The 281,531-nt window shown below is 46.1% G+C and overlaps 2 protein-coding genes across 4 annotated transcripts; one reads left to right on the forward strand and one right to left on the reverse strand.

Moving 5' to 3' along the window:
- The first annotated feature begins 217 nt into the window (after positions 1 to 217).
- Positions 218 to 241,722, forward strand: LOC134394089 (keratin, type II cytoskeletal 8-like). Of its 2 annotated transcripts, XR_010025162.1 has the most exons (10): positions 218 to 653; positions 7,502 to 7,710; positions 16,595 to 16,655; positions 17,001 to 17,096; positions 18,765 to 18,929; positions 21,878 to 22,003; positions 23,582 to 23,802; positions 24,428 to 24,483; positions 25,259 to 27,486; positions 241,694 to 241,722. XR_010025162.1 is itself a non-coding variant. In XM_063119254.1 (9 exons), exons 1-9 carry the CDS (start codon positions 333 to 335, stop codon positions 25,441 to 25,443), a joined length of 1,440 nt encoding a protein of 479 aa, XP_062975324.1. In that variant the 5' UTR covers positions 218 to 332; the 3' UTR covers positions 25,444 to 29,096. The 2 variants fall into 2 exon arrangements, 1 of the variants encoding a protein (XP_062975324.1); XM_063119254.1 differs by lacking the exon at positions 241,694 to 241,722 and having other exon boundaries at positions 25,259 to 29,096.
- Positions 33,372 to 129,641, reverse strand: ITGA5 (integrin subunit alpha 5). 2 transcript variants are annotated; one of them, XM_063119252.1, is made up of 30 exons: positions 129,345 to 129,641; positions 102,651 to 102,781; positions 94,735 to 94,826; positions 91,750 to 91,873; positions 88,404 to 88,465; positions 86,769 to 86,814; positions 85,540 to 85,668; positions 83,843 to 83,887; positions 83,348 to 83,391; positions 81,262 to 81,318; positions 79,554 to 79,606; positions 78,708 to 78,916; positions 74,988 to 75,179; positions 73,772 to 73,817; positions 72,589 to 72,696; positions 70,261 to 70,316; positions 68,060 to 68,214; positions 66,386 to 66,523; positions 64,907 to 64,974; positions 58,269 to 58,419; positions 55,438 to 55,530; positions 53,238 to 53,317; positions 51,539 to 51,619; positions 46,649 to 46,754; positions 45,334 to 45,486; positions 42,546 to 42,632; positions 40,420 to 40,533; positions 36,390 to 36,491; positions 35,877 to 35,999; positions 33,372 to 34,334 (listed from the first exon to the last, which is right to left on the reverse strand). In XM_063119252.1, exons 1-30 carry the CDS (start codon positions 129,488 to 129,490, stop codon positions 34,251 to 34,253), a joined length of 3,075 nt encoding a protein of 1,024 aa, XP_062975322.1. In that variant the 5' UTR covers positions 129,491 to 129,641; the 3' UTR covers positions 33,372 to 34,250. The 2 variants fall into 2 exon arrangements, with proteins under 2 accessions (XP_062975322.1, XP_062975323.1); XM_063119253.1 differs by lacking the exon at positions 129,345 to 129,641 and adding an exon at positions 113,969 to 113,992.
- Positions 241,723 to 281,531: the final 39,809 nt, after the last annotated feature.

Raw genomic sequence — 281,531 nt, forward strand, 5'->3', positions numbered from 1 at the left:
TGTTTGGTATGTGTGTATGTTTCTCTTCCTGGCTTTTGATCAGTGTTCAGCTAGGAAAGAGTTAAATAGGTGCGGCATACCTGGGAAGGCAGGTATGGGCCTTTGGGGACCCATAGCTCCACCCTTTTGCTGCTGAAAAGCCACTCAGGTGTTTCAGCCCACTGAGCTGCAACGCCAGTCCCCTCCCCGCTGGCTCGGGTATATAACTCCGCACCCTCCCAGCCTAGCCTTCAGCCCTCTGCCTCCTTCCAGTGCCTGGCCAGCTCCTCTCTCTCATTCTCTCCCCCTCTCCTTTGACTGACAGCCTGCTGTAGGAAAGAAGCAATAAAGTCATGATGAAGCCCTACCGAAGCAGCTCCTCCGTCCGCAGCTTCAGCAGCCGCTCCTACACTCCAGGCCCCGTCAGCAGCTCCCGTATCAGCACCTCCTACGCCGCCTCCAGCTACGGGGGCAGCAGGCACGGAGCAGGTCTCGGGAGCAGCTTCCGAGGGTCATCCGGCGGCGGCATGGCTGGCATCACGGCCGTCACGGTGAACAAGAGCCTGCTGGCTCCGCTCAACTTGGAGATCGACCCCAACATCCAACAAGTGAGGACCAAGGAGAAGGAGGAGATCAAGAGCCTCAACAACAAATTTGCCAGCTTGATTGACAAGGTGAGTGGCTGACCTGTATTTTTGGGGGTGGTTGGAGAGCAGTGTCGGGGAGGCAAAGGAATGGGCAGTAGGTGTCAATGCGTCGTTGTTGTTATTTGTACAGCATCATCAGAGTATGACATAGGCAAAGTGGGCCAGGTCCCTGCCCTCAAGGGGCTTCCAAGTTATGATAATTAGGGAGGATTAGTGCAGGTGGAATGGAGGCAAGGCCAGAATGGGCCAGGCGAAATTGCGTGTGCTTAAGGCTTGGTTACACTTGGGAGTGATAAACTGGGGGTTGGCTGTCTGGCACCTTCCAGATGTTTGGGACTGCAATCCCCATCAGCCCCAGCCAGCATGGCTTTATGGGAGTTGTGGTCTGAAACGTCTGAAGAGCACCAAGCCATTGAATGGAAGGCCGACTCTCTGGAGGGGAAGCAAGTGACCCGGAGAATCTTCCTGTGACGATAAAGCGCCTGTACGTTTCGTGCCTCCTTTTACTGAGCTTCCGCCAGCTCAACTGTTCTGGATGGAGGAGCGGGTGGAGGTGGAGGCAAAGGAGTTTGCCAATCCAATGGGAGTGTTTGGTAGTGAAGGGGAGTTCACCTGGGAGGCCTTCTGCGTGCGCATGTGATCCAGGCAGAGGGAGAGAAATCCGAGTTCTGCTTGTAGGCACACACACACACCCTGCAACTAGTGGGGCGATCTGGGTTAGGAACCAGAGCAAGTGGAGGTGGTGTAAAAAGTCCCGGGCCTCCCCCCCCCTCCCCGTGAAAAGGGGAAAGCCAAGAAACTTGCTCTTGAGTGAGTGTGATCAGACCAGTCTGGTGAGCCGAAAGCTCCTCCTACAGGAGTGAGAGTTAAGGGCGAAATGAAAAGGCCCATCTAGTTTCCTGGTTAAGAGAGTGAGTGAGCGAGAGAGAGAGACCTTCCTGTCATGCTGAACGTTGCACCCCCATGCCCCTGGTTCCCCTTTCTGCAGAGATCGTGAGTCAAAGCACATGATCAGTTTGGTTTGCCAACATATGAGGCTTTTACACACACAAATGGGTGGAGGCGTTACGCTTCCAGCAGGTAGTAAGTGCTTGGATGTGGAGGGGGGAGAATGGGGAGGAGAAGACGCCACCCCCACCCCCACGCCCATGCCCCTAGAGCCCAGCCACTCCCGGCTTCCACTCTCCCTAATTGTAGCCAAGAGGTCAGGAAGGGGGTTGCAGGACTGTACGCCTTATCTCTGTACCTCTGGCCCCTTGGTTCCCAAGTTCCTCTGCACCTGTCATTTTGGCGAAGGGCGTTGCCTGCACTGCACTGAACCATGGTTGACACTGAACAAGATTCCCCTTGTAACCAGGCTGGCTTGCAAACCTGAGTGCACCTGGAACACGAGCCCTTTTCAGACATCCGTGTGGCTAGTGGTTCTCCTCTAGCTGTCTGGAATTTTGTGGGGGCTCCTATCTACCAACATTCTCAGTGGGGAAAGAGTGGGTTACTTGTGTACTTGTTGGTGGTTGTGGGGGAACAAAGAAGCATGCCCCGAACTTCTGTTCCCCACCCCACCCCTGGCTCCTAGCAGAACTCATCTAGTCCTCAGCAGGTGTGCAGGTGTCTTTGTAAAGAAGCCATTCTCTGCAATTGATGAGGACTGGATGGACTGATGTGGGTGTGATAGCACAGTGGCAGCTTCTCCTCCTTTGCCCTCACTTTCCCCTCTTTTGCCCTCACTGACCGGAGATGGGAGATGATGGAAAGCAAGCTTTTTATCAGTATTGCAGTGCGCTCTTAGGGCCCATTACCCTTTCCGTATCTTGCTTTTCGTGGGTTATTCCCAGCTTTCTATTCTGTATTATCCAAAAGCCCGCAACAGGTGTTGTTGCGTGTGCTCCAAGGCACACATGTGCAAGAGGGATGTAGTGTCACCGTCACGTCAATAGGATCCGAGGGCTGGGTCTGGCCTTACTCCCCAGAAAAGCCCTGTTGGAGGGAGCGCAGCAGACTTCCAGGGAATGTCAGTGGGAAGGCGTTCCCTAAAGTTTGGAGGACGGCGAATATTTGAAGAGGCTTCTGGTTAGCATTAACTATGGTTAACGTCACGGCAGACTTAACAATTAGCCACAGCCAAGGCCATTGGAGGCGTGTGTGTGAGTGTGTGTGTGTATGAGAGGGGGAGGGGGTTGGGGCTGGTGAGAAGCAGCTCAGGATCCTGTTCTCTTCACCATCATGAGGAATAGAAGGCCTCGGTCTGCACTGGATCGCTGCTGTCGATGCAGAGGGATAGAAGAGCCCATGAGGACGGGATGTGTGTCTTGCTGGCAGTGCAAGATCTGCATTCGAATTCCATGGATGGGCAGTGCCAGAATGGGGAGAGCCTCACTTCTGGCCCAATTTTTTGTGCAGCCCCTCTGTGTAGCCCAGCGATGGGCAAATTGTGGCCCTCCAAATGTTGTTGGGCTGCAGCTCCCTCCCTCCCCACCCCACAGGCTAGGCTGGCTAATGGGTGTTGTTGCAGTCCAACAACTTCTGTGGGGGACGCGCCTGATAGAGATAGCAAGATGGTTTTGTCTGCAGGGCCTTTGCCCCTTGCCCACTTCTGACATTCAAAAGGAACACCTGCGTTGCCTAGAACCCGCTTTTACACACGTGCTCCCCAATTCCCAGCAATGAGATGTGCCTGGGTTTCCAGCACTTATTTAGAGTTCACTTTCCTTGGAATAGGGGTGGGGGAACTGGCTTGGGAGCCAAATCCAGCCCTCTGGGGTTCCACAGATGGCCACACCCCCTTCCTCTGCCCCCCCCCCAACCACGGATCCTTTAGGGGGTTTCCTAGCTTTCGTGCAATCCCCCCCCCCATTCTAAAAGGTAGAAATGCCTCTACCAAGGCTTGCTTCTGGCAGGAACAGCTTTAAGCTAGCCTATGCTTGTGTGGTTTGTGTTTTCGGCCCTGTTCCCTTATGCTTTTTGGCCTTGCCCCTTCAGCCACTGGAGGCTCTTATTTCAGTGGGGCTGTGAATCCACTCTGGGTTTTAGTCAGAATCAGCCAGACCTCTAAAGAAGCTATCCAAGGTGTTAAACCTATTTTGGGGTTTGGGTTCAGCACCTTGGATAGTTCTTTTGAGAGTTCTGACTGAAACCTGGAGCGGATTCTTCGCCCTGCTGACATCAAAGCCTCCAGCCTCCACTGCCTTCAGCCCTGCCCACCCCCTGGAATGTGGGTCCTGAGTTTTTCTCCAAAATTGAATTCCAGAAAGAGGTCCCGCCCTCATACCTTAGAAGGCGACCACTGGAGACTTCTGGCATTTCTGTGATAAAAGGTTTATTTACGCATTTATTCAGGCTGAGCAAGTGATGAGGGTCCACAGCGTTAACACATCAACAGATTCCTGTTCCTCATCCTATTTTTAGGGGAACCCATATTAATCTCATAGGATTCCTTTCAGAGAACAAAGTCATTTCTCTGCCTCCTTTTTAGTTCCAGCAAAGACTGATTTCCTGCTACACTACCTATTTTGCTGGCTTCTATTGTCCTTACAGACCCCTGAATTAACACATTCCTTAAGGAGGGGGTGTGGAGAGAGGAAGTTTAGTCTCCTTTGACTATCTCTGAGGACAGCAACTTGTCAGCTGATCTCCATAACAGTAGGGAATCTGCCGGGCTAAACTTGCCCTGACAATCCTACGCATGTTTAGCCATCTCTCAGCATTCCCCAGCCAGAAAAAAGTCCTACATCTCTCAGCATTCCCCAGCCAGAAAAAAGTCCTACATCTCCCAGCATTCCCCAGCCAGAAAAAAACTCCTACATCTCCCAGCATTCCCCAGCCAGAAAAAAACTCCTACATCTCCCAGCATTCCCCAGCCAGGAAAAGGTCCTACATCTCCCAGCATTCCCCAGCCAGAAAAAGGTCCTACATCTCCCAGCATTCCCCAGCCAGAAAAAGGTCCTACATCTCCCAGCATTCCCCAGCCAGAAAAAGGTCCTACATTTCCCAGCATTCCCCAGCCAGAAAAAGGTCCTACATCTCCTAGCATTCCCCAGCCAGAAAAAAAGTCCTACATCTCCCAGCATTCCCCAGCCAGAAAAAAGTCCTACATCTCCCAGCATTCCCCAGCCAGAAAAAAGTCCTACATCTCCCAGCATTCCCCAGCCAGAAAAAAAGTCCTACATCTCCCAGCATTCCCCAGCCAGAAAAAAAGTCCTACATCTCCCAGCATTCCCCAGCCAGAAAAAAGTCCTGCATCTCCCAGTAATGCTGGGAGATGTAGGACTTTTTTCCAATCTAAACATACATAGTTTTGTGCGCACTTATTCTCTTTTCACAACCACAGACTCGCAGGGTTGAGGGACTACTTGTAAGATCATTTAGAATACTCCTCTCCCATCTCTACAATACTTTCAGTTCAATATTATATATTTGATATATTTATAACCCTCTTTTTCCTCCAAGAACCCCAAATCAGTTTACATGATCTTCCTTCTCTCCATTTTATTCTCCCAACAACCCTGTGAAGTAGGTTAAGCTGAGTGTCTGTTCATGGCTGAGCGGGTCTCCCCAGTCCAACACACTGCCTCACCATCCATACTGGAGCTTAGTCTCTTTAGTAATAGAGGCCCAGTGCAAACCAGACCAGAGTGAGAAAATGGGGAGCATGAAGAGGTCAGGTGTGGTGCTTACCTGTGCGCCATGTGGCAGCTCTGTGGAGCCAGAAGCGATTTCTGTAATTATTATGATTAATTATGATTAATAGTAGGAGTCTCTAATAGGTCCACGTCCAATTAGTTTACACAATGCTACAGCTTCAGGTGATTCTTGATCTAACCCTATGGCTTACAGATACATGGTGAGTGACTAATACTGCATCCACTGCTTTTGGATATTTTTTGCAGTTGCTGGAGTGTGATAAATTGCCTCACCCTAAAAAGAACAAGTCCTCCATGTGATTAGAGACAATCCACTCAGTGGTGTACATGTGTATGAGTGTTTTTTTAAAAAACAGCATCTTAAATGAATAGGGAGCTGGGCTGGTTGTCCTTCGGAAGTGCGCTCTGCACATCCTCAAAGGCACTCTCCCCATTGCTCTTGCTTACCCATCTTGCAAGGCTGTTGCGGTCTGCCATTAAAAACCGGTTCCAGCTTTAAGTTTTGGTTAGCCATACCTGCAATTGAGCACTGCCCATGTACATTATAATTTCCTCCTTTTCTGGCTTGTGACACTCTGCGCTAGCTCAGGCTGGGAACAGGTACTAGTTCAAGGCAGAGTGAAAGAGGGATTGCTGCTTGTGGTTGTATGTGTTTGCTTCTGTTAAAGAGGATCAGCAGATTTTTGTATTGCTTCAAAAACCTGTTTGATCAGAGCGGTGGGTTCATTGAAATATATCTGTTTACCATGGGAGGCTAAACTTCTCTCAGAACTCCATTGTTAACATCCTGTCACTTGGAGAAGGTTTGGGCAGAAGGTCATTCTCCAGACATTTTGGACTTCAACTGCCATAAGTATCTGCCCAGGATAGCCAATGGCCAGGAATGTTGGGAGTTGAAGTCCAGAACATCTGGAAATCTACCTTCTGCCCATCCCTGACTTAAAGCATGCACATCTACCCCATACACGTAAAGCTGATTCAGTAGTCATTTCTCTGCAGGGAATTCTGGGAACCGTAGTTGTGTGAGAGTGGGGCAATGGATCTGTAAGAGAGAATCGAATCCTCCACTTCTCTTTCTCTCTCCGAAATGTATCGGCTAGAGAGGCAACAGGAGAAAGGAGGAATTCTAAGAGAGTGGTTATTGCATTTCATAGGTGGCAGTGGTCAGTTTTGGATTCCAGGATTCTGGCATTTTGAGCTACCCTCTGTGGAAACAAATGCTGCTTTATTTATTACTTGTTTCATTGCTATCCCGCTTTTCCACCTCAAAATGGCGTTCCAGGCAGGTAACAGTCATAGGACCAAGATTAAAATGAATAAATTAAAAACACAATTAGAAACACAACGATGAAAGATATTAACTGCACTGTTGCTGAGGTTGGAAAGGGTTTAAGGGCAGTCAGTATCTAAGTGTACAGAGTGGTTTTCCATTTCAAAGGGAACTTTAAAAAAAAAATGGAATGGGCACAATATTTCTGATTATGTACAGAATATCTCACTCTTCAGCCAGGAAGCACTTTCACATAAATCAAAGGCTGAGTTCCTCTGAGCCTGTACAGAGTGCCTCCTTTAAAGCAGCCTTCCCCAACCTGGTAGCCTCCAAATGTTTTGGACTTCATATCCCACCAGCCTCAGCAGCATGGCCTATGGTCAGGAATGCTGGGAATTGTTGTCCAAAACATCCCGAGGGCACCAGGTTGGGGACGGGGCTGTTCTAAAGGATAACATTGTTTGTCTTTTTAGTAAAATAATTTTGTAGGAAGTGGAGTAATTCTCCTATCGCACTTGATGAAAATTCAGCAAAACAATGGGGCCCGAGTAGACGCTGATTGGAAAGAATCTGCGAGAGATGAGTCATGCAGAGAGGCAGCAGGCAGCCTCTTCAGTGGATGGAGTAGACAACCTGGTGCCTTTTAGAATACAGCTCCCATCACCCCCAGCCAGTATGCCCAGTCCTAAAGAATTATGGGAGTTGCAGTCCAAAAGTTGCCTACCGCTAATGCAGTCCTCTTGAAACCCACCAATGTGTCCCCGTGCAGAATCTGGGAATTACCGGCCTGCTCCATTTGCCGCTAGCAGAAGCTGCAAATTTGCAAGCGGCTGTGATGCTAATGATGCCAAAGGCGATGCCATTTCTGCTTGCGGTGAAACAGACGAGCTAGATCTCCCTCTTATATAAATGGGAAGCTCCGTGGACCACTGAATTGGATGGAATACTTTCTGTCGTCCCTGCAGGTTCGCTTCCTGGAGCAGCAGAATAAGATGCTGGATACCAAATGGAGCCTCCTGCAGAACCAGAAGACCACCCGGAGCAACATGGACAGCATGTTCGAGGCCTACATCAACAACCTGCGTCGGCAGCTGGACGGCTTGGGCCAGGAGAGAGTGAGGCTGGATGCGGAGCTGGCTAACATGCAAGGCCTTGTGGAAGAATTCAAGACGAAGTGAGTGGCTGGGGAGGGGGGAACTGGAATGACGCTTCCACTATCTTATCTCGCTCCTGGTAAATAGCACTAATCTAAGCCTCCCTGCCCCGTTCTATTGTCCAGCCTGTGGAAATTCCATGCCCTGGAATCTGGTGCAGTAAACGACCTCCTGAAATGATTACATTCTTCTTTTTAAAGAATGAAGTTACTAGCCCTCACCGCTATTGTGAATCCCTTCTTTAAAGTAGGTGGTAATAGCGTAAGTCCTGTTTCCCTTATTATGCCTTTTGCTGCCCTGGTGTCTGATTCATGCAGATGTAATGGAACAAATATCCTTGGGCATTTCCACACCACAGACTTAAACCGGTTTAATAATTCTTCCCTCTCCCCGGGGAATTTTGAGGCCTGTGTTTTGCAGTCAAACCAAGTCTCAGCACCCTACAGTTCCCAGGATTCTGGAAGGAAGTTAAACTAGTCCAACACTGATGCAACTTTGTGATGTAGATATGCCCTTTATCATGTCTAGTGCTAGCCAGGTTCTCCACTAAGTCTGCAATCCTGTGCCCACTTCCCTGGAAGTAAGGCCCATTGAGCTTGATGGGGCTTACTTCTGAGTAGACATGTACAGGACTGTACTGTTGTGAAGGAACCTGATCAGGTTTACGGTTGATTGGTGCAATAGTATAATTCAGCCTTCCCAAACCTGGTACTCTCCAGATGTGTTGGATAGCACAACTCAGCATGGACTAATAGTTAACGCAGTTCTGATCCTAATCCACACCACAGTTGATTATTGTCCTGTTGTGTGGGGAGTGCCCCCCTAGATAAACAACTGTTGAGTCACCCCCACATTGACTTATCATGTTGTCTGAACATGGTTTTCCCACCACTTCTTCCATCCTTTTCTAGTTTGGTAGAACTAGGGTATGTCTGTCTGGAAGCACCCAGAGAGAGAGAGAAAGAGAGAGACAGGGAAAGAAAGAGACCCCAAGTCTGGGAAAACACTGTGGAAAAGGGGGGATGCTGCAGAATAAGGGAGATAGATGGGAATGGGCCCCCCTCTTTCTGACTCCTCACTCTGAAATTTAACTCCTTCCTCTGAGGACCTTGAGAAGGAGGCAAAAACTTTGATATGCTGAGTCTTCTGTAGTGGGGTGGGGTGGGGGTCCGTTAGATGTCAGTCTATTTCACTGACTCCAAAATGTGGTAATGGTAGGTGAAGGGAATTGGCCCCAGTAAGGAGGTGGAAGAAAGAGAGGCGAGCTCTGGTGCTGTGTGTGAATAAACAATGAACGTTTTATTTTTGAAACGATATAAAAACGCTCGACATTTCGGATTCAGAAGAATCCTTCCTCAGGAGCTAAAACAAATAGATTACAAAACCATTATTTAATACAAAAGAAAAAGAACAAGAACAACACCCATACAAATATAATTGAAAATTTGGATATCTATAATATAGTTTTTCATTCTGGCAGCTATAATGACCTTCATGACCTCGGATTTTGTGGCTCTGTCTATAACTGGTTGGCCTCCTATCTAGCGGGTCGCTCTTTCAGTGTGTTGGCTAATGGCAGCTCGTCTTCTTCTTTTCCCCTTTCAGTAGGAGTTCCGCAAGGCTCGGTGCTTGGCCCGTTGTTGTTTTCTTTATACATGTTGCCCTTGGGTAATCTTATTCAATCTCATGGCCTCCAATATCACCTGTATGCCGATGATACACAATTATATCTTTCATCTCCGGATCTTTCTCCTGATGTTCATGATCGTATCTCGGCATGTCTTTCAGATATCTCAGCTTGGTTGCTTCACCGTCGTTTGAAACTTAATATGGCAAAGACTGAATTGCTTGTTTTTCCTCCTAAACCTTCTCCTCATCTCTCATTCTCTCCACTGTCAATAATGTTACTCTTACTCCAGTCAAGGAAGCTTGTAGTCTTGGCTTTATATTTGATTCCTCGCTCTCCTTTATTCCTCATATTGAGACAGTAGCTAAATCCTGTCGTTTTTTTCCTGTATAATATTGCCAGGATTCGACCATTTTTGTCTGTCTCTTCTGCCAAGACTCTTGTTCATGCATTGGTTATTTCTCGGTTGGACTACTGCAACCTTCTTCTCACTGGCCTTCCTTCTTCTCACATCAGTTCGTTGGTTTCTGTTCACCACTCTGCTGCTAAGATCATCTTCTTGGCTCGCCGCTCTGACCATGTTACTCCACTTCTGAATAGGGGTGTGCACGGACCCCCCGCTCCGCTTCACTTGCAGATCCGCCATTTTTCGGAGCGGGTCGCTCCGCCCCGCCCCCGCTCCGCCCACTTCCGCTCCGCTCCGCCCGGAGCTCCGGATCGGATCCGGAGCTCCGTTTTTGCCCCCCCATAGGCTTGCATTGAAAGCTAAAAAAGTAAACAACTTTTTTTCCGTTGAAGTTAGAAACCTCACGTTTGGCACCATGACACCTCATGGGCGTATACACACACACGCCAAGTTTCAAGGCAATCCCATCATCCCCTGATTTTTGGCGAATTTTTGAAAATCGGGCACCCCATTCACACCCCTTGGGATAGCTCCGTCAATTTGCATGTTACAAACCTCAAACTCGGCACCAGGGCAGCTTATCCATGTGTCCACATGCACGCCAAGTTGCAAGCAAATCCCATCATCCCCTGATTTTTGGCGCGGCTCTACCCTCTAACGCACCTCCCATAACCCTAATTCACACCCCTTTAGATAGCTCCGTCAATTTGCACGTTAGAAACCTCAAACTCAGCACCATGATAGCTTATCCACGTGTCCACATGCACGCCAAGTTTCAAGGCAATCCCATCATCCCCTGATTTTTGGGGAATTTATGAAAATCGGGCACCCCATTCACACCCCTTGGGATAGCTCCGTCAATTTGCATGTTAGAAACCTCAAACTCGGCACCAGGAGAGCTTATCCATGTGTCCACATGCACGCCAAGTTGCAAGCAAATCCCATCATCCCCTGATTTTTGGCATGGCTTAACTCACCCCAAATTGTCCCATTCTACAACTACGTCAATTTGCACGTTAGAAACCTCAAACTCAGCACCATGATAGCTTATCCACGTGTCCACATGCACGCCAAGTTTCAAGGCAATCCCATCATCCCCTGATTTTTGGGGAATTTATGAAAATCGGGCACCCCATTCACACCCCTTGGGATAGCTCCGTCAATTTGCATGTTAGAAACCTCAAACTCGGCACCAGGAGAGCTTATCCATGTGTCCACATGCACGCCAAGTTGCAAGCAAATCCCATCATCCCCTGATTTTTGGCGCGGCTTAAACTTTTTAACTCACCCCAAATCAAGTCCCATTCTACAACTACGTCAATTTGCACGTTAGAAACCTATCCTTTGGTCCCATGACAGCTTACCCATGTGTCCCCATGGACACCAAGTTTCAAGGCAATCCCATCATCCCCTGATGTTAGGGGAACTTTTGAAATTTGAACACTCCAGTATGTCAGGGATTTAAAGTTGCAATTGCAGACAGCTCAATGGGGCCAGTTCCAAGGCAATCCCAACATGCCACGAGATAACCCTAAATCTTCTGGCACATTTGAAAAAGGGATTATTGAATTTGATAAAGTCTAAGTGAGCGCAGGAAGGACTTCTCCCCTTAGTCAAAGCAAGACACATACACCATCGCTGCAAGGCGGGAAGGGGAGAATTATTATTATTATTATTATTTATTTATATAGCACCATCAATGGAAAGCAGGCAGGCAGCATGCATTGTAGTGCCGCAAGGATGGCTTGAGCACTAACGCATAGCAAACCAACCCATAAGTGGGCGCAAAGTGAGGCAAAGATGGCTGGTTGTTTCTTTCTAAGCCAGCAGTTACGCCTTGAGGGGCACAGAGGAGGACGATTGGGAGCAAACCAGGCACCAGGCGGGCAGAGAGGCAGGCAGAGTAGGCGAGGAGTCAGTCCTGGCAGATGCCCCACCACAGCAGCACCCCGGGGGAGGCGGGCAGGCAGGCAGGCAGGCTGCGGGCATTTCTGGGGGCACAAGGAAGTGATGGCTGGTTTCTAAGCCAGCATTGCAGTTAGTCACGCATTGCAAACGCAAACCATCCCAGCGAGTCGGTCACCGAGGAGGACAGGCTAGCAGAGGGGCAGGCAGAGTGACATGTCATAGATCTAGTATTGGGGAGGAGTCAGTCCCGGCAGATGCCCCAACACAGTAGCACCCTGGGTGGGCATTGGAAAACGCCATCTTGTGGGTCAATACTTCCCCCACCCCATGTCCTGCAGGGTTGCCTGCCTAACCCTTGTGGGGATGGGAGATGGAGAGCTTAGAGTGGCAGTGCCAGCAGCAGCCTTCGGCTTTCCCCTGGAACCAGTCGCCTTGCCCGCCTCTTTCCCCAGCAAGATCGCCTGGTGCTGCCTATGAAGATGCATCTTCATGCTGCTGGTTCCATAATGCCCTGTCGATGAACCCCTGCTTAGGCTGAGTTTGCAGTGGCGACAGACAGCAAAGCGGGGATCCGCTCCCAACTCAAAGTGGTCCCACACGATGCTTGTCTTTCGTTTCTGTGGTGACACCACCAATTGCCCGCCTGAGCTCTCTGGTGTTGCCACAGAAACAGGGGTGTGGGATGAGACTGGGGAGAGAGCCTCGGCCTGCTGCTGCTCCTCCTCAGCCCCCACATCCTGGAGGCCCACCGCCTCCTCCTCCTCCCCCCCCTCCACTGTGCTGAGGACCTCGTCTAGGTCCATCAGCGGGCTCGTGGGCTGAAAGGAGAATGAAGGAGTTGGGGATACTCCTCCTCCTCTAATGGCACTGCTGCCACGTGCCTCTTGCAAACGGGCACTTTTCCCATTCCCACCCTCAAAAAGAGAACGCCGGGCACAAGTTGCAGAAGAGAGTGGCTCTGCCTGCTGCTTGTCCTGCTTCTGTTTTGGAGCAGTCAGCCAAGGAGTTGCCCGTTTGAGTTTCACAGGAGGAGAGGAAGCCCTGCTGGCAGACTGAGCCTTGCTGCTTTCAGCACGCCTGCTTTCTCTTTTCATGATGACTAACAAAATATTAATACTACTAATACTATGTATAAGGTACTACTAAGAATATGTATAAGAAGAATATAATATGTTTAAATGTAGGGAAATGGGACAAGAACAATAAAATATACTACTACTAATATGTATGAGAATATACTACTAAGAATATCTACAAGAATATAATAATATGTTTTAGAATATTACTAATAAATGTAGGGAAATGGGACAAGAAATGGGACAACCACTACTATAAGAAGAACAAAATATGAATACTACTACTAATATGTATGAGAATGTATACTAATAGACTACTAAGACTATGTCAAAGAATATAATAATAATATGTTTAAGAATAGGGAAATGGTGTGCGTATGCTTTCCCCAAAATGCTCAATCTGTGGCTGCCTGTTGAACTTGACAAAAGCAGCCCACTCCGTCGAAGTTACACAGAGAAGAAAAAGAGAATCCAATTTTTTTGGTATATTTGGTATATAGAAGATAGAAGGAAACACAATCAGGATTTAAGAGAGGGGAGGGGGAAAAAGAACCAACCACTACTATAAGAAGAACAAAATATGAATACTAATATAATATGTATGAGAATATATACTAATGGACTATGTGAAAGAATATAATAAAATATGTTTAAGAATATAAATGTAGGGAAATGGGACAAAAAGTGTGTGTATGCTTTCAAAAGAAAGCTTTCACAAAAGCAGAACAGTCAGGCTTTAATACAGGGAAGGGGGGGGCAACCAACCCAACCACACACTCCAAAATTCAAAAATAAAGTTTATATTAAATCAAAGTAAGGGGAAAACACAGGGCAAACTAAGCTACAAGTCAGAAAGAAGCAAACAAACACACACACGCGCCAAACTAAACCTATATTAAATTAATCTATCTCCAAAGCAGGAGCACTAGCTAAGTAAGTGTTCCCTCCACGAACGCCAACCCACAAAGAGACACAAAACAGAAAGTTCTCAGGGTGGGTCTGCCTTAGTCCCCCCTCCAACGCTGGGATTGGAGGAGGATGCTTTCTGAGGAGATGAATTCTCATCAGGATTGGGAGTTGAATGTGCCTGTCATCGCTTCCAAAAAAATAATAATAATAATAAAAAAAAACCCAAACCCCGATTTTTAAAAAAATATTGCACGTGAACCACAGCACGCAGAAAGTTGAGAGTGGTCTCAAAATGACCCCCATCCACGACTCTCTGTGCACAAGAATTTTCAGAACGATAGCTTAAACCCCCCCCAGTTATCCCCGATTCTTTCCCTCAATGCAATCCTATGGGCGAAAAGCCGAAACGCCGTTTGAGCCCTGCGGTTGACCCGATTTTTAAAAAAATATTGCACGTGAACCACAGCACGCAGAAAGTTGAGAGTGGTCTCAAAATGACCCCCATCCACGACTCTCTGTGCACAAGAATTTTCAGAACGATAGCTTAAACCCCCCCCCAGTTATCCCCGATTCTTTCCCTCAATGCAATCCTATGGGCGAAAAGCCGAAACGCAGTTTGAGCCCCGCGGTTGACCCGATTTTTAAAAAAATATTGCACGTGAACCACAGCACGCAGAGAGGTGAGAGTGGTCTCAAAATGACCCCCATCCACGACTCTCTGTGCACAAGAATTTCCAGAACGATAGCTTCAAAAACAACGTAGTTATGCGCGATTATTTGCCGCAATGCAATCCTATGGCGAAATGTTTTCAAGATGGCGACCGGAGCGCTCCGACTGAACTCGGAGCTCCGAAAAATGGTCGCTTCTCTTCGCCTTGCTTCTAGGGGGTCCGCGGTCCGCTCCTACTCCGCCTCTGGGTAAGGCGGAGCAGGCCAATCCGCTACTGCTTCTACGCTCCTAATCGGAGCGGAGCACATCCCTACTTCTGAAATCTCTTCATTGGCTTCCAATTCACTTCAGAATCCAATATAAACTTCTCCTGTTGACCTACAAAGCTTTTCACTGTCTAGCTCCTTCCTATCTTTCCTCTCTCATCTCACACTATTGCCCCGCTCGTGCTCTTTGCTCCTCTGATGCCATGTTTCTCACCTGCCCAAGGGTCTCTACTTCCCTTGCTCGGCTTCGTCCATTTTCTTCTGCTGCCCCTTACGCCCCTTACTCTTCCAGAACATTTGAGAACTACAAGTTCAATCGCAGCTTTTAAAGCTCAGCTAAAAAAATTTCTTTTTCCTAAAGCTTTTAAAACTTGATTTTGTTCTGACTTTTATACTGTTAGTTTTACCCTACCCTGTGCCTGTTTGGTGCATTCTCTTCCCCTCCTTATTGTTTTATTATGATTTTATTAGAATGTAAGCCTATGCGGCAGGGTCTTGCTATTTTATTGTTTTACTCTGTACAGCACCATGTACATTGATGGCGCTATATAAATAAATAAAAATAATAATAATGTGCATATCTCTCTGTCTTGGCTCCTACTGAGCAAATTCTTAACTAAAGAACTTAATTGAAACATGGTTATCTACTGTCATTTATCTAAAAACTACATGTAGTATATTTAAGAAACAACTAATACACAACAAGTTGAAAATCATAAACTGCTCTTTTTCAAACAAAGTAGTACATCCTAGTACTTCTTTTAAACTGCTTCATTAGCTGTTAAGACCATAACATGAAATAAACTGAGGGAATCTAATTAGTTATACAGGAAAATCTGGCAACAAGATTAACATTACCAGTTACATATACATATTTTGACCATTGTTTATTTACACACAGCACCAGAGCTCACCTCTTTTTCTTCTACCTCCAAAATGTGGTAAGTCAGCTCTGCTAAGTTTGGGGACCTTCCTTCTCATTCTTCTGAGTGGGGGTCCTTGACGTCAGTCCCAAAGTCCTACCCTGAATACACCACAGAATACGTCCCTGTTTTCTGGTACCCACCCATGGCAAAGCACTGTCCCTGTTTTGCCTTTCCAGGGAGAGATTTTGCACGAAATGTTGTCAGTGTGAGTTACCTACAGCGCCTCTACTGATTATCTGAGCAGTGTCGGGGAGGGCTAACCCCTTTCTTCCAATGAGGATTGTTCCCACTGACAGGATTAAAACTCTTCCCTCTGTGATTCCTCACCTTCATGTTGCTCAGGTGATCAGCAGAGAACAGGTAAGCAGCAGGGAGAAAGAGGCTACAGACACGCCCGCTTTTCCCTGCTGTACAGCTGATCAGTGGGAGGAGATCTGGGCTACATGTGGCCTAGGGCAATGGGTTGCCTGTGGTGATCTAGAGATAGAAACCAACAGGATGTTTGTTGGAGACTATGCATATTGACTGGAGAATGTGCATATTGCCCAGAGAATGTACAAATCTTTTGGAGATATACATATTTCCAAAAGCCTGTTAGAGAATATGCATATTGTCTAGATAATGTGCAAATTCCCTGTTCATAAACAGATTATGTGCACATGCTTCATGAGGCATGGTGAATGTCTGCAATATTATTTGTTTATTTATTTATTTATAATACTTTTATACCACTTAATATATTTAAATCCCTACACAGTTCCCATCCCTAAGCTATCACACGTTGCACTTCCTGGGGACGAGTTATTTGTTATTTTGGGGCTAGAGGTTGAGGGTTAAGAATAGAATAGGTATAATAAAAATAGAAACAATGACTTCAGTGCTTTATTGAACACACACAAATCCATCTTGATGTCTTACTCCTGATGTATGGGGGCTGGTTGTGGTTACTCGGAAGGAAGGGTAGGCACTTTGCACATGCTCAAATGTAATGCCACCTTCATAGGTTTCCAGTAGAAGCTTTGGTACTGAAAGCATGTAACCCTGGTACTAATTAAGCCCTGCCTGGCTTATTTGTAGCTTGTAAATTAACTAATCCGCTTCCTCTCTCCCCAATAGGTATGAAGATGAAATCAACCATCGTACTGAGAAGGAGAATGAGTTTGTCCTTCTTAAAAAGGTAAGTGCGGGCCTGTCGGATTTCTAGGCTGCCGAGGTGTCTTCTTTTACAGAAAATGGGTCCTCTATTTGAAGAACAGCCAGAGGACTGTCCTCTCTTTGAAGATATCAAGAAAATTAACCATCAATTTCTATTTAAATTATAATCGCTATTTCTAAAATTGCATATAAACACGTAAATTAGCGTATACAAACTTAAGCAAATCATTGTTCTCTTTTTTTGGAGGGGTGATGCATTTCCTCTTTTCTTAGCGATTCGTCAGTGCAAGTTTCCTAGTTAATTATCATGTCTCTGGATGACCTTGTCGCAGCCTTTGGCATAGTGACTTTCTCTCTTTCTCCTTAGGATGTGGATGAGTCCTATATGAACAAGATTGAGCTGGAATCCCGCCTGGAATGCCTCACTGATGAGATCAACTTCCTGAGGTCACTGTACGATGAGGTAAAGGCAAGATTCAGCCTTATAAATACTCTTTGTCTCCTGGGAACGGAGGCAAGATGGTGCCCACTCTCCCATTCAATACACCAAAGCTGACCAGACTGGCAGTTGAATCTTACCTCAGCACTGGTGATGGGACAGTGTCTTCCATTGTCCCCTGAAAAGAGCAAGCTGGCTTGGGGCGGTGAGGGCATGGGATGACAGAGCAGGCCACACAGCAAACATTACTGTTGCTCTCCACTCCTCAGTATCTGCTGCCTGAGGCAGCCACCCCACTTTGTCTTTTGACAGGGCCGGCCCTGCCTGGGGAATATCAAAGAGCATCAACAAAGTAGGAAGCAGGGGTGCTTCTTTCCGTAGGCAGCCAGGACATTTTTTAAAATGCCCCGTCCAGATGCAGAGTGAAAAGATCATTTGAATTTCCCCAAATTTGCATGACTCTTGATGGCAAAAGCGTCCTTCCTGTCTGACTTTACATCCAATCTTCCTAACGCCAGACCTATTAAGTTCGCCACCTACTCTTTATCTGTGTGGACGGCTCAGACTGTGGGGGCAGTATCATTAAGTAATAAACCTATGACAAATAGAGTTCATCCATATTTTTGGAGTATGGGCAGAAGTATGAGTCTGAATAGATCTCAGTTGGGCCTGACTCCTGCTTGTTTGTTCGTTTGTTTGAAACAGTTTTAAGGAAAGAGAATAATAATGCCAAGTCTGCTTTCAAATAAAATTGCTTTCAAAGAAAAAGTAAAAATGAATTAATAGGGAAAGAACATAAGAAGAGCCCTGCTGGATCAGACCAACGGTCCATCTAGTCCAGCACTCTGTTCACACAGTGGCCAACTAGCCATTGACCAGGGATGAACAAGCAGGATGTGGTGCAACAGCACCCTCTCACCCATGTTCCCCAGCAACTGGTGCACACAGGCTCACTGCCTCGAATACTGGGGATAGCACACAACCATCAGGGCTAGTAGCCATTGATAGCCTTTGCCTCCAGGAATTTATCCACTCCCCTTTTAAAGCCATCCAAATTGGTGGCCATCACTACATCTTGTGGTAGTGAGTTCCATAATTTAACTATGTGCTGTGTGAAGAAGCTCTTCCTTTTATTTGTCCTGGATCTCCCACCAATCAGCTTCATGGGACGACCCCGGGTTCTAGTATTTTGAGAGAGGGAGAAAAATCCCTCTTTGGTGGGGGGACTTTATCAAAAGCCTTTTGGAAGTCCAAGTAAACAATGTCCACCAGATCACCCCTGTCTACATGTTTGCTGACACTCTCAAAGAATTCTAGTAGATTAGTGAGACTGGACTTGCCTTTGTGGAAGCCATGTTGATTCTTCTTCAGCAGGACCTGCCCTTCTATATGCTTACTAATCTTGTCTTAAATATTGCTTTCAACCAATTTACCTGGAACAGATGGCAAGCTAACTGGCCTGTAATTTCCTGGATTGTTTTGTAGACATATAATATGTTGTGTCATATAATGTGTCATATCCCCAAAATGACATTAGAGTGTAGGCTTATAAGGGGCTATAATGGCCCTTGGCCATTAGTGATCTAGTTTTCCATCTCCTCATTTAACACTGAAAACTATGCAAGCTCCAGCCTGTGTGCGGGTTGATCACCGAGAATTTAAAGAAACGCCTTTCATTTCTTTCCACTACAGGAGCTGCGAGTTCTGCAGTCTCAGATCAATGACACCTCTGTTGTCCTGTCCATGGACAACAACCGTAGCCTGGATTTGGATGGCATCATTGCTGAGGTCAAAGCGCAGTACGAAGAAATTGCAGCCAAGAGCCGTGCCGAGGCAGAGAACATGTACCAGATCAAGGTGAGTCTGTTGCTTGTACCTGTTTTCCTACAGGCCTAGCTGGGTTGGCTGGGTGGAGGCTGCCACTCATTCAACTTCCTGTAGGTTGTTCCTTTTTTAGCAGCTCCCTCCTTAATAGAAAGAAAACCTATCCAATTCTTTCTTTTTACCCATTATAGAATCATAGAACAGTAGAGTTGGAAGGGGTCTATAAGGCCATCAAGTCCAACCCCCTGCTCAATGCAGGAATGCACCTTAAAGCATACACGACAGATGGTTGTCCAGCTGCCTCTTGAATGCCCCTAGTGTGTTATAGCCCATGACCTCCCTAGGCAATTAGTTCCATTGTCGTACTGCTCTTAACAGTCAGGAAGTTTTTCCTGATGTCCAGCCGGAATCTGGCTTCCTGTAACTTGAGCCCATTATTCCGTGTCCTGCACTCTGGGAGGATCGAGAAGAGATCCTGGCCCTCCTCTGTGTGACAACCTTTCAAGTATTTGAAGAGTGTTATCATGTCTCCCCTCATCGTTGTTGATAATTATTTCTAATGAGAAATGAGATCTCAACGGACAGCCATAAGCTTCATGTGAGTGAGGAATCCTCGATTAAGGGTAGTGTATGGGAAGCTAGCGATTGCTTCCTAAAGCCAGGAAAGGGGTTGTCTTTCCAGCCCAAGGCTCAAATTCCATATTGGAAAAGCTCTTGGGGGCCACATTCCAGTGTTGGGTGGGGCTGAAAGCCAAAAGGGGTGGGGCCAAATGCAAAAGGGGGTGGGGCCAAAAATACCTGTATATTTCAGCTTAAAGCTCTTACTATCAGTAACCAAGCCTTAGAAGAGGCATTTCAACTTTCTTAAATGAGGTGTGGGGGGGGAATGCACAAAAGATGAGAAACCATGGAAAGACCAGCAGTTAGGGGGAAGGGGTGTGGCCATTTAGGAAACCCCAGAGGGCTAGATCTGTCCCCCGGGCCTGAGGTTGCCGATCCCTGTCCTAAAGAAACCAGAAGTGAGCGGAAATGTTGATTTCTGGAACTGAACAGATTAGCGGAATTCACCGAAGAGAGTTGCGCTGACCTGTCCCATTTCAGAAATGAGCATTTTGGCTTTTTTCCAGCATCGCTATCGGGAGCACTGGGCTCCTGTTGGGCCAATGGTGAGTCCCGCTGATGCGACCCAATCAGCGGAGTTGCAGGGGTGACTCTCAGTAGTGTTAGAGTTGGGGTTTGTGTGTGCGCGTGTGTGCCTGCTAAGAACTGCAATCTGGCATCTGCTGCATTAATCATCCTAACCTGGCACAGAACACTTTTTGTTTTGAGCCTTCTAAAGCACATCAGGTATATATTATCTCAATGACAGCAGGCCTAGCCGTATATTATGGTTATTTTCACGTGGTGGAGGGTGGGGCAAAGAGGTAATAACTTGCCTAAGGCCACCAAAGGAGAGTTCCTGGCTGAGGTGAAATTTACGAGGTATTTCCTAGCTCATCACTCACAGCCACTCCAGTATATTTTGAAAGAGCTGGAGATCCCTAGGAAGATTCCACGGGCAAATTATTGGTCACATCTATATTGTTCCAAGGATCTCAGGGGGTTGACCCTCTTGTACCCTTACAACAGTTCCCCTTTGGGGTAGGTTGTGGGGGTTGGCGAAGAGAGGGAGAGACTTGGCCACTGCCCACAGAATTTGAGTCCTGCTAGGCAGGGATTTAAACATAGGTCTCTGCTTTCTAAGTCCAGTAGTCGGGACATCAAAGAAGGGCTCATTTCAGGCTAGTGGTGGCCTACTTTTTTTTACTAGAAGACTGCAATTTACCCAGGTGGCGCCTGATTCAAAATGGCATGCGAACACAAATAGAAATCGACGAGTTCCTACAGATCAGGGATTCTAAGTGTCGAATTTAGACCTAAAAATTGATGGGATTAAACCATTAGGAGATAGAGATCCTTGCTGATCTACTGCAAATCACCCGGAGATCTAACAGTAGAGCCTGACCTACTTTCTACCTGCCCTTACTGTGTACCACATTCATTCTGCATGCTGAAGAGGTTGCTGACTTCTGCGGTGTACGTTTGTGTGTGTGGCATCTATATAAAGTAATCAATCAATTGATCTCAGGGGTGGGAAATGTGTGGCCTTCCAGATGTTGCTGGACTACAACTCCCATCAGCCATCACCATTAGCTATGCTGGCCAGGGCTGATGGGAACTGCAGTCTAACAACTTCTGGAGGGCCACATTCTCCATCCCTGATCTGTGGGTTGAATGCAATGTTAGTCTTAAGTCCTATATGCATTCCATTGGATCTATTCCAAGTCGGACTATCATTCGATGCAACCCTATCTTCTCAGTCTAAATCAGTCAAGAAATAACTCCACTGAATTCTTAATGTCCCTATTACTTGGGAACTCAGACAAATTAATCACCGAGCAAGTGGCCAAAGTTTTTGAACTTGGCCATTTCTATTAGATCCTCTATGATTACTTGTCTTTTTAATAGTTAAATGTACACTCAGTCCTTTTGTATGTAACTTTTGTTGGAATGGTCTATTGACTGCAATAAATTGTTGTTGTTGCCCTCTTATGTGCTTGTTCTTTTCTACATTCTCCTCTGTAGTTGTTAATTTCTATAAACAGTTTATTCATTTATTTATTTGAAAAGTTAATTCCCTATCTTTGGGGCATGCATCGTTGTAATAATATTGCATAAAACAAAATTAAAATGAACAGAGAGCTTCGGCTATTGGGCGGCATGAAAATGTAATAACTAACTAAATAAAATAAAATTATAAAATCAACAGAACATGCTGAACGGCAGAGTAAAGAGGCAGCATTCCCTCTGGATTGCTGCAAAGGTGTTTCCCTTCTTGTACCGTGTGATTCTTATGACTCCTGTCTTTGCTGTTAGTCACCTTCTTGCAAGGTGTTCCTAACGTGCATATAATGTTTGCCTCCTTTCTCTCCTCCCTGTAGTATGAAGAGCTCCAGACAGTGGCAGGCAAACATGGAGATGACCTCCGCAACACCAAGAATGAAATCAACGAGCTCAACCGGTTGGTCACACGGATACAGTCGGAAATCGATGGTCTGAAAGGCCAGGTCAGGAAGCAATGCGTGGCGCAAAGCCGGGCACTTGTTTCTTGTGGGTACAGCACCATCCATGTTCATAGTGCCCTTATATCATCACACATGCAAAAGAGTTGGGTCTCTGCCCCCACGGGACTTACAATCTATATTTGGATTAGGAGGGAGGCATGCAAGAGTAGCAAGCTTGGTTTCTATTGTGTTTGAGGAGTAGTATTATTCTTATTTTTAATTTTTAAAATATTTTTGCTTCTCATTTCCAAGGAAGTTAACAATAAAGTAACCATTAAAGAAAACCCCATCAACACTCCAGTCTGCAAACTTCAAAAAGACCAGCACCAAAAGCAGACATTAGCCCCCATTAAAAGAGCCAAAGAAATGGTTATTTATTACCCGGGCCAAGAGTCTGCTGAAAGCAGTGTCATCAACATCGTCATCATTTATTAGACTACTGACCATAATCCCCCCCCCAAAAAAAAAACATAACAGAAAGAGCCATGTTTCAGGTGCGAGAACAGCTAAGTTTGCCACCATTATTGATCTGATGTTAATAATAGCAACGTTCAAAAGCATAGCATGCCTTAAAGTTACGTTACCATTAAGTCATCCAAACAGAAAGCAAGCAGAAATCCGTCAGGGCATCCAGAGAAAGTAGCGCTAAAATAGAATGCAGCAATTGTTCCTCAGCTCCTTTATAAAAGATACAATAAAACAATGCATGAGAAATAGTCCGCTGGTCTTGACCGGCTCCCTAAAGGCAGAGAGGGAACTGACCAGATATTCAGTTGGCAGCAGGACAGGGAGGAAGGTCTTTAAAAAATCTTAGCATGTGAGTAGGTTTGTAGTGGCAGAGCCAGTCCTTCAGATATCCAGATCCCAAACCATTCAGGGCTTTCTTAAAAGCCAGACGATTGTGTGCAAATGAACCAGGATGTGTGTTTTGTTTTGTTTTCATTGGGCTTGGAAATGGATTGGCAACCAACAAAGGTGAAATAGTCCTGTGTGGTGCAGCTATGCTGGTAGTCCATTGTTTTGGTAGGAGCTGATGGGAGTTCCATCCTGCTGGATGGAGTGGAGGGGAGCTGTTGCCCAAAACATCTGGAGAGGGTGTGGGTTGGGGAAAGGCTGATATAATGAGATCAAAAGAATAGGCCACAATTTACTCCTGGGCAGTTGCATTCTGCACTGGCTGAAGTTTCCAAACACTCTTCAAAGGAGACACAGGGTTGGATCCAGAACCATTGTTCCTCCAGCAGAAGGACACCACTTGTGGCATAGGACTTCTGCATCTTCTCCATCCCCATGACATGGCCTCTAAATCTCTGGAGGTTTGAGGGATCCCATGAAGGAAACTTGGAGGCCACGGAGGAGAGGACCTGGAAGTCCTGTTCCGCAAGTGGTATCCTTCCGCTGGTAGAATGATGGCTCTGGATCCAAGCCAGGGACTTCTGGCTTCTGACATTTTCAGCGGTCATTCCCCCTTTTCAGTCCCAGCTGCCTGCCCCACTTTTGTAAAGAGCAAACCATTGGAGGCTCATCTTTCTCTCTTCATCCTCTTCCCTCCACCCACCCACCTTCCCCCCACAAACTCAGCATGCTAACTTGGAAGCCGCCATCGCGGAGGCCGAAGAACGCGGGGAAATGGCCGTCAAGGATGCCAGCAACAAGCTGTCTGAACTGGAGAGTGCCCTGCAGAGAGCCAAGCAAGACATGGCTCGTCAGCTGCGGGACTACCAGGAGCTGATGAATGTCAAGTTGGCCCTGGATATTGAGATCGCCACCTACAGGAAGCTGCTGGAAGGAGAGGAGAACAGGTGGGTACCAATTTGGCCAGGTTCTGGTGGCTGGGCAGGCTTTGGCCTTGCGGCATCTTCTTTGTTGTAGAACCCGGGGATCCATCGACCAGAGCTTGGTGCAAAAGACAGTGTCTGAGTTCCAGACTTTGGAACAATGTCACTTCATGTATTTTAATGTCATGGGACTTAGGTTAAAATCCCAAGACTTCAGTGGGTCTGCTCTGACTTAAATTTAAAGAATTCTGAGCCCAGGGATGTTGTTTTGAGTACTAGCACTAAAGGGAGCTCACAGCGCTTCCTTACAAAACCTCTCTCCTGAATTACCCCCAAGTGTTCTTCATTTCAGCAGAAGGATTTGGGAAGGGGGGCGGGCAGTGAGGGGCTCATTTTGTTGTTGCCATTGTTAAGGAATTGGGAATCTGGAATCCTCAGCGATCTGTTACAAATCGCCCAGTGATCTATCAGTAAATGCACTGACCTTCTTCCCATGCCTGCTCCAGATAGTGCTCCTGCAGCAGTTAGGGTCAGTGGTACATCAGTGAACTGTTCGACGTCTGTGCTGACAGCGGTCTTTGTTTTCATCACTTATATTTTGCCATTCCTCAACAGTAATTTGTTTTCCCCCCTCTCCCACCCTCGATAGGCTGGAGTCCGGGATGCAGAACATGAGCATTCAGACCAAAACAACTGGCTATTCGGGTAAGCAAACGTTGCACTATGTTGAAAGAGAGACATGGGATTGAACTCACAGGGCCGTGTTTGAGGCACAAAAAGTGAGGGCAGCATGAAAAGAAAATGATTAAATCAACTTGCATGTAGGTTATATTACTACGTTTACTAGGTGGTCCCTTTGTTTTGGTGGCTTTACAATTTCCCCCGGTATAGTTGCCAAGTGACCAGGGAAATGGGAAAAAAATTGGCCTGCTCCCATTCTTTCAGCAATAGCTCGATTTGCACAAATCAGAAGGTGGAGATTTTCATGGCATGGAGTGAAATTATCACTCGCTCATACCTGTAGCTCAAGCTGTGTCCGAGCAAGGGCCTGGGCTGCGGAGAGGCACCACTTTAACTGGATGGTCGGGACATTACATAGAAGATGCTGCCTGTTGTTCTGGGATCTCCAGTATTCGAGGCAGTAAGCCTGTGTGCACCAGTTGCTGGGGAACATGGGTGGGAGGGTGCTGTTGTACCATGTCCTGCTTGTTCATCCCTGGTTGACAGCTGGTTGGCCACTGTGTGAACAAAGTGCTGGACTAGATGGACCCTCGGTCTGATCCAGCAGGGCTCTTCTTATGTTCTTATGATCTGATTCAGGAAATACACTGATATGTACCCCTCCTGGGCTCCTTCTTAGTTTAAGAATGAAGCATACTTTCAATTTTAATCCAGGGGGCCTAAACCTGCCCCATGTAGTCAAAGCTGGGAACCTCCCTTGTTCTATCTCTAATCGAAATGTTCTCTGTCCCATATCCAGGTGGCCTGAGCAGTGGGTACAGCAGTTATGGGGGTGGCTACAGCTCTTCGTACTCCAGTGGTGGCGGCTACTCTTCCCCGCTGGAGAGTTCGGCAGTCACAAAGTCCAAGGCCATCGTGATCAAGAAGATCGAGACCCGGGATGGGAAGCTGGTATCCGAATCCTCCGATGTGATGTCCAACTGAGCCCCAGGCCCCTCCCGGATCCCGTTTAGAGTGCATTATCCCAGCGAGCCTTTTCCTTCATCTAGTTGGGCTGATGGCGTGAGAAATGGGGCGGGGACAGTGGAGAAATCGCTTCCTTCTCTCATCTCTCTTTCTCTAGGGCAGGGGTGAGGAACCTACGGCCCTCCAGCTGCGGTTGGACTACAACTCCCATCATCCCTGACCATCGGCCCTGCTAGCTGGGGTCTATGGGAGTTGGAGCCCGACAGCCCAGTTTCCCTGCTCTAGGACATCTGAGATCACAAAATACTGCAGTGTATTCCGGCCCGTCAATTCCATTTCTTCCCCCTGCCCATCACTCACCTTTCCATGGCCATGGAGCATGTTCATTGCGCTGATATTGTGTCCCCACCAAAATATATTTTGTACTTCTGCCCATCGTGAGGTTCTCCCAAGCCTGCCGATACCTCCCAATGTTAGTTGTTAGAAGGCAACGCTTTTCGTAGGACAGAGAGAAGTAGCAGATGAAGCTTCTGGCAGAGGAGTAGCTGCAGGGGCCAGAAGGAGGGTTGACAATCCTACACAACGATTTCCTTGCAACGATCATGAGGGTAGGTAGAGTCTTTTAAGGCAAGGGTGGGTAGAAAATAGATCTCAGGGCCTTCCAACTCCCATAAGCCCCTAGCAGCATGGCCAGTGGTCAGGAATGCTGGGAGTTGTAGTCCAAAATACCTGGCGATCTATTTTCCGCCCTTCCCTCCAGGCGAAATTGGCAGTCATTCTGTAGGTCAAAAGGATAACTCGGGGTACGGTTAACTTCTGCCCACAGGCAATGAAACTTGTTCAGATTAGGGGAATTCCTGCATCAGTGGAAAGCCCCCAAAGACAAGCTAATCCTTTCTGATTCCCAGGAATATATTTCCGTGCAAACTCCTTCACCCTTGGATGGATAAATATGAACTGATGGATGTGAGTTGTTTTGCCATTGCTGATCTCTTCGGGAAATTCCCGATCTTCCTCTGCAGAGACCCAAGGAGCTTTTGGCAGGGGACTGGATTCCTCTCCCCCTGGATTTATAGGTCCTGCCAAAGGCTCTCTTGCTCGCCCCCCACCCTCGCACCCCCACCTCCTAGAGGTCAGAAAGTTTTCTTCCTTGTGCGATCAATCCAAAATACATTGTGCAGCTATTGTAAGCTTTCCCTCCTTAATGGATTTTGGGGGCAAAGAACAAAGATGGAAGAAGGGTTGGGAAAACATGGGAGGGTTACAAATGCAAGACGTTGTCTGCCTCCCTCCCACCCCCAGTAAAATGCTGTGAATAAACAGTAGCACAGTTAGGTAATCTTAGACCCGGACTTAATGGTCATTAGGGATGGGTATTGGTGCTCTTTATGGTAATGTGTATTACTTTGCCTACTTAAATATGGTAAGCTGATCCTGCTGACTTCCCCTCCACTTAATTTGCCGCGTGGGGCCCTGGACATCTGCCCCAATGTCCTATCCTGTCTGCACCACTGTGAATGAGGCAGGGCCATTGCCGTGGTCCTCCGTTCCCACCACTTGTTTAGTTCTAGTAGGGCTGAATCTGCCTTCTGGTGGGCTAGTCAATACCTGGCTACTCCCCAGCTGTTACCAATGGATACTGGTGGCTCCTATTTCGGTGGGGCTGTGAATCCACTCTGGGTTTTAGTCAGAACCACCCCGAACTCTAAAGGAGCTATCCAAGGTGCTAAAACTACTTTGGGGCTAAGGTTCAGCACCTTGGACAACTGATTTAGAGACCTGGCTGGTTCTGACTGAAACCCAGAATGGATTCACAGCCCCACCAGAATTGGAGCCACCAGCCTCTATGGGATGCTGTCACCACTCCAGCTAAGTTGCACGATCTCAGGTAACCAGGGAGGCGTCTCCTCCTGCAAAGGTCGCTGGGCTCTGGTGCTGCCCTTTAAGCCCTGTTGTCGTTGCTGCAACGTGCCAAGCTGTGCTTGCAGAACTGCTCTGCCAAGGAGGCTGTGAGTAGGGTGACCATATGAAAAGGAGGACAGGGCTCCTGTATCTTTAACAGTTGTATTGAAAAGGGAATTTCAGCAGGTGTCATTTGTATATATGGGGAACCTGGTGAAATTCCCTCTTTATCACAACAGTGAAAGCTGCAGGAGCTATACTGCACCTATATTGTGACCAGCTTTAAAAGAGGGCAGGGCACCTGCAGCTTTAACTGTTGTGATGAAGAGGGAATTTCACCATATACGAATGACACCTGCTGAAATTCCCTTTTCTATGCAACTGTTAAAGATACAGGAGCCCTGTCCTCCTTTTCATATGGTCACCCTAGCTGTGAGGCCTTCTCTCCACCTGAGGCCTTCTCTACAAAGGCCTCAGAAGGAAGGCCCACTGACATTAGTGGGACTTGCGCCGAAACTTGAGCCATGTCCTGGGACTGCATCACTTCTTTCCGTCCTCCGAACAAACATTTGGAGAGAAATGACGGGACTTGGGACAAACGAACAGCATCGTTCATGGTTTAGTCTACTATTAATTCAGGTCGGTAAGGAGCAATTTGCTTAAGCCACTGTGGTAGTTCTCCAGGTAGCCGTGCCTCTTTCCCTAGCCCCTCCTCCCAAATAGATTCCCCAGATTTTGCAGGGTTCCCCCACCCCTATTCTAAAAGGTTCAAATGCTTCTCTTGCAGCTTAGTTACTGGCAGTAAGACCTATCAGCTAGAGTAGGCTGATATTTTTTGGTATTTTGGCCCCGCCCCCTCACCCTTCAGCCCCGCCCACCACTGGACTGCAGTCCCCAAGAACTTCACTCCCCCCACCCCACGGGCTGAAACAGCTTCAGCACCCTGATGCTACAAGCAGTAAGACTAGCCCCAGATGAGGAAGCCTGACAGAAGTCGTTATTTCTTTAGGCCACCATAAATAGAAATGGGCCAGTAGCAACGGCTCTGAGGATGATAAGCTTTGTGTGTTTACTGAGAAGGCTGCCCCAATGTGCCATTTCTCTCCCCCTCCTCCGTCCGCAATCTCAGTATGGAATATAGGTCAAGGCTTCAATCCTAACCAAGGCTGTGAACAATGCTTTTTTTTCTATTGAAGGGGCATAGAAATGGAGCCTCCCTGTTGCTCATCAAGTTAGACAGGGGCTTCAGGCAAAACAATCTGTGAATTTTTCCTTCCTTTAAAAAAACCCCTCTGTACCTCGTTTCCATTTTATTTGAGATTAAAAGCTATGCTGCCAACTTTCCATGGGAGAATATAGCTCAACTTTGCCTTGTCATTCCTGCCCCACCGCCATGGGACAAAGTGAGTGCAAACATTGCGCTGGGGTGTTTGAAAAACCATATTTTGTCAGGTTAAAAACAAGCATTCAGCTGTTTAATTGTACGCATATTTCCACAGAAGTAAAGCCCATTAAGTTCTGCAAGTCTTTTTTCCAAATAAGGATGCAGGTTATTGTAATTTTACAGCAAAATTCTCTGCATCTTACTTGGTAATTAAATCCTATTGGCCAATAGGGTTGAATCCCATGGCAATGTACATAGGATTACAGTCGGTTTATTCTTAATGCAGATTAAGCACCATTGACTCCAGTGGGATTTTTGTAGGAGTAAATGGGTGCCTGAGAATGCACCATGTCTCTTTCAACTCCTGGGCTTATTATAAGAAAAGGCTTCTTATAATATAAAACTGTTGACTTTCGAACTAGTTCTTATGTTTCTTGTTCTGTCACAAACGTTACCAGTGTAAAACAAACCTGTCACTTTCTCCCCTTGTTCAATAAAACATTATGAATTACACAACGCTGTCACTGCGTCTTCTCTATACTTGCCCAAGAAGAATTTGGTTTGCATATTTGGCATGCAATAAGGGAATGTGGTATTTACTGGCTTCACGGGGCTTGTGTTAAAAACAGTGAATGCAAACACAAAAAACACGGAGCAACGGGCATTGTGATTAGGGCTGTTAGCTGGCTTCTTTTTAAATTTTGTTTTAACTGTTTTATTCTGTTTTTATTTTCACTTTACCTTGTACACCGCTCCGAAATTTTTCAATGGGGAGCGGTATATAAATATTCGAAAGAAAGAAAGAAAGAGGGCGGCCTGTGGTTTTACTCACGTCTTCAGCAAGTTCTCGTGGCATTTGTTCATATCGCTACTGAGATAATGCCTGCCACATCTGCAGCTTTGATTTCACGCTCAGAGAGGCTGAGTAACTCCTGCATCTCTGCAAGGGAGCCAGGAAATGTATTCATATTCTGCAATGTGGTACGTCCCTTGGGAGATTGCAGTGAAACATGATTCTCAGCTTGAGGTTTAGACCTGTTTTACGTTGTAATGCATTTTGTCCTCTGAAGACTGAGAAAAAGTTAGGGGATACATTCATTGGCTCCATATATCACTAATATTATTAGTTTAATAATGGCAGCAACTAAATGACTCCCCACCCCACAAAATAAATTATACTGCTGATGTGTAGAAAGGAGTGGATTTTTGCGAGGAAAAACTGAGCTCCAATTCTGGTGCTCTTAACAAATCTCTGAACTCAAGAATTCTTCATTTCTCGGTATATGTCCTTTATAAAGGGCTCCACTTCCTGTTGGTAGATCCTGGCGTTCTAATGAAAACCACAAGCCTGAAGTCTGCCAACCTTCAATGAAGATAACACGAATACTCTGCCTAAACAACAGCCTTCCCCAACCTGATGCCCTCCAAATATTTTGGACTACAACTCCCAGAACTCCTGACATTGGCCATGTGGACTGGGGCTGTTGGGAGATGAAGTCTGCAACAATATCTGGAGACCACCAGGCTGGGGAAGGATGTTTTACTTCCTCAGGCTTATGTCTGGATAATTATTATTTTTTTGTAACCCCAGCTGTTTCTGTAATAATTAACTGAAAACAAAACTGGAGCCACAATCTTATCACTAGGTCTAGCCTATGGAGCTGAGAATGATAACTAGTGTGGAAAAGGAAAAAAGGAAAGGAACCTCTCGTGCAAGCACTGAGTCATTGCTGACTCTTGGAGGGATGCCAGGTTTCGCTGACATTTTCTTGGCAGGCCTTATAGCGGGGTGGTTTGCCATTGCCTTCCCCGGCCATTATTACCTTTCCCCCAGCTAGCTGGGTACTCATTTTACCGACCTCGGGAGGATGGAAGGCTGAGTCGACCCGAGCCAGCTGCCTGAAACCAGCTTCCGCTGGGATTGAACTCAGGCCTTGGGGAGAGTTTCGGCTGCAGAAACTGCTGCTTTACCGCTCTGCGCCACACGAGGCTCGAGTGTGGAAAAAACCAGGCATGGAATAATTATTTTTAGCACTCAAAAGTGTCTTGTGTTATATACTTTGACAGCAGAATCTCTGTTTGTCCTGAGAGGCTGACTAAATCACCAGGCATGCCCCCACTCCAATGAGGCGAGTGGGTTCTGGGACCTGCAAATACCTAGTCATTACCCCCAATCAAGCTACTCAGGAGAAATTCTGACTCCACCAAGCCAAATTCCCAAACTCTGCAGACCACTTAACAGCCATTCAAACAAGGCATCCACTGCGGTTCAACCTACACTGCTCTTACTTTTTTGCACATGCATCTCCTCTTACACCAAGGGCAAGCGTGCTAGATTCCTTCCCCACCCATGGAATAACTCCCAACCACTCATCTAAGTCAGGAGTGTGCAAAAGGAAGATCTGATGTTTTTGGACTTCAGCTCCTAGATGTCATGATCCGGCCTGTACACCTTGGCATGGGGGAAGAAATTTCAGGCTATCAATCAGAATCAGATTCTGAAGCTGAAGAAACAGGACAAGAAACATCCCAACTGACACAGGAAGAGGGGGAGGTGATTCTACCAGGCTCTTCACCCATCAGGGATGAATCTTCACCAGATCTTATCAGTGTAAACGTTAACAACTGTGGGAACTCAGGGATCCTCCAAGGGGGAGAGAACGTCAGAGGTGGGCTGATCCCAGAGTCCGCCATAGGGTCAAGTGGGCAAAGCTAAAAGTAGGTTAGAGGTGATCAGCTAGGCCAACCTCTCGCCAAAGGCTTCTTCAAAGAAATCCTCCTTGAAGGGAAAGACATTCAGAGAAAGGACCTTCCCTTTTTGTTGAAAGAACAATTGTCTTGCTTAGTTTAGCCAAGTGTTAGCCTGGAGCAAAGTTTTTAGGGTTTAGACTCTCTTGAGGTGCAAAGAGATGATTATTTACTGAGTGAAGCTTTGTGGATAACTTGGCAGACCTCCTTATTGTCTCATACTTCAGCGGGAGGGCTTGGAAACAGAACACTAGCATTCTTGACCATTGGCTATATTGGCAGGAGCTTATGGAAGATGAAGCCCAAAATATCTGAAGAGCTACCTTCTGCCCACCTCTGATCCAAGGTTTCAAAACCAGTGCTCCCCTCAGGAGTTGGTATCTGGTCGCTCAACCTTCCATCCGCAATTAGCTTTGCTACCCCTTCCCTTTGATGCATCCATATCTAGTACTTTGCTATCTGTTCAGTCAGGGCTTCTGGGGAACACACAGCTTCATCCAAAGGTAAAAAGGACCTGCAAGGACCTTGCTAGCCCTCCACTCGCCATCATAGAAAGACAACCCCTGAACTTGGGACCTACAAAATCCCACATCTCTTCCTATTCCTCCTCATACTTTAATATTTACCTGTCCCAGAGCTTTAATCGCTCCAACGTTCTAGTTTTATCTCTCCCCCTATTCCTTGCATTGCCCACACCTCATTTCCTTGTTGCACATTAAGCCTCCACTCCATCTGCCAATCCTTAGAGCAAAGGGAGGCAACATGGTGCCTGTGGGCATCAATGTAACCCCAGACACTTTTCTTGGTGCCCACCAAGACACTCTATTCCTCCCAATTTGTGTGTGTGTGTGTGTGTGTGCGTGTGCGCATGCGCGTATGTATCTTATTTGCAGCTGGAATTGCATCAAAGTGAAGCAAGAGCCTCCAGCTGCTGCATTTTAATTTCCCATGAATGCCTCTGGGCTGGTTATTTATCTGGCTAATCACATGCCCACCCATGGCATCCATTTTATGGTTCTGCCCAGAACAGTTGCTCACATTTCCAAATATGCCCATGAGTACAAAAAGTCGCCTACCTCTGTCCCAATGCCTCCCCATTCCCTTTTCTGGCAACCATAACCTCTCCACTTCTGTATCTCCCTCTCTGGCCACCACCTGGATATATACACAGCTTCTAGTCCAACCTTAATCGAGTTCATCTAACTAACCCTTCTCCAAGCTGGAGCCCTCCAGAAGTTGTGACAACTCATCTTAGGATTCCTGACTATTTGATAAGCTGGCTGGGGCTGATGGGAGGTGATGTGCAAAACATCTGGAAAGCACCAGCTTGGGGAAGGTTATTTGACCAACATTTCCATTTTGTATCAAAGCCATATATCTCATATTTTTCAATAAAACTTATATTCCTTCATTCAAATTGCAGTCAAATAGCTAGCATCTCCCCTTGGTTTAAGCGCAACGCACAATCTCCCTGTGGTGCACATCTCTAGGCCCAAGATCAAGACTTATATGTGCTGTACATCACATGTGTACATTTGCGTGCCTGGTTACATGCGTGACTAAGAACACATGATAAAACTTAAATCCTAGGAAGAAACCCAAGGGGCAGGAAAAACATTTCAAGCACCTTAAAATATTCTCTTCCATTTTGGGGTCTTCATAGCTCCTCCCTGCTTGCCTGGTCCCAATAGAAGCCTGAGAGGGTTTCTTTTATCCTTCATGTCCATCCCAAATAATTATTCCCATCAAGAGTCCCTTGTTTAGCCTTTTCCTTCACCTCTCCTCACTGCTAAGGCCTATCCACACCATCAAAATGCCAACACCCACCAACACAGGGACAATCGGTTTGGGCGTGTTTCAACCACTGTCCCACTTCTTGCTGTTCATTTTTACTAATGAAAACGACAGTGTGGAAAATATGGAAGCATTTATTGCACATTGGACATTTTAAATTAAAACAGCAACCCCTGTCTCTGCTATTAGGAGGCGGCAGCAGCTTCCTCATTTCTCCTTCTTCTTTTAATTAAAGTGGCATCTGAAAAATAAAAATCTCTAGCGGTTTCCGGAGATCAGTGCGAAGACCGTCGGCAAGTCCGGGCCGACACCGGGCGATGGCTTGGCTTCCTAACGTGGCAAACCTTTGGCATTGCGGGAGCATCTGGCTTTCCCAGCTTCAGTCTCTGTCCCATGTCATCCCCCACAGGAAGCAGGCCAGGGGAAGACAGGAAGTGAGAGCCCAGGATCCTCCGTTGCGGCCCGTGGAGGAGAAAGAGCTGGACTCAGGAGGTGATTGTGCTTCTTCTTCTTTTTCTTTTCTTCCTTTCAGCCAAGCTGTGGCATTTCAGAGGAGACTGGCAGCTTGGAAACTGTCCAGGGCAACACTCCCTTCCCCACGGAAGGACGGAACAGACAGCTTGACATAGGGGGCCTGCGAACAGGCCAGCACCGGCCACTCCAGCGGCTTCAAGTATTCCCTTTCGCTGGGAGCAAATGCCTGCTGCAGACCCCAGTCAGGGCACACCGTGATTGTAGGATCCGAGCCCCAGGGAACAGGGAGGAGAGGGAAGGCACTGAGCCTGGAGCCTCTTCCAGTGAGGGGGCAGAGGCGCATGGGGGCACAGTTCTCTGCGGCAGTCCGTGGGGGCCTCGCGTCTGCGGCTCTGCCCTTCTTTTTGCCCTGCTGGTGTGTGGCTGTGCTCCCCTCCCCAGTGCTCACGGCGGGCGATCCCGGTGCCTCTTTGCAGGGCAGCAGCGACAAAAACACATACACGGAGGGGCAAAGTTGGGCCTGCTAGGCCTCTGAAGCTGCTTGTGGCTTCAGCTGAGCCTTCTCCATCGCTGTGCCGTAAGGAAGAGAGCGCTTGAAAAAGCCCAGCTGTGAAAGAAACAGAGCGGCAAGGTCAGGGTCTATGCATGGCACAACCCACCGTCATCTTCTCCAGGGCAATTTCAATGGCAGTGAATGGGCCTTGCGCAAGAGCACATATATGTTCTTTCGTTATAATGGGGCTCGCCCGGGACACATTCCCAGCAAATTTTACCCATAATACGTATTATTCATTTATTTGTTACATTTGTATTCCACCTTTCCTCCAAGGAGCCCAAGGCAGTGTACGTGATAATGCAAATCACAAGATAGAGACAGCTCCATCCATCTTGTTTCTGGCAACACAAAAGACTAACCCACTGCCTTTTGTAGATACTGCCAGCTTGTTTTCAGACAAATCTCAAAAATCACGAGGACTGGAAACTTCCACAAATTAAAAATGGTCTCTCTCTAAGGGACAAGGCATAGAAACTGAAAAGAAATAAATCCAAATTCTGCAGGCAAAGTAAATCATGAAAACGAAATACACTTAAGGCTTATCCACACATGCCCGTAGATCTCTCACTACCTGTTGAGTTCTCACCTGAATGTGTGAACCGACTCCACTGAAAAATGTCTTTGAGGTGATGAAGGGCAAAATGAAAGTCTGGACCATGACAACCCATTCGCACATGCAGGTCATCACTCATCACCATCCCTTGTATGAATCCATCTTTAAGTATTTCCCCTCTTGTTTTGCATTAAGTATTCTATTTCCAAGATCCAGATATGGGAGAGCTTCAGCAAAGGGGAGGTTTACATGTCATGGCTGCTTGAAACAGCTGGTGTGTGACATCTGCCGAACGTGAAGGCCATAATTCTACAACACCTTGCCGTGCACATTACCTGTACTGCGTGGAGAGTTTCCAACCCACCTGGAATTTTTGGGAGGTGGCTGGCAATGCCTTGGGCAGGCACACCGCATGCAATGGGAACGATTCACAGTGAGACGCTCTACACGTTAGAACATAGTGAGTGGAGAGGCCACCATGCGGTGGTTGTTCGATGCACCTTCCAGGGTTGTAGAGTTCTTCTTTTTAGGTATGCATTTAATGTGTTAATGCAACAAACACATGTTTTGAATTAATGTAGATCATAGAGGTGCAATAGTCAGGGAGCTGCTATTTGACTGTGACTCTCTGTTGAATTTACAGGCAACAGCAAAGCTGGATTTACTTGTACAGTGCGTGAAAAGACTCAAAGTGTATTCTTGACCAGGGCTAGAAAATAACATGTGTATTAAAGGGAGGGAATCAGAGTTCTCCAGGGTGCTGAAGGCCTGCTCTATTATCACACCTGATCGTCCTTATTCTTTCTCTTTTTTTCTTGCAACCATAAGGTCTAGAAACATTTTTAAAATAAATAAATAAATAAATTGAAAGCAGAGAGATTCTCAGCAGAAAAACCTGGCACATCTTAGCGCAAGTATCCCCTCCGGCATATGTAGTCCTTATTCCTAACTGCAAATGGCCCTTCAGAGAACGAAACAACTTCTCCCCAACCCTGGCAACCTCCCCTTTTACCGGAATTCTCCCTACTGAGCTGCCTCACCTTGTACAGTACATAGATGAGCAGTGCCAAGAGCAGCAATCCGATCAAAATGGCTAAGATGATGATCCAGAGAGGAACCCCCTGGCTGGTTTCTGCCTTGGCCCAGTGCAATGTCGTTGAAACCTATCCGCAGAAAGGAAGCAAGAATAAGGCATGGTACAGATCATGGGACCAAATAGGGCATTGTCATAGAGTGCAAAAGGGATCCAATGGAGCCTCCTGATCAGTCCCGCATTTATTTATTTTTTAAAAAAGAATCAAACATGTAACTAAGCTGAACAATCCCTTCCCCATGGAGGGCCTCTGATCTATCACCAATGGCCCTGCGGAAAGGGCATCTTGATGACTTGTTATGTTTTGTTATTGTTTATTGTGATTTTAGTAACGTATCTGGATGGCACTTGGAAGCTGCCGGGGAAGGATTTGTATCCTGAAAGACAAGATACTACTACTACTACATCATCATCATCATCATCACGATGAGGAGGAGAAAGAGGAGAAATCAATACTAACCTTGAGGTTAGTGGGAGGGTGTTCTGGAGGCTGGATTTTGTAGGGCACTTTCCGTACATGATAGACCGCTTCACACTGGATAGTGTGGGGAATGCTGTCTTTCTGCAAGAGTAGAAAATGGAGAAAAGAAAAGTGAGGGGTGGTCCTACACCAAAGCCAAGGGGACAAGTCCAGCCCTCCTCAGGTCCCAAACTGGCCCTCAGGATTCCCTTGACCCTCCCTTCCTCCGAAACATGATCATTCGGTGGTTTGGCTTTTGCACATTTCCCCCCTCATTCTAAAATGTCAAAATGCCTCTACTAAGCAGTGAGAGCTTTAAGTTAAAATGAGCTAATACCATTTGGTATTTTGGCTCCATCCCTTTTGACTTTAGCCCACCCACCAGTGGAATGCGGTCCCCACAAAATTCTCCAAAATGGAATCCAGCGCTTGGGCTGAAGGAGATTCAACACCTCTGCTCGACATGAATCCTCGAATGGGCAGGTCGGTCTGAGGCAAGTTGACCCTAAAGAGCCTTAGTATAGGGCCAAACGTGCCCCCTTTCCCAGAGGCTGAACCTTGCCGCCTAGGGTATTTTGTTGCTGCCTAGAGTATTTTGTAAATAGGCAAGATGTAAATTGAATAAATAACAACAACGGCAATAGGAAAAGGTCACAATGATTCTGTTAGTCACGTCAGTCACAGGCATCACATCAATTTTTTTTTACAGAAATCCTTCAGAAACTGGCCCTACCAAAATACCTCCACACCAACACCCAGAAAGCAGCTGTACTCGAAACAGGTTCAATAGTCAAGAAATTCCTGAATCAGTACAAGACAGCATGACTTGGCAAAGCTAGTGGTGATGGGTAGTTTGATATGTTTATGGGGGGGGGGGGGGCGTATCTGGTCAGCTTGTTTATGAGCCTGTCGGCGCCAGGACCCAACTTGGAATGTGGGAAAAGGTGGGAGTCAATCTTCCCGAGGTCGGGTAGAGGCCTCGCACCTGGGAGCTATCTCCTGGCTGGGCTAATTGGGCTTTGTGTGCGAAGAAAGATCAAGCACCCTCATTAAGGAGGATGGGGATAAAAGGCTGATTGGATTAAGTTGGGCTAGGTCTTCAGCCTGGAGGCGATGGACGTCTGAAGCTACCCGGTCCGGGAGCTTAGGAGAAAGTTAGAGTGTTATTGTCTTCAGAGACTGGTTTTCCAAAAGGTAAGTTTTGTTGCGAGGGAAGGGAGGGAGTCTAGCGGTTTCTGTTTAGATGGACTTATGGGTGGTTTGGCCTGACACGCACCTACTTCATTTTTTCCCCCTCTCCCCTTTCTTTTCCTTATATTTGCTATTTGTGTAGCTGCTACCAACCAAGTATTCATTTAACTCTTGTTTTTATGCATTAAAGCTTTTATCTTGGTTTACTTGAGTGTCTGTGTGCCTTTATTCCAGAGGTATACCGGTTACGTGGTACAGGGTATTGAGGGGGGAACCCTGGGGTAGCCCCCTGGGAAAGACTGATTGACTCAGTCTTCCTCTACAATGTCCAGCTAGAAAAGCTGCCATGACTGACAAAAAGAGAGATAATCATAGTAATAATAACCGCTAGGATGCTGTCACCCCTGCTGAATGTACTGTCGTGGGGGTGGGGCAAGGCCGTTGCTTAACTGCAGTGGCCATTTTATCCATTACATCTGTATTCCGAGTATATGCCTAGAACAAATGTGGGCAAACCTGCATGCAGCTCTCAGCCTTATTTTATGCTGCCTGGGCATCTCCCATTCCTTCCCGTACCAGCTGCCACCACTGCCTGCCACAATTTGAACAACTGGTTTGTTTAAGCAGCAGTTTCAAAGTCAAATGAGGTGGGCCAAAATACCAAAAGTACTGGCCTACATTAACTTAACCACTGTGGCTTGTTTAAGCAGCAGCAGGCGCTGGCGTGTGCTAGGTGCCATTTGCTGAATTAGAATCATTGAATAGCAGAGTTGGAAGGGGCCTACAAGGCCATCGAGTCCAACCGCCTGCTCAATGCAGGAATCCACCTTAAAGCATCCCTGGCAGATGGCTGTCCAGCTGCCTCTTGAAGGCCTCTAGGGTGGGAGAGCCCATCACCTCCCTAGGTCACTGGTTCCATTGTCGTTCTGCTCTAACAGCAGTACGCCAATTACCCGTCCAGGCGTGGCTTGTCACGTTATCTGAACTTGAGCAGTACGACTTGTTGGAGGGGGAAACAACATTCAAATAACCCCGCCGCCCATGTGTTTTTGAGGGTAATGTTTAATGCCGCATCACACTTGGGATATTGCATGCAAAGCTCCTGGCTGCGTCCTGAGTGCGCATGCCCCACTACTGCGGAATTCGTGCTGCTAGGTGGTTGCAGGTTTATCCTAGAGCCGGACCCTTCCGTACGGGCCATTCTACCTGGCCTTCCGCTGCTTCCATCTTCCAAGGACACTGTCTGGAGAGCAGAGCGATCCCTGAGATCACAAACCTTGTTTCGTTTCATTTCGTTTGAGAGCTCTCGCCTGCTTCTCAGGGAGAAGGCAGGAGGTAAGTCATGCTCTAAGGCAGGGATGGGCAACATGTGGTCCTCCAGATGTTTTGCCCTACACCTCCCAACTTATCGCTCTTCGGACCAAAACATCTGGAGGGCCACAAGTTGCCCATCCCTGCTCTCGGGGATCGGAGAAATGGTTCCTGGCCCGTGTTCCAAGTGGACCCCTTCTGCAAGGCACCATGGGGTGAGCAAAACAGGCAGCCACCTGGAGTACATGGGAGAGTGGCAGTCACAGCCATGCTGCCTTGAAACACATTTCCTGGAGGGAAGTTCTTTCCCCTGGTCTCATTGAAGACCTCAAAAAGGCGTCAGGAAGACCTGAGAACTGGGGAAAGTTCTTCATTGCCCCACAACCAAGAGATAAACACGGAGCCACAGCCAAATTGGCCTGTGTGAGAAGCCACTCAGCAACCATTACACCCTGCGATGCTTGAAAGCATAACTTTGGGGCAGAAACCTGAGGTAGGCCCCATAAAGGCAGCAGCAGCCACATCAGAGAGCACAACAGGCTTTAACCCCAGAGTACCTCCCTTCCTCCTCCAGCCCAACATCTCTCTTGCCTGCCCTGCTACTAAAAGACGAGTGTCCTCCTATCTAGCCCTGCTCCCCCTCTTTTGGAAGAAGGTGTTTCAGGTGATCAATCAGAATCAGACTCTGAAGTAGAGAAGTCGGCATCAGAAACAGGCCAGCCTGTACCAGTGGGGGAGAAAGCTCTCACGGGCTCTTCACCAGCTGGGAGTGAACCCTCTCCAGAGCTTATCTCGTCAAGGGCAAATAATACACAGTCAGTGGGAAGCTAACACTCTTCCGTAGGAGAGAGTACCGACAGGTTAGCCGATCCCAGAGTACGCCGCAGACTAAAATGGGTGGAGCGAAAGGAAGGCGAGAGAAAGTCAGCCCAGCTCGCATCCCGTCAGAAGGTTAACTTTAGTATCTCTAACGTTAATGCGTCTTGGGAAAAGACTTTCCATTCTCCTTGAAAGGACAATTGTCTCACTTAATTTGCATAGTTTTGTCTAGAGGAAAGTTCCAAGAGATTAGACTCTCTTCAGGTGGGAAGAGATGTTTATTGCTTAAATAAAGCTTTGTGGATTACTTAGCAGGCCTCGTTATTGTCTCCCAAGAAGGCAGGAGTTTTTTTGAGAAACACGACAACGAACTACTTGCTTTGTACTGAATTTGTTATACTCTGTTGTAAGCCACCCTTGGGATGGTGGGGTAGAAATCTTTAACGTACATAATGTCATAGGGATCCACGGATCCGGGTTGGAGAGTGGGGAAGCCATGCCAGTGGGGGGTGGGGAAGCTGGCTTGGGACAAGTGTCAGAGTTGGCAGGTCCCTCAGTCCCACACACTGGCTGCTATCAAAGCCAGCAAGCGCCCAGAAAGCTGTATCTGTCCTCATCTCTCTCTAACACAGTAGTTTCCTAACCTTGACACTAAATCTCCAAGTAAAACATTGAGGGCTGGCAGACGCCAGGTCACCCCTGTACTTACTTGCTGGAAGCTCTTGGACCAAATGCGGAAGTAGAGACGCAAGCTGACACTTCCCTGCCGTAGTAGTGCCCCCATGTGGCATTGTAGTTGGAAACACTCCTCCTCGTTACATTTCTGAAGCGCAAGGAAGAGCAGCGATTAGGAGAGAGGCTGGAACTGAACACACCCCATGAACCTTAGCTACGTCGCCACTGATGGTGTCTTCTCCATTATTATTATTATTATTATTATTATTATTATTATTATTTATTTATTTATATAGCACCATCAATGTACATGCTGCTGTACAGAGTAAAACAGTAAATAGCAAGGCCCTGCCGCATAGGCTTACAATCTAATAAAATCATAGTAAAACAATAAGGAGGGGAAGAGAATGCCAACAGGCACAGGGTAGGGTAAGCAGGCACAGGGCAGGGTAAAACTAACAGTATAAAGTCCGCACAACATCAAGTTTTAAAAGCTTTAGGAAAAAGAAAAGTTTTTAGTTGAGCTTTAAAAGCTGCGATTGAACTTGTAGTTCTCAAATGTTCTGGAAGAGCGTTCCAGGCGTAAGGGGCAGCAGAAGAAAATGGACGAAGCCGAGCAAGGGAAGTAGAGGCCCTTGGGCAGGCGAGAAACATGGCATCAGAGGAGCAAAGAGCACGAGTGGGGCAATAGTGTGAGATGAGAGAGGAGAGATAGGAAGGAGCTAGACCGTGAAAAGCTTTGAAGGTTAACAGGAGAAGTTTATATTGGATTCTGAAGTGAATTGGAAGCCAATGAAGAGATTTCAGAAGTGGAGTAACACGGTCAGAGCGGCGAGCCAAGAAGATGATCTTTGCGGCAGAGTGGTGAACAGAAACCAATGGACTGATGTGAGAAGAAGGAACGCCAGAGAGAAGAAGGTTGCAGTAGTCCAACCGTGAAATAACCAGCGCATGAACAAGCGTCTTGGCAGAAGAGACAGACAAAAATGATCGAATCCTGGCAATATTATACAGGAAAAAACGACAAGATTTAGCTACTGCCTCAATATGAGGAATAAAGGAGAGCGAGGAGTCAAATATAAAGCCAAGGCTACGAGCTTCCTTGACCGGAGTAAGCGTAACATCATTGACAGTAAGAGAGAATGACAAAGACAAAATGCGACCACAACCACTGGCCGAACCAGTATGTCCTAGTGACTAAGGGTGAAACTATATGTTGTGTTTAATTGCATAGTGTGTAATTGAGGATAGGGCTGTCGGAGAAATCCAAAATGGATTCAAATGAGTTCAGATTTCTATGAACCTGACTTGCAGATTTCGCAGCGGAATGGCTTTTTCCAAGTCACGTGGACTTGAGGTTCGGATTTTTACTTTTTGGGAGGGGATTTGCGCAATGGTGCATTTGCGCATCGGTGCACTACTGCTAATGTGCATTAGTGCACATGTGCATTTGCAAATAGGGATAAAAATTCTCATACATTCCTAAAAAAAACCTCCGATTCCATCAATGAGCAGATGATGGAATGAAAGACACTTGACAATCCCTGAAACATGGATGGAAGAGATTTTAAAAAATCTATATAGGGCCTTTTTAAATTCAAGTGTTAAGTGTGTGCAGTCCCAATTTCTATCACGACTAGTGAGCACGGGGAGGGGAGGAGAGGATTAAACCCCATAACCATTTGCTTCCCAAAATCCTTCCTCCCATACAGGGATTAAAAAAGAAGAAGAAAAACCCTCCATAGATGACAAGAGAAACTTTTTTCTTTCTTTTTTTCAGAAAAGAAATTGCGGAGGAAATTTTAATCCCCCCCACCCCTGGCCAAAGCATGGTGGCCCCAATCCAAATTGGTGCCATGTGTATTTACTCTAAAGAAAAAAGCTGAGCCTCGGCTGCATGCTATGCCATGAACATAACGTGGCGTTGTTTGACCCTAAAAGCTAGTGGATGGAGATCAGTGGCCTAGGTTTAACATTCCCCAATAGAAATTGCATGATCTCTAAGCTATAGCTGGGAAGGAAATTTGCAATTTGTTTTGGGAACAAACTGCAGGACACAACTTCACATGTTGAACGTGGCCTTATAAAGTGCTTCCTAATAACAATGTGAAGTTATTACGTGAGCAAAGACTGTGGAGGAAGAAAGGGGGGGGGTCTTACCAAACTAGAGCTGCTGCTCAATCCCCCATCATGTTTTTGCACGTAGTGCTGATCTTGCAGAGGGAAAGATGTTGGAGGCTGCTCCAGCTGAAAATTCAGAAAGTAAGAGAAAGAGAGAGAGAGAGAAAAAGAGAAAGACACACAGAGAAAACATATTATTTTTAGCATCTTTGTAAATAAGTTCTCAATCGTCACTAGCCTAGTTTATTATTATTATTATTATTATTTATTTATACACATTCTTACCTTATTGTCATTTGTGACCTATTACATTTTTAAAAAACCATTTTTGTTGTAACCTGATGATTTGGGCCCAAGGTATCTATGCTCACCCGATTCAGATTTACTATAGTCACGTGAGGCCCTGCTTTGAGACCCAGAGAGTCTCTATATTCATGGGGGGAAACCCACAGCCTCATCGAGGCTTTCGTCCTTGCAGTCTTCTTCCCACTATCATGATGCGCTCCTTTACATGCGACCATGTGATTTTGAATTGAAAACTTCCCTTCTCGGAAAGGCTCCATTGTGCTTAATGAGACAGACAGCGCCATCTAGTAGCAGAGAGATCCCGCGATATCCTTGATAATATCACATTATGTCTGTGTTTTTGTTGTTGTTGTTGTTTTAAAGTGAGATTCCCCCATGGGTAGTGCAGGGGATGTCCTAGGTGTTGACAATGTTGTGTAATGGACCCGCAAACTTCTGTGACTGGCCAATCACGAGCATGCAAAAACATTGCTCCTTTAAAGAAGCTGCCAGTTTTCTCTGAGGCTTGGTCACAGGACATTCTAGGTGGTGACACCCACCTCATACAACTCCCTCCTTGGTGAAATAGCGGAAGGGAGCCTGGATGGGGAAAAATGCTTCAAGCAATGGAAGTAAAGTGGGGGAGGGACAAAGCTCAGCTCCACTCCACCAGGCACACCTTTTTTATACATGAATGGGGCAAACATGGAAGTGGTTGTCATGCCACAAAAGGTCATGCCACAATAAATGTTTTAGTCCTTAAAGGTGTCACAGGACACTGTTCTTTTGACCAAACCTAGTAGATCCTTTCTGAACTGGGACTGTATTCCTGAGAGGCCAGAGAATATCTGTACTACATTAGGGTGACCATACGAAAAGGAGGACAGGGCTCCTGTAACTTTAACAGTTGTATTGAAAAGGGAATTTCAGCAGGTGTCATTCGTATATGTGGAGAACCTGGTGAAATTCCCTCTTCATCACAACAGTTGAAGCTGCAGGGGCCCTGCCCTCTAATCTGGTCACTCTAGTATAGCTCCTGCACTTTAACTGTTGTGATGAAGAGGAAGTTTCATCAGGTTCTCCATATATACAAATGACACCTGCTGAAATTCCCTGTTAAGGATACAGGAGCCCTGACCTCCTTCTCATATGGTCACCCTATACTACATATAAAAAGTAATGCTTTTAAGAGCAGTAACTCTGGATTAATTCTTCCTGAGGAGCTACCATTACAGCTATTAACACTGGGAAGCACCTCCTTTTGCCTAGAATGTGGAGAATGGAGGGTGGAGGGAATTACCCTATTAATCCCTGGGTTTTAGTGGCCTCCTCCCTTGGTAATCAGCCCTTCCCTTTTGTTCTAATGAGAAGTCAGCTACTTGGTCTGTAAGAACATACAAACAGACCAAAGTCCTATCTAACCTGGCATTCTGTCCCTACAGTGGTCAGACAGGTTCCTCAATTGGAAGGCCACAAATAGGACCTGAGCACAGTAACGCCCTGTTGCTTGGGCTCTCCAGAAACTGGTATACAGAAGCAAACAGGTAGCACATAGCCATCATGACTAGTAGCCTTTGACAGCCTTATCCTCCATTAATTTGTCCAATCCCCTTTTAATACAGCCCAAGTTGGCGGCCATCACCACATCTTCTGGAAGTGAATTCCATAGTTTAACTAGGCGCTGTGTGAAGAACCACTTCCTTTTATCTGTCCTGAATCGCCCACCAAGCAGCATCATGGGACGACTCCGGGTAATAGAATTACAAAGGAGGGAGAAAACCATTTCCCTATCCAGTTTCTCCACACCACCCATAACCGTATACACTACTTACCAAATCTAAGAAAGCCCCCAATGTTGTACCCTTTCCTTGTAGGAGGGATGCTCCAGCCCCTTGACCCTTTTTCTTCACCTTCTCCAGTTCTAAAATATCCTTTCTGAGGTGCAGCGTCCAAAATTGAGCACAGTACTCAAAGTGTGTTTGCACTGCAGATTACGATATTGGCAGTTTTATTCTTGATTCTCCCCACTAATGATTCCCGACATGGAATTTGCCCTTTCACAACAGCAGCACACTGGGCTGCATGCTTTATTTTGACCAGGAGTGGAAATGCGACGGCTTGGGGAGGTTAGCTACTGACCCATGTTTATACTTTGGAACTGAAAAATGCAAGCGGGCAAAGGTCTGTGGGGAAAAGATAAATGGAAGGGTTTTGGAAGGAGCAGCGCACGGAGGGCTGCCAGAGAAACTTCTGACACTGAGCAGGGTGATGTGAAGAAGACTCAAAATTTTATAGCCTCCGTTGAGAGCACAGGTTGGCCCAATAAAAAAAAGTTCTGCCCTCTTCCTCTGCATTTTTATTCATAGCTACTAAATGACTATCCCTGTTTCAGAGGCTGAACTCCCGTCCTAACCCACCCACCCACCCTCCCTCCCTCTCTCTCTCTCTCTCTCTCTCTCTCACACACACACACACACACACACACACACACAGGCTAATCCTGTCCAATCACTTCCCTTGCGCCCCACTTTTCAGCTTTTACCTGCAGACGTGATGGGTTGATGGGATGGCTGGAGGTACAGTTGGCTGGCACCGTGTAGTGCGTGACGTACATGACGGCCCGCCCTTGCATTCGGTAAGGACAGCTGACGTCCAAGATCCCCTCGCTGATGGCACTCGGGCCTTCATTCACAAACTGCAGGGCAAATGGAGGGGGGAAATGATCCTAGGAACATAGGAAGCTGTTGCACGCCAGCTCAGATTGGCCCCATTTAGAAGACACCTTAAACCACGGCTTTAACCATGGTGGTTAAGCCAGAAAGCCAGGCCGTGTTCAGAAGACACCTTAAACCATGGCTTCAACCATGGTGGTTAAGCCAGAAAGCCAGGCCGTGTTCAGAAGACACCTTAAGCCATGGCTTTAACCATGGTGGTTAAGCCAGAAAGCCAGGCTGTGTTCAGAAGACACCTTAAGCCATGGCTTTAACCATGGTGGTTAAGCCAGAAAGCCAGGCCGTGTTCAGAAGACACCTTAAACCATGGCTTTAACCATGGTGGTTAAGCCAGAAAGCCAGGCCGTGTTCAGAAGACACCTTAAACCATGGCTTTAACCATGGTGGTTAAGCCAGAAAGCCAGGCCGTGTTCAGAAGACACCTTAAACCATGGCTTTAACCATGGTGGTTAAGCCAGAAAGCCAGGCCGTGTTCAGAAGACACCTTAAACCATGGCTTTAACCATGGTGGTTAAGCCAGAAAGCCAGGCCGTGTTCAGAAGACACCTTAAACCATGGCTTTAACCATGGTGGTTAAGCCAGAAAGCCAGGCCGTGTTCAGAAGACACCTTAAACCATGGCTTTAACCATGGTGGTTAAGCCAGAAAGCCAGGCCGTGTTCAGAAGACACCTTAAACCATGGCTTTAACCATGGTGGTTAAGCCAGAAAGCCAGGCCGTGTTCAGAAGACACCTTAAACCATGGCTTTAACCATGGTGGTTAAGCCAGAAAGCCAGGCCGTGTTCAGAACACACCTTAAGCCACAGCTGTGATGTTTTGTATTCTGCATTGGAATTTATTCCATGCTGCTCTGATATCTCTTGGTGTGGAGCAGTTCATACATTTTATAAATAAATAAATCAGAACATAAGGTGGTGTTTATGCCACAATTCTGCAGGAACAGGAAAATAATAACACAGAACATAGTATTAGGAACAGGATTCAGAAGATCAATGTTCCATTTTGGTAAGCACATTTCTGCCAGTACAGGTGTGAAGATGTGTTTCCAAAAAGCAAGGGTCCCCCTGCCCCTATGTGAACTCTAACCACCATGGCAGCCTCTCCTCCTCAGCTGCCAACACCCACCTCAAAAACATGGCAAACGCTAGGGCCCACTTCTTGTTCTCGCTGCACCGCGCGACCTGGGAGCCAGCCAGATCCTGGAAGGGATACAGTGTCTGGCATGGATGCTCTGTAAGAGAGGCAGGCGAGGGAGTTTAGACAAGCAGAAGCAGTGGAGGACCAAAGCCATTCGCTTTTAAATCTTTAAAAAAATCTCCTTTTGCAAACTTCAAGCTCAAAACCCACATGAGCAGCATTAGAAATTACTCCGGCCTGGCACTGCGATGTTTGAGTTGTATTTTCCTATTTTCTCTTTAGGAATTTGCCTTGTGTGCCATTTTCTTGGTAGAAAGGCAGGGTAAATATCAAATAAGGGTGCAAACTTATGCATGTTTACACAGGAAAAAAAGTCCTATAATTCCCCACATGCTAGCTGAGGCATGCTGGAAATCGTAGGACTTCTTTTCTGTCTTAAACATGCATAAGATTGCGCCCTAAATAAATATATTCCAAAACAAATATCCTTTCCCTAGTGCACTTCTCCTCAAATGGTAAGCTTAATTTGGCACTGGAGTTATTTATCTGATTTTACCCTGTTTTCCCCCCATAAAAAATCCAACATTTACAACCAATAAAACAAATATAATATCAGAGAAGAAAAACAGTAAGTGATTGTTATCTTAGAACCAAAGGATAGGAAGATCTAAATGAAATATTCTAGCGGGCCAGCAAGATTTGCATGGTTCTTCATGAAGTAGGGTCAGTACATCAGTATCCAATATGTTTTCCACTGTAAATAGCTACTACACCTAAACATCTCTTTATCTGCTTAAGAAAGGTTATTCTAGCTGTTCTTGCTAAAGCTACTGTCCTGTCTAGAGGTGTTGAAACTACTGGTTGAGAAACGGGAGGCTTTTCTTAGGAAATGATGGGACCTTCAGAAGCTGTTGCATTGGATATATGGGGTTTGCCAGTAAAGATGCTTCTTTCAACAGTTTGAACAGTGGCTTCCACATTGGACCTGTGGCTTAATCAATGGAGGATGTGTACATTCCTTGCTCAAGAGTTTGCTAACTGATCAAGAAGGCGTGCTCATCATGCAAGGTGTCCGTTTCCCCCGGAAAACTCACGTATTTAATTGAAAGCTGACTCATGTATTCCAAAACTTGGATATAAACTCACATGGAAAACTGCACACTGCCCCTGTTCAGAAGACACCTTAAACCATGGCTTTAACCATGGTGTTTAAGCCAGAAAGCCAGGCCATATTCAGAAGATACCTTAATCCATGGCTTTAACCATGTTGACTAAAGTAAAAGGCCTTATTCACTGTGGTTAAAGCCATGGTTTAACGTGTATTCTGAACATGGCCTGGCTTTCTGGCTTAACCAACATGGCTAAAGCCATGGTTTAAGGTGTCTTCTGAACGGGGCCACTGTCTCCTCTGCAGGGTAACCCTCCAAACAAAGCAGACCAAGCTTTATCTGTAGGACACAAAGCTACTGTCTGAAGGAACGCCTCCTCCCATATGTACCTACCCGGACCTTAAGATCATCTACAGGGGCCCTTCTCCATGAGCCCCTGCCAAAGGAAGTGAGGCAGGTGGCTACTAGGAGGAGGGCTTTCTCCGCTGTGGCACCCCGGTTGTGGAATGAGCTCCCCAGAGAGGTCCGCCTGGCTCCTACACTGTACTCGTTTCATCACCAGCTGAAGACCTTTTTATTCAATCAGTATTTTAACACTTAATTTTAACTTAAATTTAATTATACTGTTTTAACTCTGTATTTTAACCTTATATCAATTTTGCTGCGTGGTTTTATCCTGGTTGTGCTTTTTATATTGTATTTTGTATTTGTATTTTTATCTTGTTGGTTGTTTTATGATGGTTTTAATTTTTGTGAACCGCCCAGAGAGCTTCGGCTATTGGGCGGTATAAAAATGTAATAAATAAATAAATAAATAAATAAAGTCTCATTTGAATTTCCATCAGGAGGGAACCTGTTGTCTGTGAGTGTGACAGCCTGGAAGACCCTAGACCAACCTTCCCCAGCCTGGTGTCCTCTAGATTCTTTGGGTTACAACTCCCATCATCCCTGACCTTTGCCCATGCTAGCTGGGATGATAGGAGTTGTAATCCAAAACATCTGGAGGGAATCAGTTTGGGGGAGTCTGCCTTAGACCAGAGGAGAACGTAATCTTAGTCTTTTTCAACAGGAGTGACTACAAATCCCCTGAACCAAGGGTCCATTCACACTATTCTCCTCTCTTTATACTACAAGCCTATATATACCAGTTGCTGGGGAACATGGGTGGGAGGGTGCTGTTGCACCATGTCCTGCTTGTGGGTCCCTGGTTGACAGCTGGTGGGCCACCGTGTGAACAGAGTGCTGGACTAGATGGACCCTCGGTCTGATCCAGCATCAGGGCTCTTCTTATGTCTTTAATGTATTAATTTATCATAGTGCTTTCTGCTTCTATCCAAGCCCCAATTGCATCTGCTACATACAAGTTATATTGAACACAAACTGGTCACTGTTTGCTATGGATGGAAATAACAAGAACTATTGCTTCTATCGCTCGCTCTTTTTAGCAGGGGTGGGACACCTCTTGCAGCCCGAAAGCCGAATTCAAGTTCTGGAGAAGTGGTCTGGGGGAACATCCCGGTGGTGGTCAGGGCAGGAGGCAAAAGGACTGGGGCGAAAGATACAAAAAGCACCGGCTTATTGTAGCTGAAAGCGCTTACTGCCAGTGGCTGCAGGAGAGGTATTTCAACCTTTCAGAATGAAGAAAAAGCTGTACAAAAGCCAAGGAATCATTACATGATCAGTGGTTGGGGAAAGGGGCATATGTCTATCTGTGGAACCCCAGAGGGCTGCATCGGGATCCCAAGAGGACTGGATTTGGCCCCTGGACCTGTGGTTCCTCACCCCTGCTGTATAGGTACAATAGGTGATTTTTATTTTTTTTGCACCAATGCATCTAATATACACAACATAAGGCACTAGCCTATCCTTACACCTAAAAACAAGAACAGCACCCTGTAGTTGCGCAATGAAACCTCAAAGCCACAAAGTGAGTACTGCTGATTTATTTGCCAGCAATCCACTTTCTGATCTACTTAAGGTGGACGGGCATGTGCCTGCACTTTCTAAAGTAGAAAAGTATCCCCTAGTGAGTGTTAGGCAGTGTGGATCCATGTGCTTGTTCCTGGAGGTCACACTGATCCATGGCAAATATGACTTATATTCACACAAGGGGTTCTATTAGTACTTTTGAGCCAGGCCTCAGCCCTGGACTGTATCTGCAGCACTAGAGCGCTAGCCTTAAAATATGAGAAGTCATAACTAAGGGGGTTCCTGAGCACGTGCAGAGTGTGTTTCTCCAGTGGTACAGCAGCTGCAGTTTGCCACCACGTTCTGCCTTAGACTAACCTTTGCCAACCTGGCTCCCTCCAGATGTTTTGGGCTACATTATCTAAGGTCCTCTTCCGGGTGCCTACTCTAAGGGAAGCTCGGAGGATGGCAACAAGGGAGAGGGCCTTTTCTGCGGTGGCCCCCCAATTATGGAACGATCTCCCCAATGAGGCCCACCTGGCGCCAACATTGTTATCTTTTCGGCGCCAGGTCAAGACTTTTCTTTTCCCCCAGGCATTTGACAGCATATGTTGAGTTTTAACTGACTCCAGAACTAGCTTTGGCCGGGCTGAGAGTTTAAAAATTGTTCTAAATGTTGGCTGTTTTTATGTTTTTGAATTCCATATATTGATTTTCAATGTTCAGTCTTTCAATCTTTGTAAACCGCCCAGAGAGGTTCAGCTATGGGGCGGTATATGAATGTAATAAATCATCATCGTCATCTACAGCCAGCATGGGCCATGGCCACGGAGGGTGAGAATTGTAGTACAAAACATCTGGAGGGTGCCGGGTGGGGTAAAGCTACCTTAGGTATCTCTGAAGAGCGCAACGGCGTGGTTGGGGACTGTGCCTGCCTGCCAGGTCTCCTACCTTGCCTTGCACCAGAGGTAACATTTCAGCGGAGGGTTCTACATGCTTGGAGTGTGACTCACCCAGGCACATTGAGTGCCATTTCCCCCTTCTTTCTTTGGAGGGGCAAAGATGACACATTGGAGGCTAAGAGCACAGGTCCCATTTAAATATTATGTCAGATGTGAGGCAGGTCTGGAAGAGAGTCAGCTGCTTCTGGTAAGTGGGTGTCCCATTCCCTCGCCACGTGAAGACCTGATGTCGTTTGTGATTAGGCTCTTGGCAGTTTTAAACAGAGGAGCGTTTCCTAAGAGTGTCTCGTCGTCCCCTGTACACTTGTCCCGATGTGAAAAGTTTCCGAAGAAAACAGCCTTCCTGGCATGGTAAATACCAGCTGCAGCCACACGGGGGAACACTTGCAGGGAACATTTACCATGTGGAAAGGACACAGGCAGGCCGAGGGAATCCAGGGATGTCAAAGAGGAGCGCAAGGCCTTAGGACAGCGTTCCCCAACCTGCGGCCCTCCAGATGTTTTGGACTTGAACTCCCATCAGCTTCATCCTGCATGGCCAATGTTCAAGAATGCTAGGAGTTCTAGTCCAACACACCTGGAGTTTACCCATGTTGGGCAAAGCTAGGAGTTCCAAGCTGTCATCATCTATTATTGCTTTTATCGCCATTTTACTGTGTCCATGTTTTTATCGCTTTGAACATTTTGACTGTTTTTATATAGTTTATTGCTGTCAGCCGCCCCAGGAGGACTTCTAGCCCTGAATGGTGGCCAATAAATATTTTAAATACGTAATAGAGAACACAGTTTACAGGACAGCAGGATTGGCTTGCAGTCAGGTTTCGGGCCCCTAAATCTTTCTTAATAAAATGAAAAATTAAGCACTGGGTCGGACCCTTTCCTCCTGGCATCGCACTCACCCGTGGGTTGAGAAACGAAGGGCGGCCTCGACGCGCAGGGGGAGCGACACCACCTCGCTGTGGGAATTGTTTGCGTTCTTGCTGCGGAGAAACAGGCACAGTTACAAGTGACCAGTGATGAAGTGGCACATTTTGCAGCTGCTCATCATTACAGTCCCACGGCCCCAGGGAGAGTCCAAAAATGCAGGTGGCTGTATTGATCCATCTCTCTCTCTCTCTCTCTGTGTGTGTGTATTACCGTATTTCTTCGATTCTAAGACGCCATCGATTGTAAGACGCACACTAATTTCAGTACCACCAACAGAAAAAAAGCTTTGATTCTAAGAAATAATAAATGACCTGCGATTCTAAGACGCACCCCGTTTTTAGAGATGTTTACATGGGAGGGAAAAGTGCTCTTAGAATCGAAGAAATACAGTATATGTCTTTTCTTTTGTAAAGCTAACGGGTCTTAATCACCCATTCAAGACCAAGCCACCCCCAAACACTTTGCATTATTATAAGGATAGCTCACGACAATATATTGTGGTTGGAAAAACTCACATACACACACCAGCTACTATAACGATTGCAGGTAAGTTCAGGTGGAACAGGGATGCTTGGTGAGTGTGTTTGTGTGACATATTGCTTCATTATCCCTGCTATCAGAAACTCCCAGTTCTTTGGCCCTGCAAATCCTGGCTTCACTACACCACTGTGACTGTGTTCGGATGACGCGATAACCAACGGTGGGTTAAAAAGTCAACGGTGGGTTAAATAGTCAACAATTGGTTATTGTGTTGTCTGTCGGGACCTTTTTACACCATAAAAGGTGTGAAACCATTCAGCCGAAATCACCAACGCTGTGCAGAGTTGATTATTTGAACAGCCGTTGGTTATCGTGGCATATGTCAGAAATCGTTAACTATTTCGTTGAACAGTTGGCTATTTTGGGTGACTATAGAGTACCCTGGCAAGAGCGAGCAAAGCAATGGCTGCCGCTCTAGTCCAGCCGACAGAACTCACAATGGCTGATGGGATACCTGCCGGAGGACTGAAGGAGAGGGTGGGGGATGTGTCAATCAAACACACTGTTGACTAATAGTCAACTCGACCCTGGCCTTAATCCACACCACGGTTGATTATAATCATGTTGTGTGGGGAGCTGCCTCTTGATAATCAAATGCAGAGTTGACTATTAACCCACCATTGACTACTGTGTTGTCCGAATGCAGCCTGTGTGTGACGGTTGGGGTGTGTAAGGCTAGCATCACGGGGGGAAAAGAATACTCAGGGTCAGTCTGACTGGTGATGCTACCCATGACTCTCCATTCAGAATACAGGCATTCCACTGCTTCGCCTCTTCTGCTTTTCCTCCAAGGCACAGCATCAGGTGTTCAGAGCGTGATGCATGTTGGGTTGCCTTCCCAAGGAATCTTCAACCCCCACACATCAAAACCTGTGGTAATTTTGTACTCAACACCTAAGGCATGAAAAGAGCTAATGCCTTAAACGGTGTTCTGGGGGATCCTGCAGTCCATCAACCAGAAGATCAGGTACGACAGATGCATTCCCCAGGAAAACAACTTGCCCGCCCATCTCCCATCTGCACAGTGCATGAGTGGGTGGGAGGGGGCAGAGAACAGGGGCAGAGAACAGGGTCAAGCTAAGGGGTGCAGGTGGTTTTGGGGGATTCTCACACACACTTTATTTTTTTTACCTGTGAATCTGAAAGTCAAACTGGATGGATTTCTTAGCACCGATGAGGTGAGGCACGGTAAAGCGCAGGCCCCCCGAGAGCTAGAGGAGATACGGGAAAGAGGGGGGTTAGTATCCGTGCCTTTTGCCCAATCTCCACCTCTCCTCTCTCAATGGCTGTATGCTAGGGAGGAAAAAGCTGGTGCAAGGATGCACTCGAAGCAGCCCCCACCTTAGACCAGGGGCTCTCAAAGAGCCCAGCAGGCTTCCCAATGGAGGAGCCGGAAACAGTCTTGTGCCGCAGGGTTTGGAGGGCACTTGGGCAAGACACCGTCAATGAGCTCCATCCTTCCATGAGTCTACCTTCTCGCTGCCATTGTCTGATTCAAAGTGCTGGTATTAACATCGAAAGCCCTAAACGGCTTGGGGCCAGGCTATCTGAAGGAACGCCTCCTCCGATATGTACCTGCCTAGACCTTAAGATCATCCACAGGGGCCCTTCTCCGTGAGCCCCTGCCAAAGGAAGTGAGATAGGTGGCTACCAGGAGGAGGGCCTTTTCTGCTGTGGCACCCCAGCTGTGGAATGAACTCCCTAAGGAGGTTCACCTGGCACCTACACTACATTCTTTCAGACGCCAGGTGAAGACCTTTTTATTCTCTCAGCATTTTAACAGCCTATAAATGTAATTTTAACTTTGCTGTTTTAAATTTATATTTTAAATTTGTGTTTCTGCACTGCTGCTGCTTTTAACCTGGTTGTGTGTGTGTGTTTTTTTTTATTATTATTATTATTATTATTATTATTATTATTATTATTAATTTATATAGCACCATCAATGTATATGGTGCTGTACAGAGTAAAACAGTAAATAGCAAGACCCTGCCGTATAGGCTTACATTCTAATAAAATCATAATAAAACAATAAGGAGGGGAAGAGAATGCACCAAAAAGGCACAGGGTAGGGTAAAACTAACAGTATAAAGTCAGAGCAAAATCAAGTTTTAAAAGCTTTAGGAAAAAGAAAGGTTTTTAGCTGAGCAGAAAGGTTTTTAGCAGAAAGGTTTCTCTTCCCTTCTCATTTTTAAATAATGGGTATGTGGTGGGGAGGGATTTCATCAGGTCAATAGCACAAGGGTAAAGAGTCTGGAGGGGGGGGGACCATCCATATCCTAATGTCCCAATCCAATTCAGGGTCCATGAATTCTTGACTTTGGCCTCAGCTAGACCTACCTGTTATTGCACAACACAGGGGTGAAGATTTTGCGCTGTGTTTATCGCAAGATACCCCCTCTGTTTACACGCAGCACTGAAATACTTGATAACTGACTTTCCTACATGAGGCTTTTAACCTACTACTTTACTGAGGCTTCTGCTTTTGGATTCTTTGTGGGATTTATATCATGTTTTTATACTGTTACTTTTACACTTGGAATGGTTTTCATTTTTGTGAACCGCTCAGGGAGCTTCGACTATTGGGCGGTATAAAAATGCAATGAATAAATAAATAAATAAATAAATAAAATAGTCCCCATCTGCTAGTGCCCCTCCTCCTCTTCCTCACCATTCCTGTCACTTGCTTGACGCCGGCCCTGCCGTCTTTCCTGTTGGCTGCCCCCGAACATCGATTGGACATAAGCCAAAGCAGAATTGGGAAGGAGCACTCCCTCTCTCCCACTGCTTCTTGGACCAGAAGCCCCCCGTGATCTCTTGAGGTTCTCCTACGCCACCAGTCCCCCAAAGTGTATGCCACTGGTGCACATTAGTGCACTGCAAGAAATAAATGACCAACACCGCCCTTCCTGGTCTGGGTTACTCTCTAGTTGGCAGAGCACTTTTCCCAAATGCACTTTGGCCCTTCTGTACCCTCAATATATTCTGTGCGGACACCACTGTGCCACTTGTGTTACCCTGAAAGAGAGAGAAGACCAATCCCATACTCTGGCATTGAGTTTCCCCCATCACAGCTTGACATTTGCCCAACCCAGCTTCTTCTACCATCCTCTCCCAATGGGCAATCCTTACGCACACCACTCCTGCCCAACTACCAAGTATTCCTTCCTTCACGGCAGCTGGATCTACAGCCAGGCTAGTTCTGATGTTTACCCCATGTCAGGTTCTTCCGCCACACCCACTGCCAGGGAGTGGGTTCGCCCAAGTCCCACCTTGCTTGACCCAAACACCAACACCACCCCTGCTTCAGGCATGGTGCCCCAACACTCACACTGATGCCGGCCTTCATTGGATTGCCAAGGTCACAGATGACCATGTTGGTGTCATTCACCGTGCCATAGTTGCAGCTCTGGCTGGAAAGGTTCTAGGAGGAAAGAGAAAGTGTGATTAGAAGGGGAAGGTGTAGCTGCCTGTTACTCTGCAAATGGTGAAGAGGATGGGGTAGTGAGAAGAATTATCTTCCCAGCCTGGCCCATAAGCAACTCCTGGCAAGTTCCATATAGGGAAGCAGAGAACAAGAAAAATACAGGGCCACTAATAGTGGTGTAGTGGAGCCACAACTGGTACCATGCAGTGCTGGTATTTTTTTTATTAGCCGGAACAATGATGTCATCTGCCACACCCCTTGGAATTCCTTGTTCCCTCTGGGTTTAGCTGGTGGGAGATGAATATCCACTCAACAATATATTGTTCTCTGTTGTAATGCAAAGCAGTTTGGGCTGGCTTACTCTTGCATAGGCAACTAAGCTTTACAACCGGCCTGCTCACAGTGGAGATGAGAACTTCTAGAAGTGGTTTGTTGATAATAGATCAACACAGCTGCCTGAATTTTGGACTCTTCCTGGAGGCGTGGCTATGGGGACTGTCACGAGGAGCGCCTGCACTTCCAGGATTTACCACTACACCACTGGCCACTAAAGAGTTAAACTGATTTGGCAGCCGTTCTCTCTCCGCCTACGAAGCCCTGGGAGCTATAGCTGGGAGGGAGGGAGGCTAAGGTTCTATAACAGAACTCTCACCGTTGGGGTTCTCTAGCAGAACTCTCACTGTTGGGGTTCTCTAACAGTACTCTCACTGTTGGGGTTCTCTAAGAAAACTCTCACCGCTGGGGTTCTTTAGCAGAACTCTCACCGTTAAGGTTCTCTAGCAGAACTCTCACTGTTGGGGTTGTCACCTGATCTCCGCCTACGAAGCCCTGGGAGCTATAGCTCGGAGGGAGGGAGGCTAAGGTTCTATAACAGAACTCTCACCGTTGGGGTTCTCTAGCAGAACTCTCACTGTTGGGGTTCTCTAACAGTACTCTCACTGTTGGGGTTCTCTAAGAAAACTCTCACCATTGGGGTTCTCTAACAGAACTCTCACTGTTGGGGTTGTCACCTGATCTCCGCCTACGAAGCCCTGGGAGCTATAGCTCGGAGGGAGGGAGGCTAAGGTTCTCTAACAGAACTCTCACTGTTGGGTTCTCTAACAGAACTCTCACTGTTGGGGTTCTCTAGCAGAACTCTCACCGTTGGGGTTCTCTAACAGAACTCTCACCATTGGGTTCTCTAACAGAACTCTCACCGTTGGGGTTCTCTAACAGAACTCTCACCGTTGGGGTTCTCTAACAGAACTCTCACCGTTGGGGTTCTCTAGCAGAACTCTCACCGTTGGGGTTCTCTAGCAGAATTCCCACCGTTGGGGTTCTCTAGCAGAACTCTCACCGTTGGGGTTCTCTAGCAGAACTCTCACCGTTGGGGTTCTCTAGCAGAACTCTCACCGTTGGGGTTCTCTAACAGAACTCTCACCGTTGGGGTTCTCTAACAGAACTCTCACCGTTGGGGTTCTCTAACAGAACTCTCACCGTTGGGGTTCTCTAGCAGAACTCTCACCGTTGGGGTTCTCTAACAGAACTCTCACCGTTGGGGTTCTCTAACAGAACTCTCACCGTTGGGGTTCTCTAACAGAACTCTCACCGTTGGGGTTCTCTAACAGAACTCTCACCGTTGGGGTTCTCTAACAGAACTCTCACCGTTGGGGTTCTCTAACAGAACTCTCACCGTTGGGGTTCTCTAGCAGAACTCTCACCGTTGGGGTTCTCTAGCAGAACTCTCACCGTTGGGGTTCTCTAACAGAACTCTCACTGTTGGGGTTCTCTAACAGAACTCTCACTGTTGGGTTCTCTAGCAGAACTCTCACCGTTGGGGTTCTCTAACAGAACTCTCACTGTTGGGGTTCTCTAACAGAACTCTCACCGTTGGGGTTCTCTAACAGAACGCTCACCGTTGGGGTTCTCCAACAGAATTCTCACCGTTGGGGTTCTCTAGCAGAACTCTCACCGTTGGGGTTCTCTAGCAGAACTCTCACCATTGGGGTTCCCACAACAGAAAAAAGTCCCACAACTCCCAGCAACTCTCAATGCTGGGAGTTGTAGGGCTTTTTCTACCTAAACATGCATAGGATTGTGCCTTTAAGGTCTTAAATTAAAGACCTTAATGATTTGGGATCCAGCTATCTGAGGAAGTGCCTCCCCCTTTACAAACCATCTAGAGCCCTTCAGTCTGCTGGAGATACCCTATTCATTGTCCCCACCACAAATGAGGAGGACGGGGATGTGAAACAGGGCATTCACAGTGGTGACCCCCCATATGTAGAACTCCATCCCAAAAGAGGTGCAATGAGCTCCTTGCCCCCATGAATATTTTTAAATGGAAGTTAAAGGCCTTTTCATTTACACAAGTGATGATTCGGCTCCTGACTTGTTTGTGTTTGTGTCTGTGCTTCTTTATTAGATTATTGTCACTTTTCAACTGTTTTGATGTAACAGTAGCAGGATCTTGGTTTGTTTGTTTTAATTAAAGTAGTGACACGAATCTACATCACATATCCAATTTCTCAATATTCAGGAACATGGGAACCAAGCAGCCTTCTTTGTGGGAGGGAAGGTGTGTTCCAGTGACAAGGCTTCTGTTTTGCGGGAGGACAACTTTGATTATTGGCTGCTCTATACACGTAAGAAATATATACCTAAGTATGCCCATAACCTACCTCTATCTAGGCATTAGGATGAAAGGCTGTTTGTTGGGGGGGGGGTAAGGGGTTGTCACCTGGGGTGGCACTTACCCCATAGTTCCGCATAACCCCGGTGTAGTCTGCTTCGGGTGGGATAGTGACATGGAGCTCAGCTTCATAAGCACCACCTTCTCCACGGTTGAATGCATAAAACGTAAGATTCAGTGCGTTCTTGTCGCCCAGGTAGACAATGGTATGATCCCTGGAAAGGGTCAGAAACAGACAGAGTGAGAGCACACACCAAGACGGCCAATTCCAAACCTAAAATTTGGGCGTGCCATTGAAGGAGCAAATGTCATTCAGGGAGTCTCCCTCTCTGTTTCAGATGACTTGACTATGAGCATTTTCATACATCGGGCTTAGAGTGTAAAACCACTCTCCAATACATGGGGCAAGAAGGTATTCACGTTCTCTTCTACACGCCATCTTGGACTAACATGAGGGCCAAATAGCACTGGAATTTCAAAGGTGCTTTTTTTTAATATATATAGTGTCAGTTGTGAAAATGGAAGGGACCTGTATGCTTAGCATGCAGATCAGCTATACAAATCCCTCTGCTTAAAAACAAATTAACGTTAACAAATTAGCATGAGACAAATTAATATTATTGGTATAGTTTTTATGAAGCATAAAACAGATGAAAAATGGAAAACTGTATATTCAGCTATGAAGTTTGGTCCTGGTTCGGTGTGAAGGAGGCACCCCTGAAGGGTTAACTCACCGCTGCCACCATTCAGGAAAAGGCAGGAGATACGGCACCCAAGTGTTTTGCCTTGGCCCTGGCCTCTATGGCTCCTCCCTTTCATTTTGCCCATGCCAAGCTAAGGACAAAGTAGCGATTGAGCAGCCAATTTGGTATCAGAAAGGAGAAATAAAGAAGTCCACCCTTGAGCAGATGCAATCCCTCCTGGATGTCCCGTTTTTGGGAAGGTGCTATTGTGTGGTTATACTTGGCCTAGTATGTGTAGGGTGTGGTTTGTATGCCTTCTTCACACAAAAGAGGAATGGAACTTCTCAGTGAATACACAACTCGCCATTCCCTGTTTGGTGTGAGGAGGCATCCATGATGGGATGTGCACAAGGGCGGAGATCAGATAGGGCGGGCCTATGTCATAAGCTGAGCTAGGCCTGAGGTGCCACTTGTGGGCAACACTCTCCATTCGAAGGCAGCACCCCCAGAGGCATATCTGACCAATGTATAGTGCCTAAAAGGTGTTGTGTAATGACTATGTGGACACCTTGCAGATTTTGGAAAAGGGTGCATTAGGGTAGGAGCTCACTAATTTTGCTGCAGCCCTAGTGGACTGCTGTGCAACCACGTGGGCCAGCTTGGGAAGGTTCTGTGATTTGTAAGTTTTAAGCCATCTGACCAATGTCATGTGAGTGACCTTTTTGCCCAAGGCAACGGGGTGAAAGGAAATAAATCAGGCATTGGTGCATCTAAGCTCTTCTGTCCATCCAAGGTAAATCTTAAATGCTTGAGAGACATTCAGCATGTGCCACATCCCCTCAGCAGGATGGGAAGGACAGGGGAAGAATTAAGGTAAGCTCCTGTGTTCTGTAGAAAAGTTTAGGGAGAAATGGTAGATGCATTGGCGGTCTCACACGGATAATGCTGCCAGCAAAGAGGGAAAGGAGTTTTTAGAGATAGGTGAAAGGGGGTAATCCCTTAAGGGTTCAAATGGTGCCTTTGTCAGAGCCATGAGAACCACCTGTAGCTTCCAGGTGTCCTGATTAAGGTTCTCCCATCCTGCCTGGAGGAATTATTTATGGTGTGGAGAAAGCCTTGGCGTCTGTGTCTGGGCTTGGAGAGGAATGACAATAAGGCTGCAGCCTGCCTGAGTTGCACGTTAGTCTTGAGGTTGATATCCAAACTTGACTGGAGTAGCAGCTTCTGTAGTCATAGGGCTTAAGAACACACCAGCAAATGAAGGCTTTCCAGGTGGTTTTGTATACTCGATTGGTTGAGTGTCTCGTGGAAGATAGTATAATGTTAGTCACCCCCTATCCTAATGAGACTGTCAGCAAGATGCAACCAGACTGGATCTGGGTCCTGCACTCGTCCCTGGGACAGAACAAGGAACCAAGGATCTCCAAGAGGAGCCAAGGAGTTCCTTGTACTATCTGGGAAAGCCCTGGCCATCTGGGTCAGAACTATGCCGCTAGAGCCAATACTGCCTGATTTTCTTAAGCATCCTGGCTAGGAGGGAGATGGATGGAAGGGTGACCCTGTGTGATGGCTTCTCCCTGTCAGAAAGTTCCCATTCTTCTCTTCCTAACCAGGGAGACCAAGGAAGCAGGGGAAGGAGATCTGGATGAAAGGGAGGTGGCAGAAGGTGTGTAGGGAAAGGTCTCTGAAGGCCTAGTTTGTGTGGGTCTCTCCTTTTTGCCTTTTGGCTTGGAGCAGATTTGGAGCTTGAGTGAAATCCTTCTGCCCTCTTACGTCTTCTCGCAGTTGAGGAGCGCGAGCCCTGTGACCACCTACCCCTACCCTCCCGGCCCTTCTCGGCAGGTGAGAGAAGTTGCTCTGTTGCTCCAGCTGCACTTTGAGTGGCCCCTGCTGTGCTCCCCACCACTGGAGCAGAAGTGGGCCTGGCTGCACTTCCTGTGATGGGACCTCTCCCTTGGCCTGCTTGTAGGCGAGGCAGCCCTGGGAAGGGGCATCCTTGGAGCTTTTGTGGGGAGTGGCTTTCTTTCTGCCTCTGGGCGGAGTAGCCTTGATACTCCTAAAAATGCTTCTCTCTCTCCACCAAAGTTACATCTGGGGAGGATGAGGGAGAGTGCTCCTAAGGTGCTTCATCCACCTGACTCCAAAGGCATAGGTGAGCGTGGGATGCTGTCTACCTGGGAATGCCCACAGGGCACTGAACTTGCTAGGTCCATCAAAACTGTAGTGGAGGAAGAAGAGAGCGGTGCAGTTGCCACTCAGATTTGGCTCCAGCCTAGAAGCTCCTTGCTCTCCTCTTTATCTCTCTCTGCACGTGTCAAGAGCTCCACAGGTGCCCCTGTACTGCCGCGGCTCAGTGGACCTGCTTACCTCTCAGGTGATGTGAAGAAGTGGTGGAAAACGTGTGTCTGTGGGTGGAGGGAGTCCCTGGACCTGGTACTCTGCTGGGGATCCCACCCTCCTTCTGCTCTGTAACTTCCTGGCACACCTCTCCAGTTGCAGGAAGACGTGGTGGAGGGGTGTGTGTAGGTCCCTGAGAGGACTTCAGTGTCCACCTGTGGGTCAGATGGTTCTACACGTCCACTACCACACTGTCTCGCTGTCTTCTTGCTTTTGTCTTCCTTTTTCTTCTTTTGCTTGCTTTCACAGTGGTGACAGGTGCAGAGTCTGCCTCCCACCACAAAGCAGGAAGTTAAAGAGGTGAACCTGAGGGACCCCAACTCCTCTGGGAAACCAAAAATAGAGACTGCCTCCCAGCTCCAAAGGCAGGGCCTTCCCTTAACTAGCAGGCCTCTTTGGCTCAGTTTGCCTCTGGCCCAGACTGTGTGGAGGGCATTCATAGCCTCTGCCACTGGGGAAGAGAGAAGTGCTGTGGTGTTACAGACAGTGACCCTGTTCAGAAGACATTTCAAACCGTGGCTTAAACCACGGTGGTTAAGCCAGAAAACCAGGCTGAGTTCCGAAATCACTTTAAACCATGGCTATAACCATGGTGAATAAAGCAAAAAACCTGATTCACCATGGTTAAAGCCATGGCTTAAGGTGTCTTCTGAACACGGCCGGGCTTTCTGGATTTACCACCATGGTTAAAACCATGGTTTAAGGTGTCTTCTGAATGGGTCCAGAGTGGTGCTCTTGGCCCGGTTGAGAGATGCCACTGCTTCTTCTGTAGGGAGTGTGACCTTATCCCCCCACTCCAATAATAGATATGGGCTCTTCTGACTAACACATGGGAGAGATAGTAGGGGAGTGAAAAGTTTGACAGCCAAATGAATGGCATGAAGTTTGAGCCCATTTATATTTGTCTGGTGATTCTGGTAATAAGCCCCCCAAACATTGATACTGGCGTCTGGTGCTGGAAGGGTGCATGGAGGGTCTTCTAGGGGAATGCCCCAGGGCAGGTTCTGAGATTTCTCCCCCCACATCAGGGCGATCCTGAGATTGTGAGGTACAGAGACCATAAGAACATAAGAAGAGCCACGCTGGATCAGACCAAGGGTCCAACTAGTCCTGCATTCTGTTTACACAGTGGCCAAACAGAGAAGAATAGCTACTGTAAGAGCCTGGAATGAGGTCAAACTTTTGTGACTTGTGGGTTTGCTCCTTGTCGATCAAGTCTCCATGGTCCCATTCGCCACACAAGACGCAGCACCTCACGCACATCCAAAATGGCCCCATGGGTGGCTTAGCCTGGCTGGTGCGGGAGGAGCTGAGCCTTGACGGCGGGTGGCCTGATAGAGCAGATCTCTTTAAATGCCAACTAACCCCCTGCCTATTTTGGCAGAGGCTGTGGCTTGTAGGCCAGCAGATGCAGGCAGGCTGAGCCCGGTGCAGATCACCTGATCAGGATTGTGGATCTTGCCAGCTAGCACCCCACTTGTTTTGGTGGAGGCTTGGCTTTTTTTCACTCCTCATGACTTGGGACATGAGTCTCCGATTTTGTCTTCCTCTGTGGATCTGGTGGTTTTCATACCCATTGGGGTCATCACCAGGAACAGAGGAAGAATGAAAAGTAAGGAAGAGATAAGGACCTTTTTTTTTAAAAAAAAAAAACCACAATAGGTAGTAAAAAGAAGTATTCCACGGATCTGAAGAAAGTTGAGATTAAGGAATGAGCCCTAGAGAGAGTTGTGGGGAGCTCCGCCCTCGGTGAAAGCAGGAACAAACTGGAAGGGAAGAGCCACAAAGGCTAGGACCAAGGCAAAGACCTTGGTCGGATGTTTCGTGCCTTTTCCTGGGCAGTGGGGAGAGTTAACCGATTGTGGATGTCTCCTCACAGCAGGCAGGGAATAATCTCAACAAATGCTCTTAGAAGTCTCGATTCCCCCCCCACCATATCTCAAATAAACCCAAACCCTGGGAGTTCAGAGTTGGCTTGCTTCTTTATTCACTTATCTGTTTCATCCATCCAATTTATGAGTCATCCAATAGCTGAAACTCTCGTGGCTTAATTGTGCTTCTCTCATGTGTTGAAATTTGGGCTCCCTACACCCTGAAATTCAAATCTTACTAAAGCTGCCCCCCCCAAAAAAGCAATAGGATGGGGGAAGAGACTGAGCATGCTTAGAAGGGCCTTTGAGGAACCTTTAGGACATAGAAACTTCCCTTGTGCTGAGTCAGACCATTGGTCCATCTAGCACACTATTGTAAAAACCTGGGATTGGCAACCTGGTGCCCACCAGGACCCCTGAGGACATCCCCCAGGAACCCACTGCCCCTTCCTTCTACTGCCTTCTTCCTTGCTCTTGAGGTGAGGTACGGCGGTAAGAAGCAGCAAGCAGGCAGGTAGCATGGCGGCGGAGGCAAGTGAGTGGGGCTGGTGGTGGAAGTGGCAGGGAGAGGACAAAATACAGACAGGAATGTGGGGCAGGGGAGAGGAAATATGGGGTAGGCAAAAATTATATCTGTGCCCACCCCCTGGCCTGAAAAATGATGGCAAATGTGCCCAGAGGCCCGAAAAGGCCTACCCCTGGTGGAAACTGATCAGCATTGACTTTCCAAAGTTTTTGATAGGTGTCTTCCCCGGGTCTGCTGGAGATGCCAGGGATTGAACCTAGGGTTGCTGGTTTTTTGCATAGGAAGCACGTGTTATATTACTGAATGAAGGTCCTTCTCCCCAGGCTCAGATGGGAGGAGTTTGCATAATGGACTGCTGGGCACACACACCCTGAACATAAGCCTAGTTCGTATTATAAGTTTCCTTCTTTTCTGCAACTCCTTTAATATAGCTTATTCCTTTGATGTAGCTTATTCCTTTGATGTAGCTTATTCCTTTGACGTAGCTTATTGCTTTGACGTAGCTTAATGCTTTGACATAGCTTATTCCTTTACATGACTCCAGCCTTCCCCTACATGGCACCCTCCAGATGTTCCAGACCACTCCCATCATCCCTATCCAATGATTAACCTGGCTGGGGCTGATGGGAGTTGTAGTCCAAAACACCTGGACGATGCCTTGTTAGGGAAGGCTGCATTATTCCATAATATAGCTTAGTCCTTTGTATTTATATATACTGACCACAGTGTACTAGGTGTTGACGCACAACATAAGAAATGCTGTAAAGCTGCCCAGGGCGGGGGCTTACAATCTATGTTAAACGGGGACCGATACAGGAGAGGTCCGGGAAGGGGCAGTTAACAAAGAAGGTGCAAGTACTGTTACCAACAGGGCGCAATGTTGTCCGTCAGCTATCCTGGAGTCTTGCATTTCCACATGCCAAAGGTGATAAGGGGGAACAGTGCTCCACGGGTCTCCAGTGCCAAAGGCATGCATGCACACACACATGCATGGGAGGCAGATGTGCAGGTCAGAAGGAACGGTTAGTTGGGCAGTGAGAGAGAGTAGACCACTAGTGGGAGGAAGATTAGCACTGCTGGCAGGGAGGTTGATGGCTACATCGCCTTCCTGACTCCCCAAAGGCAAAGCCTGGTGATGAACATGCACAAGAGGATGCGAAGGGGTGGGTGAGCATGCAGTTGCCTGGCGTCACCCCCGCTGGCGGCTCAGCAGGCGGAGCCTTACCCAGAGACTTCGAGGTGGAGATCGGGGACGCACACGTTGTCTTCACCGCAATCAAGCTGGATCTGTGCCTGGGGGATAAAGAGGGCTGGGTGTGAGATCGACACACCTCTCTGCCTGCTCTCCTAGGCTAGGAGGATTAGCTGGTATATTTCTTTACTGACCTCTCCGAAGAGTCCAGGGCAGGTTACAATACATTACATTAAGAGATATAAAGATACCAGAAAGAAAGAAAGAAAGGAAGGAAGGAAGGAAGGAAGGAAGGAGAACCCAGCTAGTTCAACTCTCATTCACACAATGGTCCCGTTCAGAAGACACCTTAAACCATGGCTTTAAACATGGTGGTTAAGCCAGAAAGCCAGGCTGTGTTCAGAAGACACCTTAAACTACGGTTTTAACCATGGTGAATAAAGTTAAAAAGCCTTATTCACTGTGGTTAAAGCCATGGTTTAAAGTGTCTTCTGAACAGGCCCATAAGCTGCCTCATCTTCCAGAGACACAGCGATCCAGTCGGTAATGTCTCAAAAGCCAGCGCACTGCAGAACAGGTAAGAGAGCTGGCAACAGTGAAAGCCAAGCCAAGCCACTCATACGCTCTGAGACAAGGCTCACAAGTGCAGGATGCCAATAGCCGGTCTGCCCTAGGAGACTCTTGCCTGACCAGAAACAGGACGCTGGGTCAGACTTCTGAGGCAAGCAAAACCCTCCCGGCAAGAGGCATATTCCTCCTTGTTTTTGCAAACCCTGCCCACTGAAGTCTTCTCCCTCTCTGATCCCTCAAGAGAAGGCGGAGGGAGGAAAAGATTATATGCGGGGGGAAAGAAAACAACCCACAGCTGAAGTAACTGATACAATATCCTTCATAAATGTATACAGGTCATTCTAGGGTCCTTGTCTAATTTTATCTTTACAACAATCCACCCAATCAGTTAGGCTAGCCTGAGAGTTGACCCCAACCTTGTCCACTCTTCCTGGCGCCAGCCAAGTCCTCTCTCTCCCCCCCCCCCTCACACACACACTGTGATCTCACAATTAGAGATAACAGTGGGAATTCCTGCGGAGTGGATTCCCCCAGGGAGCCCGGAAGGACCCAAGGAGGCTCCCCAGGCTGAACGCAGAACCTCCGCAGGCCAGATTAAGTCTGTGGGCCAGAGGTTCCACATCCCTGCTCTACACCACACTGGCCCGTAGAAGTATCACCAGCAACCAGAGAGAGGGTGACAGAGCCCTGCCTGGATGACTGGCAGCTCTTCCTGGATTGAACAGTATGCGTTAGAGGACAGGAAGAAGAAAAAGAGGGGCCTTGGGCTTCACTCTCCTGTTGACCCCACATGCTATTGTTTTTCTGTGAGACCGACTGTAGCTGCATTGCAGTCTATCCTGCCGCCAGGGAGGAGAGAATACTAGGACCCCACCCACCCCGGCCCTCAGTTGGCTGGCAGGCCCAGCCCTTCTGCACCACCCCCACCGCTATAGCATGTACCTTCTGTACAATTTGGTTGTTTGTGAGATAGTTGAGGATGGGTTGCAGACCATATGCATCTGGTGGGGCCTCTGGATCCAGCGAGAAGTTGAGTGATAAATAGATGGGGGAGAGCTTGTCACGGAATTCTGACTCACCCTGGAGAGAGAGAGAGAGAGAGAGAGAGACAAGAGAGTGAGGAGAGTAACTAGAGCATTACGCCATGAAGAAATGCATGCTGCAATATGGGGTCACCAACGCTCCTAAGAGCATAAGCAGAGCTCTGCTGGATCAGACCAAGGTCCCTCGAACCAGCATTCTGTTCACACAGTGACCAACCTGATGCTCACAGGAAACCCACAAGCAGAACATGAGTGCAAAAGCATCCTCCCAACCATGTTCCCCAGCAACTGGTGTACTTAGGCATGTCGCTTCTGGTACCAGAGGTAGCACATCAACATCAGGACTAGTAGCCATTGATAGCCTCCTCCTCCAGGAAATTTTCTAACCCCCTTTTAAAGCCATCCAAATTGGTGGCCATCACTATGTCTTGTGCTAGCGAATTCCATAGTTTAACTAGGCGCTGTGTGAAGAAGTCCTTCCTTTTATCTGTCCTGAAACTCCCATCAATCAGCTTCATGGAATGATCCCAGGTTCCAGAATTATGAAGGGGGGGGGGGGAAATGCCTTCACATCATGCATAATTCCTCCGCAAAAACAGTGGGGATGGCAAAAGTGCTGCATATCTAACCACATCCCAGCTACAGTATTATTATAATTTATATAATGTGATGCCAACTATGTGCTAGGAGCTTACTATGTTCCTGTCTACCAGACTGTTTTTTTTTAACAAATTATATTGTAAGCTGTTTGGGACAGGGATCTTTTTTAGGAACATAGGAAGCTGGCTTAGACTAAGTCAGATCATTGGTCTATCTAGCCCAGTACTGTCGACACTGACTGGCAGCAATGGCTCTCTGGGGTTTCAGGCGGGATTCTTTTCCTCACCTTACCTGGAGAAGCCGGGGATTGAACTGGGACCTTCTGCATGCAAAGCCGGAACTCTACCACTGCGCCACAGCCCTTCCCTTCTTGTTGTTACTCTTTAAAACATCATGTACATTAACGATGCTACATCGGTGATTAGCCTTTTATCCTACCTTTCCTCAAAGCAGCTCAAGCAGTTCTCCCCCTATCCTATTTGTCACAACAACCCTGCAGGTAGCTTATGCTGAGAGACAGTGAGTGGCCCAAGGTCATCCGGTGAAATTCACGGCTGAATGGGGATTTGGACCTGAATTTCCCCAGTCCAAATCTGACACTCTAACCACTACACCACTCTGTTCAGTGTATTTTAATATACATTTCTAGCTTTGTTATAGCTTATCAGGAAGGGGCATTCAGTAGTAGATCTGCTGGTAGGCAGCATACATATCTGCTGAAGCCCTGGATCACACTTAGTGATCCTCATGAATCAAGACGTCTGCCCAGTTCTCCTGTGGAATTCCACGAGGTACCGACAGAGGACTCACAAGGGACCCCACTTTCTAAAGACTTTCTAGACACTAAAGGATTGCTCCATTTGGGATGATGTGCGAAAATAACATCAGCGGCTCCTGGGACATTTCTCACTCTGGCGAAGACGGCACTGGCTGAGAGAGGACAGCAGGGCGCGTAGATGCGTTTGCAACTCACCTTGAGGTAGATCTTCATTTCACGGCACTCGGAGTTGGCACCATTGCGTACTTGGAGAGACTGGACCAGATGGGGCTTCTGGGAATGTAGGAAGAGCGCCCGCTTCATGGCCTCTTTGGCCTTGAGGTGGTCGAGGTGCAGCTCCACAGTGAATCCTGCCCAGGCCAGACAGAAGAAGATGGCGCTCATTGTGAATGACTAGGACTGTGCCCTAGAACTCAGCCTGACAGGATTCCCAAGCCCACTGCAGAAGCAATATTTAGCACCCACCATGCTACAGGGTTCTTGTTTCATTAGCAAAACAACAGGGATTGGAACAGAGTTTCATACCCGGCTCCTTCTGGAATGACCCAAAGCCAAGACCATCTTGTTGTGAGTCCTAGTAAGAGCTTCTCTGGCTCATTTCACCTGGTCTGGAAAGGAAAGGCCCCGTCTGTCTTCAGCTACTAAGGTTGCTGCCCCTGTAGTTATTTTTGCTCTCTGGATTTGTTTATTTCTCCTTTGTTTAACCTTAATATCATAATTATTGGATTGTTTAATCCTAGTGCGTATTCATCAGTGTGAGATGTTTTATGTGCATGTTTATTTAAAGCTTGTCATGATTTGTAATGGTTAAGTATTTAGAAACGTTGCCATATTTTTGCTATACTTTATTTTTTATATATATTGCTGTAAGCCATTTTGAGCATGGTTTTACCACGGAAAAGTGACATACAAATAAACTGATGGTGAAAATGGAAATGTTCACCAGGGCAATTCTGACACAAGGAACGAGAGGAAAGGTTATCCATTTCCCACAGAAAATTTAACACAATATGCTAAGGATGTTAATCAGTGAGTTTCCTTATTCCTTTAGTGATCTTGTTTTATTGTTACATGTGTTCTTTCCCCCCACAAAATAAAACCGATTGCTATGGGGAAAAGAAAAATGAACCACAGATACAAAATGGTTACAGGGAGCCAGAAATGGAGATCAATAAACCCATCAGAAATGCAGCTATCCCTTATGCCGGCTGAGCTATTTAGTGTATTTTATTTGCCCAAAACGGCTTGCAGCAATAGAATAAAAGATCTTCATCTTGAAAAGGAAATCATCAAAATGACATTACTACATGCTACTAAAATGCCAATATAAAATCCAATTACCAGCTGTTCTCTTTAAAGTTGAGAAACAACCCCCCTGATCATTAGCTACATCACTGAACAATAAAATGTTATTTAGATGAGGGAAAGGAAAGGAAAAGAGCTCTCCATGTGGCCACTATAGAATCAATTACTTCAATAGCATTTAAGGCTCAAAAATCCATTAGATGTTTTGTGAATATTTTTTTGCTAAAAAAAAATTATTAAGCACTTTTGGGATGTGACATAAAGGTGATCTCCACAGATCTAGTGTGGAGGCTTGAACAGGGCCTCTCCTCTGACAGGCTGACAGGGCAACCTCCATGCACACTGTAATCCTATGTGTGTTTTACTCAGAAGTAAGTCCTACTATGTTTAGAGCGGCTTACTCTCTACTCCCTAGTCAGTGTGTTTGGAAGTGCAGCATATGCCTTCATAATGATGCCAGTCAGGTTCACAAGATGGACGGACGGACGGACGGACGGAAGGGAATATTATAAGGAAGAATCTATCCAGGGCTTTTTATTACAAAATGGCCATAAAGAGAACATAAGAAGTGTCATACTGGATCAGACCAAGGCTCCATTTAAATGGCAAGAACCAAGATATATGGGTGAACTGGTTCTGCCTCATCATCTAGGCTAGGGTATAAGGCTCAATCTTTATGTTACTTTGTCAAGGGCTGCATTCATATTTTTAGGCAATGGAAGTCTTCGGGAACCTGAGGAAACCAGCTTCCCCGGCCTTTCTCAGGGGGCAGAGAGGAGTTTGACCAGATTTTCTGCAGGCCAGACAGCGAGTGCTGGACTGAAATTCCCAATAATTCCCAGTCAGGATGGCCATTGGAGGGTTCAAGTGTGAGGAAGGCTGGTGTAACTCCTTGGACTATTGCTAACTGTGGACCAACTGTGCCGGATTCTAAGACAGCGTCCCACAGCCAGTGGAGGCAGTGGTATGGATAGGCAGGGAGAAGGCACTTGGACCATCAGCTGCAAGATGGTGGTTCCTGGACAGAGAACCCCCCCCCACACACACACTCTTCGCATGCCCCTTTCCCCTTCTGCCACCCAGTTACTCACCAATGGAGTCAGGCACATGTTTCCCAGATGCATTCAGACAGAAGCTCAGGTTGATGCTGTTGACATGAGAGAAAGGGAGGAGCAATGAGCCACTGTAAGAAACCTGAAAAAGGCAGCGCAGTTTGAGTGGGCAGAGGGTTAGGTCTTGGTTCAAATCCTTCTTCAGCTGCACTCTCCCTTTCAACTCCCCAACAGCAGAATGGGATTATGAGGAAGCTGCCTCAAAGAATTGAGTGAGGGTGCAATTATTCCTGCAAAGCGCTTGGGCGTGATAAAAAGGATACTCAGTACGCGTCAAGAGGAGCAGATGATCACACTGCTCCCCTCATACTACCAAAGTTCTGACATAGCTGCACCCTGGAATGATAGGAAAGGTTAAGATAAGGAAAGCCAAGCTGGATCAGACCAAAATAGAGATGTGAAGGCCTGGAAAAGACAACGCTAGAATAATTCAATCCACCACCACCCAACAATTTTTCCAAGAATCCCTATAAAAAAGGGAACCCCTCATGGTTATTTCTAATTTTTTTCCTGTGTCTCCCTGCCCCCTGTCTCCCCATTTTAGCTGCATTATTTCCTCTCTCCAGACCTTCACATCTCTAGATGAAAGGAATATCTAGTCCAGCATTCTGTCCACACAGTGGCCAATCAAATGTTTCCGGGAAGCCAACACACAGGATGTGAGGGTAACATAACCCTCCTGCCCATGGTCCCCAGCAACTAGTATTCAGAGGTGGAGGGTGAGGGAAGTTTCGGGGACCTCTGCTCTACTCAAAGATAGTACTACAAAGGCAGGGGAAGCCGCAGACCACGAGGAATGCCACATTTCCCATCGCTCCTGGAGCAGCCCTTTGTGGGAAGGAGACACCAGGTTCTATCGGTTCTAATCAGAAAGAAGGTCACAGGACAGCATTCCCGGGGTCGGGATGACGTGTGTCCCAAGGCTGCATGCATTGAAATGCAAAAGACATAGATCAGAATGCAGCAGACCTAGCAGGTCTGGGTAGGCAAGAGAGAGTGCCAGGCAAATCCTCTCTGCTCCAGCAGCGGGGAAAGGAGAACGGTGACATCTGATCAGGGGGGGCAGACGGGATGGACAGGCAGGGTCCTGTCTGGCTGACTCAGCTTTTCCACCCAGCCATGTGGTCCCAGCTGGGTCACTAGCTCACTACAATCACCTAATTCATGGGGAGGTTGGGCAGCCAGCCAGAAGAGTCCCTTCCCCTTCCCCCGTTGCTCAGCAACTGAAAAACTCACGTCTATAAATACCTGCCCCCCGCCCCCGCTTCGTCACAGCTAGAGGGCCAGTGCAGCTCCTGCTTATAGCTTGAGCAAATGTGGAAGGCGCACAGCTGGACTATGTGTTATTTTTATCACATGGAGAGCCATTGAAAATGGCCTCCATGGAATCACTTATTCCGCTGCTTTTAGTCCCCCGTTTGCACAGAGTGCATGGGCTCACATGGGCAGGGCGGTGCTTCATACGATGAGCTACTGGGCGCGGGTGCCAAATGTCAGGCTCCCTGGCGACATTTGTCCCTCCTGGGGTCCCAGATGGCCAGGCCCCCTTCCCCAGGAGTCCCCCCTTCCCCACAACTGCCAATGGTTTGGAACATGGCTCCTGGGAGCTTTTAAAAATTGAATTCAGCCCTGTCTGAAAGAGCTTCGACACCGTTGAACTAGTGCGGTCGGTTCAGGCTGGAGCCCCAAAATGAAGCTCCATGTACCAGAAGCCTCCAGGTGACTGTACCGGCTCTTGGTTATGACAGCTGCTACAGGAACACATGGAGTGACCCCTTCCGGATCTCAGCACTGTCACCCTCTAACATGCAGACCAGCCAATGGATATTGTTTTTAAAAAAGTGCAAACACACATTTTTGTTTCTTTAAACTTTCCCAAACCATCTTGGTTATACACACCCGTAACAAAATGCCGATGAAGGTTTACCCGCAGGAGCCCTCCTTTCCCATGATTCACTTGGAGATTGGGAGGTAAGTGTCGGGACTGATCTCAGACAGGTCTAACAGACACAACTCAATTAGGGCTTGTCCAGAAATGGACTTTTCACTCTCCAACAGGATAAAACCCCTAAAGCGTCCTGGCCAAAGGCAGGCGACTTTCCTTCAGGATCACCACCCTGACAATCAGTGTGGAATACCACTGCCCTGGAAATGGTTAATCAGTCATGCCTTACTCTCAGGAACACTTGGAATCGTTGTGTCTGTGGTGAGCTTAGAAAAAGGGCCAACAACGTGACAGTGTCCAGGTTAACTCAGAGAAAGCTGTCGACAGTATGTTGCACAGCTGTACCTTCCAACATCACTCACCATGTAACAGGGGTCCCAGAGCCCTCCAGGGTACACGCTTGCTCCTCAGGGTTAAACATGGAGGGAAAGATGCTGAGTGTGGCACTGGCGTGAACAATGGGGCGGCCCCTGCAGAGGGAGACACAAGAGAGACGACCTGTCATGTGAGAGACGGCCTTAGAAGCAAGCATCTAGGCAGGGTCAGAAAGAGCAGTAGGCCAACATCATGTGGATGAAGTGAGACCATGGCAGGGCAGTCAGTCAAACGGCACACCTGTCATGCCCCTTTCAAATCCTGTCTCATCGGCTTGGCAGAATCCCAAACCATGCCTGTTTTCTCCTAAACAGTCTCAATAGTTCACTATCTGTAGCTCTAGGAAGTGATAGTCCTGGTGACGGCGTCCAATGCTGGCAGTCCAGGCGATCTCCAAGGCTAGCTCTCCCAGAATGCCTTGCTCTGAGGAAGGACCCCTCAGGATGAGGTATTTGGGCCTGGAGAGCTGTACCAGGTGCTCTGGTGATCCTTCGCTCTGAGAACTGTCTCCCTATGCCTTACTCTTCTGTTGCGCAGTGTTGGTTTCCACTAGGGCAACACGATTAGCACTAGTGGATTGCCAGTGCTGGATACCATCTAGTATCTAGAAACACAGGCTTCAACTCAAAAGACATTTCCCATTCTCACACCAAAATGCCATGTTCTCCGGAGCCAACCATGGTGGGGCAAGTTGGTGGTTTGCCCAGACATCATCAACACTTGGAAGAAGGCTTCCAAGGTCAGCAGGCTTGAATTGGCCAAAATGATCACAGTCCCACCCTACTCGTGAGATCCAGCGGCAGGTCATGTGGGTTGGTCTAGAGCTATAGACTAGATTCACATGACAATAATTTACATGCAGATGAGCAAAACATTTCAGTGATATTTTTGGCATATGGAAACTGGTCCAGTGAATGCTCCCAGTCATGAGTCACCACGCTTCCTGTGTCATCTGACATTTCCAGGATGATCCAGGAAATAGCGAGCTGTGATTTCAATCAAGTGAGTGCGATGAGTCTTGAGTGTTCAAACACGAGTAACCATGTGTGAGAGAGAGAGAGAGAAATAACCCAGTGATGGGCTCACTATTTCATCTGTTATTCTGACTCCAAACTCCCTGCTTCCAAACCAGGGGAAGAGGATTTGTCTATATCCTCATGCAGTGCCTACCTGTAAACCACAGCTGTGTCTACTCCAAAGGCCCCCACGATCAGATCTGCAGGAGAAAGTAAGGAACAGTCTGTTAAGCCCTTGACAGGCAAAAATCTCACTGTGAGCTATACAAGGATGCTAACCTCTCTACAGCGTCAGATATTTTGACTATTGCTGCCTGAGGGATGAGAGTTCCTTTTGGAAATTTGCTCAGAAATCATAGTTGTAAGAGTGTTTCTGGGAATGATTCAGATGCAATAATGGTTACAATGTCAGGAACATCATTCCCTCTTTTTCTAATCTTTGTGCATGAATGCTTGTATTTATGTGGCTAGAACGGCACTATCCATTCACAAAAGGGAGGTATCAGCAGGCTTGGGAGCACTCCAATGGCCCTGTTCAGAAGACACCTTAAACCACGTCTTTAATCATGGTGGTTTAGCCAGAGAGCCAGGCTGTGTTCAGAAGACACCTTAAACCACGGCTTTAACCACGGTGAGTCAGGCAAAAAGCCTTATTCACCATGGTTAAAGCTGTGGTTTAAGGTGTCTTCTGAACGGGGCCAATGTTTGCAAAAGTATAAAAAATATCTTAAGAGTAAAATCCTAAGGAGAGGGTGGGGGATCCCAAAAAACAGCCCAATGAGGATGGAGTGTGTTTAATGGCCACGGAATGCTGATTGTTTGGGATAGGGGAGGGAGGGAATGGGAAACGAGGATGGAAGGGGAGTGGAATGGATTGTCCTAAAGGAGGGCATGGCTGGCTGACTGAACAGTGAACAGAAGCATTTTGCATGGCAACATTTTTTTTTTTGCAGGACCCACTTGCATACAGTACTTGGGTTTCATTATAGCTGTAATATAATTGCATACAGATATTTAGCACTCGTTTGGAATTATAGGCAAACCAAGTTGCCATGCTTGTACATTTCAAGATCTTTTTTTTTTGTTTTGGTTCTGGCTTTAACTGGAGTTGGCAGGGATTGAATCCAAAAATGAATGCATGCAAAACAGGTGCTCTTCCAAATAAGATATGGCAGCCTTCTCCAACCTGGCTCCCTCCAGATGTGTTGGGACTGCAACTCCCATAATTTTGAGCCAGTGCAGCCAATGGCTGGGGATTAAAAGAGTTGGAGTCCGACATATATGAATGGAAACAAGTTGGAGAAGGCTGAGTTAGGGCCATTAGAAGTTGCAAAGGCAGCCTTCATTGCAGCGTCACATATAGTCCTCACCTGGGTAACCATTTCCATCCAGGTCCTTGGCCCCGCGCAGGGCAAACCCAAAGAAGTCAGGGGTTTCACTAGTGGCCCACTGGCCTTGCAAGACTTGGGAAGGTTTGGGGTGCAGCCCATCACGTTGCCCGTTGTACACGTAGACCACACCTTGCTGGGTCTTGCCGCCAAACGGTACCCCGATGGCCACATCTGCAGGAACAAACCCCAAGGTCAGCGTTGTCGCTTGTTTGCTTATTTCAGGCCATGGGTCTGATGGGAGCTGGAATTAGTAAGGGTTTGGTGAAAAGGAAATGGGAGATCAAGCTGACTATTGCATAAAGAAGTTGATCATGAAACCATGGGGTGGGACTCCTGCATGATTTTTAAGGAAGAAACAGTAGTGTGTTTCCCAGTTACTTAGCCATCTTCCCCCCCCCCCCCCCCATGGGCCAATATAACATGAAATCAGCCACCATTTCATGCTGTCTGAACCCTAAGCTGGGTTCAGACAGCATGGGAAACCATGGTTTGTGCTAACTATAGTTAAGAATCCGCATCATAGATCGAGCCTCCAGATGTACTACTGGCAAACCATGATTTAGAGCTGTTCATCTGCTTTCCTCTTCAACTGGCTCAAAACCAAGCTTCATAAGCTCACTTCCAAGGTGCAAAATCCTCTTGAGCTGCTTTTATTTATTTATTTATTGCATTTCTATACCGCCCAATAGCCAAAGCTCTCTGGGCGGTTTATTATTATATTTCTATCCCGCCTTTTTTCCTCCAAGGAACCCAAGGCGGTATACATAATCCTCCTCCTCCTCCTCTCCACTTTATCCTCACAACAACAACCCTGCGAGGTAGGTTGGGCTCTATGACTGGCCCAAAGTCACCCAGTGGGCTTCCATGGCCGAGTGGGGACTAGAACCCGGATCCTCAGACTCCCACTGCACCACACTGGCTCTCAAATCCCTCAAATCCCTATACCCATCTTAAATATAAAGTATTTTCATCCCAAGCCCCCACCTATCATTCTTTGCACTGGACTACAGGTTCAAGAATTGAATCCAGGGAAGGTCAGGTTGCCTCTCTCCACAGTAGCTTTCAGACTGGACTGATTATTTCTCCACACTTAACTCTGATTAGTTTTTATGTTTTGTTGCTGCTGCTGTTGCTATTATTATTATTATTATTATTATTATTATTATTATTATTAACATTTATATACCGCCCCATAGCTGAAGCTTTCTGGGCAGTTTACAAAGATTAAAACACTGAACATTAAAACCGATATACAAAATTTACAACCATAAAAAGCATAAAAACAGATTAGATTGTTGTTGTTAGCAGATGCTTTGGAAACCTCCGGATTGAAAAGCAGAGATTTTTCTTTTTCAAAGATCTCTCATTCTGGATTGTGGCAGAGAGACCAGGAGTTTTCAGCAACTGTTCCCAGATAAGTAATCCCATGTGAGCTGTGGTGTGTTTATCAGCCAGCAGATGGTAGCAAAATCATATGCAAGGTTTTCTCTTTCTGTTACATGGACAAGTTGAGATTTTCATACCTATAAAATCGTTGTCCCCAACTGTGTGCCAATGTAGATCAGAAACCCTACTTTACACATAAACATACACTAGAAGGGCAGGAGGAAAAAACACTCCTCTATGTTTCCATAACCCCTCCAATTTGCGTGCAGTGTAGCTGTTAAAGGCTAACTAATCCATGTTATCTTGAGTATGCATGCAATGTTTAGGGTGGGGTTACTCGTGCCTGCCAGGCAAATCAGACCCACTCTTTTTGCTTATCTGCCCCCTGCCCCTCTTCCTTTGTACCATGCTAAATTCCACAATTTCACACATTCACATACACACCTCGCTTTGCTCTGGTCCCAGCCCCGATGTTGGGGGCCGTGTTGTCTAGATGTCAGACTGGTTCAAAAGCCTTTCCACTGCAGCAGTGGAATCTAGGCAGGCTGTACCCTAGCTGGGATGCAGTGCCTTTAACAGTTAAGTAGATAAAAGGGAATTTTAGCAGGTTACCGAAAGGGGTGCTAGCTTGCAGACCTACCCAAGCCTCACTTTTCTCATCTATGCAAACTGTTAAAAGGTACATGAGCCCAAACATTGAAACATTGGCTATATCCATGCTGCACTTTTATCGACACAGTGGCTCATGAGATCAAGGCTTTCAAAGTCCTAAGCTGGGCACCAGGGGACACTAGTGTGTTCTGGAAAAATCCATCCATCCATTCAAGGTTTCCTGAAGATCTACCTAGAGGTTGTTTTAGCCTAGTACACTAGTCTTCTGACCAGTGGTGACTCTCCAGCACTCACAGACCTTTTTAGCTGGAGGTGGTGGGGATCAAACTTGCGACCTTCTGCATGCAAAGCGTGTGCTTTACCACTGGGTGACAGCCCTTTGCCATAGGTTCCGGACAGGTGGAACTACTGTCTGACCATTACTGCCTGTGGTCTGACCACGGTTGCCTGAAGATCTACCTAGAGGTTGTTTTAGCCTAGTACACTAGTCTTCTGACCAGTGGTGACTCTCCAGCACTCACAGACGTTTTTAGCTGGAGGTGGTGGGGATCAAACTTGCGACCTTCTGCATGCAAAGCGTGTGCTTTACCACTGGGTGACAGCCCTTTGCCATAGGTTCTGGACAGGTGGAACTACTGTCTGACCATTACTGCCTGTGGTCTGACCACGGTTGCCTGTGGTCTTTCTCTGCAGAGCAATCTGTCTCCGCTGAGGGCCAGGTAATTCTGCTGGGTCTCTGCATCGGTGGGACGGGATTGTTCAGTCACGCTCCAGGCAAAGATGCAGCTTGTACTAAAGAGTATGCCTGCTGCCTCTCTGCATGGGCTGCTGCTCTCAACTGGCCTCCTTCCCACAAGGAGGCACACCCAGAACAGTCAAACATGCAGGTGCACTTTAGGGTGCCCGGCTGCAGGACTGAAGTGCGCTTCCCATTTTAACACATAAAATTTCAGAGGTTGCTAGATTCCATCAGCCCCAGCCAGCACGGCTAATGCTCAAGGGGCGCTGTGCATTAGTATCCAGCAACATCTGGAGGACCACAGGTTCCCCCACCTCTGCTGTCAAATTAAACAGTGTGCCCCCACTATAAAAAGATTAGAAAATGTCACTTCGAAGTGAAACAGGGATCTGGCATCTGCTTCTTTGTTTCACCATGAAATAAGAGAAGGCAAGAACTGACGAGCTGTTTGGTGAATCCTCCTGTCAAAACTGAAAGGCTTGAAGGAGGAACAGGCATTTAATGTTTAATGGCTACTAGGCCTGATGGCTATGTGCTACCTCGAGTAGCAGAGGCAGTAAACCTATGTATACCAGTTAACGGGGAACATCTGGAGGGGTGGGGGGAGGAGGGTGCTGTTGCACTTGTGTCCTGCTTGTGAGTTCCTGGTCAACAGCTGGTTGGCCATGGTGTGAACAAAATACTGGACTAGACAGACCCTTGGTCTGATCCAGCATGGCTCTTCTTACGTTCTTAACAACAACAACAAAATGAAATTGTCCGAAAGGTCGTTCATATTTTGGAAGTAAACCACTAGGAACTCTCTCTTCTTTCCTCTCTCTCTTTCTCCTGTACACCTCCATAAGCCCACACCTTTAAGTGTATAAATACTCTGCACTCTTGCTCACTCAGACATGCTCACACTCATGAATATCCCCTGCTCTTCCCTCCCCTGCCCTAAACTGCACATCAAACGTCCATACCGTTGTAGCCATCCTGGTTGAGGTCTCCTAGCGGGGTGATAGCACTGCCAAAGCGACCAGCCTCCTGATGACCGGTGAGTACTGCCGACGGGACCGGCTCCATGCTGTCCAGCTTTTGGAGGTAGATGTAGACCCTGCCCACCTCCTGCACGCGGCCATCTTCCGTCTTCTCCATAAACAAGGGGGCTCCGATCAGCAAGTCGTCTAGGCTGTAAGGTAGGAGAGAGGGGAGTGGGGGGCGGAGGTGAGAAGCAAAATCGTCAGCTCTGGAGTCAGAAGACGCACAGCTCACTGCTGGGATTCAGTAATAATTACAATGTTGGCCATACATAGGAGAGATCACAGGGCCTAGTTTAGGGGTTTGGCTACACTTGCCGCTTGCATCCCCCATCCCCAAAATTCGTAGTAATTGTTGGTTTGCTGCCAAATTTCAGTGGCAAAGCACTACTGAAGGCTAAAATGGAAACATCTTGCTTGAAAACAAGCTAAATTTCTGTTTTACCTCTCCATAGCGGTTTTCTGCTGATTTCCTCTTTTTTTCCTGCAGGAATGTGGCCCACAGAGGGGTCAAAAGTAGGGCCTGGACACCATGAGGTTGCCCACCCCCAGCCCAGATGCACAGAGAACCCTTCCCCCACCTTGTCCATGGGGTCTTCCCTCCAAAGCTCAGCCCCCACTACAGCCTTCTGCTCCGCTTCCGGCCAACATCTGTTTGATATTCCCCAAAGCCTCCCCGAACCCAACCGCATTTCCAGACATCCCCCCAACTTCTAGAATGGAGAACGGCCACTTCCATCCCCCTCCCTGCATTAACTGCAGACTGGATTGCCTCTCCTGGACACTCACCTGTCACCGTTGATATCAGTGACGGCCACAGCATACCCGAAAGAGGCAGCCATCTGTTGAGGGAAGCAACAGCCACGGTGAGGCTAAGAATGTCAACATGGGACAGGAATCATGAACAAATGGCCAGGGTGGTGATCTTCCCTACCCTCAGGCCGGTCACACAAGCCCCTCATCATGGCTCCTCCGCATTGTTTCTTCGAGCGAGGGAAAGGATTCCTTCCAAACAGGCCGATTATACGAATTCTTGTGGCTCTACAGCAGCCTTCCTGAAACTGGTGCCCAACCAATGTTTTGGACTACAACTACAATTGGTGCTGGCCACAATCCATGTTGGCTGGAGCTGATGGGAGTTTAGTCCCAAACATTGAGAGGGTGTGAGGTTCGGAGAAGGCTGCTTTTGGGCAGGGGCATAGATCCAGCCCGCCAGGTTCCCAATCCGGCTCATTGGGGTTCCCCAGATGGACATACTCTCTACCGCTGGCAACACTCCTTTTCCCCTAACCATGGATCGTTTTGTGGTTTCCCAGTTATTGAGCCCGTTCAGAAGAAACCTTAAACCAGCCTTCCTCAACCTGGGGCGCTCCAGATGTGTTGGACTGCATCTCCCAGAATGCCCCAGCCAGAGCTGGCTGGGGCATTCTGGGAGTTGTAGTCCAACACATCTGGAGCGCCCCAGGTTGAGGAAGGCTGCCTTAAACCATGGCTTTATCCATGGTAAATAAGGCCTTTTGCTTTATTCACCATGGTTAAAGCCGTGGTTTAAGGGGTCTTCTGAACACAGCCTGGCTTCCTGGCTTAACCACTATGGTTAAAGCCATGGTTTAAGTTGTCTTCCGAATGGGGACACTGTGTAGTTACTCCCCACCCCCACCCCCGGTTCTAAAACATTGAAATGTCTCTCCTAAGGCCTAGTTACTAGCTTTAAGTAAGGCAGTAAGAACTTTAAAGTTAAAATGTGGTGGTATTTTGGATAGTTTTGGACCTGCTTCTTTTGCCCCGCCTATCACTGGAATGCAGCCCCTGAGAGCTTCTCCAAAATGGAATTTGGCTCTGGGACTAAAAAAGGTTCAACGCTCCTGCTCTAGGGGAAAGTGCCTCCCCTGGGCTACCAGCTTCCTCTACACCGAACTACATCTGTATGACTGGGAGGTGCCTTTCCCTCTGCCCACTACAAGCTTAAAGGCAAGGTTGAGTATCCTCTACACTTAAAACAAATGAAAATCCTGCCCCAAGCAATCTAAATCCTGTGGCTGGAAAAGGATTCTGCAACTTGTATAAATTAAGCAAAGATGGGAGGAGAATGGCACAATTCATCTTCTTTTGCACAATTTATTCTGATTTTACCAGCGATAGTGCAGCACAAGTTGCTGTGCAGGGAATGGAAGCCTTGGGCCTAAATGATTGGAAATGTTACCTAGCAACATCTCTGGCTTCAGTCATTGCTTGCATATCGTCCAAGGGGACAAGGAAGCATATGGGCACTTAGCAACCATCATATCCTTCCTCTTCTTTGTGTCTCCCCTCCTCCCTGATTTCTAGAATAAACCTCAAATCATAAGCCAGGTATGGCCTGCTGATGGCAACATTATAGTAAGTGTCCACTGATTCCAGCTTGAGGGAACTGGGGCCTTTGTCAGTGGTTGGGCCTGGTCCAACTCTTGCACCAGGCCATTTCCCCTGGCTTCAGTGTTGATATGAAGGCATTCACCTGTTCTCCAGAAAAGTTGTATAAATGTCGAATGTCACTTCCATTTAGAATTGTAACCTGGAAAGAAAAGGAAGAGAAAACAGATGTGGCTGGTCAGATAGCGATTTCCACGAAGAACAGCCAAAGCCCTTCAGACTCGTTCAAATCGCCATAATTTATCCCTCTTATTACTTGGACATTTGCATTCCTCCCTCCACATGGCTATTTGGATGGAGGGGAGAATGACCCTGAGGCAAAACATTCAAGATTCCTCCTGCGTTTCCTGTTCTGTGCTACAGCACCAAACCAGGAACACAAAAACACACATCATCTGAACGAACCCGCAATGCCGTAGAAAAAGAGTTGGCGGGTGGCAATACTGTGAAAACCTGGGGGAAGACAGTGCCATTACCACATCGTACTTTAGTCAAGAAGTGGGAGCTGTGGTTCCTCTTAGACTGTTCCGTGGGCTACCGAACAGGTTACAGCAAGGTCACACAGCGAAAGCGTGTGCCAAGAGGAAGGGAGGCCGTATCACATGTTAGAGGCAAAGAGAATCCCAGCCCAGAGTAACCTCCGCAACATCACGGGTTTGTTCTTGCCCACAGCCAAATGGCTGCAGGGAAATCAGATTCGTTCGGCTTCAGACCTCCACGTTTCCCTCCTCTTTAGAAACGCATCAGTTGCTACAGCAACTCCATGGGTCAACAATAAACGTGGAGCTCACTGATGCCAAATTAAGGGTGGCTGGGGAGGAGACAGTGCTCTGGGTGCATACGTGTGAGGTAATGTCTTAATTTACAATAAAACAGTCCACTTCTTTATCCTTGGTCAAGAACAGTCACAACTGCAAGGGATCATGGGAACCAAAGAGCAGCCAGAAAGGACCAGTGCTTTCAAGTGGATTTACATCTCCTTTACCATGCAGGCCAGAGGGTTTTTCCTGTGTCTGATACTGTCCACCAAGGATACAAGAAGAGGAAAACTGAAGGAGCCACACCTGGTAAGAAATGTATTGATTCCATGGCACCAAAAACGATGAACGCAAACATTGTTCGGCACCTGGATGTGGTTAGACATAGCTCCCGTTGGGAATGCACCTCTGGGTGTGCTACAGAGCAACACACATACCAAACAGACCCTTACAGTTTGCTGCACAGTAAACAAAGGATGTATTGAGGATTCAAATGGTTTAACTTCTAACTATCAATCCTGAGGTTTCATGACAGTGGAGGATATACATTTTTAAAAGATAAAATTAGATAGGACGCTCTGGCAATACAAACAGATACAAACAGGGCACATCTAGGTGCCCTCTAGATGCATTGGACTACAACTCAAAGCATCCCCCAGCCAGGCTGCTATAAATAACCCCTTATGGGTTTAATCTCCCTGGACCCCATCCAGGGTGTCAAATCCAGAAGTGTCTAAACACTCAGTTTAGGCTTTTTTAAAATGAGCTTTGACTTTCGGTGAATTTTGAGGATCAGCCATTGCTGGTTTAACATGGTAACAGAGGCTGAGCCAAAACAGATAGCGTTTTAAATGGGGGTCTAGCAATTGTGTCTTAGTTTCATTTTTACTCTAAAGTAGACGTGCCTCACCCCAAACTAGATCTTAAAAGCCCCCCTACAGCCACACTAGGATTCTGATCTGATTCGAGCACCCAGTGCCTACTTTTAAAAAATTAAAAAATAAAAAAGATGTATCTGCTACACACAGATTTAAAGTAATGTCTGTTGTTAAGAGAATGCTCCTGGTTAACAGCGGTAATGCTAACATAAGCTAGGAAGCCATCCTTAATGCCTAAACTGCTTGGCATTTTTTAAATATTTAAAAAATATTAAATTACACCTGGAGGAAACTGAAATCCATGTGCACCTTAGAGTAAATGTGCTCCTGAGTTCATATCTACAACAGGTAAACTGTTAAATTCTGCACCCGCACCCCCACCCTGTGAAGGAATTATTATGACTGATGCCCCACCTCTACAAAGGGGTGGGGGGAGAGTGAGATTCAGCCTCGACCAAAAGATACAAAAGTTGAGGAATATAAGAGGACAGGCAGAGGTGGAAGTGAGGAGAAAAGTCACAAGCATGGCTCTTACATATCCATAGGTCAGGTTTCCTTTAGGAACACCGGCCACAAAGTCTGCAAGAGAACAAAGGAACACAAGGTTTCAGAATGGAGCTTTATCACTGCAAGCACACCATAATATGTGGAGTATAGCATATAACATAGAATCTAGTGGGGCAAATCAAGTTTCTAATCCTCATGATAGAAAAAAAACACATACATACATACTACATATAAACTATTAACTAACCATTACCCCATACTATGAACCTCAATCTCTCTCCCATTGCCCTCATAAGTGTACTGCACCCCTTGTTTTGAATCTTAGCATTTCCTCCACAGTCTCTGACAAAAAAAGGAACATATTTTTTTTTTTACAATTTATTTGAAAACCTATCATCATAGAAAAACATATACAAACTTTGCAGATCTGAGGTACAGAGTACACAGGCTCTTTGCTCTCCAAAAGATGCACAGAAACCGGCCCATCAATGAAAGTACCTGCCCTCAGTAAGATCATCAGTACCTTCAATGGAGTCTCCGCTGAATTCACCTACAGCCACAGAGTAGCCTAGCGACAAAGCAGAAGGTACCGCATGAGTAAGACAAATATTTATTTATTATTTTATTTTATTTAAAACATTTATAACCCGCCCTATATCATTAAGATCTCAAAGCGGTGTACAGATAAAATCATACAGTATAAAACACATATGCACAGTTATGCATACTAGGGCCACCAGGGAGTGCTATTGTCATTTCCCAGCGTGCTTTGCAGTACCACAGGTTGTCATAGGATTCATTGGCTTGGTTCAGTGGTTCAGACAACACGCTAAACCCTGCTGCTTAACCACAAAATGGTTAACAGAATGCATTGACCTTAATGCATTCCATTAACCATTTTGTGGTTAAACAGCACGGTTTAGCGTGTTGTTTGAACCAGGTCACTGTGTCTACAATCCAGACACAAAGTGAACTTCCTAAAAGGCAAAATCCTTCCCCATTTACGAGTTGCAACAGATCACTTTACTCATGTCTCTCCTTATGGTTTCCTCTAAAGATCAGTGCATGCAAGAAGATTTTTTCCCCACAGGAAAATGTCACTATGAGGTGAGGAATTCCCTCAACCAGGGTGAAAGAAAGGTAAAACCACAGAAAAGAAACGGTTATGCAACCGTCATAGTTCCACTTCCCCTTGAACTATTGTCTCTGAGGAAAATGAATAATTACTATCTGTGATCAACACACAGCCCGGAACATCAATCCTGTTACTATTTCCATGATTGCTTCCCCCAGGGTGAGTGAAATCAAGAATTCCAGAGGTTGTAGATGCTGTTGACTCTTCGAACGTCTCAAATGTGTAGGCTTGGAGGGCAACTCGTTTTTTAACAGGGCCCATATTTTGAACTGAGAGAGAACTTTATCCCTGCCCAGTGGCTCACACCCACACTAGCCCAGATATCCAGGCAAAGTGTTCTTTAATCTCAACTCCACAGCGTAAATTGAAGCAGGAGCTTTTGTGGAGGATCTGCCTTCAGCCACAGCTGAGATGCTCGCTCCCATTTCCCTGTGCCTTGGGCAAGACTATGGGAATGAACCGCTGAGATGCATAAACATGGAAGAATTGGTGTTCACGTTGAGAAAGAGCCCTTTGTGCCTCAGCTTGGGGAAAAGTAGAGGGAAGTCATATTGGGGATGTCTTTAGGGACCATATTTGGCCCTTTGGGCCTTTACCTGCCTATTTCTAGTGTAAGGACCAGGAGAGTTGAACCTCTTTCAGCCCAAGAGCTGGATTCAATTTCAGAAAGCTCTCGGGAGCCCCATTCCAGTGGTGGGTGGAGCTGAAGGCAAAATGGAGCAGGCGTAAAATACCAGCATATTTTAGTTCAAAACTCTCACTGCAGGTAACTAAGCCTTAGGGGAGGCATCTCAACCCTTTAGAATGGATGGGGGGGAAGGGGGTGTTGCCATCTAGGGACCCCCAGAAGGCCAAATTGGCTTGCAGGCCTGAGGTTCAAAACCCCTGGTGTAGACAGATCTGCAGGCGAAGTAAATTGAGGAGCCTGAACTCCAAAAAACACACACACACACACAATCTGGTGGAAGAGACCCCACTACATGGAATTAGGATTCCCACCCATGAAGCAGCCACCCACTAGGAAGAAAATACTACCCTAAAACAACAATTATTCAGCCCACCATTCCCTTCTCTCCAGCACTCACCGAAGTAACTGTCGTCAGCATAACTGCTGGGACTCTGACGTGTCTCAAGTTGCCCTTTCACCTCCAAGATTAAATATTCGGGGTCATAGGACTTTTTAATGGCATCCTGAGTTGCCGATAGCACCTGGCCTGAAGGAAAAGTGTAATGCAGTGATTAGAGTGCTGGGTCAGGGCAGGGGAAACCTAGGCTGAAATCCTTGTTCTGCCATGAAGCTCACTGGGTGATTTTGGGACACACACACACACACACACAGGGTTTGCATGAAGCCTTGGGCTGCCTGGAAGAAGAGCAGGATATAAATGTTAATAAATAAATTTAAAAAGTCTTGCTGAATTTGGGGGACATGGGGCAGGGACGGCGGAAGCCAATATCCCCATATTCGAGGAAGGAAACAACCAGCAATGTTGGTTCTGTTGCGAGACCACAGAAATGTGGTAAGAAATGCTGCTTCCTGTGAATCTCGGCGTTTATTTTATTTTCCTAAAAAGGGGGGGAAGTTGCTAGCCGTCAAAGGTATGCTTGAAAGCAGGGTTGGCCTTCGACCAGTCAAAAATAAGATATCTCAAGCAATTGGACCAGTCAAATAAAAACTGCCATCCAATGTACCTTTTAAAGCACTGATTTTTTAATACTGTTGACAAAGAACAGAGAGAGCTGCGCTCGTTGCAAAATCTGCCGTCCTCTGAAAAACTGCACAATCCAGCCCCTCCCACAAGGCACTGTGTTGGATCCCCTGGAGGTCTCCTCCCTTTCCCCACTGCAAATGGCTATGGTAGCCCCATGGGCAACTCCACGCCTGCCTCAGTACACTACGAGGAATCTGGACCATGATTCTGCTGAATGTATAAAATAGCCCTGAAATCACCATAACGGTTAATGGGAGAAATCAAGGTGTCCCTTGCTAGGCTGGGTGATCTTATCTTCTCTGTTCAAGGGAAGGCTTGTTCCTAACATGTAGTGGGGAGAGAGGGCTGTAGCTCAGGGACAGAGGCCCTGCTTTGCATGCCGAAGGCCCCAGGTTCGATCCCTGGCATCTCCAGATAGGGCTAGGAAAGAATCTTGCCCCCAAACCTGGAGCGCTATTGCTGCCAGTCAGTGTTGACGATACTGGGCTAGATGAAGCAAGGGTCTGATGCAGTATAAGGCAGCTTCCTATGTTCCTATGAGAGTAGGGTCAGAGATGACAAGTGGAGTGTGGTGGTGGCGGCGGTGGGGGAGGAGTGCTCACCTTGCCAGTAATAGCTTCCTGGGCCACCAAGAACAACACGTCCAGTCTGCAGAGAGAGGGGAAAGTCTTGGTATTCACAGATGTTAGTATTTACCACTTCGATGGCTTTTTAGCAAATAAGGCAGTATATACGTACATGCTAAAAATAAATGAATTAGTTGATCCAACCTTGGTCTTCAAGGTTTTCTTATTTAAATATACTTTTATATCCCCACCATTCCCCAAATGAATACAAGAAGACTCCCTGGGAGTCCAATAAAACAGATGACCAGAAGTTTTGAACCACAGCAACCATAATCCCCGACCACTGGACATGCTCATGGCTGGGGCTCATGGGAGTTGTAGTGCAAAACATCTGGAGGTTGCCCGGGGTTGCCTATCCCACCATCATACTCACTCTGACACCCACCCTTTGGGTGCCCCATCATTTTACTCAGCGGTCGCCCCTGCCACATTGGACCACTCTAATCTCAGCACCCTCCCTGCTGGCTATCTAGCTGTGGCTCACACGGGTCACCTAACCCATTGATGGTGTAGCCAGGAATCCCCTAAAATGCAGAGTCTGCAATAGATCGATCTCAGGGTGTGTTTGTTGGTACACACTGGACATAAGTTGAAGAACTACAACAGAGGTGGGCAACATGTAGCCCTTCAGATGTTTTGACTTACAATACCCATTAGCCCTGGCCACTATAGCCAATGATGAGGGATGATGGGCATTGTAGGCCAAAACATCTGGCGGGCCACACGTCACCCGCCCCTTGGCTACAAGATTCACAGCCACACTTAGAAGCATGCCTTGGTGGTGATGCTTCTAAGGAGACAATGATATTAGATCAACTGTGTTTCTAAAACAGCAGTCACTGAAACACGAGCCAATGGAGCAATGGATCCAAACAGTGACAGAGGGTGGAGTGGAAGGTTGTGCAAAGGAGCAGCCTTTCCCCACCTGTGGCCCTCCATCATGATGGGATTTGTAGTGCAACATATCTGGTCAACATCAGGTTGGGGGTTGAAATTCAGAACCCAGATGGTGTACGGTTGTGCCCACACGTGATAGGGAAAGGATTCCTAGGCAGAGCTCCGCCAACTCTGAGCATGTCTCTTCCCTGTTCTGTGTAACCACAGTCTCACTAAGCAAGGGGAACGAACGGTGGGATGCACATCACCTACTAGCAATGGCAGTCAAAGCAGGGGGCAAGTGTGTGTCTGCTACACAAAGATGAGTAGATGGAGCAAATAACCTAGACAGAGGACCATTCTACATGGTATGTATTTGGAGGTTTTCTGATCCTCATGCTTTGGACTACTGTGGGCTTTAGCCTCTGTTCCTTCCCCTACTTGGACCTATGGTGCGTGTGTGCATATGGCAGGACCCTTCAAGGACGGGTGTACCTTGTCAAAGCAAAGCTCTCCCCCATCATTGCAGAGACCTACTGATTGGTGGCTGCGTCTTTTCCCAAGGCCATTTCCAGTTTTGCACTACAAACCAGGATCGCAGACAGCTGCCGTGTGGCTACGCTTGCAGTACCTATTTTGAATCTGTACATCCCCACCCTCAGCCCAAGAGACTATCTGTCCTAGGCTCCAAAGGCAGGATCTTAGCCCCTGTTTTCAAGAAGCACAGAAACTCACCTTTGTGAATTCAGCACTAAATCCACCTTGACAATAGCCTTGTCCTATGCGTCCATTCCGGTCTGGCAGAGAGGGAGAGGGAGAGAGAGAAACAGAAAAGGTAGGAAGAGGGGGAATTCAGACATATTGGTCAAATTGCAGGACAGAACCTCTTGGGTACAACAGACAATTGGAGATCAACTCAGCGTTGCACCACAGCTGAATTATGTATTGGTAACACGCCTTCCAAGTTTTTTTCCAATTGGATCTGATAAACGTCTGTTTTGCATGTCAGTTTATGCTTTCATGCATGTTTTATATTTGCCCAATCAATTAAATAAAGTTTACAGAATGGAGGCAGGGCAGGATGGAGTTCCTACTACAAGAGGCATCCAGAAGCATGCCTTCAAAAGGATCCCTTCCACAAATGCTTAATATACCCAAATATCGGCGCGCACTAACTCTAGCAAGATTTAATGTCCTGCCATCTACTCTGTTGCAGGGGAGGTTTCAGAAAATTACTTTTCATGATCGCTTGTGGCCATGTGGAAGCAATGAAATTAAATCGGTTGTCCACGTTTTACTCTGTTGTTGTTTTTATACAAAGATAAGAGAGAAATTATTATTTGACACCAGCTTAGAAATTAATGCACTTCTTCACTGCTTCAGGGCCACAGAGGACAGAAACATAATCGAGGCATTTGCAAAATTCTTTTTGAATGCTATGAGAATAAGGTCTCTCCAGAATTGATTCTGCTGCATACTTTTCAAATCTGTATGTAATTTTGCCCTATTCTCGTACATGGGTAATGTCTGGTCAGTGACCCTAATAAAGTTGTTGATGAAAAGGGTCCTGTTTCCCTAGCCCTTATGGCCACTAACTTAAGCCCACCATTTAATTTGAACCAAGGTTCAATCATCACCACAGCAAATGGGTTTTAAAAACCTAAGTGGTGTACTTACGGGGACCTGCCCACTGGCTTAAAATTGAGTGGCTTATCCCCAGAAGGTATTTGCATTTTATTCATTCATTCATTCATTCAAAGTGCTGGTTTTGACCTTGAAAGATCTAAATGGTTTGGGACCAAGTGAATTGAAGGACCGCCTTCACCCATATCAGCCTGCCTGCACTTTAAGATCAGAAAGAGAAGCCCTTCTAATTTGCCCACCCATGAGAGCAATTAGGTGGGTGATTACTCAGGGCCTTCTCAGCAGTGGCCCCACACCTGTGGAATGAACTCCCATTGGAGGTCCGCCATACACCATCCTTACAGGCTTTTAAGAAGGCCTTGAAAACATGTTATTTCACTGTGGCCTTCCATTATGAGTACTGTTATTGATGCGATAGTTGTGATTATGTTTTTATTGCTTTTAACATTTTAACTGTTTTTATGTATTATATTGTTGCAAGCTGTCTTGTGAGGACTTCTGCCCTGAAAGGTGGCCAAGAAATGTTTTAAATAACTAAACAAATACATATCTACACAATTTGTTAAGCCACCCTTAGTGGCGCAAACACATTGGAAAGGCGGGTTATGAGTTCTCTAACTAAATAAACAAATGGTATTTCTGCCAGCAAGCAGCCAAAATGATGGTCAGGCGGTAGCTAGGATCAACAGTAGAACAATTAAAATGCAAAACCACAAGCCAGCTGCCCTCCTTTGCAAAGATGAAAAAATGACAAAGAAGGAAGCTTCTGAGCATGGACAAAGTGCCACTTGCCTGACCACAGCCAGGCTTTCAGGCATACATGAGCTTCTTCACTACCTCTCATTTTAGGAGCAGCATCTCAACTGCGATAAGACACCGAAGTGCCAATAGGGAATGCCAGCCTTGCCCGATAAAGAGGTGTTCCCTTTCGATGGAGATGGAGCCTTATACCTAAGAAAGAAAACATTCTGGCTCCAAAAGTGGGGGTGATATCGTAAGAGGAAGGGAATCTAGGCTTCCAGACCCTTCTCCATTCTAACTACACTCTCTTTGTCCTACCTGAATACCTGGGATCAATGATCCTGAAACAAAACAGCAATGATAGGTAAGGGACAAGGGAAATTGGCTGGAAACATGGTGGCAGGGTAATTTAAATGCCAACAGAGCTGGCATATCCCTCTCTTTACCTTCGATCCTGCAATATGGCTTCACACACAACTCATAGGGAGAGCTATGAAGATCAGGATTGCAACTTCTCCCCAGGCTGGCCTCTAGCTATGAAGTCTCCTCCAACAAGCACAGCGCTTTCTAACCACGTGGCTCTCGATGGATTGGAATAAGACCAGTGGGGGTCGTGCTGGTGGTAGAGCAGCCTTCCAGTGCTCACTGAACAGGGGTCCCAAGGGAAATGGGTCCTGGCTTTCCCCACACCCGCTGCCTCATATCATGCTCCCGACTGCGTATAGGAAAGCGCTGGCTGGCTGAGCCTTCAACAGAGTGCATTTTAACAATGACAGGAATGAGAGCGCATTAGAAGGACTAGCATGCTGTAGGGGAGGCCCATTGCACCTCTGTAGCATAGAGGGGCTGTGGCTCAGTGGTATAGGCCATGTTTTGCATGCAGACAGTCCCAGGTACAATCCCCGGAACCACGGAGAGCCATTGCTGCCAGTCAGTGTCGACACAGCTTGGCTAAACGGACCAAAGGTCTGATTCGGTATATGGCAGTCCCTTATGCTCCCATTTACAGCCAGTCCATCTGGCTCTCCTCTGGTCCAGTTAATGGCCAGTCCCCACCATGCACAACTCCCAAGCCATAAGGCCTGTTCAGACAACACTTCCAAGCTCTGTGGTTAGCGAAACTGTGGTTCTCTGGGGTTAGCACTAACTACAAGCTGTGGTTGCACACAACGCTTCAAGCCACAGTTAGAGCCGCTAAACCTGCTGCAGACGGTCTGATGAGTCAGCAGGGTTTAGCAAAACGCATCGCACAAGACAACTTAGACCCTGCTGCTTAACCAAAAGCCTTAACTAGCAGGGTTTAAAGTGTCTTCTGAACAGGCCCAAAGTTGTGCATCACAGCCAAGCTAAAAATAATAATAATAATAAAAAGTTTTGTTTTGTTTTAAACCCAGCTCTGGCAGTTTCTTATGTTCCCATGTACAGCGAGTCCATCGGGCTCTCCTCTAGTCCAGTTAATGGCCAGTCCCCACCATGTACAGCTCCCAAGTCATAGTTGTGCATCACAACCAAGCTAACAATTTTTTGTTTTGTGTTTTTTTAAACCCAGCTCATAGATGCACCTCCACACACACAAAAACCCCAACATGGACACTGAAACCCCCTCCCCATTTTCTCTCTCTCTCAGAGGTTGAAGATATCTACCAGCACGAATGCCTGCAACCTAAGAACCAAGCCCGTTGCCCCTGTGAGTTACCTGAACGGCAAGGTGCATATTCCACAAACTTGGTAAAGTTGTTGACTGACAGGTAGCAGGTACCCACCACCTCTCGCTCAGCCTTATCCTTCATGGTCCGCCAACTATATAGGGGGGCGCAGGCCTAGGGAAAAAGATCAGGCTTATAAACAAAGTCACAGGGCTCGGCATCCTGCTCAGTTAAGAACATGATAACAGCAATGCTGGATCAGACCAAGGGTCCATCTAGTCCAGCACTCTGTTCACACAGTGGCCAACCAGCCATCGGCCAGGGACCAACAAGGCAGGACATGGTGCAATAGCACCCTCCCACCCATGTTCCCCAGCGACTTATGCACACAGGCTTACTGCCTCGAATACTGGAGAGAGTACACAACCATCAGGGCTAGTAGCCATTGATAGCCTTTGCCTCCAGAAGTTTATCCAACCCCCTTTTAAAGCCATCCAAATTGGCGGCCATCCCTACATCTTGTGGTAGTGAGTTCCATAATTCAACTATGCGTTGTGTGAAGCAGTACTTCCTCTTATTTGTCCTGGATCTCCCACCAATCAGCTTCATGGGATGACCCCGGGTTCTAGTATTTTGAGAGAGGGAGAAAATGTCTCCCTATCCACATTCTCCATACCATGCATAATTTTGTACACCTCTATCATGTCTCCCCTTAGCCTCCTTTTTTCCAAGCTAAACAATCCCAGTTGATGTACTTTTTCCAGCTCTATAATATCCTTTTTTAGGTGTGGTGACTAGAACTGTACACAGTATTCTAAGTGTGGTCACACCATAGGTTTGTATAAGGGCAGTATGATACTAACCGTTTTATTCTCAATCCCTTTTCTTATAATGCCTAACATGGCGTTTGCCCTCTTTACAGCGGCCGCACACTGGGTGGACATTTTCATCAAGCTGTCCACCACAATCCCAAGATCTCTTTCTTGTTGGGCCACTGCCAGCTCAGATCCCATTAGGTTATACTTGAAGTTGGTTTCTTTTGCCCCAACGTGCATCACCTTACACTTGCTTACATTGAGCTGCACCTGCCATTTGGATGCCCACTCTCCCAGCTTGGAGAGATCCCTTTGAAGCTCTTCACAATCCCTTTGTGTTTTAACAAGCTTAATTAATTTGGTGTTGTCAGCAAACATGGCCACTTCACTACTCACTCCTACTTCCAGATCATTTATGAACAAGTTGAAAAGAATTGGTCCCAATACCGATCTCTGTGGGACCCCACGATTTCCTTCCCTCCATTGGGAGAATTGACCATTTATTCCTACTCTTTGCTTTCTGTTCTATAACCAGTAAATGTTATTCAGGAGTCTTTGGTGAGGGACTTTATCAAAAGCCTTTTGGAAGTCCAAGTAAACAATGTCCACCGGATCACCCTGCTGCCTTTTGGAGAACTCAGGAGAGCCAGATTAGGATCCCTGGCAGGCAGGATTGGGCCTCCAGGCTTGGGATTCTACACCCCTGCCATATAGAGTCACTCAGTAGCTCTAGCTGTATGGCCAGCTGATTGTCTGAAAGCTATGGCAATGAAGTGGGCCAAATTTTTCCATGGGCACAAAACATCACTCACTGAGCTTACAGAGCAACCCATGCAGTTGGAGATGTCGCATGGGACATTTTAAAGCTGCGAGCAAAAGGTAAGTGGTCACCTGCTCCTGCCCTTGAGTCACAAGGCCAGAGGTGTGCTAATCATAGGAGTGGGTGTATTTTATTTCCTTCTGACCTCTGCAATCAGGACCTCCAGGGGGTACTTCAGACAGTGCACGTTTCCTGCTTCCCTAGGTTAAAAGAGACGACTACATCTTGAATGGTAGTCTAGAACCAAGTTTCTCATCCATGGTAGCCAAAATTCTGCACCAACATAAGCCGGATTCTACAGCCTGCATAAATCAGGCCACGTGTGCCTGTTTTGCCTAACATTTATTCTGCTTGGTCATTAGGAAGGGGAAGGAGCTATCCGGAGCACTGAAAACCTGCTCCTTGACCTCTGAGATTTCCAGTGCCCTCATATTTTTGAGCCCATCTTCACAATGATAATAAATAAATTTAATAAAACTAACAGATTTTGAACATGTTGAATTCTGAAATAATACCGAATGCCCCCTTCATGGCAACCCTAAAGTAAAACCTGGAGATGTATGTGTGGCAGCCTTAATAACTGGGAAATTGGGGTGTGTGTCAATAAAGACATTTCTCCCCCAAAAAGAACCTAGGCTGGGAGGGTGTCAATCAGAAGGTCAAATTTCCCTTGGTTACTCATGCGTTTTTAGAGATGCCTGCCTATGTTTTTAAGAGAAAGCCCAGCATGACCATCTTTTGCAGTCTTCCTTTAAATCTATGTCTGTGCGTCACAAACTTTCTTAACATGCTGTGACCTCAACCAGGCACAGTGTTGGAACTGCAGCCTAAACATAGATTTCCCAGCCTCCCTATGTGCATGAGCGCATGTGCTATATGTAAAAAGGGAGGAGAAGACATTGGAGCTACATGCCTGTTTATTAAGAAATACATTCCACTTCAGTCAATGGGGTGATAACTGCAGCCTGACAAGATCTATAAAGCTTGCCAAGAGTCCCTGGATGAGAAAGATCAGCTGTTTCCACGCTCCAGTTCAGAGGGTCTGGTTGCACCAGTGCCAATACAGCAGCAATGTTAGTCCTTATTATCCAAGATGCAGGAAATACATTATTTGGGGCCAATTTCTTCACTCATCTAGAAGACACCTAGTGGCACATGAGTGCAATGTACAAGCCAGGAGCTCACAACACTTAGCTGTGGCAACTACAACTGGAAATGGTTTTCTGATTACCTTTCCTGATCCTCATGTTCTCAGCTCACACATGACAGAGGATTCCTGTGACCGATGGAAGACGCCCAAGCAAAGCTTGACCCAAGCCTGTGTTTCCGTCACTCTTCGCCAACTAATCGATGGCTTATTGTCCTTCCCTCGATAATATCCATGCCACAACCCAACTTACCAGGATGGAGCTGCCGTGTGATCTCACTGTGGCTCCAAACCACTGCAGGGATTTGAACTCCATCTGTCCCAATGTCTCGTCCACACGGGATCCTGTGGGGTAAAGAATGCATGTGAGTCTAAGTTACTGTTTCCTACACTTTAAATATCTGCACCGTCGTTCCACCACCCCACCCACCCCAAATTAAAACTGAAGATAGACCGTATTCTTACAGTCAAAAGGATTACAGTGAGTTTGTGTGTGTGTACATACACATGTGCTATGCAGGTGTTTGACTGCTTGTGTGTAGGGCTAAACTGTGGAGGGGAACCATAGGCATATACATAGGCCCTGCCCCCAGCCATGCTGCACAACTGGTGCCCAGTTATACAATGCAAAGGTCTGACCAGGGCTTTGCAAATGCATTCCGCTGAACACACTTACAGAATTCTTGCAATCACAAACCCTGGATGCATTCACGGGGACTCTGCAAATGCATCCAGCTGATTGTGCTTACAAAGCCCACATCAGACCTTTGCGCTCAATGTACAAAGATCTAACTGGGTACTAAGAGAGCGGGGATACTGGGGGAGGAGCTTACGTGGGCACCAACAGCCCCCTTCACACTTTAGTCCTACGTGGGAGCAGACAAACACCTGCACAGGGCTACACCCACACCTTCTCTATCAGCTCCTTGAGCAATGGGGGGACCAAAGGAATATTGCCTCCAGCTGTCCTGCCTTCCTCTTTTGCCAACTCTATATATTCATCCATCCATCCATCCACTCACGCCTACCATGCTTGCAAACAACATTGCTTATTAGCTCCCCACAAAACCCCAACAAGGCAGTGACCCCAGAAGGGTGCTCTAGACCTTCTTACACAATGCAAAGGCTCTCAAGCCATTTCTGCCCTATTAGGCTTTTCCAGTTCTTTTTTTTTTCTAAAAGAACTGCCAAAAATGCAATTTAGTTTCACGTGGGTTCTTCTTGCCTGCCCCCCGCCCCACCCTATTTAATTCACATTGCTGCCTGGAAAATCAACAAGCTGGAAAATGCCGTTGACAATTTCAAAGATTCCACAACGCTGCTGTGAACAGTACTCCAGAAATTCTTCCCCTGATTATTCAGAGAGAAAAACATGTCATATTACAGCATTGTTGTTATTTTTTTCATCCCTCCCTCCCAGACCTCAAGATTTGCCATTGTTCTCATTCGGCAGGCAGGAGAGAGATGAAAGTGAAGAAAAGATTGGAGGAGAGAAAATCTTGTTAAAAAAAAATATCTCTGACCCCCTACCCCTGCCAAACTACCCGAGTGTTGGACGAGGACTGAGGACAACTCGGCTTCTAGTCCCCACTCAGTCATGACGTTCAACGGGTAGCTTTGGGCCAGTCACTGACTCTCAGCTTAACCTACTGCACAAGGTTGTTGTTGTGAGGATAAAAATGGAGAGGAGCATCATGTATTTTTATTTTTATTTTTTATTTATTTAAGTATTTTTATGCCGCCATTCAGCCAAAAAAGGCTCTCATGGCGGCTTACAAAAGTATTTCTTGACAGTCCCTGCCCACAGGCTTACAATCTAAAAGACATGACACAAAAGGAAAGGGGATTGGGAGGGAGGAGGAGGAGCGGGAAAAGGAAAGCAAATTCAGGCACTACAATCTTAGTTGGAAAGTTCAGCAGTTACAGGGGACAGCAGGAGGGAGGGGGCTCTCAGCTGGAGCTGGACCCAGGCACGGTGGAGAAATGCCTGGCTGCTGCTTCCTCCCTCATGGTGGCCTCTGCAGTGGCAGTTGGTAGCAGGAGGGAGGGGGCTCTCAGCTGGAGCTGGACCCAGGCACGGTGGAGAGGTGCCTGGCTGCTGCTTCCTCCCTCATGGTGGCCTCTGCAGTGACAGTTGGTAGCAGGAGGGAGGGGGCTCTCAGCTGGAGCTGGACCCAGGCACGGTGGAGAGGTGCCTGGCTGCTGCTTCCTCCCTCATGGTGGCCTCTGCAGTGACAGTTGGTAGCAGGAGGGAGGGGGCTCTGAGCTGGAGCTGGACCCAGGCACGGTGGAGAGGTGCCTGGCTGCTGCTTCCTCCCTCATGGTGGCCTCTGCAGTGACAGTTGGTAGCAGGAGGGAGGGGGCTCTGAGCTGGAGCTGGACCCAGGCACGGTGGAGAGGTGCCTGGCTGCTGCTTCCTCCCTCATGGTGGCCTCTGCAGTGACAGTTGGTAGCAGGAGGGAGGGGGCTCTGAGCTGGAGCTGGACCCAGGCACGGTGGAGAGGTGCCTGGCTGCTGCTTCCTCCCTCATGGTGGCCTCTGCAGTGACAGTTGGTAGCAGGAGGGAGGGGGCTCTCAGCTGGAGCTGGACCCAGGCACGGTGGAGAAATGCCTGGCTGCTGCTTCCTCCCTCATGGTGGCCTCTGCATGTACACCTCCTTGGCTCCTTGGAGGAAAGGCAGGATATAAAAGTAGCAAATAAACAAATAACTGCACTGCAGTGATTTTTCAGAATGCCATCCACGACACCCTGAGGTGCCTTGGCAGCTTCTCAAGGGTTCCTCAATGAGATGATGAGCAATGGTGGACAAGTTTGCCCACTTATTGGCATTTCCCTATAATACGCAGTTGGAATGAGTGTGGTTAGGACCACTGGTGTAGGACCCAATCCTGACATCTACCCCACTTTGAAAAAGTGTTTGGGCCCAGGAGATGTGATTTTAATGCCTCAATGTTACATTTTAAAATTACATTTGGAAATTTAAATGGTGGCTCCTGGACTCAGTTCTCTAGTGCTGCTACCAAGTAATAACATAAAAAGAGCCATGCTGGATCAGACCAATATCCATATAGTCCAGCACTTTATTCTCACAGTGGCCAACCAGCTGTCAAACAGGGAACCACAAGCAGGACACGGTGCAACAGCACCCTCCCACCCATGTTCCCCAGCAACTGGTGTATATGGGCCTACTGCCTCTGATACTGGAGGTAGCACATAGCCATCACGAGTAGTAGCCATTGATAGCCTTCTCCTCCAGGGATTTATCCTACCCCTTTTAAAGCCATCCAAATTGGTGGTCATCCCTACATCTTGTGGTAGGGAATTCCATAGTTTAACTAGGCCCTGTGTGAAGAAGTACTTCCTTTTATCTGCCCTGAATCTCCCACCAACCAGCTTCATAGGATGACCCCGAGTTCTAGTATTATGAGAGACAGAGACAAATATCTCCCTATCCACATTTTTCACACCATGCATGATTTTGTACACCTGTATCAGGTCTCCCCTTAGCCTCCTTTTTTCCAAGCTAAACAATCCCAACTATTGTAACCTTCCTTCATAGGGAAGATGCGCCAGTCCACTGATCATTTTAGTTGCCCTTTTCTGCACTGGAGAAAGCCCATCAAAGGACAACACACACCCAAACCTGCAGCCAGCCCATTCATGTGAGACCAGAGTGGCCAATATGGCTGGCTATTGCCCATGTGACCTAGCTATGTGTCCTAGAATGTGTCCCTCAGTCGTCTACGATATATCAATGATCCTTGGCAATCACATGTACTCCTCAGCAAGGGATTGCTGATACTTTTTATACCAGCATTTCTGAAATTCCTGTGTGTGTGTGTGTGTGTGTGTGTGTGTGTGTGTGTGTGTATGCCTGTTTGTGTTTGCAATATTTAAACATTCTAGAAGCCAATTCTAGAATTCAACTGACTTCCTTATAATGTTTCTCGTTTGTTCACTTGCTTTGAGCAATTCTGCCTGAAAACAAAAAAAGTGCCCTGTAAATAAAATGCTTGCCTCCAGAATTTTAAACTTTACTTTAAACTTTAAATTTAAACTTTAAATTTTAAACTTTACTGTGATGCTCTCAGCACCCGGATATCTAAATTTTACCAGCCACCTGAAACATAGTTCCCCAGAGTTAAGGCTACACAGAAGCAGAAGGGGCTCCCCAGGCAGCGTCCTGTTTTGCTCTCTGACTGGAATGTGATCTCTGTTCTCAGCTGAGGCGAGGAAATTCTCTCTGGCCCAGCTCCACTGGACCTTGTCCAAGCCAAGTCTACAGCGCCATGAGCCAAGGCAGGGAAACCCAATGCCTGCCCAGACAGCCAAAGGTCCAGGCCTTTCAGAGTTGTCAGGGGGAGGGAAAAGTTGGACTCCTTCCTTCTCCAACCATAGGGATGCCTTCTGGCCTGAGTGAGCAACTGTCAACATTTTTACTTCACAACAGTCCACTGACAGAATACTCAATCCATTCAGGATCTATTAACTTATGTATTTGTTCCATTTTTTTTTAAACTCCCACCCTTCCTGAGATCAGCATACATGGTTCTCCCCTTGCCCATTTTATTTTCACAACCACCCCATGAGGTGAATTAGACTGAGAGGTAGTGACTAGCCTGACAACACATGCTTCACGAGTGTAATGTCATATATTTAATTTCCAGACTCTCTTGGTAGGTCTAGGAAACACTGTTGCCCAAAACCCTGGAGAGCTGATGCCAGTTAGTGACCTGGTTCACATGACACGATTGCCCACTGTGGCTTAGTTTAGCCATGAAGGCTGTCATGTCATGCCTGGTGCCTGCAGGCACCATTTTTGTACGGCACCCACAGGCACCCCTGCTTGCCATGTCGTGTGAACCTGGTGTTGTGGGTTCTTTGAGGGGGGTAGACAACTCTCAAATAACCCTAAAACAACCTATGGGTTATTTTGAGGATTGTATACCACTTCAAACAATCCATGACACTGGGTTCGCATGACATAGAAAGCTATAAGCATGTTGCCCCCGCTTACATATTTAAAATGGCGGCCAGTGGGCTCTTCTAAGCCCCATGGGAAAATTAACCCACGGCGGCTTAGTGTTACGAGCAAACACCCCCAGTGTTGACAATCAGTGGCAACTCCCAGGGCCTTTGGACAAGATGCCCTCAAAGGCCCCTCTTCCTCATTGGACATTGCTTGCTTGACAGGCAGAGAGCCCATGAGCAAGTAGGCAGTGGCATCTATCATTCCCCTTTGTCTGGGCCAGAGGAAGAAATAGGTAAACAAGCAGGTTGCAATGGTGAAGAGGAGCATCTCCAGGAGGGTCTTGTCAGTGGGCCCTCAGCTGAAGTGTGGGCCATTGGCAAGTGCTGACCTTTGACGCTGGCCCTGATGACAGTACTGAGCTAGACAAACTAATGGTCTGCCTATAACAAGGTAGCTTCCTATATTCTTGCATGTTGATCCAGTGAGTGACATGGCTGTGCACAGACTTGAACTCAGGTCTTCCCAATCCTAGTACAGTGCTCTTACCACTACACTACCCTGGCTTTCCAGGCATTTCAAGTCTGTCTCTTCTACCCTGTGCCCTGAAAGTGGCCCCTCACAAAACATTAGTCCCTTATGTCAGAAATACACACATTTCAATTACCCAACCATCCACCCGACAAACCAATTCACGAAGAACCAGAGAGTTCTCTAATCAAATATGGGACTGGGCTTCTGTGTTTGCGTAGAAGGAGAGAATTTCAACAGTTGCAATTTTCTCCCCCTACTATAAAGGAGAAGCAGCACATACCAAAAATTCTCCCTTCCTTCCACCCAGGAATGCTATAATTAGAAGGGGACCCTCGGCCTTTGACGGTTGTGCTTGACTAATCCCTACTAATGGCTCAGGAACCCCCATATCCCACCCCTCTGCAAGGCTCTAAAATCAGTGAGCACAGGAAGATGGGACTGATCCGACCAATTCTCCATTCCCTTCTTATTCCAGTACTGCCAATCAGCCACTACTGTTGCTGCAGCTTTTGGCTGTTAGTTTTGCAAGATTAGGGCATGGGGAGGAAAGGAAGGCCCTTTGTTGCTGAGTTGCACACCGCCTGAACTTCCTATTTGAAACGGACAGCTGCCATTAGCCAGGATTCTCTCAAGAGAGAAAGAAAAATGCTGAAGTGACACACCACCTGAATTCTACATTGGAAGCTAGAATATTGTTTTAAGCCAATTTGGTTTCACACTGGAAGTTCCAATAAGGGCTACAGTGAAACAGTACACTCCTGCCACAGAGAAAGGGCTCCTCAGACTTCCAGGTCAGCCAGAAAATGCATGGAAAGAGATTCCAGTCCTGAGGCAGGTTCAGCTAGTACTTGAGTCGAAAGTGGTCACCAATTACACAGCTCATGCCAGGCAAACGGGGCCTGCACCACAGAAAGGGCAGCCTTGCCCAACTTGGGGCCCTCCAGTTGTTGTGGGCTACAACTCCCATCGTCCCCCATGATTGGCCATGCTGACTGGGGCTGATGGGAATTGGCAGTCCAAAAGATCTAGAGGGCACCAGATTGGAGAAGTTTGTGGGACAGAAACTCCCCCATCCATTTCATAGTTTGGGCATGCGAAAGCTGCTTTTTTCAGCTAGTTACCAGTCGTTCAGGTTTGTGTCTCACTTGATACTTTTAAAGCCCTATGATGCCCAGCAGACGTTCTGCCTGGGATTCAGTCTGTGCCCCTTCCCAGAAAAACAACAACCAGATGAAAGGAGGAGGCCGTGACACCAAGGGTTGCTCAGGAGTTATACATTTCCTTACACAGGAAGTACTTCCATGTGATGGTCCCAGACCAATCAATTTTGCCAGAATTACAATGCTTGCCGCCGCCCCACAACCACTGCACACGCACACACACACACTGTAGGAAATGCATATTGTCTGAAGAGATCTGAATTAAGAAGATTAGCGGAAGGAAGTGGGAGTGTGGTCTTGGAGTGAGGCTGGAAGTCAAGCGTGTAAATTACTCATTACAAGAAAGCTTTGTTGTTGTTTTTATTATGAATTTGTAGGAGGGTTTCTTTTATTGACCCCGTTCAGACAACACGCTAAACCATGCTGCTTAACCACAAAATGGTTAACGGAATGCTTAACCATGGTTTACGGTGTTGTCTGACACACGTTTTCCCTAACCATCTGCCCCGTTAACCACATTGGCCTGGTTCAGACAACATGCTAAACCATGCTGCTTAACCACAAAATGGTTAATGGAATGCATTAAGGTCAATGCATTCTGTTAACCATTTTGTGGTTAAGCAGCAGGGTTAAAAGTGTTGTTTGCAAGCATTCCACATGTGGTTAGTGTTAACCACAGCTGAACATGGTTAAACTAACCACAAAGCCCAGTGTGTCAGGCCATTGTGTTTTATGTTCAATAGAAAGGATCCAAGCAGGGCACTTGCCAAGGGCCCATATCTCAGTTGGGCCCCACTGAGAAGAGCCCCCTGGAGTGACTCCTCCTCTTCATCATTGCAACCAGCTAGTTCACCTGCCTTTGGCTGGTGGTGAGAAGGAGGAGCAGCAGATGCCCCTGCTTACTTGCTCCCTGGCTCTCTGCCTGCCAAGCAAGCAAGTGGCATCAATGATGAGAAAGACAATTAGGAGCAAGAGCAGCTGGTGACAATGGTGATGAGAAAATAAGCCTTACTGAGGGAGGGGGCCCACTGAGGTTGTTTTGCCTGGAGCTGGCCTTGGATCCAACAGTGTCCAGTCACTAACTCTATGAAGTTGCATCAGCGGAAGCAATCTTGCAACATCAAGATTGCTTGCTAGCACAACCGGTTTCTGCTAGCACAACATAAATAATTACTAGCGGCCAGATACCATTGGATCCTTCCCATTTATCATGGAATACAATTAAAGCCCCACCAATTCGTGGAAAACCCTACACACTGGCAAGCGTTATTGGCGCTGCGCAAGCGTTAGTTTCTGCTAGCACAACGTCAATAGTGTTGGTGCCCGGACACCATCGGATCCTCCCCCATATATCACTGTATGGTTTAAGTGTTGCTTTCAGCTGCCCGGGATACCGAGTAGGAGGAAAGATAAGACGTAACTAAGAACAATAAATAAATACAGTTTGGGAAGAGGTCAGGCAAATATCCAGCCAACCCCTATCATGAGCCTGTGTTCCCCCTTACCTTTGTTGTCAAACTCAATGGGCGTGCAGCTGATGTTGCCAAGATGCCAAGGACAGTAATAGACAGCTCCCCCCTCTGTGACATTTGGCTGGTTTGTTCTGGCCTTGGGTGCTCCAACGAGGACATTGAAACTGCAAGAAGGAAAGGGGGATAATAGTAGGGTGCAGGGTTTTTTTTAAAGCAAATTTTCTCACTGCGCAAATGCCCTGTCAGACCCGCCCCACCCACCCCGGTCCCCGCCCAAGCCAAACACATTATTTCTCTTTCATGACTAGAGAGATTATCACCAACACTAGCAGCACCTTAAACTTAAAGACAGATTGACAGGGCCATACGGATACCCAGGAAGAACGACAGACCAAGAGAAGTACACTACTGGTTGTCACCTATACGGCTCCCAATTGAAACCACAATTCAGCAATTTACCTCAGTGCACCACCAAAGGCCTCCTTCTCTCTTTGGTATTGGATAGTAATAGAGACTCTGTCAGAGTTCTTTCCTTATTCTCCTCGGTTTCTCAATCCTGCTTGCCTGGCGCACATAAGAGCCAACCCTGAACAAGCCCTCGCGCTATTCATGTAGGCAGGGCAGCGGACGCTTGGGCAGCGTTGGCTGGTGTGTTGAAAATCTCTTTGCCAGTGTGTTGGCTCACATGAGAGAAAGTAGCTAAGGGGGCATAATATAAGAATGTCTTTGGGGTCAAGGGGCTTCACTGTCAGGGTGGTGGCGGATGTGGAGGCCCTGGTGGCCGCGTTGGAGCCCACATCCTCCAGTTCCCCAGGGCTGTTCTTCAACAAATTTTCCAATTGCACAAATGCTCAGTCAGACACCCCCACCACCCCGGTCCCCGTCCAAGCCAAACACATTATTTCTCTTTCACGACTGGAAAGATTATCACCAATACTAGTAGCACATTAAACTTAAAGACAGATTGACAGGGCCATACGCATACCCAGGAAGGATGACCGACCAAGAGAAGTACACTACTGGTTGTCACCGATACAGCCCCCAATTGAAACTACTGCAACGGATCGTCAGTGAACTCCAACCCATCATCAGCACAGACACTTCTCTCTCACAAGCCTTGGGAGGCAGACAAGTCCTGGCCTACAGACAACCTCCCAACCTGAAGCGGATGCTAACCAGCAATAGCACACAGGACAGAGATACAGACAGAGGGACCAGACCATGCAATAGACCCAAGTGCCAACTCTGCCCTCACATCTATTCAGGCAACACTGTCACAGGACCCGACAACATCAGTCACAACATCAAGGGCTCTTTCACCTGCATCCTTACATAATTTGTGGTACATGCCATCCCTGACTTTGTCTGTTGTTAAGTTCTTAATAAACACATACACATAACACGTGTCTTATTTTTTTCACCACTTTTTTCAACTGCACATTATCAGATTTCCAACTGCACACTTTCCCCCCAAACTGCACACTAAAAAACAAACGAACCCTGGTAGAGTGAGTCTAAGCCAGAGATGCATCCTGAGCAAAGCTATCCTCCTTTCGTGGAGGTGAAGGCTTTCAATGGCGAATAGTCATAATGGCTATATATATTCTCCAGTATCAGAGGCAGGATGCCTCTGTATACCAGTTGCTAGGGAACCTCAGAGGAAGGTACTATTGTCTGCTTGTGGGCTTCTGGCACATCTGGCTGTGTGAACAGAATTCTGGACTACATGGGCCTGATGTGGCAGGGTTCTCTTTATGTTCTCCTCCTAAACTATCCCTATTTCCTTGCAAACTTGCTGCGAACACAGACAGTGCCATTGGCGGACTTGGCTCCTTTGTGCATGCCACTGCAAAGGATTCTGGGATTGGGTCGACACATACTGCAAATGGTGGCAGGAGAAAGGACTGTACCACTTCAGGACTGCAGGTAAAGGACACCATTTTTAAATGATTGCCACATTCATGCACCTCTACCACCCACAAATAGAAACACAAGGAAGAAAGCTTATACCTTAGCCCTTTGATGGCTGCACTGTTTCTTCTGTTTCTAGGGAGTGTTTTGTTTTTCAAACACAGGAAAGAATTTAAAAACAACAACCCATCTGCAGTCTGATGTGGAAGAGCTCAATCTATCACCTCAGAATCCCTTCCTCACTCCCACCCCTTACCATCCTGCCTGCAGAGAGGAGGCCTGGGCTAAAGCATACAAGAAGCAATTTGGATTGTTCGTTTCACTTTAAGGGTGAAAAGGGCTTTTTATAGTACAGGTGAGACCTGCAACAAAATGTTGCAGTGTATTTTCAGCTCCTGGCCCAGGAGGGCTTCTAATCAGGAGCCAGCCAGATGCAGAATGTGGCTTTGTTCAAAGAAATCAACTTCCTGAGAACCTCAGCTTTCATTTAAATGGAGCAAGCAGACTTCTACCCCTTATGGCTGTGAAAATATACTTTGAAATACAGAGGCAAAGCCTACTGAAAATCAGAAGCCAAGAGGCTGGCTGAATAAGATTTCCATAGGTTTGGGGCAGAAGCTTCAGTGCTCTGCTTAGCTCTTAAGGCCTTTCCTGGGATTAGAAAAAATTAGAATCAATTACAAAAAAGAAAAGGAATTACGCATATTTGCTCAGCTTGCTTAATCTATGCCAGACTGCTGATGGTGGGGTGGGTGTGCCCTCTGCTCCAGAATGTGTGGTCTGCTCTGATTGGGAGATGGTTGAGTCTTTGGGCAGAAGGTTGCACTGGATGGCTCCATGCCATTCTGAAGAACTTCACTGAAAACTTAAGTCTAGGAAGAAAATTCTTGCAAGGAAGGTCTCTGTAAGTTACTCCCCGTTGCAGCCTCCCCTCAAACCTGGCTTCCTTCAGATGAATTGGGACAAAAACTCCCATCATCCACCAACCGGCATGTGTTATAATGATTAGGGGGGAATTCTCTGGTTCACTGACTGGGTTCGCACATCATGATAAGCCATGCTGGTTTATTCTTCTGAGTTAGCCATGAGGTTTTATTGTGCAAGCAGTTTTTTCCAACTATGGTAGCTTGTTTAGACAAAATAAGACACTCAAGCCATGGACTGCAGTGAGGTTTATTTAAACCATCGTAGCTTTTCACGTTGTCTGGCTCTCCACAGTGGCTTAAAGAGTGGTTTAAAGACTGATTACAAAGTCGCTTAGCAAGAGCAGTCAAAACTGCTAATGCTGCTCTGCTCCAGCCAGAGCAGCATTAGCATTAGGTCTCTGTTCCTAAGATCTGCCTAGCAACAGATTGCGCTCGTGAACACCTTCTTGGTTGAGCGGCAGCAGCTGTGCAGGGTTTTCATGTGCACCGGGTGCGTTCCTCCTGCAAACTTCCAAGGGTTTAGAGCTGCCACCCCCATTTTGGTGAAAAGTGTCTTTATAATCGCGCAGGGTTTCCATTAGGTAGGGTGACCCTATGAAAAGGAGGACAGGGCTCCTGTATTTTTAACAGTTGCCTAGAAAAGGGAATTTCAGCAGGTGTCATCTGTATATATGGAAAACCTGGTGACATTCTCTCTTCATCACAACTGTTAAAGCTGCAGGAGCTATACTAGAGTGACCAGATTTAAAAGAGGGCAGGGCTCCTGCAGCTTTAACTGTTGTGATGGAGAGGAAATTTCACCAGGTTCCCCATATATACAAATGGCACCTGCTGAAATGCAACTTTGAAATGTAACAGTTTCTATGCAACTGTTAAAGATACAGGAGCCCTGTCCTCCTTTTCATTATGGTCACCCTACATTAGGCATTAGGTGCCTCACTACAAGGGGAAGCTGTGTATGAGACTTTTTTAGTGCGGGAGGGCAAGGGAAGGCACAGATTGCCAACTGCTTAAAAGAAAACAGCCTAACCTGCTCTTATGCACCAAAGAGCAGCATGGCCTAAACTCCCTAATCAGAGTTCATGGACGCTGAGAGGACATTGATGTCCTACGGATGGCAGTGCTACAGACCAGCACAGCAGTGCGAGGAGAAGCAGGGATGCAGGTGCGCAGGTCTTTGAAACCAGCTGGGAAGTGGGCAGATGACGTAGCAGCGGCACAGGGCATGCTCGAATTTGGTTTCCAACACAAAGGAAGCTGGGATACCACCCCAGCCAAGCAGGAGGATTGTAGAGGGAGAAGGATAGTAGCTTATTTGTCCAATCATGTGGGGGATAACTGTAGCTTATTTTCAGAATATGCTACTCTGAGTAGCTTATAAACCCTCATGGTTTAAAGTGATGTCCGAACCCGCCTGCTAACAAGGTGATAGGTTTCACGGTGGTTAAAACAAATCGGCTTTGCAGCATTAGAAATGACACCTCTTGCTGGCATTGATGGCGCAGTCTTCCCTCATCTGGTGCCTCCCAGGTGTTTCAGACTACAACTTCCATCAGCCCCAGCTAGCACGACCAATGATCAGATATGCTGAGAGTTAAAGTCTGGAACACCAGGAGGGCTCCAGATGGGGGAAGGCGGCCTATCCCCTTATGTTCAGCAAGGATGCATCTCAATGTCTCCTTTCCAAGAACTTGCTAGCCACTGGCAGCCCTGTTTTGTTTTGGAATAACTGCAGCTCAAATTATTTCCATGGCTTTCATTTGACCAGGAATTGGGGAGGGGGCGTAGATTGGAAGCAAATTCACTCCAATCTTCTCCTCCCTCTCTGCTCCCCAAGTCCCGACAGCCTCCCAATTCTCCGTTCACCCTACCCCACCCCCTCTACAGATCTCCCTGGTGCAGGACAAAGGGCCCTTGTGCAGGCAGCCAGGTGTACAGTTTAGCAGCTGCAAGCAGGCAATGGATCCACCCCCTCCTGGGGCCCACAGGCCTGGGAAAGAGCTTAAAATACCCAGCCATGGCAGGAAGAGCCCCGCAAATCTTGGACTGGAGGGGGCAGCTGGGACAGCAAAGAGACACACACACACACACCCCGCGTGAGCAGCCTCCTGGCGGCAAACCTGCCAGACGCATCCAACACCAAAGTGATCTCTGGGAATCAAAACCCGTCTCCCATTTCGGTCTCTGCAGGGTGCCGGCAGTTGACAGGGAAGAGGGAGGTCTGTCAGGAATCCCAGCCTGACTTAAAACTTTGATGGAGAAACTCATACCATTGAGAATGGGAGGAACTATCATTCCTGGATCACGGCAACCACGGGATGTGATGAAAGAAAGGGGGAGGCAGGAGGACAAGTTTCCCCTACAAAATCAGTTCAGCATCCCCAAGCATCAAGGCTAGCAAACCTAGTTGCAACCACAAGGCAAACCAAATCTCCACGTGGGACAATCGACCCAGCTCAAGGTCACTATGGCAAGAGGGGGAAAACCTAAGGAGCTTGGGTGGGAAAGAATCTCAGGATTCCTACATGAAGTTATTATTTTGTCCTGCACTTCTTCATTGCTAAGTTTGAACTAACCCCCTTGGAAGCTAAGACTTCTCCCCAGAATGGCACAAAAATCTTGTGTACTGAATACCCTGGGGTGCTCTGAACCCAGACCTGGGCGGAGGAACCGTCCTCTTGCTATAATACCGATGACATCCCAGCACAGCAAAGAAACGAAATGAAAAGGCATGTCAACCAAAGGGAAATTCCTTCTGACAGAATGCATAACTAAAGCTTGGATTACTAAAGTACATGGAAGATCATGACTGGGAAGTACAACCAATATTAGTGAATGTGACCCAAGAGGAGCTGTGGAGGCAGTGGGCATCATCTTGCATATTCAACCTCCACTTGGGGGTAGCTGTGTCATGTAAACCTGTCGAGTATTGGTTATGTGAGGGTTAAACAACCCTTACATAACCCATGGTCTGTTTTAGGGTTATGCAGGGGTTGTTTAACACTCACATAACACACGCTCACCAAGTTCACACAGCACAACAACCTCCTAGCAGGGGTTGCATTTTCAAAATGGCGGCTACATGCACCCATGGTGGGCTGTCATGTCCTGGGAATAGTGCCTATGAGTACAAGACCAGTGGTGATAGACATTCCAGATTAGTGAATCCTAGATATGGTACGAGAGTTACCCTAGCTCTCACAATTCCCACTATTCCTTTGGAGTAGAGTGGGTGTTACTGTGGTTTAGGTTTCCAGGTTATATAAAGGTCTTTTGAAATACTTGTACCTGCCTAGCCTGACCACAACCCAACATTTCAACTCTATAAGGAATGGGGAAACCCAAGGCTTGTGGTACACTGGATTCTTTCCTTCCCCAACCATTTTCTCTGTGGATGTTTCCATAGGTAGGCACTGCAAGCTTTCAGTCTAACATCTTTATCTAATCTCTTCTGTTTGTGGAGCCAGGTCCCTGCTCCACCTAATCCCCTTGGCACCAAGATAGGCAGTGGGATACATTGGAGTCCACCCTCTCTCACTCACTCATACTTTGGGGGAGGAAACTGCATCGCACACAAACTGCAGAGGGTCAAGAGGTGTCATCAGCACTGGGAGTCATAGGCTGCTGCCTTCTTCCCCGAAACGATTCAGCCATAGCACAGGGTGAACATCCACAACAGGCCAGAAGAGAGACACACAGCAGTGTTTGTTCCCATCAGCCCAACTCATGTCAGCGTGCTTGGTGCAAGGGAACTCATAAAAACATAAGGAGAGCCATGCTGGATCAGACTGAAGGTCTATCCAGTCCAGCATTCTGTTCACACAGTGGTCAACCACAAGCTTGATCATTTTATCTTTAATATTGCTTTCCACCAATTTACCTGGAACAGAGGCTAAGCCAACTGGCCTGTAAATGCCCAGATCCATCCTGGATCCCCGTTTTAAAAATTGGCATTACATTGGCCATTCTCCAGTCATCCAGTACAAAGGCTGATGTTAAGGACAGGTTACATGTTTTTGTTAGAAGATCAGCAATTTCACATTTGAGTTCTTCAAGAAGTCTAAGATGGATACCATCTGGGCACAGTGATTTGATAGCATCCAATTTGTTGTTAAGGTGTAGACCTTAATCTTTCATCACCACCATTACGCTCCAAATAACACTCCACTATTGTGCTCCAAATAACCAAATAACCACATATAGAAGCTACAAACAGAGGGAAATCCTGCACCAGTGTGTGGTTGGAGGACCACCACCTTTCTGGGTAGCAACATGCATACACATTGTTCATGACAGTTGACTTCAGCTGCTGAGGGGGCAGAGGGTTGAGATATTGTCATACCCACACTAAGTTCTACACATGTGAACTTTCCATTTATGAATGAGTCGCCACACATGCATTGTCACACACCGAACTCACATCTCACCTGTCATCCCCCCAGACGCGATCCTTTTCTAGGAAGACTATTTACATGCTGATCTGCAAGTGGTTGTGCTGTGCAATTAAGCGGTAAGCCATCAAAGTAGGTGCATGTGTGAACCAGCTCCAAGCATTAGTCTACCCCAAATAAGTGATGTTACCTGCCCTCTCTTTGGACTGTTTCTTAGTCTATCCCATCCACAGGAATGTTTACTAATATATATGCTGTTTGTTTCTAGTAGTATTGTTCACCAACCACCTGCTCTCTGGACTCATCATCACCCAAATACTGCAAGCATTTGTAAATCTACTGCTATGCCTGGTTTTTCAGGATTTACTGAGTGACCAAGTACTGCCTTCTGACTCCATCTGGTAAAGCTGCACTTTTAATCAGAGTCTATGCCCTGCTATCATCAGAGGTAGGGTTTAAACAATTTGTGGGAGGTAGCTGGGGGTGGCGAGGGCCAACAGAAAGCTCTGGCGTGGGCTGGTCCATGAAGGCCATAGCTAGACCTAAGGTTTATCCCTGGATCATCCAGGGGTCAAACCTGTTCATCTAGGTGACACACAGGGGATCCAGTGCTCAGGCAGGGGCGAACCCTGGATGATCCCAGGATAAACCTTAGGTCTAGCTGTGGCCGAAGTCAAGAAGAGTCGGAAGCGACTGAACGAATAAACACACACACAAGACTACTATGGGTGGCTGCTGCTCCTGATGGCTACATGCTTCTGGAAAACAGTCGCTGGGTAACAATAGCAAAGTAAGGTTTTGTGTCCTGCTCATGGGCCTACCATTAGGCAAAGTGAGGGAGTTGCCTCAGGTGACAAATGCTGGGAGGCGGCAACAAAGTGATGTAGGTGTGAATTGTGTACTACATGGCCATCCCTACACCCTGAAGCTGGACTGCTGTCTTCAGGTGTGGCAGAGGGTGCTGCCCCATTGTCAGTGCTGAAGAAAGATGTTCAGCCTTGAAGAAAGGCTCTTGTACATAAAATGGGAGAGGGTGCTTCACCTCAGGCAGCAGAATGTCTTGGGCTGGCCCTGTTCGTGAGTCTCCCATGGTTGGTCATTGTGGGAAACACAATGCCGGACTATAGGCCTGATCCAGATAGCTCTTCTTATGTTCTCAAAGAAGTGTCCAGGGGTGAGGAATGGTCTACAACAACCTCTCCCATACTTGGGTCCCAAGACATTGTTGCATGACAGCTCCCATCATCCCCAGTTGACATGATTAAAGGTCAAGGATCATGGGAGATGTCGTCCAGCATCATTTGAAGACCCAGGTTTGGGACAGATTGGTCTACTTGTAACCTGATTTGTCTGGCAAGCTGCAGCGGCATGGAGAGTCTCCATGCCAGAGACAGGCACCTCTAAGAACATCCATTACTGGCATGGGACCCCTCTGCCTGCATGAAGAGCCTCCCATGCAGAAGCAGCTCACCAACACAGAGATGGTCCCCAGAGGGCTTCGGCTATTGGGCGGTATAAAAATGTAATAAATAAATAAATAAATAAATAAATAAATAAAATGGGAGAGGGTGCTTCACCTCAGGCAGCAGAATGTCTTGGGCTGGCCCTGTTCGTGAGTCTCCCATGGTTGGTCATTGTGGGAAACACAATGCTGGACTATAGGCCTGATCCAGATAGCTCTTCCTATGTTCTCAAAGAAGTGTCCAGGGGTGAGGAATGGTCTACAACAACCTCTCCCATACTTGGGTCCCAAGACATTGTTGCATGACAGCTCCCATCATCCCCAGTTGACATGATTAAAGGTCAAGGATCATGGGAGATGTCGTCCAGCATCATTTGAAGACCCAAGTTTGGGACAGATTGGTCTACTTGTAACCTGATTTGTCTGGCAAGCTGCAGCGGCATGGAGAGTCTCCATGCCAGAGACAGGCACCTCTAAGAACATCCATTACTGGCATGGGACCCCTCTGCCTGCATGAAGAGCCTCCCATGAAGAAGCAGCTCACCAACACAGAGATGCTTCACATGTAGATGGTCCCCAGAGAGCTTCGGCTATTGGGCGGTATAAAAATGTAATAAATAAATAAATAAATAATCCCTAGCATCTCCAGGTAGGGCTAGGAAAGAATTCTGGAGAGCTGCTGTCAGTCAGTGTTGGCAATACTGGACTAGACGGACCAACTGTCTGACTCATGATAAGGCAGCTTCCTATGTTTCGAGATCAAGTAATGCATAGGTAATGTACCTGGAACACATGACATCAACGGCACAACATCTGCATTGGTTCCCTGATTGCCTTCTGAACACAATTCGAGGTGCTGTTTTTTAGCTTTATAAAGCCTTTGAAAGGCTCAGGTCCTACGTGTTTGCCTTATATCCTGTCACGGCAATGCAGCATCTGTGCACAGCATCTGTAGGATGTGTGTGCAGACACACCCTCTTACAGTTCCATCAAATGGGAAATAAGAACCTTGGCTGTAATACTACAGTACAAAAAACATATTTATAAGATAGATCATTACCTCTTTGAATATATAAAAGCAGAGGCACATTCTCACAAATATGACCCACGGGGGATGCATTTTATACTCAGGCACCGTATCTGGGCCCAAAAATATCTCACAGGAAGAAGCGCTCACTGGCTAACCCATCGCTATGGAATTCCCTTCTATTGCAGACGTGTCAAAGTATGAATATGAACATATTCCAGAAGTAACAGAAGATATTTTTGGACTAGGATGGCTTTCAGTGGGCAGGATTAACTTGGTATGCCAATGGACATCTGTGGAATTTAAATTTTGTCATAGGGGAGATTATCTCGCTTTACATATGCATTTTATTACTATCAGGCACTTATTTATGGTTTTTCAGAGGCTGTAATTCTCCTTTCAGTCTTTGGAGAAAGTAAGGGTAAAATACTTAAAACATGTAAATACATTTTACCAAACCCCCTTCTCATTAGACTCAGCAGTCTGAGCTCTTCACTGGCAGAGATTTATTCTGCCCTGCAGTCCTAAAGGGAAAAGACCACTGGAACGGTAGAATGGTCAAATAGCCAGAGTGGGGGGGGGGGGGAAGCCAGAATTTTTAACCAGTTCCCAGAATTTTTATTTTGCATATCCTTTTTTTTTTTTAAGCAAAGTCAGCAGCATCAAACACTGGCAACCTAGTGAGAGGAAGCTGGGAAGGTGTCTTATTCCAGGTCAGACTGGAATGGTGAGACATATTTGGAGGGCACCAGGTTGGTGATCTCCGGAAAGGGTCTTTCCCATCACTGTACTCCTTGATTCATTCTAAATGGAAAACATCAGAAATTGGGCCTGGGAGTCCCTGTGCTGTAGAATTTGTGGGCAACGCATGTGCTAATCTACGCCCCCTCTCTAACCCTAAAGCAGAGCTAAGCTACCTGGAGCCCTCCAGATGTTTGAACTGCAATACCCCTAATCACAGGCCATGCTGCCTGGGGATGATGGGAATTGTAGTCAAAAACATCAAGAAGGCACCAGGTTTCCTTCTCGTGCTAGCAATGAGGAGATTGCTTCACGTTGCCCCTACAAACCTAGCAGCTCCAGTCTGCAGAGTTTTCCATTGTAATTCCCCCCTCTCCTCAGGGAACACCACATATAGAGCAGACACATGCTCTGACATGGCCACCTGCAACTAGGAAGCAGTTCTGCCACACTGGCTGCTCCGGTTCTAGTGGACCCAAATCAAGTTCCCAACCTGACAGCCAGTCCCTCACTTCATCCTCACAAACACCCACTTTCCTGTATCCTCTCATTCTCTTCACCTTCAAACCCCAGCACAGTCAAAAAAGACAGGTGTAGAAATGGCCGGAGAGAGAGAGAGAGAGAGGGGTGTGTGTTCTTTATCAACTCAGCACTGTATTTCTCCTGCCCTTAATAAACCCAAAGGCAAAAGACAACTTTAAAGACATGATTTATGACCATTTCCCATTTTGAAGGTAATCTGGAGATGTAGCACCCGGCAAGTTTTGTGCAAGCAAATATTATTCTAGTAGTGGCTCTCAATGCGTGAGATTCACCGGCGAAGGGGGGGGGGAGCAGGAAGTACAAGTAAATGCTGATTAAAAGTGGGGGGGGGGGGGTTGAGGGAAAAGGACCTGATAAGCAAAGCTGCCTTCTGTTGGGATCCTCCGTTCACATGCCAGGAATCCAAACAGACTTGACAGAAGGGCGCTGCACCAGCCCGGAGGCCATGGCCATTCCGTAGACCTCTGAAGGCAGCCTCTATTCTCAGGTGGGTGAATCAATAGCCAAAATTAAACAGGGTTGGTTAATCTGCAACCTGTTGGAGAGACAGCTGGCCTTTGATGATAATGTTGGCATGTAAGCTGGACACCACAATCCCTCTCCCCCTCCCTGGGAAAGGGAATGTAGACGATGCTAGAGCCTTAAAGGTGTATGCAGGGCCGTAGCTCAGTGCTAGAACACACACTTCACATGCAGGAGGTCCCAGGTTCAATCTCCAGGTAGTGCTGGGGGGGAAGTCCTGCCTGAAACCCTGGAGAGTTTCAGTGCTGGGGGGGCAGTCCTGCCTGAAACCCTGGAGAAACCCAGTCAGCGAAGCCAAGAATACGTTGGCTGGACCAATGGTCTGATTCCGTACGAAGCAACTCTCTGTGTTGCAATGTAGCCCCACAGAATCGGCCTCACATAGATGCTGCCTTCTTGAACCATTTCGCAAATCTGCCTACCAAAGCTTCCTGATAGTGTAATGGCAGTAGTAAGTGGCTAGTCACTTGGCACTTAAGGAGGGGACGGGACTCTGGCACAGTGGTAGAGCACATGCAGAAGTTATCAGGTTCAATCTCTGGGATTTCCAGTTAAAAGGATCAGGTAGGAGGTGAAGGAAAACACTTCCTTCCTCCTCTACCCTGAAGAGATGCTTCTAGTTAGAGAATACAATATTGGGCTAAATCAGGAGTCTTGAATCTCAGGGCGGCAGGCTGATTTCAGATGGCCATGCCTCCTTTCCCCACAACTGGTAGTTTCACAGCTTTTGTGTGATCCCTCCTTTTTTCAATCTTATCATGGAATTTTATTTCTAAGTAAAGTTAACAAAATAAAGGCAAAGAGGGGGGAAAAGAACATACATAATAATCAGTCAAGACCACTAAAGAAACAAAGGAGTACACTAATTATAATTCTTAGTCTAAAAACAATATGCTTAAGGAACATCTACAGTAAAACAGCTTAAGTAGTAGCTCAATGTGTAATGAAAGACTAAAAGTACAATTCATACAGCATATAAAAGGAGTGTGTGAGTGTGCGTATTTTGGGTGTATGTGTGCATTAGTCAGAAAAATAGAGCCAACTGTACTTGGTACTTCTGAAAGGCTGCAGTGCCTCTCCTAAGGCAGTTTCTGGCAGTAAGATCATTATGCTAAAATATGCTGGCCATGCCCCTTTTTGCCTTTGGCCCTGCCCACCAGTGAAAGGTGGTCCCTGAGAGCTTCTTCAAAATGGACTAAATTGACAAATGAGCTAAATTGACACCCCTGGGCTAAATTGACAAAGTCTGACCTGGTATAAAAGGAGTGCCTTCTACCAGCTTCGGCTGGTGGCCCAGCTACAGCCCTATCCGGACAGGGAAAACCTGGCTGTAGTTGTCTATGCTCTGGTAACCTCCAAGTTAGATTACTGCAATGCACTCTACATGGGGCTGCCTTTGAAGACAGTTCAGAAGCTGCAGCTTGTGCAAAACGCAGTGGCCAGATTGATAACAGGAAGCAGGAGGTTTGAACATATAAGACCAACTCTGGCCAGCTTTCATTGTCTGCGTGTACATTTCCAAGCCCGGTTCAAGGTGCTGGTTTTAACCTATAAAGCCTTACTTGGCTTGGGACCACATTAACTGATGGAACGCCTCTGTCAACATGAATCCACCCATACACTATGCTCAATGTCTAAGGTCCTTCTCCGGGTGCCTACTCCAGGGGAAGCTCGGAGGATGGCAACAAGGGAGAGGGCCTTTTCAGTGGTGGCCCCCCAATTATGGAATGATCTCCCCGACGAGGCCCGCCTGGCGCCAACATTGTTATCTTTTTGGCGCCAGGTTAAGGCTCTTCTCGTCTCCCAGGCATTTAACAACGTATGTTGAATTGATGTGTAAGCTGTTTTCCTGCTTCTTATGGTTTTAATTTTTGTATGTCTGTTTTTAATGTTCAGTGTTTTTAATCTTAGTAAACCGCCCAGAGAGCTTTGGCTATGGGGCAGTATATAAATGCAATAAATAAAATAAAATAAAAGGCGGCACGATGTGGATATACGAGTTTCACATGGTGAAAGTGCGTTTGCACGCATTTCTCTCAATGACCTCAACATCAAGAGCGGCCTTGAAGGTGTGAAAGAGTTGTCATAAATGGAGAAGAAAGAGTAATTGCTCAGTTGTACAGCAAATGCTTTGCAGCTCATCCAGCCACTGTGGTGACCTGGGAACAGCCATGAGAGCCCCTTGTTTGGGGGTCAGGAAAGACAAAACCCAAAGGAGCCCCAGCTGGGATGCTCAATGTTGTGAACACTGAACTAGTGAGTAACCCTCGAGGTCCGACAAACTCCAAAGGAATTTATTCAGGTTGGTGGGTGCAGACGAAGCCAATGTTTTCAGACATTTGACACCAGCATGACCACAATGGCAGCAAAGGTCAGGGGTTGAAGCAGGAGAGGTCAACAGTTGAGACCGAGATCAGGGAGAGGGGGTCCTTTTCTGACATCTGAGGCAAGCTGACCCTTGGGAGATAGGGAGAGGCAGTCTCTTCTAGGTCCTGCCCACTGTACCAGTTTCCCAAGCCAGAGAGGGACATGTGTGTGTGCTGGTGTGTGTTTGTGCTTGTGTGCTGGGTCAATCCAGCTCAGCTTTCCCCAGCCTGGTGACTGTTATATTAGATGTGCTGGACTGCAAGTCTCATCACCCCCACCCAGCAAGGCCATGCTGGCTGGGAATGATGGGGGTTGTAGTCCAGCACATCTAGCTGGCAGCAGTTTGGGGAAGGATGACCTAGTCGAAACTAGCAATATAACAGGCACAGCACTCCCAATAAATTTTATCCCCTTATGGCAGCTGTTGCTGGAACTGGGCGTGACTTAACGTGGCCCCTTCTCTGACGGTAGCGCTTCATCTGCGCTATGAACTTTCCCCTTCCTTTCCTGCCCTGTCCTTTCCAGCACTCGAGGGTGCTGGACAAATATTTTGTATTTGTGTTTTTGATTTTATTTTATTTGATTTTATTTATTACATTTATATACCACCCCATAGCCAAAGCTCTCTGGGCAGTTGCTTTTTATGCTCTTCATGGTTTTAATTTTGGTGAACCGCCCAGAGAGCTTCAGCTATTGGGCGGTATAAAAATGTAATAATTAAATAAATACGTCAAAGCACCAGCAACGGCCGCCCATTTCGCCTAAGTGGCCTACCTCTTCGAAAACGAAACAAAAACCGCTTTCTGTAACTCACACACAGCAAAGGGACCCGGGTAAGAGTGGTCCACGCAAGACTTTGCAACCTCCCGTTCACTCCGCCTCCTGCTCTCAGCCCTGTGGCGAGGAATCCTGCACTCTTCAGGACCAAAAAGCTTTGGTAAAAGCCTCAGAGAGAGCACAAAGCTGCCTCTGGCCCGCTGCCGTCTGGGGTCACGCCAGCTGAGCGGGGAAAGGAAGGAGGGGCACAGCCCTGGCTGATGAGCAAAGAAAAGCTGGCTCTAAGCTAAACCAGGAACAGACACAGTCCCTGGATGCCATCAACGCTCTCCCCGCTCCGGGGGCTTCGCCCCTAGAATCAAAGAGAAGGAGTCGCCCTGCCACCACTTCAGCCAGACTTTCTGCGGTGGGGCTGCATGGCACCCTTTCCCAGCAATGCCCCAGTTTCTCGGCCTTCAAATCAGCCCTTGAAAGACAGCCCTACTTCAGCAACCACCCTTGCCTCTCTGGCCCCATCGGCATGTGCACTCTGCCCTTAAAACTCACTGGTGGTTGCTGAACACTGCTCCCCACGGACCCCATCTGCAGTGAGGTTCACACAACACCCCCCTCCCAACACACACAGCTACACTCTGCCACGCCTGCCCACCCTCCGTCCATTCAGAATGTGATGGAAAGCTCCAGATATGCGCCTTGGTGTATGCGTGTACAGCTCCTCCAGGCAAGGGAGAAACTCTAATTGGGCCAGGGTCCCTCCTCAGATGAAGACCACGTAGAGGATGGCGAAATGGAGGCCCCTGGGTGCATCCGCTGTGGCCTTCCAGGCCCCTCACACACTCTTTCAACAAGTGGAGGTGCTCATGTGAACCCCCCCCCGACCCCGCCTCCAGTCTGGCTCTCGTAAAGGTAAGAGAATGAGTCCTCTGAACAGGAACGCATCTCGCCAATATTGTGTACAGTTCTCAGCAGTTTGGATACTACATAAAGAGTAATAGTGCAAGACTCAGTTTTAAGCCTCGCTTTTGGCCAGGGCTGAGCCCCAGACTATCTTTTCAGGGCCAAGGGGCAGCTCTGGACCGCATGAAGAAAACACAGAGATGTTGCCTCTATGTATATACAGAATGCTTCTGCCTCATAACTAGCACTACATCAATGCCGGGGTCCCACATGTATAGAGGTTGGGCCACAATAACCATCATAGGCAGTAAGCCTACATACACCCGTTGCTGGGGAACATGGGCGAGAGGGTGCTGTTGCATCGTGTCCTGCTTATGGGTCCCTGGTCGACAGCTGGTTGGCCACTGTGTGAACGGAATGCTGGACTAGATGGACCCTTGCTCTGATCCAACAGCGCCCTTCTTAAGTTCTTAACCACAGTTTGACATTTAAAGCCCTAAACGGTTTGGGGCTAGGTTATCTGAAGGAACGCCTCCTCCCATATGTACCTACCCGGACCTTAAGATCATCTACAGGGGCCCTTCTCCGTGAGCCCCTGCCAAAGGAAGTGAGGCAGGTGGCTACTAGGAGCAGGGCCTTCTCCGCTGTGGCACCCCGGTTGTGGAACGAGCTCCCCAGAGAGGTCCGCCTGGCGCCTACACTGTACTGCTTTCGTCGCCAGCTGAAGACCTTTTTATTCACTCAGTATTTAAACACTTAATTTTAACTTAAATTTAAATTTTACTGTTTTAACTCTGTATTTTCATCTTATATTCAACTTTGCTGTGTGGTTTTATTCCGGTTGCGCTTTTTATACTGTATTTCGTAATTGTGTTTTTAACCTGTTGGATGTTTTTTTGTGGTTTTAATTTTTGTGAACCGCCCAGAGAGCTTCGGCTATTGGGCGGTATAAAAATGTAATAAATAAATAAATAAATAAATAGTTTCTCTATTTTGTCCAAACAGAGTTAACAGTGAATATTGGCCTTGGAACAAACCAGGATATTAAACCTCATGTCCAAACATGACCCATGTGTTTGTGCCTTTGGTCTGAAGTGATGTGTGCAAGTCCTGTCCATGGTGTTTGTTCTGTGATGGCTGATTCCTCAATGCAAGTTACAGCCTGATGTGGCAATCTGTTTGTCTGTCTGTCTGTCTCTCTCTTGAGGCCTTCATCTTCTCTGCTGTATAATGGAGTAATTCTCAACACTCAACTGGATAGTGGAGAGGTTGCGGATCATATAATTTTGTATTATATTCATGCAACAAACAACCCACCCAGCCCACCCCGCCCCCATGGAAGCATAATCATTACCAGCATCCCATCCCAGAGCTAGCAATTATATGAGATGCAGGATGGAGACACTTCTTCAGCGCCTGACAGTGCAAAAGGCAACTCAGAGTGAAATCTGGAGCCATTTCCATCAGGAAACCAAAGATGGCTGTATTTAGGAACAGCTACAGTTCCTGAACCAACCCAAGCCCTGCCTCTCCCACTGCTATACGACATACATACACTCTCTCCCCATCCACACCACTCATTTATCCCTAGGAGGGTTACTCAGAGCAAGAGAAAGGGGGGATCAGCCTAGAATGACATGCAGAGTAACTCAGGGGTGCCTCTATGTAGGATATAAGAGTCCATCTAGCCCAGCATTGTCAGCAATGACTGGCAGCAACGGTTCTCCAGGGTTTCTTCCCTAGCGTTACCTGGAAATGCTGGGGATTGAACCTGGGACCTTCTGCATGCAAAGCCTGAGCTCTCCCATTGAGCCACAGCCCCTCCATGCAGGACACTTCTCATAAGATCTTAAGAATAGCCGCATATAGCCCACCACTCTGTTTTAATCAATGGCCACCCAGATGTCCTTGGAATCTTACAAGCAGGGCCTGAGCACAAGTACCTTCCATTCTTGTTTCTCCACCAGCATCTAATATTCAGGGGTATACTGCCTCTAAATGGGAAGGCTCCATGTAGCTACGAGCTTTTCTATACAAGGCTGTTAATCTACTGTAACCCTGCTTGGAAGACACCTTAATCCAAGGCAAAAAGCCTTATTCACCAGGGCTAAAGCCGTGGTTTAAGGTATCTTCTGAACAGTACCTGTATCTACTTTCAGGTTCATCACAGAATTGAGTTCTGAGCACTATATGAAGACCGTTTCCTTTTCTGCTTTTCTCCTCTAGGTGGCACTATGGTATAGCAGAATAGTGCAAATGCACAGATGAAAAGTGAGTTTTCTTTTGCTTTTACAAATAAATACTGCATGTCCCTGTTCTAACACCCCACCCCCCTCTTTAGACACAGAAGTGAAACTGGAAAGTCACAACGTTTCTTAACAACCATGAGTAGGCAATGATGAGCGCACAATAAATACCTTGTGTAGAAAAACTCTCTGTCAACTATACAACCACAGTTTTATCTGCACCCATCTGGGATTAAAAGGCAAGATTCCCTGATCTGCAGCAGCAGCATCAAGACGGAACTGATCCCCAGAAGCCTTCTTTTAAGAAATTCACTATGCAATCCTATGCATATCTGCTCTGATGTAAGTTTCAGTGTGTTCAATGGGACTTTCCACCAGATAAGTGTGCATATACTTTCCTGGGGGTATGCAGACTGAGCAAGTCAAGCTTTACTTCTGAGTAAATATGCATAGGATTGTGCTGTAAATGCTGCATCCCTGCCCTTGCCATCTAGTGGAGACTGTAAGCTGCCCTGGACAGAGACTACATCACTGTCATAACACTCAGCAAACAAACTGCTAGCATTAAACAGGCACAAAATTGAAGCAGCATTAACTTACTGCAGGATCGGAACACTTCCAGAATGATTGATGGCTTATTGCCATGCAGGTAAAAGCAAAGGGAACACCTGTAGCACAGTGAAATGTAGGTGTGTGGTAGAGGGGAAAAAGAACCACTGGACAGGTGATAGACAGGCTCTGGTGCACCATAGCCTGTTTCTCGTCTATCACCTGCACAGTGAAATGTAGCCACAGAGCAAGTAGCAAGGACGGACGTGGAGACTAGGACCAACAGCATACACTCCAACACCCCATGGATGAAAATCAGGCCACACCTATATGCTGCAGCACCCTCCACTTTGGTCCCCCCCCACAAATTTATCCATTGCTGAAGGCAGTGCTCTGACCACTACAGAAAACTGGCTTATACAGAGTCAGATCATGGGTCCATCTAGCTCAGTAGTGTCCACTTTGATTGGCAGTACCACTCCAGGATTTCAGAAAAGAGTTTTTCCCAGCTCTACCTGCAGAGGCTGAAACTGGGACGTCCTGTATGCAAAGCATGTGTGCCACTATGGAACTATGCCCCACCCTACCCCACCGGCCTTGAACCCACAGTGAAGAGAAATGCCTCTTATTTACTGAAGCTCCAGGGTCCACCAGGAAAGAATCCGGTCTCAATGCTCTCCCTTCCACCCTCTCCCCACGGGCCTTGAACTCACAGCATTGGGGTGAATAGGATGAGGCTCCTAGCCATTGAGCCACCAGGCCCAATGGAACCTGGAGCTATACTTTGCATTTATAAGCTCAGCAGCAGTCTTGTCCTGCTCTGGTTTTGGCAGTAGTTTCTTCTTAACATTGCCATATCAATATCCCCTTTTTAAAAACTCACATAAGGGAAGTTGAATAGAATGTGGGAGATCTGCCATATTTAGCCAAGTTTACTATCTGAACAGGCAGTTAGAGGAGGGGAGGAAAGGAAGCAATAAACTGGTTTTGCGCATCCGTGCACACACATATAAATGCATGCACATCGGATTCAAGATGTGCACATTCCTCCTGCCCTCAAGAGATTTAGCTTCCAGAGACCCAGAGACAGAGGCCAAAATCCGGGGTGGGGAGGGGAGGAAAAAATTGATTGTAATATGTGCGTGCTAAATATTGTTCTTAAGGTAGCCTTCCCCAACAGAGTCGCCTCTAGAAGTGTTAGGATACAACTCGCATCATCCCCCAGTCAGCAGGGCCAATGGGAGTTGTAGTCCAGCACATGTGGAAGACAGCGGGTTCTGGAGGGCTGTTTGCTGATTGTACCCAGTGCCTCTCCCAAGAGGCAAAAAGAGGACAGTGATTAGCAGGGACAGGAACCATAAAACAGGGACTGTCCCCAATAAACAGGGACAAGTTGGCGCAGAAGCCCCAGGCCAGGAAGTGAATGCTGCAGAGAACATTCACCCCTTGCTCCAACCAGCCCTTCCTGCAATAAAGGGAGGAGGGGGAAACACACCTCGTCACTTTCCGCCCTGGAATCTCGGCAAGCCATAAAAAGGTCAAATTTCCAAGAGCTGCAGAGTTTTGCATGTTTAAAGAGGTGCCCCCCTTTGAGGGAAGGGCCACAGCTCAGTGGGAAAGCACATGCCTCCCATGCAGAGGCTCCCAGTTCTATAGCCAGCATCTCCATGTTAAAGGATCCCAGGTGATGGGGAAAGAGCTCCGGCTGGAATCTGGGAAAACTGTTGGCAACACTGGTTGGTCCAGTGGTTAGACACGGTATAAGGCAGCTTCATAAGTTACTGTCCACAACTGATGAGAACCTCTTCCCAATTTGCCTCCCCCACATATCCCACGTTATGACTGTTGTGACTCAGGCTGCAACACACTTGGCCGGGGCTGTAGCTCCATGACGGAGCACATGCTTTGCATGCAGAAAGCCCCAGGTTCAAGCTTGAATGGTTTTTCCATTCTAGCCTTCTCCAAACTGACGTCCTCCGGAAGTTTTGGATTTCGGTTCCCATCAGCCCCAGCAAATACAGCCAATGGTCAGGGATGCTGGGCACTGTAGTCTAAAACATCTTATGGACATCAGGCTAGGGAAGGCTGCTTTACAACCAGGCACAGCTGAGACCCGCACACATCACCAGCAGCTTGAGAAACGAGTTTGAGAATTTTGCCAGGAAGGACGAAATCTAACAGCCCTTGATGTAGACTGAAGCATAACCATACCTTTCATATTTCAGAAAAGATGTTGCCCTTGCAGAGGATAATATGCCCAAACGGCCAAGTCTTTAGGGTTGAAAGCATGTCCCCCTCGGGGCCCACCTAGACGCAGCCCTTGCCCTAATTTCCAGAGCTATCTGTTCCTCTCCTGGAAGCCCACTGGGTTGGAGGGGGAGGGGAGGAGGGGGAGGGATAGAGCAAGACCTGGGCTGGCCCCACCCACTAATGACTATATGCTCCGCCCACCACCAGCATGTAACCCCTGAGAGAAAGAATGTTCTGTACTCCTAACCTAGAGAGACTTCCTACGTATACCAGTTGCTGGAGATCATGGGCCGAAGGGTGCTGTTACACTCACTTCCTGCTTGTGAGTTTCCCATGGGCAGCTGGTTGGCCACTGTGCGGACAGAACCCTGGACTAGATGGACCCTTGGTCTGACCCAGCATGCTTCTTCTCGGGTTCTCATGGAGGTGCCCTCCAGATGTTTTGGTCTACAACTTCCATCAGGCTCAGCTAGTAGTCATGAATGCAGTTAAAAACATCTGGAGGGCATCAGTTTGGGGAAGGCTGGTCTAGAGGTCCTAGACCAACAGTGTTTTCTAAGGATTTATTATTATTATTATTATTATTATTATTATTATTATTTATTTATTTATTTATTTATATAGCACCATCAATGTACATGGTGCTGTACCGAGTAAAACAGTAAATAGCAAGACCCTGCCGCATAGGCTTACAATCTAATAAAATCATAGTAAAGCAATAAGGAGGGGAAGAGAATGCAAACAGGCACAGGGTAGGGTAAACAGGCACTGGGTAGGGTAAAACTAACAGTATAAAGTCAGAACAAAATCAAGTTTTAAAAGCTTTAGGAAAAAGAAAAGTTTTTAGCTGAGCTTTAAAAGCTGTGCTTTAAAAGATTTTCAGCCAGCATCCACGTGCTAGGAGCCTGGATGAAGCCGTACATGGAATTCCCCCCCCCACCTTGCCTCCTTCCTTCTTTTCATTTCATTCTGTATAATGAATCTGTTATTACTCAGGACAGCCAAGGAAGACTTTCAACAGTATCAGGAAAGGGTAATGGTTTCTTAAAGCAACAACTCATCAGTGAAAGCCACCATTACCTAATGCTACAACTCCCATCATCCTTCACCTCTGGCTGCGCTGGCTAAGGCTGGTGAGAGCTGTGGGCCAAAACGGTTTATTTATTTATTTATTTATTTATTTATTTATTACATTTTTATACCGCCCAATAGCCAAAGCTCTCTGGGCGGTTCACAAAAATTAAAACCATAATAAAACAACCAACAGGTTAAAAACACAAATACAAAATATGGATGGCGGCGATTGCACATGGATGTGTCTCCTTGCATACATATAGCGTACTAATCACGGCTGCCTGTGTGTTGCACATGTGTGCATTACGGCGCACATGTGTGCATTACAGCGCACTCGTGGCTGCAAATGTCACCGGTGATGTTCCTTATGCAGGTCTACATCTTATTTCTCCTGTGCAAAGGTTGCCTATGTAAGAATGTCACTGCCATTTGAGCCAGCCCGTGTGCTCAGCACCACAGGGGTATTCTCACCTTGAGCTTTGCATTAAGACCTCACAACATCCTGCTATTGCCCGACAGACAATCCCACTTCCTGTGGAGATGCCTGCACCAGGCCACAGCATTGGGAGATGGAGAGGAACGCGACACGTCCTGCACCGTCCAGCTCTCAGCCAGACTTCTTAGAAAACCATAGCTAGAAGATTGCCACAGAAGCCCAACCCAGCCCTGCTGAGGCACGAGAAGAGTTCTTTATCTAGTTCCTGGGGAGAGGAGAAGATAGTGAGGCAGTGTGGTGTAGTGGTCAGAGTGTTGGACTGGGACTTGTGAAATCTGGGTTCTGATCATAAAGCTCACTGGGTGGCTTTGGGCCAGTCACGAACTCTCAGCCTAACCAACCTCACAGGGGTGTTGTGAGGATAAAATGGGGAGGAGGACCATGTAAACTACTTTAGGTTCCTTGTAAGAGGTGGGAAAAGGCAGGATTTAAAATTTAACAATAAATAAAATACACACACACAGGGCATGGCCTATTGAAGCAATGGCTGACTCAGAGCCAGGGATTAATACCAAGCAAGGGCAGCCTGCCAGGAAGCCCGGAGGCCCAAGTTCTTTCTGAACAGGTAATGCTGGGAAGGAATTGCAGCTGGGGGCTGCTTTGGTTTCTTTTAAGCCAGGGGCAGGCAACTTGATGGGAGTTGTACTCCAAGGTCATCTGGAGAACCACAAGTCGTGCCCATCCCTGTTTTAAAGCTCACAGAGGACACAATCCAATGAGAACTTCTCCTGCTGTGCAAGTGTCACTTGGGAGCATCTGCACAGTTATAAATTAAATATTTATTAATTACTTGACTATGATTATGATTATGATCTCACCTTTCCCCCCTCTTGCATGGAACCCAAGGCATCCTACATGATCCGCCTCTTCCTCTCCATTTTATCCCCACAACAATCCTGTGAGGTAGGTTAGGGTCCCAGTCCAACACCTAACAACTACACCACACTGGCTCTCAATTTCAGTCTGAAACCTGGTTATTTCAGATGGAAATTCTCCTTCTATCTTGCAACTGTGCAATAAAATCTGGAGTGTGGGAGGGGGGGGCAAGTTGTGTGTGCCTACTCTACCCCCACCCACCCATTTAACCTGTGTCATCAGGATGATGCAGGTTAAATGGGTGGGCGTGGATAGAGTTAGCCCACATCTGGGAGGAGTTTATTTCATTCTTCCCTACACCCAAAAGACTCCCAAAGCAGATTAGTCCTGCCACACCCCTTCTTCCTAAGTGGTGTAGACAGGGCAAAGTCTGGGGGCAAGGGGGGCTCCACGCAGGGCTGGTCTTGGCACTTGGCAACCTCAGGCAGGCTGCAAGGCCTCAGAGATGCTTTTCTGGGCCAGCACTCCAAGGGTTGTACTTTTTAGTCTAAAGTTCCATTCATTTCAATGGATCTACTCTAAGTAGGATTGATACGGGATACAATCTTGAGCAGAGGCAGGCAGTTGGATCTAGCAGCCAACCTTTTAATTTCCCACAAGGCCCCCAGCCTAGCGTTGTTCTGGTGCATTGTGGGAAATGAAAAGAATGCCTTGAGCCAGCCACCTGACTAGGCAAGCCCACCGACAGGGGAGGAGGTCCACCAGAGGACACTTTTGTCCAGAACCCTCTCAATCCTAGGGGTGTCTGCCTGCGTGGAACCACCTCAGGGTGAAGAGGCCAGCCAGCCAATATGTCTCTGCCTAGTCTACCTCAGAGTTGTCCTCAGGTTCTTGGAGGAAGAGCAAAGCAAATATATAGTAGAAATCAGCATCGTCATCCTCCTCACCCAGCAAAACAGCTGCAGTGGTTGGTCAAGGAGATATAAGCCCAAAATAAGAGATGTTGTACCTTGATCCAGCGTCCCCTAGCCTGGGGCCATCCAGACTTGTTGGACTACAACTCCCATCATCTGGTCTGCTGACCAGGGATGATGGGAGTTGTGGTTCAACTCAACTGGAGGACACCATGTTGGGGAAGGCTGTGGGGGATATGATTTCCTTAGCACCTCCAGCACAAACTATGCAGGATGCTCACAAAGCCCCAAAATTTGGCATTTGTTGGCCACTTTTCCTCCAAGAAGCTTTAGCTTCACAACCAGGTGAGCTAGGTTAAAATAAGGGAGTGACTTCCCCCTGCCACCGCCCAAATATCCCTCACCCCACTCCACCCTCTAAGCTTCACAGGGTGAGGATTTGAGACTGGGCTCCTCAGGTCTTCTAATTCCAACCCTTTCATCACCAAACTCCACCCTCTGTTTTTAAGCATAAGGCATAATTGGCACATTATAAGGGTGTGTACCGAAGATCAGTCACTGCTTAAACAACAACAAGGCTCAAACCCTGCACTTTTGTTCACACAATCAAGATGTTTAAAGAAAGTTGAAAGGGTGGGGTGCCATCGTCCCCCAACACACACACATTTGAGAAGAAGTGGCAGCTCTAACCTCAACAACAGTGCCTGCAAGTATAGTGCTTGCCTGCTCACGAATCTGATTCATCAGAAGTGCATCAATTAATCTGGTGACATCCCGAGAGACTTTCAGACTGCGTGTTTACTCGGAAGTAAGTCCCAGTGAATTAGATGGGAGTTGCTCCCAAGCAAATGGACATAGGACTGCAGCCTTAAATGATTTTCTGGAGAGCTAATTCACAAGTGGCCATGTGGCGCTAACTCCCCTAGCTATTTTTATTTTTAATTTGGAATGTGTGCATTGTCAGTGGTACTAATCAAACACCCTTCTTTATTATTATTATTATTATTATTATTATTATTATTATTATTATTATTATTGCATTTATATCCCGCCTTTTTTCCTCCAAGGAACCCAAGGCGGCGTACATAATCCTCCTCCTCTCCATGTTATCCTCACAACAACCACCCTGTGAGGTGGGTTGGGCTGAGAGTGTGTGGCTGGCCCAAAGTCACCCAGTGGGTTTCCATGGCTGAGTGGGGACTAGAATCCGGATCTCCCAACTCCCAGTCCAACACTTTAGCCACTACACCACACTGGCTCTCACAGGCATCTCAGCTTGGAAGTGGGAGAAGCCCAGTTTCCTACATACACATATATCATCCCATTGCTGCTTTCTCAAATTCCCTTTCCTGCCAGATGCCAGTCCAGCTCTCTCGACTTGCGCAAGCCTTCCCAATTACTGCACACACAAGCAGGGTTGGCCAACGTGCTCAATCCCCACCCTTTGTGTCAGGATGGGGAGGGAAGGGAGGGATGCCCACTCTCGGTACTCCAACCATCATTTCCTTCCAGAGATCTGCAACAGGATGGGGAACATGTGCTCTCAACCCCTGACCCTCTCCATGCAGTGAACATCCCGATGGCTAGGGAGGAAGGAGGTCCCATCATACTTTTCTGCCCGACATCGTCCTCTTGGGCAGCAGGCCTGACTCCTACAGGGAGGATGGATTAGACCTGGACACTCAGGCTCAACATTTGGCTCTTTGTCCAGCACATCTCAAATAGGGAGGGGAGATTCCAGGCGAGCGCCCTTGTCCCAGCGATCCCAGGACTCCTCTCCATCACCAATAGGGGAGAGAAGATCCCAGGCTAGAATCCTCTTGCCAGATGTCCCCTCTCTCCAATCCTCTCCCCCCCCCCCGAAATGCTTGGGTGGGGGAAGCAGGGTTGGCTCCTTCGCCAATCCCCTTTGCCAAGCACACCTGGAGGGGCGGTTTGAAGAGAGGCCAGATGAGGCACCCACCCATTTCCAGGGCTCTGCCACAGGTTAGATATGCACTTTCCCAAACTCATCGCCACAAAGGGTTTGGTGCGGATTGCCGCCACCCCAGCCCCAGCCAGATCCCCTTCTTTTTCTTCTCTCTCTCTCTCTCTCCCCCTAGCCCCCCACCCACCCCACCTCTGGAACAAGAGCGGCGGGGCTGAGCTCCGATTACAGGAAATGCTTGGTTCCGAGCCTGTTGGGGGCGAGAGCGAGTGGAGAGGCGGAGGAGGAGAGGAGCGGGGGTGGAGAGGGGGTGCACGGAAAATCCTCCCGTCTCGCCTGCGGCGGGGTTGGGCTGTCGCGCTTTCCTCCCGTGGAATAATAGCAGCAGCCGTCGCCAAGGACGGAGCGTGCGGGGTGGAGATCCCCGAGTAACGGGAGCGGGCTGGGAGGAAACGCGCCACAGGCAGGGGACGGTGTAGGTCTGCAACCACTTAGTGGGGCTGGAAAGAGGGAGCGGGCGGCAGGCCAGCCGAGCGGAGGCGCGGGGGGGGGGGGCGTGATGAGGAGGGGAGCCGGGGGCGGCGTTGTAGATTGCACGAGTCTCGCAGCCAGTTCAATCCAATCCCAGTTCATTTCGCCTTTCTTGGCGAAGTTCTCCCAGAGTTGCCAAAGTGTCCAACACCTTCGACTTCGTGCGTGCGCGCGCGCGCGCGTGCCCAACAATAACGCCCCCCGCCCCTCTCCACGCACACACACACAGATCCCCGCATTAATGGAGGAGGAAGGGGGGGGTTCGAAGTTGTCCCACTATGCACCCACCCCAAAAGGAAGAGGAAGAAGAAGAAGAAGAAGAAAAAGTGCCACATTGCCCGGTGCGCCGCCTCGTCTTACCTCTGCTCCTCGGGGAGGTAAAAATCCACCGAGAACCCAAAAAGGCTGCCCGGGCTGCCGCGTAAAAGCGCCGGCGCCTCGGCGTCCAGGTTGAAGCCGCAAGCGCAAGGCATGCTGAAGAGGAGGAGGAGGGCCCGGGGCAGCATGGCTGGGGCCGAGAGCAGCGGCTTCTCCGGCTGGACGGAACGCGAGGAGAATCCCTGCCGGCCGAAAGAGGCTCCCCTGTCGACGGCGCGCCCGAAGTCGTCTTTCTCCAAGCCGCCCGGAACGTGAGTACTCGGCCACCTCCCCGCCTCCTCTCCCGTCTTGCCCGGGAATGACTCACAAAAGGAGGAGTCTCTCTTCCTCCCCCTCGACGGGACGGGGGGTGGGCAGGATGGATCTCATTAAACTGCCAGCGCTGGGAATTTGGGAAAGGAGCCAGGAAGCGCTCCGATGAGGGATATTTGGGGGTGGGGGAGTTTGGAGATGCCGAGATACAGGGGTGAAAAAAGGGAAAAGAATAAAAACGCAATAAAACAAAATGAAAAGCTGCGCTGAACTTCTCGTTTTTGTTGCTTTGCAGAATTGGTGATGATGTCACGCTGGGGGTTTCCTTCCTTCAAAGAAATCGAGCGCTCGGTGTGCCAATTTTGGGTCGGAAAAGGGTTGGTTGTGATTGGTTGCCCCGCGTTACCAGGAAAACCAAGTGAAGTTGCAGCGAAATTTCATAAAGCCAAGCAAGTCAGAGTTGGCTCATTAAAACCAAAAACTGAAATCAGGAGCGCCGTGTTTGAATAGGACGCTTTCTTTGTTTCTTTTTTTTTTTTTACTGTCTGTCTTTCTTTTAAAAGCCGAACGCAGGGACGCCTGAAATTCAAAACGTTCGGAGAACCGGTAGGTTGCATAAAACGATTTGCAACCTACCGCCATTTGCACAGAAGTTTTGGAGAATCGAATGAAGGTTCCGTTGAATTCAATGGGACTTGCTCCCAGGTAAGCGGATATAGAACTGCAGCCTATGGAGAATCTTGCCCCCTCCTCCCCGGGCAATAAGCCCCACCCTTTCCTAAAGATGCATTCACTGAGTTGAATATTTAAATAATCCTGAGTGACACCAGCTTTACACAGAGTCAGAATATTGGTTTATTCTGCTTGACTGACAGCAACTCTCAGAACCCAGACCTCCTTTACACAACACATGTGACCTGCCACTGAACTAGGACTCCTCTCCATTGGGTAATAGTATACAGACTGCAATCCCATACACACTTACCTGGGAGTAGGCTCCACTGAAAACAATGGGATTTACTTCTGAGTAGACATGTATAGGATTGCATGATCCAATTTATTTATTTATTTCATTTCTATACCGCCCAATAGCCGAAATTCTCTGGGCGGTTCATAGAAATTCATTTGTGAACTGCCAGAAATGCAGACCTGGGGATACTATTTATTTATCAAGATTTATATACATTAAACTGGCTTTCTAAGGCTTTCTTTGGTGGTTGTTCAAAAACTATGAAAAAGAAAAGAAACCACAAAGGTTTTCTTATGCTTGATGGGATTTCACATCTGTACTCCCCATATATGGAGGCTGGCGATTACTGGTCACCAAAAGAAAGAAAGAAAAGCACTCTGCACATGCTTTGGGGCACTCCAGTTTGCACATTCTAAGACCAAGTCTCCTCACTCAAATTAAGTCCTGTTTCAGCAAAAGGAAGATGTTTGGGGACAGGAATGAAGGCGGACTGCTATCCTCAAACTGGAGTCCTTGCTTACCTGTATCAGGAATATCTCAAATCAAAGCAGAGTTGAAGTTGGTTGAAACAGTAGTTAATGTGCTGCCTCTTCTCCCACATCCAAACTACGCATGCTGAAAAGGTCCTCAGGATTCAAGTTCTATTAGATTGTAAGCCTATGCGGCAGAGTCTTGCTATTTACTGTTTTACTCTGTACAGCACCATGTACATTGATGGTGCTATATAAATAAATAATAATAATAATAATAATATGTCAGTGTTCCCTAACTCTGGTGCCCTCCAGATCCAATGGAATCCAACTCCCATCACCCTTAGCAAGCATTGGGTGGGGATGATGGGAATTACAGTCCAGTACACCTGGAGAGTACCAGAGTTGGGGAAGGCTGATCTGAAGTTTTGAAGAAGAGCAAGTGCCTCCATTTCTGTTGGAAGGTGCAGCAAGGAACAAAAGACACAAATGCAGGTCTCAAATTACAGGGGGACCAGAGGAAGCCCAGCCCCTTACCTTTTGAACTGGCTCCTTTTGTTGTTGTTTCTAAGAAGGCTAGTGAATCAAGGATGAGGTTTGTGAATTCCATTAAACCTTCCACCCATCTCTTCCTCCATCATTCAAGACCGGCTGAGTCAGACGCCTCCGGACCTCATCTATGGCCATCATGGGTCATCCAGGTAGTCTCTGTACCCCTGCCTATTCTTCCAGACCCCCTTGCTTCTCAGTCCAGCCCTTTACCTTTTGCATCCCCCCACCTATTTTTAAAAGGCTGTGTGGGAAGGTGATTTGGTTAAAATTGTGGGCAGTCAAAGGCTGGAGTTTGTAGATTTCATAAAGCCCCGCACCTCTTTCCTTATCATTCAACCCTGCTGAGATGGACACCTAACCTCATAGACCTAGACTCATAGAATAGTAGAGTTGGAAGGGGCCTATAAGGCCATTGAGTCTAATCTCCATCACTGCTTCTGTGGATCAGCTGAGTAATTTCTGCACCCCTTGATTCTCCTGTCCTCCCCGCCCCAGTCACTGTCCATTCTTTGCTTGGCATAAAAAGTCATCATGCACCCTCAGGCAAATCTATTTTCCACCTGATTCACGAAGTACCAATGGGCTATGTCAGCTTTTATTGGGTGGTGAGTTTGGTTTGGTTTTGCACAACTGTATATATATAGCATTTGGTTTCAACCTGCATTTTGTGCATCTGTGAACATTTCTCGTGTGGGTTTTTGGTCTTTTGTTTTTGTATTAAAAAGGGATGGGGGCAGAGGATTACATGGAAAGAACCAGCGCTGGTGAAATCTGGACAGACCCACTTCATCACTGTATAAACAAAGAATCCACGATTAATTCAGCAGCTATTAATGGAGCAGTACGGATGTGCTAACTGATGTACAGACCTCACTGTTTTTTTTTCCTCTTCTCTACACCCGTGTGTGTGTGTGTGTGTGTATGTATGTGTGTGTATATATATCTATATCTGCCAACTCAGGATGACATTCCATGCATCCGATGCTCTGTTCCATTAAAGCTTATGCCATAATACATTAATTAGTTTTTAAGGTGCCAGAACACTGTTATTTTTTGCAGCAAGAGACAAAAAAGCTGCCACCACCATTTCCCTGCTGCCCGGAGCAAGATAGTAGTGAAAGAGCCCCTTTACAGAAATCTTAAACTCTTCAATAAACAGACTGATTGAAGAGGAGGCAGAAACTGAGGCATGAGTTTTGTGAATGCGGTAGGAGTCAGTTGGCAAAAGATTTTGTCTGCTCAGGAAAGGCGCTATTGAGTTCACACATGGAGGTAATCCCTTGATTTCTCTTCGTGTTATCTGTGCGCTTGATGACCCACAGAGGGATGTGCTGATGTACTTGCGCTTGATGTGGTTTGAGGGGATACAAACAGAACTTTCTGTCTGATCTGTAATGGTTCGTTCACACATGTAGAACTACCCCCGGATCTAGGGATGAACTAGCAGGATGACTCATGAGTGTAAGCCATCTTGGATTAAATACAACTAACCCAAAGAGCTTTTATATCTTCTCACATGTGGCTGCAAGTCAGTGGCCCCGTTCAGATGACACAAATGTGGATTGATTCCAGCGTGGATTGTTAACCACTCCCACGTGTCCCAGCTTATTTCCATAAGCCAGATGCAGGTTGTCGTGACATCTGAACCCAGCGAGGATGGCTGACTGGCAGCCTTACACCAGGTTTGTTAACTGCTGTAGCAACCCACCCTTACTGGGTTTAGACATTACAACAACCCATGTGAATGTAATTAGGGAAACGAGTGACTCATGTTGGGGAGCATTAGGAAAGGAATTGAAAATAAAATACAACTGCCAATATGACAATGGCTTTATATAAATCCCTCCCCCCCCCCACTCACTTACCTGTGTTCGGTGCTCTGGATTGAGGTGAAGCAATCCGCAGCAGAGCGATCCGCTTTGTCTCACTCTGCAGCTCCTCCGACCCGATTTGGATCCGCCCTTAGTGGATGTGGATTGGGTTGCTCCGCTCCCGATTCGGGGATCCGAATTGGAGCAGAGCACAGCCCTAGAATTCATTACCACAAGGTCCAGTAATAGATGCCAACTTGGATGGCTTTAAAAAGGGATGAGACAGATACCTGGAGGAAAAGGCTATCGGGCTACTAGTCATGAGAGTAATATACTACCTTCAGATTGAATATTAGTTGCTGAGGAACAACTGGGCTATTGTGCTCCTGCCCTGCTTGTCCCATAGCCATCTGGCTTGCCAAGCAGGAAATAGGATGTTAGATCTTTGGTCGGATCCAGTAGGGCACTTAACTAGCTCAAAGAATGCTATGCCAGATATAGGAAACAATGTAAGAAAAAGAGAGTTGGAGATGGAGATCAAGGGGGCTGACATTAAGTCAGCCAGTGTAGAATTGGAGATTTAAAGAGTGTCAGTGGAGTTAAAGCTAGCGACGGAGTCCTGGATCCTTGGGGAAATGGGATGTTCCTGATTGTTTGTGCTTTTCTCTGTACACTTGGTGGGCTGTCCAAATAAAATGGAAGCCTTGGGTTCAAGTTCCACCACTGCCATGGACATCTCGTGTGGCCTCTCTTTCTCAGCCTCAGTTTCCCCAGCTGTAAAATGTGAATAACAGCAAGCTGACTCACACATTCTTATCATTATGGAGATGGGCAAATGGAAGATTGGTAAAGCTATTTGCCAATCTTTTTGGGGTGGGTGGGATTGTGCCAGTAGTTGCTCAGCCTTTCCCAAATGGTTGCTCTGTGTTACTCAGCAAGTGCTGGCAGAGTGAAATAGAGAACACAGAGAGCTCCCAGCCCTAGGTCAACAGCAGGCCAGGGGAACTTTGGTCTCAGCCTCCCTGTACTCAGTCAGGGCTTTGTCTGTTTGTCCATCCTTTCCAGCTAGGCCCCAGGGCGGGGTGGAGGCAGGCGGCAGGCAGGGCCTCTGCCTTGACTCTGGCTGAGCTCATGGAAAAGAACGCGCGCGCCCCTAACATTACAAAACATTTGCTTAGGCAAAAACCCTGGAAAACATGGTGTGATCATAATAAATAACTCACTGCCCGGTGAAGGTGAAAATAACACTCATCTACCCTAGAGGACTCCTCTAACGATTGCTGAGAGAATGTTCTGCAAAGCATTGGAAATGTAAGATATTCATGCTAAATATCAAGACTGAGAAGCTAGAAAATCCTAGCTTTGAGAAATGCACTCTGCACACATGCAGGGGCACCCTTTTCTTTCCTCTGTGTGTGTGTGTGTGTGTGTGTGTGACAAGTCTGAACACTTGTATTCAAAACCAGTTGTGGGATTATGTGCTGGTATCATCAGGCACCCACAATTTCCTATGCTGCTTTGCGTCAGGGTCACATGGGGGGGGGGATGGGTGTGTGGGTGTGCTTAGACTGGTCAACTTACGTGCACCAAAAATGGTCTGTCACTACTTTGATTCTCCCCATATCTCAAGATAGAAAGCTCAGGCTGAGGGAATAGTGGTTTGTTGCCTCAGTCCATCTAGTCAGTTCGTCCTGAGGAGACCTTCCTGCCTCGCAGCTCACACCCTCTTAGCTCTGAACTACTTCTAGGTCAGTGGCAAAATCTGACAGTTAAAGGGGAAAGTGGGAAGGACCATGAGCAGGAGTGGATTACAAATGGAAGCGGGCTGAAGGTTGGATGCCTTGGCAAGTTCCAGCCCCAGCTTTTTGAGGGCCTTTGGGCAAAACATCCTCCATGGGGCCCCTCCCTCCATGAGCCTATCCTCTCACTGCCATTGTCTCCAACTTCTTTTGCTCCTCCTCCTCCTCCTCCTCAGCAGTCCTATCATTTTCTTGCTTTGATGGGTACAGAACCAGGGAGCAAGTAGGCATGAGTGTTTCCTGCTCCTCCTCCTCACCATCACTTTTATTTGGGCCAGAGTGAGAGGCAGTTGAACGAGCAGGTTGCATGGTGAAGAAGAGGAGCAACTCCAGGGGGCTGTTATCAGAGGGGCCCTGCTGGGGTGTGGGCCCTCAGCACATGCCTGACCATGCCTACCCTGGCCTTGGCTTTCCCAAACTCCAATACAGTGATTACCTCACAGAATCCAGTTTTATGGGCTAGCTCAGTAAAATCTTGGCTACTTGGCCACCCTAGCTGGTTCTGGCGAGTCCTTGGTGAGGGGCAGGCACTCTGCCCAGGCACTCTGCCCATGCTTTGAGCTACACGCTTCCCCAGCACGACTTCACATGTTCCAGGGCTGAGCCCAGGCTCAGTAGAAACCCCCATGAGAAATAATGATAAAAGAACGTGCCCTTGGGACTGGTGTAACAGTCCTTCCCCTCTGATCCAAGTAACCCCTGGCAATCCATCTGCTTCTAGACTCCGGGCCAAGGGCTTCTGGATCATCACATATGGTTTCAGTGCAGGCTTTTTTAGAAACTAATCCTGAATGCTCTTCCCTCCACTGCAAGCCTCAACAATTAGGCGTGTAACAATTTTTTTTTTCCTTATCACAGCTGCTGTGCAGAACGTCTGGCCAAATCCAACATTCTGGCTACAACACGATGGCCCCACCCCTTCCCTCCAACTACCAATCATTTGGGGGGTTTCCTGCTTTTGTGCAGTTTCTCCACCCCATTCTCAAAAGTTGAAATGCCTCTCCCAAGATTTAGTTATTGGCAGTAAGAGCTTCAAGCAACAAGGCAACGAGGGAGAGGGCCTTTTCAGTGGTGGCCCCCCCAATTGTGGAATGATCTCCCCAACGAGGCTCGCCTGGCACCAGCATTGTTATCTTTTCGGCGCCAGGTTAAGACTTTTCTCTTCTCCTAGGCAGTTAACAGCATTTGCTGAGTTGTTTTTTTAATAGACTCCAGAATAGTTGTTTTAAATGGATATTGCTCTTTTTATGCTTTTTAATTTCTGAATATTTGTTTTTAATGTTCACGGTTTTTAACTTTTGTAAACCATCCAGAGAGCTTCAGCTATGCAGCGGTATAGAAATGTAATAAATAAACAAACAAATAAGCTGAAATATGGTGGTGTTTTTGGATACGCCCCTTTTACCTTCAGTTTTGCGCACCACCTCCCCCTCCCCTACATCTTCTCTTAAAACTGAATTCAGCCATCAGGATAAAAGTTCAACTAGGAGAGCTTTTCTGTCTAGGAGAGATTAATGTTTCCCTGGTTGAATTTCTGCCTGTTAGGTAGCTGTTAAGAAGTGGATAATGATGTTAAAGTTATAGCAATAAAAGGGGAGAGTACTAATGGTGTGACGATTGAGCACCCACATCTCATGAATCAGACACTCCACCCTCCCTGTTCCCATTCCAAATGCTAATACTGTAGTCTGGAATTCTGGCTCCAAAGTCTCTGCCCTACCTCTGATTGTTACTGGAATGGCCCCCACATCTCCGACAAATGCTCTGGCAGCTCATCTGGGGCGTGTCTGTGTGCTGCTGACATTTAAGAGAAGTGATTTCATTTGGCTTTTATTATTTATTGATAATGGGCCATCAACAGCCCGGGTGCTTTGCAAGACGCGTGAATGTTTTATTGATACAAGTAGGTTTCTGATTGTCATGCTGCAGGGCTGGTTGAAGGCACCTGCTCCAAAGAAACTCCAATCTGATACCCTGGTTTACATGTATTGGTGGAAGCAGGGTGTGTATAATACTAGATCAAGTCAGCGCAACTTGTGAACTGCCAAGTATGCAGGGCCGGCCCAAGACATTTTGCTGCCTGGAACAGATGCCTCTCTCCCATTCCATGCACAAAAGACAACTGGACTGGCATTTAATTCTTTTTTTCAGCACTGGTGATGGGAGAGTGCACTACCCCTGAAGGCATCAGGCTAGCTTAGGGAGTGCAGGGCAGACTGTATGCCCAAGAGCAATCTCCTCCAACGCCTTCCAGATGTTTCCCAGCATCTGCCACCTGAGGTGACTGCCTCACTCTGCCTTATGGTAGGGCTGGCCACGCAAGTATGTAATGGCTTCCTAGGGGCTCAGTAAAACTATGGTTCACCCATTATACCCTGCCTATGTGGGATAACAAAAAACTAGGGTTCCTGATTTGCAACCTCACCACCAGATTCCTTTTAACCTCCTGAAGCTGCACAAAGAAGGGATGGTATAGTGGCTAAAGTGTTGGACTGGGAGTCGGGAGATCTGGGTTCTAGTCTCCACTCAGCCATGGAAACCCACTGGGTGACTTTGGGCCAGTCACAGACTCTCAGCCCAACCTACCTCACAGGGTTGTTGTTGTGAGGATAAAATGGAGAGGAGGAGGATTATCTTTGCTGCCTTGGGTTCCTTGGAGGAAAAAAGGTGAGAGATAAATGTAGTAGTAGTAGTAGTAGTAGTAGTAATAATAATAATAATAATAATAATAATAATAATAGTGCAGGTGCTCCTGCCCATTCTTTCCTTAATCTTCTCACCTGCGGTAAAGCACACCTGAAGTCACACTCACCACAGCAGATGAAGCAGGAGGGTGGATGGCAGGAATAGGAAGAAATTTCCCATTTGGTTTTTATGAGTTGTTTACGGTTAATGTAATGGGTTGTTAACCACAAACATCCCAGAGTTCACAACCCGACAGCAAACCACGGGTTCTCTTCCTGGGGTGTTGGTGGTTGACAACCCGTAGTTAAACCATAGCACAGGCTTTGCATGTAACAGCATTCTGTGATTCAACAACAACCCATATGACAACCCACAGTTCACCAACCCATACTTCGCCCATATTCTGGGTTGTTGTTACACCATCCATGGGAAAGGCAGCTTATTCTCATCTGGATTCAAGAGAGTGCAATGTTGGTTACAATGCAAACATTTTGGACCAGATCCAGAGGAAGATAGTGGTGCTGAAGACCCATTGAAATCAATGGGACAAGTTAGTTGTGAGTAATCACAGCCTCTGAATTCAATTGGACATCAGAGCGACTCACTTTATTTGGGCTGGTTCCTTTTAGTCACTGGAAACCAACAACTGCTCAGTCATAACCAAATCCAACAACAGAATATGCTTGACATGGAACAAAAAACTGATAAGGTTGCTATCTATGTAACCGACGTTGCACGTGGCTTCTTGCTCTCTCAACTGCCTTCCCATACGGCCTGATGAAATAATGATCTGTAACCCAAAAGTTTGCATACTCCTACGCAGTGGTGTACTGGAGCCAGGGCTCACAGGGTCAGAGTGCCGGGAGTTTCTGAAAAGCAGGGATGAAGTCATCCACCACCCCGCACAGGATTTGTTGTTCCCTCTGAGTTTAGTTGCAATCCTTACAATAGCTGGGGGTAATTAGATTTTCCCAGCAACAATATACCGTTGGGATGCAAAGCATTTGGGCAATTAAGAGCCATTAGCTTTACCAAAGCTTTACCTGGAGGAGGTGAAAACTGCTAGAACTGTTTTTTTTGATATGGGTCAACACAGCTGCCTGCATTTTTGGACTCTCTTTGGGGGCTTCGCTATGACGACTGTCAAGATTAACACATGAACTTAAAAAGTTACCACCACCCCACTGCGTCACAGGAGCAAACACACCTCCATTTCCACAGCAATGCACCCAGCTTAACTTTCCATCCGATCCTTTGTAAACCGTCCAGAGAGCTTCAGCTATTGGGTGGTATATAAATGTAATAAATAATAATAATAATAATAATAATAATAACAACAACAACAACAACACAATCCTTGGGCATGTCCTCTTGTAAATATCTAGCCAGGTGTGAACTGCTTTATTTTCCATTTCTCTAACCCTCTTTCATTCAAAAAGTTCTGCTTTCTTTTATCCCAACAGTCTCCAACTCCACCCATTGCTAGATTTCTCCCGCCCCGCGGTCTGTTTCACTCTTCTCTAGAAGTATAGCTATAACCGTATGCCGTTCCATGCTTGGCCACTAGGGGTCAGCTTTACTTGGCACACAGCATCGCTATTAAATAGCATCGCTATTATTATTATTATTATTATTATTATTATTATTTATTTATTTATTTATTTATTTATTTATTTATTTATTTATTTATTTATTTATTTATATAGCACCATCAATGTACATGGTGCTGTACAGAGTAAAACAGTAAATAGCAAGGCCCTGCCGCATAGGCTTACAATCTAATAAAATCATAGTAAAACAATAAGGAGGGGAAGAGAATGCCAACAGGCACAGGGTAGGGTAAGCAGGCACAGGGTAGGGTAAAACTAACAGTATAAAGTCTGCACAACATCAAGTTTTAAAAGCTTTAGGAAAAAGAAAAGTTTTTAGTTGAGCTTTAAAAGCTGCGATTGAACTTGTAGTTCTCAAATGTTCTAGAAGAGTGTTCCAGGTGTAAGAGCAAGGGAAGTAGAGGCCCTTGGGCAGGCGAGAAACATGGCATCAGAATTTCCATTAGGGGCACAGGGTGTGGTAGATGGCACTGAACCCTAGTGCTATTCAGAGAGCGCTCAAAGGATGAACAAGAACCCATGCTGTTCTGACATCCCGTGAAAAGAAGAAGTGATCCATTGGGGGGGGAAAAATCCAAACAAATGTGTGTGTCCATGCGTAAACCAGATTCTGAGTTGGAATTCATTCATTCATTCATTTTATTACATTTATATACCACCCCATAGCCAAAGCTCTCTGGGTGGTTTACAAAAGTTAAAAACAATGAACATTAAAAACAGATATACAAACTTTAAAACCACCAAAAGTATAAAAAACAACAATATCCATTTAAAACAACTATTCTTGGGTCAGTTAAAAACTTAGAATATGCTGTTAAACGCCTGGGAGAAGAGAAAAGTCTTGACCTGGTGCAAAAAAGATAACAATGTTGGCACCAGGCGAGCCTCATTGGGGAGATCATTCCACAATTGGGGGGCCACCACAGAGAAGGCCCTCTCCCTTGTTGCCATCCTCCGAACTTCGATGTTGAGCGCAGTGTATTATTATTATTATTATTATTATTATTATTATTATTATTATTTATATAGCACCATCAATGTACATGGTGCTGTACAGAGTAAAACAGTAAATAGCGAGACCCTGCCGCATAGGCTTACATTCTAATAAAACCACAATAAAACAATAAGGAGGGGAAGAGAAAGCAAACAGGCACAGGGTAGGGTAAACAGGCACTGGGTAGGGTAAAACTAACATGTCGAGAGGCGCGTTCCATCAGGTATGGTGGTCCCAAGCCATGTAAGGCTTTATAGGTTAAAACCAGCACCTTGAATTGGGCTTGGAAACATATAGGCAGCCAATGCAAGCGAGCCAGAATCGGTGTAATAGGTTCGAACCTTCTGGTTCCAGTTATCAGTCTGGCCGCTGCATTTTGCACAAGCTGCAGCTTCTGAACCGTCTTCAAAGGCAGCCCCACATAGAGCACATTGCAGTAATCTAATTTACTTTAGGAAGTTCATACAATTACTTGTAAGTCAGGCATTCTCAAATGCTTCCTAAGTCAAGAAAACACACACAACCCTTCCCCTTCCCTAAGGACCTGTTCACAGATGCATGCATATCACTTGATTTCTCTTTGTTTTGATGAGGTGCGGATGAAACAGCTCCATTGAAATGCCTTCTGTTTGAACCAACAGGAAGTTTCTGTGTGTGGTGCTTGATCTGTGATAGCTCATTCCTATGTGTAGGTCACCTTTTGAAATGCCTGTGTGGGTTGGTGCCTGGGAATAAAATAAAATATAAAATGAGATTGGGGTTGAGCATCACACATGTACTGCTGTCTGCCTGCTGAGCAAAAGTTGTGGGTGTTATTAGTGGTGGTGGTGGTATTATTATTATTATTATTATTATTATTATTATTATTATTATTATTATTATTGCATTTATATATCACCCCATAGCTGAAGCTCTCTGGGCAGTTTACAAAGATTAAAACATTGAACATTAAAAACAAGTATACAAAATTTAAAAAGCATAAAAACAGACAATATCCAGTTAAAACAACTATTCTGAGGGTCAGATAAAAAACTCAGCATATGCTCTTACAAATCTGGGAGAAGAGAAAAGTCTTGACCTGACGCCGAAAAGATAACAATGTTGGTGCCAGGCGAGCCTCATCAGGGAGATTGTTCTATAATTGGGGGGGGGGGGACCACTGAAAAGGCCCTCTCCCTCAGGGGAAAACTTTGCTCCCTTGAGGCCAATGTAGCTGATCCGAAGAGAGGCCAAGAGAGGATTGTGGGTAAGGACCTATGGGTGAGCATCCCAATCAGAGGTTGTCAGTTCCCTTGCTGTCATGGAGGAAGACGGTCTCAGGAAAGGGAGGCGTCACACTGAAGAAGAGGGAAATGATCCCTCAAAAGGGACCCATTTCTTGTGGGAAGAAATGATATCCTCTCCTGCTGAGGAAATGTTTTTGAGGGGGCTTCTAGTAGTGGCTGATCCAGTCATTAGAAACATAGAAAATTGGGTTTGTGATGCCCATGTATAGGTGACCATATGGAAAGGACAGGGCTCCTGTATCTTTAACAGTTGTATAGAAAAGGGAATTTCAACAGGTGTCATTGGTATGCATGCAGCACCTGGTGAAATTCCCTCTTCATCACAAGAGTTAAAGCTGCAAGAGCCCTGCCCTCTTGGTCCTCCTTTCCATATGGTCACCCTACCCTTGTTCAACAGTGTAGTAGAGCCAGGACTCACAGGGATGCAGCACCGCCACTTTTTGATTAGCAGGGATGCTGACATCATCTGACAGCAGCCATTCTCGGACATCCCTGTTCCCTCTGAGCTTAGCTGCAATTTTTCCAGCAACAGTATACTGATCCTTCTTGTAATTAAGACCCATTACCTTTATAAAAGGTCTGTTCCTGGTGGAGATAAAAATTGCTAGAGCTAATTTGTGGATAGATGGATCAAGGCACCTGCCTGAATTTTTGGACTCTCCTTGGGGGCCTGGCTATGGGGATGGCCATGGTGAGCACTTCAAAATTTACCACTGGGCACGTAAACCATCTGGTAACTTGCCTGGCTGGTGCAAAGGTAGTGGATGTCCCTAAGACTGGCCTCTGTATCTAAGGGCAATGTAACACCAATGTTTAAAAAGTGGGGGAGAAGATCCAAGAAATTACAGGAAGGGTTAGCTTAACATCTGTCCTGGGTAAATTGGTGGAAGGTATTATTAAACATAAAATGCAGAAGGATAAGTCTTGTTGAAGAAGAATCAACATGGTTTCCACAAAGGTAAGACCTCTCTCACTAAGTGTTCAGAGTTCTTTGAGAGCGTCAGTGAGCATGTGGACAGGGGTTATCAAGTAGACATTCTTTATTTGGACTTTCAAAATACCAAATACTCTTGAGCAGGGTAAGATGAGAGGAGAGGTCCTGTTATGGATCATTAACTAATTAAAGAACAGGAAGCAGAAAGTAGCAATAAATGGATGGTTCTCACAATGGAGAGATGTAACAACAGGATCCCCCAACAATGTGTATCAGGACTGGTGCTTTTAACTTATTCATAAATTATCTAGAATTAGGGGCGAGCAGTGAGCTGATCAGGTTTGTGGATAATCCCAAATTATTCATTAAATCAAAAGGGGATTGTGAAGAACCCTAGATGGATTTATCCATACTGGGGGAATGGCCATTAAAATGGCAAAAGCAATGTAAGTAAGTGTATAGGGTTGCATGCTGGAGTTTAAAAATCCTAACTTCACATATAACTTCACATATGGTCTGAGGTGGTGCCAGTGACTGACCAGGAAAGGGATCTTTGGCAGGATCTACACTACTGCTTTAAAACAGTTTATAACTGTAGTGACAACTGCAGCCCACACCCATAGTCAGAAGTGGTACAGCCCTGGTATAAGTTTACCACCCCAGTAAGAACCAGGCCAAATAGAGGCAGCTTAGTTTCTGCAGCTGAAACTCTCCCCATGGCCTGAGTTCAATCCCCGCAGAAGCTGGTTTCAGGCAGCCGGCTCGGGTCGACTCAGCCTTCCATCCTCCCGAGGTCGGTAAAATGAGTACCCAGTTAGCTGGGGGAAAAGTAATCACGGCTGGGGAAGGCAACGGCAAACCACCCTGTTACAAGGCCTGCCAAGAAAACGTCAGCGAAAGCTGGCGTCCCTCCAAGAGTCAGTAATGACTCAGTGCTTGCACGAGAGGTTCCTTTCCTTTCCAACTAATGGGTTCGACTCTTGTCCCCTGGAATAAGATGCCTGGCATCAGAGTAGGGTGACCATGTGTTCTGCTGTTGAGAGGACAGTCCTCTGTTTGAAGGGCTGTCCAGCCCAAGTCTGGTTTAAAGAGAAGGAAGCGAAGGTGGAGAGAGCGGAGGCCTTAACACCGGCCATCCAGTTACCCCCTGGACAGCAATCTTTCCCGTCATGGTGAGATATATTGTATTTCTATTGAAGCTATCATCATTCCTTCTAAATGTTCATCTATACATATCAGTCAGCATATGCAAATCGACATCCTGTTTTGTCCTCTCTTTTGGGTGATGCATGTCCTCTCTTTGGGAGGTGTGTAGCGGGGACCGGCCTCCATCAGGGTGTTCAAAGCCCTTCCTGGGATGGGGCTTCAGTTCCAGACAAATGCAGGCTCTAATGTTTAAAGAACACAAAAGAGGTGTCAGGAGCCTGTCGGAAAGTTATGACTTATTTATTTATCCCATGTATATCCCCTCTTCCTTCAGGAAGTCCAGACTCAGCAGCTTATATGGCAATAATGGCCAACTTTTTTTGGCAAGGGCACCCCAAGCGGAGTCCAATGTATGAGATAATGCTACTCCAGCGCACAAAACAGTGCATGTGCAGCCCTCCCACTGGGTGCCTTTTGCCATGTTTGTCTCGAGTTGGTTGGGCTGAGGATGAAGCAGGAGTGTAGGTCTCATCTGATGTCAAAGCCAGGGTCACTGGCCTGCCAGCAATTATCCAAGGCTGTCGGAATCCTATGCTGCATGTGGCACCACAGATTTCCCCATTATTTCATACATTGGACTCCCAGGCGGTTACTGGCAGGGCTGGAACTTGCTGATATTCAAAAGTGTAAGAGCACCAAGAGCTTCCCAGATAAGCCTTCTCCTTCCGGGTGCTTGGACTACAATTCTCAGCATCCACAAGCCAACAGGGGTTGATGGGAGTTGTAGTTCAACACATCAGGAGGACATTAGGTTGGGGGAGGCTGCTCTAGATGATTCCCTGGGTCAGCTCTTAAAATTTTATTCGAATCCTACCTTTTGGACAAAATTGTCTCCAAAAGTGTCTCACAATTAAAATTGACAAAAAATGGTACCATAACGTATTGGGGATATGTGACAGGGTTTATGACTGGCAGTTTCTTCTGGGTGCTGGAGGCTCAGGATGGCTTTATGCTCACTCTGAAAAGGCATTGCAGATTTAATGCTCAGAAATCCTCAGGTTTCTTTGAGCATTGGACTTAAGGCTCAACCATCTTCTATCTGCTTCCTCTTCCCCCCAAAATGATTCACCTTGAAGAGGAAGAGGGTGATACAGAGGATCCAGCAATGACAGCAGGCAGCCATCAAATCTCCTGTCCAGGGCAAAATGACACTCTTTGGGTGTCTTTTTTTAAAAAAACAGGCCGATGGGGCTGGACTAAAAAGCCATGTCACCAACTGCCAGAGATGATGTTCAGAACATCATTTTCACCCATGAAGGGGAAACTCTCTTAATGGTCTTACAGCAAGAGGCCGGACTTAATGGTATTGCGGGAGGGGGCCTCCAGAGCCTTTAAATGCAGCTTGATCTGCAGACATGTCGATCTGCTGATTTCTGGAAGCTAGGCTGCTTTGAAGACACAGGAGTTGGCGACTCCTGGTTTAGGGCAGCCCCGTGCAAAAGAGGAATGGGGCTTCTGCACCTTCACCCATTGTGTAGAAGAGGGGTTTTCTTTCAGCATGCGCAGCTTGCGTGACAACCTTTTCAGTTGGCCAACTATTAAAGGTTCACGAGCCCATTCCTCTTTTGCATCTGGCCACCCTTACTGGTGAGCTGTATCACTGTTGTTGTTTGAGGCAGTTGACCGTTCGTTCCGAAGCTCTGACTTGATACTTATGCTTTGCTTTAGCTCTCACTTAATAAAGTTAGCCTTGTTTAATCTGTTCTGCGGAAAGGCTGTGGGGAGAGAGGAGAATAGTGTTTTCCTTTGAGGATTTTTCCAATTAAGTTGGTGTCCCTGGAATCTGGCCACCCCAGGCAGGCTGCCTACGGGCGAGCCCTGGCCACTGTCCATACTTGCTGTGTGTGCTGTTACATTATGGGTGATGTTGTGTATTAAAGTGACAGAGGTTCTGTTCAAAGAACAACATGGTCACTTTATTAAATGCAAACTAAAGCATAACAGAGCCATCAAATCAGAGAGTCTGACATAAACAGCAGTGGCCACACATGCAGGATGTGAGGCCTTTTAAAGCCCTATGGATTAAGATCTTCATGGCTGCTTGCCTAATGATGCGCTGTGCTTAACCTTTTCCTGCCCTCTCTCAGGTATTTGTCTGTTCATCGGAGGATGCCCCTCAAGGCCAGCTAGACTGTATGCTTTCCTATGGCTGAAAAAAAGCTGCAGTCCATCTCGTCTTCCCCTCCCACATTTTGTATTATCTGATCACTTTTTGGTTACAATTAAAATAAATTAGAATAAATTAAAATATATATATCTATGGAACCCTGATTAAAACATAAGAACAGCCATGCTGGATCAGACCAAGGGTCCATCTAGTCCAGCACTCTGATCACCCAGTGGCCAACCAGTTGTTGACCAAAGACCCATAAACAGGACACGGTGCAACAGCACCCTCCCACCCATGTTCCCCAGAAGCTGGTTATATAGGCTTACTGCCTCTGATACTGGAGGTAGAACATACCCATCAGGGCTAGCAGCCATTGATAGCTTTCTCCTCCAGGAATTCATCCAACCCCTTTTTAAAGCCATCCAAATTGGTGGCCATCACTACATCTTGTGGTAGTGAATTCCATAGATTATTATTATTATTATTATTATTATTATTATTATTATTATTATTTATTTATTTATATAGCACCATCAATGTACATGGTGCTGTACAGAGTAAAACAGTAAATAGCAAGACTCTGCCGCATAGGCATACATTCTAATAAAATCATAATGAAACAATAAGGAGGGGAAGAGAATGCAAACAGGCACAGGGTAGGGTAAACAGGCACTGGGTAGGGTAAAACTAACAGTATAAAGTCAGGACAACATCAAGTTTTAAAAGCTTTAGGAAAAAGAAAAGTTTTTAGCTGAGCTTTAAAAGCTGCGGTTGAACTTGTAGTTCTCAAATGTTCTGGAAGAGCGTTCCAGGCGTAAGGGGCAGCAGAAGAAAATGGACGGAGCCGAGCAAGGATTTTGGGGGGGGGAGGGGGTGGCCCTTTGGGGAACCCTGGAGGACCAGATTGTGAATGAGGGGACAAATTGCCTCTAAATGTGGCGTTTCCATTTAGTTGTTATGGTGAATAGCCTCTGATATGCCCATCCACCATGAATGGGTCTAATCCCTCTTTTAACACTGTCTGAGCTGGTTTTCTAACCATGTTTTGCCTGATGATTCCAAACGGCCAGGTGTTGCTCAATGCTGTGGTCAGGGTTTTATAGAAGCACACCTCTGAGCTGTCTCGCCATATACCCGCCATGCCCTTTTAGCACTGCTGCTATCAGCCCAGTGACGATTCATTACTGGTGAAAGTGCTGGGGCCAGTTGTGGCAGCAGATGTGGGGGCGGGCAGGAAATCACAGGCAGTTTTTCTGTTTGCATACAAATCCCTCAGCAAACAATAATTCTTGGAAAAAGGATGTGAAAGTGAGTGCCGTGTGGGTATGTGCGTGTGTGCATTACACTCACTTAGCTGCTGGCTGGGATACGTGCCTCCTCCTAGTATCCCCTCTGGATTAGGATGACCATATGAAAAGGAGGACAGAGCTCCTGCATCTTTAACAGTTGCATAGAAAAGGGAATTTCAATAGTTGTCATTTGTATATATGGAGAACCTGGTGAAATTCCCTGTTCATCACAACCATTAAAGCTGCAGGAGCTATACTAGAGTGACCAGATTTAAAAGAGGGCAGGGCACCTGCAGCTTTAACTGTTGTGATGAAGAGAAAATTTTACCAGGTTCTCCATATATACAAATCACACCTGCTGAAATTCCCTTTTCAATACAACTCTTAAAGATACAGGAACCCTGTCCTCCTTTTCATATGGTCACCCTACTCTGGATGCCACTAGCTCACTGTCCTTATTGGTCAAATAGTTGCCAACATTTTCATCAGCCCTTGTGCCTTTAACAGCAGCTTGATCTGCAGACGTTAGTAAAGGAGTGGGCAAAGGTTGGCCCTCCAGATGTTTTGGCCTACCACTCCCATCAGTCCTTGCCAGCACAGGCAATGGGGAAGAGTGAGTCAAAACATCTAAAGTGCCACAAATTGCCACTCCCTGTATTAGCAGGTGAGAAACTTTTTCTCTGTGCCATGAAAAGCTTCGCTTTACCATTCAAAGCACATGAACTGGGTGATTTTTGTTTCTGGTCAACTGGTAACCCCGTTTGCTATCTGCTGTGATTTTGCAAAGGTCTGGGAAAATCACCATCACAAATCGCATTGAATGTGGCAAGTGGATGTTTAATGGTATTACCTTAAACCAAATAAACAATATTTAGGTGTCTTTTTTTTTTAAGGGTCCCTCAAAGTCAACATCAGAACACTTTGAAATTCGGAATTTGAATTCTGAAATTATGCCAAATTTTACATGTGTGATTCTACCCTCACCGCCACCCCCTCAACGGTAATTTTTATTTTATTTTATTTTATTTATTAAATTTCTATACCGCCCAATAGCTGGAGCTCTCTGGGCAGTTCACAAAAATTAATGAACATCCTGCTCCTACTGATGTCCCTTTACCTGCTAATCCTCTAACCATTTCCCATGCCAGTATTTTCTCTCACACTCTCCACCTTTATATACTTTGGTGTTTTTTCCCCTTTTATTGTGAAGGTCTTCAGACTGACGGTGGACAGTCATGTGTTGAAGAGTGTTCTAGCTCTGGACTTCGCTGCATTGAGCTAGACACAGTGGAGGCTGGTGGCTCTGATTTTGGGGTGATGTGAATTCACTCTTGGTTTCAGTCAGGACCAACCCGAACTCCAAAGGAGCTGTCCAAGGTACTAGATCCTATCCTCAAAATAGGTTCAGCACTTTAGATAGCTCCTTTAGAGTTCTGGCTGGTTTGGATTGAAACCCAGAGCTTTATCACACTAGCGTTATACTGTGCAATCACTGTGAATTGCGTGCAAAGGACTCTGAAGTTTTCCATCTTATAATCTGCTTTCACTGTGAAGTACTCTCATGCATCCTGCTTTAATAAAGCCAAAAGACCCGACCTATTTTGCTACCTGTTTAGGAGCGAATCATTTGTTGTTTTCCGAGCGGCCACTGGGGGCGCAGGAGCAGGATTTGATACTCTTAAGCTTCAAATTAAACAAATGCTTACAGCTGCGTAAGTTTTAAAGATAAAGACATCAAAATTGGCACAGTAATAGATATTAAGGAGAGCTTTAAGCATACCAAACTTGAATCAGATTGGGTCATCTGTTGATTTTTTATGATTTTTTTTTTTTACATTTCCCCCCGTAAACCCTTTTCCTGGTATGCAAAGGATGTTAGGAGCGCTGCCACCCGGGGTGTGATTTAGCTAGCAACATCAACAAGGACAGCTTAGCGCTGTAGGGGATAATTTGAGGGAAACAGGTACGTGGGATGAAGCTGCCAGAAGGGATTCACAGCCCCACTGAAACTGGAGGGTCACATTGTTGTCTAGGGAACCTGTAAACAACTGTGAGTAGGAAATGATGAGCGCACAATGAATGCCTCCTGTAGAAAAGCCTTAAGTAAGAGGTTCTGTTATCACTCTCCCAGTGCTGCTTTGGTAGCATCTTGCTCTACCAAATCTCTGTAGCTGCCTTGCGAGGCAGTTCAAAGAATAGAGTCTGCAGCCAGGGCTCCTGGAGCAGCCTTCCACAACCTGCTGACACTTTCCAGATGTGTTGGATGGCAGCTCCCATTATCCTCACCCAACAACCTCCAAATGTCTGGGGGTGATGGGATTTGTAGTCCAACACATCAGGAGGGCGACAGACTAGAGAAGGCTACTCTAGAGTTTGTTCTCAAACAATAGGAACAGGAAGGGGGAAGGACATGGGGGGAATTAATAAAGGGCGGGTGTGGGGTGGAGAATACAGTTGCCCACAGTTTACAGAGTTTGCATGTGGTTATGAAACATGGAATCCTACGAGAGGACAGGTTTGTTTGAAGGAACCTCCAGAGCCCGCATTTCCCTTGCAATGTGTTCAGCGCTGCAGGTGTCCTTTTCAATCTATGCGCACGAACGCCTCTCCCTGCATCCTCATCCATAACTCTTTACGGGTCTCCTATACCTCTCCACATGGGCACTCTAGTCTCTTCCCTTTCCTTTCACCTCCCTTCCAGGAGCTGGCCACCTTTACGTGGAGGGCTGCCCTTCAGGCATGGCATGTGGCCACACAGGCCCGTGATTGCTGCCAACCCTCTTCCCACCTCCACCCCCAGCCCAGTCATCTTCTCTTCCCTTCCCTTCCTGGGGCCAAGCGGTTTGTAAACACATGCTCTCAGTTTAAGACCTGATCCAATCAGCATGTCTTATCCTCTGTGGCTGAGGTTGCCAGATCAAAACTGAAAGAATGAAAGACTTAGTTAGAAGCTGATCTGGTTATCCTAATCTACAGTGTTATGACTGAAGAAGGGCCGTTCTAAACCGAAATCAGTGCCGGCTCCAGGTTTTTGAGCAAGACAGCCTCAATGGGTGGTGGGAATCTACCTTCGCATCACCATTGTCACCACCTGCTCTTTGCTCCTTATCCATCATTGCTACCACTTGGTTGCTCAACAGGAGACAGCCAGTGAGCATGTAGGCAGTAGCATCTGCTCCTCCTCCTCCACATAACCATTGTCCCGTCCAGAGCAAGAGGCAGATGAATAAATAGGTTACAATGTTGTTGAGAAGGAGCAACTGCAAGTTTTGGTTTTGTCTGTGGGGCCCTGTTGTGGTGCAGGGTCTTGGGAGGTGACCAATCATATCTGCCCTTGACAGTGAACCTCTATAAAATCAAAGACCTGGAGGCCAAGGAAGCTAACTTTTATCCAGGCATGCAATTCAAGCAACCACCTGCTGAACCAAACATGGAGAGTGCTTGTCAGGGGCAGCTGCACCCCAGCAGGGCCAAGTGATGTTGATGTCTGCCCTAGGTGGGTGCCCTGCAGCAGGTGGCTACGAATTTCCCAAAATGCTCTAGAGCACCGGACATAGCATCATTCTGGGGCACTGGGGTAAATTAAAATGACAGCCCCCCGTTTTAATGTCCTACAATGCCATGCAGCAATGCTATATTGGGCACTCCAGGGAATTGTGGGAAATTTAAAATGGCAGCTGGGTCAGCACCAATCAGGGGGGAAGACACCTGGCTCCAATGGGAGGATTGCCACCAGGTAAGCTTACAATGAGGCCACCAGCAAAATGGGACCACTTGCAGACAATATAATGAGGTCCTCCTCAAGCCAGCTGTGGTCATGGGCTACCTCATCAGCCATCCACTCAGTAGCTGAAACAAATAGTACAAACAGTGCATCTTCACCTGTAAAGGTGAACACTGACCTGCATGGCCAGCATTCTGCTATTTTATTTTGTTCCCTCACCCCATGCAAATTTACATCACCAGTTTCCATTTTCAAGAAAGAGTGAGCCTACGATTGATCACAAACGGCTGTGATCCTGTGCAAATGTATCATCTTATAAGACAGGAATAAATCATGTGTGAAAATTGTGCATTGAAGTTGTGAAATGGGATTAAAAAAAATTAGAGGATCCAAAGTTTAATAAATGGAGGCTGGCATCAAAGATGCTTCTCACCTTGGGCTGAAATGGACATATGCTCTACTTTAGAGAAGACACTCCTCTATTTTAAAGGCTGTCAGTGGGCAGTCCTCTATTTGAAAAGCTGTCCAGGCCAAGTCTGCTTTAAAGATAAGGAACTTTCAGAAGGGAGAGCAGGGAGGGGCCTTTAAGTTGCCCACCAAGGCTTTGCACCAGAATAGACTGAGCAGGCAGTCTATGCCCAAGTGACCCCCTGTGCCTGCCAGGTCAATCTGTTGTCCAGGTGCTACCGTGAGGCAGCTGCCTCAGGCAGCAGATGTTGGGAAGTGCAAAACAGTGGCAAGGTGATGGTGTGGCCTGCCCACTACTCCCTAGGCTAGCTGCTGCCCTCAGGTGCAGTGATGGATGTGCCGAAAGAACCAATGTGTGCACTGCAATATTTCATAGGCAAAACCAGGGATGCAGCTGTGTACCTAAAACAAAGTAGGGCTAGACCTACACTACTGCTTTAGAGTGGTATTGAAGCGCACTGATAATTGTTGGGGCACACAACACATTCCATAGACCACTTTTGTAGGGCCCATTCAGAAGACACCTTAAACCATGGCTTTAATCACTGTGAATAAGGCTTTAACCATGGTCTTAAACAAGAAAGCCAGGCTATGTTCAGAAGACACCTTAAACCACAGCTTTAACCATAGTGAATAAAGCAAAAAAGCCTTATTCACTGTGGTTAAAGCCCTGGTTTAACATGTCTTCTGGACACAGCCTGGCTTTCTTGTTTAACCACAATGGTTAAAGCCTTATTCACTGTGGTTAAAGCCATGGTTTAAGGTGTCTTCTGAACAGGGCCATAGTGTTAGATCCTGCTCTTTATTCCACATTGGGTGCAGATCTGACCTAAGTTGTGCTGGTCCATAGGAAAGATGCTGAAGTCCACAGTCAAGCAATGCTTTTCTGAGTACCCAACCAAATGGGCAAGCTTCCAAAATCTCCAGATCTCTTCATCAAGATCTCCAGTATGCAGGTTTGGGAAGGGGAGCAGATAGGGTGGAGATAGGGTGACCAACTGTCAGGATTTCCCCGGATTTGTCCTGGTTTTTGTTCTTTCCATGGTGTCAGGGGGGATTTTCTATAATTTTCAATAATGTCCTGGAATGACACACCTTCCTCTTTAAGGCTGCCATTAGCATGGCAGGAGGGAGTGACATGCTGTCTTGAGGCACATCATTCCCCCACCCCGAGCTCCAATTGAGGTCTTAAAGGGGAAAGTGGGTCATTCGTGGACATTATAGAAAAGGCCCCCATTGGAGTGGATGGTGGTGGTGCAGAATGAAATCCTTTCCCCTCCTCCACTCCAATCGGGTTCTTTAAGGTGGCGGGGGAATCACGTACTTTCTGCAGGACTCAGAAAGCTGTTTCCCCACACACACACTAAGTGTCCTCTTTTTTGGTTTCCCAAATATGGTCACCCTAGTGGAGAGCCTAATTTAATGACAGGCATGGCATCAAGGGTAAGCGCGATCAGACACCCCAACAAGGGTGGCCACTGATGACAGCCAGCTGGAGTCGCTCCTCTTCTTCACCAGTGCTGCCTGTTCGTTCATCTGCCTCTCACTCTGGTCCAGGCAATGGCGTTGGCGAGAAGGACGAGGAGCAGATGCCCCTGCCTACTTCTTCACTGGCTCCCTGCTTGTCAAGTAGGCAAGTGGAAGCAAGGAGGAGGACAAGAAAGAGGAGCAATGGCAGCCGGTGACCACGGTGGTGAGAAGGTGAGACTCACTGAGTGAGGAGGGAGCCCATTGAGGGTGTCTTGCCCAAGGGCCCTCAGAATCCTGGAACCGGCACTGCTTGACAATGAAGTCATGAAGCCTGCACTTGTAACCTCACTGTCCTCACTTCAAGGATCACCGCTTGAGAGCCTTTCCCCCAGTTCATCCATTGTTGAAGGCCCTTCTCTGCATGCCTATTATACACTGTATTCTTTTACACAGCAAGAGTCCTGGCTTTGTACTCGCTTCAGAAGCAGGATATGCTAGTCAACTGGCCACACACAAGCCTAAAGAGTGTACGAGAATGAAGAGCTCCCATCGCTCTTCTAGGCAAAGAGTCAGCATGCGCAGGGTTGCAGGCAGCCCTTGGCTCTGAGTGTGCAGAGTGTGTTCTGCTCCCCAGCTGTGAAATGGTGGAGAGGGTCTTATTAGCAGGCTGGGAGCCCAGTCTGTGGCACGGCGCATCTAGCGATAATCTGCTAATGGAGAGCGTGAGGCCCAGCCGCAACTGAGAGTGACATGGGGCCGGGGGGTGGGTGAGTAAACTGAAGCCAAAGGAAATGGGGCCTTGTCAAGGCCTTCGTCTGCGGTGGATGCGCGCGTCCCGCCACCTGGCTAATTATGGCGATATCCCTCCTGGGGCTGTGTTTACAGTGAGTTTCCTTTGAGTCATTGCCTGCTGTCAGCAACACCTCTATGCTGCAGGGAACCATGGGCGGCCTGCAAAAGCTGTACAGACCCTATATAGCCATGGTGATAGGCCGATTGAAGCAGGGCCTGTCTTGCAAACGGGACGTGATTCCCATCACTGTACAGTGTCCAGACAGCGGGAGGATGTTGTTGTGCCTGGCTGGAGGCAGCACGTGCAAAGATGTGTGAGATCAGGGACTGGGCAGGCGGACAGGCTTCCTACTGATATTAGCCAGACCCAGAAAGCCGAGTTAGGTTTGCTACCCACTCAACGTTGCCAGGGAGGGACTCCTTGATTAAGACTGCAGTCCTATGCACGCAGCACTGTGAGACAAATGCAGGAGACGCCTCGTCTTTTAAAGAGGAGTATGTATCATTGTACCCCTGCTTCTAAACACTTGTCTGTGTGACTCAGCCTTCTTCAACATGGTGCCCTCCAAATGTTTTGGACTACAACTTCCAGCATTCATGAACATTTGTCATGCTGGTTAGGACTGATTAGGGTGACCATATGGAAAGGACAGGGCTCCTGTGTCTTTAACAGTTGATTAGAAAAGGGAATTTCAGCAGGTGTCATTTGTATGCATGCAGCCCCTGGTGAAATTCCCTCTTCGTCGCCACAATTAAAGTTGCAGGAGCTCTGCCCTCTTTTGCATCTGGTCGGTCTACAAAAGATGGCAGGGCTCCTGCAGCTTCAACTGTTGTGATGAAGAGGGAGTTTCACGTAGTGCTGCATGCAAAAAAAATAACACCTGCTGAAATTCCCTTGTCTATAGAACTGTTAAAGATACAGGAGCCCTGTCCTCCCTTTTCATATGGTCATCTTACTTTTATGACACTCAAAATTACCAGCCTGTGGCAGCCGCCTCACTCTGCCTAATGGTAGGGATGGCCCATCCAGAGCAGAACCTCTCTATGGTTGGTAACACTTCTCCATCCACTATACAGAGAAAGACTGCTTCCTGTCTAATAAAATAAAATAAAATAAAATAAAATATTTTTTTTTAAAAGAGTACAGGAGAATTCTGGGATGTCGTCCTGTTATATTACTACATTTCAACCTTGTAGGGAAAAACATAAGGTACATACCACTCAGGTGCACCAAGTGTGTGAACAAGGTAAGGAACAACCTCTTAAATAACTCCTACATGAATGCAATGTGCTTAGGGTTGCCACCCTGCTGGGATTTTATTGGCCGACTCAGGATTGCTTTCCTTTGGACCAATCACTAAAACTGGACAGTGCAAAACAAACTAAGGTTGTTGTTTAATGTATCTGCATCTAGGGTCCTAAGTCAGACACCCAGGTATGTACAGTAAGGCATCACATGGGGATAGTGGTTGCATCTATCCTATAGTCGCTGCATCTATCATCATGTTTGCAGTGAAGACTGGGCACTGGGAATACAAACACATGCACAGTGTGCATGGCCCACATGGAACTCTGTTCTTTAACAAGAGGAACGTGGAGGTGGTTGGCAGTACTTTGAAGGGTGAATCTGGGGAATCTACATGCATAGTGTATTGTCCCACATCAACTGTGCAGGTGAATTAACCAGCCCAAGTGTCTTGCCTTCAGTCAAGTATCTGCCTGGCATCTCAGTCTAGGCTATCACTCATCTCTTGGGCCAATACCACCTACTGAGGGTACAGTAGGTCGGCTTGGCCCTACCATTAGGCAATGAGGCGGTTGCCTCAGGCGGCAATTGCTTGGAGGCAGCAGCAAAGCGATGGAGGAGAGAATTGTGTGCCACGTGGCCTTCCCTACACCTCCTCAGCTAGTCTGCAAGTGTGGCAGAGGATGCTGGCCCATTGTCAAAGACGTTGAGTCCTGAAGAAAGGCTCTTGGACATGAAATAGGAAGAGGCATCCTCTTGTTCTTCACCTCAGGCAGCAAAATATCTTGGGCCGGCTCTGACAGTAGGGCAGAGGAGAGCAGAAGGTAGCTCTCCAAATGTTTGGGACTTTGACTCCCAGAAGCCCATGCCAGCAGGGCCAATGGTCAAGAATGCTGGGAATTGAAGTCCAAAACATCTGGAGATATACTTTCTGCTCACCCTTGCAGTAGGGTACCACACTTGAAAAGGCCACTGCAGACAGGCATGCAAGCGGTGTCTAAGTCAGGTTTGGGCAGACTTTGCAGGGCTTGCAGGATCTACCTATTTATTTATTTTTTACTAGAAGCCAGGTGTAACCAGAACCAGGTGCAAAATGGTGACTCAGGAGGATGGAATACACAAAGAATTAAGGACAGGATGCCTCTGAGCCCATGCTCAACCCAGGATAAACATCCATTCTTGGTTTCCCTCCAAGCTTTCTTTGTTTCAGCAAAGTGGGGAGAGGAGGGGTGTGTCTTTTAATTGTTCCAATTGTTGCAACTGGAAGGTAGAAAGCCTTGTCAATCTACTGCAAATTGCCCACTGATTTACCCCTGTAAAGGAAAGTCACTCTGCACAGGCCTCGGATTACTCTATCCCTGAATCTTTAACAAACAAACAAAATGGTTTGAGGGAAGATAAATTATTTTGTACCCATCACACCAAATAAAGGATACCTTCTGCCAGCCCTTCAAATTGAGGACTATCCTCCATAAAGCAGAACACATGGCAACCTTAGGCAGTCAATGCTGGTAAAGTCTGAGGGGTGAGGAGGAGGAGGAGGAGGAGGAGGAGGAGGAGGAGGAGGAATGGCCATATCCAGTGGTGTGAGGCTGGAACTTCAGTGCCCTGCATAGGGCTTTGCTTAGGGTGACCATATGAAGAGGAGGACAGGGCTTCTGGATCTTTAACAGTTGTATTGAAAAGGCAATTTCAGCAGGTGTCATTTGTATGCATGCGGCACCTGGTGAAATTCCCCCTTCATCACAACAGTTAAAGCTGCACTAGTAGAGTGACCAGATACAAAAGAGGTCAGGGCTCTTGCAGCTTTAACTGTTGTGATGAGGAGGCAGTTCTACCAGGTGCTGCATGCATACAAATGATACCTGCTGAAATATAAAAAATACCATACATTGAAAATAAGAAAAGGGCTCAGGCTGGAGGCTCCTTTTTTGTTGTTTATTCGTTCAGTCGTTTCCGACTCTTCGTGACTTCATGGACCAGCCCACGCCAGAGCTTTCTGTCGGCCGTTGCCAAAAACCCTGCACAGGTGGATATGGTACATATGGAAGCTCTTTACCAAGGGAAACATCTTATTTATATTAGATGTTTCCCTTCGTATCCAATTCTCATTAAACACACTTCACTGGAAAGCTCTTGACATGCAGATTCCACGAATAATAATGGATTTTAAATCCAGCTTATTTATGTCCATAAAGCATTTTTGTTTTAAGAATTAGGCTATCTTCTATGTACTATAAAGTTTATTTTTCGATTTAAAAATGTCAAGTAGAATTAAACAAACATAATTAATTGCAAAATGGAACAAAATGAAATATGGACACAAAAATGTCTCTATATACACCTTTATGAACATGGTGCAGGACAAAGTATAACAATACGCCAGTAACGTAAACAAATCACGAAGGGATTAAGAGTCACCTACAGTTAAAAGTTATCTAGTCTAAGTTCAGTTATTGCTCAGAAAGGAAGTCTCTAGCTGTTAAATTTAACAAAATACCATTTGAAAGTCTCTGTACACCCTTAGTTAAGATAAACATTTTGTTAATTTGATTTTTTTCCTCGAACTGTGTTTTCAGGGAACTGGTTTCTATAGAAACAAATACAAAATTATGTACTCCAAAACAGGGGTAGGCAGATGGTAAATCTGGAGTGATTTGTGGTAGATCGGCAAGGATTTCTGACTCCAAATTGTTTAACAATAGAAGCAGCAAAGTGACTCACCATCTCCACCCTAAATCATACTGCTGAATGACAAAAGCTTGGGGTAACCTAGAGTAAACTTTTGTTTGGAAGGACTGGAAGCTGCATTCAACTCTGGTGCTCAAGACTAATTCCTGGGCTCAGAAGTCTTGAATTCTAAAGATGCAATCCTATGTATGTTTAGAAAAAAAAAAAAGTCCTACAACTCATTAGGGCGACCATATGAAAAAGAGGACAGGGTTCCGACGGCAGGGCTCCTGCAACTTTAACTGTTGTGATGAAGAAGAAATGTCACCAGGTGCTGCACGCATACAAATGACACCTGCGGAAATTCCTTTTTCTATTCAACTGTTAAAGGTAAAAGAGACCTGTCATCCTTTACATATGGTCAACCTACTCATGCTGACTAGGGCATGATGGGAGTTGTAGGACATAAGAACATAAGAAGAGCCCTGCTGAATCAGACCATCTAGTCCAGCAGTCTGTTCTCACAGTGGCCAATCAGCTGTCGGCCAGGAACCCCCAAGTAGGACATGGGTGCAACAGCACTATCCCGCCCATGTTCCTCAACAACTACTGTATATAGGCTTACTGCCTCTGATACTGGAGGTGGCAAAGCCATCAAGACTAATAGCCATTGAGAGCCTACTCCTCCAGGACTTTTTCCTGTCTAAACATGCATCGGATCGCACCCTTATTTAATTAAATTACAGATGCCAAAGCATTTCACTAAATAATGTTATGTTTACTTCTCTTTTGTCAATTATACATTTGTACACATGCACTCACACATACACACATAATGGGATGGTGAAGAATTGTATTTTCTCATTAGTAACGTCACAGGCACTGTCCTGTAGATCCTCTGATAGTGATACAAAACTGTAGCACATAAGGAGCACTTCTGGGGAGGGGATGTTTCCAATTTTAGCAGGTACTTCTGCAAGCCCACTGTCAAACTAGTTTGTAAATGATGGCAACCGGGCTGCAGGCGGTGGGAGGGAAGAAATAAATGTCTCATGTAAAGCATGAGGTCTCCGAAATGTATAACAGTAAATGCAGAGTTCAAGCATTTCCCCATATGTATGGCTGGGATTATGCTTTAAGTGTATGTCTTTTGCACTAGCATCTGGTTGATGGATCTCAGGGTTCTAGTTAAAAACCAAAGTAGTTTGAAGTCTGTCCACCAGGTGCTCTAAAACTAGGCTGTCCATATGAAAAGGAGGACAGGGCTCCTGTATCTTTAACAGTTGTATTGAAAAGGAAATTTCAGCAGGTGTCATTTGTAGGCATGCAGCACCTGGTGAAATTCCCTCTTCATCACAACAGTTAAAGCTGCAGGAGCCCTGCCCTCTGTTAAATCTGGTCACTCTAGTATAGCTCCTGCACCTTTAACTGTGGTGATGAAGAGGGAATTTCACCAGGTTCTCCATATATACAAATGACACCTGCTGAAATTCCCTTTTCTATGCAACTGTTAAAGATGCAGGAGCCCTGTCCTGCTTTTCATATGGTCACTCTACTAAAACAGAGGTGGGCAACTTATGGCCCACCAGATGTTTTGGCTTACAACTCTCATCCTTCACCTTTGGTTAGCACTGACTGGAGTTATGTGCCAAAACATCTGGAGGGCCACAAGTTGCTCACCCCTGCTATGAAAAATCCTCTTTGTGTGTGTGGCCCTGTGGTCATCTGACATCATTTATTTATTTATTTATTATTGCATTTATATCCCGCCTTTTTTCCTGCAAGGAACCCAAGGCGGCGTACATAATTCTCCTCCCCCTCCTCTCCACTTTATCCTCACAACAACCACTGTGTGAGGTGGGTTGGGCTGAGAGTCTGTGACTGGCCCGAAGTCACCCAGTGGGCTTCCATGGCCGAGTGGGGACTAGAACCCGGATCTCCTGACTCCCAGTCCAACACTCTAGCCACTACACCACACTGGCTCTCAATCACACTTAATTGGAATTAATACATTTCCAAGGAGGCTTCTGCCCTGTAACCCCCCTCTCTTTTTATTAACCAAATTCAAGATGCTAGGGGTGTCTGAATGTAACCTCGCATCAACATCAGTTGTGAACTCTTCACACAGGGTTAAGGAGATAGAACAATAAAGTCCTCATGAGTATCTTGGCACTTCCATGGACTTTCGTTCTTGCCTTGTTTAGCAAGGGAAGCCCGGAAGATTTCCCTGCTGCATTCCTGGTAACCATAAGGGTTGTGGCTTCCCGCCCCATCTACATTTGCACTTTCAGAGAAGTAGCAAACAGTACAGCCGTTCGGCTTTGAGTAATAAATTCCGTTCTTGGAAACCGGGCCGTTGAGGCTTCATGTTTTCCCCCCTTCTCTCTGACTAAGGAGTGATGGGAATCTTCGCATTCCTTTACTTGTATGGTAAACGCAGCCCCTGAATGCCCATGGCTGGAGGGGACAGGGGAGCCGACTTCCTGGGATTCTGAGCAACTGGTGATGCGGTGATGCCAAGGGACTCAACGGGCCATGTGCCAGTGGAAACTCCCTGGGATGCTCCGTGGAGCTTTCATTGACACATCTTGGCAGGCGTGTGCCAGGAATCAGGAGACAGGGGCAGGCACCTATAAGTTCCCCAGACAATAAGAGAACCCATCTTTCCCTCAGGAGCTTTAAACACTGCGGTGATGAGAACCAATTCTTTTTTAAGCACTGCAGCGAGACATGGTGTTGTGTCACAGCTCACAGTAGTCCATGCCAGCACTGATTCAGAGGTATCAGCCGTGTTGGCCACGGACTCACCAGACATGCTGACTCATACGACCCCACAGCTACAGAACCTCAATGTGGAGGCGATACGTCATGGTTGACACAGAACAAGGCTTGGATCTGATCCTACCACCAGGGTACAGTTTCAGATCCATGGGTCAGTTTATGATCCTTAATTGCCCATTCAAGACTAACAGCTTCATCACAGCAGGGTTATACTGTGCAATCACCGCGAATTGTGTGTAAAGGGCTCCGAAGTTTTCCAGATTATAATCTGTTTTGACTGTGAAGTACTCCCATGCATCCTGCTTTAATTGTACTTCATATGTAAAAGAATCGACCTATTTTAATACCTCTTTAGAAGTGAATCTTTTGTTGTTCTCCGAGCTGCGCAGGAGGATGATTTGATATGTTTGAAGTACAAATTAAACAAATGCTTATATCTGTGTAAGTTTTAAAGATAAAAACATCAAAATTGGCATAGTAATAGATATTAAGGAGTGCTTTAAGCATACCAAATTTGAATTGGATTGGGTCATCCGTTGATTTTTATGATTTTTTAACATTTCTCCCCCTTAAACCCTTTCCTGGTATGGAAAGGATCTTAGGAGCACTGCCGCCCAGAGTGTGATTTAGCTAACAACAACAACAACAACATTATTATTATTATGCTAAGGGGATAATTTGAGGGAAACAGCTACGTGGGATGAAGCCCTAAACCACCCCAAAAAACTTTGCATTACGAGAATAACAGGGCATAACAATATATTTTGCCTGGGAAAATCCATTTCCCCTCAGTTACTGCAGCTAAGCTCAGAGGGAACATAGGAAGTCTCTTGCTCTATCTAGCCCTGTATTGTTGACACTGATGGGCAGCAATGGCTCTCCAGGTTTTCAGACAGGATTCTCTTCCTTGCTCTACCTGGAGAAGCCAGGGATTGAACCTGGGACCTACTGCATGCAAAGCAGGTGCTCTATCACACTGAGCTATGAACAGGGAAGTCTGGCGGGGGTGGGGGGAGTAGGCAGATGAGGTCATTGTCCCTGCTAACCAAAACATAATGGCATCTCCATCCTGCGAGTCCTGGATGCACCACACCATTGAGTCTTCCTGGCAATTCTTTGGTACAGAAATGCACAACATCATGTTGAAATCTTTACCACTCAAAAAAATACCTGGAGAATTTGGAAACATCCAACCTCCTCCTACACAGAATAGAGATACCCAGGTACCGCCCTTGACAGGAGGATAGCCAAGGCCCTGCAGGGATCCAGGGCTGGCGTGTTTAACCACCAAAGGCACAACCGTACGGTTTGTTCTGGAACCGGCACAAAGGCTTCATCAAGAATCCACTCAGGGAAATATGTTGGTAATGAAAGATAGACACTGGAAGACAGCCATTTTCAAGTTGGATGCACACTGTAGCCAATTTAAGTTTTATGTTTGACTTGCAGATGAGGGCAATGCAGAAAACGGATTTGAGGTTCACTTATGAAAACAAAACTTTAAGCTTTATTGCAATATGTAGCTTTTTTTACAAGGCCCAGAGCTCAAGCCTGCTTGGTAGCCATACCCTCTGGCATGGAAAGAGTTCTCTCCAGTTCTCAAGTAATATATGAGATTCAGTTGTGCCTGCTTTCCATATTGAGAAGAAAGTTACTCTGCATATGCTCATTATTAGTGTTGTTATTTTGACATTTAAGTTTAGATTCCATGGTTAATAAGCCTCCCAACTCTATTTATATTATCACTTCACATTTTCAAGAGCTAAGGATTGCCATTCAGAAGAGGTAGTGAGGCTGTGTAGGTGACTTGCCTGAAATTAAGGTTGGTTCAAGCTACGTTGCTGTGTATCCTTCACTCCTAAGAGGAGGGGTTCTGTTCATGGTTCCAACCAGCCAGACATGCCATTTTCTAGGATACTTCATCCCATTCCTCCTGCTTCTGGTATTTGCTTCTCTTTTCCAAATTGACATTCAGCCACCAATTTGGATGGCTTTAAAAGGGGGGTGGATAAATTCCTGGAGGCAAAGGCTATCAATGGCTACTAGCCCTGATGGTTGTGCGCTAACTCCAGTACTCCAGGCACTATGCCTGTGTGCACCAGTTGCTGGGGAACATGGGTGGGAGGGTGCTGCTGCACCTTGTCCTGCTTGTTCATCCCTGGCCGATGGCTGGTTGGCCACTGTTTGAACAGAGTGCTGGACTAGATAGACCCTTGGTCTGATCCAGCAGGGCTCTTCTTACGTTCTTAACATGCCATGGCCATTGGGCATCCTCACTGGGCTGCTTTATTTATTTATTTATTTGCCCTCTTAGGTTATATTTTGTAACAATGTTTTGTACTTCTTTAAACCTTGCTGCTTCCAGCGCTCACTTCTTCAGTTCGCTATTTGCCTTCTGTGGGATGCCAGTAGGGAGGGAAACACCCATTAATGATACCCTCATGTTAATTTATGTAAATGCAAGCAAATTTACGAGGGTACTGTTATTCCTAAAAGAGGGGTAGAACCAATAGAAACACACAGCAGACTCGTCTGCCCAAAGGAGCAAGACAGTTGAAGATGGGTCAAGTGGCAAATTTCAACTTCAAACAGAGCAAGCACGGTTTTCCCAGGGCTTCGCCTCAAGAACTTCTTTCAGTTCTAGAACACATGAAGCAATAATAAAGTGAGTACTTTTGAGCGTGTGCAGAATGTCTTTCCATTGCTACTCACAACTAGCTCCACTCATTTGGAGTTAAGAGTAAGGAGGGCAGCTGTTCAAGAATGAGGTCTGGCATTTCTAATTTTAGAAGTGAAACCTCTGTACGTATATGTGAGCACATATGCCCACACATTCATGCACAAGCACATAATTTTCTTAACAAACTGCATAGAAGCAAGGCAATCCTTCCCTCTCCTCTTCCTCTACAGAGTCCCCCAAATCATGCCTATATATGCAAACATTTTGAGGGCTTCATCCCAAATTTTGGGAGGAAGTTGTGTGTAGTGGTTTGAGCGGAGGGCTAAAAGCCAAGTCTTCAGACTTCTCTTTCTCAGAGGCTTCCCTTTTTCCCCAAGCAAAAAAAGACAAGAAGCAGAGGGGTTCAGTTCTCGGCTCTGGAACTAGAACGGGATTTGATGAATTAAAACAGCAACCAAGACTCCTGGTTTCTATTATCAGCTCTGAAATGGGAAATGCGGAACGCAAAAGCCTGCAAACTTTTCTCATAGCAGCCCTCTTCAGATCAGTATGCTGACAATTTCATCCTCCTCAAACACAACGGAGGCAGAACGTGCTCTCACATCAAGGTATCTATGAACGGATGGATCGTAGCGTTACACGCTCCCCACCCACCCCTCCAGTGGCAAGACGTTCCAGGGGCAGCACCAACCACCCAGGTTTGGCTTCCTTTGGAGGGGAGAGCCCAGGAGGCAGATGGGGTTTTGGGGGTTTGGGGGGGGTAATATTTGGTGTATGTACAAATATTCAAGGGGAGCATAAGTGGAATCAAGCATCATGCACGCTCCTCCTGCTGCCTCACATCAAATACCCAGACAGTGCCAAAATGTTATGCGCTACTATATACCAGTTGCAAGAACACAAGGGTGCAGCTGCAGTCATTCCCTGCTTGTGGGCTTCCCATTGGGGCATCTGGTTGGCCTCTGTGTGAACAGAATACTGGACTAGATTGGCCTTTGTTCTGATCCAGCAGGGCACTTCCAGTCTCTAACTGACTTCCAGTTTTCTGCTGCTGCCTCTTTCCTAAAACTGCCGACAAACTTGCATAGGCTGCAGGAGGGCCTTTGGTGGCCAGGTGTCCTACTTTACAGAGGACAGTCCTCTATTTCAAGGCTCCCTCTATTTGAAGGGCTGTCCCTGCTCTTAAGGAGCTATCCAAGGTGCTGAACCCTAAGGCCAAAGTAGGTTCAGCACCCTGAATAGCTCCGCTAGAGTTCTGGCTGGTTCTGTCTGAAATGGATTCACATCTCCACCAAAATCAGAACCATCAGCCTCCACTCGTGGGTGATTCGCCAGGCACTCAAAAGATTCAGGCCCAGGCCCGTATGACCCACATCTGCATAAAATTTGCATTTGCTGAGTTATAACTAAGTATGCAAATTTAAAAATAATTATTAGAATATTTTTAAAGTTCACAGAAGGCAAAGTTGGAAGTCCATTAATGTCCCATCCAAATCATCCCAAACGAAAGCTTCCTTAGGTACCAGTGAAGGTGTTTCCCACCCCCTAAATTTAACTGCCAGATGCGTGGGTGGGTGTGATTTTGGGGGTCACAATGCACAGGGAAGAGTAGATTAACTCTTTCCTCCCAAACTGTGACCCTACGTCTGGAAATCTCTTCTGCACCACAGTTAAGCCTAGAAAAAAACCTTTGTAACAGCACCAATGGAACTGTTTTTCCTAAGCTTTATTGCCATGCACAGAGGGTGATTGTTGCAGCATATGATGAGGGGAAGATTAACTCATCTCTCCTAAATTGTGATGCCCCACTGAAAATCCCCCCCCCCATCCACTCATGGCAATTGAGCTTGGGGAGGGGGGACTTCCATTGGCACCAGGGGATATTCAGTGCTCTAGAAAATAGATCAGGGGACCTGAAAGATATTTCTGGGCCCAAGCCTAGCAAAGCCCCTGGGGTGTGCCAAGGAGATGAATGCCAGCCCCACCCTAAGCCTACGCCACATCTGCCACTGTGCTCACCTCCAGCATCCTACTCCTGACCCACTGCAGCCCTTGATCGCAAAAAGGTTGTCCACTCCTGACCTACACCTTCACCTACCTACTAGGGGTGTGCACGGACCCCCCAATCCGCTTCGTGGCACGATCCGGAAAATCCGGATCGAGCCCGATCCTCTTCGCGCCGCTCTGCCCTTCTCCCGCTCCGCTCTGCAGAGCGAGATCCGGCTTCGCCACCGTCACTATATGGGCGGCGGCGGCGGCGGCGGCAGTGGCGCAAGAGAAACCACCACCCACCCCGCCCCCTTACCTTCCTCCGTCGCGGGATTCAATTGAGGCCCCGGTTGAAGCCGGAAGAGGCCTCGGCCTTCACTTCCAGCTTCAACTGGGGCCTCAATTGAAGCCGGCGACGGAGGAAGGTAAGCGTCCCTCCTCCCTGCTCCCTTACCTGGCGGCGCCAGGTAGGCCACCCCGGCCCCCGGCCCCGCCCCCTTACCTTCCTCCGTCACAGGATTCAATTGAGGCCCCGGTTGAAGCCGCAAGAGGCCTCGGCCTTCACTTCTGGCTTCAACCGGGGCCTCAATTGAAGCCAGCGACGGAGGAAGGTAAGCGTCCCTCCTCCCTGCTCCCTTACCTGGCGCCGCCGCCGCTGCATGGATGGCGGCGCCGTTGGCGCCAGGTAGGCCAAGGCCCCGCCCCTGCCCCGGCCCCTGCCCCCTTACCTTCCTCCATCGCAGGATTCAATTGCGGCTCCAGTTGAAGCCGCAAGAGGCCTCGGCCTTCACTTCCGGCTTCAACCGGGGCCTCAATTGAAGCCGGCGACGGAGGAAGGTAAGCGTCCCTCCTCCCTGCTCCCTTACCTGGCGGCGGCGGCGCTGCATGGATGGCGGCGCCGGCGGCGCCAGGTAGGCCAGCCCCCCGCCCCGGTCCCCGCCCCAGCCCCCGCCCACTTACCTTCCTCCGTCGCAGGATTCAATTGAGGCCCCGGTTGAAGCCGGAAGAGGCCTCGGCTTTCACTTCCGGCTTCAACTGGGGCCTCAATTGAAGCCAGCGACGGAGGAAGGTAAGTGTCCCTCCTCCTTGCTCCTTTACCTGGTGCTGCCGCTGCCGCCACCGCATGGATGGCGGCGCCGGCAGCGCCAGATTAGTCCCCCTCCCCCCCACTTACCTTCAGGCGAAGCTCCGGATTGAGGTGATCCTCTTCACCTCGATCCGCAGCCCCCCTGACTCTCTTCGCCTCCGCCTTAAGGGTAGGCGAAGCCCCCTGCTCCGCTCCTGCTTCTCCGGTTCGAGGAGAAGTGCAGCACATCCCTACTACCTACATATGTATACATGTACACCTTACATCACCCCCTCCCCTTATTGGAGGTAGTGGGTGGTAGGAAGGAATGTATCATAGCCTTCCCCCTTCAAACCCTCAAGAGACATGCAACTGATGAAGTGGACAGTGCCCGGGAAAGCTAATTGCCAGAATAAGTTGGTGACTGGTTTCAGATAACACAATAACCATTGGCGGTTTAAATCGTCAACAGTTGGTTATTTAACCCTCCGTGGGTTATTGTGTTGTGTGGAGGGAGTTTTTTAGCCAACCATTGGTTATTTGGCTGAAATAACCAACACAAATAACCAACGCTGTGCAGAGTTGGCTGTTTGAACCACCATTGGTTATTGTGCTGTGTGAAGGGTACTGTTGGTGATTTCCTCAGCCACACAGTTGCAAGGCAAGAGTGGTCAAAGTGGTGGCTGCTGCTCTAGTTCAATGGGCAGGATAGATTTTCGGCAGTAATGGCTGCTGAGATATTAGTGGGAGGACTGAGTGGGGAGAGAGGGCGGGGGATGAGTGAGTCAACTCACCATGGAGTAATAGTCAACTCAACGCTGATCCTAATCCACACCGCGATTGATTATTATCATGTTGTGTGGGGAGTACCCCCTAGATAAAACAAACTGTTCAGTTGATTATTACCTGACTGTTGACTATTGTGTTGTCTGAACACAGCCGGTTAGTCTTAAAGGTTCCATAAGACTCTTGGTTGCTTTTGCTCCACAGACTAACACAGCTACCTCTCTGGAAATCAAGAGAGATTAGCTCCCTTGCAGAAAACATCTTGGCCCATCAATCAATAATCAGCCAAATATTGGCCACCAGCTGTAACAAGACTGTGAGAGTGAACAGAAAACACTATAAGCCTTGCTATGGCTGGCAGCCCACCCTCAGTGTGTCTTCTCATTCATTAGTTCAGTAGCCCAAGAATTCCTAGGCTTTGAACTAGACTGCACTAGCACACACCAGAGAGCTGAAAGTGTGCCATGAGAAATACATGAATTGAATAATTAAGGTTGCAGCCCTATACTCTTATTAGTTTAATATTTTTTTTGTATTTTATGCATGTATTTTATTGTATGTTGGGTTTTTTAATATTATTGTGATGATATTTTCTACTGTGCTGGTCTATGACCGAAATAAACAAACTCAACTCTTATTAGTTTAGCTTTCATCAAGCCGATGCCATCCAGATATTTTGGATTACAACTCCCATAACCCCTGACCATTGGCCATGCTGGCTGAGGAATGCTGGGACTTGTAAGCCTTTTTTCTGTCTAAACATGCATAAGATTGCAGCCTAAGGCTGCAATCTTATAACCTGAGAATACGTCCCATTGAATTCCTTGTCTGAGTTGACATGGATAGGTTTGCACTGCATGAGAAAGTGCTTTACGTAAGGCGGGTTCCTGGCCAGAGTGTGATTTACAGCACAATCCTACGCACATCTACTCAGAAGTAGGTGCCACTGAATTCAATGGGACTTACTCACAGGAGAGTATGTGTAAGATCACAGCCTTAAAGCAAGAATTTTCCAGCTCAAGTTTTCCAGCTATACACTACGTTCTCTGTACTACACTCAGCCACTATCCCCTTCCATATTTTACAGTGGAAAATAAGAACACTCGTTTTGCATTAAGTAAACATGAGGATTCGTAATAATAATAATGGTTAGTGAGCCAAATGAGTGAGCCACTTCCGTGGAGTCTGCTGATGTGCCCAGCCAAAGAGGATTTTTTTTTTTTTTTTAAAAAAAACACTTTTAGAAACCTTATTAACTTTAAAATGTACATGCTCCAGCAACCCTAAAGGCAACCATTCTCCCTTTCAATATAATAACATTTGCGAATGTTTATGGTCACATTAATGGCACATCTCCGTAACCCAAAATATTAAACCGTACCAAATTTAAATTTTACCGAGATTTTAAGAGACAGCTTTCTAGTCAAAGAGTACTGTGCCTGCCAAAATAAGTTCAATTGCCAAGTGAGCCCCAGTATTAGGTACAAACTATAACCAGCCGTTCCCAACCTGATGTCCTCCAGATGTGTTGTACTACAACCCACATCATCCTCAGTATAGAGCCGTGTGTCTGGGGTGATAGAAGTTGTAGTCCAGCACATCTGGAAGGCACCAGGTTGCAGGGGGCTGCGTGAACACAATGAAAGGGTAAGTACTGTGTCACAGACGCACTGTTTCTTGCGCAATGGAGGTGGTTTGGAAGCAGTCCACGTGAGAGAGAACGTTCTGTTCGATTTATCACAGAATAGTCGGGTTTTCATAGCATTTCAGTTTGAATGGGGGGAAGCCAGATGTGGACAGCAGCAATTAATTACCAAGGAAGTAAAATATTTATCTGCCACTATTCAGGCAAACCTCACAAAGTGGTTTACAGAAAAATATTAAAACAATAAAGTATGGGGGGAATCTTTTTGAAAGCCAGATCTTTTCTCCCTCTCAGAACCAATGGTGGCTGGACTTTGGGACCAATGTCCAGGGTCCTGTGGCCCACCCCACCCCCACCCCTGCCAATGACCACTCAGAAAGTGACAGGTGATGAGGACATCTGCACAGCAGACGCAAACTCCATTTTGTTCCTGTAGGCATGACAGTGCTATGATTTAAGTGAGTTTAAAATGCAAAACCACACGTGATCAAAGTATGTATGTGTATACACATGCACACACATACATGATGTGTGTGTGTGTGAATCAGGGTTGGCAATTAATTTTGTTGTTCTAATGTAACAGGAATGTAGAAGCCATTTTGAAGCATGGAATGGTGGTTAGAGAGGGAAAGAGAATGTCAATTATGTGCTTCACAACTGAAGTAATACATATGGCCATCCTAAGTCTAAAATAAGCTAGATTTATCACTGGTCCATGAATAGCCCTGTGGTGGCAGTCGGCTAGCTTCAGTGACCGAGATCACCCAAGACATTTTGCTGAAGCAAAAGGCAACCCTCCCCATGTAAGTCAGGGTGCCTAATACCTAGGACAGGTCAAGATAAGTTAGGCCTTAGCTAGACCTAAGGTTTATCCTGGGATCATCCCAGGGTCATCCCTGTTCATATAAATGACACACAGGGGATCCCGGGAGCAGGCAGGGATGACCCCGGGATGATCCTGGGATAAACCTTAGATCTAGCTAAGGCCTTATTCTGGAACCCGAGGTAGAACATTCAGAGATACCTCTCCCCTTCCCTGACCTTAAAATGATGACGATAATGATAATAACTGACTAACCATTTGTGACTCTTTCATGACACCCCTAAACCAGCTGCCTGAGGCAGCTGCCTTTACTCTGTCTAATGGTAGAGAGGGACCTCTCTGTGACATCACCAAGAAAACACAGGAAGGGTTTTACAACTACTGAAACAAATAAAATCTTTATGGTGGAAGTGTTATTGTTTTAAGAAATACATGGAAAAGTGGAGTAGCTCACCTGAAACATGAGAAATTTGACATTACCCTTTGGCGTATGGGAATTGCCAAAGTCAGAGATTTCTCCATGGGTGAAGAAAGATTATGTCCACTTTCAGAAATAGATTTGAAGGGAATGAAATGGGATTAAATCAATTAGTAAAAGAGCTCCTTCGGCCGGGCTCTGTGTGTGTGTGTGTGTGTGTGAGAGAGAGAGAGAGAGCTCACATTCCCTTACCATGGCTCTGCTTCCTGCATCTCTTCCGCTTCTGCAATGAGCTGTAATAATTACACGACGAAGAGAGCAGCGACCACGTGGCTTGAACAGCCTCAACGCAGTTGAATGGGACAGCGCCCTGTAGTGGGTGTTTTGTAATGCAACTTTGCCCACACACGGCAGGGAAATATCGATTTATCACAGAATAGTCGGGTTTTCTGAGGTTTTATTTTTAGTGCTAGAACAGGAAAATGGAACAGGAGATGTATTTATTTATTTATTTATTTATTACATTTTTATACCGCCCAATAGCCGAAGCTCTCTGGGCGGTTCACAAAAATTAAAACCACAGTAAAACACCCAACAGTTTAAAACACAATTACGAAATACAGTATAAAAAGCGCAACCAGGATAAAACCACACAGCAAAGTTGATATAGAATTAAAATACAGAGTTAAAACAGTAAAATTTAAATTTAAGTTAAAATTAAGTGTTAAAATACTGAGTGAATAAAAAGGTCTTCAGCTGGCGACGAAAGCAGTACAGTGTAGGCGCCAAGCGGACCTCTCTGGGGAGCTCGTTCCACAACCGGGGTGCCACAGCGGAGAAAGCCCTCCTCCTAGTAGCCACCTGCCTCACTTCCTTTGGCAGGGGCTCATGGAGAAGGCCCCCTGTAGATGATCTTAAGGTCCGGGTAGGTACATATGGGAGGAGGCGTTCCTTCAGATAACCTGTACAGGAGGTTGACAGCATTGTCACCCTATGTTATCACCTACTAATGTCCCCATATCGACCTACTGTGAAAAGCAGAGGAACTGGGATTGGTAAAACAGCTGGTAACTGTAAGAACAGTCCAAGAAGTTTGAGATCATATCTTGGGTCTTCTGGAATGTTATTTTTACAGGCCCTTATTCCACGAATGGCCAAAAACCAAAAGCAGATCTCAACATTACTGTTAAGTCTCTGTTGCTATGTTATTTTTATTGATTTGTTACTTTTATGAGGTTTTAGTATGCTAGTTCTGGGTGTTTTTATTGCTGTTGTGAGCCATCTCAAGACGCAGAATGCTGGTGTGTACATTTTAAAAATAAATTTTTATTATGCCTATTTCTGAAGATTAGGAATGTTATGTTTAAAAATAATCTTTTACCAAAGCCAAGCCAAACCAAAAAACACGCCTCCACATAAAGACATATTAAAATGAGAATGATTAACTTCCTTATATGTTTATAAGCACAATTATTATTTTTCATTACAATTAAATAAAACACTACACAAACTTTCATGTGCTTGCGCATGTTCCCCGTATACTGTTGTTTGGACATGACACACAGCACATTGCCCTTGGAATAATTTTTCTAGGAATTAGTTGAGGGTTAAAGTCCTCTTGCTGCACAGCCGCCTACTCCTCCTGATTGTTGCATTGATCTCTGTTCAATAGGTATGGCTGGCATCTATTCTAGAAAATTGGGTCAAAGGAGAATTGCTAGTTTGTGGCTAAAGACAGGTAATTGGTTTTTGGGGTAGTTGAAAGCGGTTTGAGAGAGGCTTCCTAAGGTGTACACAAACACACGCACACACGCTCAGTTGTTGCCTCTGGTGAAACACGTTTTGTAGGTTTTTGAAACAATACAGGAACCTGCAAAACCTGTTTTACCAGAGGCAAAAGTGGGATGAATAGATATACCATGAGCAGCCATCCTAGAGGGGCAATAGTTGTACAGCAGAGCACATGCTTCGATTGCTTTAATCCCTGGAATCTGAAAGATTTTATTGGCAAATTGACAGCTGAACAAAAATACACCCCCTCCCTATTTGCCACCTTATTCACAGATGATGGTTTGGGAGGGGGGCATTTAGGCTAACTTTTTTTTTTTTTTTAGGGGTGTGGAAATCCTGGTGTGTTGGCAGAACTCATTGCCACCTAGTTCTACTCCTCGCAGTCCGTGGCTGCCATTTCCACTCCTAAAACCGTCCAGGAATGACGCTATATCGTCACATAGCATTGCTCGCTGAAGTTTTTGGGAGAGAAAAATAGTGTGTCCCAGCAACTGGGAGGAATGCTGGACAACAGTGGAAAGCTTCAGCCCCCACCCTCAAATTTTGCCACCTCCCAATCATAATTGCAATAGGTTTTCAGTCCCCTTTCCTACCTTCCAATGTTGCACCTTTGACATTAGAGCTGAAAGTTCTTATATCATTATTTACCAGGGACAAACAATCCCTCTGTTTTGGCCTTCTGGGAGATGTGTGTGTGTGTGTGTGTGTGTGTGTGTGTGTGTGTGTGTGTGCGGGGGGAGCTTTTAAAAATATTGTTGGAGTGAGCACATGTGCACACTGACGTCCCCCCTGCCCCAAATAACTGCCTATCCAAACAGTAAATGCTGCTGTACGCAATCGAATTGCAGCTATTTTTATAATAAGCACCGTTGGAATGATGTGCGGTGAGATTCAACATTCTTTTAACCATTCCAAAGTTCCGAAGAAAGACACTGTTATGGTCAGTTTAGCAACACAGCTGCTGATGAAGCCGCAGGAGATTTCAGGGTATTTCAGGGTAAGGAGATTTCAGGCTATTTCAGGGTAAGGAATATAGTGGAAACAGGAGGTGGAGGAAAAAACCTTCATCAAGGTATAATGCTGGGTTTGGGTGGCACTGAAACTATGGTCTTTACAGGGACATCCTATTTTATTTATTTAATTGCTGCCTTTCTGTGCTGTTCTATAGCCGAAGCTCTATGGACAGTTTATTCGTGCATGCATACAGCAGGGCAAACTCTTGGTCCTGGTTTAGGGGAGAGCCTATAGCTCGGTGGTAGAGCCCCTGTTTTCATCCAAAAGGTCCCAGACTCAATCCCCGGCATTTCCAGGTAGGGCTAAGAAAGAATGCTGTCTGAATCTCCGGAGAGCTGCTGCCAGTCAGTGTTGGCAATAATGGGCAAGATGGACCAAGAGTCTGACTCACTATGAGGCAGCTTTCTATGTTCCTATTATTTGGTATTCTGCTCTGGTGGAGTTCCTGATCTGAAGGTGGAGGGTTCTGTGTCTCGTCAGTTTTGGACTTGCTGCCTGTATGAAGCTCTGTTTTGGACATGCTGCCTGTATGAAGCTCCGTTTTGGACATGCTGCCTGTATGAAGCTCCGTTTTGGACTTGCTGCCTGTATGAAGCTCCGTTTTGGACTTGCTGCCTGTATGAAGCTCAGTTTTGGACATGCTGCTGTATGAAGCTCCGTTTTGGACTTGCTGCCTGTATGAAGCTCCGTTTTGGACATGCTGCCTGTATGAAGCTCCGTTTTGGACATGCTGCCTGTATGAAGCTCAGTTTTGGACTTGTTGCCTGTATGAAGCTGTATGGGGTATGCTTGATGGATCCAAATAGTTTCCTAAATGGACATGTGGTGTTTCCTGCCTCATCCATCATCAGTACTGTCAAAGCCCTAGCTGATCTGTGGAATCTGGAAGTGGCCTGGGCAGCAGACACTATTGCTCCTAAGCACCTTCTCGCTCCAAATAGAGCCAGGTCAGCTCCCTAGTTCAACAGGCAGTTGAGGGCAATGGAAGAGGAGGGGCAATGCCTAGAGCACTCACGGAGGAAAACTTGGCATGAATCAGACCCAACGTGGGCTGGGGGCCAATTGTAGACCTATTCCATGGTGGAGAGGGCAATGAAGAATGCTGACTTCACTGCCACCATAGTGCCTGCGCAGAATAGACCCCAAAATGCTTTTCCATATGGTGCCAGGATGCTGGAGAAGGGGAGCCAGAACAGTCAGAGGCTCACTGTGAACAATTCGCTCCATTCTTTGCAGATAAAGTAGCTCCGCCTTGATTTAGACTCCAATATTGGGGCAGGGCAGGCGAATGTAACCTTGGCAAACTGCTTGTCCAGTTGTTTAGGGTTCCTTTCAGCATGTAGATCTTGAGGATGTGGACAGGGTGTCTGGAGAGTTGAGGGCTGCCACCTGTTTATTCGACCCTTTGCCCTTCCTGGTTGATTAAATTCGTCAAAGCAGAGGTGGCTTTATGGTTAAGGGAAGTGATTGATGCCTCCCTTTTGTTTAAAAGGGGCAGGAATAAGGCCTTTATTTTTTTAAAAAAACTCTTCCTAGACCCAGCAGACTTGGGAAATTATATGCCAGGCTTAAGTGTACCATTCTTGGCCAAGGTGATGGAGATGGTGCTGGCACTGCAAATAAGAACGTAAGAAGAGCCTTGCTGGATTAGATCAAGGATCCATCTGGTCCAGCACTTTGTTCACACATGGCTGATCTAGACACATCTGGATTATCTGGACTCATATTAATTGAGCTTTCAGCCAGAATGTGAGACTGAGACCTTGGGGGATGATCTATACCAGTGGTTCCCAAACTTTTTCAGGTAACCACCCCCTTGGTTCCACAAACTCATGCCCAGCGCCCCCCTACCATACCCTATAAAAATCATTATTCAGAATAGCAGTTTTCAACAACCCACTAAGGAAGATAATAACAATAAAATTCAAAACAGTAACAATTAATTGAATATTTATTCAAAATCCAAAGCACCCACCGCAGGCTTGCCGAGGGAGGGAGGGAAAAGAGAGCGAACGCCTCTGTTTTGCAGCCGGCGTGGCGGGGCACACCAAGCAGGGTATATCTCTTTATTAGCATTTTGGTGCTTTTGAAACATTTCAGTTCACTGTTAAAAGGACTCTTCTAAAACGGTATTAATACATGTGTGGATTCTTCCCCTATATGGCTTGGGACCAAACTACCTTCTCCCATAAAAATGTCCCTGGGTTTTAAGACCTTCTGGAGAGGCGCTTCTTGGAAAAGACCACCTTGAGCACCCTCCTGCTACCCCCTTGCCTCTTAACGCCCCCCTATGCAATCCCACTGCCCCCAAGGGGGCAGTACCACCCACTTTGGGAACCACTGATCTATACCAAGACCTACGCCAAGAACTGGATGTGGGGAGTGTGATCCTATTAGTTCTGCTGGACTTCTCAGTGGCAGCTTTAGGGAGAGAAACGGGCCATATTATACATATACAAGGCTCTTTCTTTTTCATTGGTGCAAAGATGGAAGGGTATGGCAGTGTTGGGAAAGACCCCTCCAACCAGAGTAGAGTGGTGGCCAAAATTGTGGACACTTTTTGAAATTTTCATGTCTTGCAACTTTGCATGCTTATAGAAAAGGTTCTGTGTCACGAAATTCTAATTTTTATATATCAATTGAAAGACCTGAGTCACATAATACAACAATCCTGCTTGTTTTCCTTGGTGTCCAATCAACTCTTTTTTTTAGTGCCATTGGTCTATTTATGATGTACGTACACACACTTTTACTTTGAGAAATACTTCAAATATTCACACAATCTCCAATTGCGCTTCAGATACAGAACAAACAGCAAAACTGACTTTCCCCAACTTGAAACATGATGTATTACAGCTACTGCCATGTGATTGGTCCCCAGAACAAGGACTGTGATTGGCCAGTAGGGTTTGCAATTCCAATCCGCTTCCTAACTCAATCACACCTTGTTTGTTTTTAGACTTAAATAAGTTTGATTTTCGACTTAAGTAAGCATCACTTTTTTTGTACTGTGGATATTTACATTCTGTTTTTTGTATTGAATTCAGCATTAAATTCTCTTTCAATTGATATATAAACATTTGAATTTCGTGAAACAGAACATTTTCTATAAGCATGCAAAGTTGCAAAGTTGTAAAACATGAAACTTTCCAAAAATGTCCACAATTTTGGCCACCTCTGTAGTCAGTGGGCTCACCTACACCAAGCAGGATATTCCACTATGAAAGTGGTATGAAAGTGGTATATAAAAGGTGGGAGCCATACTACTGCTTTATAGCAGTATTGAAGTGCACTGACAACTGTTGAGGCCCATGACACGTCTACACCAAGCAGGATATAACACTATAAAAGTGGTATATGGTATGTGTCATGGGCCCCAACAGTTGTCAGTGCACTTCAATACCACTATAAAGCAGTAGTGTGGCTCCTGCCTTATATATAACGCTTTCATACTGGAATATCCTGCTTGGTGTAGATGAGCCCAGTGTTAGGCTAGATTAACTTTCCCCAACCTGGTGCCCCAGCCAGCATAGCCAGTGAGAGTTGTAGTCCAAAACATCAGGGCAGGATCTACACTACTGCTTATAACAGTTTATAATGGTTATGACAACTGTTCAAGCCCAGGACACATTACTTCTACCGTTTTCATAACGTTTTTAAAGTGTTATATCGTGCTTAGTGTAGATTTATTTATTTATTAATTTATTTATTTAAGGATTTTTATGCCGCCATTCAGCCAAAAAAGGCTCTCACGGCGGCTTACAAAAGTATTTCTTGACAGTCCCTGCCCACAGGCTTACAATCTAAAAGACATGACACAAAAGGAAAGGGGATTGGGAGGGAGGAGGAGGAGGGGGAAAAGGAAAGCAAATTCAGGCACTACAATCTTAGTTGGAAAGTTCAGCAGCTACAGGTGACAGCAGGAGGGAGGGGGCTCTCAGCTGAAGCTGGACCCAGGCACAGTGGAGAGGTGCCTGGCTGCTGCTTCCTCCCTCACTGGTGGCCTCTCCAGAGACAGTTGGTAGCAGGAGGGAGGGGGCTCTCAGCTGGAGCTGGACCCAGGCACGGTGGAGAGGTGCCTGGCTGCTGCTTCCTCCCTCACTGGTGGCCTCTCCAGAGACAGTTGGTAGCAGGAGGGAGGGGGCTCTCAGCTGGAGCTGGACCCAGGCACGGTGGAGAGGTGCCTGGCTGCTGCTTCCTCCCTCACTGGTGGCCTCTCCAGAGACAGTTGGTAGCAGGAGGGAGGGGGCTCTCAGCTGGAGCTGGACCCAGGCACGGTGGAGAGGTGCCTGGCTGCTGCTTCCTCCCTCACTGGTGGCCTCTCCAGAGACAGTTGACAGCAGGAGGGAGGGGGCTGGAGGGCCCTGGAGGGCACCAGATGGGCTACATGGACCAAGGGTTAGATTTACTTTAAGGATGCCTGTATGTCCATATGATCCCTCCGTTACTTGACTGTAGCTCAGTACTACAGCGTATGCTTTACACATAGATCCCAGATTCAATCCTTAGCATCTCCGGATAGGGCATGGAAAGACCTGCCCCTGGAGAGCCGTTTCTGCTCAGTAATGAACTAGATGGACCAAGGGCCTGAAGCGTAGAAGACAACATCCCATGTTCATGCCAGCACATTTTGTGCCATTAGCTAGCATACAGAGAAAGTGTTTCAAATATTTCCTGGAGGCGGAGGCAGCAGGAGCAGCAGAAACAACAACAAAATTCTTAGCCAGGTGGCAAATCCAACAGCCCATGACTTTAGCGATCTGCTACTGACATAGACAAAAAAGTTCCTGTGTCTCATTTCCTCCTGCGAAGGCTATTTCCTTGCAGTCTTTTGATTTCCCACAAGGTTAAACTACATTCCCGATTGCATTGAGGGTGGTGTGTGTGTGTGTGTGTGTAGGGGAGGGGAATGGGGAAGGAGGAAGGAAGATAGCCCTTTGCTTACAAAGCTAAAGCAGCCTTCGTTTAGGAAGTTGAGTAGACAGCGGTTCCATTGCTGGGTCCCAAAGGACAGATGGTTCAAAAGTGCATGGAATGGATTGGTGTGTGGTATGCAAGCATTTGAGCTTCACAGAGCTCTTCATCAGCCCAAGGCTGTGCTGAATTTCTACTGGAATGAAACACACATAGAATAGGGTGACCATATTTTGGAAACCAAAAAGGAGGACAAAATGGCCGCCCTCAGGAGGCGTGGCCACCCCAACATGCCCACCCCCAAGGCGGTGCCAACTCAACATGTCCGGCCTCCAGGGGGCCTGGCCTCGGTCACATTTATTTATTTATTACATTTTTATACTGCCCAACAGCTGAAGTTCTCTGGGTGGTTCACAAAAAGTAAATCATAGAATCATAGAATCATAGAATAGCAGAGTTGGAAGGGGCCTACAAGGCCATCGAGTCCAACCCCCTGCTCAATGCAGGAATCCACCCTAAAGCATCCCTGACAGATGGTCAGGGATGCTTTAGGGTGATAGCAACCAATGAGTAGCAACCAATGAGTATTGGTTGCTATCATTTAGCAACTCATTGGTTGCTAAATGATAGCAACCAATGAGTAGCAAAGGCACACAACTACTATAATAATATACTAAATACTAAAAAAGGAACTTACACTTGTATAAAACCATTTCTTTATTTTTTATAACATAATAAACAACCACAACAGTCATATTACTAGGGTGACCATATTTGGGAAACCAAAGAAGAGGACACCTAGTGTGTGTGTGGGGAAGCAGCTTTCTGAGTCCTGCAGAAAGTATGTTATTCCCCCGCCACCTTAACGAACCCGATTGGAGTGGAGGAGGGGAAAGGATTTCATTCTGCACCACCACCATCCACTCCAATTGGGGCCTTTTCTATAATGTCCACGAATGACCCACTTTCCCCTTTAAGACCTCAATTGGAGCTCGGGGTGGGGGAATGATGTGCCTCAAGAAAGCATGTCATTCCCTCCTGCCATGCTAATGGCAGCCTTAAAGGGGAAGGTGTGTCATTCCAGGACATTATTGAAAATTATAGAAAATCCCCCCTGACACCATGGAAAGAACAAAAACCAGGACAAATCCGGGGAAATCCTGACAGTTGGTCACCCTAGTGGTGCTACCCACTTCATGGGGGTGGGGGGAGCGAAGAGGCAGAAACGGGGGTAGGATTACCTTGGGAGGGAGGGAGAAATAGGAAGGCAAAGGCCTAGGAAGGCACAGTGGGGAGAGAATGAGAAGGGCTAGAAGCTGGGACTGGGGAGAAACAGCAAGGCAAAGGGGTAGAGAAAGAACCAGACCAGAAGCTAGGTGGGAGAGAAACAATGAGCCAAAGAGATGGGGACATGAGAAATAGTGGGTCTAGGCTAGGAGGGAGGGGGAAATAGCAAGGCAATGGAGCAGCGAGGAGAGAAGTAAGACAAACATTTTCTGATGTTTTAAAAAACATTTTAAAAAAATGTTTTGAAGGGGGCAGGGAGTGGAGAGCTTCGTGGACACTGTTGGAAGTCCCCATGGGCACCACGCTGGGGATCCTTGTACTAAAGGATTTAGTGGTGGAAAAGAAGACACTTGTCTAGATGTTGTCTAGATGTCATGGGCTGATTGGGCAGTCTGAAAGGTCACTTGCTGCCATTAGGTGTCAATCTGAGCCTAAAGCTGAGCCTGATCGGCTGCACTATTCTTACTGTAGTGTCTGGCAGACATTGGCTGAACTGCTCTGACCCAGGGCAGGCAGAAGGTCTTAGGAAAGGAGGGAGAGAAAAAGCATGAAAAGAAAGCGGGTAGTCCAGTGGAATGTAATGAAGGCAAAAAAAGAGTGGAGTTTGATAAAGGAAGGAAAACTAAAAAAGGGAGACGCATATTGGCCAGGAGCTGCAGAACAGAGAAAAGCTGAGGTTCACGTATTGATTGCTTTCCTACCATGCAATTCCTTCTCAAACCCAAATATAATCAGCTAACTCTTGGCATGATCAGAAAAAACCACATCTCTGGTGCCTCCCTGTCATTTAAAGATTTAATCCATGCCTAGACAGAGACCTTTTCTCATCCGTCTCCTACCCCAAGCCCTCTCCTGTGTACCTCAATACTCTTGAGAAACCTAAAAAATAATAATAACCACCAGAGCCTCCCTCCTCCTTTCCTGCTGTAGGAGATTTCCTTATCAGGAAGAGAGACTGGGATGCCTGTGAAACAAAACGGCTCACTGGCCTGTGTTTAACTTCCAGAGACTTCAAAGGAGAGAATCAGCCACAAAAGCAAACAATGGATCTTCTCTTATGTTTAAAACCCAGTTTCCGTCGGGCTCGGCCTGGGTCCAAAGAAGGGTTGGCTGCGGAGTAAGGATCACCGGCCTTAGTTAAAGAATGCAAGTGCCGTTCCTGACGCCGAGAAATTCAGCCGCTCAGAGCAAATGGGTTATACACTGCCTCCCTGCCATGAACAAGTACATGTGGCCCAGGGCAGAACTTCAGGCCTGGGGGCAAAATCCAGCCATCTTGGTTCCCCCAGATGGCCACGCCCTCTTCCCCTGGCCCCACCTCCTTTCCCCGACCACCACGTTTGGTGGTTCCCCAGCTTTCGCAGAGTTTTTTCACCATTCTAAAAGGTAGAAACGCCTCTCCCAAGGCTTAGTTACTGGCTGGAAGAGCTTTAAGCTAAAAAAAAGTATGCTGGTATTTTTGGGGCCACCCTTTTTTTGCCTCTGCCCCCACCTATTAGAAACTCTCTCTCTATATAACTCTGTTAGAAGTTATATATAGGGTGACCAACTGTCAGGATTTCCCTGGATTTGTCCTGGTTTTTGATCCCCAGCGTGGTGCCCATGGGGACTTCCAACAGTGTCCACGAAGCTCTCCACTCCCTGCCCCCTTCAAAACATTTTTTTAAAATGTTTTTTAAAACATCAGAAAATGTTTGTCTTACTTCTCTCCTCGCTGCTCCATTGCCTTGCTATTTCCCCCTCCCTCCTAGCCTAGACCCACTATTTCTCATGTCCCCATCTCTTTGGCTCATTGTTTCTCTCCCACCTAGCCTCTGGTCTGGTTCTTTCTCTACTCCTTTGCCTTGCTGTTTCTCCCCAGTCCCAGCTTCTAGCCCTTCTCATTCTCTCCCCACTGTGCCTTCCTAGGCCTTTGCCTTCCTATTTCTCCCTCCCTCCCAAGGTAATCCTACCCCCGTTTCTGCCTCTTCGCTCCCCCCACCCCCATGAAGTGGGTAGCGCCACTAGGGTGACCAACTGTCAGGATTTCCCCGGATTTGTCCTGGTTTTTGTTCTTTCCATGGTGTCAGGGGGGATTTTCTATAATTTTCAATTATGTCCTGGAATGACACACCTTCCTCTTTAAGGCTGCCATTAGCATGGCAGGAGGGAGTGACATGCTGTCTTGAGGCACATCATTCCCCCACCCCGAGCTCCAGTTGAGGTCTTAAAGGGGAAAGTGGGGCATTCGTGGACATTATAGAAAAGGCCCCAATTGGAGTGGATGGTGGTGGTGCAGAATGAAATCCTTTCCCCTCCTCCACTCCAATCGGGTTCTTTAAGGTGGCGGGGGAATAACGTACTTTCTGCAGGACTCAGAAAGCTGCTTCCACACACACACACTAGGTGTCCTCTTTTTTGGTTTCCCAAATATGGTCACCCTAGTTATATATAACTCTGTTAGGTTTTATATGTGACATATAGAAAGATAGCAGCAAAGGAATATACTTGACCAGAGGAAATATATTAAAGTGTTTCTTTATGGTGAGTTTGAAGAAAGTAGTAACAACAAATAATGAGAGACAGTCTGTCCTTTCCTTAATACAGACAACACACAACGGCCAGAAGAGCAGTTAACTGCCTTTTTCAACTGCAACGGAACAGAGCTGAAAACCCCCTCCCACCTTATACTGTTAGAATGTCTAGAATCAGACTATGCTTAACGTAATATTTCTAACACCACCCACCACTCTTATATTATGCAGCCCCAGAGAACTTCTCCCATCATGGCAGCCATTTTAGGAATGGGCACGCCCATGGCAGCCATTTTGTGAGTGCCCACAACCCCCTCTCAAAATTCCAAACGTGCCCACTGACTCAAAAAAGTTGGAGACCCCTGCTGTGCAGTACCTCCACCTGGCAAGGTGTTTGTGTGAAGCAGCACCTTGTGCCGTTCTGGCTTTTTTCATCACGCCGCTGCAAGACGTGGTTTGCATGGCAGTGTCTAAAATCACCTGAACCTGCATAGAATTTGCCATATGAAGCCACCTCTGCATGTTGCAGTTCCAGGAGCCGCTCATTCATGCAGCTAACATATTTGTTGAGCCCTTGACGGAGGTCACTGAGAGTCGGTGGTGAGATTAGGTCCCTGTATTGAGATTGCCTCCTCCCTAAGGCCATCTTCTGGGGTCCTTCACCGTGAGGCAGATGGCTAACAGGAGGAGGGCCTTTTCTGCTATGGCACCTCAGCTGTGGAATGAGCTCTCTAGAGGGGTTCACCTGGCACCTATGTTGTACTCTTTCCAGCACCAGGTGAAGACCTTTTTATTTTCCCAGTATTTTCACATTTCATGGAATCATAGAATTACAGAATAGTAGAGTTGGAAGGGGCCTATAAGGCCATCAAGTTCAACCCCCTGCTCAATGCAGGAATTCATCTTAAAGCATCCCTGACAGATGGCTGTCCAGCTGCCTCTTGAATGCCTCTAGCATGGGAGAGGCCACGACCTCCCTAGGTCATTGGTTCCATTGTCGTACTGCTCTAACAGTCAGGAAGTTTTTCCTGATGTCCAGCCAGAATCTGGCTGGACTTTCACCGTCCTAGTCTTGTAACTCTGCTGTTTTAATCTGTATTTTAAATCTCCACATTACTGCTTGGTTTTATTCTGGTTGTACTTTTATATTGTGGTTTTAAATTGCTGTTTTAAGCTTCTATATTTTACATTTTTTGCTGTACCTTATGGTTTTAATTTTTGTGAACCACCAAGATATCTTCAGCTTTTGGTTGGTTTAGAAATGAAATGAAATAAAATAAATAAAAAGTATAACTATCTCCAGGAAGGACAGGGAAAGACCCCTGCCTAAAATCCTGACGGGCGCTTGCTGCCAGTCAGGGTAGCTCAGTCTTTCCCAGCTTGGTGCCCTTTAGATTGGTTGGACTACAACTCACATCATCCCCAGCACAAACCTCTGGGGATGATGAAGGCTGTAGTCCAACACCCGGTGTGTGTGTGTGTGCGCGCGTGCCATTTTAGGAATGCTGATGTCAGGGATGCTTTAGGGTGGATTCCTGCATTGAGCAGGGGGTTGGACTCGATGGCTTTGTAGGCCCCTTCCAACTCTGCTATTCTATGATTCTATGTAGACTAGATGGACCATTGGTAAAAAGTCGCTTCCTATGTCCCTTGTTTCAAAGGCAAGGATTGTTATCTTGAGACATTTGCTGTCTCCTGGTAGAGGAATTCCAAGACATAGTATCTCATTCACAGGATGCTGCGGGTCTTTATGGACCCTCTGAACTCTGCCCACCACTGCATACTCCAGATAACAAACCTGCCCTTGTTTACGTGATCATTTTTATCCCGGGATGTGAGTCAAGATAGAACTCCCATATCTTGCCAGCTCTCCTCTCAGGACCAGCCTCTGATTCAACCCTGAGATGTGTAAACAAATGGGTACGCTGACGTGCATCATAGGCCTGCTGTCCCAGAATAGCAATTTATAGACCTCTGCAAAAGCATCGTCTATATTAATAGTTCCCGTTCCTTATCAGGGTTGGGTTGAGGGTGATTTGGCTCTTCGGCATTTGAGAGTCCTGTCTGAAGAGTACAATTCTGCTTGTGCGTACGTTCTACCCTTGGTAGATAGAGGAACATATGGAACTGCCTTCTACTAAGTCAGTCTATCCAGCTGAGTATTTAGCTTCATCCCACGTACCTGTTTCCCTTGAATGATCCCCTACAGCGCTAAGCTGGCATTGTTGTTGTGGCTAAATCACACCCTGGGAGGCAGCGCTCCTAAGATCCTTTGCAAAGGGTTTAAGGGGGGGAAGTAAAAAAAAAAATCATTTAAAAAAATCAATGGATGACCCAATCCAATTCAAATTTGGTATGCTTAAAGCGCTCCTTAATATCAATTACAGTGCCAATTTTGATGTCTTTATCTTTAAAGGTTACACAGATGCAAGCATTTGTTTAATTTTTCTTTAAAAATATCAAATCCTGCTCCTGAGCCCCAATGGTCGCTGGGAAAACAACAAATGATTCGCTCGAAAAGTGACGAAAACTACTAGCAAAATAGCTTGATTCTTTTCCCTTTATAGCACAATTAAAGCAGGATGCATGGGAGTACTTCACAGTCAAAGCCGATTATAAACTGGAAAACTTCAGAGTCCTTCACAATAAAAGCAGATTATAAGATGGAAAACTTCGGGGTCCTTTGCACACAGTTCGCAGTGATTGCACGGTATAACGCTGGTGTGATAAAGCTCATTTATCAGTAGTGACTGACAGTACTTAAAAGAACATGAGAAGAGCTATGCTGGATCAGACCTGGGGTTCCATCTTTTTCGTTTTGTGTTGACACTCTTTTTGAGGATAGGCTTCAGCACATTGGATAACTTCTTTAGAGCTCTGACTAGCTCTGACTGAGCAGATTCACAACCCCACTGAAATAGGAGCCACCAGACTCCCAACGGTCAGATCCCTTCCCGTTGAGGCTGGTAAGCTCCAGAACTCATAGCAGAAGCTCTCTGATTGCTCCTGGAGTTGGTGCCAGCAGATACAAGGGCCAAGTCTATACTCTTAAGGCCAACAGGTTAGATTAAATGTGTGATTCTATTTAACATGTTTGCATTCTGAAGAGCAGCTAGGTGAGGGCGTGAATCAGGATTGGGATCACATTGCATGAGGAAAGGTGTTAAATTAGGGTCCCCATGTGAAAAGGAGGACAGGGCTCCTGTATCTTTAACAGTAGTAGGGAAAAAGGAATTTCAACAGGTGTCGTTTGTATGCATACAGCACCTGGTGAAATCCCCTCTTCAACACAACAGTTACAGCTGCAGGAGCCCTGCCCTCTTTTATATCTGGTCACCCTAGTTAAATCCTTTCCCTCTGCATCACTGAATTAAAATCCCTTCCTTCACCCCCACCCCACCCCACCCCATCTGGGATTGGATCCAGATCCATAGTTGCACCAGTGGAAGGAGGGAGGAGAGGATGCAGAAGTGCCATTCCACAATCAATATCCTCTCTTGCAGAATGACAGATCTGGATCTGACCCCTGGAATTTGTGTTGGGTTGGAAGTTGTAATTGGCACTAATCACAGCTCTCCCAGTTCCCTCTCACAGCAAATAGCACCTTCAGAGGGCGGGGGGGGGGGGCAATTTTGGTCAGCACTGTAAAATATCACTGCGGCCCCAATCCTGATCCTTCCCGACACCCATTCCCCATGGCTGCTATTGGCCTGGTTCAGACAACACGCTAAACCACGCTGCTTAACTACAAAATGTTTAAGGGATTTTGTGGTTAAGCAGCATGGTTTAGTGTAGTAGTTCCCAAACTTTCTCAGGTCACCGCCCCCTTGGTTCCACAAACTCATGCCCAGCGCCCCCTACCCTACACTATAAAAATCATTATTTAGAATAGCAGTTTTCAACGACCCACTAAGGAAGATAATAACAAAATTCAAAACAGTAACAATTAATTGAATATTTATTCAAAATCCGAAGCACCTGCAGCAGGCTTGCCAAGGGAAGGAGGGAAAAGAGCGAACACCTCTGTTTTGCAGCCGGCATGGCAGGGCACACCAAGCAGGGTATGTCTCTTCATTAGCATTTTGGTGCTTTTGAAACATTTCAATTCACCGTTAAAAGGACTCTTAAACGGTATTAATACATGTCTGGATTCTTTCCCTATATGTCTTGGGACCAAACTACCTTCTCCCATAAAAATGTCCCTGGGTTTTAAGACCTTCTGGAGAGGGGGTTCTTGGAAAAGACCACCTCGAGCGCCCCCCTGCCGCCCCTTTGCCTCTTAGCACCCCCCTATGCAATCCCACCGCCCCCAAGGGGGTGGTACCACCCACTTTGGGAACCACTGGCTTAGTGTGCTGTCTGAACCAGGCCATTGTGAGACAAAACAAACAGGGTAAATGCAGTTACACATTTAGTAGTTTGGTCCTTAGGTTCTAGGATGGAATAAGGGAGCTGTACGGATAAGAGCTGCCCTTACAGAAGCCACTGCTAAGTTGCCAGGCTGCCCTGCCTCAACAGTACCTTCTACGAAAACAGATAGGGATACATTGATGTACATATAATACTATTATTCTCATACCAAGGGTGCGTATCTCCCTCCTGACACACGTGTGCTTATTATTCCGTATTCCTGAAGCGTTTCTCTCTCTCTCAGTTTGCTGTATGCTATAATCTACAATCGTCTGCCGTGCACCGGCTTCTAAAGCAGGATGTGTGAGTAAACTGACCACAGCCATTTCCTTCTTTAAAACATAAGGGCATTTAATAGGGTGTTGAAACTGACAAGGGGCCTGGTTGAACTTTTTCTAGGGCCGTCTGTACGAGGTTGGATTGGGGTGTCGTGATCCGACATTCCGCATTTGCACTCCTCCTGAGTAATCCCCTTGGAAAGGAGTGCAAATGCAAGGTTTGAAAACTCATGGGGCTGCTGCTGCTGCTTCTGCCCCTAACACCCCATCGCCCCCATTGTTTCCCTCCTCCCCGCTGCCAAAGAGAAAGGAGTCATGGAGGGGGGAGTCAGCTCCTCTCTCCAATTTCATTTTTTTGCCTTTTTGTTGTAATGAGCGGCCCCCGTTGGCCTGTGGAGGTGGCCTGGTGGTTATTTGGCTCACTGGGCCGCCCCTTCTCTGCTGTACCAGTCCGCCCATGCCTGGCTCCAGCTGCTGCTGCTGCTGTTGTCGTTATTATTATTATTTGTATACCGCCCCATAGCTGAGGTTCTCTGAGAGGTTTACATAGGGTAAAAACGCTAAAAAAAAAATACAAAAAATTTAAATCACAAAAACATACAAAAACAAACCCAGGCTAATTACAAATTGCTAAATGCCTGGGAGAAGAGAAAAGTCTTGACCTGGCGCTGAAAAGATAACAATGTCAGCGCCAGGCAGCCCTTGACAGGGAAATTGTTCCACAATCGGGGGGCCACCACAGAAAAGGCCCACTCTCTTGTTGCCGACCTACAAGCTTCACTTGGGGAGGCACCCGGAGGAGGGCCTTGGATGTTGAGAGCAGTGAACAGGTAGATTCATGTCAGGAGAGGCGTTCTGTCAGGTATTGTGGTCCCAAGCCATGTAAGGCTTTATAGGTTAAAACCAGCACTTTGAATTGGGCTCGGAAACATACAGGCAGTCAATGCAAGCGGGCCATAGTGGGTCTTATATGTTCAAACCTACTTTTTATTTAATTGTGATGCTCCGCAAGACCGCAGAGGCAGTCCAGCCGCCTTCAGCTCAGTGCCCCGCCCCGCCCCTTCCCCATGTCCATGCTGACGGTGACCAATCGGGGTTGTCATTGGCTGGGCCACGCCTCCGGACCACAGAGCAAGGTGCCAGATGGCAAATACGCATCTCCGCCTTGCTCGGTGGAATAAGTCCGGGTAAGTGCCCGGCTTTTTTAAAGCACAGCTTCGGGGGAATGCCCTGAGAGAGCAGCACCATGGCCGCTGCTTCATATCAATGATGTGCTGCCACTGTGAATACACCCTGGGGCTTTCCCCTCATCAAGACAAGCCATAGAATAGCTGTTGCTCAAACCCATTCAGCAACATTGACTAGCTGGATTGGCAGTTGTTTGGAAAGGGAGGAAGAGTGGAGTGGAGGCTGAACACTTTGAACAACACGCTTAATAAGATATGATGACGGTCATAGAATCATAGTAGAGTTGGAAGGGGCCTACAAGGCCATCGAGTCCAACCCCCTGCTCAATGCAGGAATCCACCCTAAAGCATCCCTGACAGATGGTTGTCCAGCTGCCTCTTGAAGGCCTCTAGTGTGGGAGAGCCCACAACCTCCCTAGGTAACTGGTTCCATTGTCGTACTGCTCTAACAGGAAGTTTTTCCTGATGAACAGCCGGAATCTGACTTCCTGTGATGATGATGATGATGATGATGATGATGGGAGTTGTGGTCCAAAACATTGACAGGGCACCAGTGTGGGCTTGGGTCCTGTTATGCAGCAGCATGGTGACCTGAAACTCAACTTGGCAACCCAGCTGCTTTGTCTGCACATGCAGGGTTTCCACAGTTTAAGAATGAACACGAAGTGAACATGTTGCTACTGAGTTCTGCTCCAAATATTCCAGCTTTACTCAATACAATCTAGCAACTGGTGCAGTGGTCAATATCTTAGCCCAGGCCAGTTATTCATGTAAATGTTTCTGGCTGGCTGGCTACTCTGGTATGAACCCATACAGTTCACCGCGGAATACATCTAAATAGAGCAGCCACTTCTTTTAAAAACAGCCCTGCTTCTGGGTCTTCAATAGGAGCCTAAGCTGCAGACATTTAGAAGTTGGACCTTTCCCTAGCAGGGAGGTAAGGAATGCAAAATGCTTTCCCTGCTGAATTGCCATCCGGGCAGATTACAGTTAAAGACACTCCAGAAAATCATTGGAGGTGTGCAGAACGACTCCCCTCAGGAAGTTTGTTCACCCAGATCGATCATCTCATCAGGAACTTCCTGCTATGGTTTCAAGGAACCCCAGGATCCTACATGAAATAGATTGCAAATCTCTGGCATCATCTAATCTACCTTTAGCATTCACACATCACAAAAGTCAACAGTTCAGAGTGGTCTCGCATGTTTGTGCAGCAGCAAGGCTGGCATCAGGGGACGGGATCAGGCATTTGCTGAGGCCCAGACAGCAACACAGTCCCCCACTGGTGACCCCCAAAGCCCCCTGGCCCTGCTCCTCCTCTTGGATGTTGCTGTCTGGTCGCTTGCCCTCTCTACGCGAGCGAGCTGTGATGGGAGCAAGGAGAAGAATCCGCAGTCTGTGCTTTCCTTATCCCCTTCCTCTAGACGGTAGCATGGATTGGGTCCAAACAGACAGGGCAAGCAAATAGGCAGTAGGAACAGTGGCTGTTTCTAAAACTGTCTCCCCACCCTCCATCGTCCTGGGATCATCCCTGTGCAAGCAAATGACATACAGGGGATTCTGGGAGCAGGCAGGGACCATTTGCCTGGGATAATCCTTAGGTGTAGAAAGGGCCAGTGATGATGAGGGGCTATTCAGGGAAGATGCCCTGTCCAATCCCCCACCCCAAAATAAACACGTAGAATGTTATTTATGTTACTTAATGTCTCCAAACATGGGGTGGACATATGCTACGGAACACGGAGCAATTTTTGTTCCCTGCTACGCAATTTTTGTTTCCTGGAATTTTGGGGGAATATGCTTCTCCTCCCTTTCAGACTTAGGTACAATCCTATGCATGTTTAGACTGAAAAAAAAAAAAGAGTCTTACAATTCCTAGCACTCCCCAGCCAGCATGCTGGAGGTTGTAGGACTTTTTAAAAAATTATCTAAACTGATTGCGCCCTTAATGTGTTTACTGCAGCAAAGAATGCTGAAACTGTTACCCAGGCTACCATGTCAAAGAGGGTCTGTTAGAGATCCAAATCATGAACACTACAGCAACACATAAACTGTTTTGCAGAGATAATTGTGATAATAAAGGTCCTTTGTAATGCTTTATATAGTATGCTTTAAAAAAAAATATTTTAAAAATCTAGTTTTTGCTTGTAAATATTATTGTGTGTTGCCCTGGATATTTCTGTACAGAGAAAGTGACTGTGTTCTTATGCGTGTCTACTCAAGAGTCAGCTCCACTGAGCTCAATCTGACTTACTCCCACACAAGTGCATAGAGAACCGCAGCCTAGTACATTTGTAAATAGATGAAAAGATCTCTACCGGATAAATGAGGGGAAAGGACACAGAGAAATCTTACACCACATCTGCTTTTAAAGAGAACTTTGGTGAGGCAATTGTGCACTGAATAACCTCAGGAAAAGTTGTGTAGCCTATTGCTGATTGTTGCTTAAATGACAGTTGACTCTCCCGCCATCCCTGAATCACTAGAAGTCCAGACTGGGAGGTTCCTTGAGACATTTTCTATCAGACACTCCATTGGCGGAGTACCTGCCTTACACACCCCACCCTCAGGAATGATTCATTGGCATCATCAGCAAAAATACATCCTGCCTGTGGCTTGCCAAGGCTGACGATACCACTACATGACCACGAACACTTTACCTAGGGCAGCACTTTTCAAGCAGCAGTAGTAGATGCGAACAGACTCGCCGTTTCCTCAGCCCAGCCTTTGTGCTTCTGCAATAAGAGACGGAAGATCTGCCATGGAAGATGGGGTAAGCAATTTGGCATCCTTCAGATGTTTTGGACTACTACTTCCATAACCCCTGAATTTGGCCCATTATGTCTGGGGCTTATGGAAGGTGTATTCCAAACCATTTGGATGGTTCCAGATTGCCTACCCCTGAAATGGGCTAACACTGCAGTTCTTTGCATGTTTACTCTGAAAATAAGTTCCATTGTGTTCAGTGAGGTTTACTCCTAGGCAGGGCTGGCCCAAAACATTTTTCTACCTTCTCCGGGGCAGGATCTACACTACTGCTTATAATGGTTTATAAGGGTTACTACAACTGTTCAGGCCCAGGACACATTACATATGCAGTTTTCATACTGTTTTAAAAGTGTTATATTGTGCTTGATGCAGATCAGCCCTGGGTGCCTACTCTAAGGAAAGCTCAGGGAATGGCAACAAGGGTTGCCTTTTCAGTGGTGCCCCCCCCCTTATGGAACTACCTCCCCGATGAGGCTCACCTGCCGCCAACATTGTTATCTTTTCAGCACCAGGTCAAGACTTTTCTCTTCTCTCAGGTATTTAACAGCATATGCTGAGTTTTTTTCTTAACTGACCCCAGAATTGTAGTTTTAAATGGATATTGTCTGTTTTTATGCTTTTTATGGTTTTAAATTTTGTATATTTGTTCTTAATGTTCACTGGTTTTAATTTTTGTAAACCTCCCAGATAGCTTCAGCTATGGGGCGGTATATAAATGTAAATAATAATAATAATAATAATAATAATAATAATAATAATAATAGATAAGATGGAGTTTCACTGCATTGCAGCATCTTCTACCACACCTGACCGCAAAAGCCTAGCTTGGGGCAGTGAGAAGAACACTTGGAATGCATAGCCCTATCTTCAAACGCCTTGTCCTAGCTTGTTCACTGCTTCACTTGGCTGATGCGTCACACTACCTAAAAGTCTGGCCCTATTCCTGAGGACATAGGATTGGAGGCTGAGGATCAGGGCAGGTTTTATTAAGAGAGGGAACATCATTCACATCAAGTTTCAGTGGTTCGTTCACTGATATATTCAAAGTGAGAAGGCGCGGGGGGGGGGGAAATACCACCGAATAACTGCAGCAATATTATCAGCACAAAGCAAACACTACCCTCCCCCTTTTCAAAAGGGGGTGTTCATTTATTTAAAGTCTTTTCACCCACCTTTCAATCAAATCTTTCCAAGTTGGCTTACAACTTATCTTTCTAAACTATATGCACCGCACTGGTGTCAGGACTGGCAACTCGCATCTCAAGAGCCAATGAAGCCACTTTAACCAAGGATGCTACACATGAATCACGCCAGGGAGAGAGAGAGACGCTGGTGCTAGGCCAGCGCAAAAGATGCCAGAGCCAGGAGGGGGGTGGGGAGAAAACACATTGCTTTGAAGAATGCTGAACAGAGCAGCAAAGATGGCTGAACTCTCAGCAACCATTAGGGTGACCATATTTGGGAAACCAAAAAAGAGGACACCTAGTGTGTGTGTGGGGGAAGCAGCTTTCTGAGTCCTGCAGAAAGTACGTTATTCCCCCGCCACCTTAAAGAACCCGATTGGAGTGGAGGAGGGGAAAGGATTTCATTCTGCACCACCACCATCCACTCCAATTGGGGCCTTTTCTATAATGTCCACAAATGACCCACTTTCCCCTTTAAGACCTCAATTGGAGCTTGGGGTGGGGGAATGATGTGCCTCAAGAAAGCATGTCACTCCCTCCTGCCATGCTAATGGCAGTCTTAAAGGGGAAGGTGTGTCATTCCAGGACATTATTGAAAATTATAGAAAATCCCCCCTGACACCATGGAAAAAACAAAAACCAGGACAAATCCGGGGAAATCCTGACAGTTGGTCACCCTAGCAACCATGACAACACTGCCGATGCCTGCCAATCATGGACTGTTGCAGTAATGACCCCTCCCCCATGCCACTCGGACACAGAGGAAGCACCCAGTGCTCTGATGCTGATGGAGTGTGGTCAGGATCAGAATGTGTAGTTGACCTTCCTATGAGCTGACATATCTCAAGTATAGGATTGTGCTCACGTGCAACGTTAGGGAGGAGAACATTCAATGACCCAGCCTTTCCCTACCTCCCCACTCGCCCCCACAGCTTGACAGGGCACAATACAAGCTCAGCGTTACCACTTGAATGCATAAGCCGGGTCTTAAGACACCTTATTTCATTTTTTCCACTTTTCCTCAGAGCAGCGAATTTCTGAGGCCGGGCCAGGTTGTGGGAAGGGGCGGGTGGGCTGAGCTCATGCAGACCTGCTTGGTTGAATGCGAGGACAACTCCCTTGATAGGCCCCAGGGGACCAGCCGGCAGCAAAGAAGGCAAGGGCGTAAAGGGCATACAGGTCCCCTGTTTCTTTGGCTGGTCCCGTGTGCTGTTCGTGCTGCTTCAGCTGGGCAGGGCCTTTTCCTCTGCACATTGTTCTGAGTTTTTCAATATGGGGAAATACATACAAATTATCCCCATGCCTTTGCCAAAAAGCGTATCAATAGGGGGATGGGGCAGGCGCCATAGTAGAATAATGCCAAGAAAGATGGGATCCCAAGACAAGAAAGACATTGTGTGGGTACGGACTCCGTGGGCCATTCAAAGGTGCACCAGGGTGTAAAAATAAAAATAATGACAGCACAGCACTAGTGGCTAGTGCTGTGAGCAAGTGTAGAGCGGTGGTTAAGAGAACAAGCTGTGAACTGGGACGCCCTGGCTTCAGTTTTCACCTTAGCCATGAACGCAGGGCTTTTCTACACATGGCATTTATCGTGCACTCGTCATTCGCAACTCCCAGTTATTTATGAGTTCTTTAGATGATGTTGTGACCCTCCAGTTTTACTTCTGTGCCTAACCAGCACTTTGGGCAAGTTTTTTTTAGAGCAGGAGAAAAGCAGCATTTTATTGTGAAAGAGAAAGAACATGCAATTTCCTCATGTTTGTTTACATTATTCCACTAAGCTACACTACCACCTAGAGGTTATGTCAAGGGAAAGCAAGAAAGGAAACACTCCTTGCGCAGAATTCATATCTCAATTCTGCGCCGAAACTGAAAGTAGATACAATGGATTTACAGCCGATTTATTTATTATTTATTTATTAAATTTATATACTGCCCCATAGCCGAAGCTCTCTGGGCAGTTTACAATGATTAACAGCCGTGTGTAGAAAAGCTCTCACTGGGTGGCTGTAGTTAAGTCACTTCACTGAGAGCTTTTCTGCAGGAGGTTGTTAATCATTGTATCTACTTTTGGTGAATCACAGACTTGACATACAAGATCTACACAAAGGGCTTTTCCTTTCCTGCTTTTCTGCTACATAACCATTAGGTAGCGCTGTGCTATAGTGAGATATTGCAATTACACAAGTAGAAAAATAACTTTTCTTTTGCTTTCAGAAATAATAACTCATTTCTTCCGCTCTAAAAAAAAAAACACCCAGGAATTTGCTTTTAAATAATAGAAGTGAAACTAGAGGATCATGTCGATGTTTAAAGAACCCGTAAACAACTGGAAGGAATCATGAGTGCACAATAAATGCCTCATGTAGAAAAGCTCTGACTCAGCAGCACATAGATAGCAGGGCTGGCACTAGACAATTTGTGGCCTAAGGCTGAGCAGCAAATGGTGCCTCCCATTCCCATCAGTGCATAGTTCCCAAGGGCAGTCAAATTATTTTGGGACCTGAAGCACAAAATCCCACAAGTGTCTCTCTGCTTCCTTGATTACCTGAAGTTCTTACCTCACTTTGTATAATGACAGGGCCAGCTCTGAGAATCGTGGCACTGGCCTACCTTACAGGCCTTGTGTAAGGGTTAGAGTTAATGTATAGAAAGCACTTGGAGCATTTAATAAAATATTATATTAATTACATTTTTTTGTTTGAAAACCCAGAGAGGTTGCAATTCCAGCCCGCCAGGAAACCATATCCCCTGGATTAGGGGCAATACCCCAAATGTTGTTGGACTCCAACTCCCATCAACCCCATTCAGATAAGATATTCAGACCCTGAAAAATGCCTTTATGCAAGCTACTGTTGAAGTAGGTTTTAAATGGCAGGTACAATGCTCAGTGATGATGGGAATTATAGTCCAAAAACATCTGGTCAATTCCCCCAGCCTTGCTCTATTCCACTAGTTGTAGTTGCTGAGTGATGAGCAAAAGACACCTGGGCCAGGGACCCCAAAAAACTGCTGGGGGCACCAGGCATGGGGGCACTGGGCTTATGAGGCCTCCCACAGCTATTTACCCTGCAACTAGGGTCTGGAAGAAATAGCACAAATAGCTGTTTTTCACTTCTAAAACTGGAAAGACTGACCTCTGTGTCCGCCATTGCATCAATCGGTGTTTATTATTCATCACTGGGAAATTTACAACATCTTATAAGACAGGGATAAATCATATATGCATATCAAGCATCAATGTTGTGCACCAGGCTGGAAATGAAATTCAAAGATAAGGTATTCAAATGCTGAAAAAAAGAGAGCTTTTATTGAAATAGGTTTTAAGTGGCGGATGCTATTTATTTCTTTTTATAGTGATGTGTTTTTTATTGGTGTTTTTATTTGAGGTCTTTTGATTGGGATGATGTTTCTTTTATGAGTTTCAATTATGTCTTTGTGATTTTATTGATAGCCGACTAGAACAGTCCTTTTAGTGGAAAGGTGGAATATAATTTGAATAACTAACTAACTAACTAACTAACTAATTAAATATTATTGAGCCCAAGAAATAGCTTCAGAGGACACCTCCCTTTACCAGGTATTGATCACTTCCAAGTACAGTACGTTGTAATGTGCAGGGACATCTAGTGGTTAAATAATGTAATGCAGGTAGATACAGATATAGGTTTGTTATCTGTTACCCATGGACACAGTTCATGAAGGAAAAGAATCAAATCTAATGAAAGGTTTACTTAACTAACATTCAAAGTGTTACATCTTTTATGTTTACAAAGCTTCCTTAAATACAATGTTCTTGGTGTAAACTCCAGGGTGGCCACTATTAACATCCTTGTTCTAATTAGGGTGACCAACTGTCAGGATTTCCCCGGATTTGTCCTGGTTTTTGTTCTTTCCATGGTGTCAGGGGGGATTTTCTATAATTTTCAATTATGTCCTGGAATGACACACCTTCCCTTTTAAGGCTGCCATTAGCATGGCAGGAGGGAGTGACATGCTTTCTTGAGGCACATCATTCCCCCACCCCGAGCTCCAATGGAGGTCTTAAAGGGGAAAGTGGGTCATTCGTGAACATTATAGAAAAGGCCCCAATTGGAGTGGATGGTGGTGGTGCAGAATGAAATCCTTTCCCCTCCTCCACTCCAATCGGGTTCTTTAAGGTGGCGGGGGGATAACGTACTTTCTGCAGGACTCAGAAAGCTGCTTCCCCCCCACACACGCTAGGTGTCCTCTTTTTTGGTTTCCCAAATATGGTCACCCTAGTTCTAATCCATCAATGACTTGAGTCTTGATGTTTGACTCATTAGCATTGTCCACGGAAGAAGACAAGTGCAGGAAGCTAGATGTCAACTTGGTCCACAGTCTGTCCCTGATATGTTTTTACAGGCCATATGTTACTGGCTTATCAGTGTACTTTGGCCTGCACCTGTGTTTGTAAAGGTGTACAGAGACTTTTAAGTGTTATTTTGTTAAATTTAACAGCTAGAGGTTTCCCTTCTGAGCAATAACTAAACTTTTACTGGATTACTTTTAACTGCAGGTATCTCTTAATCCCTTCATGATTTGTTTACAGGCCGTATGTTACTGGTATATCATTGCACTTTGGCCTGTACCTGTGTTTATAAGCGTGTACAGAGAGTTTTTGTGTCATCATATTTCATTTTGCTTCAATTTGCAATTAATCATGTTGTACTTGACATTTTTGATAATAAAAATAAAACTTTATAGTACCTTGTTATAGAAGACAGCCTAACTTAAAAAAAAAAAAGCTTTATGGACATAAAGCTAACTCCCAACTTTGAATTAAGTGAAAACCATTGTTATTCAGCCCTTCTTTAACATTACCCCATTAATCTCAATCTTTATAAATTTAAACTTTATAATCTCTTGTTGACTGATGTAAACTATGTGCCCAGACTGCCTCACCAAGTCGGCTTTTGCGAGGTGGGTCATTTTAATAATAATAATAATTAATAATAATAATAATAATTTATTTCTTACCCGCCTCTCCATCCTGATCAAGGTGGGGAACAGCAGTAAGTATAAAATACATTAAATACTGATTAAAAATATAGTATACGTTGTTAAAACTTCCTAAAAAGCATCCTAAAATTCCACTGGATAGGCCTGCTGGAAGAGACCAGTCTTTACAGCTTTCTTAAATGCTAAAAGACTGTTAAGTTCATGAATCTCCTCCAGTAGGCCGTTCCACAGTCTGGGAGCAGCATAAGAGAAGGTAATACCTGTCAGCCTAGTTTTGGCTGGCTGAAGTAGATTTTTCCCAGAGGACCTGAGTGTGCGGGGCGGATTGTACGGGAGAAGGCGATCCCGCAGGTAGCCTGGACCCAAACCATGTAGGGCTTTAAAGGTGATAACCAACACTTCATACTTCGCCCGGAAATTAATTGGTAGCCAGTGAAAAGGTTTTAAAACTTGTTCTTGTGACTATTTATGTGGTTGCTGTTCCCAATCTGGATGTCAAACCCTCTCTTGTTCCCGGAGGTGATGGTTTCGGGGAGGAAGGGGCGCACCGAGAGAGAGAGAGAGAGAGAGAGAACACGTTGTGCCTCCTCGTTCCAACCTTTTCTGCATGCTCAGCTGTAATATTTGTGTAAAAAAAAAAACAAGACGGCCTTAGTTTTGGTCATTTACTATTAGTAGGTAGCCTGCTAACCTGTCATCCGAAGGTAGGCTTCTGTAACACTCGCTCTTGCGGCTTGGTTTTCTCTCCGCCTGTGCATTATTTTGCCTTCCCGCTTGAGCCGGTCCAGCTGTTTGCATGTCCATCTGGATGGTTTTCTGGAGCCTCCCCCTCAACACATCACACGGCAGGAACATGTCCCTTGATGAACTCAGCCCTGTAATTAGATGCAGCCGCAGAAGAGGACAGCTCCCACCCTCTCTGCCAAGCCACCCACCAAACTAAGCTTCACGCTCAGCCAGAGCTGAGTAGGAGGGAAGGAGGTGGCAGCAGGTGACCCTAGACGACAGCAGATTTAGCCATGTCTCCCTCTCCGAAAGGCTATCATCTGGGGGCACGCAGTACTCCTCCCCCCACGAAAAGTAAGTGGTACATGTGGTATTTATATGCCTTGATTTATTGTACCCATGTAATTTTAGGTATGTTTTATTTTAGGTATGTTTTTCTTTTAAATTATAATTAAAGAGGGGATAAAATAAACTTCTCAGAGACAATAAGATACTGTTCTGGCTCAAGGTAAAGTGGAAGCAGTTTCCTTGGCTAAACCCTTCACACCAAAAATGCCATAACACAGGGGTGCAGAACCTCATCCAGTCCACTGGAGTCCCCTAAGTAGCCCCACCCCCTTCCTTTAGCCCCACCTTCTTTCATTTGGTGGCTTCCTGGCTTTTGTGCCATTCTCAACTCCACCCCCATCCCATTCAAAAAGGTTGAAATGCCTCTCCTAAGACTTAGTTACAGGAAGTAAGAGCTTTAGGCCAAAATGTCTGGGTTTTTTTGGGGGGGGTTGGTTTTTTTGGGGGTATTTGGGGCCCTGTCCCAAGGGCAAGTTGTTTGGGTTGCTTTTGTGGTTGCCTAGCAACCCCAAGCAGATAGCTTCCTCTTCTCCTAGCCTGGGGTGGGTGGGGTGGAGGGTGTTGGACTGCAATTTCCATCTGCCCTTGCCAGCAAAGTCAATGCTGAGAGATAGTGAATGCTGCAGTCCAACAACATCTGAAGGGCCACACGTTCTCCATCCCGGTCCTAGACCTGGCAAAACGTGCAGATGTGAGGTGGGACAACTACTGCTAGGAAAAGTTGATTTCTTAAAAAAGAAGTCTGCTTGGAAACTTTGGAAGAGCTAGGCACCAGTCTTAAAGGTACGACAATAATATTTTTGTGTGTGAAAAGCATAAAAATTGCTAGCTTCAGTAGTGTCCAAAAGGCATTCCATACATGCTTAGAGACACTCTGTTTTATCATGACTCCATCCATTCTAGCGGTGCCCACCCAAGATATTTTGCCTGCCCTCCCCCTGCTTGGGCAACCCTTTAAAAAGTATCATTACCCTATTCAGACACCCAGATGGAAGGCTCCTAGTGCTAACAACAAAAAGGCATTGTGTAGCTTTTTCATCTTTTTCGCCTCATCAGATTTTCTCAAGGAAGATGGAAGCGGAGGTAGAAAAACATGGAAGGACTGTAAATGGAAGACGACTTTGTCTGGACTCCAGTAAAATTCCATGAAAGATGCACAGAATTATTATTATTATTATTATTATTATTATTATTATTATTATTATTTATATAGCACCATCAATGTACATGGTGCTGTACAGATTACACAGTAAATAGCAAGACCCTGCCGCATAGGCTTACAGTCTAATAAAGTTGTAGTAAACAATAAGGAGGGAAAGAGAATGCAAACAGGCACAGGGAAGTGTAAACAGGCACTGGGTAGGGTGAAGCTAACAGTATAGAGTCAGAACAACTCAATGTTTAAAAGCTATAGGGAACAGAAAGGTTTTTAGCTGAGTTTTGAAAGCTGTGATTGAGTTTGTAGTTCTCAAGTGTTCTGGAAGAGCGTTCCAGGCGTAAGGGGCAGCAGAAGAAATAGGACGAAGCCAAGTAAGGGAAGTAGAGGTCCTTGGGCAGGCGAGAAGCATGGCATCAGAGGAGCGGAGAGCACGAGCGGGGCAATAGTGTGAGATGAGAGAGGAGAGATAGGCAGGAGCTAGGCCGTGAAAAGCTTTGAAGGTCAACAGGAGAAGTTTGTATTGGATTCTGGAGTGAATTGGAAGCCAATGAAGAGATTTCAAAAGTGGAGTGACATGGTCAGAGCGGCCAGAAATTGAATGACAAAAGCCTCACCTGGAAGCACCCCAGTTTCTGCTTTTATTATCCATCTGCCCCATCTATGATGTCTTCATTCTGTCGCATGGCAAGGTCAGCTGCATTCCAGGCTGAATTCCTGGTCTGGGGCTGAGACACAATTGAAATAAAGCTCTATTAGGGTGTTTGTTAATGGGTAAAACAGTCAGCTCCATACCTGAGGGATGTACCCAACAAAGAGCTTCCCAGGGTCCCCCAGTGCAAGTGCTGTTACCTGGGAGAACTGTACAGCTGTTTGCTCCAAAGTCTCTCTATCCACTTGACCATGTAGACATCATGGACTCAGCTCACCAGGAGTTACTTAAGCTGTGATGGGTTGTGGTGTGTGCTGGCAGCCATTTTGAATATCCAAGCCACAGCAGGTGTTTGACGTGGCCTATCATGTCAACCAAATCCAGCAAAGGTGAGTTATTGATGTGCTTAATAAACCACCCACAACCCATGGGTTGTTATTAGGGTTATGGCTAGTTTGTAACCACACCAACAACCCATCCTTGCTGGGCTTGGATGACACAATAAGTCAAGGTGACCACCTGCCTCAGGTTGAAAATTCAAAATGGCCACTGGCATGCACCGCAGCCCATAGGCATAAATAATGGGCCTATTCGCACAACTGCTGCAGCCCAGTGTGGCAAGTGTGAGAACCAGCCCATTGTCTGGGTGCTTCCAGAGGAGGCCTTTAGCGTGCCACCATCCTGCCTCATTCAAAGAATTTTGCTGGGGTTTGAGGGTCGCCAGATGACATCTTTCTCCTCGTAGCCCTCCTGTGTTTTCCCATGACTTCTGACTTTTTTCTTACCGCAGAAAATCCATTTCACGCACAGACACACAGACGGATTTGTTGCACATGGCTGTGCCAGAAGCCCCCCTTTCCCTACAAATGATGTGCGCCTGCCTCTTGTTTTGAGTAGGAGCGGGCGGGGAGGGGTGGAATGAAAGTTGGAGTAATCTACTTTCATCATGTTTAAGGATTCTGATATGAATGTAAAGCATCATTTGCATCCAGGGGCTTTTCCTAAGCCATTGGGCTTCCCCCTCCTTCTGATTCCTGGGGGGGGGGGTTGGGAGAGGGGAGAGGAGGTACATGGCGATGCTCTAGTCCCTCGCAAAGGTCTGGGAAAAGTGCCCAGTGACACGTGCGGGTCGTTAGCTTTGGCAAAGGCAGCAGCTGCAGCAGGAATAATCCCCTGGACCCCTTAGGGGTGGAAATGGCGCTTGGGCAGCTGATTGGAAGAAGCCAGGGCTCTCCGGTCCCAATTTCCCCCTCCTTCCTCTCCCCACGAGGTGACTCATCACGGAACCCCAGCCCCAGCTCCTGTGCAGGGTCCAGGAGAGGCCCTACGCAGGGAGGGAGAGAGAGGCGGGTCCTAGGAGATGATGAGGGGGGAGTGTAAACAAACACACCAGTAACCATGATGACTTCAGGCTGGGAGAGTGGGAATTGAGATGGGGTCGGCAGTGGGCCGTGTTCTCTCTCTCTCTCTCTCTCTCTCTCTCTCTCTGTGCCAAAATAGGCATTACCTTATCTAGAAGCTATGTTTTCCCTACCCCATTTTTACTCAAGAGAAGGCACAAAGCCACCAGTCTGGATCAGGACCTGTGGGGGGAGGTTTAGAGGGGGCTTTAAAGATCTGCATCTGGGGTCCTGTGCCTACTAGAATAAAAATGGGGTGGGAAAACAAAGCTGTTACAGATTTAAAAAGGGGAAAAAACCCTCCCAAATTCAAGTTACTGTAATAGCTTTATTTGGCCAACCAAAAGATCACCAAAAATGTGCAAGCTTTCAAACATCTCGTTCAGTCTGCCCCCCACCCCCAGATCTTGGGGCTCAAGAATTTTATAACCGGAGATACAAGGGTTTGAGCTTTGGACCTTCCACGTGCAAAGCACATGCTCTAGAGCAGCCTTCCCTAAGATGGAGCCCTCTGCACATGTGTTGGACTACCATCTGGCTGGGGAGGATGGAAGTTGTAGTCCAACACATGTGTGGAGGGCTCCAGCTTAGGGAGGGCTGTGCTAGACTAAGGGATAGAACCATATGAGGAGTGGAATTGCCCACCCAGCACCAGGCGCTCTGCAGGACAGATGGTGTCAAATTGGAAGCCACACCCATGGAAGCCATAGCTTCACTCTCCAACCATTTTGTCTTTCTCCATGCTGAGAGGGGCATGGAGTTCCCTGCCTCTCTCAGCATAGAGAAAGAAAGGGACTCAGCTGCTGCTCCTAGTGCCAGCTGACTTCCTGGTTTTGCATGGCACGCTGAGTTCTTGGCTGGCGCTGGGAACAGCCAGTCCCCCACTGCCCACATCCCCCATCTCCAATCACTGATCAGAGATAACAGTGGGTATTCCCTTGCATTATTATTATTATTATTATTTATTTATATAGCACCATCAATGTACATGGTGCTGTACAGAGTAAAACAGTAAATAGCAAGACCCACTCCTGCTCCCAACAGGGATTCCTCCAGGGGGGCAGATCAAGCCCCACCTCCTGGAAGAACTAAGAAGGCTAAACGGGCCAGATGTTGGAACCTCCGCAGACCAGATTAGACCCGTGGGCTCTTCATTCCTGGTGTAGACCATTGAACTATAGGGCCTGTTCAGATGACACACTAAACTATGGTTAGGCCACTAACCCTTTTGCAGCAAATGGTTGGTGAGAATGTTTAAACCAAAGGGTCACCATATGGAAAGGAGGACAGGGATCCTGTATCTTTAACAGTTGCATAGTAAAGGAATTTCAGGAGGTGTCATTTGTATGCATGCAGCATATGGTGAAATTCCGTCTTCATCACAACAGTTAAAGCTGCAGGAGCCCTGCCCTCTTTTGTATCTGGTCACACTATGCAACTGTTGTGATGAAGAGGGATTTCACCAGGTTCCCCATATATACAAATGGTAACTGCTGAAATTCCCTTTCCTATACAACTGTTAAAGATACAGGAGCCCTGTCCTCCTTTCCATATGGTCACCCTAGTTATGTAGCCACCATGATTAGGAATGGTTCACACAACACGCTAAGTCATAATGTTTAGCTCAAAATGCTTAACCACTATAGCTTAGCGTGTCATCTGGAGGGTCACAGTCCATTCACTTGAGTTGAGATGGTCTTTGAGTCTAGTTATGTATGTGAGCTTGTTGCCCTGTTTATTGATGACACTATTAATACGTTTTGATTCCCACTTGTACAGGTGCTCTGCAGAGTTACAAAAGAGTAGGGTGACCATAAGACAGGGCTCCTGTTTCTTTAACAGTTGTATTGAAAAGGGAATTTCAGCAGGTGTCATTTGTATGCATGCAGTACCAGGTGAAATTCCCTCTTCATCAGATACAGCTGCAGGAGCTATATTAGAGTGACCAGATACAAAAGAGGGCAGGACTCCTGCAGCTTTAAATGTTGTGATGAAGAGGGAATTCCACCAGGTGCTGCATGCTTACAAATGGCACCCACTGGAATTCCTTTTTCAATACAACTGTTAAAGAAGCAGGAGCCCTGTCCTCCTTTCCATATGGTCACCCTACAAAACAGGCACTGGATCAAAGGCTGATAGTTACTCTATTTAATGGCAAGCATAAAGTTGCAGTTTTATGTATGTAAACCAACAGCCATGATCTTGTCAGTACCACCACCTTGCTATTGGAATAATCTTTTTAAGCCTCATAATTTACTTTCATGTACTCCACTAAAAGACTGTGTTTTAGGGCTGATCTTATATGTTCAGCAAACACACATGCTACAGACCTTACCTGACTGTAGCATTCTAGTTTGCAGGGGAGGAAATCACAATCACAATGCTCCTTGAATGTAGAAACATAGCCTCTCAAGGAGAGGCTTTCTGCCTGGTGGGCCAATTTTCTACATTAAAGTAGGGTGACCAACTGTCAGGATTTCCCCGGATTTGTCCTGGTTTTTGTTCTTTCCATGGTGTCAGGGGGGATTTTCTATAATTTTCAATAATGTCCTGGAATGACACACCTTCCCCTTTAAGGCTGCCATTAGCATGGCAGGAGGGAGTGACATGCTTTCTTGAGGCACATCATTCCCCCACCCCGAGCTCCAATTGAGGTCTTAAAGGGGAAAGTGGGTCATTCGTGGACATTATAGAAAAGGCCCCAATTGGAGTGGATGGTGGTGGTGCAGAATGAAATCCTTTCCCCTCCTCCACTCCAATCGGGCTCTTTAAGATGGCGGGGGAATAACGTACTTTCTGCAGGACTCAGAAAGCTGCTTCCCCCCCCCCACACACACACACTAGGTGTCCTCTTTTTTGGTTTCCCAAATATGGTCACCCTACATTAAAGGAGATGTCTTTCTTTTATGTGGGGGAGCACTGAAGAATTCAAAGCCACCCCCCACCCCACCCCCTTCATTGTGATGTGGTAGAATCCAAGAAGGACATGCAGTTTTATTAGCTGTTAAGTCACATTCCTGCAGCTGAATCTCACTAACTCAACGCCTTCCTCACTGCTGAACTGTTTTAGCTACATCTTCCCCACTGGCAAACACTCTGTTAGCCACACCCACTCATTTGGAACACATTATCACAGCCATTCCCATACCATTGGAACATGCTGTCTTAGTGGCCACACCTTTTCCATTGGACCTGAATGCGCATACTTGAGGGCTGATTCATATTTGCATGTACATCATTTAATAACACAACAGTTGATTACTCTGGTTGAGATATGAAAACTTCCTTTGCTGCAATCTGCTGTGCCCAAGGTGATAAGAAGAAAGCCCTTTGTGATGTACAACCTCTGACAGCTGCTTCACACATGCAGGCCATCACTCACTGCTGCTGCCACAGGCTCAGTCATGGCAGGCCATCCTAGTACAGGGGCAGACAACCTGGTGCCTTCCAAATATGTTCAACTACAACTCCCGAAAACCCCAGCAAGTATGGGAAAGGGACAGGGATTGTGGGAGTTATGATCCAAAATATTCAGAGGCCACCAAGTTGCCTACAAGAACTTCTATGCCCAATAGAAGATTTTCCAAGGGTGGTGAAAAGCAGGGTGACCACATGGAAAGGAGGACAGGTAGGGTTGCCATATTCTGAATCCACAAAACTGGAATAATTTTTTTTTGGCGGGGGGGGGGGGGCTAGGATTTTTTTTTAACAAACTATGTAAAGGTCTAGGGAAAGCCCAATTTTTCAATTAAAACATCAACAACTGTAAAACCAGTCATCTTAAATGCACTGCAACTTACTTCCAAATAACAGATTTGAGGCTTGCAACCCAAATCCAAGGGGGTAGATTGTTGAAGGGTGGTATTTTTGGGAGTGACTTTCCTTTCCTTTCTCCCCTCTCTCCGTCTTTTTCTCTGCTGCTGCTGCTCCACTAAGCAGGATCAAAGCACCATTTTGGAGGTTGGCATTTCTCCGGCCAGCTGGACCAGGAATCCAGGATTCTTGCCCAGCTGGTCGGGACATTTCAGAATCTCCTGGAAATCGGGACATTCCCGGTTTTCCGGGACATATGGCAACCCTAAGGACAGGGGTCCTATATCTTTAATAGTTGCGTAGGAAAGGGAATTTCAGCCGGTGTCATTTGTATGCATGCAGCACCTGGTGAAATCTCCTCTTCATCACAACAGTTAAAGTTTTAGGAGCTATACTAGAGTGACCAGATACAAAAGAGGGCAGGGCTCCTGCAGCTTTAACTGTTGTGATGAAGAGGGGATTTCACCAGCTGCTGAATGCATAAAAATGACATCTGATGAAATTCCGTTTTCAATCAAACTTTTAAAGATAAAGGAGCCCTTTCTTCTTTTCCATATGGTCACCCTATGAAAAGGCCATCATGAAAAGAAGTCCCTCTCTCCAGGGCCGGTGCCAGACTATTTTGTGCCCTAGGCAGGTGAGCGGCTTCCAGCCAGGCGCACTGTTCCGAAGCCGCCCCCTGCCCCAGCGTCCTGGCTTCAAAGCCAGCACCCAGCCGGAAGCCGCTCCTGGCTTCGAAGCCAGGACGCTGGGGTTGGGGTGCAGGGTGTCTTCAGAACAGTGCACCCTCCTTTGCTTGGCACTCTAGGCTGCCGCCTGAGCTGCCTCTATGGCAGCGCCAGCCCTGCCTCTCTCCATGCGTGAAGGATTCCAGATCTGAAGTTACGCATGCTTAGGGATATATTAGGTACTCCCAATAGGGCTGTATGGATTTGCAGTGGATTGACAGGCATCATTCATTCCATCATCCACTCATGGACAGAAAGGTGTGGATTTGTCCCAATCCCATCACCACCAAAAAGTAACAACAACAACAACAACAACGATCCGCAAGTCCATGGAATCTGTGTGACTCGAAAAAAGCCTGTCCATTGCAGAATCCGCTGGTTGGAGTCATAAAAATCCAAACTCATTTGAATCTATTGCAGATTTCTTTGACATCCCAGTTCCCTTGGGGGTGTCTACATGGTCCGTTTACCCCATCATGGCTGCGCAGTGGCGATGCGTTGTTTTTATGTCGCAGCTGCCAACTTACAGCTTCTACCCTCGAAACTGCGCTTTTTCACCGTGTGGGTTTACTGCGATTTTTTTGTGTTGCTCAGTGGTGGCCTCAGTTCAGGTTAACTCAGTGCGTGTTGCTGGGGGCAGGTGCAAGTCCAGGATAACTCCAGGGTAAGAGCAGGAAGACAGGGTAGGGGGTGGTCTCGACAAGCTGAATGGCGGCTTGCCCTGCAGTTATTTGGCCTGATAGCCCACGCTCCCACCTGCATTCTAAATTTATTGTTCTAGCTCTGCAGGTATGATGCTGCAGTGTTGTATTTATTTATTACATTTCTATACCGCCCAATAGCCGGAGCGCTCTGGGCGGTTCACAAAAGTTAAAACCATTCAAAGTATAAAACAACAGTATAAAACCATAATATAAAATACAATATAAAAGCTCAACCAGATAAAAACAGCAGCAATGCAAAATTACACATTTAAAACACCAAGTTAAAATTTATTTATAGACTATTAAAATGCTGAGAGAATAAAAAAGTCTTCACCTGGCATCTAAAAGTATATAATGTAGGTGCCAAGCGAACCTCCTTAGGGAGCTCATTCCACAGCCGGGGTGCCACAGCAGAGAAGGCCCTCCTCCTGGTAGCCACCTGCCTCACTTCCTTTGGCAGGGGTTCGCGGAGAAGGACCCCTGAGGATGACCTTAGGGTCCGGGCAGGTACATATGGGAGGAGGCGTTCCTTCAGATAGCCTGGCCCCAAGCCGTTTAGGGCTTTAAATGTTAATACCAGCACTTTGAATCGGGACCTGGACCTGGACCTGGACCGAGAGAATCAACTGCAAAGTAGTGTCATGTAGAATGGTCTGCCGGAGGAGACTCATCAACTTGACAGTCTATTAGCATTCAAGAAAGCTATCAACACTGATCTGTTCCGGCAGGCTTATCCATTGGAATTTTAAGATGTTTTTATAGGGTGACGGAGGAGGACAGGGCTCCTGTCTCTTTAACAGTTATATTGAAAGGGAAATTTCAGCAGGTGTCATTTGTATATATGGGGAACCTGATTCCGAACTTTAGTCTAGCAAAACTCTTGGAAGGCCTGACTACTAATACCAGAAAGATATGTTGTACTTGGCTGTGGATAGTCCCAATGAGATCCTAGGTATGTTTACAAGGAAGTCCCACTGAGTTCAATAGCACTTACGCCCTAGTCAGTGTCTCTACTGATGGAAAAGAATTCTGCATATGCTGCATTATCACCCTAATGATAATATTAATGGTAATTAAGTATCAACAATTAAAATAATTTTAGCTGATCAGATGTATGACATTTAGTTGACCAATTAAATCTGTACGAATTTCCATAAGAATACATAAAGACTACTGTCATTATTTTCTGCCCACAGGTGACACACCAAGTCCTGTCTTAGAGGTACTCCCCACTCCTATCCCAATAAGAGAGTGAATAAGGAACGATGTCTTTCCCCTTCTGTAAGTATTTGTACTGAAAAAGATTTTTCAAAAAATGTGGCTTCATTGATCAAGGACACCTTATAGATCAGGGGTGTTGAACTTTAGGCTCATGAGCCAGATCTGACCCACCTGGACTATCAAACTGGCCCCACCTGGGTTCACCTTCCCCTGTCCTCCAACCACTGATCATTGGGTGATTTTCTGGCCTTTGTACAGGTTTCTTTCGCTGCTCTAAAAGACTGAAATACCCGTCCTAAGGCTTACAGTAGTTATTGGCAGTAAGAACTTCAAGCTACAATGTGCTGGTATATTTGGCCTGGGCTCGTTTGCCATTAGTTTCGTCCACCACTGGGATGCATCTGCAGGAACTTCTCTGAAATTGAATTCAGTCCTTGGGCTGAAAGAGGTTCGATGTCCAGGCAGGCGGGCAAGCAGGACCCTCTCTCCCTTCCCCCAGGAAAGCTAGGGACTTGTAGACTTTTCACAAGGCAAACTCTCCTGCTTCCCAATCCTGTGTGCGTGGATCAACAGGACTAGCATCTGAGAAAGCGTTGCACCGGGAGGCCCCAGTGTGGCCTGATCCACCTATGACTCCTTCCTCGGAAGCCTTATTCACCCGAATAAACGTGCGGAGGGGATCAGGACGCCAGGCTGCATAGTGGGTTGCGTTCGCACGGAAGTAAGTCCCGGTGAATTCCAGACGGCTCGGTCCCAAATCGAAGTGAGCCGGTCCCAGCTCCCCACTTGGCACACATGTTCGGACTTCTGCACAATTGGGGTGGGGTGCAAGTAGCTTGCCTTGCTTAGGGCACCAAATAGTCTGGCACCGGCCCTGCTCTTGTAGGCGCATGAGACCAACGCTTTGTGAAATTTACAAATGTGGGAACCGCATTCCACCCTGTGGAAAAAGCAGCCGGCCCTTAACGGAAGACTTGCAGCTGTTGGAGAGACAAGCGCAACTTTATACTGCAAGGAGTGGTGGGGACGATGCGCTGCATCCAGTTGGCAGTGCGCAGGGAATTTGTTGGAGGTGGAACATAAGCAGGACAACAAAGTGGCCAAAGATGGCAAGTTAGCACCCTGTCTTCTGATGTCATTCGTTATTATTTTCCCCAAACCTTTTCCAGGGCTGAAATAACCATCCCCTGAAGCTCTGTTGCGGCTGAAGCATCATTCCAGCACATGTCAAAAGCATTCTTTAAGGATGTAGCAAATGTATATTCCTGCTTCCGTTCTTTGTCTGGCCTGTGTCCAGAGCCCAGCAGGGGCTTCCTTGCATTTTGCAGTCCTGGAGACAGCAGCTTGGATTGCTCCAAGTAATCGCTCTCCTAGTAAAAGCTGTGTTGTGTTTCCTGCCTTGTTTATTTTAATTTGCATGTTTAGTTCACTTCAACTTACTGCTGGGGTTAGGAACAATGCATTTCAAAACATATTGATTTATTGATTGAGTGGTTGATTGCATGAATTATGATATTCATGTTCAACCATGTTTTACTCCCCTTCCCCCATTTTATCCTCTCAATAACCCTGTAAAGTAGGGGCCGGTCTACACCAAGCAGGATATAACACTTTAGAAACGGTATGAAAACTGTATATGTGATGTGTCCTGGGCCTGAACAGTTGTCATAACCATTATAAACCGTTATAAGCAGTAGTGTAGATCCTGCCTAGGTTAGGCTGAGAGATACTGACCGGCCTAAGCTGAGCATATGTGGTTTGGGTGCTATGCTACTTAATTTAAGACTGTCTTCTTAGCTGCCAAGCCAACATGTGAGACGGCTCCTCCTGAATCTTTAACATTTGAGTACCAACATGAACTAGTGCTTACATCACGGGTTTTGAACTTCAGGTTCATGGGTTCCAAAATGACCCTCCAAGGTTCCTCAAATAGTCAGGCCTCCTTCCTCTGATCCCATCCTCTTTCTCCAACCCACCAATTGTTTAGTGGTTACCCGGTGTTTATGCATTTTTCCCCATTTGAAAAAGTTGAAATGCCCTGCCTAAGGTTTAATTACTGGCAGTGAGAGCTAAAACGTGCTGATATTTTTGCATTTTCACCCCACCTTGCCCCTTTTGGCTTTGATCTTGCCCCCGTTGGCTTTAGCTCCACCCATCACTGGAACGTGGCCCTTGAGAGCAACTCCGAAATGAAATTTGGCCCATGAGGTGAAAGAAGTTTTGCACCCTTGGCTCAGAGGGTCAGGTGGGGCCTGGGTTCAAATCCTCACTCAGCCATAAAGCACACAAGGGGATTTTGGACTAGGCGCTACCTCAGCCTAAACTACCTCCTAGGGCTGTGCGGATAAAAAGGAAGGGGGTGAAAACCATGCACGTGCCACTCTGATCATCCTGGAGGAAGGGAAAGACAGAAAAATAAATAAATAAATAAAAGAACAGCGAATGTTATCAAATATGTTATGGGAGAAACTGCAGTGGTAGTAGTTTTTTCTGTCCAGCTCATAAAGGTACACCCATTCTCTGTCGTAATGCAGAGAGATTGGTAGTACTTAGGTAAGGGCAGGAGTGCCGATGACTCACCTCTTATGTGCCATTATTTATTTATTTACAATATTTATATGTCGCTCCCCATTGAAAATTTCGGAGCGGTGTACAGGATAAAATAAAAACAGAAAACACTTTAAAATAGATTTCAAAAGAAGCAAAATGTACAGAGAACCGTGGCTGGTCATTAAGGAAAGGCTTCCTGGAATAATGTTGTTGTTGTTATTATTATTATTATTAATTTATATAGCACCATCAATGTACATGGTGCTGTACAGAGTAAAACAGTAAATAGCAAGACTCTGCCGCATAGGCTTACAATCTAATAAAATCCTAGTAAAACAATAAGGAGGGGAAGAGAATGCCAACAGGCACAGGGTAGGGTAAGCAGGCACAGGGTAGGGTAAAACTAACAGTATAAAGTCTGCGCAACATCAAGTTTTAAAAGCTTTAGGAAAAAGAAAAGTTTTTAGTTGAGCTTTAAAAGCTGCGATTGAACTTGTAGTTCTCAAATGTTCTGGAAGAGCGTTCCAGGCGTAAGGGGCAGCAGAAGAAAATGGACGGAGCCGAGCAAGGGAAGTGGAGGTCCTTGGGCAGGCGAGAAACATGGCATCAGAGGAGCGAAGAGCACAAGCGGGGCAATAGTATGAGATGAGAGAGGAGAGATAGGAAGGAGCTAGACCGTGAAAAGCTTTGAAGGTTAACAGGAGAAGTTTATAATGACATTTTGGGGAGGCACTGAAAGGAATACAAGGTTGGTTCCCTCCAAAGGCAGGGAATTCCATAGGAGCGGGGCCACCACACTGAAGGCTCTTCCCTGGTGGACTCCAATTGGAGGATGGGTCTATGTGGAACCACCAGGAGCCTTTTTATAAATGCCTTTTGACCACTACCAAGGTATTAGGTGCTCTCCAGATGTTTTGGACTCCATTTCCCATCAGTCCCAACAAGCATAGCCAATGGCGAGGAACCCTGGGAGTTGTAGTCCAGAACATTTGGAGGGCAATTTCATCAGGTGGGAGAAGTCTTCCCTGCCAATTAAGTAGATAGATAAATAGATAGATATAAACACAAGGTTGCCTAAAGCAGACAAGGGAAGAACTTGATTGCTGATATAGCATTTAATTCTCTTGTATGCATACCTGTCACTTCAGTTGCTGAGCCAAGAGGATGTTGAGTTCTTCCCATGGCCAAGAAACACATCACTTTTCCCTTTTTTTTGGATTATATTGTTAACTGCCTTAGAGAGCCTCACCTATGGGATGTAATAATAATAATAATAATAATTAATAATAAATTATTATTATTAATAATATTTATTTATAAAGCGCCATCAATTTTCATGGCGCTGTACAGAATAAAACAAAACCAGACCATCTGCCATATGGCTTACAACAGCCTTCCTCAACCTGGGGCGCTCCAGATGTATTGGACTGCATCTCCCAGAATGCCCCAGCCAGCTCTGCTGGCTGGGGCATTCTGGGAGTTGTAGTCCAACACATCTGGAGCGCCCCAGGTTGAGGAAGGCTGGCTAACAATCTAAAATCACCGTAACAGACAGGGGAGGGAGGGGAAAAACCAATAGGGGTAAGGACGTTAAAACTAAATATAGACTAGTATGACCACGCTACGGTTAAAAAGCTTTCAAGAAAAGAAATGTTAAATAAATCTGCCATCACCCAAAGTAGGAAAGAGCAGATTCTAGCTGGCTTGATTTAATTGTAAAGTTTGCATACACGGGGAGAGAGAAAAAGTAAATTTCAACACACATCAGAAATCAAAACTCATCACTGCATTTTTTAAAACTTGGTTCCCCCTTGTTGCCATGCAGGGTTTGTTTAAATCCTCGTGGCCATGTGGGGAGTCATCCTCATGGAGTACTTGGGCCAAATAAATGGCTCCCATCAATGGTGTTATCAGGGCTGGTTTGAGACAGGTTGGTTCCTGAGCCAGCACTCCCCTGCCCAACACTCTTATTTACACGGGGTGTAATTAATTGACCCAGGTTTGAGAGGGCCCTGGGCAAAGTATCATCTGGTGGGCCTCATCTGTCAGTGGACCCTGGTGGGCTTGCGGCAGCACTTTTAAGCATCTGGTGTTTAGCCACACCTAATTTCCCAGAATGCTCCAGAAAGACACTAGGTCAGGGGCATTGTGGGAAAATAAAAGTGTGGCTAGTTCCAGCTGCCTGACACAGCTCAAAGCGCCACCAAACCCCAAATCAAAGGGGAGGCATCAGCCATGGGCCCCACTAGTACCCTGAACCCTGGCAGTTGACCAAGGCTGGTCTCCAATTCAGGATACCTCCAGTATCGTACTGGTATCAGAGCCAGTAAGCCTATATACACCAGTTGCTGGGGAACATGGGCGGGAGGGTGCTATTGCACCCATGTCCTGCTTTTGGGTTCCTGGTCCACAGCTAGTTGGCCACTGTGTGAACAGAGTGCTGGACTAGATTAGGGTGACCAACTGTCAGGATTTCCCCGGATTTGTCCTGGTTTTTGTTCTTTCCATGGTGTCAGGGGGGATTTTCTATCATTTTCAATAATGTCCTGGAATGACACACCTTCCCCTTTAAGGCTGCCATTAGCATGGCAGGAGGGAGTGACATGCTTTCTTGAGGCACATCATTCCCCCACCCCGAGCTCCAATTGAGGTCTTAAAGGGGAAAGTGGGTCATTCGTGGACATTATAGAAAAGGCCCCAATTGGAGTGGATGGTGGTGGTGCAGAATGAAATCCTTTCCCCTCCTCCACTCCAATTGGGTTCTTTAAGGTGGCGGGGGAATAACGTACTTTCTGCAGGACTCAGAAAGCTGCTTCCCCACACACACACTAGGTGTCCTCTTTTTTGGTTTCCCAAATATGGTCACCCTAGACTAGATGGACCCTTGGTCTGATCCAGCATGGCACTTTTATTTTCTTTTTATTAAAATATTCCAGGACAAGTGGGACCTACAACAAAATGTTGCAGCGTGGAGTGCTCCTGTTCAGGGTTCCAGCCAGCTAATCATTCTCTCTTCCACAATACTCCATTCTATTACCCTGGGTTCCCACCCCCATCCCTGCTCCAAACAGAATTCCTCAACCACCGACTATGCTCAGTCCTCACTGGGCTGATTCCCCACTCCAGCCCTTTTAGGGTTTTTCTCAAGATATTCTTGTACTTTTTGCAAATCTTGGGCTTCCCTGCTGAAACCTCCCTCCTGTGGTTTGAGGTGCTGCTTTGGCTGCAGATAAGAACTGGCACTTGGAGAACTGAGTTCGCTGTTAGTATATATGATCGGTGTTGTTGTTTTTTAAAAAAGGTGCCCCTTTATCAACGTAGACAACATAGACATCTGCAGTGGGTCTTGCTTTAATAAGTGGATACTTCCACCATGCCAGCAATCTCCAATGTTTATCCAGTTAGTCTATATTTTTAGGTGGTTATGCCTGTTGCAATAACAGTCTCAATACAGGCATATCTGTGCTGGAAAGCTATACTGGATTTTACAGCACGAGATCTGCCCCTCCTCCAAGAATCCCAGGAATTGTAATTTGGTGACAGAGCTGAGAATTCTCCACTAGGGATCCCCAGCCCCCGACTTCCTAAACTACGTTTCCCAGGATTTTCTGGGGAGAGGAAATGACTGTTAAACCAGACTTAAGTTTGTGATCTTGTTATATCCTTAAGAGGTTTGCTAAAAGACACTTATCCTACACAATTTCGGAGCTTTTCAAGTGTCCCAATTAAAGAACAATAGGATCATACACCATCACAGCATCTCATGAAGGATTTCAAACACACACACACACACACACACACACACATATATATGATATAACATAAAACAGAATTATGCCATAAAACATCATTTCCCTGATCTCTGAAATGAAAGCCATCTGGACGGACCCTCGGTGAGACACAACCCAGCGTCTTCCTTAAAGTGGCAGTCTCACAGAGACCCGACGTCATTGTTTATAACATTCCTAGCACATCGCATACTGTAGCAGTGCGCAAGAACACACTGGCAAGGACAAAGGGGAAGAACAGACATTCAGAACGGAACCAAAGCCAAGACATGCCCCTCCCGGACTTGGACATGAACATGATTTCCATGTGACATTTCAAACACATATGCTGTTGACTCAGCCTGGGTGGGGAATGTGGCAGCAAAGGAGGATGCTTGGGAAAAGGTAGGACCAAGAGGGAGGGAAGCCAGGTTCCTGTGATAAACTGAGAATCCTTACCAAGTAGCTAGTTCAGACTTCTCCAACCTGGTGCCCTTCGGATGTTTTGAATTTCAGTCCCCATCAACATCAGCCAGCTTGGCCAATAGTCAGAAATGTTGGAAGCTGTAGTCTAAAACATCTGGAGAGCACCAGACAATGGAAGGCTGAGCTAGCTCAATGATGCCACATGGGGCAATTGAGTATTTGTCAGCTGTTGGAGTAGAGCCTTGTAGAGTAGGCTGGCATTCAGGGCCTTGTATGAGTCAGGTCTGCACTTGCATACCTTATAATAACTTGCACAATGAATGAAGCCCACCAGCCATGCATAGCAGTCTACATGTGGCTTGATAAAGTTCCTGGTGTTGCTGTTGTGACAACCCCTATGTTGTGATGTAGACCTCTGCCTTGATTTGCCACCCCTGCAGTGCTGAATAGACAGGTATCCTGGTTTTTTTTATTTCCAAATACCCATACAAGGGTTGATTCCGCCCCCCTGCTTTTTTTACAATAATTTATCTGGTCAGAACTGGGTAGTCCTTTTGTAATGTAAATTCAGCATCATTAAAGTGCTAGAACCAACCTCTAAATTTCTGATTGGCTACTTTGAGCTTTTCTACGCACTACACGAAGAGTGTTTCCGGCTTTTCCACTGCATAACCTCTAGGTGGCACTGTGGAATAACGCACCCAACTGAAAAAAGTTCCTTTCGCTTTCACAATTAAAATGCCACATTTTCTCTGCTCTCTCTGAAAGTGCTCGTTAGACAGAGAAGCAAAACTGAAGGGTCACAATGTTGACTTAAGAACCTGTAAACAACCATGAGTTGGAAATGATGAGCACAGGATAAATGTCTCTTATAAAAAAGCCATTTGACTTCTTGCATCAAAGGAGATCGTTACCTTGTTGTGGTGCTGGAGCTTGAGCACCTCAAGGATGCCATGAGCTAAACCGTGAAGGGACACCCAAGACGGGAAGGTCATGGTAGAGAGGTCAGGCTAAATACGATCCCTGGGGAAGGTAATGGCAACCCACCCCAGTATTCTTGCCGTGAAAACTAAATGGATCAGTACAACCAGAGATATGTCGGTATACCATCGGAAGATGGGACCCCCAGGTCGGAAGATGGTCAAAATGCTACTGGGGAGGAACAGAGGATAAGTCAACTAGCCTCAGATGTTGAAAGGACGGCTAGCGGCTGACGGTGCTGGTGGTGAACGATGAATCCGATGTTCTAAAGATCAACACACCATAGGAACCTGGAATGTAAGATCTATGAGCCAGGGCAAATTGGATGTGGTTATTGGTGAGATGTCAAGATTAAATATAGATATATTGGGTGTCAGTGAACTGAAATGGACTGGAATGGGCCACTTCACATCAGATCACCACCAGATCGACTACTGTGGACAAGAGGATCACAGAAGAAATGGACTAGCCTTCATAATTAATAATAAAGTGGCTAAAGCAGTGCTTGGATACAATCCAAAAAATGATAGAATGATCTCAATTCGAATTCAGGGTAAGCCATTTAACATCACAGTGATCCAAATATATGCCCCAACCACAGATGCTGAAGAAGCAGAAGTAGATCAGTTCTATGAGGATCTGCAGCACCTACTGGATAATACACCAAAAAGTGATGTTATTTTCATTACAGGAGACTGGAACACCAAGGTGGGTAGTCAAATGACATCTGGAATTACAGATAAGCATGGTCTAGGAGAACAAAATGAAGCGGGACATAGGCTGATAGAATTTTGCCAGGACAACTCACTGTGCATAACAAAACTCTCTTCCAACAACCTAAAAGACGGCTTTATACATGGACTTCACCAGATGGCCGACACCGAAATCAGATTGACTACATCCTTTGCAGCCAAAGGTGGCGGACATCTATACAGACGGTAAAAACAAGACCCGGAGCTGACTGTAGTTCAGATCACGAACTTCTTATTGCACAATTTAGAATCAAACTAAAGAGAATAGGGAAGACCCACAGATCAGTTAGATATGAGCTCACTAATATTCCTAATGAATATGCAGTGGAAGTGAAGAATAGATTTAAGGGACTAGATTTAGTAGATAGGGTCCTGGAAGAACTATGGACAGAAGTTCGCAACATTGTCCAAGAGGTGGCAACAAAAAACGTCCCAAAGAAAAAGAAAACCAAGAAGGCAAGGTGGCTGTCTGCTGAGACACTGGAAGTAGCCCAAGAAAGAAGGAAAGCAAAAGGCAACAGTGATAGGGGGAGATATGCCCAATTAAATGCAAAATTCCAGAGGTTAGCCAGAAGAGATAAGGAATTATTTTTAAACAAGCAATGCGTGGAAGTGGAAGAAGACAATAGAATAGGAAGGACAAGAGACCTCTTCCAGAAAATTAGAAACATCGGAGGTAAATTCCAGGCAAAAATGGGTATGATCAAAAACAAAGATGGCAAGGACCTAACAGAAACAGAAGAGATCAAGAAAAGGTGGCAAGAATATACGGAAGATCTGTCTAGGAAGGATAATAATATCGGGGATAGCTCAGACGGTGTGGTCAGTGAGTTAGAGCCAGACATCCTGAAGAGTGAGGTTGAATGGGCCTTAAGAAGCATTGCTAATAACAAGGCAGCAGGAGACGACGGTATCCCAGCTGAACTGTTTAAAATATTGCAAGATGATGCTGTCAAGGTGATGCATGCCATATGCCAGCAAATTTGGAAAACACAAGACTGGCCATCAGACTGGAAAAAATCAACTTATATCCCCATACCAAAAAAGGGAAACACTAAAGAATGTTCAAACTATTGGACAGTGGCACTTATCTCACATGCCAGCAAGGTAATGCTCAAGATCCTGCAAGGTAGACTCCAGCAATTCATGGAGCGAGAATTGCCAGATGTACAAGCTGGGTTTAGAAAAGGCAGAGGAACTAGAGACCAAATTGCCAATATCCGTTGGATAATGGAGAAAGCAAGGGAGTTCCAGAAAAAACATCTATTTCTGTTTTATTGGCTTTTCTAAAGCCTTTGACTGTGTGGATCATAACAAACTGTGGCAAGTTCCAAGTCATCTTGTCTGCCTCCTGAGGAATCTGTATAACGAACAAGTAGCAACGGTAAGAACAGACCACGGAACAACGGACGGGTTTAAGATTGGGAAAGGAGTACGGCAGGGTTGTATACTCTCACCTTACCTATTCAACTTGTATGCAGAACACATCATGCGACGTGCTGGGCTTGACGATTCCAAGGCTGGAGTTAAAATCGCAGGAAGAAACATTAACAATCTCAGATATGCAGATGACACCACATTGATGGCTGAAAGCGAGGAGGAGCTGAGGAGCCTTATGACAAAGGTGAAAGAAGAAAGTGGAAAAGCTGGGTTGCACTTAACCCTAAAAAAACCAAGATTATGGCAACCAGCTTGATTGATAACTGGCAAATAGAGGGAGAAAACGTGGAGCCAGTGACAGACTTTGTACTTCTGGGCGCAAAGATTACTGCAGACGCTGACTGCAGCCAGGAAATCAGAAGACGTTTACTTCTTGGGAGGGGAGCAATGACAAATCTTGATAAAATAGTTAAGAGCAGAGACACCACACTGACAACAAAGGTCCGCATAGTTAAAGCAATGGTATTCCCCGTAGTAACCTATGGCTGCGAGAGCTGGACCATAAGGAAAGCTGAGCGAAGTTAGATAGATGCTTTTTAACTGTGGTGTTGGAGGAAAATCCTGAGAGTGCCTTGGACTGCAAGAAGATCAAACCAGTCCATACTCCAGGAAATAAAGCCAGACTGCTCACTTGAGGGAATGGTATTAAAGGCAAAACTGAAGTACTTTGGCCACATAATGAGAAGACAGGATACCCTGGAGAAGAGGCTGATGCTAGGGAAAGTGGAAGACAAAAGGAAGAGGGGCCGACCAAGGGCAAGGTGGATGGATGATATTCTGGAGGTGACAGACTTGACCTTGTGGGAGCTAGGGGTGGTGACAGCTGACAGAAAGCTCTGGCGTGGGCTGGTCCATGAAGTCACAAAGAGTCAGAAGCGACTGAATGAATAAACAACAATCAGAGATGGAGCTTCTACCACAACTGGTCCAAACAATGATCTCTCTCCCTTAAAAGGCCATTTTTTTCTGGTCTCAATTTCGCATAAAAAGCAACAATATGGTCTTTGGTCTTCCTGATTCCATCTAAACTAGGAACCCAAAGATGCTCTCATGTTCTCTCAGATCATCTCTCCTACAATAGAACTCTACACATGCTCTGAACCCCAAGCATCTACTCAAGCCATCAGAATATAATTAGCAAAGTTAGATGTGACCTTATTGATTTTTTACTGAAAATCTGTGTGTATGATTGTTTGCTTCCTCCCTCCCTTCTCAAAAATAATCTTTATAATTTTTGACATTTGGCTTCATCTGTTTATAAAAGTGTTTTTCTAGAATTTCTCACTAAAATCTTCCCTATATGATAAGTCTGCACAGTTGCTAAGCTACACTCTTTTGTATTCTAATGACAGCTCACACCGTTATGTAAGATCTGGTATTCTCTCGTATTAAGGAAAGTACAACTAAAGCTCTTTTCTGTTTTTGTATTATTTCTAGAGATGGACTTGAGGGAAGGGTCTTTGTCAGTATGTCTTTGAACACCCCTAGCACAACCGTCACTGCCACTAGTTTGATAAGGTAAAGTGTTCAGGCTTGGATCAATCAGTGGTGGCAGCCAACCTATTATTTCTGGGTAACCCTTATAAGACCCTCCAGGCTGAACGCAACTCTCTGGCCATATATGGTGGCCCACAGGGGCTCACTACACCAGAGGTACCGCTACTAAACCAGTAGCCACCCTATTGGTGGGCTGCATTTGGATCAGTGGGTCACCCAGGTTGGGCAGGCGGCCTGTGGTAGATCAATATCCCCTCTATCCTGAGAAGAAAGGAAAAACGATATTCCTCCCTTTAGGTTTTCATAGCAGGAAACCTCCCAGCAGCGCACATTTGGGCTACATCTCATGCTGCGTGAAAGGAAAAAGGGACAGGAGAGGGGGGGGAAGAGAGTGAGAGCGAGAGAGAGCACAAGCAAACTATGTTTGGGAGATTTTAGTGCCTTTTCTGGAAGGTTCCGAAATGACCTTTCTCTGGGTTGGAGTTGAGTTGGTCTGGGAACTTGAACACTAATATGATCCAGGTGTCCATCCACTCCTGGCCTGTAATCACCATGTTTTCCAAGGCCGGAGGATGTCATTACAAGATTTCTTGGCTCAGTAGAGCTGTGAGATGCTCCCACCACTCCCCGAGGAAGTTCATTAGCTGTTGCTCTCAGTTAAGGATGTCTTTTCATTTGGAAACTTTCTCTTTCACCCCAAAACAAGCAATGTTGATTTCTAAACAATGTAGTCACTGGGTGGGATAATTAAATGAGGCAAGCTTTTTCAAGAGTTCAGCTCCTAGACCAAAGTAGACACTTAACATAATAATCAAATGATAATTAATCAGTTAATCTTCCAACTCCTAGACTGTGAACTGTGGGTTGCTTGTGGTTAACAAACCAGGATTTGTAAGCACAACCGAGCTCACACAACATGACAAACCATGATTCAACAACGCATACTGAACCCGTACTGTCGTGCTGTGTGAACCAGGTGTCTCTCAGCCTCTGTTTCCTGTCTGTACAATGGGAATAAAAGAATCTTAACATTACTTCTGCTATGTGGGGATCAGCATTCCTGTAGTGAGTTCTGCCCTGTCAGCATTATTGTGAAGCAGAACTCACCATATGAGTCATGGTGGTGACACAGGCCCTTCTACCATCTGCCACTGACTTGGTTTGCTTAGAGATTATTCTAGTTCAAATGGTGCCCCAGGCAAAGAGCATCTTCTGCACATGTGTGAGTGCATGCACACACACACACACCTCTACTGGTTCAGATTTTAAACACCTAGTCTTTTAAATTACATTTTTACGCTATTTATTGCTTTGTTGTACTATCTGCATGAACTATTATTCCTGTCATATAGGATGATCAATTTGCATAAATGAATCTTCTCATAACCACACCATTGAATGGGCACCGACGTTGTACATTTCTCCCCAAAACAGCAGCAAACCTTGACATAACACCGGGGCACTCAAGTCAGTATTACCAGCTTTGTAGGAACGACTGCTTGCAAATTTCCCCCCCTTCGGTTGTCGAATAGATAGTGGACTAAATATCCCATGACAGGCAGTTGACTAAATATCCCATGATAGGGACACCTCCCAGCTCCACACCCTTGGAATTTGCCTAGGCCACCTCCCCTCATATCCAGCCCTGGTGGAGAAAGACACTCAGTGTCTGACATTCTCAACACACACATGACAAGTTCTGTTCAAAAACATGTCACAGGAATTCTGATCCCTGTGAGGGAAATTAACATTTAGACTGACTCAAATAATGCCCAACTTCACACAACTTCTGCTGCAAGCAAATCTGAATTCTGTGTATATACATGGTACAAATGAAGCAAATTTGCAAAACGCTCTTACGTTTGCACGGGTCCTCATGCCACGTTTGGTGTTTTACTCACTTATCCTGTTTCTGCTAATCATGAGGAAGGGCAAAGAGCTATGGAAGTCATGGAATACCGAGATCTTAAACATCGTTTTCAGCAACTCCTCCAGCTTCTGAGATTTCACCAGAATGTTTGCTCACACACCACATGTTTGGTCACACAAAGGATAGCTGTGCGATTACACAAAAACTAGACACTCGTTTTAAAATAATCATAAAAGCTGATGATCTCAAGAACCTGGAATTCCAAGCCTAGTACCACGTTTCGTTCTTGCCATGCAAGTCAAAGGGCCCCAGAACATGTCCTGAAGGGGCAAGCAAACTGCATACCTAATGAATGAAAGATATAAATATAATAGAGCCATATAAATGAAATGAATGACATGATAAAGTATGGCAAATTAGACATGGGAGGGCTGGCATCAAGGGTAGGCATTATAGGGCACCTGCTCCCTAGCAGGGGCCAAGTGACAATTTATTTATTTATTTATTGTATTTTTATACCGCCCAATAGCCGGAGCTCTCTGGGCAGTTCACAAAATGTAAAACCATTCAAAGTATAAAACATCAGTTTAAGGACATGATATTAGATACAATATAAAAGCACAACCAGGATAAAAGCAGCAGCAGTGCAGACATACAAATTTAAAATACAAACTTAAAACTGCAAAGTTAAAATTAATTTATAGACTGTGAAAATGCTGAGAGAATAAAAAGGTCTGAAAGAATATAGTGTAGGTGCCAGGCGGACCTCCTTAGGGAGCTCATTCCACAGCCGGGCTGCCACAACAGAGAAGGCCCTCCTCCTGGTAGCCACCTGACTCACTTCCTTTGGCAGGGGCTCATGGAGAAGGACCCCTGAGGATGACCTTAGGGCCCAGGCAAGTACATATGGGAGGAGGCGTTCCTTCAGATAGCTTGGCCCCAAGCTTTTTAGGGCTTTAAATGTTAACACCAGCACTTTGAATCGGGCCATCTGGACCAGCTCCTCTTCATCATTGCAACTTGCTGGTTGACCTGCTTCTCACTCTGGCCCAGACAACGGTGGTGATGAGAAGGAGGAGCAACAGATGTCCCTTCCTACTTGCTCACAGGCTCCCCTTGCTTACCAAGTAAGCAAGTGGGAGTGATAGTGAGGAAGAGAAAGATGAGCAATGACAATGGTGGCGAGAAGGTGGACTCACTGAGGGAGCGGGCCCCATGGAGGGTATCTTGGCCATGAGCCCTCAAAAACCTGGAGCCCACATAGCATGGCAGAATGCTTAATTCGAGAGAGAGAAAAGAAACTCTCTGAAATCTGCTTTGAAACCCTGTCCCCGAAACCCAGTTGTGCAGGTGTGTCCTTAACAGTCTTTTAGCATTTAAGAAAGCTATAAAGACTGATCTCTTCCAGCAAGCCTATCCAGTGGGATTTTAGGATGTTTTTAGGATGTTTTTAGGGTGTTTAATAATGTATACTATGTTTTTAATCAGTTTTAATGTTTTAATCAGTTTTAATGTCTTCGCCAGCTGAAGACCTTTTTATTCACTCAGTATTTTAACACTTAATTTTAACTTAAATTTAAATTTTACTGTTTTAACTCTGTATTCTAATCTTCTAATCAACTTTGCTGTGTGGTTTTATCCTGGTTGCGCTTTTTATACTGTATTTCGTAATTGTGTTTTTAACCTGTTGGATGTTTTTTGTGGTTTTAATTTTTGTGAACCGCCCAGAGAGCTTCAGCTATTGGGCGGTATAAAAATGTAATAAATAAATAAATAAATAAATAATGTATTTTATACATATTGTTGTTCCTCACCTTGATCTAAACAAAGAGGCGGGTAAGAAATTATGATGATGCCCCTCAATGGTATAAGAAAGTCGCCCTGTGCATGCTCAGAGGTGCCATATTATCACTCCATATGTTCCCGGCTTGAACACTGCCCCTGGAACCCCCTGCTCAACCCTGGATCAGTCCTCATGAGGTTGCTACACCACCTGCCTGTGCACAAGTCCAGGCCCTTGTTCTCCCTGGCTACCAGAACCGCCCCTTCCCCGAAGCAAGGAAGGAAGAAGGAAAAATACTTAATTGATTGTATCCCTCGAAAGGAAGCAAGAAATGTGCGAGCAATCAGGCAGTCAGCACATGCTCCCCAGCTGCGAGATATAAATCCCGCGTCCCAGTGGGACCTTATGGGAACGGAAGCCAAATGCTGGTGTACCGGAACTATGCTGAACCGGCACACATTCTCCCAGGATGTCTTGCCTGACAGAATCATAGAATAGTAGAGTTGGAAGGGGCCTATAAGGCCATCGAGTCCAACCCCCTGCTCAATGCAGGAATCTACCCTAATGCACAGTGCCAAGAGAAATCCGCCTGGTGCAATTTGTTAGAGCTCCCAGCTTTCTTTCCCTGCACTTCACATTCCCCCCCACCCCTTCGTCTCTACTATGCAGTATTAAAGACTCCAGAGACAGAGGCAAGGAAAGGAGCCAAAATGCTCATGGCAAGATTCCTGCACGTTGAGCTGAGGAGCCAGGCTGCCCTGTGTACTGAGCATGTGCAGATCCCGGGGATGGGGTGTGTGTGCTCATTCGCTCTCACACATCTGGATGTGGCATTGGCTCCATATGACCAATTTGAGATTCTGTTCTCTTTTTACTCCTTCAGCAAATACGCATGTTTTAAATATCCAAATGAAAACATAGCTAGGGTTCCCTGCCCCGGAGGCAGAGATGGCTCTGTCATTTGGCAGGCAGCAAATATTTGGGGGTGGGGGTCAGAAAGTGGTGTCGAGGTGTTGGAGGGAAGAGCTGTGTGTGACACGCAATCTTCCCTGTTCTCTCTCCCCCGCCCCCCCCAAATTAGCCTGCTGCCCTCAGGCTGTAGAAGCTGTAACTGCCTGGGCGGGTTGGAGAAGTCTTGTCCTTTGCCTCAGTCAATGAAATGTCTGCCCAAAACATTTCACACCTGGGTCAAGAAGGCATGGGTGTGTGTGTGTGTGTGTGAGGAAGAATGTTTTGGGATGTTTCATACCTGTTAACCTCTAAAATGCAAAAGGTTCTGCCGCAAGTTAACCAGAATCTGTGAAGACCAAAGCAAAATTCTCTGTAGCCTGCCTTTCTCTCCATTTCTAGCCTTGCCCTTTCTCTCCCCTCTACCCATTTGCCTTGTTATTTCCTCCTCCCTCCCCCACTGCCTCTAGCCTCACTATTTCTCTCCCCACCACCACCTCTTTAACTCACTTTTGCCTAGCCAGGCCTCCTGGCAGCCACTATGTGACTAGCCACATCCACCCTGAGAACCATTTTGTGGCAGCGCCCACAGCAGTTTCTCAAATTCCCAAATGTGCCTGTGGGTCCAAAAAGTTTGGGGATCTTGTCTTGTGCTGTAATAAATGTGTTAATGGACTTTAGAAACGAAGTCTTAGGATGATGAAAAATATTTAGTTTTACTCCTCAGTATAAAACATATTTTTTCAACATCCTCAGACTTCTTGTCTTTATTCCATTGGGTATTTTTTGATGTTCTCTAGCTTTGTTTGATCCTATAATACATGTTTTAGCCTTTAAGATGCCATAAAGCTGTTTGGTTTCCCCCCCCCCCCCAATGTTCAGCAATTGAGTTAGATCCAACATCACACAAATGGATATTCTCACGTGCAATAGGACTTTCACCTTGCTCTCTTTGCCCTGTCACTTCCCCAAATCTGCTCTGGATGCTCTCCCAACCTTCTGCGGCAGATTTGGGGAAGGTGGAGGGAAAATCCATTCTGCCAGGGATTTCCATTCTGCTGCAGGGTGGCCAGCACTGGATCCAACGCTTTGAATTTGGAGCTGGATAGCTGAAGATCTCCAAATCTGCACTTCAAATGTGGTAGCCTGAGTTTTAAATTCAGCCTGAATTATCAGGGCCGGATCTACACTACTGCTTTAAAGCGCTTTATAGCGCTTCTTGCAGGAGAGCCAGGAACAATAGAGAAGGAATCAAGAGGCCCACAGAGCAAGATTTTTTATTTTATTTTTATGGGGCTGTGAAAATGCCCCCCCCCTCCAGTGTTTATAATGTTTTGCCCTCCAGAAGGGTTTCCATCTTGCTCTTGCCAACAAGAGGGATGTTTCTAAATAGGTTAACTATCAAAGCTAATTAGTGGTGTTGGCCCTAATATAGCCCTAGGAGCCGCTCTTTGAAAAGCTGAGGGAGATGGGATACAAAGCATTCTGTTCTCCATTTAAAAAGAATTCTCCACAGCGTTATTTACTGTTGCCAATCTTCACCCCACACCAATGCTAGATGTTTTGTCATGCCTCCCCCTGCACTTGAAACAGCGCCCTGTCCTTTTTGCGGAGGCAAAAATTCCCCTTGAACAGCCTTCAAATTCTCCCCACAAAGAGCCACTTTCAGTGGGGCAGCCAGGGCTGGACGCTGGGCCAAAATCCTCCACCCCCCCCCAAATGACTACTCCAAGAGTAATAAGTGCAGAAGCAAGCTCCATTTTATTCCTGTAGTCATGATGGCACAATGATTTGAGTGAGTTTAGAATGATGAAGTGCATATATGCTTTGAGTATTTCTTTTGCATCAGGGTTGGTTGACAAACAGGGTTGTTGTTCTAACATACCAGGAATGTAAAAGTAGTTGTAAAACATAGAATGGTAGTGGAGGGGCGGAGAGAAGAGAGATGTTAATTAATTAAGATGCCTTTTTAATAATGTGCTGCTTTTAATAATGTATTAGTTTTAAATGGTTTAATTAGTTATATGTATTTTATGGTGTTTGCATTTGTGTTGTACCCCGCCTGAATCCAGAGGGAGAGGTGGGTAACAATTCTTATTCTTATTCTTATTATTAATTATTAGTGTGCTTCACAACTGAAGACACATGGCCATCTAAAGCATACACACCCACCCCACCACAAGACCATTAAGTCCCGGGTCTAAAATTGCCTATCTGCACCACTTCCCACATTCTTCTTTCCACATTCCTGAACCACCATGGGGCTCACCTTATCAGCACCTCCTCCTTTGTCACCTAGCTTCTGCTATTCCACATCCCTCACCAGCATTCTCCTCTTGTCCATTTTAGATCAGAAATGACCAACTTCTGCAGTCTAAGCAGACACTCTGTTCTCCAGTCTGGGGGCCAGAAGTGTTGTTTCTAGCATTGTCCTAATGGTTACAGAATATTTTGTTGATGAATCATCTACTTTTGAAAAATTAACAGTTAAATACATTTGCAAATTACCTATACAAACGTTGGTGTCTTGTTGAATTCAATAAGAAAGAAGAAAGTGCAAGGGGACAGGAGCAGGCAGGAGAAACATCATGGCCTGCTCCTGTTGGACTCTTCCCCCACCCCACAGGGCAAACTGTCATCTTGGCCCTGTGAGGAAGAAGAAAGAGCAAGGGGACAGGAGCAGGCAGAAGAAACATCATGGCCTACTCCTGTTGGACTCTTCCCCCACCCCACAGGGCAAACTGTCATCTTGGCCCTGTGAGGAAGAAGAAAGAGCAAGGGGACAGGAGCAGGCAGGAGAAACATCATGGCCTGCTCCTGTTGGACTCTTCCCCCACCCCACAGGGCAAACTGTCATCTTGGCCCTGTGAGGAAGAAGAAAGAGCAAGGGGACAGGAGCAGGCAGGAGAAACATCATGGCCTGCTCCTGTTGGACTCTTCCCCCACCCCACAGGGCAAACTGTCATCTTGGCCCTGTGAGGAAGAAGAAAGAGCAAGGGGACAGGAGCAGGCAGAAGAAACATCATGGCCTACTCCTGTTGGACTCTTCCCCAACCCCCACAGGGCAAACTGTCATCTTGGCCCTGTGAGGAAGAAGAAAGAACAAGGGGACAGGAGCAGGCAGAAGAAACATCATGGCCTGCTCCTGTTGGACTCTTCCCCCACCCCACAGGGCAAACTGTCATCTTGGCCCTGTGAGGAAGAAGAAAGAGCAAGGGGACAGGAGCAGGCAGGAGAAACATCATGGCCTACTCCTGTTGGACTCTTCCCCCACCCCACAGGGAAAACTGTCATCTTGGCCCTGTGAGGAAGAAGAAAGAGCAAGGGGACAGGAGCAGGCAGGAGAAACATCATGGCCTGCTCCTGTTGGACTCTTCCCCCACCCCACAGGGCAAACTGTCATCTTGGCCCTGTGAGGAAGAAGAAAGAGCAAGGGGACAGGAGCAGGCAGGAGAAACATCATGGCCTGCTCCTGTTGGACTCTTCCCCCACCCCACAGGGCAAACTGTCATCTTGGCCCTGTGAGGAAGAAGAAAGAGCAAGGGGACAGGAGCAGGCAGAAGAAACATCATGGCCTACTCCTGTTGGACTCTTCCCCCACCCCCACAGGGCAAACTGTCATCTTGGCCCTGTGAGGAAGAAGAAAGAGCAAGGGGACAGGAGCAGGCAGAAGAAACATCATGGCCTACTCCTGTTGGACTCTTCCCCCACCCCACAGGGCAAACTGTCATCTTGGCCCTGTGAGGAAGAAGAAAGAGCAAGGGGACAGGAGCAGGCAGGAGAAACATCATGGCCTGCTCCTGTTGGACTCTTCCCCCACCCCACAGGGCAAACTGTCATCTTGGCCCTGTGAGGAAGAAGAAAGAGCAAGGGGACAGGAGCAGGCAGGAGAAACATCATGGCCTGCTCCTGTTGGACTCTTCCCCCACCCCACAGGGCAAACTGTCATCTTGGCCCTGTGAGGAAGAAGAAAGAGCAAGGGGACAGGAGCAGGCAGGAGAAACATCATGGCCTGCTCCTGTTGGACTCTTCCCCCACCCCCACAGGGCAAACTGTCATCTTGGCCCTGTGAGGAAGAAGAAAGAGCAAGGGGACAGGAGCAGGCAGAAGAAACATCATGGCCTACTCCTGTTGGACTCTTCCCCCACCCCACAGGGCAAACTGTCATCTTGGCCCTGTGAGGAAGAAGAAAGAGCAAGGGGACAGGAGCAGGCAGGAGAAACATCATGGCCTGCTCCTGTTGGACTCTTCCCCCACCCCACAGGGCAAACTGTCATCTTGGCCCTGTGAGGAAGAAGAAAGAGCAAGGGGACAGGAGCAGGCAGGAGAAACATCATGGCCTGCTCCTGTTGGACTCTTCCCCCACCCCACAGGGCAAACTGTCATCTTGGCCCTGTGAGGAAGAAGAAAGAGCAAGGGGACAGGAGCAGGCAGAAGAAACATCATGGCCTACTCCTGTTGGACTCTTCCCCAACCCCCACAGGGCAAACTGTCATCTTGGCCCTGTGAGGAAGAAGAAAGAGCAAGGGGACAGGAGCAGGCAGAAGAAACATCATGGCCTGCTCCTGTTGGACTCTTCCCCCACCCCACAGGGCAAACTGTCATCTTGGCCCTGTGAGGAAGAAGAGCAAGGGGACAGGAGCAGGCAGAAGAAACATCATGGCCTACTCCTGTTGGACTCTTCCCCCACCCCACAGGGCAAACTGTCATCTTGGCCCTGTGAGGAAGAAGAAAGAGCAAGGGGACAGGAGCAGGCAGGAGAAACATCATGGCCTACTCCTGTTGGACTCTTCCCCCACCCCACAGGGCAAACTGTCATCTTGGCCCTGTGAGGAAGAAGAAAGAGCAAGGGGACAGGAGCAGGCAGAAGAAACGTCATGGCCGGCTCTTGTTGGACTCTTCCCCCATCCCCACAGGGCAATCTGTTATCTTGGCCCTGTGGGGAAGAAGAAAGAGCAAGGGGACAGGAGCAGGCAGAAGAAACATCATGGCCTGCTCCTGTTGGACTCTCTCTCTCTCCTCCCCCCCTCCCTCCCTCCTGAACTCCTGTTCCTTGTGTGTCATGTCTTTATTAGACTGTAAGCCTGAGGGCAGGGACTGTCTTCTTTGCTAAGTGTAAGCCGCTCTGAGAGCCTTTTTTGGCTGAGGAGCAGGGTATAAATATGATAAATAATAAATAAATAAGCAAAATCAACCACTCTTTTTTAGAAAAGGCCATTCTTAGTCATTTCTCTTTCGCTTCCTATTGCTTTTACAAAGCATATCCCAAAATAACTTCAAAGCGAATGGATATGTTTCCTCCCAACAGTTAATCAAGTCTAAAACTGTATAGTTGATTAATCTAACATTAATGACTGCAGCATAACTCCCCACCTCCACCATACGGATGGTCAAGCTGTATAATAATGATTCATAACAGCTATTGGCTGGGGCACTATGATGAATTTGCAAGACACTTCGAGGATAAAATCGCTCAGCTTCATGCTGACTTGAACGCTGCTATTGATTCAGAGTCTGGTGAGATGTCCAGTGCATTGTCTTATCCTGTTTTGTGGGATCAGTTTCAGTTTTGGGAGCCTGAGGATGTGGACAAGACGCTTGCATCTGTTCGACCCGCCACATGCTCTCTTGACCCTTGCCCATCTTGGCTTGTTCAGACTACCTGCAGGGGGTTGACTGACTGGGTCAGGGGAGTGGTGAATGCATCATTGTGTGATGGGGTGGTCTCTGCTGCTTTCAAGGAGGCAGTGATGCGACCACTCCTGAAAAAACCCTCTCTTGCCTCAGAAATTTATGCCAACTACTGTCCGGTCGCAAATACCCCATTTTTGAGCAAGGTGCTCAAGAGAGTGGTAGCATCTCAATTGCAGGCGCTCTTGGATGAAAGTGATTATCTGGATCCACTCCAGTCTGGACTCAGGCCTGGCTTTGGGACAGAATCAGCCTTGGTTGCCCTGATGGATGACCTTCAAGAGAGAGATGAGGGAGTGCAACCCTGTTACTTCTTCTCGATCTCTCAACGGCTTTTGATACCATTGACCACAGTATTCTCCTGGACCACCTTTATGAGTTGGGTGTTGGAGGCACTGTCCTACAGTGGTTCAACTCCTACTTGCAGGGTCAGCTCCAGAGAATAGCATTGGATGACTACTTCAGCTGCAGGGTGCCTCAGGGCACCATCCTGTCCCCAATGCTATTCAACATCTATATGAAGCCATTGGGAGCAGTTATCAGGAGATTTGGGGCAAAATGACACCAGTACGCTGATGACACCCAGTTTTATTTCTCTGTAACATCTGAATCGGGAGACACATTCTGAACTGGTGCCTGGATACAGTTATGTCTTGGACAAGGGCCAATAAACTGAGGCTGAATCCTGATAAGACAGAGACCTTATTATTATTATTATTTATTTATATAGCACCATCAATGTACATGGTGCTGTACAGAGTAAAACAGTAAATAGCAAGACCCTGGGAATTGGGGTATTTGCCCGTTCTGTTTAGGGTTGCACTCCCTCTAAAGGAGTAGGTCCATAGTTTGGGGTGCTCCTAGACCCATCTTTGTCACTAGAGACCCAGGTGGCCTCGGTGGCCCGGAGTGCTCATTATCAACTTCGGTTGGTATGCCAGCTACGCCCATTCCTGGATAAGGATAGCCTAGCCATAGTCATTCCTGCACTGGTAACCTCAAGATTAGATTATTATTATTATTATTATTTATTTATTTATTTATATAGCACCATCAATGTACATGGTGCTGTACAGAGTAAAACAGTAAATAGCAAGACTCTGCCGCATAGGCTTACAATCTAATAAAATCATAGTAAAACAATAAGGAGGGGAAGAGAATGCCAACAGGCACAGGGTAGGGTAAGCAGGCACAGGGTAGGGTAAAACTAACAGTATAAAGTCTGCACAACATCAAGTTTTAAAAGCTTTAGGAAAAAGAAAAGTTTTTAGTTGAGCTTTAAAAGCTGCGATTGAAGTTGTAGTTCTCAAATGTTCTGGAAGAGCGTTCCAGGCGTAAGGGGCAGCAGAAGAAAATGGACGAAGCCGAGCAAGGGAAGTAGAGGCCCTTGGGCAGGCGAGAAACATGGCATCAGAGGAGCGAAGAGCACGAGCGGGGCAATAGTGTGAGATGAGAGAGGAGAGATAGGAAGGAGCTAGACCGTGAAAAGCTTTGAAGGTTAACAGGAGAAGTTTATATTGGATTCTGAAGTGAATTGGAAGCCAATGAAGAGATTTCAGAAGCGGAGTAACATGGTCAGAGCGGCGAGCCAAGAAGATGATCTTTGCGGCAGAGTGGTGAACAGAAACCAACGGACTGATGTGAGAAGAAGGAAGGCCAGAGAGAAGAAGGTTGCTGTAGTCCAACCGTGAAATAACCAGCGCATGAACAAGCGTCTTGGCAGAAGAGACAGACAAAAATGATCGAATCCTGGCAATATTATACAGGAAAAATCGACAAGATTTAGCTACTGCCTCAATATGAGGAATAAAGGAGAGCGAGGAGTCAAATATAAAGCCAAGGCTACGAGCTTCCTTGACCGGAGTAAGCATAACATCATTGACAGTAAGAGAGAATGAGAGATGAGGAGAAGGTTTAGGAGGAAAAACTAGCAATTCAGTCTTTGCCATATTGAGTTTCAAACGACGATGAAGCAGCCAAGCTGAGATATCTGAAAGACATGCCGAGATACGATCGTGAACATCAGGAGAAAGTTCCGGAGATGACAGATATAGTTGTGTATCATCGGCGTACAGATGATATTGGAGGCCATGAGATTGAATAAGCTTGCCCAAGGGCAACATGTATAAGGAAAACAACAACGGGCCAAGCACCGAGCCTTGCGGAACTACTGTAATGTGCTCTATGTGGGGCTACCCATGTATGTGGTTCGGAAGCTGCAGCTAGTGCAGAACGCAGAAGCTAGGGTGCTCACTGGGACACCTAGCTCTGCCCACATAAAACCAGTGTTAAAAGAACTGCACTGGGTGCCTGTTAGCTACCGAGCCATGTAAAAGGTTATGCTATTGTCTTACAAAGCCCTAAACAACTTGGGACCAGGATACCTAGCAGACCGCCTTTGCTTATATATACCCAGGCGACATTTACGATCTTCAGAGGAGGCCCTGCTCATCATCCCGACATGAAGGGAATGTCGCCATAAAGAACCTCGATGGCAGGCTTTCACTGCAGTGGTACCCATCCTCTGGAAAACCCTCCCTCGTGTGGTTCGGGAGGCAGAAAATGTAATAACTTTTAAACGCCTCCTAAAAACATATCTTTTTAAACAGGCCTTCCCTGGACTGTAATTTATTCTGGTTTTATGAGATTTTAAAGTTTTAAACTGGATTTTATGGTTGTAGTTGTAAACTGCCCAGAGAGCTTAGGCTGTTGGGCAGTATAAATATGTAATAAATAAATAATAAATTACGCACACATCCAAGAAAAGATGTAGCATTAAAGTAAACTATAGTTTATATTCACGTCTAGCAATTTATTTATTTATTTATTTATTTATTACATTTCTATACCGCCCAATAGCCGGAGCTCTCTGGGCGGTTCACAAAAATTAAAGCCATTCAAAGTATAAAACAACAGTATAAAACCGTAATATAAAATACAATATAAAAGCTCAACCAGATTAAAAACAGCAGCAATGCAAAATTACAAATTTAAAACCATGTTATTTAAAATTTATAGATTGTTAAAATGTTGGGAGAATAAAAAGGTCTTCACCTGGCGTCTAAAAGCATATAATGTAGGTGCCAAGCGAACCTCCTTAGGGAGCTCATTCCACAGCCGGGGTGCCACAGCAGAGAAGGCCCTCCTCCTGGTAGCCACCTGCCTCACTTCCTTTGAAGTGAATTAAAGAACTCCTCTTTCCTTATGACTGAAAGTTTGAGCTTTGTTTTTTTTATTCTTTGTGGGGGTGGGGTTTGTTGTTATTTTTGTTTTACTGTAGCTTGAATAGAAGTTGGTATGGCAAATAAAAATTGTATCATATCCATATGCTTCTTCCAGCCTGTGGCTGCTGGTTAAACATGCTTGATTTAGTCACTAAGGTCCATCTGGCAGAAATTGCGTCTTTTCTCTATTTTTACTGAACTTGGCACGTAGCAATCAGCTCTAATAGTGGTTATGCTATATGTTGGTAATGCACATGTTGGAGGAGTGTCCAATTAAAACAACTGCCCATTTTAACCTTGCACATCAATACTATATTTTCCAACCATGAGAACCCAAATTCCACACCAACTAACTTTATACAATTGCAAAAGATTAAGCCTGCTTGTTTGTAAAAACTCAGTGGCCTCTTGCCAGAGAGGCACAAGATGGGACAGCAGCAGCCTGGGGAGCTGGAGAAGTTTCCAGACCAGGGAATGGTGCCCAACATGGTGAGGAAGCAGGCCTTCCTCCTGACCCTCCTTACATCTGCGCAACATCAAAGCCCTGCCCATTACAAATGTCACCAATTCACACCGGAAACTAGGGCCAAATGTTTCCCAGCAAGGGACTGATTAACAAGCTTCCTCTCCATGTGAAGGGCATGTGAGGTTTCTCTGTTCAGTTGGCGTCCATATGGACATCCAGGGAGAAACAGATCGAACAAATAAATAAATAAAATATCAAATCCTGCACTTTCTCCCCCCCCACTTAATTTTTTTTAAAGAGAGAAATCTTCCCTCCCGATCTGATTTCCAGGATGTCAAAAACATTGGCAAAGTGACCCTTCCATATTCAAGAAATCAATATAAAAGAGAAATGCGATAGGTGGTTTATGTGTGGAATGGGCAGAATTATTTATTTATTTATTTATTGCATTTTTATACCACCCAATAGCCGAAGCTCTCTGGGCGGTTCACAAAAATTAAAACCATTCAAAGTATAAAACAAACATGATATAAAATACGATATAAAAGCACAACAGGATAAAATCTGAAGATAGATCTAGATCTGCTGGTAGATCTTGAGCAGATTGCTACATCTCAGGCTAATTTGCAGCAGATCAGTAGGATTTCTGAGTTCTGATTGTTTAATAATAGTGGCAACAAAAAGACTCACACACACCCTCAATTAAAGTGCTGAAATGAAGGAAACTTGGAGTAACTAGAGGTTGTATCCAATGTTAGTCCTTCACAGAGTAGAAGGAGTTAGGCCTAACTTTAGTCACATTCATTTCAATGGGTCTACTCTAAGTAGGACTAACATTGGATATAAAGCTAGGAATGGATTTCTGTGATTGCAAACTCTGTTCAGTTCTGGAACTCAAAACAAATTCTTGTGCTTAAAAGTCTTTAAGTGTACATTCCTATTGTACCAGTTAGTAGATCTCATGGTTCTAGTAAAACACACACACACACAGGAGGTCCTGAAGTCTGCCCACCTCCTGGTTTATGTGATGCTAAAGGGGGAACAACCTCAAAGGAAAACATAAGCATGTACATGCTTAAGGATGCTTCTTTAGTCTCCTGCCCTCTTTCCTTTGGGAAAAATCTAGGAGATGGTTGTTGCAAATAAGTGGATTGCCCCACTGATAACTGCAGAAGGCAAGGGCAACTTCTGGGGGTCAGTGGCCTCCCTGGAACCCACCAGGGGCCTCAGCCCACCCCGCTGCGAAATTTGCTACTGTAGTGGCAGGGCAGCAGTTAAATCGGGATGATTATGTAAGGAAACAAGGCATGTAAGGAAACAAGGATTCTGCTGTTTCCAAGCAGAATCGTGCTTCTTGCTTCCTTGCAAAATCAACATGATTTTTGTCGCTGACACCCTAAAACTGAAGGAGGGTGGGGCAGGCAATGCAGTTTCTCTTTGTACGGCATTTTTGGCCATGGAAGAGGAAGACAGTGGGGGCTGCAGAAGCAGCTATGGGTAACTGGGCCTCCTTCCCCATAATTAGGAATGCATGCCTTCTAAATGTGCGTATGTTTCTCCATTTGTTTACCATTCCTACCATGGTAACTTTTAAAGCAGGGCTAGGTAGACAGCTGATTGGGATCCACTGCTTAGGTTGGCCATGTGGCCAACTTTACAGAGGAAAGTCCTCTATTTTAAAGTATCCTCTTTTTGATGGGCTGCCCAATCCAAGTCCGCTTTTAAAAGCCCAAGAATCATAAGAAGCAATAGCAGGGAGAAGCCTGGAAGTTGCTCATCAACACTTAACCTAAGCTTTGGGAGAGGCATACAAAACTGCTGTAAACACAGAAACACCAGGTAACTTTGCTTCCTGCTCCCCTGTTTAATCTGCACATTAATTAGTCCATTGTGTACTACACACCTTTCAATAGGTTACTGCTAATTGGGTCTGTCTCTTTCCTCCATCATGACAATACTGTAAATTCATGGACTTTCGTCCCTTTAATAAGGAAACAGAGTTGGGTAGCTGGGTGTGTCAGATCATCTGCTGATTCATTATTTCCATGAATACAGGCTGTGTGCAACAACTCTGCCCAACTCAGGGAAAGAACTTTGTTTTCTAATATGAACTAGATAATTCTGACTATACTTTGTAACCAATAGTGCAATATTATACATGTCTATTCAGAAGTAAGCCCCATTAAGATCAGTAAGACTTATTCCTAAGTGTCCATAAGGCTTTCAGACTTACCTGAGAGTAAATCCTATTGAACATGTTGGGACTTCTGCATAAATATGCACAGGATTGTGCTTTAAGTATTTCGCCCTTGTCAAAGGCATCTAAAATCTTAAATAGTCAGTGTATTTCACAGAATATTATAGTCCTTTCATGAGAGAACATCAACATTTATCCAAATAGCTTACAGAAACCTGAGTGCACACAGATCCTTTCACTGCTGTCTCTCAAAATGCAATGGATCTGTTGGTTAGGGTGACCATATGAAAAGGAGGACAGGGCTCTTGTATCTTTAACAGTTGTGTTGAAAAGTAAATTTAAGCAGGTGTCATTTGTATATATGGAGAACCTGGTGAAATTTCCTCTTCATCACAACAGTTAAAGCTGCAGGTTCCCTGCCGTCTTTTAAATCTGGTCACTCTAGTATAGCTCCTGCACCTTTAACTGTTGTGATGAAGAGGGAATTTCACCAGGTTCTCCATATATACAAATGACACCTGCAGAAATTCCCTTTTCTATGCAACTTGTAAAGATACAGGAGCCCTGTCCTCCTTTTCATATGGTCACCCTACTGTTGGTGGAGCTTTGGCAGGGAATTCTATAAATTGGGGTGGGGCTCTGCAGAAAAAGCCTGATACTTGGTGGATACCAATTTTACACCCAGTGATGGTGTTACTTTTAAACGGCCCTAATTTCCTAATCTGAACGTGGGGGTTAGGGGAGATTTAAGGCTCCATTACACCAGCGATTTATCGCACACTCGCCATGCCTGGTATGTGGTTTTGCAGCCTGGTACTGACATGACGTCATCCACATTCTGCACTCATTTCACCTCTTCCCCTCCATGTTTGGTTTCTTTTTGGAGCGGGGAAAGTCTGGATTATTTTTCCTCCCTGTGAAATAAATGCGCTTCTCCCTCCCATGTATTGCTGCATTGCGTTCTATCCAACCATCCTGTTCTTTGTTGGGGGCATGTGTGTCTAAGGGCGGTCTCCTTAACAAAAGAGGAGGGCTGGGAGGTTCTCCACTCAACCATGAAGGGGGAGGGAGAGAGGTCCCATTTAACTCTATATTCTTACTCCTGAGTAGGCACTGAATTAAAGAATTTTGAGCCCAGGAATGTATTTCGAGAATCAGACAGAACTTAGCTTACAGTGGGTAGTATTCAATGTTAGTCCTATTTAAACCATTGAAATAAAAGAGGGCAAAAATGATACAGATTTGCCTAAAATTTCAATATACACATAAAGAGGCAAATGTAGAAATCATTATCATAATATTAAACAAAATGCAATCCCAGTTTATGATTCAGGTGACCTGTGTACTTTCTCAGCCTATTATCCAGGGGTTATCCAGCGTTGATAGGCAATGTCAAGGCCCCTCCCTGCTCTACCTTCTTAGGATACTTTATCTGTAAGCCAGACTTGAACTTGACAGCCATGAAATAGAGGATACCTTCAGATAGAGGACTGACCTCTGTAAAATCACAGACATATGGCCACCCTGACCAGTAGACCTTGATCTGCTTTCTACCCATCTTTCCTTTAAAGGTTAACATGAAAAGTATGATAATTAAAAGAAGAAACATGCACACACATTTTAAGGGCATGCATTCCTAATTATGGGGTGGGGATGCAGAGGCACACACCAAGTAATAAGGTTTCTAGACATGCATTTTGTGAAATGGAATGAATGCATTGTAAGAGGAGCCTGGAGTCCCAGGGACATTTCCTATTGCCCTCTGGAGGCCGAGGCAAGCATAAATCACCAGGAAAAAGGCCTGAGGGCAGGCGCCAAGCCTTCCTTGGGGCCCTTATTCATCTCCAGTTAGACATGCTGGCTGAACTCAGGGCCCGTGACCAAACAAAGGCGCCTGGGCTACGTGTCATAACTTAGTGGAGGCATTAATCTGCCTATGAGAAGGAGCCAAGGGAAGAGCTTGGCCAAGTCCTGGGGGGAGCAAGGGGAGAAACAAGAAAAGCAGCTAAGCTGCAGCCGTTCACTCACCATGGGCCAAAAATGGACCGCTTTGAGCTTTTCTACAATGACAGGCAAGAGAGGGAAGAGGGAGTGTCAAAAGATAGGGAAATGGCAGCTGTCAAGAACCATCTCAGATCCTGCATCTACTTCTTCAATAGAGGCTTGCTGTGTGGACGTCCACAGGTGATGGTTTTTGGGTTTCGTTTGTTTGTTTGTTTGTTGGCATGGAGATGAATATTACCACCTGCTAAGCAGGGCTGGGCAACTTGTGGCCCTCCAGATGTTTTGGCCTACAACTCCCATCATCTTTCACCATCGAGCATGCTGGCTAGGGCTAATGGGAGTTGTAGGTCAACAAATCTGGCTGGCTACAATTTGCCCACCCCTGAAGGGACAGCTACACGGGATGGTATAGCAATTGGCAACCCTAGACACTGAGAAATATTAGTATGCAGACACAATGGCCTGTTTAGTACATGGGAACTATTGGGTAGATTTAGGTACCTGACTTTTTTTATTATTGGTTCCTGTACCTTTAACAGCAGGTGACAATGCTTAAATCCATGTACAGCAATACCTTTGGTAAGACCAATTAATATTTTTTAAATTTTACTTATTTATTTATTACATTTCTATACTACCCAATAGCTGAAGCTCTCTGGGCAGTACACAACAATTAAATATGGCACAGAAAAAGGAGTATACTTTTGAGTCCAGTTTTTAACAGAAAAAGAGTTCTTGTGGACTCAAAAGCTTGCTATTTTGTCGTATTTTCATTGGCCCTAAAGGGCATTACCTTACTATGGCTTAGAGGTATTTTGCAATGGAGCAACACAGCTACTTCTGAATGTTATATAACCACATTTGTGTGTGTTGCATTTTTATCACACCTTTCCTCCAAGAAATTCAGGATGGCATATATGAGTTCCTCTCCATTTTATTGTCACAAGAACCCTGTGAGGTAGGATTAGGGTGTAAGAGAGTTGCTGCCCAGAGCTACTCAGTGGCCCGGTTCAGACGACTCGGTATCCAACCCGGGGGAGGGGGAGAGAGAAAGGCAACCGTCCATGTGTTGATTATTGTGTCATGTGGGGGACGAATCACGAATCCGAAGCAAATCTGGGTGATGCGAATTCCAATGCCTACAGGTTTGCCATGCTAGAATGACAGAATCTAGAATCCTGGATGAAATCAACTGTCTTATGACATTGAGCTTTTCTTTCTTTTTGTATCAAATTGCTGGCTCTCTTAGTTACAGCAAGGAAAAAAGGGGGGGAATAACTCCTATGCCTCCCAGTTCCCATCTTCACCATATTTCTTGCCCAAAAGTTTCCGTTCTTTAAAAAACTGAGTCACACTGGCACAATTAATTAAGCAATTCTAAGCAAATGTTTATAAATTTTTCCGTCCTCTGCACGTGCACACACAATCATAGGATGCTGGTTTCCTGGTTATAAATTTTTATGTGTGTATTTTTTTTTAAAAAAAATGCAGCCCTGCGCAGGGTCCTATCCTCAGTTCATGCAGGAAATGAGGTGAAAGGCCAGAGGATACAAGTTTGCAGAACTCCTGGGTTTTATTCCTAACTCTGCCTAGGATTCTGCAAATGTGAGAAGTGTGGAGGAAAAGTAGCGTATAAATCAATCCAAGCCTCAGCAGTAGCTGACACAGAGATGGATGGAGTAAGCTTAAGGAACTGGAATCCATGCTTGGCCAAGGGGGAGAAATGCTCAGGCTGCTGGGTGTTTTTTTTTAAATATTCTTTAACTCCGTGGGTTATCTAAGACTGTTTGGACTGTGGCTGGGAGCCATTGAACAAGAGAGTGAGCCAGAGGGGAGGCATAGATCAACTTGACAATATTCTAGCAGATTCTGATTCTATTACTGGTTAGTACTATTTACAGTCAACTAGCAAAAAATGCCCATTTTAAGGCAGTGTGTGTTTGCAGAGGGAAGGCTTGTGTTTACAAGGACTCGGTGTGTGCACAGAGACAAATTGCTTCCTTGGATGGTTTCCTGAACAGGGCCAAGTAATCCAGTATTGATTTATTTGATGTGTACCCCACCTTCATACCAAGAAAAGGGGCACTCCAGGTATCGCCAATGGCAGGTTTGGGGAGGCCTTGAGCAACATGACATCAGTAGGCTTCCCTCCTCGGTGCCACAACCCACTCACTCTCCTTTCCCTGCAACTCCAATTCCCAGGGGAAAAGGGCAGGAGAGTGAGCAGCGAAGGCCCCGGCTGCTTCTGCTTGCATTCTCCCTCTGGGCAACAGGTATAGAGCAGATGGTCGTGGCAAGGAGGAGCAACAGCAGAGCCAGGGGTTTCTGGTGGGCAGCAGTGCCCCCCCTCCTGTGGTGAGACATGCTCCTTGACACCTACCTGATGATACAAACGCTTGAGACCACCCTCCCTCATCACAACAATGTCCCCAAATGTAGCACTTTCCATTCCCATAGGAGTGCATGGAGATCTCTTCCCACCATTAAGAATCCACATCCACTTCTCTTTGCAGAGCCCAGACTCCTACTTTCTCGGTTATTCCAGAGTGTGACAAAACGTTAGAAGAGTGGGATGGGATTTTGGGGAGCAGCTTCCGGTAGACAGAACCATTCCTAATTTGCAAAGCTCTTTACAGTCATTGAGGTAGTCTGCTATTATACTTACTTTAAAGATGGGGTTGGGAGGCTCCGTCTGCAGCTTGCCAAAGGCTGCATTCATCCCTAAATCAGAGATATGCAAAGATGTTTCCACATGAGACTCAGCTGTATTGAGTGTGCAAATGTTTGCTGCTCGGTGAGGGAGGAGGTTTCAGGAAGAGGTTTATTTGGATTGGTGGCAGCAAGGGTGCTTCTAACAGTGCTTTACTGCTTTAAAAAAATATAATGCCTGTTTTTACCCTCAGATATGTGAGTTTGGGGGCCTGGGAGAGAGATTGGGGGTGTGTGACAATAGTAAACACCATCCTGTGTATATCAACAGGACCAGGAATCCTCATTGTACTACCACTTGCAGTCCCAAAACAGGAGTGCTGAAATGAGGCAATGCACCCTACTTTACAGAGGTCAATTCTTTGTTTGAAGGGGTGATGGGAGGTGTAGTCCAACACAAATGGAAGGCACCAGGTTGGGGAAGGCTGCCTTAACTCTAGTTCAAAATCAACCAAACAATCTCCAGGCCAGGCCTAGGGAGGATAAAACAAGGATAAAACCCACTCTAACCAAGAATGAGCACTGCCATCAACTTCTCCAATTCAGGCAACACCTTCAGACTTCGGAATGGGTGGGAAGGCGGGACACAGGAGTGATCTCAAGCTTCCTGTTTCTGTGCTTTTCTTCTGTCACATCCAAAGCAGGAGTTCATACATCCCATGATATACTATCCTCAAATCCGCAGCTTGTGCAACCCCTCTAATGGCAGCTGCATGAGCCCAATATAAAAAAGTTAAAGAAAAATGCCTGAACTCGAAGTTGTGTGTTCATTTCTGTTCCTGTTCATTGCTGTTTGGCAAATACAAAAAGATGCAGCCTCCCAACCTGCATCCATCAGAAGCAGCCTTCTAAGGTTATTGGTCCATCTAGCCCAGTATAGGGTGACCATATGAAAAGCAGGACAGGACTCCTGTATCTTTCGCAGTTGCATAGAAAAGGGAATTTCAGCAGGTGTCATTTGTATGCATGCAGCACCTGGTGAAATTCCCTCTTCACCACAACTTTTAAAGCTGCAGGAGCTATACCAGAGAGACCAGATTAAAAGGAGGGCAGGAATCCTGCAGCTTTAACTGTTGTGATGAAGAGGTAATTTCACCAGGTGCTGCATGCACACAAATGACACCTGCTGAAATTCCCTTTTCTATACAATTGTAAAAGATACAGGAGTCCTGTCCTCCTTTTCATATGGTCACCCTAGCCCAGTATTGCCTACTTATGTGAAGTATGTTGAACCTCTTTCAGTCCAAGGCCCAAATTCCATTGCTAATAAATGGGGGGGGGGGGGCATTCCAATGGTGGCTGGATGGGTGTGCAGGGACAGAAATCCACAAAACATCAGCATATTTTAGTTTACTGGTAGTAACTAGGTTTTGGGAGAGCAATTTCAAGCTTTTAGAATGGAGGAAACACACATACAAGCCATGAAACCACTGGATGATTGGCATTCAGGGCAAAGGGCCATCTGGGGAACCCAGGAAGGTTGGATTTGGCCCCTGGGTCTGAGGTTCTGCACCCTTGACATGCTAATGATAGCATACCGAGCACATCAGCACCATAAGCAGCGTGGGTTTGCTCTGATTTGCAACTCCAGTTTTTGGAAATGTCAAGAAGGTTGCCAGTGGACCTGTGATTCATGTCGATCTCCCACCTGAAGGGTTGTTATCCATGAGCCTGGCTTTGCTCTGTGAGACCATCACAGAGGCAGGGAATGGTGCTTGGGGATGCCCAAATTAGGAGACACCCAAGGAACGCAACCCTGAGGCTGGGCATTAGTCCAGGACTCCCAGTCCCTGGCCAGGCGAAGCAGAGTGCAGCTATATATGGGCAAACAACATGTTAACATCTCCCAAGCCTGTAGAAGGCTGCATTTGGGGATAACGTGGGTAACATTTGCAAGAAGGGTTTGGTAGGGTGACCATATGAAAAGGAGGACAGGGCTCCTGTATCTTTAACAGTTGCATAGAAAAGGGAATTTCAGCAGGTGTCATTTGTATCCATGTCACACCTGGTGAAATTTCCTCTTCATCACAACAGTTAAAGCTGCAGGAGCTATACTAGAGTGATCAGATTTAAAATAGGGCAGGGCACCTGCAGCTTTAACTGCTGTGATGAAGAGGAAATTTCCCCAGGTTCCCCATATATACAAATGACACCTGCTGAACTTCCCTTTTCAATACAACTATTAAAGATACAGGAGCCCTGTCCTCCTTTTCATATGGTCACCCTAGGTTTGGGCACCTGATCCAAACAGAATGTATGCGAAACCTGAGAGGAACGAAACAGTGGAAGGAGCCATCGCACACAGGACTAGCAGCTGCATTGCCATACTAGTTGGGGAGAGGGGTGGACATGGAGGCTGAAGGAAAGGCCATTGGGTGACCGTATAAGAAGGAGGACAGGGCTCCTGTATCTTTAAAAGTTGTATAGAAAAGGGAGTTTCAGCAGGTGTCATTTGTATATATGGAGAACCTGGTGAAATTTCCACTCAGTTAAAGCTGCAGGTGCCCTGCCCTCTTTTAAATCTGGTCACTCTAGTTTAGCTCCTGTACCTTTAACTGTTGTGATGAAGGGGGAATTTCACCAGGTGCTGCATGCATACAAAGGACACCTGCTGAAATTCCTTTTTTTAATGCAACTTTTAAAGAGACAGGAGCCCTTTCCTCCTTTCCATATGGTCACCCTAGCAGAGAAGAGACTTTCCCATCACTTACTACCTAAAATTCCTTTTAGCTGGAGGTGCCTTGGGCTTTACCTGGGACCTTCTGCTCCACCACTGAGCTATGCACATAAAAAGCAATGAAGTATCATTAAAAGCCTAAAAAACAAGACAGCTTTGCCTGACAGTAATTTGGGCATCTAGGGCAGGAGTTCTACACATTTTGGCTGAGAAGAATGTATCTCTGATAGCACCCGTCTAATCTCAGTAGGTAGGGCTTCTGACAAATACTTTAGTTGATTGTGGGGGAGAATTTGGTCTTTCATATTTCTTGCCATCCCCTGGAGATTTAGGCTTGGCGCATTTGCTCACGCCATCTAGCCTTTTAGAAAAGAATGTGTATGAAAAAATAATCCTAAACCATTTTAATATGATTAAATAATATTATTTAACACTGTCAGTGTATATAGTGCTTTACGTGTGCTTAACATCAGCACCTGACCCAAGGAGTTCACAGTGAAGACTACAAAGGGAGGAGAGGAATCTTAAGTCGCTTTAAGACTGATGCAGGCTCAATTTCTTGCTCCTAATCTCTGGTTGTGATACGTCATAACTTGGATTAAGGGCTTTGGTGGAGGATACAGCTATAGGCTGGGACTGGCTTAAGTGATCTTCAGATACATCACAGACTCAATAATTCTATGACTTCCAACAGCCTAAAGTTCTTGGGATGTTACTTGTCCTTGGATCATGCAAAAGGTATGTAGCAAACAAATGATGAACTGTGGGATGATGGCACTACAGAGCAGGCTTTTGCTTCCAGAGAATCTGAAACTATAGGGCAGAATGGAGCAACTTTTGGCCCTGCAGTTGTTCTGGCCTACAACTCCTATCAACCCTAGCCAGCATAGCCAATGGTGAGGAATGATGGGAGTTGTAAGCCAAAGCATCTGGAAGGCCCTGACTGTAGGACATCTGGAGAAAGGAAGGTGAATATAGACTGACATGTTGCAACAAGTACCAATATGTGGCTTGGAAGTGAGACCTTTCACCTATAGATTATGAGTTCAAGTTCAGCTATTGTCTGAGGTAATGAATCACCTCTGTCTGGAACTCAGTTTGCCCTCAGTTTTATCTGATGATGCTATAATCATGGGGTGGGGGTGGGCTTGTGAATCACCAAAAAAGAAAAAAAAAAGGGGGGGCTTTAATATTTGTACATGCTAATTTATATGTATAGATGCAAATTTAGAAATAATGATAATTTAAATAGAAATACAGTACGACTGGGTTCGGATGACACATAGACCAATGGTGAGTTAGTCAACGGTTGGTTATTGTGTCATCTGTCAGGACTTTTTCACACCACGGTTTATTCAGCCAAAATCATAGAATAGTAGAATTGGAAAGGGCCTATAAGACCATCAAGTCCAACCCCCTGGTCAATGCAGGAATCCACCTTAAAGCACACTTGACAGATGGTTGTCTAGCTGCCTCTTGAATGCCTCTAGTGTGGGAGAACCCACCAATTCCCTAGGTCATTGGTTCCATTGTTGTACTGCTCTAACAGTCAGGAAGTCTGCAATGCTGTGCAGAGTTGATTATTTGAACAACCATTGGTTATCGTGTCACGTGTCGGGCACCATTGACTACACAGTTGGTTATTTTTGGCGACTACAGAGTCCCCTGGCAAAAGCGACCAAAGCGTCAGTTGCCACTCTTTTCCAGCTGGCAGAACTCACAATGGCTGATGGGATACAGCGGGACGATTGTGGTGGGTAGAGAGGGTGGGGGGGTGTCAATCAAACAGACAGTTGACTAATAGTTAACTCGAGGCTGTTTAATCCACACCATGGTTGATTATAATCATGTTGTGTGGGGAGTACTCGCTCAATAATCAACCATGGCATTGACTTTTAACCCACCATTGACTATTGTGCTGTCCGAGCACAGTTTACATCTCAGCATGGGGGTGGGAGTCAGACTTTGACCTGTGCCTCTCTCAGTGTGGTGTCCAGGTGCTCACCTAGCTTCTTATCATTATTTTTATCTTGAACTGGACAGTCCCTGAAATAGAGGAGGCCTTCAAACTAGAGGACAGTCATTTGGCAGCCCTTCAAATACAGGACTTTCCTCTGTAAAAGAGGACACATGGCTGCCTTAAATCTTTTTCTATCAGACGAATTGAGGGGCAAACTAGACTTGAACTCTGTGTTTTATTTTTCTTTCTTGCTAACTGTCTTTTCTTTTACTGCTGCCACAAAAGGGTTCACATTTGAGTGGAGCAGTGGCTACCAAAACAGTATGGCCCTGTTCAGAAGACACCTTAAACCACAGCTTTAACCATGGTGATTCAGCCAGAAAGCCATGTCGTGTTCAAAAGTCACCTTAAACCATGGCTTTAACCATGGTGACTAAGGTAAAAACCCTTATTCACAGTGGTTAAAGCCATGGTTTATGATTTCTTCATAGAATCATAGAATAGCAGAGTTGGAAGGGGCCTACAAGGCCATCGAGTCCAACCCCCTGCTCAATGCAGGAATCCACCCTAAAGCATCCCTGACAGATGGTTGTTCAGCTGCCTCTTGAATGCCTCTAGTGTGGGAGAGCCCACAACCTCCCTAGGTAACTTCTGAACACGGCCCGGCTTTCTGGCTTAACCACTGTGGTTAAAGCCATGGGTTAAGATGTCTTCTGAACGGGCAATACGTAACTCTTTCCCCATGGGTCATTTGTCCTCTAAAAGTTGCCCACCTCAGACTGCTCTTCTTTCCTCAGGGGGAAAGATATGTGCAACTGGAATCCATTTACATAAATTTATAAGCTATCTAAGAAACTCAATGCATATGTTTCTATTAAATACATAACCTCAGAGGCCTGTTTTGTGCCCCTTTCCAGGTTGTGCCTAGAGGAATTATCCCAACTGTTCATCCTTAGTCACATTTACTGCATCTGGGATCTGCCATTGATGTTTGCCATCTCTTTGCCTCATTTCCAGTTGCCTCAATTGTTAGCCTTCCCTTTGCTATTATTCCCATATGCAGGTCCATAGCCAGAACTCTTGTGGTTAGGTGGACTAAGAGGGTGGAGAAGCATTGCAAAACACAGACAGAGCCTAATGCATTTAAAATTGTTTAATTGCATTTATTCATGAGTTAATTGAAGAGGGTTCTATATACAAGTAAGGCTAGACGTATACTTTCTTAAAAACCGAAGCTGAAAATTCAAGAAGGGGCCCAAAATATTCTTACATGTTCAGCAGTGTGAGATCAAAGGCAGAGCTAGTATCTAATACTTCCATGCGTAAAGATTATTTTAAAATTAATAATGAAAATGATTTTTGTCTTCCCCATAACACATAACATGGGAGTTGCAGTGCAACACATCTGGAGAGCACCAGACCAGGGAAGGTTGGCTTACCCTTGAATCCTGTACATGTCTTCTCAGAAGTCAGTGCCACTGAGTTCACTAGGGTTTACTTCCAAGTGGAATAGGATTGCAAACTAATCTCATCTGAAAGGAATTCAAGACAGCCAAACTAAACCTTTTCTGCCACTCTGTCACGTTGATGAGATGATGTATTGTGGAGGGATTGTGGGGAGTGAACAGTATACTTTGTATAAACACATTCTAAGAAAAGAAAAGAAAATGTTGGCTCTTTGAAGGGCAGGATAGTGACCAAAAATTGAAAGAGCCTGGCACATGCTCTGGTTCTAGATCTGTAATGAATAGTGCCCTTTTGTCATCAATTGTGCTGCTATATGGGAGATGTGTGAGTGAGGAAAGTATTGGGCAGTCCCTGTATTTGGTAAGAATATAGAACAACGTTTCCCAACCTGCTGCCCCCCAGATGTTTGAGATTACAAGTCCCAGCATTCCTGACCATGGGACATACTGACTTGCAATTATGGGAGTTGTAGTTCATCACCTTTGGAGGGGACCAGGTTGGGGAAGGACTGCTCTAAACAAAAAAAGAGAAGTAGGTGGCCCTAAGTTGTTTGTCATCAGTTTTCCACAACCCCACAGTCACCTCTGCATATCCTATTCTCCATCCTGTCCTCATAGTTTATCTGCTTTGGGAGAATGAGAATTTCTCTTGCACTTTCTGCCTCCTTAGGGAGGATGTGGCGTTAAGGGTTGTGAGACACAACTCCCAATTTCCCTGCTTTTTGGTGCTTGTTTGAAAGCTCTGGAGCCTTAACGTTGTTTTGTAAACCGTAGGGTTTTTGTTTAATAAATTCATGTTAGCAGCAATTAGTTAGCAATAGGAGCTGATTACGTCTCGACTGGACTGGATATCATCAAGTGAGTTTTGTAAAATAGCCTGGACATTTTAAAAATGTCGTTGTGGATTAGCTTACTTTGGCAGTATTTTTTTTATTATTATTAGATACAAGAAATGTTTCCATCTCCTTTTAAGTTTCTAAGAAACAGTGGGGGGCAGGGAATGTTCATTTGAGCTTCCTTTTTCTTTTCTTTTCACCACACTCCTCCCTGGTTTGCGGCCTGAGGGAAATTGTACTGGTGTCCTCCCCATTTATTGCCTGGAAGACAACTTACTTCTCTTCAAGCCCTACTTCCTGCCCCCATGATGCATGTGGTTTTTCAAAGAAGTACTCATAATGCAAAAGTTGGTTATTTAGTTCCCAATTCCATATTTCTGCGAAGTTTCGTTACACACCTCAGTCAGTAAACTGAATCAGGATTCTGCTCTGTTTCAAAGTTTCCCGCAAATAAGAAACTGGGACCTAGTAACCAATGTCAGAATCATAAGGTACTCTGCACCATACATTTTACTGCCTGAGGTAGGGTGACCATAGGAATACAATACATCTCACTGTAACAGGGAAGACTGTACCCTATGTGCTTCCTATCCAAGTGCTACGTACTGAAGGGCAACTTCAAAGTTTCCTCATACTGAGTTGGAACATGAGACCGTCTGACCTAGTATTGTTGACACTGACAATTGAGTGTGGGGTGCTGTTAAATCTTGGGGGAGCGTGTTGTCTGAACCCAGGACATTTTCTGCAGGGGGTCTTGCTAACCATGTAGTGTGGTTTATTTTTCTTGAACAAGACACTTTGAGAACCCATGGTTTATTGTTGAGTTGTTCAGGGTGGTTAACAAACCACCCTGAGGAAAATGTTTTGGAATCAGACAACACACTAACCCACGGTTCCACAAACCCACGGTTTAACGACAACCGTGTGTTGTGTGAATAGCCCCACTATGTGCCTTTTGTGTAGGAATATGGTAACGTGTGAAATGTCACACAATTCAGCCCTACATGCTAGCAAATTCTGTTAAAATTGTGTGGGGTTAAGATGAGGTTTTTGGGCTTGTTAAGTCTTTCCAGAAAAGGCTAAGCATTTGCCAAGGAGCTGGAGAGGGAGGATAAAGTGGGAGGGGGGGTTCAACCAGCTCCCCTAGTTTGGCAAATCTCATTTGGCTAAAGCTTTTCTCTCATGTGGCTGCTTCTGAGAAAAAGTTGGCACTGGACATAGCAGCTGACTCCTTCTGCCGACACCCTGGCTCTTTCAGCACTCTGGCAGCATACGCTGCTGGGCAGCCATCCATTTCCCTGTAGATCAGCCAAACACAGGCCATCCCCTTGGCTTTTGCCCCCAAACTGCTGCTGCTAAATCAACATCCCTTCCACCCCAGAGACCGAGGAGCTGTGGCAGAGACACGATCCTTGACATTTGTCTTTGATGTGTGTAGACTGGGGAGGGATGGGCTTGGGAGCTTGATTTGGGCATCAAGATCGGAGAGGAGGATCAGGATCAGGAAAGAGGAATCTCCCAAGAGTTGCCTGAGATCCCATTGTTGTTGTTGTTGATGATGATGGTGTTTCAAATAAAATTAAAAAAGCATCTTTTGTTTCAGAGCATCCCAGTTACATAAATTAGCACAGAAGAGGCACCAGATTGCTGCATGTGTCTTTGGGCTTTGGCATGATCCAGGCATTGATGGGAGACAATGGACAGTCCGGGCAACTGGCAACAGCAAGAATACCCTTTGTTCCACAAGGATTTAGAATTAAATAAAAGAAAGATAGCCATGCACTGGTCCATGAGTAAAACATCCAAAATCTAGAAAGAGAGAAAGAAAGAAAGATCCAAAATCCATGGTTAGGCAATGCATTTCTAGGACTAACAACATGGCTACCAAAGATTGCACAAGTATTTGAGTTCTCCAGAAGTCTTCATCAGTCTAAGTGATACAAAATGCAAGAGGTAGGGGAAGCAACATGAATCAATGGTTTTTAAAATTTTCAATCAGATTTTTTTATGCCATCAAAATACTAACTTCTCATTTTAAAAAAAACACCCAGTTACAATTAATCTCATCACAAATATGCAAAATCTACACTTATAGTTGCATAAAAATGGATTAGTGGCTCCATTACACTCACACATTGAGTTACTCACCGATCAAACATGAGCATTCATTTCAGTTTCTCATGCATCATGACAATAGCTTCATCACACCAGGATTATACTGTGCAATCGCTACGAATTGCATGCAAAGGACTCTGAAGTTTTCCAGCTTATAATATGCTTTGACTGAGAAGTACTCCCATGCATCCTGCTTTAATTGTGCTATAAAGCCAAAAGAATCGACCTATTTTGCTACCTTTTTAGGAGCGAATCATTTGTTGTTTTCTGAGCGGCCAATGGGGGCGCATGAGGAGGATTTGATATGTTTAAAGTAAAAATTAAACAAATGCTTACATCTGCGTAAGTTTTAAAGATAAAGACATCAAAATGGGCACAGTAATAGATATTAAGGAGAGCTTTAAGCATACCAGATTTGAAACGGATTGGGTCATCTGTTGATTTTTTATGATTTTTTACATTTCCCCCCTTAAACCCTTTTCCTGGTATACAATGGATCTTAGGAGCGCTGCCGCTCGGAGTGTGATTTAGCTAACAACAGCTTTGTGCTGTCGGGGATAATTCGAGGGAAACAGTGGGATGAAGTCTACAGACAAAGAAGTGATGGCTGAGTTCAGTGTAGGCTGGTGGCTCCAATGTCAGCAGGGCATTGAATCTGCTCTAGGTTTCAGTCAGAACTAGTCAGAACTCTAAAAAAGTTATGCAATGTGCTGGTTCTGATTGAAAACCAAAGCGGATTCACCACCCCACTGACATCAGAGCCACCTGCCTCTACTGGCCAACCCTTATTTTTGAAAACATAGAATCTGCCTGTAACTCAGATCTGCCTCTTGCCCTGGCTCAGACACACAAGTCCCAGAGCAGGCAGAGAGCAGAAATAAAGAGAAACATGGCAATCTTAATTTTAGTAAAGCTGGAAATTAATTGTAGGTGGTGCAGTTGGTAAAAGAAGTCAATCGAAGCCAAATCGTGTAATATTACCTAGTGGTTGAAGGCTAGAATCAAATTAACAAGGTTTGGCAGAATTTCTATATTTCTAAGATGTTTTGGAGGAAGAGGAGTTTAGAAACACCAACAGGGTGCTGATTTGGGACTAGCACTGCCTACGTCTGCGCTTGCTTCTGAACCTATATGATGTCTGTTCAACTTTTACAGGTTTTACTAAATAAAGATTTTTATAAAGATACTGGAGCTCTCCAGTGCTCTCTCCTCCAAAGGAAAATTGACTTTGTTGTGTTGTGTGCACCTGAATTTCCCATTCTGCGAGGAAATTTGAAGCGGAAGACTATGAATGTAAGGAGTAACTGTTTATGTTCAATCTTGTAGAAGCAAGAAAAGGGTGAAGGATGGTAGCTCAGTGGTGGAGCACTCGTGTTGTATGCAGAAGGTCCCAGGTTCAATCCCAGGATCTCCAGATACGGCTGGAAAAACTCCTGCCTGAAATCGAGAAAAGGGCCGCTGCAAGTCGTAAGAACATAAGACGAGCCATGGTGGATCAGACCAAAGGTCCATCAAGTCCAGCATTCTGTTCACATAGTGGCCAACCAGCTGTCAACAGGGAACCCACAAGCAGGGCATGAGTCAGAGGTGCAATGGACTCTTCTTCAGGCTCCAGCAGAGCTCCACCAGGACTGGCCCTACCATTATGCAGACTGATGTGCCTGCTGCATCAGGTGGCGCAGTGGAAGGAGCAGTGAATTACACTGCTCCCACCACTACCAACACCAGGAGATGATAATTGCCACTGCACTGCCTTTAGCAGGTGCTCTGGAGAGCCCTGCATGGCGTTTGACTCTACGAGAGAGTGACTGTAGGGGGTGGGGGGGAGCCTTGCAGCCAGGAAAAGGTGCGAAGTGGTTGCAGCAAGTGTTCTTGACTCAGGTGGGGAGTTACCTTGGACTGTGGGACAGGCTCCATTCCCTATCTGTAAACGTCCCCTGTGTCTTTGCTTGGGCATCTACTCCAGGCCTTGTTTATTTGGCTTATAAGCCTCTTGCTTTTGCTTATAAGCTCCCTCCAGTAAATACTGCAGCTTTGATGCTGTGCAACAACTTGATTTTTGTCAGTTCCTTGCTGATAGAGGACATGGCATCTCTGTTAAGGGGATCTCAGTGCTGCGGAATGCTTCTGCCTGAAACTCTAATGAGCCATTATCTGTCAGTCGTTTCTGGGATAGGTCAATCTCTATTTTGACTCAAATGATCTGGTTCAGATGTAATGCTAAATGATGGTTTGGTGTTATGTATGCTAGCCTTGGGCTCATGCACTCCTCAACTCCCCTCCCCTCAATATAGTTGTGAGGAGGAGAACCAAAGCTTTTGTTTCTATTTTTCAATTAACCATGGTTTATTGTTGTGTCCATCCCTGAAACTGCAGTTAATCTCACTATGGTTTAGTGAAACAACCCAGGATTGTAAACCATGGTTTTGAAGCTGGCCTGTTTCTCTAAACCTCAAGATTAACCACCATTTGTCTGGATTTGAACATAATGATAAACTATGGTAAGTTAAAAACAGAAGCAAAAGGTTCCAATCTCCTCATTGCTGTACCAGAGTTACATCAGAACACTGTTTAGTTACATCCAACTGTGGCCTGCCCTGCACCCTTATATATTAATAGGATATTATATTAAGGTCTTGTTTTTCTAGGTGCAGTCTTCAATTAATAGAATGAGTGCCTCCTTAAAATGTTGTAGTTGTCCTCTCACATTCATAATTAGGGCGACTAAATAGTAGAAAAAGGATTTTCTTTACTTTAAATTATTACCTTTTTCTTCATGGAGTGGTGTTCCATGCATATATTAGGTACTTATAAATACAGAACTAGGAGGTGGTAGTTATCCCAGTAGAACTTATCTGAAATTAAAAGAGTGCTTTGTGATTCTAAAAATTGTGTTGGTCCATTGGGAACAAAATCCACAAGTCACAGTATGATAATACCTTTATTACAACCGACCAAAAGCTAACAAAGTCTTCATCTGGCTTCAAGTTCTCTAGAACTCTCCATCTGGATGGATTATAAAAATTGATGCTTCTAAAAAGAAATACCGTATTTCTTCAATTTTAGAGATGTTTATATGGGAAAAAAGGTGCGTCTTAGAATCGCGGGTCGTTTATTATTTCTTAGAATCAAAGCTTTTTTTCTGTTGGTGGTACTGAAATTAGTGTGTGTCTTACAATCGATGGCGTCTTAGAATCGAAGAAATACGGTAGTCTGTCTATGGCTTCATCCATGTTCACATTCCCTTGTGTCATCAAGACAGGAAGGAACTGTCAGCTCATTTGGGGTCATCAAAGCATAGTTTTGAAACCGGAAAGCCAGACACCAATGCATACAAACTTCCTAAGGGAATAATGCTGACAACCAAACACTGGCCTAGTATTTTGAAACTTAGGCCATGAGGGGTTAGGGAATACAGATTGAGACATACTGTATATATACTTAATATACACAAACCTTTGTGGGTAGGGAATACAGATTGAGACATACAAGGAAAAGATAGCAGTGTTGCAGTTCTAGACCTAATAGTTGTACAGGGGGGGCCATCCTGGGATGGTAATGCACATTACTTTGCTTATCAAAATGTGGTAAGCGCTTAGGGGCCCTCTTGCTCATTCTGCTGAGAGGGGCCCTGGACTTCTGCCCCAAAGTCCATCTCTGAGTATACCACTGACGGCTTGCAACCCCATCCTAGCCAAGTTTATTCAAAAGCAAGTCATACAGGGACTTGTTTCCGTAGGTCACAGTCCTTAGACTTCAAAGCAAATCTCACTGAACTGGATAAGACTTACTTATGAATCAACATGTATGCATTTATTTGGTTTTTTTATTTTTTTAATGCGCCCCATGAAAAAAGTTCTCTAGGCAGATTAATATAATAAAATATACACCGTTTTTCTCTGCAAAGCACACATCAGGTGGCTTACAACCAAAATAGACCTCACAATACAATAAAAGAGCAGATGATTAAACCATAGGGTAGCCACATATCAATGGCCAATAAAGAGGAAATACATCACCAAAAATAATTACTGTAAGTTAAATAAAAATCCAATACATCCCACCATAGAGGGGAAGACAGTGACCAGGACATCTGTGCAGCTGCTGCTCAGTCTACTGTCTAGGTGCCAAGTGTTGATGGCAACTTCAAGGCCCCTCTCTGCTCTCCTAAAATTAATCTCCAATCTAAGATTAAAGCTCCCATGTTTTTCTTTACTATTGTTCTCTAGCTACAAGGTAATCAGAGGCAGTATGCCTAAGTACACCAGTTGCTGGGGAACATGGGCCGGAGGGTGCTGCTGCACTCATTTCCTGCTTGTGGGTTTCCCCCAGGTAGCTGGTTGGAAACCCACAAGCAGCATTCAGTCCAGCATTCAGTTACAGCTGCAGGAGCTCTGCCCTCTTGAATCTGGTAACGAGGGCAGGGCTCTTGCATCTTTACCTGTTGTGATGAAGAGGGAATTTCACCAGGTGCTGCATGCGTACAAATGACTCCTGCTGAAATTTCCTTTTCTATACAACTGTTAAAGATACAGGAGACCTGTCCTCCTTTTCGTATGGTCACTCTTTCCAGACAAGTTTAAGCCCCAGCACCTGTTATTATAGGAATGAGTTCTTGGTTCATTTAATCCAGTAACCAGACCATTTGGTGCACTGGGTTCTTTTCTTTTTTTATGCCAGTTAGATACCTTTTCTTAGAACAATTTGTTTGTTGCAAAGCAGAGTTGTAGGTCAGCTTCTAGACTCTCTCACACACTTATTAAGACAGCCATAGAATGATAAAAGCAAGGAAGGAAAACGTTGGGAGGAGGGAAGGATTCATGTGAGGCAAATTTATTAGCATTTCAAAGTCCCAGACACACAACAGAGACCCAGCTGGAAGAGTTAGTTAGGTGGTGATGAAAAATTCACAGCTAGCTTCCTTTTGCATTTGTGTCAACAAATTGTTCAAACAGAAGCTTATCGCTTCTGCAGACTCTTACTTAACATTTGGTGCTAGTACATGGGTGTGACATCCCCCCCTTTTTAAAATGGTCTCAGCCTGAGTTGTATAGATGTGGAAATGTTGGTTCACTTATACCTCATTTTGATTATTTTCACTGGTTATCTGATGAACTGGAAGGTTCCTGTCATTCTTTAAGCATAACCGTGAATCATTTGCACTTTCAGAGCACAATCCAGCCATAGTTAAGCACTGCTTAATCTCTTTGGTTTCAATGGTAGCATGAAGCATGAGTTCAATCCCTCCCACTGAAGCCAATGAGACTTAAAAGTGCTTTATTGGGCTGGATTCCTGCACCTTCATTTACAAAGTGTTTAAAAAACAAAACTTGTCTTAGCTCTCAGAATAACTGAGTAATGTTAACCATTCCCACTTTACAGATTGTTGTTCCCACTTTATAGATGGTAAACAGAGGCAATGAAACATTACATGAATGACCTTGTCTACAGTTCAACAGAAACTGCAGAAGGCCAAGTGTACACGGCAGATACAAAGTGTACAATCACTAGTATCCCTAATTGGTTACTAAGGGCCTGTTCAGACAACACGCTAAGCCATGGATAGGCCGCTAATCCTTTTGCAGCAAATGGTTAGTGAGTGTGTTTAAACCATGGTTATGTAGTCACCATGGTTAGGAATGGATCATACAACACGCTAAGTCATGGTTCACATGACATGCTAAGCCATAATGTTTAGCTCAAAATGTTTAACCACTGTGGCTTAGCTAGGGTGACCATATGAAAAGGAGGACAGGGCTCCTGTATCTTTAACAGTTGTATTGAAAAGGGAATTTCAGCAGGTGTCATTTGTATGTATGCAGCACCTGGTGAAATCCCCTCTGCAGGAGTCCTGCCTAGCATGACCAGATACCAAAGAGGGCAGGGCTCCTGCAAACAATATATTGTTCCACCAGAAACCATTTTAAAGTGGCTTGGTATTGAATGGGTAGTTAGGACCCATTGGTCTGTCAAAAGTAGGCTGACCATATGAAAAGGAGGACAGGGCTCCTGTATCTTTAACAGTTGTATTGAAAAGGGAATTTCAGCAGGTCTCATTTGTATAATTGGAGAACCTGGTGAAATTTCGTCTTCATCACGACAGTTAAAGCTGCAGGTGCCCTGACCTCTTTTAAATCTAGTCACAGTATAGCTACAGTATAGCTCCTGCAGCTTTAACTGTTGTGATGAAAAGGAAATTTCACCAGGTGCAACATGCATAAAAATGACACCTACTGAAATTCCCTTTTCTATGCAACTGTTAAAGATACAGGAGCCATGTCCACCTTTTCATAGGGTCACCCTAACGTGTCATCCGAACAGGGCCGATGTCTTTACTCATTGCTGGGTGCAGCTTCTAGACCTCCATGTAGTAGAATTGTGGGGCTTGGTAGAACACAGATCTGACTCTCAGCCACACACAAACTGACCTAAACTTTCAGAACAATCCTTATGCATGTTTTCTCAGAAATAAGCCCAATGAGTAAGCCTCATTGAACACGGGGGACTTGCTCGTGGGTGAACACATAAAGGATTAAAAGTCATGTGGCACCTTAAGGAATAACAAATGTATTCTGATATAAGCTATCATAATTTATATCTGAATACAAATTTTGAAAGTGTACACCAGAATAATTTTATTAGTCTTTAAGGTACCAAAAGACTCTTCATTGTTTTTGCTGCAACAGATGTACATTGGAAACACTATGGAAATGGTTGCAATGTATAGGATTGTGCTACATGATCTACTGAAATGAATGAAACAAGCTTCATTACTTTCCAATGAAACTTGCAACCCAATCCACTATTTAGATGGAGAGGTCTCCTCGCATCTCCACATTTTCAGTAGGGCTTCCTTCCAGGTAATTATGCATAGGATTGCTGCCTTCATTCTTAGAAGCCCCTTCATCTATAGGGTTCTCTCCCCACCCCCATGCTTGCAGATCTAAAGCGGAAAAGGAAACCCAAGTTGCTATGTTGTAAACAATGCAGAAGGAGGAAGAGGCCCCTATGCCAGCCCGGTCACGGCTGCTTTCCGGGGAACAAGGTGTTTCCTGCGATTCTGCCAAGGGCACGACATTCCGTCTCCAGGAATTGGTCTGGACTCTGGAGCTAAAGAAGGTATGCGCTGTATGTGTGCCTGTATTAATGGGGCTGTTTGTTTCCATGATTGTGTTTATCCTGCTCATAGACAAGCAATAATAAAATTACATCGGGCGGGGTGAAAGTGGACAAGAGGGATATTTTTCTCCCTCTCTTGTAATATTAGAACTTGGGGATCACCCAATGAAGCTGAATGGTAGGAGATTCCAGACAAACAAAAGAGAGTATTTCTTCACACAGCGCACAAGTTAAAAGACGGAGTTCACTGACACACTATGTGATGATAGCCACTCAGGCTTGTAAAGAGGGGTTAGACAAATTCATGGAGGATGAGGCTATATCAGGGATCAATGACTTTTCAGTTGGTCAGCACATTTGGAATTTTGAGTGTGTCATGGGTGCTCTCACAAAATGGCTGCCATGGGGGGATTGCCCATTCATAAAATGGCTGCTATGGTAGGCATCACCAGTCACAAAACACCCATTTCCCAGAAGCTGAACTGGTGCGGCTGCAGGAAAAGTAACTTGCCCAAGAAAGTTAAGTACAAGGCAGAGGTGAGGTCTGAGCATCAGAACAGAAAACTACTCTTTTGAACCCAAGTGAAGATTGTGCTGGATAACAGCACTTTCACTTCTTAGCATGCCAGCATCCACATCATTATGTTTTTAATTAAAAAGTCTTTAGAAATAAAGTAAAAACTGGGAGGAGCCTGGAGGGCACCAAGAGAGGTGCCCACAGGCGCACTGGAATGCCATGATAGAGACCCCAAGGCTTTATGATTGGGTTCTAGTCATGATGGCCATATGCTATCTGCAGGTTTTAGAGGAAATACACCTCACAATACTGGTTGCAACAAAGGGATAAAGCTATTCCACTTCATGTTCTGCTTTTGGGCTTCCCAGAGGCATCAGTTTTACACCAGTTTTAAAATCTCTTCAATGGCTGTCAATTAGTTTCCGAGCGAAGTATAAAGTGTTGGTTATCACCTTTAAAGCCCTACATGGTTTGGGTCCAGGCTACATATGGGATCACCTTCTTCCGTACAATCTGCCCCGCACACTCAGGTCCTCTGGGAAGAACTTCCTTCAGCCAGCCAAAACTAGGCTGAAAGGTATTACCCAGAGGACCTTCTCTTCTGCTGCTTCCAGACTGTGGAATTTATTTATTTATTTATTTAAGTATTTTTATGCCGCCATTCAGCCAAAAAAGGCTCTCACGGCGGCTTACAAAAGTATTTCGAATGGCCTGCTGGAGGAGACTCATCAATTTAACAGTTTTTTTTAGCATTTAAGAAAGCTAAATGCTTTCTTAAGCATTTCTAGTGGAATTTTAGGATGCTTTTAGGATGCTTTTTAGGAAGTTTTAACAATGTACACTATGTTTTTAATCAATATTTTATGTATTTTATACTTATTGTTGTTCCTTGCCTCGATCAGGATGGAGAGGCGGGTAAAAAATAAAATTATTATTAATATTATTCAGGGTGACCAAACATCCGGATTGGCCCGGACACGCCCAGAAAACGGGGGGGGATCTGCGTCCGGCTGGAAATACCTCCCCCCCACTTTTGTCCGGCCCTAATGGAAGCCGGGAGAGCCTTAATAAACCCCAACTTACCAGGCCTAAATTTCCCTAGTGAGTGGTGGCGGCCATATTGAATCTTGCCCGAAATCACGCGAGATCTCGGCAGCTGGCTGGGAACTCTGCGAGACCCAGCCAACAGCCAAGATCTCGAGTGAGTTTGGGCGAGATTCAAGATGGACACTGCAAGGGGTGGGTAGTGAGAGTGGGGTGAGTGGTTGGGGGCTGCGTGCAGGAACTTCCAGCAACGCAGCCTCCAGCCCCCCCCCCCCCCCAGTGCAGAAGCAGCAGCAGCAGGAGCAGCAAGAACAGGAGGAGGTAAGACTGAAGTTTGTGTGTGTTTGTGTGTGAGAATGTGTGGGTGCATGGGGTCTTTGAGTGAATGTGATGCTGAGTGTATGTGTGCATGCACACGTGTGCTGGCAGTGTGAGTGTATTGATGTCTGAATCGGATGCCTGGTTGTTTGACTGAATGAATGCATGTGCATGTTTGCAGTTGGGGTGGCTGTAGTTTTCTGTGAGTTGGGGGGATGATTTGGAGGTGAAGTTCCTATTAAATAATGCATTTTAGACCCATATACTTTCCTTTCCAATTTGTTTACTATAATTGGCATGACGTATGTTTTGTAACAGTGGCTGACAATTGTTCATCCTTCTTAAAGAAACTTTTTAAAAAATTAACAGGGTTGCTATTATCATCATCATCATCTCTCTCTTTTCTTGCTTGTGGTTTTTCTAGATGAACATGATGGGCTTTGCCAAGTCATGTTGTCTTTTACTGATTCAGAAATGTCCTGACTATTGAACATATTTTAAGTATAACTACTTTCTGGATGTTGGCATACATGTATTTCGGTAGACCTAATTTCTGATGGTTTTCTGTAAAAACAACCACAATGTCATGCTGGTGACTGATGTGACTAACAAATAATTGTAAGTTTTTCCTGGTGCCATAGTTCTTTAACTTCCATATCCAGTGATGTATATTTTTCTTTTCTGCAACATTTTTGTCATTAGGTATTGCAATTTCAATGTAGGTGTGTTTTTCTTGGTTGTTTTTGACTGTTATGTCTGGTTGAAGTTGAAACAAGCTAAGACAAGCTTTAATCCATTTTGTTCCATGGCTAACGTTTGCAGGCTGTTACGTGATGTGTTCTCATTAGACCCGTGTACAAAAAAGTCAGTACTGCTCATAGAAGCTACCTTGTAACAACTCCCCCCATTGATGACAAACCAATCTTATTGGTGGCGTCATCACAACAATTATACAGGTTGGAACTGGAGACTTATTTCACTGGTCTAGAATCATAGTAACTACTCTTTCTAATTAGACTTTATAGCCAATTAGAATTTATCCTTAAAACAGGATACAGTATTGCAAAAACATGTTCATGCTGAAAACACAAAAGTGATAATCTGGCAATACACAATACTACTGACAGTATAAAAACTGTGGCACTTAAACATATTCTTTCTGAAGTGGGGGAACACATTTTATATGATTCTTTCATTCTTGCTTATTGCTTATGTGTGACTGCCTATGTATGGTGATTAGCTGGTGGAGGGAATGGAAGAAGAGTTGAATGTACTAGGATAGACAAAGAAACTTGCTATTAAGGAGGGAAGCATGGGATAAACTTCACAATATTAACACTATAAATGTTTTGGGAAAACAACAATTGGAAGAGAGCACATCTTTCTTTATACAGGAGTAAAACAATTTCACTCAAAGTTCTATTTTTATTCAGTTGAGATATCAGTTCTTGATGGGACTGAAATTTCTAGAGCTTCTTCAAAAGCAAGTTTTCTTGCAACGTGCGTCACCCCGGCTCCAGACGCAGAAGCCGCAGGGAAGCCGCTATCCCTGCAGCGTCTGCCATTTTTTGTTTTGTTTTAAAGGGGCCATGTGCGCCCCAAAGACTCCGCAGCAGGTAAGGTTTTTTTTTTAAATTAAAACCCCGTCCCGCTCCTGATTCCCCCCCAGCCCCCCTGCCCACTCTTTCCCCACCCTCCCTCCCCAGCCCCGATGTCCGCGTCGCCCTCCCAGTCATCCTCCCGTGTGTGTGTTTGTGCCGCCTGTCCGTCTCCGCCGCCCTCCCTGTCCCCCTCTCCTGCCGGTCTGGCCTCCCCCCCCCCCGATCCCCTCCCGGCGCGCTGTTCCCTCTGCGGCTTTTCCCGGCTACTCGCGAGCAAGCGAGTAGCCGCAAAAAGCCGTGGATGCTGCTAGACCTTCCGCAGTCTCGGCCTCAGGCCGGGACTGCAGAAAGGGCGCGCCATAAGCGACTTTGCTTATGGCGCCTTTAACCAGGTCTCGGCGTGGCCTGGGCCCGGATTCCCCTGTGCGGCATCTGCACACACAGCAGGGAAACCGGGCCTCGCAGCATGCTAAGGCCTCGTCTAGCAACGGCCTAAGTTATCTGGAACGCTGCATACAGTCTATTGTGGGTCTTCTCACTGACGAGCAAATAGTCTATATGGAATTATTGAGTAGCTGCTTGTTTTTGGGCTCTTGTAGTCTTTGGATGCTGGAAGACTACTGCAACTGGTGTCATCTGGACTCTGGTCTTCTGTACTGCAGTTCATCTGGGTTCCATCTTTCATTATTACTTTTCTGAAGACTTCTTGCATCTCTTTAGGGTTATGATGGTGTTGGAAAAAACCTGCATAGGAAATTAACTACAAAGAGGTGTGGACTTTCTTCATCGCTGGATGAAGAGCAATAACAAAACAATAACTATGTACATGAATCTGCATCTTTTTTTTTCTCCTTAAGATTTAGAGGCTAAGTTTTTACTCTGCACATGCTCTTGGCTAGGCTGCCAAGGGCTAGTTAAAGCTGAGTGAAACTTTCAATCAGGGGGCTTTGGGGGTGGCAGCATTTCTTCTTCTTCTTCTTCTTCTTCTTCTTCTTCTTATTATTATTATTATTATTATTATTATTATTTATTTATATAGCACCATCAATGTACATGGTGTATTAGGGGTTTCTAGAATCCCCAAAGCAGCAAACAGAAATGCAGACTCTCCCTAAAACCTTAGCTACAGAGAGAAGCAATACTGTAACTGCCCCCCAAAACTCTCCTAAGCGATCTCTTGCTGTGTCTAGTGCACCGCTAGAGAAACTGAAGCTTCACTTACAGAGCCAAGTAAGCCCATAGAACAACCAGTTTTAAAAGCTCCCCCAATTCAATCTCAAGTTCAAGAGAAAACCCAATTGAATGTTTCTGCCATGCCAAGTTGTAAAGAAACTCCTATGGCATGCTCAGAAATAGAAATTAAAAATATAAAGCTTGTTAAAGAATGCTGCATAAAACAACAAGAAAGTTCTCAAGAGCGTGAAGCAAAACTTGCTTTGTCTTCTGAACTAGCGGCAAAGTCTAATAAAGAAAACATTGTGTTTGCAAACCAGCTGTTGCTTCCTGATAAGCAACCTGTTCATACCAGAAAAACTTCAAAAATAGAGCCTCCAACGGCAAGAAGAGTCTACCTCAAACCTGAATTAAATTTAATAAAATCATAATAAAACAATAAGGAGGAGAAGAGAATGCACCAAACAGGCAGTATAAAAGTCAGAACAAAATCAAGTTTTAAAAGCTTTAGGAAAAAGAAAAGTTTTTAGCTGAGCTTTAAAAGCTGCGATTGAACTTGTAGTTCTCAAATGTTCTGGAAGAGTGTTCCAGGCGTAAGGGGCAGCCGAAGAAAATGGACGAAGCCGAGCAAGGGAAGGAGAGACCCTTGGGCAGGTGAGAAACATGGCATCAGAGGAGTGAAGAGCACGAGCGGGGCAATAGTGTGGGATGAGAGAGGAAAGATAGGAGGGAGCTAGACAGTGAAAAGCTTTGTAGGTCAACAGGAGAAGTTTATATTGGATTCTGAAGTGAATTGGAAGCCAATGAAGCGATTTCAGAAGTGGAGTAACATGGTCAGAGCGGCGAGCCAAGAAGATGATCTTAGCAGCAGAGTGGTGAACAGAAACCAACGGACTAATGTGAGAAGAAGGAAGGCCAGTGAGAAGAAGGTTGCAGTAGTCCAACCGAGAAATAACCAATGCATGAACAAGCGTCTTGGCAGAAGAGACAGACAAAAATGATCGAATCCTGGCAATATTATACAGGAAAAAACGACAGGATTTAGCTACTGCCTCAATATGAGGAATAAAGGAGAGCGAGGAATCAAATATAAAGCCAAGACTACAAGCTTCCTTGACTGGAGTAAGCGTAACATTATTGACAGTAAGAGAGAAAGAGAGATGAGGAGAAGGTTTAGGAGGAAAAACAAGCAATTCAGTCTTTGCCATATTAAGTTTCAAACGACGATGAAGCAACCAAGCTTAGATATCTGAAAGACATGCCGAGACATTGGCAATAGAGCGTCTGTGCCGAAGTAAGGCGATTCTAACTCAAGAAACTTACAGCACTGAAGGGGATAACGCCACAATGGCACATTTATTAGGGATGTGCTCCGCTCCGATTAGGAGCGTAGAAGCAGTAGCGGATTGGCCTGCTCCGCCTTACCCAGAGGCGGAGTAGGAGCGGACCGCGGACCCCCTAGAAGCAAGGCGAAGAGAAGCGGCCATTTTTCGGAGCTCCTAGTTCAGGCGGAGCGCTCCGGTCGCCATCTTGAAAACATTTCGCCATAGGATTGCATTGCGGCAAATAATCGCGCATAACTACGTTGTTTTTGAAGCTATCATTCTGAAAATTCTTGTGCACAGAGAGTCGTGGATGGGGGTCATTTTGAGACCACTCTCACCTCTCTGCATTGTCTGGGTCGCGTGCTATATTTTTGTGAAAATCGGGTCAACCGCGCGGCTCAAACGGCGTTTTCGGCTTTTCGCCCATAGGATTGCATTGAGGGAAAGAATCGGGGATAACTGGGGGGGGTTTAAGCTATCATTCTGAAAATTCTTGTGCACAGAGAGTCGTGGATGGGGGTCCTTTTGAGACCACTCTCAACTTTCTGCATCGTACGGGTCGCGGGCTAGAAGTTTTAAAAAAATCGGCGGGAAAAATACCTTTTTCAAAGGGCTGAGGGGCAGAGTCAGCTCCCGGTCATGATGATCCCAAAGTTGGAGGAGGGCATAGGCAAAACAGGTAACTTGGGATTCTGGGAAACTTCTCTTTCTTCATCTGAACGGGCTTTTCCCCGTGTTTTTTAACACAGTAGCCCCACCAAATGCACAAACACAACCTGAAATCATATACTAAGCCAAGAATAAGAGATAGAAACACAGCACTGCTCCCCACCCTAACCTTGGTGAACAACTGAATCGATGTGGTGCAAGGGGATGAGCTCCCCTAGGGCATCTCATCGTGGACGTGCCCCCACTCTCTCCTGCACTGGAAGGCCATTAGAGCCTTCCAAAGAGAGTAAAACGGTGGAGCAATGCCTATCATGAGTTGAAGTGAATGGTCACTTTTCAGTGGTGGAGCAATGCCTGTTATGAGTCGAAGTGAGCGTTTTACTTCTTCTCAGAGCTGTTGGTGGCTGTCAGTGTCTTGAACTGGCAGCTACTTCCCCCTCCCCCGGGCACGTCCCCCTATTGCTGGTAAAAGACAGATATAGCCTTTTTTAAAAAATTCTTCTTGCTGTTTATTGAGCAACACTGCTGCTTTTAATTCCACCCCTCCTTTGTTTATTGATTGATTTATTCCATTTTATATGCATTACTGGCTTATCCTTGGCTCACTTCCTTATGCCCCCAGAAATGCCAGCTGCATGCCTGCCTGCCTTCCCTCCCTCCTCCCCTGCCCACCTCGCAGGGATGTTGTGTGTGGGGTGCCCGATTTTCAAAAATTCGCCAAAAATCAGGGGATGATGGGATTGCTTTGAAACTTGGCGTGCGTGTGTATATCCCCATGAGGTGTCATGGTGCCAAACATGAGGTTTCTAACTTGAACAGAAAAAAAGTTGTATAATTTTTTAGCTTTCAATGCAAGCCTATGGGGGGGGAAACGGAGCTCCGGATCCGGATCCGGAGCTCCGGGCGGAGCGGAGCGGAAGTGGGCGGAGCGGGGGCGGGGCGGAGCGGCCCGATCCGGAAAATGGCGGATCTGCAAGTGAAGCGGAGAGGGGGGTCCGTGCACACCCCTAACATTTATTGAGGTTGAAACAAATACAAAGGCACAAGCTAGTTTGGGGGAAATTAGCTGAGCAAGTAAAGGCTTAGAAGCAGTTTCAAGATTGAAAAATAGACCTTTTGAGACTTAAGAGCATACACACAGAGACAGCAGGGGAAAGAGTAGAGGGAATCTTTAAAGGAAATATACCTCTCCTTGGGCTGCAGCCCTTTCTTGTAGAGCAGAACTGTGGAGCATTGCAACTCTTGGTCTTAGGTGACGAGGAAAGGAAAGCTGCGAGGCAAAGCATGGCAGCTGTAGTAAGCTCAAAAAGAAGAAGCTAGCCTCTCTTTCCCCTCCCCCTTTAGGGGGTCTTGGTATGATCTTGTTTAAAGGTCTACTTGCTATGGGAACAAAAGAGGGTGATTTGGGGATGATGGCTGTACTTGATGCAGCTTGGAGTTCAGCAACAGGGCTACATTAGCATGTGTATGACCAGGTAAAACTCTTGCCATCCAGCATTCATATTCTGCTTAGTTTTACCCCCACCTTTGTCTCTGGGGAAGGCATTTGAAGACGTCTATCAGGAAGTGGTTACTCGAGCTAGGCCTTCTGTGAATGCTCGCAGTCTATAGGTGGGGTTTTGGGTCACTTCAAAATGGAGTCAGTACTGCTCACAGAAGCTACCTTGTAACAAGGCTAATAGTATTTTATACTCTTTCTGAATGCTTGGTTGTTTGGTTGTTGTATACTTGTCAACTGCTTCATTTGTTCAGTGGTAGCAGTATGCAGTAAGGTGATGGGGAAACAGTGTTAAATGTTAGGAAAGGTTAGACTATGGTCATCCAGTGAAGGATTTGCAGTCAGAAAAGATATTTGAGGGAAGGGAAGACTGTATCACACACAGGGCTCATCTACACCAAGCAGGATATTCTACTCTGAAAGCGGTATAGAAAATCCAGGCGCCACACTACTGCTTTATAGCAGTATTGAAGTGTACTGACAACTGTTGGGGCCCATGACACATACCATATACCACTTTCATAACACTTTCATAGTGTTATATCCTGCTTGGTGTAGATGTGTCATGGGCCCCAACAGTTGTCAGTGCTCTTCAGTACCACTATAAAGCAGTAGTGTAGCTCCTGCAGTGCAGTTGAATACCTCTATAAAGTAATAGTGTGGCTCCTGACTTTTATATACCGCTTTCATAGTGGAATACCCTTCTTGGTGTAGCTGAGCACACATATAGCAAAAGCTTCAACGTACAGCAAAAGCTACAGAAGTAGGAATGAGTGAACTTAATTTCAGATACATTGAATGTCTCACTTATACTTTATTCCAGTGATTTATTCCAGGCACAGTTACAAAATGGGGGATACTTGACTCAGCAATACTACAAACGAGAAGGATCTTGGAATTGTTGTAGATCGCAAGCTAAATATGAGCCAACAGTGCGATATGGCTGCAAGAAAGGCAAATACTATTTTGGGCTGCATTAATAGAAGTATAGCTTCCAAGTCGCGTGAGGTACTGGTTCCTCTCCATTCAGCCCTGGTTAGGCCTCATCTAGAGTATTGTGTCCAGTTCTGGGCTCCACAATTCAAGAAGGATGCAGACAAGCTGGAGCGTGTTCAGAGGAGGGCAACTAGGATGATCAGGGGTCTGGAAACAAAGCCCTGTGAAGAGAGACTGAAAGAACTGGGCATGTTTAGCCTGGAGAAGAGAAGATTGAGGGGAGACATGATAGCACTCTTCAAATACTTAAAAGGTTGTCACACAGAGGAGGGCCAGGATCTCTTCTCGATCCTCCCAGAGTGCAGGACACAGAATAACGGGCTCAAGTTAAAGGAAGCTAGATTCCATCTGGACATCAGGAAAAACTTCCAGACTGTTAGAGCAGTACGACAATGGAATCAGTTGCCTGGTGAGGTTGTGGGCTCTCTCACACTAGAGGCCTTCAAGAGGCAGCTGGACAACCATCTGTCAGGGATGCTTTAGGGTGGATTCCTGCATTGAGCAGGGGGTTGGATTCGATGGCCTTGTAGGCCCCTTCCAACTCTGCTATTCTATGATTCTAACATTAAGATGTAATGTAGAACAGGTCTGTCTTAATTGTGTGCTGTGAAATCAGACCTGTGACCAAGGCCATGTTTGGGTGGGCACGCCCCTTTGGGGGCTGGACATGCTGGTGAGCACACCCCCTTGGGGGCCGGACATGCTGGTGGGCATGCCCCCTTGGGGGCTGAACATGTTGGTGGGCACACCCCCATGGGGCGGCCATGTTGTCCTCCTTTTTGGTTTCCAAAATATGGTCACCCTAATATTATTATTATTATTTATCTGTTTGGCCACTATGGGAAGCAGGATGCTAGGCCTTTGGTTTGATCCAGTGGGGCTCTTCTTAGATTTTTAAGCACACATAGACAGAATATATGATAATGCCTACACTTGCCTGTTGTTAGGCATTCTTTTCATTGTAGATGTGTGCCCATATTAGAACTGAGATTACGTAATTTACAGAGGGGGAGGGGTAAAGGCGAGGAATTTCCCACCTTCTGAATTTGCAGAGTCAGAGTCTCAGTTTTCAAACTCTCAAGTGAGGTATCCCAAGATTTCAGCACCTGACAGTGCAATCCTATACCCCTCTACTCAGAACAAGGCAAGCTTCCGGGTAAGTGTGGATAGGTTTGCAGCCCAAATGTCACATCCGTCACTTGGGAGTGTTGAAGGTCTGAGTGCATATGTTTCTCTTTGAAGATGGATCTATGTGGGAAGGCCGGTTTCACACAGTGCTGAGTCAGTATTGCCAGTGAGGTTTTAATATGCAAATTTCAAGCCTCCTTTTCATTAATGTTGCTCATCATTTCCTACTTCAGGGGTGAAGTCTATCAATTAAAACAACGTTGCCCCCTAGTGGCAGGCCCTTTGAATTCCTTGTTAGAATCAACCCTTCCGCCCCTCCCTCCCCAAGATAGGATGGATGAATTCCACAAATATTAATATCGGAGGTTATTCCGTAGCTGCAGAGTGTCTATCATCACTGTAATACGTAAAGTGCTGGACTTGGACCAGGGAGTTCTGGGTTCAAATCTCTCCCCTTAAGAGCTTTGAGGAAGTCAAAGTTCTACAGCTGTAGCTTTGTCCAGGAAACCTCCCCACCCCATTGTGCATCTACCAAATGCTGTCAACCTTCCTCTTTAAAAGCTCTGAAGCATTATAGTTATTCTAGGATATTCTTACCCTTTCCTTGCAGATGATAGATATAGGGAAGAAACTCTCCATTGTAACACAAAACTGCAGCACAAATGTAAAACCTACCTTGGCCCGAATGCACATCCCAGTTACAAATGCCTCTTCCCTTTTATTTATTCTGCATTAACCACAAGCACACCATTGGATGGTCATGTCACGGTTAGAATGTCAGACTGGGTCCTGGAGACCCAGGTCCAAATTCCCATTCAACCATAAAGCTTACCAGATGACCTTGTGCCTATCGTCTCCAAGGCTAGCAGCACGTTTACCAACGGACTGGCCAACGAGACCACAGCATGTCATTCCATTTCCAGCTTCACTGGCTACCAGTCCAGCTCCGGGCCGATTCAAAGTGCTGGGATTAACATTTTAAACCCTGGACAGCTTGGGGCCAGGCTATCTGAAGGTACGCCTCCTCCCGTATGTACCTAAGGTCCTTCTCAGGGGTCCTTCTCCGTGAGCCCTGCCAAAGAAAGTAAGACAGGTGGCGTAAGGAGGATGGCCTTCTCTGCTGTGGCACCCTGGCTGTGGAATGAGCTCCCTAAGGAGGTTCGCCTGGCACCTACACTATACTCTTTCAGACGCCAGGTGAAGACCTTTTTATTCTCCCAGTATTTTCAAAGTCTATAAATTCAGTTTTAACGTTGCTGTTTTAAATTTGTATTTCTGCACTGCTGCTGCTTTTATCCTGGTTGTGCTTTTATATTGTATTTTATATCATGTTTTTATACTGTTGTTTTCTACTTTGAATGGTTTAAATTTTTGTGAACCGCCCAGGGCGCTTCGCCTATTGGGCGGTATAAAAATGCAATAAATAAATAAGGCTAGGCATGGTTGGGACCTGCTGAAGGCCCAAACCCCAGTAGGGACCCACTGACGAGAGCTGCCGGGAACCACCATTGCAAGTGCTTGTTTTCCTGCCTCAAAAGGTGGCCCATACAACACGGCCTCCTTGCTCCCTGGCTCTCTGCCTGTCCCACAAGCAAGTGGGAGCAATGATGAGAGAGAGAGGAGGAGGAGCAAGAGCACCTGGTGAAAATGACAGTGAGAAAGGTGGTTTAATGAGGGAGAGGCCCCATTGAGGGTGTCTTGCCCAAGAGCCCATGAAAACCTGGAGCTAAGATGGATTGTTTCTCAGCCTAACCTACCCCACAAAGTTCTTATGAGGATAAACTGAGCGGTGGGGGTGGGGAAACCATTGACACTGCCCTGAGTCCCTTGGAAGAAGAGGGTGATAAAAATGTAATAAATAAAATAAATAATGAACAGATGAAGAAAAGTTCAGAGACCACTTAAGCCCAACCCCCGACAGAGAAAAATCAAGGCGGCTGCAATAGTTAAAAACAAAGCAAAACTCCACCTACTAGGTAGTAAGCATCATTGATCAAGGTGGGACTTACTTCCAAGTAAACCTGCATAAGGTTGCTCTCCCTATCTTTCTTATTTTACAGAATGGTAAGCTGAAAGTGAGCAATTTCTCCAAGGTTATCCACGGAGGCCATGAATTGTTTTATCAAGGGCACCTTAAAATGTAGGCTGTCAACATTCCAGCTGACAGATTATTACTTGGAACTCGTCAAACTTCCTCGTTTTTGCATTTCAAAACTGGCTCCACCTCCACTGGGCCCTCTATTGTCTTGAGATGCCCAGAGGGCTTAATTGTTGTTTTCAAAGGATGTTTTATCAGGAGTACTTATTTTCCTAATGATGTTGTTTTGTTCTTCTGTAAGATTTCCGGCTTGGATTCCTTTGTGTAAATCTTGGAAAGGTTCTGGTTAGATCTCTCCCCCCACAGCCAGCCAGCAACCATCCTGGATTGTCTGGCTTTGTTTCTGTTTACTTGGCTTAAATTCTCTCCATCCTTGCCAGTAGAATCTGGTGTCTATTGCATCTTCAGTCCAGGCTAACATTTCCCTCATGTGTGCTGACTTTTCGAGCTGGAATACTGAAACGTAAAAGAGTCATTGGGTACGTTGTGTCATATACTTTCTGAGCTTTAACTGGAATGCATTCTTGCTCCCACCTTCTGAGTAAACATGCATAGGATTGCATGGCACATTTGTACTGTAGATTAAAGAATGTGCAGTCTCTTATCTGACCAGCTTGTGAAAGTGCATGTAAGCTTTTAAATCACACAGGCCTTTTGAAGGCTAAATTCTTAGTTCCTCCCCCAGTGCCTCATTCTGCCTGCAGAACACAGATTTAGGATCTTGCATATTTTTCCAACAGTGCAAGCTGGTGCAATAAGGGGTGTTATTTTATCCAGTTTGGCTCATGTTCCAGGATGAACTGACAATGGTTCTTAGGACAGACTGTGCCTGTTCTACAAGATATATAGGTTGAGGATATTTGTAAATAATCAAATCAACATGCTCTTGTGGTTGTATCAGCCAGTGAAATTCAGCAGTGGAGGGTAAACATATCGTGAAAAAACACAAATAAAAAGCAGGAATCAAACCAAAGCTTTTGAGCTGTGTAAAATCCTACATAACTTCAGCCAATCCATTCTGTTTGGTTTTGGTTTCAATTTTTTTTTTAATTAGTCCACTATGTTCACAACCATAAAAGAAATTGTGCCACAACAGGCAACGAAGTAACAATAATTTTAAAAATGACTTAAATTCAACAAAAGAACTCCACAAGAAAAAGTAATTTAGAGTACAATCCTATGCTTAGACCGAAAAAATTCCTACAATTTCCAGTGCTCTAGCCAGGGATGCTGTGAGTTGCAAGACCCTTTTTGGTTTAAAACATGCATAGGATTGCACCCTTAGGATGCCTCGATATGAAGTTTTTATCACACTATCACCCTGCCTCATTTATGGAACTTTACAAGCCCGCCTCGCCCCCCGGCAAATGATGACATCTTCCACTCCAGTGTTTTCCTACAACTACTTCTATCTTTTCCATTAAGGAGGGTGTGATGGGGAGTTTAATTGTTCTGTTACTATTCTAACTATAGGTGGCTCTGTGTCCAAACTGAGAATATGCCAACCATTCTGCTGCTGTTCTTAATAATAAAGTTGTCCTGTTAGGCATCCATTTTGGCCTAGGGATGTATGGATTTTGTTAAATCCATTCCATCTGTGTTCCGGAAATGGTCACACGTCTTTCATTCCATTGTCAGAATATTGATGGAATCGGATTGTCTCTATGCGAATTTCATTTGTTTGCAAATGCTAATGCACATTAGTCTGCATGAGTGCAGGTCTGCAAGTCCATGAAATTTGCACAACCTAGGAAAAAAGGTCCACTGTGGAATCTGAACGTCAGATTCACAGAAATCCAATTTCATTTGACATCCCTAGTCAGAAATCTAAGGCTTAAACTTTTAAAGAATTGTTTGCCATGGCACAGTTTTCATTCCCAGAAAGCTTCAACTTCAGCAGACCCTCAGAATGGCCAGGTTCGAAGGAAATATGTGGACAGTAACAAAGCTCAACAAGGAGACTCAAGAAGTGCCAGTTGTGGTTGTTGTTTACATTTCTATACTGCCCGATAACCAAATCTCTGAGGGTGGTTTGCCTAAGATTAAAAACAATTAGAAATGATATACAAAATTTAAAAACATAAAAACATAGAGAGCATCATCATCCGAGGGGAATTCGTGTTTGCTTACTATCGCTTTTCCACCTGCGAGTTTGTCCCTCATTACTTCCTCTTTTGAAAGAGGAAGTAAACAATGTGCACATGGCCCATTCAGTGGCCCATGTTGATTGCACTGCTTCTCCTGCACACAGCAGGAGATAGCAGCAACTTCAATCTTTAAAAATAAGTCAGACTTACTGGGGTGTTTTTTTGTCATGTGAAGAAGGCTAGAAGGGGCAGGAGGCCCACAGGAGGCAGACGACATTGTGAGAGGGACCCGTGAAAATCCGTGAGTGCCCAGCAACAAGCATGCAATAAAACACTCATCTGATAGAGCTCACAGTATACACAAGAACATACATCTAAAAATAATTATAAACTACTATAAACTGTCAGCTGAACCTAAAAACAGATCCAGGATCAGTTAAGCCCATCACAGATTGCTAAATGTCTGGGACAAGAGAAAAGTCTTGACCCGGTGCCAAAAAGATAGTAATGTTGGTGCCAGGTGGGCCTCATCAAGGAGATCATTCCACAATTGGGGGGCCACCACAGAGAAGGCCCTCTCCCTTGTTACTGTCTTCTGAGCCTCCCTCGGAGTAGGCACCCAGAGGAGGACCTTAGATGTTGAGAGATGTTAATTCCATCATCTATCCTATGAGAAAGGAAGCTGACCATATTCTTTACCTTTACTGAGGCGAATCATAAGGATGACTATGCAGAGGTGCTGGCCAGATTAGATGAGCATTTGATTCCCAAACATGATGTAGTTTTTTAGAGGGCCTTTTTCGACCAGAAAGTTCAAAGCCCTGGGGAGTTAGTGGAATCTTTTGTGAGAGGTCTGTATGGGATGGCAAAACCCCGTGATTTTGGGGACAAAAAGGAAGAGGATTAGAGACAGAATTATGATAGGCATCTTGGACAAAAGCCTTTTAGAGAAACTGCAGATGCAGGAAGACTTAAAATGGCAAGGCATTGTAAAATGGTTAAAAATCAGAATAGAGAAAAGGAACTACCAAGAAACAACCCGGAAGAGGTCTTCAATAAATGGCATCTTAACAGGAAAAATAACAGGTCACCTGGACACAGTCTTTAACACTATGAAAGATGTACTGTATTTCTCTTTGCATAATAACAATTATTTCTTCATGGTAACCATTTCTTCTCTCTCTGAGTTCAGATGACACGATAACCAATGGTGGGTTAAATAGTCAATGGCTGGTTATTGTGTTGTCTGTCAGGACTTTTTCACACCACGGTTGGTTATTCGGTCAAAATAACCAACGCAAATAACCAGCACTGTGCAGAGTTGATTATTTGAACCACTGTTGGTTATCATGTTGTGTGTTGGGCACCATTGACTATTTCATCGCACACAGTTGGTTATTTTTGGTGACTGCAGAGTCTCCTGATAAGAGTGAGCAAAGTGCTGGCTGCCACTATAGACCAGCTGGCAGAATTTGCAATGGCTGATGGGATACCAGCAGGAACATTTAGGGGAGAGAGGGGATGGGGGATGTGTCAATCAAACACACCATTGACTAATAGTCAACTCGATGCTGGCCTTAATTCACACCATGGTTGATTATAATCATGTTGTGTGGGGAGTACCCCCTCGATAATCAACCATGGAGCTGATTATTAACCCACCATTGACTATTGTGTTGTGCGAATGCAGCCCCTGTCTTCCGTAAACAGGGACCAGAAAGTTCGAGCATATAAGACCCGCTCTGGCCTGCTTGCATTGGCTACCTGTATGTTTCTGAGCCTGATTCAAGGTGCTAGTTTTAACCTATAAAGCCTTACATGGCTTGGGACCACAATACCTGACGGGACGCCTTTCCCGACATGAACCTACCTAAATACTATGTTCAACATCTAAAGCCCTCCTCTGGGAGCCTACTCTGAGGGAAGCTCGGAGGGTGGCAACAAGAGAGAGGGCCTTCTCTGTGGTGGCCCCCCAACTGTGGAACAATCTCCCTGATGAGGCCCATCTGGCACCAACATTGTTATCTTTTCGGTGCCAGGTCAAGACTTTTCTCTTCTCACAGGCATTTAGCAATATGGAATGAGCCTGAGTCTGTTTTTAGGCTCATAGTTTTTAAAGCTGTTATAGTAGTTTTAAATGTATGTGTATATTGTATGTTTTTGTGGTTTTTAAATTTTGTATATTGTTTTTAAGTGTATTAATATTATGTAAACCGCCCAGAGAGCTTCGGCCATGGGGCGGTATACAAATGCAATCAATCAATCAATATCATTTTACTGTTTCAGTGGTTTTCAAAAATTCTGTAATCATTCTTTGATGGTCAGATCTGCTGAGACATGTCATGTGAAGCAATGAAATTCTTTAAAGCTGTGATAAGATTCCAGATAAAATTATGATACTCCTTTTTGTCAGGCTCTCTAAATAATCTGACACAATAGGCAATGGATGTAAAGGCATATTTACCAGCAGTGGGCAACGTCAGTGGGTTAGGTGTTGCATTGCCCCCCCACCTCCCAAAAAACACAGCATACCTTGTTTTCCAGCAGAATTGTACTTTCACCACCACCAAACAGCTGTAAGGGTTTTAAGCTAAAATATGCTGGCATTTTTGGTATTTTGTTGCCTTTGGCTCCGTCCATCACTGGAATGCAGCCCCCGAGAGCTGCACTGACATTGAATTTGGCCCTTGGGTCGAAAAAGATTCAACACCTCTGATTTAAGGCTTTCGCTTTCCATTTGGCTTGATACAAGCTGCGTGCAGAATACAACGCTTCAGTCCTTTGTAAGGACTGATGGGAGACCTTTTGGCTCAGAAGAACAGGCTCAGTTTCTCTGGCCCGGCTGCACAAGGCGTCCAAGCTGCGGCAGTCCTGTGAGCAGTCGACTCATCACAGTGAACAGCCCACCCACCCGTGGGTAGAATTGGCAGATATGGAAATGGGATCACAAATGGGGGCGGGTGGTGGTGGTGGAAGAGGACTGCATTTTTTGGAAAAGAAAGTGCAATTTTCCATTCCCTAGAGAAGGAGATTTATTTGCTGTTTCCCTGTTGGCCAAAGCTATTTCCTGCTGCACCTGGTTTTGCTATGGTTGTTCAGTGAGGGAGGGGGGTGTTGCCAAAGAAATGCAGTCTCCCACCCCCTGACAGTCCTGTGCTATAGCAACATAAGGAGCTCCTCCAATTTGCCCTGTGGGTGTTAGAAGTTTCCCTTATTCCCATCCTAGTCAGTTCCTTGTCCAGGCGGGAGAAGAATGGAAGGAACTGTTCCCTAAAAGGGGCAGAGAGAACTGGACGCAGCGAAAGGAAAGCCAGCTGCCAGCTCCCCATCTGGTTTGCGCTTCCCCCTTCTGAACAAGGAGTATAAATCCAGCCTGTCACAGGCCTGGCTGAGAGCAGTGGCTTTCCTTAGCCTCGTAAAACGCCAACAGATGCAGTGAGCACGGTGCGAGCGGGAAAGGGCCAGAAAACACGGCTGCGGATGACGGTCCCCATAAAAAAGGTGCCGACTAGCACCCTGTAAGACCGCGCAGGAATGTACACAAATTGACCCAGGAAGGGAGAAGCAGGAGTCTTGCCCCTTCTCTTGTTTAATAAGCAGAGTTTCACTGAGGCGAGAGCGTAGCAGGGCTCAGTCTCTCTGATTCCCATGCCAGGAATAATAGGCTCAGGATAATATATGACGTAAGAATATACGTCATATATTATGACGTATATTCAGCCATGAAAACCCACTGGATTACTTTGGGCCAGTCACAGACTCTCAGCCCAACCTACCTCACAGGGTTGTTGTTGTGAGGATAACATGGAGAGGAGGAGGATTATGTATGCCACCTTAGGTTCCTTAAAGAGGAAAAAAGGCAGGATATAAATGTAAATACGAAGAAGAGATGCACAGTTAATAAATTTCAGTAGAATCAGGCTCGGCCCTGACTTGGTGAGGAGATTTGCTTCTACTCCTGGACTACTGCTGTTCCATTTTCTGGAGGAGGAAAACTGAGGGGGCACACAAGGGTATGGCCTCACCCAACTGGTCAGTGAAAGTACCTGGGTCTCTAAGGGAAGTACATTCCAAGAAGGACTTTTATCCCTTCTGATACAAGTGAATAAAGGGGGAAATGATGCACACACCCAGCCATTCAGAATACAATTTCTCAGGCTACGTTTGCATTTCCCCCCCTCCTTTCCCCCTCCCTCCTTTTGGCCTGCTTGTTCCAAGACTTTACGAACTGCTTGTGGGAGGGAGTGGAACAAAGAGGCCAGCTGGTGAGGGAGGTGGCAGCCCAAAGGAAACAGATCACACCTCTCTGTTCTTTTTCCATCATGCCACTGATGAGTCTCCTGGTTTTGAAGAGCAGGGTTAGAACAACACAGCGTCACATGGGGAGGCACGGTCATGCACATCCATTTACATGGGCTGATACAGTCACGTGCTTACACACACACACTTCTCTCAGATATGAAGCACGTATGTACACAACTTGGGCCAGTCAGCATAATGAATTCTGAACGGGCGAGAGGTATGTACTAGTACATACCAACAAACAATGTTTGCACTGGCTGGTTAAAATTCATGTGTTAAATTTGGGGGGCCCTCCTGCCTCACAATCACCTCTTTGGTCTCCGTGGATCACCCTCTCCCAGCTGCCAAAGTTCCCTCGTTTGCTCCTCCTTTGGCCAAGCGTGAGCGTACCCTCCGTTCCACTTTATGTTTAGCCCTCTCTCATCGTCAGTACCTTGACTCTGTCATTATGCTGTCATGATCTGGCAGGGGCAAATGTGCTTCTTAGCCATTTAAAGCCGACTCAGAAACAGGCAGGACAAAGCTTCTGCATATCTACTCAGACGTAACCAAGAGAAAATAATTCAGCAGCACTTTCAAAGATCATCTCAAACACCAAGCCTTTCCATGTTTACTCACAAGAAAGCAAGACAAGCCTGCACGACTGAACTATCCAGTAGCTTTCTTCCTAAAGCCCTAGCCTCTCTCCCTGGCAAGGAAAAACTCTTAGTTCTGATCAGAAGTGTGCTCGACAGTGAAAAAGGCTAATTTGTTCCATTGATCCCCTGCATTACACTTAGGGCTTCTTTAAATGAGCAACTGACTACTTACAGAATTTTGTGGGACTTTTTGACGATGTCATGAGCCTCATGCATGTCTCGTGCTCCTTTTCCTGGTTATTCCTCTAAAAAATAAACCTTAGACAACCTGATTCTTCTGCTATCTCTCAAGATTTCCTGCTGCGCACAGTCAAAGTTGTGCTACGAAACACCCACTAGAAGGCACTGTCCCATTCATCTAAATGAGCTGCGATGTTTTAAATTACAGAGCACGTGGTTGCTGCTTTTCTCCCGTGTAATTCAGCGTGTTTCAAATGCGGAAGAGAAGTAGGAAGCAAAGCAAGCAAACATGATTTCCCTTTAATCTAAAGTGCTTCTTGGTCGTGGCACCTACGCTTTGGAACTCCCTCCTGCAGGAACGCCTACATTCTTTGTCTCCTGACGTTAGTGGCTTTTCTCTTTAAGGCAAACTCCTTCTTTTTAGGAAGGCTTTGGAAATATAAGATGTGTTAACCCTGCCTGTCATTTTTTACTCTGCCGTAGTATTTTAAAACAATGTCATATAGGTGAGTGAAGTCCCCCTCCTCATCCAAATTCTCCACCTTATTTTTAGGCAACAAAATTGGGGTTATTTTATCAAATATGCTTGAGGAAGGGGAGGATAAATTTTTACTAGTTTCTTGGGGCTATGGATGGTAATGGCATGGCTTCTTTATTTCCCCCCACAACCCACCCTGGCTCTTTCAAGCAGCAATTGCAGTAATTGCATTGGCAGCCTGGCCACCATATTGAATCCTCCACTATGCTCCAGACCACATATCATTCTGAGGAAAAAACACCAGCCTCCTGAAAGAGGTGGAGAATATTCTGCAAAATGGCATTTCTGTGGGGGAGGAGGTGAAAAAGAAAATTCTCAGAAATTTCCTCAGAACAAGCTCTTCTGAGGAATTTGGACTGATACGCTATCTCTTATCTAGTCACTGTTTTACCCGGTCCTCTTTTTCTTGTTATTAATCTTTTATTTTGTGACTTCTAGACTATTAACTTTGCTTTTTAGTTGTCATATTGTAATTTTTTAAAAAAATGTCCGTGTCATTTTTGAATTGTTAGCCAACTTGAACTTTTTAAAGATAGGCAGGAGGGATATGAAATGTTTTAAATAAATTAATGTGTGGTGGACACAGAGCATATGCAGCCTTGGCTTGTGGGTGATTGTGAAAAGCTCCCAGATATTCAGCTCTGGTGGGAAAAAAAGCAGGCCTGCCCACAGTCTGACCACTCATTCTAGGTCAGACATTCCCACAAAAACACATCAGCATTTCCTACCTCAGAGAATCAGGTTGGAGGTGGAAGTGGTTAATGGAGTCAGAGTTTGGCTTTGGCTTGAAGGACTCCCGCACCCCCTGGGGCCATTATTTCAATGCAGAGATGCTTCCCAGACACACGCAGACCCTGCTCAGTCACTCCTGGAACCTCTCAGGCCCATTTCCTGTCCAGTAATGCTAGCCCAAGGGTTTGCTGCTCTTAACCAGACCTGTGTTCCCTTTCTGTTCTTTTCAGTGGTATAGGGGATTCCGGGTTTGCAGGGGCAACACACTGTAACTTTTTTTATTAACAGGGATGCTGACGTCATCTGCCATCCCCCTCAGGATTCCCTGTTCCCAACCCTGCCTTTGAAGAAAAACTGTAGTCTGGCACCAAGAAAGCACAGCTTTGGGCAGACATATTTATTTATTTATTTAAGGATTTTTATACCGCCATTCAGCCAAAAAAGGCTCTCACGGCGGCTTACAAAAGTATTTCTTGACAGTCCCTGCCCACAGGCTTACAATCTAAAAGACATGACACAAAAGGAAAGGGGATTGGGAGGGAGGAGGAGGAGGGGGAAAAGGAAAGCAAATTCAGGCACTACAATCTTAGTTGGAAAGTTCAGCAGCTACAGGTGACAGCAGGAGGGAGGGGTCCTCTCAGCTGGAGCTGGACCCAGGCACGGTGGAGAGGTGCCTGGCTGCTGCTTCTTCCCTCACTGGTGGCCTCTGCAGAGACAGTTGGTAGCAGGAGGGAGGGGGCTCTCAGCTGGAGCTGGACCCAGGCACGGTGGAGAGGTGCCTGGCTGCTGCTTCCTCCCTCACTGGTAGCCTCTGCAGAGACAGTTGACAGCAGGAGGGAGGGGGCTCTCAGCTGGAGCTGGACCCAGGCATAATGGAGAGGTGCCTGGCTGCTGCTTCCTCCCTCACTGGTGGCCTCTGCAGAGACAGTTGACAGCAGGAGGGAGGGGGCTCTCAGCTGGAGCTGGACCCAGGCACGGTGGAGAGGTGCCTGGCTGCTGCTTCCTCCCTCACTGGTGGCCTCTGCAGAGACAGTTGGTAGCAGGAGGGAGGGGGCTCTCAGCTGGAGCTGGAGCTGGAGCTGGACCCAGGCACGGTGGAGAGGTGCCTGGCTGCTGCTTCCTCCCTCACTGGTGGCCTCTATACATATGCATATATACCATATACATATGCCTTGGCATAATGTAGCAAAAAAACTAACCTCACACGATTAGGATGCTGACCTTGCAGACTAGTTACCTCAGCATCCTGCTAGTTGGCAGTGAGATACAGGGCTTCATCCCACGTACCTGTTTCCCTCGAATTATCCCCTACAGCGTTTAGCTGTTGTTGTTCTTGTTGCTAGCTAAATAACACCCCGGGCGGCAGTGCTCCTCCTAAGATCCTTTGCATACCAGGAAAAGGGTTTAAGGGGGGAAATGTAAAAAATCATAAAAAACTAACGGATGACCCAATCCGATTTAAATTTGATATGCTTAAAACTCTCCTTAATATCTATTACTGTGCTAATTTTGATGTCTTTATCTTTAAAACTTACGCAGATGTAAGCATTTGTTTAATTTGTTCTTTAAACATATCAAATCCTGCTCCTGCGCCCCCAGTGGCCGCTCAGAAAACAACACATGATTTGCTCCAAAAGTAGTAGCAAAATAGGTCGGGTCTTTTGGCTTTATAGCACAATTAAAGCAGGATGCATGGGCGTACTTCACAGACAAAGCAGATTATAAGATGGAAAACTTCGGAATCTTTTGTACGCAATTCATAGTGATTGCACAGTATAACCCTGGTGTGATGAAGCTCACAGACTATCCTCTAGTTATCAAAAAGGTGAAACTTAGCAGCAATCATCTCCATTGTCCAGCCAGCATAGTCAAAGGTGATGGGAGTTGTAGTCCACCAGCATCTAGAGGGCCACATGTTCCCCTTCCGTGTTATATATGATCCACCACCACCACCCTAATTCAGTGTTCTTGTACTGGTTTTGAATAACTTATATTCTCTTTCTCTCATTCAGCTCCTTACAGTACAGAGACAAGAGACTTCCATCATGTTAAAAACAGCCAGGATGTTCTAAAATTACAGAAACCTTCTTACACAGAGGGCAAAGTTAGTCAATTCCCTTAAAGTTAGTCAATTCCCCTGTCGATGAGCAGCTCAACCCTGAAATGATAGAGCTTGGGATCTTCCCACAGGTTTGAGCCAGACACTTCATTGTGGGCGGCTAGAACCACCTACACATTGAGCCGGCCAACAAACGAGGTCACTGTGAGAATTCTCTCTGGATACGCAGAAAATGCTGTGTCATTTCTCCACCCCACTCCCAATGTGCTGGCAAAGCTTGCATCCCTGATTCAGAAGAAGAACATTCTTGTCCTTTTTACAAAGCCACAAGTCTGGCTTTAAGTCATTAGAACAATGATCTGCAGCTAGTTTAAAGGCGTACAGAGTGTGTGTGTGTGTGTGTGTGTGTGTGTGTGTGTGTGTGTGTGTGTGAGAGAGAGAGAGAGAGAGAGAGAGAGAGAGAGAGAGAGAGAGAGAGAGAGAGAGAGAGAGAGATTAATTGATTGATTGTGGTGTGCGTGTGTGTGTGTGTGCACGCAAATCTAATGATGATCTAAGGAACCAGGTTCACTTACTCTTTCTTTCCTCCTCCTCCAGATATCTCCAGTCTTTTGAGTCCTATTGCATGTTTCCCCTAAACCACATGCAATTTTTATGTATATAGGTATCCTCTTTTGTTGGAACACATAAGTGGTTACCCTCTACTTGCGTAGCCCCACTCTCTCAAAGACTTTGTCACAGTCCATGAGTCTCCCACCCTCCCAAGACAGTCGTACAACCACCTCTGCGGTACGTCTTATTCAGGGGCCAAGACGCCTCAACTCCGCAACCTTTTCCATTGACTGGATGCAGCTTTCAAACCTATGCAGTAAGAAGAGCATCTCTGACACGCACAGAATGCCCATGACTCAGCCACCTCACACACGCACCTAGGATGCTGAAGTCTTTCCAGCAAAGAGCGCTCTTGCTTTAACGGCCTTTCTTGTCCATTTACAATTTAAGCCTCGGCCTTATTTAACTTGGATAAGCTCAAACACTGTTCTTCTCGGGGAGGATCCCTGTGACAAAGCTTTAAAAACCCTAGCCAGCTGTAAAGGATAGGCCAACCCTAGTCAGGAGCTTACCATATAAACAACTATTTCTCATCCCCAGGCCCAGCCTTCTAACAATAGCATTTTGGGCCTTTCAGCACATGTAGGAGGAATGTAGAGTTACACTGCCACCTATTGGCGGCCTTGAGTAAATTTTGCACTTTGGCTCATGCACAGACTGTTGTAGCCTGGTCTAAAGATGCAAAAACAAATCAAATCCCAAGGCCAATAAACACATCATCTTCTCCCAAAGCTACCATGCAGCTGCACGGAAATGGCTTCAGCCCAGCCAATCCATTACTTTGGCTCCAAACCCTGAAAGAAATCCCCTCCCCCCACTCCACCAATCAGGAACAGAAAGGAACAGCTATGATTAACTCCAAGCCAGCTGCTGTTGGCTATTGAACAGAGCCAGAGGGATCAATGATCATTGAATGAGAGAAACTAAAGCGGGTGCTAGGAGCATCCATTCAGAACAGCTGAGCATCAATGTATTAAAACAAGAAGAAGCCGGCATTATCAATGTATTAAAACAAGAAGCCGGCTTTGCCAGCCATAACTTCAGGCACTATATGAATGCAGCCTGTAACTCCTTGCGCTACAGCACAGTATGTGTGTGCTTGATATAAATCTCTCGCATGGGGAATCAGTGGCAGAGGCATTGTGGTGTGGTGGTTAGAATATGACTCAAAATCTAAGGTTCAAATCTCCCCAAGACCTGAAGCACACTGTAGAGATCTACTGGGAGATCTCAGCCTAAGCTACCTCACAGGGTGGTCATGAGGATAAAATGGGGGAGGGCTATGTGTGCTACCTTCCCCTCTTTGAAGGACAGATGGCATACAAATGTAATAAGAAAAATACACAGAAAAATCAGCTTACCAGCTGATATACCAGCCTTCCCCAACCTGGTGCTCTCTTAACATAAGAAGAGCCATGCTGGATCAGACCAAGGGTCCATCTAGTCTTGTGTTCTGTTCCCACAGTGGCCAGCCAGCTGCCTCTGGGAAGCCCACAAGTGCAACAGCACCATCCCGTTCATGTTCACCAGCGACTAGTATATGGAGGCATAAGCTGGGTTTGGCAGATCACCAAGGAAACAATGCAGTCACATGACCAGCATTTCCCATGGGTTACTGTGTTGTCCGAACCTGGCGTGCGACATTGTGGTGGTCACTTCTCACTCACCCCAAAATCCCTACTGCAAGCCATGAGTTGTAGGGTAGGTAAAAGAAGCCACCCCAGCCGCACCGTGCCGTGAGTTCAGATGACATGGCACCCCACAACGCTGTATGGATAATTAGAGAAGTGCTGATCGAAGCACCAAAATACCACATGCATTTATCTACTAAAGGTAGCAACCCAAGAAAATGCTCCTTATAACAGCACAAATCATTCAAGGAGTTCCAAGACAGAGCTCCTCCCGGGGCCTGCTGTGATAGATAAATAGCTCCAACAGCGGCATTCCCCACTCCCCAACAGTTGCTCATTTTTGAAATGAAAACATAGTTTGGAAATCTTTTGCAGTGTGTGTATGTGTGTGTGGGAATAGCAGTGTCACAGAGGAAAACATCCTGGGGGGGGGAGGTGGGATGCTCCTGTTGCTAAAGTCACTCCTCTCCCCTCGCCAATCCTTGTTACAAACGTGGAAAAAGGAAGCAGGAGAGGTGTATAATAATTGGATAGGGAATGTAAAGGTCAGACTCTCAACAGTTTCATCTAGGGGGGCTGTTGGTGGTGTGTCAAGTGGACCCAAGTGTCTGGTGGCTCAGACTTTCTCCAATGGGGCACCCTCAAGATGTTGTTGACTACAACTCTCATCAGCCCCAGCCAGCATGGCCATTTGCCATGGGTGATGGGTGTTGTAGTCCAAAAGATTTGGAGAAAGGTTGCTGAGTGGCCACATGGCCATGCCAACGTAGTTATTGTAGTTTGCCTACCAGGAGTAATCAACCACGATAATAGATATTGCAGGAGGCGGGAGGCTGTAATGCAATGGTAGAGCACATATTTTGCACGAAAATATCTCAGGTTCAACTCCTTGTAGTAAAGCAATGAGGCTCAGGGTCAGGATTTGGCTGAAATACCCT

This window comes from Elgaria multicarinata, chromosome 3 (assembly GCF_023053635.1).
Source record: "Elgaria multicarinata webbii isolate HBS135686 ecotype San Diego chromosome 3, rElgMul1.1.pri, whole genome shotgun sequence".
NCBI classification, from domain to species: domain Eukaryota; kingdom Metazoa; phylum Chordata; class Lepidosauria; order Squamata; family Anguidae; genus Elgaria; species Elgaria multicarinata.

Excerpts from the sequence above, each read along its gene's own strand:
- LOC134394089 (XM_063119254.1), top strand. The coding sequence starts at position 333 with ATGATGAAGCCCTACCGAAGCAGCTCCTCCGTCCGCAGCTTCAGCAGC. Across the intron at positions 654-7,501 it reads TTGCCAGCTTGATTGACAAG|GTTCGCTTCCTGGAGCAGCA; the intron begins GTGAGTGGCTGA and ends TCGTCCCTGCAG. Across the intron at positions 23,803-24,427 it reads CTGGAAGGAGAGGAGAACAG|GCTGGAGTCCGGGATGCAGA; the intron begins GTGGGTACCAAT and ends CACCCTCGATAG.
- ITGA5 (XM_063119252.1), bottom strand. The coding sequence starts at position 129,490 with ATGCTGCCCCGGGCCCTCCTCCTCCTCTTCAGCATGCCTTGCGCTTGC. Across the intron at positions 53,318-55,437 it reads CAATGAAGGCCGGCATCAGT|CTCTCGGGGGGCCTGCGCTT; the intron begins GTGAGTGTTGGG and ends TATCTCCTCTAG. Across the intron at positions 46,755-51,538 it reads CTTCGTTTCTCAACCCACGG|AGCATCCATGCCAGACACTG; the intron begins GTGAGTGCGATG and ends CCTCTCTTACAG.